This window comes from Balaenoptera musculus, chromosome 18 (assembly GCF_009873245.2).
Source record: "Balaenoptera musculus isolate JJ_BM4_2016_0621 chromosome 18, mBalMus1.pri.v3, whole genome shotgun sequence".
Lineage (NCBI taxonomy): Eukaryota > Metazoa > Chordata > Mammalia > Artiodactyla > Balaenopteridae > Balaenoptera > Balaenoptera musculus.
This window is the reverse complement of record NC_045802.1, coordinates 30,702,407-30,990,764: the sequence shown is the minus strand read 5'-3', so window position 1 is coordinate 30,990,764 and position 288,358 is coordinate 30,702,407. Positions and strand designations below refer to the sequence as shown.

The 288,358-nt window shown below is 35.0% G+C and overlaps 1 protein-coding gene and 1 pseudogene across 1 annotated transcript; one reads left to right on the top strand and one right to left on the bottom strand.

Annotated features, from left to right (window-relative positions):
- The first annotated feature begins 68,979 nt into the window (after nt 1-68,979).
- On the top strand, nt 68,980-69,629 carry LOC118884268 (annotated as a pseudogene).
- Nucleotides 69,630-113,479: 43,850 nt separating this feature from the next.
- On the bottom strand, nt 113,480-225,311 carry PCDH17 (protocadherin 17). The gene is made up of 4 exons (XM_036832073.1): nt 222,005-225,311; nt 189,953-190,011; nt 189,647-189,819; nt 113,480-118,213 (listed from the first exon to the last, which is right to left on the bottom strand). The coding sequence occupies exons 1-4, from the start codon at nt 224,573-224,575 to the stop codon at nt 117,531-117,533; spliced, it is 3,486 nt and encodes a 1,161-aa protein (XP_036687968.1). The 5' UTR covers nt 224,576-225,311; the 3' UTR covers nt 113,480-117,530.
- Nucleotides 225,312-288,358: the final 63,047 nt, after the last annotated feature.

Below are 288,358 nucleotides of genomic sequence, written 5' to 3'. Positions count from 1 at the left end.
GGATTTAGTGAAAAGGACATGGACTTCAGGGTCAGACAAGTATAGTATTATTTGTGTAACTTTGTACAATTGACTTTACCTCTTTAATCCTCAGATTTCTTACTTATAAAAGAAGAAGAAAATAATTATCCTCTTCTCACAGAGTTATTTATCATTACATGAGAAAAGTGTGTAAAAGATCTCACATGTACTCTGTAACATAATAAATCCTCAATAAATATTATTTCTCCATCCTGCTATTTTAGGCTAGATTGACTAAATGAAGTTTGAAGATTCCAGACATACACATTCAATGGATATCAAATTATATGTGCTTCATATTTTTAAGATAACCCATAGTCCCTAAACCACCATGGGCAATCTGATTGTGCATATATAAATATGTGCTTAATAAATTAGCTCATCCTCTCATTTATTCTCTAACACAGGGTAAACCCCAGTTATGAGACCTATGTGGTCCAAGGGATGGAGTGCTGAGTTTGGAGTTGGAAGCCATTGCCCATGTGTACTGCTTGGCTCATGGTTTTCTGGTTAAAATTCACTTATCTTTTCTTCACTTCATTCCCTCCATCTGTGAAGGAGGACCATAATTCCCCACAGGAAAATTTATAAAGTTATGGAAGATCCACAGATGAGACACATGCTCTTTCACTTGATGAACTTAAATCCTCTTCCTACTCCCACACCATGCTGGAAATCCTGGTAGTATATTGGGGATTGGCAACACGCCCATGGGCACATAGTCAGAGCCAGGGCTATAAGAGGAATCTGAGCTACTTTGCTGATCCCTAAAATGACCACATTACATGCCTTGCAAATGCATTTTCTTTATTTTCCACATTTCCACCCACAGCCTGGCAGAGTTCTAATGATTTTTCAAGGGGCAGTTTAAATGTCAACCATTCTTTGAAGGCTTTGCCAAAACTCACTGGCTCTGCTCCAGAGACTGAATCTCTCCATCCATCTTTTTTAATTCTACAGCATTTAATTGGTGTGATTAGGATAATATAGGATATTTATCACATTTCATTACAGTGAAGTTGTTTACACGCCTGTCTCCCATCCTAGACAGGGAGTTCTGTGATGGCAGAAACTTTTTGTTGCTTAAATCAGAGCCTGGCATATAATAAGTATTCGCTAAATTTCACTTGAGTTAAACCAAGGTCTTCTCGACTTCCTGACATTTCTATAAGCTATTTTACCTCACTGAAACAAAGACTATTATTAAATGGCTATATTACTGGATACTCAGTTTTTATTTTCTTGTTTGATGGTAATTTGGAGCTTCAGATAATTGTCCATGCTAAACTGAAGGTCATGAAACCATTGTGGTAAAAGAAAATGCTCTTTTAATTAATAAAAACTGAGATATTATCAACCTGCCAGATCTATTTGAGCAGATGTGTGAATATTCACACAAACAGTAAACACATACACACATGTGTTTCACACTCATATACATACTCACATATATGTAATTTATAGAATTAGTACAATGCAAAAGATAGACGTTTCAAATAAAATTTTACTCATGGCTCATAACTTGATGCACATAATGGTAAGCTGACTCTACCTTTGATTAAAACAATTGAGTCAAATATTATTATTGATACAAAAAATATGAACAAATCAGTGATGTTATAGTATAAAGTTTGCACAACACAAATATCAGTTCTAAAATAAATAGCCTGGGCACTTAATAGCTGTTTTTCAACACATTCATTTAAGTTGTATCTACATTCAAGTAAAATAACTGGTTAAATGAGTAAATGAATTTGTCTCAAAAGTTGTACCAAATTTTTTTCCATTCATTTCTGAAAAACAGGAAACCAGCCTTAAAACTAAGATTTCATAATGTTAATTGGAAGAAATAGACACATTTTAGAAAATCGGCTGTTTAATGATCTTGGCTGTGCTGCTCTCCAATTAGTGCTGGGTCACTAATTAATTCTTTTCCAGGTGCCCAGGCTTCCTGGAAACCAACACTGGGCTGAGTTCTCTTGCTCTTTTCACCTAATGCTCCAACTATATTAATGACTTTGACCTTGCTCAGACTTGGACAGCAGTTTTCTCAATTTGAAGAAAAAGTATCTTTTCCATTTATTTTAAGAAAGTAACAAATCAGAGTAAAGCCAAACAGAGGTTCATTGTCATTCACTGTTTGTCACGTTCTTCCAAATTCACTTGAGACACTGGTTTTCGACAGTTGTCATGTTTGTATTTGTTCCACCTGTGTTTTCTACCACAACCCCTTAGACCACCTAGACTTTGTCTTGTGACTAACTACCTTGCCTACCTTTATTTTCCCTCACTCTTTTGATCTCCTGGTTTCCTTATGTTTTTAGATTATTCAAGCATACCCTTCACTAATAAGAAAGAGCCCCTCTCTCAAATCTATGTTTCTAAACCAATCTTCTATCTTTCGTACTCATGTTTATTTTCAAGGGAATTTTACAGTTGTTGCCTAAAGTTTTTATTTCATTTCTCACTTGTTCATTAATTCAGGGTTATCTACTTCTTTCTGCCATCATATCATTGATCCTTTCTTCTTAAAATGTAGTCAATTAACACAACCATATTTAAAGACTTCATCACATTCAGTCTCAACAACATTTCACATTGTAAATTTCTCTACCTTAGCTTCGAGTCACTACCTATCTATCTATCTATCTATCTATCTATCTATCTATCCATCTATCTATCTATCTGTCTATCTCCCTATGAGATTATGGACCTGGGAGTCAGGTTGATCACGTTCTACATGTCAGCTTTGCCTCTGTCTTACAGACAAATTTCTGAAAAGTCACTTAACCTCTCCTGGCCTCAAGTTCTTCATGAATAAAATGGGGATGAAAATATATATCACTTAGAACAGCTTCTCCACAAATTCTTTGCCAATCCTTACCATCTCTTTTACTATTTAACTGAACACAATCTGTCTCCTCGATATCCCTTAGAATAGGATGACCATATAATATCCAAATCTAAATATATTTTTAAATTAAAGAGTGTGCTATTAACTATGTTGCTGGAACAATGTGGGTAAACCAGGCCTGTTTGTAAAGCATAAAGTATAATGGGCCTATTCAAAGTGCACCCTGTGTTTTTCCACTTTTCTGCATTTGTTAGTTTTTCACCTCTCCTGGAATGCCTCTTTCCTTCCTCTGTGATAAATACATCTTTCAAATGTCTGTTCAACTCTCATCCACCAACCATACCATAGTTCTTTCATCTTTAACCAGTCAGCATTTATCTTTCCATGTAAGTATAACCAAAGTGAAATTCACGTGTCATCATGCATTGCCTTTTGATATAACTTGTCATACTTCACTATTATATTTAGTGTAAATTATCTCTATCAATATATCTCTAATTGTTTTTTCTTGAGAACATATAGTTTTTAATGGAAGTAACTTATTCTGATACTTTTTTTTGTATTCTTCATGGTTTCTGGTATATAGTTAATCAATTAGTGGGTACTTATTAAATATTTGTTGATTGGATTATTGATTTATTATTATTACATTTTAGCTATGTTGGGTTAGTAGATGAGCTGAATTATTTATAAAATTATTCTACACTGTATTATTTAATGACTTGCCAAAAGGCTAACAGTTATTTTCAGAAATATGTATATTTTTAAGAACAAAAGTAAAGGAGCACAGTGACTTTTAACCATTACCAATTAATCCTCAACATATTAGACCAACAAGAACATCTCCCCCCCCACCAAAAAAATAAAAAAAAAAAACTGAAGGAGGAAAATGAATCAGCAACACGTAGTTTAGCCACAAATGTAGATAGGAAGAAGCTAATCTCTTGATAATGAAGGGGAGTAACGTGGCCTAATTTTTTGTGTTAGTTGGACAAATTTCACCTCCCCCAGAGCTCAATTATTTTCTAGCACTCTCAGAATTAATTCCACAATTAGAATGCTCATCATGGGCTAAACGGGAAGGTAAGAGTCCAAAGAACTCTCTTCCAAAATGAAAATAAAAACAAAGCAAAACTATTTTATTCTTCTTTTTTTAAGAATTTCTTTGAAAACTAAAATAAAAAGAAGAAAAATTATGGTTGCACCTATTCTCCTCTGCCTTATCCTAAAATAACAATGTTGTGACTGGGCATAATAGTCTCATTCCAATTTGGACATGACTGTTGACAGCTTTCAATGCCTATATCTCCCCTTTCACCTCTGCCCATCTGTGTAGTACAAGAAAGCCCGAGTGCTCCTTTCTTTGGTGCCTGCAGGAAATTCAATCCAAGCAAGCCCTGACCTTTGTGTGACAACCTTCACCCCTGGCCCATCCCCTGACCATAATAAGACCCCGAAGCTTGTCCCTGTTGTCCTTCTCGTCTCTCTCAAGCCATTTTCAGACCAGCTTGGAAGCCTGCTTTGCTCTCCCCAAAAAGCTCTCCGCAAACTTATGAGAGAAATAAGCCTTTTTATTTGGTTCACATGTGGCATCACCAGTCTTGATATCTAAACCAAATTTGGGTGAGAGTCCACCTTAGCTCTGCAGGATGATCAAAACACTGTGGGTTAAAACTGGGGTAAAAAGTCTCTGGATTTATATAGATATATGCTACTGATGAGGATTATTTACACATAAAACTGAAAGAAAGTATATCACTACCAACCTTACAGATTTTAAAGGAAGAATGTATGCCAGTCATTCTATTAATTTAGGGAAAAAATACACATTGTTTATTGTTACTAAGATGGACTTAAAGCCACACTTTGTTCTCAAAACTGTATATACTTATGTTGTTATTACCAAAAGTGCTGTATTGAGGTAACTGTGAGAGAGGTAGATATTGTAGAGGTAAGAATGTAAGTTATTTGCAGGTAGTATGCCCAGTTTATTAACAAATATGAAATCAGTGAATATAAAAATTCAGTGTTGGTGTTTTGATAATAATTTCATATAATTTGAATATTATTCGGTATTATCATTTGCAGCTGCATAAGAAATCAGGAAAAACCATGTTGTTAATGATTTTCATACTATTAAATATCCGAAGGTATTATTGTCAAAAAGAAAATTATTTACTGCATTGTATAAAGGCAAAACAAAGTGGGGCCAAGTATTAAAAAATAAAGAGAGAGAAATAGAAAGAGAGACAGAAAGAGACAGAGAGAGAGGAAGCTGGTACTAGAGGTTTACCAATCAAGTAATAATAATTTTGAGGGCTTCTTTTGATTGGAGTGTATGAGTAGGTTCTAGTATAAAATGCATATACAAAATATAAAAGGTCCTAATATTCAATATAACTCTGAAGATAAATTCTAGTATCACTCAAAAATTAGGCAACTTAGAGGTATAAAATAGAATTTTAGAATTTCTAGTGTATTCAGAAATAGAAAACATAAATTTAATAGTAAGCTGAGAGATAGAATAAGAAAAGAGCAATTTTAAAATACACTCTAAGTGTGCACTAGGACACAAACATGAGGGGTTTCTATTTATTTTGTTTTCATGGCATATCAAAGCCTTAGTTTTCTGGAAAAATTCAAGATAAGCATTTTCATACTTATTCCTAAAAGTACATAAATGTCAGTATTGATTACAAGGATTGTTGGACCCTCAATGCTTAATTGAAATTTTCCTCTTGTCAGTTTTTGTCACACAAGGTTTCCATTATCTGAATAATGAACGTGAAGTGATGATTTATTTTCCCACTCTATTATCAGTGGGTTTTCTCTTCTAATACATTAGGGGAAAGATCTGGTAGAAATGTGACAGTATCCAGAAAAAAAGACAGCACTGGTTTGATAGTTCAGAAACTTCATGTACTCTGGCTCTTTTAGTCACTAATTTTACTTACATAGAGAAATCACTTATCTGCATTGATCCTTAATTCATCATCTGGAGAAATGAATAAAAATTTGATTAGATGAGCTCATAAAATCCCTTCCTTCCCCATTATACTACTTTCCTTGAAATGATTTTTTTTAACTTTTAAGATTTTATGTATGACTAGTTCTCTAATGTTTCAGGACAGATTTGATTTTTCCAAACAACAAAATTAAACTAGATGTTATTAGAAGCCAAAACTTTTGCAAAAGATGTCATTCACTCATTCATTTAATAAATACGTATTAAGTATATATATCGTGTCATCTCAAATTTAATGAATATAGAGCAGAACACTTGATTTCTGCCTCCTCATCTAGTCCTGCTACATAATTTTCTTCAGCTCATCAAACCACAAAATCTTGCATCAACCTTCCCCCTTTCTCAAGTCAAAAATCTAGGGAACAACTTTGATTATTTTTTTTCCCCCACTACATCAATTTCATCAATGAATGTTTTCAGTTATATCCAAAAGCATACAGTGAATCTATCCATTCTCTTCATCATGTATTGCCTGGCATTCCAGTTGGTTTCCTACTTCAACACTTCATCCCTCCCCTCAAAAATTGTAGTAACCAGAGTCATGTTCTAAAAACGTATATCAGATATAATCACTCCCTACTTAAAGTCTGTCGCTGACTTCACTATGTACTTGAAATACATTCTGACTTCTTATCCTCTTTACAAAGTCCTATGGACTTAGACTGTATCTTTTTTCCAACCTTACCAATAGCAGTCTTTTCATCAACCATGTTTTTTATGCCACTGACTAGCTATTTATTCAATTGTGAAACTTCTTTTTTTGACATTATAATTTTTGCACTAACTGATGCCTGTTCCTAGAATATTTTTCCTCCTAACTTTCACATTGTTGGCGTTTCAAGGCATCCATGTCTTCATTTAAATGTCATTTTTCTTTTTTTTTTAATTAAAAAAAAAATTTTGCTATCTACAGTGTAATAGCTACAGGCCAACATGTTCAAGATTAATCTGTATTATTAAAATTTTCTCCATCATTTTCTCTGTTAGGCAATCCCTGGCCACCAATCCCAAGTAGTCACCCAGATGTACACTATAATATCACCTGTTTTAATTATCTGCATGGCATTTGTTTCTATGGAGATATTTTCTTCTTTAATTGTAAATGTTCCCTTTGTCTTCTATTGGAATATAAATATCATGCAGACTAGCAACATGTCACTCTTGTTTACTCCTACGTCCTCAAGCCCGGAAACAGTGTATAAAAGACTGTGCCCAAAAAGTTTCTATTCTTGTGAAGATTTTTCCCCAGCTTTATTGAAGTACAATTGACAAATGCAACTGTAGAATATTTAAAGTGTATAAATTGATGATTCAATATACATATACATTATGAACAAATTCTCCCATCAAGTTAATTAATACATCCATTAGCTCACATACTTATCTATTGTTTGTTCATTTGGTGAGAACATTTAAGTTCTACTCTCTTAGCAGAGTTTAATTATACAATACAGTGTTATCAACTATCATCACCAGGTCATTCATTAGATCCTCAGAACTTATTGTTTTATAACTGAAAGTTTGTACCCTTTTACCAACATCTCCCTATTTCCCCCACCCCCCAGTCTGTGGCAAACACTTTTCTACATGGATCACTTTCTTAATTTCCCTTTTTGATAGTTAATTGTTGGTGTATAGAAACACGACTGATTTTTGTATATTGATTTTGTATCATGAATTAGAGTAACTCTGAGAATCTGATTAGTTTAGTTACTGTGTCTCCCAAAATTATTCAGTATTATCAATATCCATGGTTTTCAACAATATTTTTTAGATTCTTTTAAGTTTATTCATTAGTTCATAGAGAATGAACATTAACCGTAATGCTGTGGCATTGCCAAGTACTGTTTGCATGACTCTGAGAACCAAAGTCAGTTAAATTTTTGGAGGTTTAGAATCCTTGTTCATGGAAATGAGCATTAAATATCCTTTCATGGGTATCACTGTGCTGATTAAATAAGATAATGTAAGCAATAGCACTTTAGGCATTTATGTACTACACAAATTTTAATAGCGTTTACACTCAGGTCTTTATAGTGGCAGATAGGGTCCTTTGTTTCTACCCATCTTGTGAGGTATTGTCTCTTAGAACTATTCAAGTAAGACCTTCCTCATATCCTCAAAATAACAGTGTCTGTCACAGCCTCACTTAAAGCTGACCCTTCATAGATTTCAACTACTATTGTTCTCTCTGGATGACAATATTAATATTTTCACATATTATTCTGATATTTTTTGTTGAATTTATAAGATGGTGAAGTTTGGGCAACATCTATGTCATATAGGATTGGCATGATGCAAACTTGGTGAGTCATATTTATACAGTAATATGAATAGAGGTTAAAAAATATATAGCTTCTTTATTTCCCTATATTTCTCAATTTAGCCTAGCACAAAAATCCCTACTTGTACTCAGCAGCTGCAATCCTAAACTTGCCATTTCAAGTAGCTCAGTTACCACCAGTTTAAAATAGTCTCTTTTGATAACTACTTACCTCAGTTCTAAATTTCCCACTCTTCTTTCTTTTATCTTTTCTCTAAGTTGTAACTGAGTTGAGTCAGGGTGCCAATCTAAGTATCATTACGGCATTCTAAATTTAGGAGGTAATTCTCATACGTGGAAGTTCTTTCCCCTTACCGAGTGTTATCTCCTGATAGGTGTCCGTGGTCCCACGATGTCTTCCATGTGTCTAGTTTACACACATTGTTTCTTCATATTTTCAAACATGAGTCCTCATCTGACCTGCCATACCACTCAGGCACTTTTACATTATTTGCTGTAGGTGTGGAGGGCACTCAGGAAACTTTGGCTGTGTTCTCCTCACCAAGGTGAATTGCAAGGGACTCTGGGTAGCTCTCCATAGAGGCATTTGTCTGTCCCCATCTCCAATCATAAAAGATTTCAGGAACCATGTTTATGGAGCCATGTTGGAGGAGATAGTTTTCTAAATATTTCTATGTTCCAGGCTATAATTTGGGAGGCTAGGCAATCATCCCTTCTGCTCTGAGAGGTTTTTATTGTTTACCACATACCGAGGAGGTTGGCCCAAGAGAGGAGATTGAAGAGCTATACGTTTTCAGGAAACATCCAGCACCTTAACACTAATCAGATATCTATCACATATCTTCTGATTTTTCTCTCTTGTATTACTGTGTGATTAAACTCTCACTTCGGGGCAGAAAAACAATAACTCATATCACTATGCATGCTTCTCTATTACATGCCTTATGGAATAAACTCTATACTTTTAGTCTATACTTTTAGTCTCTTTCAGTCTATGGCTTCCAATAGTTAAGGTCAACTTAGAATTGTAAAATATTCTCTCTAATACATTCCTGCCTCTTGAAACTGAAGGCTATGGATTTCAACACAATTGATTCTACTATAGATACCTATAACATCAATATGAATCCAAACATCAAGAATATATTATCTCCATCCCATTCTTCAATTTAGAAAAAAAGTTCCTAACACTGTCACTGCTTGAGGATAGTATTGAAGAGTATGATTAACAAACTACAGACCTTGTTTCAAATCCTTCCCATCAGCTGTTTTTACAAATAAGGTTTTTATTGCAATACAGTCATACATATATGTATGGTCTATGACTGCTCTCATGCTACCTTGGCCAAGTTAGCTATTTGTCACAGAGACCATATGGCGTGGAGAGCCTAAAATATTTACTATCAGACTCTCTTGAGGAAAAGTTTTCTGGCTGATGTTAAAAGCTTACTTTATGGCAGAAGGGGAAAGGCATCACATTGAAAGGAGGACTTCTGGTGTGTGGAGTTTGGGAGTTTGGAGCCACGTGGATGACAGGGTCTTCGTGCTCCAGCCAGGGGTAAGGCCTGTTCCTCTGAAGTGGGTGAGCCGAGTTCAGGATATTGGTCCACCAGAGACTTCCCAGCTCCACGTAATATCAAAAGGTGAAAGCTCTCCAGATATCGACATCTCAATGCTAAGACCCAGCTCCGCTCAATGACCAGCAAGCTACAGTGCTGGACACCCTATGCCAAACAACTAGCAAGACAGGAACAAAACCTCACCCATAAACAGAGAGGCTGCCTAAAATCATAATAAGGTAACGGACACCCAAGGACACACCACCAGACGCAGTCCTGTCCACCAGAAAGACAAGATCCAGCCTCATCCACTAGAACAAAGGCACCAGTCCCCTCCACCAGGAAGCCTACACAAGCCACTGAGCCAACCTTACCCACTGGGGGCAGACACAAAACACAATGGAAACTACGAACCTGGAGCCTGCAAAAAAGAGACCCAAAACACAGTAAGTTAAGCAAAATGGGAAGACAGATAAACACACAGCAGATGAAGGAGCAAGGTAAAAATCCACCAGACCAAACAAATGAAGAGGAAATAGGAAGTCTACCTGAAAAATAATTCAAAATAATGATAGTAAAGATGATCCCAAATCTTGGAAATAGAAAGGGAAAAATAAAAGAAACCTTTAACAAGGACCTAGAAGAACTAAAGAGCAAACAAACAATGATGAACAACACAATAAAATAAATTAAAAATTCTCTAGAAGGAACCAATAGCAGAATAACTGAGTCAGAAGAAAGGATAAGTGACCTGGAAGATAAAATAGTGGAAATAACTACTGCAGAGCAGAACAAAGAATAAAGACTGAAAACAATTGAGGACAGTCTCAGAGACTTCTGGGAAAACATTAAATGCACCAACATTTGAATTATAGGGGTCCCAGAAGAATAAGAGAAAAAGAAAGGGACTGAGAAAATATTTCAAGAGATTATAGTTGAAACCTTCCCTAATATGGGAAAGAAACAGTCAATCAAATCCAGGAAGTGCAGAGAGTCCATACAGATAAATCCAAGGAGAAACAAGACAAGACACATATTAAACAAACTATCAAAAATTAAATACAAAGAAAAAATATTAAAAGCAGTAAGGGAAAAACAACAAATAACATACAAGGGAATCCCCATAAGGTTAAAAGCTGATCTTCCAGCAGAAACTCTGCAAGCCAGAAGGGAGTGGCAGGACATATTTAAAGTAATGAAAGGGAAAAGCCTACAACCAAGATTACTCTACCCAGCAAGGATCTCATTCAGATTCAACAAAGAAATGAAAACATTTACAGACAAGCAAAAGTTAAGGGAATTCAGCACCACCAAACCAGCTTTACAACAAATGCTAAAGGAACTTCTCTAGGCAGGAAACACAAGAGGAGGAAAAGACCTACAATAACAAAGCCAAAACAATTAAGAAAAAGGTAATAGGAACATATATATTGAAAATTACCTTAAATGTAAATGGATTAAAAGCTCCCACCAAAAGACCTAGACTGGCTGAATGGACACAAAAATAAGACCCATATAAGTGCTGTCTGCGAGAGACCCACTTCAGACCTAGGGACACATACAGACTGAAAGTGAGGGGATGGAAAAAGACATTCCATGCAAATGGACATCAAAAGAAAGCTGGAGTAGCAATACTCATACCAGACAAAATAGACTTTAAAATAAACACTATTACAAGAGACAAAGAAGGACACTATATAATGATCAAGGGATTGATCCAAGAAGATATAAAAATTGTAAATATTTATGCACTCAACATAGGAGCACCTCAATACATAAGGCAAATAGTAACAGCCATAAAAGGGGAAATCAACAGCAGCACAATCATAGCAGCGGACTTTAACACCCCACTTTCATCAATGGACAGTTCATCCAAAATGAAAATAAATAAGGAAACACAAGATTTAAATGATACATTAAACATGATGGACTTAATGGATATTTATAGGACATTCCATCCAAAAGCAACAGAATACACTTCCTTCTCAAGTGCTCATAGAACATCCTCCAGGATAGATCATATCTTGTGTCACGAATCAAGCCTTGGTAAATTTAAGAAAATTGAAATTTTATCAAGTATCATTTCCAACCACAATGCTATGAGACTAGATATCAATTACAGGAAAAAATCTGTAAAACATACAAATACATGGAGGCTAAACAATGCACTACTAAATAACCAAGAGATCACTGAATAAATCAAACAAGAAACCAAAAAAAAACCTAGAAACAAATGACAATGGAGACAGGACGACCCAAAACCTATGGGATGTAGCAAAAGCAGTTCTAAGAGGGAAGTTTATAGCAATACAAGCCTACATCAAGAAACAGGAAACATCTCGAATAAACAACCTAATCTTGCACCTAAAGCAATTAGAGAAAGAAGAACAAAAAACCCCAAAGCTAGCAGAAGGAAAGAAATCATAAAGATCAGATCAGAAATAAATGAAAAAGAAATGAAGGAAACAATAGCAAAGACCAATAAAACTAAAAGCTTGTTCTTTGAGAAGATAAACAAAATTGATAAACCATTAGCTAGACTCATCAAGAAAAAATAGGGAGAAGCCTCAGATCAATAGAATTACAAATGAAAAAGGAGAAGTAATGACTGACACTGCAGAAATACAAAGGATCATGAGAGATTACCACAAGCAACTCTATGCCAATAAAATGGACAATGTAGAAGAACCGGACACATTCTTATAAAAGCACAACATTCAGAAACTGAACCAGGAAGAAATAGAAAATATAAACAGACCAATCACAAGCACTGAAATTGGTACTGTGATTAAATATCTTCCAACAAACAAAAGCCCAGGACCACATGGCTTCACAGGCGAATTCTATCAAACATTTCGAGAAGAGCTAACACTTATCCTTCTCAAACTCTTCCAAAATATAGCAGAGGGAGGAACACTCCTAAACTCATTCTATGAGGCCACAATCACCCTGATACCAAAACCAGATGAAGATGTCACAATGAAAGAAAACTACAGGCCAATAACACTGATGAACATAGATGCAAAAATCCTCAACAAAATACTAGCAAACAGAATCCAACAGCACATTAAAAGGATCATACATCATGATCAAGTGTGGCTTATCCCAGGATTGCAAGGATTCTTCAATATACACAAATCAATCAATGGGAAAAACCGGAGTAACAAATTAAAGGAGAAAAAACATGATCATCACAAAAGATGCAGAAGAAGCTTTTGAAAAAATTCAACACCCATTTATGATAAAAACCCTCCAGAAATTAGGCATACAGGGAAATTACCTCAACATAATAAAGGCCATATATGACAAACCCACAGCCAACATTGTTCTCAATGCTGAAAAAGTGAAACTATTTCCTCTAAGATCAGGAACAAGACAAGGCGGTCCACTCTCACCACTAATATTCAACATGCTTTGGAAGTTTTAGCCACAGCAATCAGAGAAGAAAAAGAAATAAAAGGAATCCAAATCGGAAAAGAAGAAGTAAAACTGTCACTGTTTGCAGATGACATGATACTATACATAGAGAATCCTAAAGATGCTACCAGAAAACTGCTAGAGCTAATCAATGAATTTGTTAAAGTAGCAGGATACAAAATTAATGCACAGAGTTCTCTTACATTCCTATACACTAATGATGAAAAATCTGAAAGAGAAATTGAGGAAACACTCCCATTTACCATTGCAACAAAAAGAATAAAATATCTAGGAATAAACCTACCTAGGGATACAAAAGACCTGTATGCAGAAATCTATAAGACACTGATGAAAGAAATTAAAGATGATCCAAAGAGATGGAGAGATATACCATGTTTCTGGATTGGAAGAATCAACATTGAAAATGACAATACTATGCAAAATAATCTACACATTCAATGCAATCCCTAACAAAATACCAATGGCATTTTTCACAGAACTAGAAGAAAAATTTTCACAATTTGTATGGAAACACAAAAGACCCAGAATAGCCAAAGCAATATTGAGAAAGAAAAACAGAGCTGGAAGAATCAGGCTCCTGGACTTCAGACTATACTACAAAGCTACAGTAACCAAGACAGTATGATACTGGCACAAAAACAGAAACATAGATCAATGGCACAGGATAGAAAGCCCAGAGATAAACCCATGCACATATGGTCAACTAATCTTTGACAAAGGAGGCAAGGATATACAAGGAAAAAAGACAGTATCTTCAATAAGTGGTGCTGGGAAAACTGGACAGCTACATGTAAAAGAATGAAATTTGAACACTCCCTAACACCATACACAAAAATAAACTCAAAATGGATTAAAGACCTAAATGTAAGGCCAGACACTATAGCACTCTTAGAAGAAAACATAGGCAGAAGAGTCTTTGACATAAATCACAGCAAGATCCTTTTCGACCCACCTCCTAGAGAAATGGAAATAAAAAGAAAAATAAACAAAGGGGACCTAATGAAACTTAAAAGCTTTTGCACAGCAAAGGAAACTATAAATTAGACGAAAAGACAACCCTCAGAATGGGGGAAAATATTTGCAAATGAAGCAACTGACAAAGGATTAATCTACAAAATTTACAAGCAGCTCATGCAGCTCAATATCAAAAAAACAAACAACCCAATCCAAAAATGGGCAGAAGACCTAAATAGACATTTCTCCAAAGAAGATTTACAGTTTGTCAACAAACACATGAAAGGATGTTCAACATCACTAATCATTAGAGAAATGCAAATCAAAACTACAATGAGGTATCACCGCACACCAGTCAGAATGGCCGTCATCAAAAAATCTACAAACAATAAATTCTGAAGAGGGTGTGGAGAAAAGGGAACCCTCTTGCACTGTTGGTGGGAATGTAAATTGATACAGTCATTATGGAGAACAGTATGGCAGTTCCTTTAGAAACTAAAAATAAAACTACCATACGACCCAGCAATCCCACTACTGGGCAAATACCCTGAGTAAACCATAATTCAAAACGTGTCATGTACCACAATGTTCATTGCAACAGTATTTACAATAGCAAGACATGGAAGCAACCTAAGTGTCCATCAACAGATGAATGGATAAAGAAGATGTGACACATATATACAATGGAAGGTTACTCAGCCATAAAAAGAAACGAAATTGATTATTTGTAGTGAGGTGGATGGACCTAGAGACTGTCATACAGAGTGAAATAAGTCAGAAAGAGAAAAACAAATATCTTATGTTAACACATATATATGGAATATAAAAAAAAAAAAAAAAAAGAAAGGTTCCGAAGAAACTAGGGGCAGGACAGGAATAAAGACACAGATGTAGAGAATGGACTTGAGGACACGGGGAGGGGGAAGGGTAAGCTGGGACGAAGTGAGAGAGTGGCATGGACATATATATACTACGAAATGTAAAATAGATAGCTAGTGGGAAGCAGCCACATAGCACAGGGAGATCAGCTCGGTGCTTTGTGACCACCTAGAGGGGTTGGATAGGGAGGATGGGTGGGAGACGCAAAAGGGAGGAGATATGGGGATATGTAAATACGTATAGCTGATTTACTTTGTTATAAAGCAGAAAGTAACACACCATTGTAAAGCAATTATACTCCAATAAAGATGTTAAAAAAAAGCTTAGTTTTATATCAAAATACAACACGACTGTATAAATAAATCCTACTTCTTGCTTTTTGATATTTTCATCAGCTTAATTTTAATAGTACTTGTCACATCTTTTTCCTTCCCATTCAGTAAGTGAATTCCTAAGTGAGAGCCTCAAAGTTGTAATCAGGAGACTTGGAATATACAAGGGGGATTAAGGTTCATTGAATCATACCATGTCCTAGATATTGTGATATGAGAGTTAAATATTAGCTCTATTAACCTGTGTTCTCATCTCATATTTGTCAGGTGGGCATCATCAGAAAGAATGTGTCACAAAATATACTAATTTCTATGTGTAGGGTCCCTTCCCCATTCTCAGGCTTTCACACTCATACAGGGTCAATTCATGAGCAGAGACCTCACCATAGCAATGGCAAAATCTGACATAAAAATTGTACTGCATTAGATGGAATGCAATTTGTTTTTTTGCTTTTTTTCTGTTTAAAATTTCTCCATTGTGTGAAAATATTTTGACATTAATAGTTTTTCAGAGTAAATAGAATTATGGCTTTTGGGCATTTTTTTCCTCCTAAGGGAGGGGGCAGAATTACTATGTATCCACAATGTTGTTAGTATTTTTGTCTGTCTTGTTTTTCACATTATCTATAAAACTTGAAATTCGGACAGATTTTTCATCCAAGGTCATTTCCAGCATTAAAATTCAGTGATTTTTTAAAAAGGAACTTTTTAGAGAAGCCAGATGTTATTGAGCAGTCCTGTTTACTCATTAGCAACTAAAAAACAAATATTTGGTGTTATCCATTTCACTCTTATTTTTGGGCATTCTGTTGCTATAAAGACCAACGGGGGCTTCCCTGGTGGCGCAGTGGTTGAGAATCTGCCTGCCAATGCAGGGGACACGGGTTCGAGCCCTGGTCTGGGAGGATCCCACATGCCGCAGAGCAACTGGGCCCGTGAACCACAACTGCTGAGCCTGCGCGTCTGGAGCCTGTGCTCCGCAACAAGAGAGGCCGCGATGGTGAGAGGCCCGCGCACCGCGATGAAGAGTGGTCCCCACTTGCCGCAGCTAGAGAAAGCGCTCGCACAGAAACGAAGACCCAACATAGCAATCAATCAATCAATCAATAAATCTTAAAAAAAAAAAAAAAAAAAAAGACCAACGACAGAACAGTTTTTCTAGGATGGGAGAAATGAGGACTTTTTGATGAATCCACATTTTCAGTATAGGTTTCTCCCTGATATTTTTAAAATGAGTATCTAAGTTTAGTCATCTTTATCTATGAGGTTATTTTTTTTTTCTTTTACAATGTATTTAAGTAAATGAACTTATCATCATCATTTGAAGTTTATTACCTTCAAAGTCTTCCATACTTCTTATAGGTGTTTTCTATCAGTTGAGTGATCACAGATCAGTAAGTTGATTCAAGGTGAACATATCTGTAAATGATCTAGGCACTTTGAGATTTGCACACAAGTAATTTCTCAGCACATTAGCCATAATGTTCAGGAAAAAAAAAAAAGTCTTTTTGACTTTAGACACTCTAAGAAAAATAAGAAAAATATTTTAAAAATAAAAGGAAGAGGAAGTAAGGAAGATAAGGTAAAATTGGATCACTTGTTTCTATACCTATACATACCACTATTGGGTTGTTGTTTCATTGACTATTGTAAACAATGGTTCATTGAGTGAGAAAACATACACTCCATTCTCCCATCTTTAATGTCTTCTTTACAACTTTCCTGATAAGAAATAACTAAATTGGCTCAAATATTCCACTACCTGGGAACCACTTATAGAACAACTCCTCCATTACTATACATTTCTTAAAGTGATTCTTAATATTGATCTAATAATTTGGCATCCAACAATGTACCCCAGTTTCCTGTATATATTTTTTAACGTGAAAAAGGAACATTTCTATTCCTTCCTGTGCATGACAGCCTTACAAATATTGAAAACTAGTATTATGTTTCCTCTTAGTCTTTCTTCCCCTGAGCTAAACACTCTATGCTGATACAACATGGTTTGTAAATCCCTCATGTATTCTGTTTGGTCTCCTTGGTACACATCAATTTTGTAATGTATTCCTTAATATGGACACATTGCTGTATGTAATGCTGCCCACATGTTCTGGTCTGTAAAAATTCACAGTAAAATTTTTACAATATTCTAGATTTCCTTCAGCTTTAATCTTTGTATTCAAAGGAGGCGTATCCATAAATCTATTTTTGACAATACTGTATCACATGTCTACACTTACATCCCATTAAAGACTAAGTCAAAGAAAATATTTACCTCTATAAACTCTGTATAGAATGCAAACTTAAGTTAGATTAAATATTTAAAAGTTGTTTATCTCATTAAGTAGATTTTGATTCCAAAAGGACAACTAGAACTGGGTGATTTTGTTTCTCTTTCATTTCTCAGGGGTTTATTTTGCCCATGTTCTATTTTAAGCAGACTATCTCTACTTCACAGGAAAGATGAGCACCCAAAGCTCAAATTTAAGTAGTTACAATCTCAAAAGAAGGAAAACCTTAGCTCTGAACGTTCATAGAGATCACTGAAATTAAATTTTGATTGGCTCTGCTTAGATCATGTGTCTACACCATAATCAGCCATTTATTCATAGGAAAGTTTTGATTGTGTAACACTGATCTCACACCCACATCTAGGCTGGAGTCATTGGGGCCATTTGATTGATAATCCAGTAGGGGGAAAAGGCTTGCTCTAAAAGTAAAATATGTTTTGCAGACCAAAACCTAACAGAAGACCACTGCATTCACTTCACTTCATTTGGTACTAATGAACAATACTTGCAAATCATTCCATAAATCTTCATTAACTCAAATGAATATCAATCTGCATATATGTCACACTAAGGCCTAATTATCACAATAAGGGAAAAGCAACTATGATCAGAAAATAAGAAGAAATCAATAGAGATTCATTCTGTTATTGTTATATGCACATATGTGTTACCTACTCTAACACAATTTTTAATTGTTAAAATTAAAGTCTGCTTAGTCAATGTAAGTAGTGCCTTTTATTGATAGTAATATGTTCCCAATTTTTAAATTTCAATCGTGCATGTTATTCATTTATGTATTCTTCACTTAACAAATATTTGTTGAGTTCTTACTCTTTGTTTGGCACTTTTCCAGGACTTGGAATGTAATATTGAACAATTCCTGCCTGGACCCTGACATGATGGAGTTTAGGTACAATGTGGTCCACAAATCTTAAGTAATTTTTTATTTGAATTCAGTTGTCATAAAGACTATAAAGTAAAAACATACTATAGGGTGCTAGGCTGGTAAAAAGAGTGAAGACTAACATACACTGTGAAATCAGAGAAGATTTTTGGAGAAATTAGATAGGTTTAAGAATAAAAGTAGCTATGCAAAAATGTATCTCTGTCTGCATGTGTTGGTGTTGGATGAAGAGAAAGAAAGAGAAAGAGCAGTGGTTAAATTCAGTAGCAAGGCCTGAAGAGGGTGTGGGTACATGACACTATAGAAAGTCCAGAGAGAGAAGTAACATAGGAAAAAAGAGGGAGGGAAAAAACAGACTACATAGGTTTTTAAGGGATTTTTCACTTTATCCTAAGAGCAATGTAAAGCCATTTAATTGCTTGAAGCAGAGGAGTGATGTGGAGAGCTTTGTGGTTTTAAACAATCACAATGTTTGTGCATGGGGAATGCTTTAGGATACCCAGTAGAAGGCTATTATGCTAGTCCTTTAGCGACCGACTGCTTATAATAAGGGTGGTGGCAGTGGAGTTAAAGGTCTGAGACACACAAGTAACTAGTCTGAGACCATTTTGAAAGTAGGATCATCAAGACTTAGTGATTGCCTGCTTTTATGTGCACATATAAATGTGACTCACTCAACCGAATGGTAATCATAATGAACGTGTTTTTAGATAAAAGTAGCTGATTATGGTATTTAGTATATTATCTGAGAAGCATAATAAGTTGCTGATCTGAATTCTTTCATGGACAAGAAATTTTAAAATTAATTTCTTCTCTTTGGGAATAATAATTTATTTTGTGGCTTCAATAAATACAATTTTTTTAAACATTTTTATTGTAGTATAATTGCTTTACAATGGTGTGTTAGTTTCTGCTTTATAACAAAGTGAATCAGTTATACATATACATATGTTCCCATATCTTTTCCTTCTTGTGTCTCTCTCCCTCCCACCCTCCCTATCCCACCCTTCTAGGTGGTCACAAAGCACCGAGCTGATCTCCCTGTGCTATGCGGCTGCTTCCCACTAGCTATCTATTTTACATTTGGTAGTGTATATATGTCCATGCCACTCTCTCACCCCGTCACGTCTTACCCCTCCCCCTTCACATATCCTCAAGTCCATTCTCTAGTAGGTCTGTCTTTATTCTCGTCTTGCCACTAGGTTCTTCATGATTTTTTTTTCCCTTAGATTTCATATATATGGGTTAGCATACTGTATTTGTTTTTCTCTTTCTGACTTACTTCACTCTGTATGACAGACTCTAACTCCATCCACCTCACTACAAATACCTCCATTTCATTTCTTTTTATGGCTGAGTAATATTCCATTGTATATATGTGCCACATCATATTTATCCATTCATCCGATGATGGACACTTACGTTGCTTCCATGTCCTGGCTATTGTAAATAGAGCAGCAATGAACATTTTGGTACATGACTCTTTTTGAATTATGGTTTTCTCAGGGTATATGCCCAGTAGTGGGATTGCTGGGTCGTATGGTAGTTCTATTTGTAGTTTATTAAGGAACCTCCATACTGTTCTCCATAGTGGCTGTATCAATTTAAATTCCCACCAACAGTGCAAGAGCATTCCCTTTTCTCCACACCCTCTTCAGAATTTATTGTGTCTAATTTTTTGATGAAGGCCATTCTGACCGGTGTGAGATGATATCTCATTGTAGTTTTGATTTGCATTTCTCCAATGATTAATGATGTTGAGAATTCTTTCATGTGTCTGTTGGCAATCTGTATATCTTCTTTGGAGAAATGTCTATTTAGGTCTTCTGCCCATTTTTGGATTGGGTTATTTGTTTTTTTGCTATTGAGCTGCATGAGCTGCTTGTAAATCTTGGAGATTAATCCTTTGTCAGTTACTTCATTTGCAAATATTTTCTCCCATTCTGAGGGTTGTCTTTTGGTCTTGTTTATGATTTCCTTTGCTGTGCAAAAGCTTTTAAGTTTCATTAGATCCCACTTGTTTATTTTTGTTTTTATTTCCATTTCTCTAGGAGGTGGGTCAAAAAGGATCTTGCTGTGATTTGTGTCATAGAGTGTTCTGCCTATGTTTTCCTCTAAGAGTTTTATAGTGTCCGGGCTTACATTTAGGTCTTTAATCCATTTTGAGTTTATTTTTGTGTATGGTGTTAGGGAGTGTTCTAATTTCATACTTTTACATGTAGCTGTCCAGTTTTCCCAGCACCACTTATTGAAGAGGCTGTCTTTTCTCCACTGTTTATGCTTGCCTCCTTTATCAAAGATGAGGTGACCATATGTGTGTGGGTTTATCTCTGGGCTTTCTATCTTGTTCCATTGATCTATGTTTCTGTTTTTGTGTCAGTACCAAACTGTCTTGATTATTGTAGCTTTGTAATATAGTCTGAAGTCAGGGAGCCTGATTCCTCCAGCTCCATTATTCGTTCTCAAGATTGCTTTGGCTATTCGGGGTCTTTTGTGTTTCCATACAAATTGTGAAATTTTTTGTTCTAGTTCTGTGAAAAATGCCAGTGGTAGCTTGATAGGGATTGCATTGAATCTGTAGATTGCTTTGGGTAGTAGAGTCATTTTCACAATGTTGATTCTTCCAATCCAAGAACATGGTATATCTCTCCATCTATTTGTATCATCTTTAATTTCTTTCATCAGTGTCTTATGATTTTCTGCATACAGGTCTTTTGTCTCCTTAGGTAGGTTTATTCCTAGATATTTTATTATTTTTGTTGCAATGGTGAACGGGAGTGTTTTCTTAATTTCACTTTCAGATTTTTCATCATTAGTGTATAGGAATGCAAGAGATTTCTGTTCATTAATTTTGTATCCTGCTACTTTACCAAATTCATTGATTAGCTCTAGCAGTTTCTGGTAGCATCTTTAGGATTCTCTATGTATAGTATCATGTCATGTGCAAACAGTGACAGCTTTACTTCTTCTTTTCCGATTTGGATTCCTTTTATTTCTTTTTCTTCTCTGATTGCTGTGGCTAACACTTCCAAAATTATGTTGAATAATAGTGGTGACAGTGGACAACCTTGTCTTCTTCCTGATCTTAGTGGAAATGGTTTCAGTTTTTCACCATTAAGGACAAAGTTGGCTGTGGGTTTGTCACATATGGCCTTTACTATGTTGAGGAAATTTCCCTCTATGCCTAATTTCTGGAGGGTTTTTATCATAAATGGGTGTTGAATTTTGTCGAAAGCTTTCTCTGCATCTGTTGAGATGATCATATGGTTTTTCTCCTTCAATTTGTTAATATGATGTATCACGTTGATTGATTTGCATATATTGAAGAATCCTTGCATTCCTGGCATAAACCCCGCTTGATCATGGTGTATGATCCTTTTAATGTGCTGTTGGATTCTGTTTGCTAGTATTTTGTTGAGGATTTTTGCATCTATGTTCATCAGTGATATTGGCCTGTAGTTTTCTTTCTTTGTGACATCTTTGTCTGGTTTCGGTATCAAAGTGATGGTGGCCTCGTAGAATGAGTTGGGGAGTGTTCCTCCCTCTGCAGTAGTTTGGAAGAGTTTGAGAAGGATAGGTTTTAGCTGTTCTCTAAATGTTTGATAGAATTCGCCTGTGAAGCCATCTGGTCCTGGGCTTTTGTTTGTTGGAAGGTTTTTAATCACTGTTTCAATTTCAGTGCTTGTGATTGGTCTGTTCATATTTTCTATTTCTTCCTGGTTCAGTCTCGGCAGGTTGTGCATTTTTAATAATTTGTGCATTTCTTCCAGGTTGTCCATTTTATTGGCATAGAGTCGCTTGTAGTAATCTTTCATGATCGTTTGTATTCCTGCAGTGTCAGTGTTTACTTCTCCTTTTTCATTTCTAATTCTATTGATTTGAGTCTTCTCCCTTTTTCTCTTGATGAGTCTGGCTAATGGTTTATCAATTTTGGTTATCTTCTCAAAGAACCAGCTTTTAGTTTTATTATCTTTGCTATTGTTTCCTTCATTTCTTTTTCATTTATTTATGATCTGATCTTTATGATTTCATTCCTTCTGCTAGCTTTGGGGATTTTTGTTCTTCTTTCTCTAATTGCTTTAGGTGCAAGGTTAGGTTGTTTATTTGAGATGTTTCCTGTTTCTTGATGTAGGCTTGTATTGCTATAAACTTCCCTGTTAGAACTGCTTTTGCTACATCCCATAGGTTTTGGATCGTCGTGTCTCCATTGTCATTTGTTTCTACATATTTTTTGATTTCCCCTTTGATATCTTCAGTGATCACTTCGTTATTAAGTAGTGTATTGTGTAGCCTCCATGTGTTTGTTTTTTTTTTTTTTTAAGATTGATTGATTGATTGATTGATTGCTGTGTTGGGTCTTCGTTTCTGTGCGAGGGCTTTCTCTAGTTGCGGCGAGCGGGGGCCACTCTTCATCGTTGTGTGCGGGCCTCTCACTGTCGCGGCCTCTCTTGTTGCGGAGCACAGGCTCCAGACGCGCAGGCTCAGTAGTTGTGGCTCACGGCCCTAGTTGCTCCGCGGCATGTGGGATCTTCCCAGACCAGGGCTCGAACCCGTGTCCCCTGCATTGGCAGGCAGATTCTCAACCACTGCGCCACCAGGGAAGCCCCAATGTGTTTGTATTTTTTACAGATATTTTCCTGTAACTGATATCTAGTTTCAAAGCGTTGTGGTCAGAAAAGATACCTGATACGATTTCAATTTTCTTAAATTTACCAAGACTTGATTTGTGACCCATGATATGATCTATCCTGGAGAATGTTCCATGAGCACTTGAGAAAAATGTGTATTCTGTTGTTTTTGGGTGGAATGTCCTATAAATATCAATTAAGTCCATCTTGTTTAATGTATCATTTAAAGCTTGTGTTTCCTTATTTATTTTCATTTTGGATGATCTGTCCATTGGTGAAAGTGGGGTGTTAAAGTCCCCTACTATGATTGTGTTACTGTCGATTTCCCCTTTTATGGCTGTTAGTATTTGCCTTATGTATTGAGGTGCTCCTACATTGGGTGCATAAATATTTACAATTGTTATACCTTCTTCTTGGATCGATCCCTTGATCATTATATAGTGTCCTTCTTTGTCTCTTGTAATAGTCTTTATTTTGAAATCTATTTTGTCTGATATGAGAATTGCTACTCCAGCTTTCTTTTGATTTCCATTTGCATGGAATATTTTTTCCATCCCCTCACTTTCAGTCTGTATGTGTCCCTAGGTCTGAAGTGGTTCTCTTGTAGACAGCATACATATGCGTCTTGTTTTTCTATCTATTCAGCCAGTCTGTGTCTTTTGGTGGGAGCATTTAATTCATTTACATTTAAGGTAATTATTGATATGTATGTTCCTATTCCCATTTTCTTAAAAGTTTTGGGTTTGTTATTGTAGGTGTTTTCCTTCTCTTGTGTTTCTTGCCTAGAGAAGTTCCTTTAGCATTTATTGTAAAACTGGTTTGGTGGTGCTGAACTCTCTCAGCTTTTGCTTGTCTGTAAAGGTTTTAATTTCTCCATCAAATCTGAATGAGATCCTTGCTGGGTAGAGTAATCTTGGTTGTAGGTTCTTCTCTTTCATCACTTTTAGTATATCCTGCCACTCTCTTCTGGCTTGCAGAGTTTCTGCTGAAAGATCAGCTGTTAACCTTATGGGGATTCCCTTGTGTGTTATTTGTTGTTTTTCCCTTGCTGCTTTTAATATGTTTTCTTTATATTTAATTTTGGATAGTTTGATTAATATGTGTCTGGGTGTGTTTCTCCTTGGATTTATCCTGTAAGGGACTCTCTGTGCTTCCAGGGCTTGATTAACTATTTCCTTTCCCATATTAGGGAAGTTTTCAACTATAATCTCTTCAAATATTTTCTCATTCCCTTTCTTTTTCTTTTCTTCTTCTGGGACCCCTATAATTCGAATGTTGGTGTGTTTAATGTTGTCCCAGAGGTCTCTGAGACTGTCCTCAGTTCTTTTCATTCTTTTTTCTTTATTCTGCTCTGCAGTAGTTATTTCCACCATTTTATCTTCCACGTCACTTACCCGTTTTCTGCCTCAGTTATTCTGCTATTGATCCCTTCTAGAGTATTTTTAATTTCATTTATTGTGTTTTTCATCATTGCTTGGTTCCTCTTTAGTTCTTCTATGTCCTTGTTAAATATTTCTTGCATTTTGTCTATTCTATTTCCAAGATTTTCGATCATCTTTACTACCATTATTCTGAATTCTGTTTCAGGTAGACTGCCTATTTCCTCTTCATTTGTTAGGTCTGGTGTGTTTTGACCCTGCCCCTTCATCTGCTGTGTGTTTTTCTGTCTCCTCATTTTGCTTATCTTACTGTGTTTGGGGTCTCCTTTTCACAGGCTGCAGGTTCGTAGTTCCCATTGTTTTTGGTATCTGTCCCCAGTGGCTAAGGTTGGTTCAGTGGGTTGTGTAGGCTTCCTGGTGGAGGGGACTAGTGCCTGTGTTCTGGTGGATGAGGTTGGATCTTGTCTTTCTGGTGGGCACGTCCACGTCTGGTGGTGTGTTTTGGGGTGTCTGTGACCTTATTATGATTTTAGGCAGCCTCTCTGCTAATGGATGGGACTGTGTTCCTGTCTTGCTAGTTGTTTGGCATAGGGTGTCCAGCACAGTAGCTTGCTGGTCATTGAGTGAAGCTGGGTTTTGATGTTGATATGGAGATCTCTGAGAGATTTTGCTGTTTGGTATTACATGGAGCTGGGAGGTCTCTTGCGGACCAGTGTCCTGAAGTTGGCTCTCCCACCTCAGAGGTATAGCCCTGATGCCTGGCTGGAGCACCAAGGGCCTTTCATCCACACAGCTCAGAATAAAAGGGAAAAAATATAGAAAGAAAGAGGCTAAAATAAAATAAAATAAAATAAAATAAAGCTATTATAATAAAAAAAATTATTAAGAAAAAATTCATTAAGAAATTTTTTTTTAATTTTTTAAAATAAATTTATTAATTTTTTATAATAAAAATAAGAAAAAAATTTAAGAAAAAAATTTTTTTAATTTTTTAAAATAAAAAATAAGAAAAAAATTATTAAGAAAAAAGTTTTTTAATTTTTTAAAATAAAAAATAAGGAAAAATTATTAAGAAAAATTTATTAAGAAAAAAAATTTTTTAAGTAAAAAAAAAAAAACAAAAAAAGATGGATGGACCTAACCCTAGGACAAATGGTGAAAGCAAAGCTATACAGACAAAATCTCACCCAGAAGCATACACTTATATACTCACAAAAAAAAGGAAAAGGGGAAAAATTAATATATCCTGCTCCCAAAGTCCACCTCCTGAATTTGGGATGATTCATTGTCTATTCAGGTATTCAACAGATGCAGGTACATCAAGTTGTTTGTGGAGCTTTAATCCGCTGCTTCTGAGGCTGCTGGGAGAAGTTTCTCTTTCTCTTCCTTGTTTGTACAGCTCCCGGGGTTCAGCTTTGGATTTGGACCCGCCTCTGCGTGTAGGTCGCCTGAGGGCGTCTGTTCTTCGCTCACACAGGACCGGGTTAAAGGAGCAGCTGCTTTGGGGGCTCTGGCTCACTCAGGCTGGGGGGAGGGAAGGGTACGGATGCGGGGCGAGCCTGAGGGGTCAGAGGCCGGTCTGACATTGCAGCAGCCTGAGGCGCGCCGTGCGTTCTCCCGGAAAGTTGTCCCTGGATCACGGGAGCCTGGCCGTGGCGGGCTGCACTGGCTCCCGGGAGGGGCAGTGTGGATAGTGACCTGTGCTCGCACACTGGCTTTTTGGTGGTGGCAGCAGCAGCCTTAGCGTCTCATGCCTGTCTCAGGGGTCCGCGTTGATAGCTGCGGCTGGCGCCCGTCTCTGGAGCTTGTTTAGGCGACGCCCTGAATCCCCTCTCCCTGCGCACCACAAAACAAGAGGCAAGAAAACGTCTCTTGCCTCTTCGGCAGCTGCAGCCTTTTTCCCAGACTCCCTCCCGGCTAGCTGTGGTGCGCTAACCCCTTCAGGCTGTGTTCACGCTGCCAGCCCCAGTCCTCTCCCTGGGATCCGACCGAAACCCGAGCCTCAGCTCCCAGCCCCCGCCCACCCCAGTGGGTGAGCAGACAAGCCTCTCGGGCTGGTGAGTGCTGCTCGGGCCAAGCATCTGTGTGGGAATCTCTCCGCTTTGCCTTTCGCACCCCTGTGGCTGCACTCTCCTCTGTGGCTCCGAATCTTCCCCCCTCTGCCACCCGCAGTCTCCGCCCGCGAAGGGGCTTCCTAGTGTGTGGAGACCTTTCCTCCTTCACAGCTCCTTCCCACTGGTGCAGGTCCCATCCCTATTCTTTTGTCTCTGTTATTTCTTTTTTCTTTTGCCCTACCCAAGTACGTGGGGGAGTTTCTTGCCTTTTGGGAGGTCTGACGTCTTCTGCCAGCATTCAGTGGGTGTTCTGTACGAGCATTTCCACGTGTAGATGTATTTCTAATGTATCTGTGGGAAGGAAGGTGATCTCCGCATCTTACTATTCCGCCATCTTGCCCCCTGCCTAAATACAATATTTTTAGAGCCAAGAAGCTATAAAATATTTTTAAATGTAACAACCACCATTCTGTCTCACTGGCTTACTGAAAATCCAAAGAAAACACAAAGTTGCCCAGAGTAAGGGAATGAGAAAAATTATAAGGAGAAAGACAGTTGATAAAAATAAACAGCAGAACAAGGACACCCAGAGGGAACTTGCAGTCTACACAATTTTCGGTCTTACCTAAATGTGAAATATCCAAGGAGACAACTCTATGTACAGGAAAAACAGGTATCCAAGCATTCCTGACTCTTAAGTTTGCACTGACCTCTTTTCAATGCTCCACGGTTCACACTTATTCTTCTCTCACTGAAAATGCCTGACTATTCAGCAGCAGCTCCACGAGCAATGACCTCCTTGAGGCTATTTCTCTTTTTCTTTCTGTGTGTACATAATAATAGTAGCATATAGAGAATTTATACATGAGAACGCGACATGCCTTGTTCTAAGTGCTTTACTTGTATTAATTCATTTAATCTTTGCAGCAAATCTTTGAGGTGGTTACACCGATGTCACGACTTTTACCGATTGTGGTACAATGAGGTCACCACACTTCCCCCGAGGTCACCAAATTAGTAAATGGCAAAACTGTGATCTGATCATACATAGTTTGGCTTCAGAGTCCAAGCAGTTGATCACTTGTTCTACTAACCCCAATATAGCAGATACAGTAACAATAGCTACAGTCCATGGAGTACTCTTTATACCAGGTGCTCGTGGTTTAAAAACATGTATCTTGATTCCTGCAAAAAAAAAACAATCTAGGAAACACTTTTAAGGTTGGTATTATTTCCCAATTTTCAGACAAAGACTTGGTGACTCAGGGACCTTTATCTGTTTGATGTGGGCCACATAACCAGTAAAAAGCAGAGTCAAACTCTATAGTCAGGTATGTCTGAATACAAAAACTATCCTCTTTTAACAAGAAGAAAACTCAGATACTAGTTTTAGCTCTATCACTGACAATATGCTCATAAACATCACTTAATCTCCCTAGTTTCAGGTCACTCAACTGTAAAATAAAAGTGATTCTCAAACTTGAGTAGTCTTAGGATACCCTTGGAATATTTGCTATAAATGTAGATTTTCCAGTCAATCGTAAAGAACTTGATCAAGCAGATTTAGGGTGAGGGTCCAGTTGCTTGCATTTTGAGCGATAATCCCTAGAGATTCTGATTCATGTGATATGTGGACCATGCTTTTGGCTGACCTCACCTTGAAACAGTTATTAAGCAAATGCTACTTTTGCTTTGCTCTGTTATGACTTTGAAACTCAGTAATCCTACAGTAACCCATATAGCACCTAGACCACCTGGACACTTAAAAATGTAAGAATAATTGATTTAGAATCTAATTACATGAACTATTGGAGTCAGAAGGAGAGCCCTTCTGAATTCCACAGCTCATGGAATAGGTTAGGCTCTCTCTTCATGATGTCTTCATATTTACAAAGCATTTGTGCTCTCATGATACAGTTCCTATGTTTGTATAGGTTGCTTCTGTTAATTTCCCATGTGACATGCAAGGGCCACATATAGAATTGAAACTCCTGGTGTGGGCTATGCTTTCTCTTCCCAATTTCTGCATTGTTGCCCTGCAGCTAAAATGATTCCATCCCCTGACTTCAATAACTATAATTCCTAAGCCTGCTTCATTTTCTTCATAGTATTTTTACTGTCTAAAATTATTTTATTTGTTCTTTTCAGATATTATCTTTTTCCTTCATTAGAAATTAAGTTTTACAAAAGTAGGGACTTTGATTAGTTCACCACTTATTACCAACATCTATCACAGGGCTTACTACTATCAGGTGCTTACTAAATATTTGTTTAATGAGTGAATATTAATTATATTTTTCTAGATTCTACTCACATAACATCAGAATTACTGCCACAGTGGGTCTTCCTCCCTCTGTGGGCTACAGAGGAGTATAATCATTCCACTACAATTCATTCAGGATATTTTTTCATCCTACAATCTTCCTTAAATATCATTTCATCCACACATTTGTAATGATCAAAATCTAGTCTCCCCTATACTAGGTGTAATTTTCTCTCTTACTCTCAGTTATTAGACACCTAACTACAAACGATTTCTCTTAAACCAGGATCATCTTGTCACTATTCTGGGAACACAGCCACTTCCTTCCTACGATTTGGGCTTTCCCATTTGTACCTTCATTTTGCCACATTCTTCTTGCTCTTCAAAGTCTAGCAGAAGTTTCATCTTTTTGAAGACAATTTCACTGACTGTTATACTAAACTATATATATTTTTTGTATTATTCTTCTCTCTTGACCTAGTCACAACCTTTTTGAAGACAGAGTCCTTATGTACTTTACACTGGTATTTTTTTAATCTGCTGGTCCTAGATCTCAATAAACATTTTTGATTATACAGAATAAAATAACATAATAGAGTAGAAAGCAAAGACAGCGTCAGAGTGTTTCACAAATATCAACCTGTGTTTTGTTTCTTGAAACTTTCTGTCTGTTGAAATGTGTGCATGCATGCCAGTTCACAATATAAGACATATTTCTTAACTGTGGATTTTAGTTTAAAAGTTTGAAAGCTCCTGTTCTATAGAACCAAACACAGCATTGATCACATTATAGAAAATTAGTAAGCATCTGCCACTTGATTGTTTGAAATGATTCCCAATTAATACATACAATTAATAGTAGGAAGTCAGGTCCAGCATTAGACAATTAGACATTGGAGCTAAAGCAGTGTACTAAAATATGATTTATTTAATTATTTAACAATTGCAAAGGAGGAATTTAGATTATAAATGTAATACGACTCACTTAGTATCACTTAAACTTTCCAGTATTCTAGTTTTTAAATTTAATCTCCTCTCTAATGAAAAATCAACTCCAGGTTGTATACTTAGCAAGAACAGGAAAACTAATGGGCTTCTGTTATTTTTTTAAGCACTAAGTAAGAAAGGGATTTAAAGTTGCCTTGATATGTTTTAGTTTAATGAACTTTAGACTTTGGGACTTGATTTAACTTCACTATAAACACCTGAATTTTAAATCTAATACTTCTCTCCATGGGATTTTCTATAATCTAGGAAGAAGAATAAAGGTTTTCAGCTTTTAGTGTTCGTATAAAAAGTGCCTAATTTCAGAAACCAGTCGCCATGGAGGCTGAATTAAATGGAATCAGTTTATAATGAAATCCGTATCATGCATGTTTGATTAGTTTATATTCCAGCATCAACCTTTGAATGAAGCAGAAAAAATGGGAAGAGGATAAGGGTAGGTCTTTATTAACTAATTTTCAGTAATATATGGAAAAATATGGAGTTGTATGAATCAATGGCAAACTCCTCTAAAATTCCATGAGCGAATGAATTTAATCACTGCAGAATCCTGTCACATTTTTCTGTCCAGTGTCTTTTTCAGCAATTTTTAAATGATAGTATCCACTGCTAATTCCCTTGCCTAATGTCAACATTTTTAAAAAGAAGGAAAAAAGAGAGGGTTTTGTTTGTCTTTTTTTTTGTTTGTTTTGTTTTGCTTTGCTTTAGAGAGTGAAAAGGAAAGTCAAGGCAACACAGAGCACATACAAATATTGCAAATACAGCAGAAATGAACTTTTGAGGGTAATAATAACTTGTAAAATAATCAGGGTATTAAAGTCTACCAAGTCGGGGTTGAGAGGAAGTGAGACTAAGCAGGGGTAGTGAGGGTATCCACAGCCAGCCCAAGGGTTTTAGATAATTAGGCATGACCAAACACGGGGAAGAAAACAACATACACGAATCTCAGATCATATTTCACTTGGGAATCTGAGAGTCATAAAACCTTTGCATTTTAAAGATGGAAGGGACTTAATTCAACACTCTCAATTCACAAAAGAGGAAATTGAATTGTGTTCTGCTAAGTTATACAGTATGTATTCCATGTTTGCAAAAATTGCAAGCAGCTTTTCAGAACCAGGCTTACGCACTAGATAAAATATATATTGGTCTTCCTCTCTGACCCCCTCTTCCACTGCTTACCCTGAAAACTCTCTTTATCCTTCTTCTTCAATTACTTTCTATTATTATTTCTTTTATTTTATTCAATAACACACTAAGTGTATTCAAATTTTCAAGTTAAGTACTGGGCATTGCAAGTATGGGATCCTCACCAAGTTCATAATCAGATGGGTGAATAAGATGATACAAGAAACAATAACAATACAGGAATGTAAGTTAAATAAAAGGGGATTAATGTGTGATTCTATGATTTTCCATTAAAGTGACAACTCAGCCATTCTCTAGACATATGGAGAATGTGATGTTGAAGCTGAATCTTAAAGCACTAGTAGAAGTTAATCAGATTTTTATAAAGAATATGCAATGGAATAGGTATTTTATTTCTATTTACATATGTGTGCAGAGGTCAGGGGAGGAGGGAGACTGTTATGTAGGTACTGATTTAACTACAATAATCTGAATGAAGTCTATCCTACTCAACAGACTTGTTTTTCTATCTCTATTTACTCGCATTCTGCCTCCTGATCTAAATACCACCTATTTGCTGATGACACTCCAAGTTATAACCTTAACCTGTACTTTTTCCTTGAACTTCAGACTTGTGTATATCCAACTTCTTACTCAACATCTCCATTTAGAAGTCTAACAGGCGTTTTAAATATAATACATCCAAAAATAGGATCTGTGATTCTCTTCCAAGCCATTACTTACTAAGAATACCCCACATCTAGTTGCTGAAGTAAAAACCTTAGAGTCAGCCTAACTCCTTTCTCCTTCAATCCAGATCTTCTCAAAGAATCTCACTCACCTTTTACCATCTCTGCTGCAATTATTGTGGTCCAAGCCAAGGACAACAGCTTCCTAGTAGGTTTCTCTGTGTCTATTCTTTTCCCTTCTAATCTATTCTCATTACAGCAGCCAGATAGAGCCCACGAAAAAATGAGTTTCTGTGCCATTCCTTTGCTCAAAATGCTTGAAAAGCATCTCATATCACCTAGAGTAAACACCACAGTTATTACTATAACCACATGGCCCTCTGTGATCTGGCCTTATTTTATTTCTCTGCCCTAATTGCCAACTCCTCATCCCTGTCTCACTCAGGCCTATCCATATGGTCCTCACTTTTCCTCAAACACAACAGGCACATTCATGCCCCAGGATCTTTGCACTTGTCACAGTCTCCACCGGGAATACACTGCCTTGGATATCAGCTAGTTTCACTCCCTTGCTTCCTTCAAGTCACAACTCAAATTTTACCTTCTCAGTGAGGGTTTCACTGTCCACTGAGGATTTTTCACTGTCCACCCTACCTAAATTATATTTGACATGTGTATCTTGTTTTTGCTTTGGGTTTTTTTTTTGTGGGGAGAGGGGTATTTTGTTGTTTTTGCTACCATGCACTAGAATGTAAGACCTATGGGAACAACATTCATTTCCATTAATAATTGGTTCTCCCAAGTTGGTACAAACCAGCTCCAACACACCAGTCCTCATGGACATCTGTGATGAGAGTGCAAGAAAATTGCTCCCGCCTAAAGGCACTTTCCCATCATTAGAAATTCCATATTGGAGGTGCCTTAGAATAAACATAGACTTTTCATCTCTCTCGAAATGCAGACACTCTTGGGAAGAGAAACATATCAAGTTAAATGAATTATTAATGGATTAGCATAAGATCATTAATTGCTTATTTTGATTCCATGATAACTTCCTTTTAAAAAATCACTAAAAATGGGGTTTTGAAGATGGTGAGAAGAAAGGGATAATTTTGAAAAGTGTAGAAATATCTGGGTCAAAGAGACTGGATCGCTACAAGAATAAGGAAGCCAGAGAATATATGGTCATATGGATAACTAAAGAGTATGGTTGCTATGCTGTGTATGACCATTTTACCTCTGTGATTCTAAAACAGTTGGGAGAGTAGGACAGCAAGGGACTGAACTGTTGGAGAAGGACTTGTTTAGTTCTCAGGGTGGAAACCCCAATGAAAACAGGGGAATTCACCTCATGAAGTTCACTTTGCATATCAGTAAACTTACCTTGCATGTTTTTATACTGAAAATATATTGAAAATCTGAATTATATAATAGTTTTAAACATCTATTTTCATATATAGCAAACAATAACTACTTTAAGTAGGACCAGGAATCAGGGTACTTTGAGAATTCAGCTATTCATTGGTGGTTTACAGGGATGCATTTCATTGTCCCCATTGGAGATACCAGATTATATACAGTTTATATTTTTAAATATACTGTAACATAGATACCCCATAGTGTGGCAATTTGGTATTAATTTTTGGTAAAGGAATCTTCTTCCATAAAATCATTAATCATTGTCTCGTTTACAATAGTTATTGTTTTATGCAAATGTAGAAATATGGTCTCAGTAGATGTAGGATCAGTTCTATTTTTCTATGACTCTCTGAAAATAGATGCTAGAGAAAGTCAATGTGGGATGGATACAAATAAATTATTTCTTTTCCATTTAGAAAATATGTCACTCTTAGTCCTAAATGGCATGCAAAAGACAGATGGGCAAAAAATACCATAGATTACAGATATAGTTCTAGAATTAATTTTTAAATGGGAATATAGATGTCCACTTCTTAATTTTTTTTTTTTTTTTAGCTCTAGCAATTAGCCATAGCTAGTGAGTAAAACTGAAGCTCTTACACTTCTCTGGACCTCCACTCTGATGTTTAAAAAAATCAGCAGTCATTACAAAATTTACAGTTTGTGTAAATTTCACATTTTATGGCAAAGAAAAACAACAAGAAATCTTTAATATTTGATACAAAGAAGTCAGAAATAACTAAGAGGAAGCAAAAAGTAGAAAGGCCAGAGATGGGGGAGTTTAATCCAAATGAGTGAACAGTTATTAAGGAGTCTTGCTTGAGAAGGACAGTGTCAGCATTGTAGGGGGCATTGGTTGATCTAAGGATTCAGGACTGATTAAGAACAGCTGTTAGAGGGAGGAGCTGAGAACTACAGAATCACCCTATGTGAATTCAATATAATTGACTCAGATTATGCCAGTAGCCTCAGCTACTTTCTAGCTCTACAAGGCAGCTATTTCTTTTAGAAATAGAATTAACTCTTTGTGTCATTAATTTCTTTGATGTCCTGCAGAATTATCTTGCAGTAGCGCACAGATGTGTCTTTGCCAGAAAACATCCAGACTCATTATGAAATACTAGAGGAAACAGCACAACTCAAAGCAACTTGGAAACAAAAGCAGACATTTCATCTCCCCCGTTTTCCCCAAGAAAATGCCAGAAGTTCAAAAGTATAAGTCTGAGAAATTCCATTACCATATTTCATGTTTGTAATACGCTTTGTTTCCAAGAACTGTAAATCATTTCGCAGTGTGAATATCACATTACTACTCAAACTCCAGAGGGAATAGGTAACTGTTTGGGGTGTTTTGGTACTCTACTTAAGGCATCCTGAGACCTGGAAAAATCTGAATTTAACTTGTGAGGATTATGCAGCTTAGTACTTCAGCAGAGCATACATACACATTTGCTCTCAAAATGAGAAATGAATATTGTGGATATCTAAAGAGAATTTCTAAAAGACTATGCCAGTTAGAACAATTTAACAAAAAATAATTAGAACTGAAATAACACTTGAAAGAAAATTTAAAGCAAATCTATATCCACAAATATAGCAGAAAAGGAAGCCCATACAAAAAAGTATCCTCAGCATGAAAAAATGTATTCACAATTGAATAATGACTACAATTATTTGTAAAAAAATATGTAATGCAATTTTTTTAAAGTTCTTTAGAAATAAAAGAAAATAATGAGGGACTCATTTCTTTTAGTATATTTATTTCATATTTAGACTCACCTTTTATACAAAGCATTCTGTACTAGCTTTAATCACTAGAAATATTATAGAACAAGATAATAATAAAAATGATGTATGACTTGAGAAAAAAAGCAGATATTACTAGGTTTCTCTAATGTACCAGTTACTATAGTTGAAACATGTCAGCTGCTATACTTCCCCAAGAAATTAATGCTCATATCACAGGGTTTATAACTAAATTGTGAGGCCATAACACACTTCTTCACATCTACTCCTATACCATTGGCCCGATTCAGCACCTTTTACAGTAAATTTGTACTTTGGTTCATATTATTTTCTTGGCACATATAGAAAAAGGCCTTCTTAGGTCATGATAAATAGTATTTAACTGATGACAAACTAAGAGTATTTTAGAGGAGTGCCTCTCAAACTTGACTATGAGTACAAATTGCCAGGAGAGTTTGTTTAAATGCAAATTATGACATAAGGGTCTAAGGTGAGGCCTGGGAACCTGCATTTCTGAGCTGCACCCAGGTTGATCCATCATCACACTACATATAACAAGGCTTTGGAACTCAGTTGCTGTTAACATTTTCTTATCTTTGAAACTGTTTACTTAAACACACAAAATTGAACATTGCCTCACTTTAAGACAATGCTCTGATATATATGTCAGAAACAATGGCAGTGACATATATAAAGGAAATAGCGGTGACCAAAACACTTTGCCTTTTTGTAATTTTACCTCCATACACTTTATTGCTATTCTTCCTTGAAGCTAGAGAACATCTTAACTAGAATGAACCCATAAAAGGAAGTGACATTAATGAAGTTAACAGTGAAGGCTGAAAGAGAAAAACAAACACAGCATGCTAACACATATACATGGAATCTAAAAAAGGAAAAAGAAAAAAATGGTTCTGATGAACCTAGGGGCAGGGCAGGAATAAGGATGCAGATGTATAGGATGGACCTGAGGACACGGGAAGGGGGAAGCGTAAGCTGGGATGAAGTGAGAGAGTGGCATGGACATATATACACTACCAAATGTAAAACAGATAGGTAGTGGGAAGCAGCTGCATAGCACAGGGAGATCAGCTGGGTTCTTTGTGTCCACCTAGAGGGGTGGGATAGGGAGGGTGGGAGGGAGATGCAAGAGGGAGGGGATATGGAGATATATGTACACATATACCTGATTCACTATGTTATACAGCAGAAACTAACACAACAGTGTAAAGCAATTATACTCCAATAAAGAGGTTAAAAAAAAAAAAAAAAAGAGTGAAGCCTCCAGCCTCCACAACAGACTATTAGCTTGGTTTTTGATGACAGTCTCTATCACCTTCTAAAAATATCTGTGGCAAACAATATTTTGTTCTAAACTTTGACTGTCATTGCATAATATAATGTCAATTTTACCATAAAATTTAAGATTTATATTTACAAAATATTTTTAAGATTGAATCTATTAATTTTTTGGTTAAGGTTGGCACTTGCATTCCTCAGGTCTATTACATGTATTATACCTTGGGACTCTGAAAAGTCATATTAAATTGCATTAATTTCTGCAACTGTACAAAATTCATGATACGTACAACTTGTGAACAATGGTTTAGTATACTTTGTATCCTTTCCATAGTTACATACAAGATATTGGAGACTTAACTACTGCAATAATATTTGATAATGATCAGATACTGTATCATCCCCTCTGCCAGGATCAACAAATACTGTCTCAAAATGGCTGCTGATACTAAAGAAAGCCAGGAAGTGTTATATATATACTCAGAAAAATATGGACTATGGAGTAGTGAAGAAAGCAAATTATATGAACTCACATACTGATTGTAATTGCTAGCCCTTCAACAATTCAACCATAATCTTAATATTTAGAGAGTACAAAAATAGCAAAGGCAAATCAGTCTTTTTTCTTCCCTGTCCTCAATTTATCTTTTGCATTGCATTTGAAGCCCTAAGCAAAGCATCATCCTTATTCAATGTGCTAAGATCTTTTTACCACGGAATAGAAGAGTAAAATTCTAACAAAATGCAGGAGCACACAATGCCAGCTGTGATCCAGGCCATGATCACTTTAAATTAAATGACCCCGGGAAACCAAAGGCACTGTCTACAGAACATCAAAGTAATTGCTTGTGAAGACTTCATGCACACATTCCCAGGAAAAGAGATACGCAGGATCCCTCTAACTGCTTGCTACGAATGAACAAATCTCTGACCTCAGATAATAGACCTGAGGCACTAAAGGTGAATGTTCCAGCTACAAGGACAGTGGAGGTGTGGGGAAGAATACAATAAATGTAATAGAAGGGAACCTTACAGATGCTGTTTTCATCAGGAGAAATGATGAAGGTAAGTTGCTGGTTATTGTAAACAGTATAATCAAAGAAAGTAGAATAACCTGAATCAAGGAAGTAAATTAAAAATTAAAAAAAAAAAAAAAATTAGAGAATGTTTCCTAGGTTAGCCAAAAAAAAAAAAGAAAGTTTTTTTTTCTAAAGTGACAACATAAGAAAATTATACATACAAATAATATATAGCCATTTTGTGGCTAGACATTTGTATGTGTATCATTTTAAATATATGGAATGATGCAAGACTAGTTTGCTTATGTATCACTAAAAAAGCTCAAATCCATGATAGAAGCATCAGCATTACACTACTGGAGAACTAGTCAAACCTTATACTATGCACATGAAAACAGATTCATTTCTACCACTGGCTATGATCTATTTTGGATTTTGACATTTTCTATATCCTGTTATAAAAGCTGGTCAAGATGTGCCAGAAAGGTAGACACTTTAGTGCTAGAAAAAGAACTTAATATTTCATATTGTTCCATCTAATCTAAACTTTTTTTTAGCAAGCAAGATATTAAAAGAAAACAAAACAGAAAACCTTAGATCAAGCAAGGATCAATACACACCTAGTATTTATTTAAGATAGAAGTTCATTTTAATTTTGAATTAACAATATTTTATGCTGAGTTGAGTCGAATGTGGAGAATCTCTTTGTGCTGCATTTTCCTTAATTTTAATTGCCCAATTAGCTGGAGCTGCCTCGTTCATGGTTAACATGAGCAAGCCAGACCATTTTAGTAAGCAGCTCAGTGGTTAGGTCTGGCACTTTACTCATCTGTAACAAGAAAGCAAATTACCCTGCATTCTTCAGAAGCGATATCATAGGGGAACCAATATCTAAAAATCTAAAAGTAATGAATATAAAAGATTGATGTTAAGACTGCATTACTATTTTACTCACTATTTTCCATTATTTTCTCAAAGAAGATTATGAGAGAATACACTTCATCATTATAAGCCAGTTAGATGAGAAGCTTTGTGAAAATTACTAACTGCTATGGAAAACAGTCAACATATATAAATATTTTTAAACTTTATGAATTTCTGGAGGCAGCAGAGAAACTGAGTCTTCTAGGTCTGCCAAAACTGAGGTGGCTTTTATGCACAGTACAAAGGGACTCATACATGGTCATGTAGATAGTTATTGTAGAACCTTTCTCATTGAAGAAACATCCCTTGCATAAACAGATTGCATTGAAAAAAATATTTGTTTTTTTAAAAAACCTATGATGCCACTTGTCATTTTTGACAGCGACATGTGTTAAAGAGAGTAGAGACATTTGCCCTCTGGGGTAACAGTGAAAATGTTTCTATCAGATTTTGCAATATTCCTAAATTCTATATGCATACCATAAGACTGAAAATGAAGTCAAAAAAAACAAAGAAAGCAAGAAAAGAAAATGTAAACATATTATATTAAGAACCAGGAAAGTATACACTTTATCTTAAGTTGAACTTAATTATAACAAATCGAACGTTATAAAGCACAATAGTTATTTAGTATAAATTTGTTTAATAGCTAAGTGAATAATGTTTTTACTAGTTCAGTTTGAAAGTTAAGATAGAAATAAGAAAGAGCTAATATTAATTAAGCTTTTTTTTTTTTTACATAAATGTACTGCATCAGAACATAAAGACACTGGGGCAATGCTAGCACTACCAACACCAAATGCAAAAAGGAGTATCAGGGAAAGAAAAACTTGTGCAAAATCTATGAATATATAAATGATTTCGAAGCTTGAAGTGAAAAAGAAAAATATGATAAGAAAAGGAAAGGCGGCAAATGAAGATTGCAGAAGACGTTAAGACAAATAATAAGACATTTTTCAAGCATTGAAGGAACAAAAGGTCAGTGACAGAGAGAGTGGAGTTTCTTACAGATGACCAGAGCAATTTACTGACTGAAAAGACAGGCATTGCTAAAACAAAAATCAAATGAGTTCATTTGAATCAGAAATAGACATAAATCTCAGGGGAATAAGAAAAATAATACCAAAGGAGGACTGCACTGTACTGAAACAAATACTGAAATACAAAATCAGTTACTTTTTTACAAGAACTAAAAATTGCTTATATCCTTAACAAATGTGTTATTTTATAGTTTTTAATTTTAAATCTATAAGGAGTTTTTGAAGCAAAAGTGTAGCAGAATCCCACCGTCCTATTTTCCCAAATTTGTGAGGTTTGTGACTAAAATTGGGACTATTAACATTTAAATCAGTGAACTTGAGTGAAGCAGATTACTCTTCATCATGTGGGTGAGCCTTATCCCATCAGTAGAAGGCCATAGTGGAAGAAAGACTGACCTCTCCTGAGCAAAAAATAATTCTGCCAATAGACTGCCTTCAGACTTGAACTACAAATTTTGCTGAGTCTCTAGCCTGCTGGCCTATTCCATCTGATTCTGAACTTACCAAGCCTCCACAATAACATGATCCAATTCCTTGAAATGAATCTCTCAATAGATAGATAGTACATATACACATACATAAGTAGTAGATAGAGAGATGATAGAAGATGATGGACAGATGATAGATAGATAGATAGATATCCTGTTGGTTCTGTTACTCTGGAGAACTCTCCTAATATAGATGACAAAATTAAACAAATGCTGTATATTACTATGGATTTTAAATCCCTTTGAATAAGCCTGGTCTTGTGAACAGTTATGGTCCAGATGTGAGCCATGATGATGGGACCTCTCTAAGTGAGTTGCCCCATTAACTCCTTTACTCTGAAACCCATTCCAATTACTGCTTGGCCTAGGAATGAGATTCCCTCCAAAAGTACAGGCAACTTGAACACCTCTTGAAACCCTAGTCAAGTAAGGTTGTAAAAGAAAATGTATCCTAGAGAGAAACCAGTGTCGATTTCAAAGTGTGAAGAGGATTCAAAGTGAGAAACTAAAGGAATCATGTGAAGAGAGAAAATGGAAAGTCCACATTATAAGGAAGTATTAACTCTTTCCTCTTTTGACAGTAAATTCTAACCTAAAGTGATGAATATAGCTCAATAATCTGGTTTTAAACTGATCCACATCAGGTGTGTCTTCTCCTAAAGGTTGGAAAGTAGGTGAAATAGAGTCTTGAGATTCTTCTAGAACAATGATTCTGAAATAATAACAAAGTGTATCAAGATTTACTCAAAGGGGGCTTTAAGGTGGTAGATCTTAACTGAGGTCTAAACTTGCATAATAAAAAAAAAAAGATAATTTTGCTACAGGATTTTGGTGGTAGCATTTCTTTATAATACAGAAAAAGTTAGTTGAAGAAAATGGATTACTAATTTAGGGAAATAAAAAGATTGAAATAAAAAAGAAAAAAATGCACAAGAATAGAAAACATATAAGAAACATGTAAATGTCATATTAGAACTAAAAGATGAAAGATAATAATTCTTGAGTCTTAGACATTAAAAAAAGAAAGAAAGAAAAGACAAAAAAAGGAAAGGAATAAGGCATAAGCCATTTCCTTCAGTCATGAAGTGGAGAAAAGCTAACCATTAACCATAAAATCCACAATGGACTATTATGTGAGGGAGAAAAACATTTTGATATATACCATGAAATTTGTAGATTTGTTTATTGCAAGTAGCTAGCATTACTCTAATTGATAAAAGCAGTAAATAAACACTAAAACACTGAAGAATATCAAATTAGTGATGACTGTACATGGCACAGTATTTTCTGTGTTTTTTAACTACAATAAAGAAAATAAAATTTTAGTTTTAAGATAAAGTTGACCATAAAAATAAAAATTTTAATTAAAATATTCATAAAATAATTATATTTAATATTTTGCATTTCAAAATGTATAAGTTATGGTCTAAGTTTTGTTCATTAAAAATAATTACATTAAGCATATTTCACAAAGCACTGAACTAATCTCCCTCTGCTATGCGGCTGCTTCACACGAGCTATCTATTTTACATTTGGTAGTGTATATATGTCCATGCCACTCTCTTCGTTCCAGCTTACCCTTCCCACTCCCCGTGTCCTCAAGTCCATTCTCTACATCTGTGTCTTTTATCCTGTCCTGCCCCTAGGTTCTTCAGAATCTTTTTTTTTTTTTTTTTAGATTCCATATATATGTTAGAATACAGTATATGTTTTTCTCTTAGATGTTAAAAACTAAATAAAGTAAAATAAAATACATAAAAAAGAATATAAATTTAAATTTATTTCTGATAATGTCAATTAACCTAAAATTGAAAATAAAATCTTAAATTTCCATAAAAAAGTATTTCAATGTTCAAATAAAAAATGTATGAATAAATTTATCATTTAACTCTAAAGTAAGAAAAAAACTAGTAAAGCAAGTTTAAGAATAGAAAATAAAGAATAATAATGATTAATGTAGAGATTACTAACTTATAAAATTAAAATATACCTAAAACATATCCCAGAATAAGAACTTTTATATTAAAAAATGGTCAAAATTTTAGTTAGATAAGGAAAACAGGAAAAGCACACACAAATAAAGAATAAGAAAACATATATTAAAAGTTGTATATTACTTGGCAAATTTATGCTAACACATTTAAAAGTCATACTAAAATAGATTACTTTATATTAAAAATGAATTTTGACATTTACCAAAAAATACTATGAAACCAAATACAGATTATTATCCATGAAAGATATCAAAATGCTAGAAAATTTTAAAAAAGGAATCAGAATCCATAAAGTTTTAAATGAGATCTCTGTTACATTTTCATTAATCTAATAGTTTTTATTTTATTTAAACTCATTCAAAGAAAGCAAAGGCTATAAAGTTTCCAATAAATTTTATAAGGCTTCTATAGGCAAAAACAGTAGAAAAGAATTCAGACTAATTTCATTCAGTTTACAGATATTCTAAATAAACTACAAGCAAATCCAGCCAAAAAACACAAACCATAATCACATAGAATTTATTTCAAGTGTTTAATTTTTTTCCAGAAAATTCATTACTATAACTCACCATGCTAGTGCTACAGAAATGCCAAAAATGCGTTTGATAAATTTCAAAATACGTAATTCCTATTTAAAATTACAATAACAGTGAGTAGAAAATAATTTTAAATTTTGATAGTAAATTACATGCTGTTATTTTGGAAAAAGAAAGTAACAGAAAGAGCAGAGACAGGAAGGCACTTCAGCTTAGTGCAAAGGCTCACTTGTGAAGGCTCACTACCATAGCTGGTAATGCTCTCCAGTCAATGGCCCTCCTGAGTCAATTGACTACTAGATTATGCTGGGGCTCAGATCTGTCTACAGATATTTTCTATTTTTCCTGACCCTTCTTTAAATTTCTTTTAGTTGAAGATTTTACAATTAAAAAAAAACATAAATACATAAATAATTGGCTAATATAAGGAGGAAAACAAACTGTGGGAAAATATCCATAGCATATTTGCAAAGTGTTATCTTTAATTTATAATAAATAACACTAGGTCATGTTTTTATTAAAATGCAATGTCTCAAAATAGATAATTGGCAAGACAATGGCTGATCTGCATTTGAATACCTGTTCAAGACAAACAAGTAAAAACGACGAGAAATCATTTTTACTAATTCAGATTGGTAATGATTTAAAAGTCGTTTAATCCCAAAGCTGGCTGTGAAATAAGCACTCTCATGCACTCAAGATGGGTGTATAAATGAGTACAGACTTTTAGTAAATAACTGGGCAGTAAAAAAGATGGCAATTTAAGTTTTTTAAATGTGACTCAAGAAAATAAAATATTTGCAAATTATATTCATCACAGCTATATTTATGTGAGCACAAATTTGAAATTAAATCTCAAATATGGGCAAATGGTTAAATGGTGGAAATATTGTATAATTCTTTCAGAAAGTTAATATGGAGACATTAAAAATTATGATTTGAAATATTTTTAATGGCCTGAGGAAAAACTAATGCTAAAATGTATAATAAAAAAGGCACAATACACAAATATATATAAAATATTAATATGATAGATACTTCAAATACACAGACACATATATACATGTATGTATATACACAAAGAGAGAAATATGAGAGATATGAAGATTAAATATGACTGAGGAGAAGAAATATGACTAAAATGTGACTGAAATCTATGCTAAAATTTTAACAGTGACTAATTTTGCTTTTTGTAATTTGGGGTGATTTTTGTAAGTTGGGATGATTTTTTTGTTTGTTTGTTTATACTGCAGGTTCTTATTAGTCATCAATTTTGTACACATCAGTGTATACATGTCAATCCCAATCGCTCAATTCAGCACACCACCATCCCCACCCCACCGCAGTTTTCCCCCCTTGGTTTCCATATGTCTGTTCTCTACATCTGTGTCTCAAATTCTGCCCTGCAAACGGGCCCATCTGTACCATTTTTCTAGGTTCCACATACACGCGTTAATATACGATATTTCTTTTTATCTTTCTGACTTACTTCACTCTGTATGACAGTCTCTAGATCCATCCACGTCTCAACAAATGACTCAATTTCGTTCCATTTTATGGCTGAGTAATATTCCATTGTATATATGTACCACAACTTCTTTATCCATTCATCTGTTGATGGGCATTTAGGTTGCTTCCATGACCTGGCTATTGTAAATAGTGTTGCAATGAACATTCGGGTGCATGTGTCTTTTTTTTTTTTTTTTTAACATCTTTATTGGAGTATAATTGCTTTACAATGGTGTGTTAGTTTCTGCTTTAAAACAAAGTGAATCAGTTATACATATGCATATGTTCCCGTATCTCTTCCCTCTTGCATCTCCCTCCCTCCCTCCCTCCCTCCCTATCCCACCGCTCTAGGTGGTCACAAAGCACCGAGCTGATCTCCCTGTGCTATGGGGCTGCTTCCCACTAGCTATCTATTTTACATTTGGTAGTGTATATATGTCCATGACACTCTCTCACCCTGTCACATCTCACCCCTCCCCCTCCCCATATCCTCAAGTCCATTCTTTAGTAGGTCTGTGTCTTTATTCCCATCTTGCCACTAGGTTCTTCATGTCCTTTTTTTTTTTTTTTTTCCTTAGATTCCATATATGTGTGTTAGCATACTGTATTTGTTTTTCTCTTTCTGACTTACTTCACTCTGTATGACAGACTCTAACTCCATCCACCTCATTACAAATACCTCCATTTCATTTCTTTTTATGGCTGAGTAATATTCCATTGTATATATGTGTCACATCTTCTTTATCCATTCATCCGATGATGGACTCTTACGTTGCTTCCATGTCCTGGCTATTGTAAATAGAGCTGCAATGAACATTTTGGTACATGACACTTTTTGAATTATGGTTTTCTCAGGGTATATGCCCAGGAGTGGGATTCCTGGGTGGTATGGTAGTTCTATTTTTAGTTTTTGAAGGAACCTCCATATTGTTCTCCATAGTGGCTGTATCAATTTACATTCCCACCAACAGTGAAAGAGTGTTCCCTTTTCTCCACACCCTCTCCAGCATTTATTGTTTCTAGATTTTTTTGATGATGGCCATTCTGACCGGTGTGAGATGATACCTCACTGTAGTTTTGATTTGCATTTCTCTAATGATTAAGGATGTTGAGCATTCTTTCATGTGTCTGTTGGCCATCTGTATATCTTCTTTAGAGAAATGTCTGTTTAGGTCTTCTGCCTATTTTTGGATTGGGTTGTTTGTTTTTTTTGTTATTGAGCTGCATGAGCTGCTTGTAAATCTTGGAGATTAATCCTTTGTCAGTTGCTTCATTTGCAAATATTTTCTCCCATTCTGAACGTTATCTTTTGGTCTTGTTTATGGTTTCCTTTGCTGTGCAAAAACTTTTAAGTTTCATTAGGTCCCATTTGTTTATTTGTGTTTTTATTTCCATTTATCTAGGAGCTGGGTCAAAAAGTATCTTGCTGCGATTTATGTCATAGAGTGTTCTGCCTATGTTTTCCTCTAAGAGTTTGATAGTGTCTGGCTTAATATTTAGGTCTTTAATCCATTTTGAGTTTATTTTTGTGTATGGTGTCAGGGAGTGTTCTAGTTTCATACTTTTACATGTACCTGTCCAATTTTCCCAGCACCACTTATTGAAGAGACTATCTTTTCTCCACTGTATATGCTTGCCTTCTTTATCAAAGATAAGGTGACCATAAGTGTGTGGGTTTATCTCTGGGCTTTCTATCCTGTTCCATTGATCTATATTTCTGTTTTTGTGCCAGTACCAAACTGTCTTGATTACTGTAGCTTTGTAATATAGTCTGAAGTCAGGGAGCCTGATTCCTCCAGCTCCATTTTTCGTTCTCAAGATTGCTTTGGCTATTCGGGGTCTTTTGTGTCTCCATACAAATTGTGAAATTTTTTGTTCTAGTTCTGTGAAAAATGCCAGTGGGAGTTTGATAGGGATTGCATTGAATCTGTAGATTGCTTTGGGTAGTAGAGTCATTTTCACAATGTTGATTCTTCCAATCCAAGAACATGGTATATCTCTCCATCTATTTGTATCATCTTTAATTTCTTTCATCAGTGTCCTATAATTTTCTGCATACAGGTCTTTTGTCTCCTTAGGTAGGTTTATTCCTAGATATTTTATTCTTTTTGTTGCAATGGTAAACGGGAGTGTTTTCTTAATTTCACTTTCAGATTTTTCATCATTAGTGTATAGGAATGCAAGAGATATCTGTGCATTAATTTTGTATCCTGCTACTTTACCAAATTCATTGATTAGCTCTAGTAGTTTTCTAGTGGCATCTTTAGGATTCTCTATGTATAGTATCATGTCATCTGCAAACAGTGACAGCTTTACTTCTTTTCCGATTTGGATTCCTTTTATTTCTTTTTCTTCTCTGATTGCTGTGGCTAACACTTCCAAAACTATGTTGAATAATAGTGGTGAGAGTGGGCAACCTTGTCTTGTTCCTTATCTTAGTGGAAATGGTTTCAGTTTTTCACCATTGAGGACAATGTTGGCTGTGGGTTTGTCATATATGGCCTTTATTATGTTGAGGAAAGTTCCCTCTATGCCTACTTTCTGCAGGGCTTTTATCATAAATGGGTGTTGAATTTTGTCAAGAGCTTTCTCTGCATCTATTGAGATGATCACATGGTTTTTCTCCTTCAGTTTGTTAATATGATGTATCACGTTGATTGATTTGCGTATATCGAAGAATCCTTGCATTCCTGGAATACACCCCACTTGATCATGGTGTATAATCCTTTTAATGTGCTGTTGGATTCTGTTTGCTAGTATTTTGTTGAGGATTTTTGCATCTATGTTCATCAGTGATACTGGCCTGTAGTTTTCTTTCTTTGTGACATCTTTGTCTGGTTTTGGTATCAGGGTGATGGTGGCCTCGTAGAATGAGTTGGGGAGTGTTCCTCCCTCTGCAATATTTTGGAAGAGTTTGAGAAGGATAGGTGTTAGCTCTTCTCTAAATGTTTCATAGAATTCTCCTGTGAAGCCATCTGGTCCTGGGCTTTTGTTTGTTGGAAGATTTTTAATCACAGTTTCAATTTCAGTGCTTGTGATTGGCCTGCTCATATTTTCTATTTCTTCCTGGTTCAGTCTCGGCAGGTTGTGCATTTCTAAGAATCTGTCCATTTCTTCCAAGTTGTCCATTTTATTGGCATAGAGTTGCTTGTTGTAATCTCTCTTGATCGTTTGTATTTCTGCAGTGTCAGTGGTTACTTCTCCTTTTTCATTTCTAATTCTATTGATTTGAGTCTTCTCCTTTTTTCTCTTGATGAGTCTGGCTAATGGTTTGTCAATTTTGTTTATCTTCTCGAAGAACCAGCTTTTAGTTTCATTGATTTTTGCTATTGTTTCCTTCATTTCTTTTTCATTTATTTCTGATCTGATCTTTATGATTTCTTTCCTTCTGCTAGCTTTGGGGTTTTTTTGCTCTTCTTTCTCTAATTCCTTTAGGTGCAAGGTTAGGTTGTTTATTCGAGATGTTTCCTGTTTCTTGATGTAGGCTTGTATTGCTATAAACTTCCCTCTTAGAACTGCTTTTGCTGCATCCCATAGGTTTTGGGTCATCGTGTCTCCATTGTCATTTGTTTCTAGGTATTTTTTGATTTCCCCTTTGATTTCTTCAGTGATCACTTCGTTATTAAGTAGTGTATTGTGTAGCCTCCATGTGTTTGTATTTTTTACAAATCTTTTCCTGTAATTGATATCTAGTCTCATAGCGTTGTGGTCGGAAAAGATACTTGATACGATTTCAATTTTCTTAAATTTACCAAGGCTTGATTTGTGACCCAAGATATGATCTATCCTGGAGAATGTTCCATGAGCACTTGAGAAAAATGTGTATTCTGTTGTTTTTGGGTGGAATGTCCTATAAATATCAATTAAGTCCATCTTGTTTAATGTATCATTTAAAGCTTGTGTTTCCTTATTTATTTTCATTTTGGATGATCTGTCCATTGGTGAAAGTGGGGTGTTAAAGTCCCTTACTATGATTGTGTTACTGTCGATTTCCCCTTTTATGGCTGTTAGTATTTGCCTTATGTATTGAGGTGCTCCTATGTTGGGTGCATAAATATTTACAATTGTTATATCTTCCTCTTGGATCGATCCCTTGATCATTATATAGTGTCCTCCTTTGTCTCTTGTAATAGTCTTTATTTTAAAGTCTATTTTGTCTGATATGAGAATTGCTACTCCAGCTTTCTTTTGATTTCCATTTGCATGGAATATCTTTTTCCATCCCCTCACTTTCAGTCTATATGTGTCCCCTAGGTCTGAAGTGGGTCTCTTGTAGACAGCATATATACAGGTCTTGTTTTTGTATCCATTCAGCCAGTCTGTGTCTTTTGGTGGGAGCATTTAATCCATTTACATTTAAAGGAATTATCGATATGTATGTTCCTATTCCCATTTTCTTAAATGTTTTGTGTTTGTTGTTGTAGGTGTTTTCCTTCTCTTGTGTTTCTTGCCTAGAGAAATTTCTTTAGTATTTGTTGTAAAGCTGGTTTGGTGGTGCTGACCTCTCTCAGCTTTTGCTTGTCTGGAAAGGTTTTAATTTCTCCATCAAATCTGAATGAGATCCTTGCTGGGTAGAGTAACCTTGGTTGTAGGTTTTTCTCATTCATCACTTTAAGTATATCCTGTCACTCCCTTCTGGGTTGCAGAGTTTCTGCTGAAAGTTCAGCTGTTAAACTTGTGGGGATTCCCTTGTGTGTTATTTGTTGTTTTTCCCTTGCTGCTTTTAATACGTTTTCTTTATATTTAATTTTTGATAGTTTGATTAATATGTGTCTTGGCGTGTTTCTCCTTGGATTTATCCTGTATGGGACTCTCTGTGCTTCCAGGACTTGATTAACTATTTCCTTTCCCATATTAGGGAAGTTTTCAACTATAATCTCTTCAAATATTTTCTCAGTCCCTTTCTTTTTCTCTTTTTCTTCTGGGACCCCTATAATTCGAATGTTGGTGCATTTAATGTTGTCCCAGAGGTCTCTGTGACTGTCCTCAGTTCTTTTCATTCTTTTTTCTTTATTCTGCTCTGCAGTAGTTATTTCCACTATTTTATCTTCCAGGTCACTTATCCGTTCTCCTGCCTCAGTTATTCTGCTATTGATCCCGTCTAGAGTATTTTTAATTTCATTTATTGTGTTTTTCATCATTGCTTGCTTCCTCTTTAGTTCTTCTACATCCTTGTTAAATGTTTCTTGCATTTTGTCTATTCTATTTCCAAGATTTTGGATCATCTTTACTATCATTATTCTGAATTCTTTTTCAGGTAGATTGCCTATTTCCTCTTCATTTGTTAGCTCTGGTGTGTTTTGACCCTGCTCCTTCACCTGCTGTGTGTTTTTTTGTCTTCTTATTTTGCTTATCTTACTGTGTTTGGGGTCTTCTTTTCACAGGCTGCAGGTTCGTAGTTCCCGTTGTTTTTGGTATCTGTCCCCAGTGGCTAAGGTTGGTTCAGCGGGTTGTGTAGGCTTCCTGGTGGAGGGGACTAGTGCCTGTGTTCTGTTGGATGAGGTTGGATCTTGTCTTTCTGGTGGGCACGTCCACGTCTGGTGGTGTCTTTTGGGGTGTCTGTGGCCTTATTATGATTTTAGGCAGTCTTTCTGTTAATGAATGGGTCTATGTTCCTGTGTTGCTAGTTGTTTGGCATAGGGTGTCCAGCACTGTAGCTTGCTGGTCGTTGAGTGAAGCTGGGTCTTGATGTTGAGATGGAGATCTCTGAGAGATTTTCACCGTTTGGTGTTAGGTGGAACTGGGAGATCTCTTGTGGACCAGTGTCCTGAAGTTGGCTCTCCCACCTCAGAGGCACAGCCCTGATGCCTGGCTGGAGCACCAATAGCCTTTCATCCACACTGCTCAGAGTGTAAGGGAGAAAAAAATAGAACGAAAGAAAGAGGATAAAATAAAATAAAATAAAGCTATTATAATAAAAAATAAGAAAAAGAAGTATTAAGAGTAAATGTATTCAGAAAAAATTTTTTTTAATTTTTAAAAATAGATTTATTAATTTTTTATAATAAAAAATAAGAAAAAATTATTAAGAAAAAATTTATTAAGAAAAAAATTTTTTTAATTTTTTTTACAATAAAAAATATGAAAAAACTTATTAAATTTTTTTTTAATTTATAAAAATAGAAAATAAGGAAAAAATTATTAAGAAACCATTTATTAGGAAAAACATTTTTTTAAGTAAAAAAACAAACAAACAAACAAAAACAAAAAACAAAAAAAAAAAACGGATGGACCTAACCCTAGGATTAATGGTGGAAGCAAAGCTATACAGACAAAATCTCACTCAGAAGCATACACATATCCACTCACAAAAAAAGGAAACGGGGAAAAATTAATATATCCTGCTCCCAAAGTCCACCTCTTGAATTTGGGATGATTCGTTGTCTATTCAGGTATTCAACAGATGCAGGCACATCAATATGTTTGTGGAGCTTTAATCCGCTGCTTCTGAGGCTGCTGGGAGAGATTTCCCTTTCTCTTCTTTGTTCGTACAGCTCCCTGGGTTCAGCTTTGGATTTGGACCTGCCTCTGCATGTAGGTCGCCTGAGGGCATCCGTTCCCCGCCCAGACAGAACGGGGTTAAAGGAGCAGCTGCTTCAGGGGCTCTGGCTCACTCAGGCGGGGGGGAGGGAGGGGTATGGAGGTGGCGGGGCGAGCCTGCGGCGGCAGAGGCCGGCGTGACGTTGCAGCAGCCTGAGGCACGCTGTGCGTTCTCCCGAGGAAATTGTCCCCGGTCCACGGGAGCCCGGCAGCGGCGAGCTGCACCGGCTCCCGGGAGGGGCGGTGTGGAGAGTGACCTGCACTCGCACACAGGCTTCTTGGTGGTGGCAGCAGCAGCCGTAGCGTCTCCTGCCTGTCTCTGGGGTCCGCGCTGATAGCCGTGGCTCGTGCCAGTCTCTGGAGTTCATTTAGGTGGCGCTCTGAATCCCCTCTCCTTGCGCGCCACGAAACAAAGAGGCAAGAAAAAGTCTTTTGCCTCTTCGGCAGCTGCAGACTTTTTCTCGGGCTCCCTCCTGGCTAGCTGTGGCGCACTAGCCCCCCTCAGGCTGTGCCATGCTGCCAGCCCCAGTCCTCTCCCCACGATCCGACCAAAGCCCGAGCCTCGGCTCCCAGCCCCCACCCGCCCTGGCGGGCGAGCAGGCAAGCCCCTCGGGCTGGTGAGTGCCGCTCGGCACCAAGCCTCTGTGCGGGAATCTCTCCGTTTTTCCCTCTGCGCCCCTGTTGCTGTGGGATCCGCGCTGATAGCCACAGCTCACGCCCGTCTCTGGAGATCATTAAGGCGGCGCTCTGAATCCCCTCTCCTTGCACACCGTGAAACAAAGAGGCAAGAAAAAGGCTCTTGCCTCTTCATTCAGCAGCTGCAGGCTTTTTCCTGGACTCCCTCCCAGCTAGCACCGAAGCCTGAGCCACAGCTCCCAGCCCCGCCTGCCCCGGCGGCTGAGCAGACAAGCCTCTCGGGCTGGTGAGTGCTACTCAGCACCAATCCTCCGTGCGGGAATCTCTCCGCTTTACCCTCTGCACCCCTGTGGCTGCGCTCTCCTCTGTGGCTCTGAAGCTTCCCCCCTCTGCCACCCGCAGTCTCTGCCCACAAAGGGGCTTCCTAGTGTGTGGAAACCTTTCCTCCTTCACGGCTCCCTCTCACTGGCGCAGGTCCCGTCCCTATTCTTTTGTCTCTGTTATTTCTTTTTTCTTTTGCCCTACCCTAGTACGTGGGGATTTTCTTGCCTTTTGGGAGGTCTGACGTCTTCTGCCAGTGTTCAGTAGGTGTTCTGTAGGAGCAGTTCCACGTGTAGACGTGTTTCTACTGTATCTGTGGGAAGGAAGGTGATCTCCGCGTCTTACTCTTCTGCCATCTTGCCCCTCCTCCCGTGTGTGTCGTTTTGAATTACGGTTTTCTCTGGGTATATGCCCAGTAGTGGGATTGCTGGGTCATATGGTAATTCTATTTTTAGTTTTTTAAGGAACCTCCATATTGTTCTCCATAGTGGCTGTATCAATTTACGTTCCCACCAACAGTGCAAGAGGGTTCCCTTTTCTCCACACCCTCTCCAGCATTTGTTGTTTGTAGATTTTCTGATGATGACCATTCTAACTGGTGAGAGGTGATAACTCATTGTAGTTTTGATTTGCATTTCTCTAATAATTAGTGATGTTGAGCATCTTTTCATGTGCTTCGTGGCCGTTTGTATGTCTTCTTTGGAGAAATGTCTATTTAGTTCTTCTGCCCATTTATGGATTGGGTTGTTTGTTTCTTTAATATTGAGCTGAATGAGCTGTTTATATATTTTGGAGATTAATCATTTGTCTGTTGATTCGTTTGCAAATATATTCTCCCATTCTGAGGGTTATCTTTTCGTCTTGTTTATGGTTTCTTTTGCTGTGAAAAAGCTTTGAAGTTTCATTAGGTCCCATTTGTTTATTTTTGTTTTTATTTCCATTACTCTAGGAGGTGGATCAAAAAAGATCTTGCTGTGATTTATGTCAAAGTGTGTTCTTCCTATGTTTTCCTCTAAGAGTTTTATAGTGTCCCGTCTTACATTTAGGTCTCTAATCCATTTTGAGTTTATTTTTGTGTATGGTGTTAGGGAGTATTCTAATTTCATTCTTTTACATGTAGCTGTCCAGTTTTCCCAGCACCACTTATTGAAGAGGCTGTCTTTTCTCCATTGTGTATCTTTGCCTCCTTTGTCATAGATTAGTTGAACATAGGTGCATGTGTTTATCTCTGGGCTTTCTATCTTGTTCCGTTGATCTATGTTTCTGTTTTTATGCCAGTACCATATTGTCTTGATTACTGTAGCTTTGTAGTATAGTCTGAAGTCAGGGAGTCTGATTCCTCCAGCTCCGTTTTTTTCCCTCAAGACTGCTTTAGTTATTCGGGGTCTTTTGTGTCTCCATACAAATTTTAAGATGATTTGTTCTAGCTCCGTAAAAAATGCCGTTGGTAATTTGATGGGGATTGCATTGAATCTGTAGATTGCTTTGGGTAGTAAAGTCATTTTCACAATGTTGATTCTTCCAATCCAAGAACATGGTATATCTCTCCATCTGTTGGTATCATCTTTAATTTCTTTCATCAGTGTCTTATAGTTTTCTGCATACAGGTCTTTTGTCTCCCTAGGTAGGTTTATTCCTAGGTATTTTATTCTTTTTGTTCCAATGGTAAATGGGAGTGTTTCCATAATTTCTCTTTCAGATTTTTCATCATTAGTGTATAGGAATGTAAGAGATTTCTGTGCATTAATTTTGTATCCTGCAACTTTACCATATTCATTAATTAGCTCTAGCAGTTTTCTGGTGGCAGTTTTAGGATTCTCTATGTATACTATCATGTCATCTGCAAACAGTGACAGTTTTACTTCTTCTTTTCCAGTTTGTATTCCTTTTATTTCTTTTTCTTCTCTTATTGCCGTGGCTAGGACTTCCAGAACTATGTTGAATAATAGTGGTGAGAGTGGACATCCTTGTCTCGTTCCTGATCTTAGAGGAAATGCTTTCAGTTTTTCACCATTGAGAATGATGTTTGCTGTGGGTTTATCATATATGGCGTTTATTATGTTGAGGTAGGTTCCCACTATGCCCACTTTCTGGAGAGTTTTTATCATAAATGGGTGTTGAATTTTGTCAAAAGCTTTTTCTGCATCTATTGAGATGATCATATGGTTTTTATTCTTCAGTTTGTTAATATGGTGTATCACATTGATTGATTTGCGTATATTGAAGAATCCTTGCATCCCTGGGATAAATCCCACTTGATCGTGGTGTATGATCCTTTTAATGTGTTGTTGGATTCTGTTTGCTAGTATTTTGTTGAGGATTTTTGCATCTATATTCATCCGTGATATTGGTCTGTAATTTTCTTTTTTTGTAGTGTCTTTGTCTGGTTTTGGTATCAGGGTTATGGTGGCCTCATAGAATGAGTTTGGGAGTGTTCCTTCGTCTGCAATTTTCTGGAAGAGTTTGAGAAGGATAAGTGTTAGCTCTTCTCTAAATGTTTAATAGAATTCACCTGTGAAGCCATCTTGTCCTGGACTTTTGTTTGTTGGAAGATTTTTAATCACAGTTTCAATTTCATTACTTGTGATTTGTCTGTTCATATTTTCTGCTTCTTCCTGGTTGAGTCTTGGAAGGTTATACCTTTCTAAGAATTTGTCCATTTCTTCCAGGTTGTCCATTTTATTGGCATAAAGTTGCTTGTAGTAGTCTCTTAGGATGCTTTGTATTTCTGCGGTGTCTGTTGTAACTTCTCCTTTTCCATTCCTGATTTTATTGATTTGAGTCCTCTCCCTCTTTTTCTTGATGAGTCTGGCTAATGGTTTATCAATATTGTTTATCTTCTCAAAGAACCAGCTTTTAGTTTTATTGATCTTTGCTATTGTTTTCTTTGTTTCTATTTCAATTATTTCTGCTGTGATCTTTATGATCTCTTTCCTTCTCCTAACTTTGGGTTTTGTTTGTTCTTCTTTCTCTAGTTCCTTTAGGTGTAAGGTTAGATTGTTTACTTGAGATTTTTCTTGTTTCTTTAGGTAGGCTTGTATAGCTATAAACTTCCCTCTTAGAACTGCTTTTGCTGCATCCCATAGGTTTTGGGTCGTCGTGTTTTCATTGTCATTTGTCTCTAAGTATTTTTTGATTTCCTCTTTGATTTCTTCAGTGATCTCTTGGTTATTTAGTAACGTAGTGTTTAGCCTCCATGTGTTTGTGTTTTTTCTGTTTTTTTCCCTGTAATTCATTTCTAATCTCATAGCGTTGTGGTCAGAGAAGATGCTTGATATGATTTCAGTTTTCTTAAATTTACTGAGGATTGATTTGTGACCCAAGATGTGATCTATCCTGGAGAATATTTCGTGCACACTTGAGAAGAACGTGTAATGTGCTGTTTTTGGATGGAATGTCCTATAAATATCAATTAAATCTATCTGGTCTATTGTGTCATTTAAAGCTTCTGTTTCCTTATTTATTTTCATTTTGGATGATCTGTCCATTGGTGTAAGTGAGGTGTTAAAGTCCCCCACTATTATTGTGTTACTGTCGATTTCCTCTTTTATAGCTTTTAGCAGTTGCCTTATGTATTGAGGTGCTCCTATGTTGGGTGCATATATATTTATAATTGTTATATCTTCTTCTTGGATTGATCCCTTGATCATTATGTAGTGTCCTTCCTTGTCTCTTATAACATTCTTTATTTTAAAGTCTATTTTATCTGATATGAGTATAGCTACTCCAGCTTTCTATTGATTTCCATTTGCATGGAATATCTTTTTCCATCCCCTCACTTTCAGTCTGTATGTGTCCCTAGGTCTGAAGTGGGTCTCTTGTAGACAGCATATATATGGGTTTTGTCTTTGTATCCATTCAGCAAGCCTGTGTCTTTTGGCTGGAGCATTTAATCCATTCATGTTTAAGGTAATTATCAATATGTATGTTCCTATTACCGTTTTCTTAATTGTTTTGGGTTTGTTTTTGTAGGTCCTTTTCTTCTCTTGTGTTTCCCACTTAGAGAAGTTCCTTTAGCATTTGTTGTAGAGCTGGTTTGGTGGTGCTGAATTCTCTTAGCTTTTGCTTGGCTGTAAAGCTTTTGATTTCTCCATCGAATGTGAGTGAGATATTTGCTGTGCAGAGCAATCTTGTTTTTAGGTTCTTCCCTTTCATCACTTTAAGTATATCATGCCACTCCCTTCTGGCTTGCAGAATTTCTGCTGAGAAATCAGCTGTTAACCTTATGGGAGTTCCCTTGTGTGTTATTTGTCATTTTTCCCTTGCTGCTTTCAATAATTTTTCTTTGTCTTTAATTTTTGCCAATTTGATTACTATGTGTCTCGGCGTGCTTCTCCTTGGGTTTATCCTGTATGGGACACTCTGCGCTTCCTGGACTTGGGTGGCTATTTCCTTTCCCATGTTAGGGAAGTTTTTGACTATAATCTCTTCAAATATTTTCTCTGGTCCTTTCTCTCTCTCCTCTCCTTCTGGGAACCCTATAATGTGAATGTTGTTGCGTTTAATGTTGTCCCAGAGGTCTCTTAGGCTGTCTTCATTTCTTTTCATTCTTTTTTCTTTAGTCTGTTCCGCAGCAGTGAATTCCACCATTCTGTCTTCCACGTTACTTATCCGTTCTTCTGCCTCATTTATTCTACTATTGATTCCTTCTAGTGTAGTTTTCATTTCAGTTATTGTATTGTTCATCTCTGTTTGTTTGTTCTTTAATTCTTCTAGGTCTTTGTTAATCATTTCTTGCATCTTCTCGATCTTTGCCTCCATTCTTATTCCAAGGTCCTGGATCATCTTCACTATCATTATTCTGAATTTTTTTTCTGGAAGGTTGCCTATCTCCACTTCATTTAGTTGTTTTTCTGTTTTTTTTTTTTGTTGTTGTTTTTGTTCCTTCATCTGGTATATAGCCCTCTGCCTTTTCATCTTGTCTATCTTTCTGTAAATGTGGTTTCTATTCCACAGGCTGCAGGACTGTAGTTTTTCTTGCTTCTGCTGTCTGCCCTCTGGTGGTTGAGGCTATCTAAGAGGCTTGATGGGAGGCTCTGGAGGTGGGTAGAGCTGACTTTTGCTGTGGTGGTCAGAGCTCCGTAAAACTGTAATCCACTTGACTGTTGATGGGTGGGGCTGGGTTCCCTCCCTGTTGGTTATTTTGCCTGAGGCAACCCGACACTGGAGCCTACCCGGGCTCTTTGGTGGGGCTAATGGCAGACTCTGGGAGGGCTCACGCCAAGAAGTACTTCCCAGAACCTCCGCTGCTAGTGTACTTGTCCCCACGGTGAAACAGAGCCAGCCCCCACCTCTGCAAGAGACCCCCCCAACACCAACAGGTACGTCTGGTTCAGTCTCCCCCAGGGTCACTGCTCCTTCCCCTGGGTCCCGATGCGCACACTATTTTGTGTGTGCCCTCCAAGAGTGGGGTCTCTTGTTTCCCCCAGTCCTGTCGAAGTCCTGCAATCAATTCCCACTAGCTTTCAAAGTCTGAGTCTCTATGAATTCCTCCTCCCGTTGCTGGACCCCCAGGTTGGGAAGCCTGACGTGGGGCTCAGAACGTTCACTCCAGTGGGTGGACTTCTGTGGTATAAGTGCTCGCCAGTCTGTGAGTCACCCACCCAGCAGTTATGGGATTTGATTTTACTCTGATTGCGCCCCTCCTACCGTCTCACTGTGGCTTCTCCTCTGTCCTTGGACGTGGGGTATCCTCCTTGGTGAAGTCCAGTGTCTTCCTGTCAATGATTGTCCAGCAGCCAGTTGTGATTCTGGTGCTCTTGCAAGAGGGAGTGAGAGCACTTCCTTCTACTCCACCATCTTGGTTAATCCTCCGGGATGATTTTATCTTTATATTTTATACAGTTTCTGATTGTCTAAAATAAACTTGTAATTTTCTTTTCAATTAGAAAAGTAATTCAAAGTTGATTTTAATAAAGTACATAACCTTTGAGACAGTAATTACTCCTTTGATATTTGACCCTAATGAAATATTTTCAAGGACGGTTAAATATACATCCAAAAACATGTTCATTAAAATATTGAAAAAAAGGAAAAATTGTAATTTATTTTAAGGTCTTGACCATGGAATTGCCAGCATATGATAGCATGGGCAAAGGTGATTTTTCCACAGTATGTTATGGTCAAAAGGGGTTGTAAATGGGTAGAAGACTTGATTGCTTATGTGAAACCCACTAGCAACATAAATGTAGACATTAAGGTTTCTCCATCCCAGATGTAATGGCTTAATTTGGATAACTGTATAAGGCAAAGTTTTCTCCACATAGTAGCATCTTTATGGTTCAGACCATTTTCATTTTGTCCCTAAAATTTAGAAGAAGCTTTACCAGGAGATATGGAAGAAGTGAAAAACAGAACTTATCCAAGCCTTGCATTCATAGATAAAACAGGAACTAAAATCATTTACATAGTTGAGCCTTCACCATATGTTAATCAAAGAAACTGCAACAAGTTTAAAACAAAAGAAAAATGTTCCACCCTAGAGAAATATCCAAAATTAGGAAAAAGAAGCATATAAGAATGCCACAAACTCAAGCCTGGGACTGGGAGTAGGGAGGTTGACTAGAGCCATCTTCCTCTTCAGCTGACCTCAGTGTTTTTCAAATTTCTTAATTAGACTAACCCTCTTTTAAGTCCCCACTCATATTTTATAATCATTAATTAAATAAAAATCTATCTCTGGAGAAAAATGAAGGATAGAAATATAGTCTATTTCTAAAGACATATGGTGAATTTGCAAAATCCCAGCCTCAGTTTCTTCATCTCTAGATTGGGACAACAGTAGTGCTCACAGTTTTTTTTTTTTGTTTTTTTTTTTTCTGCAAGTTAAAAGTGGTACAGAATATGACAACCCAACACTGTGTCTGACACATAGTGGTTTTCACAATTTTCTTATTACTGTTAATCTATTGCATATGCACTGTCATAATCAAGGCCAGCTTCATGGGCAGGCAATCTGTGCAGTCACACAAGAAACCACAGTCAGAAATATTCCATGCTTGAGTTAATGCTCTGTTGTCACCAACTTGAAATTCTTAATTTTTTAACAAGGGACTTCAAATTTTCATTTTGTATTTGGTCTCACCAGTTATGTAGCTGGTGCTCGTCAAAATAAGAAGGATTTGACTTTATCAATGCAATTTAACTATTTCAACTTGTCATAGTACTATTTTATGGATTCTCATTCTTATATACTCCATGGCAGTTAAGGAAATTTATGGCTGCCCTTTTAGGTAATCTCTATAGAGTAAGGAAACGTGTAATACATATAGGGTGTCTTATGGATTCAATCTAATTTCAAAAAACACAGTCTTCACTATGATCAAAATGATGTGGAATCTTCCTGAAGGTTTATGGCAATTTTAGAAAATGACAATTTATAATTTATTACATGGACTGATGTGTGTTGAAAGAACTTTGTAATCCACACAGTGTTATGCTAAAAGTACTGTAATTATTTAATTAGTTACAACATAAGAAAGGTTTATGCAATTCCATATGGCAAAACAGGACACTTGCAAATTAGTCATTATAAGAAGTCACAATTGTACAAGCTTCTGCAAAGTCATGAAATTGGATTCTAATTAGTAATAGAGTCAACTTCCATCACTTGAAAATATCTACTCCTGTGTGTGTGGTTTTATAGAAACCACTCTGTTAAAAAGCAGAATTCAGTAAAGGGCAGAACTTCTTATCTGCCTCATTGAAGTCGTAAAGGATCAAGATCAGATTTTTGAATTGGATCTGACAAGAAATTGATGGGAAGTACAGAAGAGAGGAGTACTTAGTTCTGTTAGAAATCCATAGTGAATGATGTTTTAGGGGCTTCTTTCTAGGTCAGCACTTTCAAACAGTATTTCAAAGTTCCAGTTAAAATGTGCTGCTAACATTAAGATACTAAATGGTATTAATCTGAACATTTTTCAAATATATTCCATACTCCGTAGCAGTGAATTAATGTCTATATTCCATAATCTGTTTTTTTCAATTCTTCAATGTATATAAATTATAAAAGATGTGATGATATTTGAACAAATAACCTGAATGCCAATAATTCTGGCAATTCCCAGATAATCAGCTACAGAAATTAACAGCTGTTCACTAGCACTATCATAAAAGGCACTACTCCCTTAAAAGGAGAAGATAATAGATGGATAAAAACACTACCACATATCTTGCAGCATTTTTTGTCCACTACTATGACTGTGTTACTGTTGATTTCTCCTTTTATTGCTGTTAGCACTTGCCTTATGCATTGAGGTGCTCCTGTGTTGGATGCATAAATATTTACAATTGTTATATCTGCTTCTTGGATTGATCCCTTGATCATTATGTAGTGTCCTTCTTTGTCTCTTGTAATAGTCTTTGTTTTAAAGTCTATTTTGTCTGATATGAGAATTGCTACTCCAGCTTTCTTTTGACTTCCATTTGCATGGAATATCTTTTTCCATCCCCTCACTTTCAGTCTGTATGTGTCCCTAGGTCTGAAGTGGGTCTCTTGTAGAAAGCATATATACGGGTCTTGTTTTTGTATCCATTCAGCCAGTCTATGTCTTTTGGTTGGAACATTCAATCCATTTACATTTAAGGTAGTTATCGATATGTATGTTCTTATTACCATTTTCTTCATTGTTTTGGGTTTGTTATTGTAAGTCTTTTCCTCCTCTTGTGTTTCCTGCCTAGAGAAGTTCCTTTAGCATTTGTTGTAGAGCTGGTTTGGTGGTGCTGAATTCTCTTAGCTTTTGCTTGTCTGTAAAGGTTTTAATTTCTCCGTTGAATCTGAATGAGATCCTTGTTGGGTAGAGTAATCTTGGTTGTAGGTTTTTCCCTTCCATCACTTTAAATATGTCTTGCCACTCCCTTCTGGCTTGCAGAGTTTCTGCTAAACTATCAGCTGTTAACTTTATGGGGATTCCCTTGTATGTTATTTGTTGTTTTTCCCTTGCTGCTTCTTAATATTTTTTCTTTGTATTTAATATTTGATAGTTTGATTAATATGTGTCTTGGCATGTTTCTCCTTAGATTTATCCTGTGTTGGACTCTCTGTGCTTCCTGGACTTGATTGAATATTTCCTTTCCCATATTAGGGAAGTTTTCAACTATAATCTCTTGAAATGTTTTTTCAGTCCCTTTCTTTTTCTCTTATTCTTCTGGGGCCCCTATAATTCGAATGTTGGTGCATTTAATGTTGTCCCAGATGTCTCTGAGACTGTCTTGAATTCTTTTCATTCTTTTTTCTTTATTCTGCTCTGAGGTAGTTATTTCCACTCTTTTAGCTTCCAGGTCACTTACGTGTTCTTCTGCCTCAGTTATTCTGCTATTGATTCCTTCTAGAGAAATTTTAATTTCATTTATTGTGTTGTTCATCATTGTTTGTTTATTCTTTAGTTCTTCTAGGCCCTTGTGAAACATTTCTTGTATTTTCTCTGTTCTATTTCCAAGATTTTGGATCATCTTTACTATCATTACTCTGAATTCTTTTTCAGGTAGACTGTCTATTTCCTCTTCATTTGTTTGGTCTGGTGGGTGTTTACCTTGTTCCTTCATCTGCTGTGTGTTTCTCTGTCTTCTCATTTTGCTTAACTTACTTACTGCATTTGGGGTCTCCTTTTCACAGGCTGCGGGTTCATAGTTCCCATTGTTTTGGTGTCTGCCCCCAGTGGGTAAAGTTGGTTCAGTAGTTTGTGTAGGCTTCCTGGTGGAGGGGACTAGTCCCTGTGTTCTGATGGATGAGGCTGGATCTTGTCTTTCTGGTGGGCAGGTCTGCATCAGGTGGTGTGTTTTGAGGTGTCTGTGACCTTATTAAGATTTTAGGCTGACTCTCCGCTAATGGGTGTGTTTGTGTTCCTGTCTTGCTAGTTGTTTGGCATAGGGTATCCAGCACTGTAGCTTGCTGTTTGTTTAGTGGAGCTGGGTCTTAGCGTTGAGACAGAAATCTCTGGGAGAGCTTTCTCCATTTCTTATTACGTGGAGCTGGGAGGTCTGTGGTGGACCAATGTCCTGAACACGGCTCTTCCTCCTCAGAGGCACAAGCCTGACACCCGGCTGGAGCACCAAGACCCTGTCAGCCACACGGCCAGGTACGTGGGGAGCTTCTTGTCTTTTGGGAAGTCTGAGGTATTCTTCCAGTGTTCAGTAGGTGTTCTGTAGAAGTTGTTCCACATGTAGATGTAATGCTGATGTATTTGTGGGGAGGAAGGCGATCTCCACTTCTTTTCCTCCACCATCTTGAAGGTCTCCCCACAGTAGACACTTCTGTGTGAAAATCGGCAAGTGGGTGAATTTATAGGCAAAGAAAACAAAGATATGGGATTGATTCGATTTTTAAAAGTTTACTATATGACTGCTATATTTAAACTACATTGAAATGCAGCGTGAATATTAGAGTGTTGGGAACAAAATATAAACAAGAAATATCAAAACTGGAAAGGTTTTAAAAATAAGGTAACATTAAACACAAATATAAACTCAAAATATTGCTTTAAAATTTTTAAAATTAGTGCTTTGAAAAAAAATATATCTATAGCTGGTAACTTTGCTGTACACTTGAAACTAACACAATATTGTAAATTACCTATGTATCAGTATAAAGAGATAAATATATATACTCAACAACAAAAAAAAAGGAATAGCATTCTTCATATACGTCATGTATCATTATCTAAGTTTGTTTCTATATTTTTCCCCCTCTCTATTTTGACAAGGTTATTACTGTACTTCCATTTCTTGTTATTGTTAATATAGATGAAAGGTGATTGTTTTGTATACTAATTTTATATCCAGTAATCTTAAGAAATATTTTGTATTTATTCCAACAGATTTTTAATTGAGTTATTGAATATTCTATATATGCAACCGTATCAACTCTGAGCAAAAAATTATTTTTCTTATTATTCAATATTTATACTTATTATTTGATTTGCATATATTATGCCATATTCTGTAAGATCTGACCATGAATAGTCTACTTTTAAGAGTTATAGTAGTGATACCTCTTTCTTATTCTGAAATGACAAGCAAAATTTTGTATTTCTTTTGTGCTGTTTCCTTCTTGTTTTTTAGGTTAAGATTTTGTTATATTTCCTTAGTTTCCATCTACTCATATTTTCCTTAGTTTTTTAATTAGTAATGCTGGCTAAAGTATACTTATTTTTGGTTTCTGTTGCTAAATCATGTGAATTTTTCCTTTGAGACATGTTGAATTTTTAAGGGAGGGTGATTTTAAAATAATCGTTCATTATGTAAGAAAGATAAAGTTGAATCCTTGAATTTCATTATATAAAAAAGGGCACTCTGGATGATTTCATATATTAATGTGCATGATAAAAATATATAATAAATCAAATATAGAATAATATTGTATAACTCTGGAACAAAAAATCTACCTAAAGAAAGCCTATTTTTTAAGATAAATGTTCATTTATATGAACATAGCAAAACTAAGGATATCAGTTCCATGTAGTACATAATTGACACAGTTGACAAATATGAAGATGTTTGTAATATTAAAAATCAACACGGGGTCTTTCTTACTGTCATTTTGGAAATAAGTTTGATAGTATTTAGAGAAATATCCTATACATGCATCTGACAATTTGGCAATCTCACACGTAGTTATGTCCAGGAGAATTACTGATTACATACACAAACTGGTTCATTGTAGGTCTGTCTATGCCAGTTAGTTAGGAATTGGAGACAACTTAGCTGTCCATCACTAGGAGAAGAGATAGAAAAAGTATTGTAGTTGCTCATGGTAAAATACACAGTAAAATTTAAAAGCAGTGAACTAGATGAGTATATAAAAAGGATGGGGCTCAAACTCTATTGAGTTTTAAGAGGATAGAACACTAAAAGGAATTTATAGAAAAAAGCAATTAAAACATATGCATTTAAAACAACACTGTATAATTTTTGTAACATACGTTTCCAAAATATGTGACAGATCACAACGTACACAAAGACAGTCAGGTGTGTGTGTGATAAGCAGGAGGATCTGCTTAGCTTGACCTCAGGGTTGGAGAGTGGATACCCTTCTAACTAAGTTTAGACAGAATTTTTATAAAATATTTGAGTGCTATTTATTTAGTTAGTTGTGTATTTGGGGAATTCTTTAAAAATCATATCAGTCTTATAGAACAATTTCAAGAATAGTACAAATAACTCTTGTATATACAATTTTCCATTATCCAGAGTCCACAGTATTCAGGATTTTACCATATTTGACCTCATCAATCATTCATTAGTCACTCGTCAAACCTTGGTACTTTAGTACGTATTTCCTTAGAAGAGCACTCTCCCACAATCTACAATACAACCATCAATACCAAGAAAGTAACATTAATTTAATACTACAATCTGATTTATAGATCTCATTCAAATTTTGCTGACTTTTCCCAATGGCTTTTATAGATCTAGAATCCAACACAAGATCACTAGTTGCATGTAGTTGTCACAACTCTCTGGTCTCCCTCAATCAAGAAGAGTTTCTCAGACTTTTCTTGTTTTTCATAACCTTGACTTTTTTTTAAAAGAATATAGACCACTGTCTTTAGAATGTACCTAAATTTGAGTTGCTCTGCTGTTTTCTCACGATCATATTCAATCAAGGTATGCAACCATGGCAGGAATGCTGCAGAAGCAGTGCTATGTTCTCAGTGTATCACTTCCTGAAGCACCCTCAGTCAATTTATAATCACTTGATTTCAAGGTATATGTATGCCAGCTTTCTCTACTACTAAGTGATTATTATTAGTTGGCATTCTATTGAATTGGAGAGCTTAGTATTCTACACCATTATTTTATTCATACATGTATTCATTTACTTATTTATTTATACCACTAAGTGAATTGTAGCTTCCCCCAAAATTCAATGGGCTGCATTCCTAACCTTCATGCCTTAGAATGTGACTGTAATTGGAGACAGGATGTATACAGGGGTAAGTTAAAATTAGGTCATTACAGTTGGCCCTAGTTCAATATGACTGATATTTCTCATAAGAAGAGGAAATGTGGAAATAATCATGCACAGAGGGAAAAACATGTGAAGGCATGGGGATAAGATGGCCATCTACAAACAGAAGAGATAGGCCTAGAGAAGAGCCTTCATGATTATCAAAAGGAACCAACCATGCTGACACCTTGATCCCGGACTTCAAGTGTCCAGAACTATGAAAAAATAAATGCATGTCCTTTAAACCACCAAGTCTGTAGTACTTTGCAATGGAAGCCCTAGCAAACTAATATACCAAAGACTCATGGATTTGGCTATAATATGTTATTATTATTTATTTTAATCCTTAAGTTAAATCTCATATTTCAGATTTCATCAGTAGTAGCCTCTTAAAGCTGGTTTCTGTAATTTTTAGACATCCTCATTCATTGAATACTTTCTTAATTTGTTCCACAATAAGGTTTTTCAGGCCCATCTTATACTTTTCTTGACTTGGACCTGGAAGTTCTGGTTCTTTCTAGTGGAGAGTTTGCTCCAAAACCACAATCTTTGCTTATCTATGCACTGGGTAATTGGTATATTGCTACTCCCAGGACATTTCTGTGGATAAAGCAGCTTGGGAATATATCCATAAGCGTACATCATCACTCTCTTTCTCTACACACACACACACACACACACACACATAAACATGATATATGTGTAAATATGTATATATAAATATATACACTTATTTTGATAAGTATTATTTTCTTTATGAGAAAATACTATACTATAATGTTATTTTTGATTAGCAGCCTCCAAGATGATTCCCAATGATATATCTCATCTTGGTCTTCACTCCCACTCTCTGGGATCATGGACCTTGTGGAAAGCCAACTTCAGTGTCATCAGAAAGCCCTGTGCAGATGCCTACATGAATGCCCTTGGAAGTGGATTTCCTCATTCTCTAATGTAGCATTCAGATGAGACATTAGCCTAGAACAACAGCTTAACTACAACCTCATGAGAGACTTAGAGCCCAAAAAACCCAGCTAAACCATATTCAGATTCCTGACTTCTAGGAAATGTAAAATAATAAGTGCTCATTTTTTTAAACCACAAAGTACTGTGGTGATTTTTTTATGCAGCAATAGATAACTAATACAAAAGTCCCCAACTTATAATGGTTCGACTTACATTTTTTTGATGTTATGATGGTGTCGAAGTGATACACATTTAGTGGAAACCGTACTTCACATTTTGAATTTTATTCTTTTCCCAGGCTAGTCATAGGCCTTAGGATACTCTCTTGTGATGCTGAGCAGGGCAGAAGCTGCAGCTCCCAGTCAGCCCCACAATCACAAAGGTAAACAACCAATACACTTACAACCATTCTGGACCCAGACAACCATTCTGGTTTTCACTTTCAGTACAGTCTTCAATAAATTACATGAAATATTCAATACTTTATTATAAAATAGGCTTTGTGTTAGATGATTTTGTCCAACTGTAAGCTAATGTAAGGTAGGCTAAGCTATCATGTTCAGTAGGTTAGGTGTATTAAATGCATTTTCAACTTAAGATATTTTCAACTTATGATGGGATTATCAGGATGTAACCCCAACCCCATCATAAGTCAAGGAAGATGTGTATATCACTGATGGCAAGTTCAGCAGTCACCTCTTAATTGCAAATATCTAGGGCATTTGTTCTTAATTTGCATGTTCTACAATAAAATATTTAAATGTTTAAACTTGGAATCATAAATGATAGATTGAAGCTAAGCTTTGTCATTTACTTGCAAATTACCTTCTTTTTCTGTACCACAATTTGTTAATATGTTAAATATGGATAATAATAATAGTGACCATCTCAAGGTTTATATGGCTATTAAATAAGATAATACATGTAAGACACATAATACAGTGTCTGACACATAGCAATTGCACAATAAATATTAGTTTTACTTTCTTTGTCCCTTTTAATTTATCACTCAGAATAAACTAATCCTTTAATGACTCACCCTAGATATTTCACAAACACTTCAAGATTAACAATTCCATCCCTGCAAATCTATGTGTTTTCCGAAATTCTCTATCCTAGTAAATAACTTGGTTATCTACTTGGAAAATCAAAGCATAAACGTGAGTTTTAATTTAGTATACATCAGTTAACCGAATATTTTGATTACCAATTATCTATGTAGTTCTAGAATTTTTTAAAAAAGGAAAATGGAAAATGATATGGGTTTTGTTCCCTTGAGAATTGTACTATCTGATGAGTATGCAGAGAGGTGTGACATCTGTTAGGGTGTTTTCAGGATGTAATAAAGGAAAATGGGTCGTGGGGAGCAAGAAAAGAGAATATAAAAGTTAATAGGTGCAAGTGAAAAATGTCCTTGTCTCCCTTTATAATGTATTCAATGGAAAGACATTGAAAGGTTATGAGTATGTGATTGCAAAGATTTGATACAGCCTCAGCTCTCCTTCAATCACAAATTAAAATTTTGCTGAGTCCCATTAGAAGTATTTTCCTTGTATTTTTGCAATCAGTTTCTTTTTCTCCATAACCACTGCTACTTGTTTAAATTCACCTTTGTCATTTATTGCTGGACTTACAGCAATTTTCTGTTTGGCTTTCATTTTTAACTTTACTTATTCTCCTACTTAGAAGCCTTTAGTGACTACTCAGATCCTTTAGGTTAAGATTCTAGTTCTTAACTTGCCTTCCACACTAGAGAGGCCCTTTATTATTATTCATTTACTTGCCTCTCCAGGTTCATCAACTACTTCATCCACACCAGCAACACAAGCGTTGTCAACTGCAAGGAACTTCTTCAGATTTCCGGTAAGGACCATACATTTCTATTGTTTTGTGGATACATATATTCTGTTAGCTTTGCTTGGAATTTCTCTTTCCTTACTCCATTTTCATCTGCCTTTGTTCTTCAAGATCATCTTCCATAATGTTCCCTTTCTCAGTCACCTCCAGTTTTTCTTAGGTTCTCTTTTACTACACTTAAATAACATCCTTCCTGTAATGACAGGAATTGTAATAGTGCCTACCTAGTGAAATCTGGGGTTTTTGAGGCATATTAGAATTATCTGTATTTATCTATAGTTGCATAATTAATTACCCTGAAACATAGAAAATAAAAACAACAAACATTTGTTATCTTATAGATTCTGAGGGTCAGGAATTCAGAAGCAGCTTAGCCAAGTGATTCAGGTTCAGGTTCTCTCAGGAGGTCGCCATCGGCATGTGGGTTTGGGCTGAAGTTATCTGAAGGCAACATTTGAGCAAGAAGAGTCTCTTCCAGGATAACCCATTCAATGTCTTTTTTTTTTTTTTTTTTGAATAAATTTATTTATTTACGGCTGTGTTGGGTCTTCGTTGCTGTGCGTGGGCTTTCTCTAGTTGCGGTGAGCGGGGGCTACTCTTTGTTGCGGTGCACGGGCTTCCCATTGTCGGGGCTTCTTTTGTTGCGGAGCACAGGCTCTAGGCACACAGGCTTCAGTAGTTGTGGCACGTGGGCTCAGTACTTGTGGCTTGCAGGCTCTAGAGCTCAGGCTCAGTAGTTGTGGTGCACGGGCTTAGTTGCTCTGCGGCATGTGGGATCTTCCCGGACCAGGGCTCGAACCTATGTCCCTTGCATTGGCAGGCAGATTCTTAACCACTGCACCAGCAGGGAGGCCCCCATTCAATGTCTTTTGAAAGGAGGACTCAGTTCTGTCTGTAGACAGAAGGCTTCAGTTTCTTACCATGTGTCCCTCTCCATAGTGGTAACTTGAATGCCCTCACTACATGGCTGCTGGTTTCTTTCAGAGCAAATATGCTAAGAGCGAGACAAAAACTGCAGTGTTTTCTATGACCTAGACTTGGAAGTTTAACTCCATTATTTCTTCAATATTGTATTAGTTACACATGTTACAATATTGTATTAGTCATCTGGTGTGAGATCAGACTACACAAGCGCATGAATATAGGGAGGTGAGGCTCATTGTGGGCTATCATGAGGTTATGAATTTGAAAAACTTTAATATTACAAAATATTATATTAATAATATTATCTTAGAACCTCTCCAATTATTCTACTTTAATTGTGGAAGACAGTTTCCCTGAAAATATTTGCCTTCATGGAGATCCCAATTTAAAATAAAGGGCAGTGGGCTTCCCTGGTGGCGCAGTGGTTGAGAATCTGCCTGCCAGTGCAGGGGACAAGGGTTCGAGCCCTGGTCTGGGAAGATCCCACATGCCGCGGAGCAGCTGGGCCCGTGAGCCACAATTGCTGAGCCTGCGCGTCTGGAGCCTGTGCTCCGCAGCAAGAGAGGCCGCGATAGTGAGAGGCCCGCGCACTGCGATGAAGAGTGGTCCCCACTTGCCACAACTGGAGAAAGCCCTCGCGCAGAAATGAAGACCCAACACAGTCATAAATAAATAAATAAATATTAAAAAATAAAATAAAATAAAGGGCAGTAATTTCAACATTAAGATTTTTCCATGGTATATTTTATAAATATATATATATATATATATGTTTTACATATATTTCATTTTTACAACTGTATTTTAACTTATGAGCAATTGTATATCCAAAGAAAAACTTAATCTATTATGAAGAACAAATAAAGGACAACATTTTCTTCCAAGCAGCTATGTGGCCTTGAATCATCTATGGACCTTCATTGTGTTTCAGCTTTGCCACCACTCAGATCAGTAATATAACGAATTGTCGCTTATATCTCATGAAACTATTATGAGTGTAAAGAAAGCTACTGATGATAAACAGCAAAGAAAAGTTAAAATGGCTCGCGGCTCTGGCTCTGCCTTGGGCTGGCTGCATGCAGACTCAGTCTGAGGGCGGCCGAAGTGGTTGGCTCGTTTAACATGAGGTTTCTGCTACTTCTCCTAGTGGCAGCGTCGGCGGTGGTTCGGCGCGATGTCTCCGCCAACCTGGGCGGCGTGCCTGGCGAGAGATTAAAGATGCAGTACGCCACGGGGCCTCTGCTCAAGTTCCAGATTTGTGTTTCCTGAGGTTATAGGCGGGTGTTTGAGGAGTACGTGCAGGTTAGTAGCCAGCGGTGCCCAGACATCCGCATTGAAGGAGAGAATTTCCTCCCTCAACCAATATATAGACACATAGCATCTTTCCTGTCAGTCTTCAAGCTAGTATTAATAGGCTTAATAATTGTTGGCAAGGATCCTTTTGCTTTCTTTGGCATGCAAGCTCCTAGCATCTGGCAGTGGGGTCAAGAAAAGGTCTATGCATGTATGATGGTCTTTTTCGTGAGCAACATGATTGAGAACCAATGTATGTCAACAGGTGCATCTGAGATAACTTTGAATGATGTACCTGTGTGGTCTAAGCTGGAATCTGCTCACCTTCCATCCATGCAACAGCTTGTTCAAATTCTTGACAATGAAATGAAGCTCAATGTGTATATGGATTCAATCCCACACCATCGATCATAGCCCCACCTATCAGCACTGAAAGCTCTTTTACATTAAGGGATTTTTGCAAGAGCAACGTGACTGACATTATGAAGGCCTGTACCGAAGACAGCAATCTGTTAGTACAGACCAGATGCTTTCTTGGCAGGCTCGTTGTACCTCTTGGAAAACCTCAATGTAAGACAGTTTTTCAGTACTTGCACATTTTGGAATTCTGCACATTTGTGGAGTGCAATAATACTGTACAGTTTTTCTTTCTTCCCCAAGTCCACTTGGTTAATAGTTTTTTTTTAAAAATGCAGACATTACTACTTGTACATTTTTTCTCGGTCATATTTGAAAAAGTAGAAAATTGAGTTGCAATTTGATTTTTTTTTCAAAGATGTCTGTTAAGTCTGTTGTGATTTTATCTGAATTTTCCTTTTTTATAGTTTAAAATTGATCCTTTTTGGGACTAGAGCTGAAGTTCCCAAATACTTTATAAGAGTTTATCAGACATCTCTAATTTGGTCATGTCCAATTTACATAGTTTTCAAAATATTGCAGATTGTGAACAGCACATTATATAAGATTATGCGGGGAAATCCTATATCCAGAGTACTCTACCAATTTGTGTATGTGTGTGTGTGCGTGTGTGATTATCAGAGAACTACGAAAAGACCAACCACTTTTTAAATCCTGTTAATGTAGTTCAAGTGTCCTGCCTTAACCAATTTAATGAGTTGATTAACTGGGCCTTTATACTTAATAAAAAACTAAGCAGATGTAAGTTTAAAAAAAAAAAAAAAAGAAGTTAAATGACTATGAAAAGGTAAGGTGTCTTCATTAAGTGATTTGCAAACATGTCTCATAAATGGTATTTGAATATTTGTAATTACCTAGCATGCATTATATACAAATAATAACCAATCTAGTCATTGTACAATGCTAATTTCAGGTAACTTTTCCCAAGGCACCTTTTTTGGCTACCAGATTAGCTCATCAAGGCGGTAGATTTACAATGCCACATGTAAAGACACTATTGACCATCAGGTATCATTTATCTTTATTCAAGCTCAGTGTAGAAGTGCAAATAAAATGGGAAGAAGACTGAGGAGGTATATAAAAATTCTCATCTGTGTCTACAAACCACAGTACTTTTATTTTTAATTTTTTATTTATTTATTTATTTTTACCACAGTACTTTTAAAAAGCCTTAAAATATTAGTGATATTAATCTATTTTAGAATGTAAAAGGTAAACAATGAAGGACATAAAGGGAATTCCTGGTTCTCAATAAAGCAAATTTTCCATATATTTAAAGTTCAACTTGTGGATCTTCTTCCAAGAAAAAATAAAGTTACTGATTGATAATATTTCAAGGCATCTACAATGGGCACACAACTTGGAGCACAGGCAGGTAGCTTTCAGAGGGAATTCAAAGCAATTGCATCAGCTATGTGCAGCACCTTACAGATCACTGTGGAGCTAGATTGGATTTGATTTTCCCTCTGAAGCCATGTACTCATCTAGAAGGAAGGTTTGGCTCAAACTTTCACTTCATAAAGTACTTTTTAATTTATTCCCAAAAGTATACAATGACCTATTACTAAACATCATTTATAATGATTTATCACTGGAAACTTAATTTGTTCCTCCTTCAATTTTATTTAGAGAGAAAAGTAAGAAACCACTTGACTTACACAAAGTTTTGTTAATCTTGAATCATTTTTGTTTTAAATCCTTGAAATTCTTTGAGTTTTTTTTTTTTAATATGGAATTTGTACATTCTATTTTGCAACTTCAAGGAAAAAGTTAATTGAGGCACTGTCATCTTCTCATATTTCAAGGGGTTATTCAAAATAAACTGAAAGTTTCTGAATTTTTAAAAAATTGCATAGCATAATCAGCACTGATATGGCTGATATAGAAACTGAAACCCAGACGCGGAGTACTGTCAACACAAACATTTTTATGTCATTGGCTTAGTGCCCCTGCTGTGGGTGACAAGGAAAATGATATTAAATCTTGAAGGAAAGTGATCTAGTTTATGCAATGGTGAAATTATTATTAACAAGTCTTCCATCATAATTTGGAAGGCAAATAATGTTGATTTAAGAGCAGAAGTTGGAAAACAAAATGTTAGTAATGGGTGCTAAACATCATTGGGTGGATTTTACCAGATCTTAAAAGAAAGAGATTATTTCAAAAAGAACTGAACATTTCCAGGTGGAAAAGAAAAAAAAAGTGAAAAATTTAGGACCTTGAAGATTTGGAAAATACAAGTGTATCTAATGTCAAACAGTAAAATATTAAAATTGAAACATTTATAAAAGTCAGCTTAGACACAGGGTCCAAACAGTGCTTGCCCTTTTACTCATTATTAAAAGATTGTGAATAGCTAAGGTGGCACCTAGTAAATCTTTTCATTTGGACAAAAGAGAGAAAAGCTATGCCTCTTCCATGAAAGCTTAATAAAACAAAGTAATTGCAATTATTTTGAGTGTGTGAGAGAGAGAGTTCAGGTAAGGGTGGAGAAGAGAATGTGAGAAAATAATGGCAAATTTAAGAAGTATGTTCATAAAAGAACAGCATGTAGACACATGATGCTGACTGGAATTAAGTAGATAGAAGCCAACTACATGTTTTAGAGTCATTCTTTCAAAGAAGCACTAGCCTAAACTAAAAGTTTGTGACTTTTGAGGGGGATAAAACAATTATCAGGTCCTCAGTCTTCTATAGGCAGAAGGACGTTCAGTTCTCAAGGAGGATATGGTCCACAATACTCAATTCAGTTATGGAAATGGAGGATGATAAGAAAGGAAAACGCTTCTAGAACAATGAACTGAGAACCATCCCTCTCAGGGTGCAGAATTGAGCCTGCTCATAAATCATTCCTCTTTCCCAGAGTGGGTGGCCCTTACCAATGTCTGCTAAGCGGGATGTCACAATTTTTCTTTTTACAGTAGATCCTTGTTGGTTATCTGATTTAAATACAGCAGCGTGTACATGTCAATCCCAAACTCCCAATCTATCCTCCCCTCCACCACACCTTTCCCCGCTGGTAACCATAAGTTCATTTTCTAAATCTGTGAGTCTGTTTCTGTTTTGTAAATAAGTTTATTTGTTTTTTTGTTGTTGTTTTTTTTTTTTAGATTCCACGATATCATATGATATTTGTCTTTCTCTGTCTGACTTACTTCACTTAGTAGGATAATCTCCGGGTCCATCATTTCACAGATATTTATGATGTGAATTTTCTATGACAGTTCATCCTTTTCCTTTGTATCAGGTAACTCACTGTACCAACTATGGACAATATAAGACAGCATTTCTCTTGAATTCACTGAAGAAAAAGGTGGGAAATAATATTGTAGGGTACAGTGTTGGAACAAACATCATTCTCTAGAAGTGTAATAAGACTGAATTGCAAAGTTCTTATTGGAAACTGTGAAACATGAATTTGGAAATGTCAGTGTTAGACTAGATTAAGACATTGTACACTGTGTGATATTGTCAGAAGCTTATCCTTATAACAGGAACCCTAAGAAAAAATAACCACCTTCTGGACTGCATGACTTGGTAACTGGATCTTCCCTGTGTTTCAGCCCCCAGGGACAAATAACTCTCTTTAGTCTATTTTTAGGCAGGAGTAGGTTTACCTTTAGACAAAATTTTAATACACTTAGTCAAAATGAAAATTTAAAAGTGAGATTAACTTAAAAAATTCAACTGAAATAAAAGTGAGATTCATACTTTACACAGATCAAAATGTGTCTTATTCAGAAGTGTTCAGAATATAGAAATAAGTAAAAAATGGTGATGATGGGAATCAAGAGAATGGAACAGTGAAACATAACAACATTTTATCTGTTGGATTTTTAATAAATAAAATAAACCTTTTATAAATTTTCATATTTTTGTACATTTTCCCAGATGCACATGTATTCTTTTATAATTAGGAATAATGAAGATACTAATAAATGTGTTAGTGACCCTCTCATGGACTTTTTGGAATAATAAGTGTTAAATGAAAAATGTCATTTCTTATTATATTTGACATATATTAAGAAACAAATAGTCATGTTATAAGAAAATGTATGTACTCATGGCCTCCAACCTTCTCTGAATTATGAGCTACTAACTGAAATAATTTATGTCACTGGTTGTTCAAAAGTGCAGATGTGGTAGACTATTTATCATCTTTCACTATTTTATTGTTAAATATGGATACTTCTAATAAACAATGGGTCTAGAAACTTGGAAATAAACAAACCACAGAAATGTTAATACTGAATCCACATGATTGTAAAAAACATTGAGAATCCAACAACACAGTTCTCGTCAAGTTTCTCTTTGTTAGTAAAATAAATGAAATGTCTATAATATGTGTTAAATCTAGTGAGTTTATATAGGCACTCTAGGTAAATGACCAACATTGTTTGCCAATTATTTTCTTTGAACAGACACTAATAAAAAATTATAAAGGTTTTAATATGTAGACATTTTAAGTCATTCAAATTGGTTGTTTGCTATAATGAAACCAAGCTACTTGGCTTATTATGTGATATGTAGAATTTAACTCTATCCCACACAAATCCTGCAGACGGATGTTTATGGGAACTTTATTCATAATTGCCAAAACTTGGAAACAACCAAGATGTCCTTCAATAGGTGAATGGACAAATAAATTCTGAGACATCCAGACAATTTAATATTATCTAGAACTAAAGAGCAATGAGCTATCAAGTCATAAAAAGGAAGGAAACTTGGAAGAAACTTAAATGCATAATACCAAGTGAAAGAAGGCAATCTGCAAAGACTACATACTAAAAGATTCAAACTATATGGCATTCTGGAAAAAGCAAAACTATGGAGACAGTAAAAATGTCAGTGGCTGCCAGGGTTTGGGGAGGGGAAGGATAAATAGATGCACAGATGATTTTTAGGGTGAAAATACTCCATATGACACCACAATTATAGATACATGTCATTATACATTTGTCAAAACCCATAGGATGTACAATAGCAACAGTGAACTGTAATTTAAACCACAGACTTCGGGTGATTAAGATGTGTTAATGTAACCATCAACCAACAATGTCCAACTGTAACAAATGTACCAAGCTGTTGGTGGGGGGCAGCATGTTGGTTGTGGGCAGGCTAAACATGTAGGGGAACAGGGAGTATATGGAAAATCTCTGTACATTCCCCTCAGTTTTGCTGTGAAACTAATACTCTTTTAAATTTTTTTTTAATTAAAAGAGCTCTTTAAATGTTTTGAGTTCAAGTATTTTTTCTGAAATACTTTTAATACATTTTCATGTTAATACAAGCATGCGTCAGATATATTGTGGGTTCAGTTTCAGACCACCCAAATAAAGTGAGTATCACAATAAAGCAATTCATACAGATGTTTTGTTTTCCAGTGCATATGAAAGTTATGTTTACACTACACTGTCATCTGTTGTGTGCAATAGTATTAAATCTAAAAAAGCAATGTAGCTACCTTAATTAAAAATACTTTATTGATTAAAATATGCTAACCATTATCTGAGCCTTAGACGAGTCATAACTGCTTTGCAATAGTAACATCAAAGATCACTGAGCACAGATCACTGTAACAAATATAATAATAATGAAAATGTTTGAAATTGTGAGAATTACCAAAATGTGACACAGAGACACAAAGTAAGCAAGTGTTACTGGAAAAATGGCATCAACAGACTTGCTCATCACAGGGTTGCCACAAACCTTCAATTTGTAAAAAACACAATGTCTGCATAGTGCACTAAAGAAGAGTACAATAAAATAAGGTATGCCTGTAGTAAAAACAAAATGCTCAATAACATCTTGTCTTTCAATATTTAAAAAATATTATTTCTTTCTTATTTTATTTTAAGGATGAAAAAAATTTGGGTCACTTCTTATCGAAGATGATTTAATATCCCAGACCTGAAAAAAAAAGACAAAAGAAAAAGAAAATTTGAAGTATATTTTAAACATACATGTCATACTTTAATGAGTATGAGACAATGGTAAGCTTTAAGCCATACAGCTCCTTGGAAGTATGGCATAGGTCCTAAGCATCTAAGAGAACAAAGCAAGATTCAGTAGAGTTACAGATTTCAAATTCAGCATTATGTTTAAGAATTATAGTTTTGACACTAGGCTATGGAAACTAGATAGAGAAAGTCTCCAAGGAACAGCCTTTATTCAGCATGTGACAAGCAGGGAGAAAATACTTATATATGTATCATTGGAACAGCCTTTATTCAGCATGTGACAAGCAGGGAGAAAATACTTATATATGTATCATTGTATTTGTACACTTCATGTTATACAGATCTAATTCTACCCAACAGGCCCCAGGATGAAAATACAAGCAAACAACTCCCCCGCCACTGTCCCACACAGACACGTAAAACAAAAATAAGAGGAAAAAGAGCCAAAGGATAACAGATCATGAAATCCTTCATACTACGATTGTTCTTGATATTCTTTGCTTTCACTTACACCCTGGTATCTTTTCAGTTTTCCAGATAATAAAATAAGGCTTTTAAACTCTTCTTTTGTAAACGATAAATGTTCTGTTTCTTTTGCTTCCTTTTGACTCTGTCTCAAGAGAGATGGAGAGATGAAAATATGAGTTTTTCATCTTTGACTCTTTTCTCTTTCCAAAGAAAATATACACCGAAAAAAGTAAAGTAAAAATTCTCCTTATCCTAGCATTAAATAATGATCTCTCATTAACTTATTCCAAATATACAATGTTTAATTTTATTTTATATATGTAGTAACTAATTTATACATTTATATTTTATATGTGATATGTATTTTCAAAGATTATGAGGGCTAGTGAGAACTAATCATATTAGAGACCTTCAAGATGGCAGAGGACTAAGATGGGGAGATCACCTTCCTCCCCACAAATACATCAGAAATACATCTACATGTGGAACAACTCCTACAGAACACCTACTGAACGCTGGCAGAAGACCTCAGACTTCCCAAAAGGCAAGAAACTCCCCATGTAGCTGGGTAGGGCAAAATAAAAAAGAAAAAAACAGAGACAAAAGAATAGGGATGGGACATGCACCTCTGGGAGGGAGCTGTGAAGGAGGAAAGGTTTCCACACACTAGGAAAGCCCTTCACTGGAGGAGACGGGGGGTGGGGGGGGGGAAGCTTCAGAGCCACGGAGGACAGCACAAAAACAGGGGTGCAGAGGGCAAAGCAGAGAGACTCCTGCACAGAAGATCAGTGCTGACCAGCACTCACCAGCCTGAAAGGCTTGTCTGCTCACCCTCCAGGCTGGGTGGGGGCTGGGAGCTGAGGCTCTGTCTTCGTAGGAGAGGACTGGGGTTGGCTGCATGAACACAGCCTGAAGGAGGCTAGTGCACCACAGCTAGCTGGAAGGGAGTCCGGGAAGAAATCTGGAACTGCCTAAGAGGCAAGGAACCGTTATTTCAGCATGCGTGAGGAGAGGAGATTCAGAACACTGCCTAAACGAGCCCCAGAGATGGGCGAGAGCCACAGCTATTAGAGAAGATACCAGAGATGAGCATGAAATGCTAAAGCTGCTGTTGCAGCCACCAAGAAGCCTGTATGCAAGCACAGGTCACTATACAAACCTCTCCTCCTGGCAGCCTGTGCAGCCCACCATTGCCAGGGTGCCGTAATCCAGGGACAACTTCCCCTGGAGAACACACAGAACGCCTCAGGCTCTTGCAACTTCATGCTGCCTTCTGCCGCTTCAGGATCTCCCAGCATTCCATACCCCTCCCTCCCCCCAGCCTGAGTGAGCCAGAGCTCCCAATCAGCTGCTACTTTAACCCTGTCCTGTCTGAGAGAAGAACAGACGCCCTCAGGCGACATAAACGCAGAGGCAGAGCCAAATCCTAAGCTGAACCCCAGGAGCTGTGTGAGCAAAGAAAAGAAAGGGAAACGTCTCCCAGCAGCCTGAGGAGGAGTGGATTAAATCTCGACAATCGGGCTTCCCTGGTGGCACAGTGGTTGAGAATCTGCCTGCCAATGCAGGGGACACGGGTTCGAGCCCTGGTCTGGGAAGATCCCACATGCCGCGGAGCAACTGGGCCCGTGAGCCACAGCTACTGAGCCTGCGCATCTGGAGCCTGTGCTCCGCAACAAGAGAGGCCGCGATGGTGAAAGGCCCGCGCACCGCGATGAAGAGTGGCCCCCGCTTGCCGCAACTAGAGAAAGCACAGAAACGAAGACCCAACACAGCCATAAATAAATTAAAAAAAAAAAAAAATAAATCTCGACAATCAACTTGAGGTCCCCAACATCTCTGGAATACATGAATAGACAAAGAATCATCCCAAAATTGAGCAGTGGACTTTGGGAGCAATTGTAGACTTGGGGTTTGCTTTCTACATCTAACTTGTTTCTGGTCTTATGTTTATCTTAGTTTAGTATATACAGTTTATTATCACTGGTAGATTTGTTTATTAATTTGGTTTCTCTCTTCCTTTTTATTTTTTTATATATAGATATATTTATTTTTTTTCCTTTTCTCTTTTTGTGAGTGTGTATGTGTATGCTTCTTTGTGTGATGTGTCTGTATAGCTTTGCTTTTACCATTTGTCCTAGGGTTCTGTCTGTCGGTTTTTCTTTTTTTTTTTTTAGTATAGTTTTTAGTGTTTGTTATCATTGGTGAATTTGTTTTTTGGTTTCGTTGCTCTCTTCTTTCCTTCTTTCTTTTTCTTATTACTTTAAAATGTTTTTTATTTTTAATAATTTTTTATTTTAATAACTTTATTTTATTTTACTTTTTCTTTCTTTCTTTCTTTTTTTCTCACTTTTCTTCTGAGCCATGTGGTGGACAGGGTTTTCTTGCTCCGGCTGGGTGTCAGCCCTGGGACTTGAGGGGGGAGAGCCATGTTCAGGATATTGGTCCACCAGAGTCCTCCTGACCACATGTAATATCAAAGAGTGAAAGATCTCACAGAGATCTCCATCTCAACGCTAAAACCCAGTTCCACTCAACAATCTGCAAGCTACAGTGCTGGACACCCTATACCAAACAACTAGCAAAACAGGAACACAACCCCACCCATTAGCAGAGAGTCTGCCTAACATCATAATAAAGTCACAGACACCTCAGAACACACCACCGGATGCGGTCCTGCCCCCCAGAAAGACAAGATCCAGCCTCATCAACAAGAAAACAGGCACCAGTCCCCTCCACCAGGAAGCCTACACAAGCCACTGAATCAACCTTACTCACTGGGGGCAGACACCAAAACAATGGGAACTACGAACCTGCAACCTATGAAAAGGAGACCCAAACACAGTAAGTTAAGCAAAATGAGAACAGAGAACAGAGAAACCCACAGCTGATGAAGGAGCAAGGCAAAAACCCACCAGACCAAACAAACGAAGAGGAAATTGGAGGTCTACCTGAAAAAGAATTCGGAGTAATGATAGTAAAGCTGATCCAAAATCTTGGAAATAGAATGGAGAAAATACAAGAAACATTTCACAAGGACCTAGAAGAACTAAAATGCAAACAAACAATGATCAACAACACAATAAATGAAATTATAAATTCTCTAGAAGGAAACAATAGCAGGATAACTGAGGTAGAAGAACGCATAGGTGACTTGGAAGATAAAAAAGGTGGAAAAAACTACTGCAGAGGAGATTAAAGAAAAAATAATGAAAAGAATTGAGGACAGTCTTAGAGACTTCTGGGACAACATTAAATGCACCAACATTCGAATTATAAGGGTCCCAAAAGAAGAAGGGAAAAAGAAAGGGACTGTAAAAATATTTGAAGAGATTACAGTTGAAAACTTCACTAATATGGGAAAAGAAATAGTCAATCAAGTCCAGGAAGTGCAGAGAGTCCCATACAGGATAAATCCAAGGAGAAACACAACAAGACACATATTAATCGAACTATCAAAAATTAAATACAAAGAAAAAATATTAAAAGCAGTAAGGGAAAAACAACAAATAATATACAAGGGAATCCCCATAAGTTTAACAGATGATCTTGCAGCAGAAACTCTGCAACCCAGAAGAGAGTGGCAGGACATATGTAAAGTGATGAAAGGGGAAAACTTATAACCAAGATTACTCTATCCAGCAAGGATCTCATTCAGATTTGATGGAGGAATTAAAACTTTTAATATAATTTCACTTAGCAAAAGCTAAGAGAATTCAGCAACACAAAACCAGCTTTACAAGAATGCTGAAGGAATTTCTCTAGGCAGGAAACACAAGAGAAGGAAAAGACCTACAATAACAAACACAAAACAATTAAGAAAATGGTAATAGGAACATACATATCGATAACTACCTTAAATGTAAATGGATTAAATGCTCCTACCAAAAGACATAGACTGGCTGAATGGATACAAAAACAAGACCCGTATATATGCTGTCTACAAGAGATCCACTTCACACCTAGGGACACATACAGACTGAAAGTGAAGGGATGGAAAAAGATATTCCATGCAAATGGAAATCAAAATAAAGCTGGAGTAGCAATTCTCATATCAGACAAATGGAATTTAAAAAAAGACTATTACAAGAGACAAAGAAGGACACTACATAATGATCAAGGGAGCAATCCAAGAAGAAGATATAACAATTGTAAATATTTATGCATACAACACAGGAGCACCTCAATGCATAAGGCAAGTGCTAACAGCCATAAAAGGGGAAATCGACAGTAACACAATCATAGTAGTGGAATTTAACACCTCACTTTCACCAATGGACAGATCATCCAAGATGAAAATAAATAAGGAAACACAAGCTTTAAATGATCCATTAAAGAAGATGAACTTAATTGATACTTATGGGACATTCCATCCAAAAACAACAGAATACATTTTCATCTCAAGTGCTCATGGAACATTCTCCAAGATAGATCATATCTTGGGTCACAAATCAAGCATTGGTAAATTTAAGAAAATTGAAATCATATCAAGTATCTTTTCTGCCCAAATGCTATGAGACTAGATATTAATTACAGGAAAAAATCTGTAAAAAATACAAATACATGGAGGCTAAACAATACACTACTAAATAACCAAGAGATCATTGAGGAAATCAAAATATACCTATAAACAAATGACAATGAAAACACAAGAACTCAAAACCTATGGGATGCAGCAAAAGCAGTTCTAAGAGGGAAGTTTATAGCAATACAATCCTACCTCAAGAAACAGGAAAAATCTCAAATAAACAACCTAACCTTACACCTAAAGCAATTAGATAAAGAAGAACAAAAAAAGCCAAAGTTAGCAGAAGGAAAGAAATCATAAAGATAAGATCAGAAATAAATGAGAAAGAAATGAAGGAAACAATAGCAAAGATCAATAAAACTAAAAGCTGGTTCTTTGAGAAGATAAGCAAAATTGATAAACCATTAGCAAGACTCATTAAGAAAAAAAGGGAAAAAACTCAAATCAATAGACATAGAAACGAAAAAGGAGAAGTAACAACTGACACTGCAGAAATAAAGGATCATGAGAGATTACTACAAGTAACCATATGCCAATAAAATGGACAACCTGGAAGAAATGAACCAATTTTTAGAAAGGCACAACCTTCCGAGAGTGAATCAGGAAGAAATAGAAATATAAACAGACCAATCACAAGCACTGAAATTGAGACTGTGATTAAAAATTTTCCAACAAACAAAAACTCAGGACCACATGGCTTCACAGGCGAATTCTATCAAACATTTGAGAAGAGCTAACACCTATCCTTCTCAAACTCTTCCAAAATATAGCAGAGGGAGGAACACTCCCCAACTCATTCTACGAGGCCACCATCACTCTGATAACAATACTAGACACAGATGTCCCAAAGAAAGAAAACTATAGGCCAATATCACTGATAAACATAGATGCAAAAACCCTCAACAAAATAGTAGCAAACATAATCCAACAGCACATTCAGAGGATCATACAACATGATCAAGTGGGGTTTATCCCAGGAATGCAAGGATTCTTCAATATTCACGAATCAATCAATGGGAAAAACCGTAGAAACAAATTGAAGGAGAAAAACCATATGATCATCTCAATAGATGCAGAAAAAGCTTTTGACAATATTCAGCACCCATTTATAATAAAAACTCTCCAGAAAGTAGGCACAGAGGGACCCTACCTTAACATAATAAAGGCCATATATGACAAGCCCACAGCTAACCTCGTTCTCAGTGGTGAAATCCTGAAAACATTTCCTCTAAGATCAGGAACAAGACAAGGCTGTCCACTCTCACGATTAGTATTCAACATAGTTTTGGAAGTTTTAGCCGCAGCAATCAGAGAATTAAAAAAAATGAAAGGAATCCAAACTGGAAAAGAAGAGGTAAAGCTGTCACTGTCTGCAGATGACATGATACTATACATAGAGAATCCTAAAGATGCTACCAGAAAACTACTACAGATAATCAATCAATTTGGTAAAGTAGCAGGTTACAAAAGTAATGCACAGAAGTGTCTTGCATTCCTATACACTAAGGATGAAAAATCTGAAAGAGAAATTAAGGAAACACTCCCATTTACCATTACAACAAAAAGAATAAAATACCTAGGAATAAACCTACCTAAGGAGACAAAAGACTTGCATGCAGAAAACTATAAGACACGGATGAAAGAAATTAAAGATGATACAAAAAGACGAAGAGATATACCATTTTCTTGGTTTGGAAGAATCAACATTGTGAAAATGAATATACTACCCAAAGCAATCTACAGATTCTATGCAATCCTTGTCAAACTACCAATGGCATTTTTCACAAAACTAGAACAAAAAATTTCACAATTTGTATGCAAACACAAAAAACCTCAAATAGCCAAAGCAATCTTGAGAACGAAAAACAGAGGTGGAGTAATCAGGCTCCCTGACTTCAGACTATACTACAAAGCTACAGTAATCAAGACAACATGGTACTGGGTCAAAAACAGAAATATACATCAATGGAACAGGATAGAAAGCTCAGAGATAACCACGTACATATGGTCACCTTATTTGTGAAAAAGGAGACAAGAGTATACAATGGAGAAGACAGCCTCTTCAATAAGTGGTGCTGGGAAAACTGGACAGCTACAGGTAAAAGAATGAAATTATAACACTATACACAAAAATAAACTCAAAATGAATTAAAGACCTAAATGTAAGGCCAGACACTATAAAACTCTTAGAGGAAAACATAGGCAGAACACTCTATGACATAAATCACAGGATGAACCTTTTTGACCCACCTCCTAGAGAAATGGAAATTAATACAAAAATAAAAAAATGGGACCTAATGAAACTTAAAAGATTTTGCACAGCAAAGGAATCCATAAACAAGACGAAAAGACAACACTCCTAATGGGAGAAAATATATGCAAATGAAGCAACTGACAAAGGTTTAATCTCCAAAATTTACAAGCAGCTCATGCAGCTCAATAACAAAAAAACAAACAACCCAATCCAAAAATAGGCAGAAGACCTAAATAGACATTTCTCCAAAGAAGATATACGGATTGCCAACAAACACATGAAAGGATGCTCAACATCACTAATCATTAGAGAAATGCAAATCAAAACTACAATGAGGTATCACCTCACACCATTCAGAATGGCTATCATCAAAAAATCTACAAACAGTAAATGCTGGAGAGGGTGTGGAGAAAAGGGAACCCTCTTGCACTATTGGTGAGAATGTAAATTGATACAGCCACTATGGAGAACAGTATGGAGGTTCTTAAAAAACTAAAAGTAGAACTACCATACGACCCAGCAATCCCACTACTGGGCATATACCCTGAGAAAACCATAATTCAAAAAGAGTCGTATACCACAATGTTCATTGCAGCTCTATTTACCATAGCCAGGACATGGAATCAACCTAATTGTCCATCGACAGATGAGTGGATAAAGAAGATGTGGCACATATATTCAATGGAATTTACTCAGCCATAAAAAGAAATGAAATTGAGTTATTTGTAGTGAAGTGGATGGACCTAGAGACTGTTATACAGAGTGAAGTAAGTCAGAAAGAGAAAAACAAATACCATATGTTAACGCATATATATAGAATGTAAAAAAAAAAAAAAAAAAAAAAAAAAAGGTCTGAAGAACCTAGGGGCAGGACAGGAATAAAGGCGCAGATGTAGGAAATGGACTTGAGGACACAGGGAGGGGGAAGGGTAAGCTGGGACGAAGTGAGAGAGTGGCTTGTACATATATACACTACTAAATGTAAAATAGATAGCTAGTGGGAAGCAGCTGCATAGCACAGGGAGATCAGCTTGGTGCTTTGTGACCACCTAGACGGTGGAATAAGGAAGATGGGAGTGAGACACAAGAGGGAGGAGATATGGGGATATATGTATGTGTATATCTGATTCACTTTGTTATAAAGCAGACACTAACACACCATTGTAAAGCAATTATGTTCCAATAAAGTTGTTAAAAAAATAAAAATAAAATTAAAATTAAAATATAAAAGAAAACTAATCATATGTAGAATATTGACCACTTAAGGAATTATGACACCCATATTCCTAGAATCACACACAAATACACAGGAAAGAATAATCTACTGCTTTATTGGAAGCTCCAACAATGAGTAAAATGGTTGCCGTTCCTTATGTTCTGCCTTCTTGCCTATATCAGATTGATCGAAAGGGAAGAGTTCAGATTTGCCTAATTTGTTGGCATGCCATAGCCTCCTATTAAAGGTGAAAAATTCAGTAAATTCAATATTTTGTTTCTGATTTCTTTTTTAACCTTTTGTTTCTTATTTCATTGACCAGTTTTTTGATTCAATGATTTAATCAAATAAAAATGAAAGGTGCTGCTCTTATAGCTAGTATCCTAGCAAATAAAACTGGAAATTGGCAAAAAATGCCAACAGAAATTTTTGCGTGATTTTCATTGAGTTGGTAACATATGTTGCTATGCCATTGTATCCCTTATTTCATTGGTGGTTGTTCTCCACTTATTCCTGCAAGACCCTAACCTTCTGTCAAACCTGCATATGATTTCTGGGATTTAACAGAGGTTTAAATTTTCTCATGAGAAAGTACACTCACTTCTTACCTGTTCACACATGTTCTCTCTGTTTAATGCAAGTGCAACCTCATGGTTCCAGGTTTGTTTAGTTATTGTGATGAAGAAGCTGAAACATTTTCTTTCTTTATATTGTCTTCATTTAGCGGATTGTGAAAGCTATCCTGGCTTCTTCTCCAGCATTTTAGAATTCCAGTGATAATTGCTTTCTCCGATCTTACTGATGGATCTCTGGGCTCAGAGAGAAGTTTGAGTGTTAGGTACGTCATGTTGTATTTAGAATCACTCTTTTTTCATTAGAGTATTTCTGTTATTCTGCTAACTTTTCTCCCTTACCTCTTTCTCTTAGGAAGACTTTTTTTTTCTAGGGAAGAGAAATGCAAAAGTCCTTCTGGTTGGCTTATTCCATAAATCCTCGAGACATGAGGAAGCACTTTGGCTTTGCTTTGGTGGACACAGCTGTAATTGTCTACTACATATAGCTGAGGTGTTAGATTTCTTAAATAAAGATGATGAGCATGCTTTCAAATAAATATATGGCGATTTATCCCTCTTCACATATATACTCTTTCCACTGGAAATGTAGTCTCCCTAGTGAGTGTAACCAGAACTGACTGGCTTTATCATCTCTTTTTTGTTGTTGTTGTTGTTGTTATCATCTCTTATTCTACCTGCATTTAGTTTATCTCACTTATATATATATTTAATTTATTTTCTCTGGTAGCATTGTATATAATTTGTAAGCATTATGAATATAATTCTAGCAAATAAAAAAAAAAGAATGACTAAACATGTTTCCTTGACGAATTTCAATGTCACATAATAGCTCAATTTACCTACAGATAATATGTTAATAACAAGTAGACATATAGTTAAAATATAAGAATATTATTGCTTGGGATTTAAGCTTCAGTATATAAACATCTCTCACGATATGATTAAATTTTACCAGCAGTATGTTGGTAAATGTTTAATAACTAGTTTTCAGTGGAAAAAAAGCCCTGATTTATAACATTTGCCAATTTTCATGGTGTAAATACTCTCACAGTGACTGATTTTAAGCTACAAAAATTATGTACCTGAACATGCAGTTGGGAGGAAATGTAGAAAATCAGCTCTGTCTCACTAGCTGGTACAAGCTAGTATGAGCCTTCTACAAAGCACTATTATTTGTTTTTATGTATCTTACAATAAGTACTTGAAAAGTTTCTATTTCTAAGCTAATATATTTTAAATTTTGAACTAAAATTCAATATATTTTAAGTGCTAGTGTTATATAATAGCCTTAAAATGTCAATTACTAGTAGCTTGCAGCTGCAGATAGTAAGAATCATGTATCTTGGACATCAAAGATATTTCTGTAATGAGCAAAAATAATGGGACAAAAGTCTGTAAGAACCATAATGCATATGATGATGGAAAGACATGGGTAGGGGTATTCCTTAGGAAATGTTTCCTTGACAGATTTAAGAATGGTCTAGATAAAAAATTACATTGCTTAGAAAAGAATTTAATATTGAACTCAGTTCATTTTACAGGAGAAAAAAAATTCAACTATGTTTACTAAAATCTTTAAAACTTCATTGTTCATAAAATCCTGGCTTTGACTTTTGCAAAACATATATATTTCAATTTTATGATTCAAGTTCAGTCTTTCAAATATTTCTGTCAGAAAGTATATAATACATGAGATAAAGCAATAAACTAGAAACTTTGATTTCATATCCCTCTCACACTAACTTCCTTCAGTAAGTCTATTGTATGGTAAGATATAATTGTATAGAACTTAAGATATCAAAGAAAAACATTCCCAAAATAATACTGATTCATGAGAAGGTCATAGCCTCTCAGGATTAGAAAAGGTCAACAATTTATTATATCTATTCACTTCATATTTAAATAAACTCAACAAAAACATTTCTAGTTTAGAACACCAGCGTTGACTGGCAACTCTTGTTCTACCTTTGAACAGTTCTGAATGTCATAAATGTCCCCACATATTGTCTTCTTTTTGTTCTTAGGTTTAGCCAATAGAACAACATAAAACAGTGTCCTTAGTCTAAGTCCTTCAAGTACTGACAATAGCTTAATATTATTTTGTCTTTTCTCACCTATGTAAGTACATTTTTATCAACCATTAGTAACAAAAGTTAATTTTGTATTCTTTTAATATCCTGATTACTTTTTTCTGAGTGCTTTCTAATTTTTTTATATTATTTTTAATATTTTCTAGAACTGAACATAAATTTCCAGATGTGGTAGTGCCACTGATGATTAGAAAAGGACTTATATCTTATTTATTATAGACAACTTCTAGCAATTCTGCTCAAGAAAACTATTAGTCTGCTAAGTGTATTTTAAGCACTCATCACGCAAATACACCCACACACACACACTACCCTCCACACAAAAAAGTTTATATTCACATTTTTTTCTAAGAAAGATTGCACACCACACTCTTTTTTCTTTCAATTGGGACTTTATAACAATGAAAATGGCTGTGTAATCAAACCAAAGACATAGTTGAAGCTAGGTACAGCAAAATATAAAGAACAAGAATGGAGTGTTCTTTTGCCTAAATCTCTCTGTCTTTTCAATAATACTCTCTCAAATATGAATATTTCAAGATCCTTCCCAAAGAAGGCCAAAGACATTTTAAATGATCACAGCTATACCCATGATTTCTTTTATGCAAGAAAGTAAGCAAATTGATAAGTTCACCTCTATTCTAGCTGGTAATTTTATCACTTGCTGCTTTAGATACATGAAACTATTTTTGAATGACTGAGATTTAGCAGAGATTATAAAACAGACCTACACAAAATACTGATCATCCATGTTATAGAATACAAATATCATATTTCAAAAGATCAAAACAATGTCATCATCCTCTTTTCCTCTTTTTCCCCACTTTGGATCTGCTCCTGAGGGGTCAGATACATGATGTATGATGAAAGGAGTAAGGTCTTACTTCTCTCTCTGTCCAGCATTTCTCCCTTGGGATTCTTTCCTCTACTCTACTATTACACCCTTGCTTTATGTATTTCTTTATTCTATTTTCTATTTATCCATGAATATCTAGTTTCTATATATCTAGCTTCAACACTATTTGAGCCAGACAGGATACCATAATATTTCCCTTATGTGTGGGTGTGTGTATAAGGAGAATTGGCTGACAAATGTCTCCTTAAAAAGGTTATGTGGCAGATAATTAAAGAACTTTTGAAGATAATGATCAGAAAATTCCTATGTTCTTTTTTCTACATGAGGTTTCCTGTGTAATACATGGAAAATATTAAGTGTGAGTTTTCCGCTAGCTAAATTAAATACATGTGTGAAACCCATATTGGAGGATTTGTTAATTATTGCTAAAAGATCTTGAATTTCCAATACAAATTCCAGTGGGTTGATTACATTATGAATCCAGGATTCCCTGACTAAAAAGTGACCACATGTCACTGACCATTGCTTGTACCTAAGAGAAAGAGATCATGGATCAAATCATTATCATATTCCACACTTTCTGGAAATGTTAGCTTACTCTTCCTGCCAGTTTTTAGCCACAATTCCATTTAAATATTTCTGTGCAATTTACACCATAAATTAAATCATACAAAAGGTGACAGCAGTATTATTTCATATCTTGATGCCATGTACAGATGATCTATGTGAAGATGAGAGTAAAGATCAGGATATATTTTGATAAGTGTTTCTGATACAATTAATGGTGCCAATTTTTTTTTTAGCGGTACTTTTTTTTTTTTTTTAGATTTAAAAATTTTTAATTCTAGATTTTTTTCCTTCATATTCTGTTGCTCTATTGCAGTCATCGTCAGCAACTTCTCTGCACTGACCCTGGATAGATATTCTTTGAAAACTGGGGGGGTCCAAGGAGAGGGTTAAAAACTAGAATTTCAAACAGACTTCAGAGAAATGGTGTGCTTCTAATCAGTGTTGAAGAGCACTCCTGCATGTCTCCTGGCCCTTTACAATAGTATTCATTTGACTTTTGATGTACTTTTTTTTTTCTTCTCTACTTCCCTCTTTACTGCCATCTGCCATGTTGGTTATAAGTGTATGTTTCAATCAATCTGTTTCTTTTCTACATTCCTGGTGTTGACATTTCTCACTGTGATCCATGCTGACCTTCCTACTGCCTGTATATCTTCTGCCACAGGACCCTTATTTCTCATATAAAGACAAGCCAGACATTTGTTCTGATTCAACCCAAAGGAAGATTCTTGGGAATGATTACAGAAACCAGTGGGAAAAATATGTGAGCATGGCTTATGGTTGTGTTCCACAGCCATAATAGTTGTCTTGAAAATATTTTGACTTTGCTCATGTTTTAAAATCTTTACAAAAATGTTAGGATGAATTAAAAGCAAGAGGGAGGAAGTGAGATCATTAGGATGACTCCTATATGATAGTATTCTTAATTCAACTGCAGATTATTTTGTATGTAAAAATTCAACAATGGTCATTGAAATAATACCTAGAATTTCAGTTCACTGTTTAACTGTACATTGATGTTTTGGGACTTTATCCACAGTTTAAAATACATGAGCCTAAAACAGCGTTTGGCCAGAAAAAATAATGAAGTGTGAAAATTTGCATTTGTAAACTGAAAAAAAAGTGAGGTAGTCTTCCTTCTTTACTTGCAGGGGAGCACTGGTAAAAATGTGTACTGAGATTTACCCTCTTATATTGTTTTTCCAGCATGATCTTTTAGCCATGATCTTTCAATTGTATAATGTGGTAATTTTTACTAAGGTAATTCAATTATTAGAATGTGCAGTCTGGGGGCTTATTTGTTTTTCTTTCAACAGTTTAAACAACTATGTAGGCAATGGTATTACCTTTACCATCTCCTCACTAGTTTGAAACCTAAACAAACAAACAAACAAACAAAAAAGAAAAAAGCAGAATTTTTATGCCACAATGGTAAAGTGTGGTAAAGAAACCAATGTAGAAAGCTGAATGAGTTCTCACATGTGCCAAAATATAATATTCTTTGAGCCAATGCAACTCAAGCAGACCATAATAACCTGTTGGGGTTAGAAAAGTTCATGCCAAAAACGGATGATTTCCCTAGAGCCAATCAAAATGATGGAAACATTGGTGCAGAATCACAGCTGAGCAGGTTTAGTCCTCTCTTCACTAGCTACAGATGGCATGTAATTTAGGAATGCCCATTTGGTGAAATTTACCAGTTCCTCTAGAGATCACACATATGGGTTTGCATTTAAAAAGAAATTGCACCACGAATAGCTTTTTAAACAACAGATGTATTGACAGTAAAAGGATGTCCAAAAAGCAAAGTATGTCCACATAAGAGAAAAAAAAAGAGCGTATGTTATACTTTATAGCACTGTAAGTGGCCTTTTAACTTTATAAAAAAGACAGAAAATAATTATGAAATCAATGCATACAATGTTTGCCAAGGCATGAATTAGATATGAGATTCTGTCTTCACACTGTGTTACTTTCCGGTATTTTACTCCTTGTTTTCCCACCTTCGTATATTACAGCCATACTCTTAAATCCCCAGAGAATACAGAAGTACATTAAGAGGAGTTTTGAGATCTGTGAGAATCTGTGCTTCTCACAGCGCTGTTGTTTGTAGTTGTTGTTTGTTTGTTTCTTACAAGGAATTCATAATGGATCTGTGAAAACCCCAACATCATTTAAAAATTGAATGCACGTGTGTAAGCGTACACAAAGGGAGATATTTGTTTTTGCAGATGTGTGTACTAGTTAGTAAAGGATGTTGTTACAAGTTGTGAGATTTCCAATTGCCTGTCCTTTATTGCTTCCTTTAAAGAAGGAAATTAATTGTGTGAAATTGCCTTGCTGGTAAAGTGATACCAGATTGCAATGCCAGCATTGACCTAATCTAGCAGTAAAACAGGCAATCACATCCTCAGTGAACACTCATAGAAATATTTGATTTCAGGAGTGTGCAAGACCAAAGTTTCCCTGGAGAAACATGCACATAATTTCCATTCTTGTATTCAAAGTTAGTTCTGTTGTGGATTTCTCCCGCACAGGGTAAGCCTTCTTTGTTTTTATTGAAGGATAATGCTTTGCACCTCACAGTACAGTCACATATGCAAGGAAACTACAATTAAAAGTTTAGGTATGGACATAAGGCATTTGACACTGTTTCTTGATTGAATAAAATACAATGTTACTTTTCTCTCATTCTCTGATGCAATGATGCACTGGAATACTAACAGCTATGCAAATGATGACATTAACAGGAAGATTCCATTTTTCTGGCTGTTTATGACTAGCATCAGGTGAAAAATTGTGGGAGATTGAATTGCTTTTGTTTAGAGGTGAAAAGACAGGCAGTTGGTACTATCCCAGGAAGCAAAGGAAAATGAAATTGCTTGTACAAAGGGATGAACAGATTCAGATTAGTATTCAAATATTTATGACACCATTAAATGGATGCAGTGAGGATGCAAAATATGGAATACCCATAACGTACATATTCAAATAAGAGAACCGGTGTTATCATGAATCTTCTTCTATATTCAGCTTTATTTTTGAACTGGATATTTACAAAGAAACCACGACATCGCCCAAGCTGTATTAAATTTGTGTATTAAATTAATTCAAGTGCTTTTTTATTTCACATAACTGATGATATTAGAAGTATAAATGCTTGTATATATTACATATATAACCATAAATGCTATTGATTATTGTATTCCTACAGTGTGCTAACTGCCACTGTGCAATTAGACAAAGAGCTCTGACTTTAGAAATGTACAATTTGAGAAAACAAAGAAAATAAATTAAGGTTTTCACAAAATTATCAATTGTTTTCATTAGAAATGGAATAACTTGTGTGTAATATCCTGCATACAGGAATGTGCATTAAAGCCAATTTTGAAGGAAGAGGGTGTCTACAGAGAGGAAGACAAACAAATTTCCAGGCATACAGAAACCTCCGAAGGTGAAACCCAGAAACAAATTGCATGAGTAATTGGGGAGGAGCGATGACAGTAAGAGGAGGCATAGTAAAGTTGGTTCATTGTGACCATATGCTGCAAGGGGCTTTGTGGAGGGTTTGTAGATCTGATTTTTCCTGTACTCTGATTACTCTGGGCTCTCTCCATTGCTTAGGAACAGGCATTAAAGCAGACCCTCAAGTGATTATGTTTGGACTTTAGACTTCAAAAATAGCATTTTAGGTGTAGAAAAAGACATAGGTTTCAGAAGTGGCATTCCAGGTGTAGGGAAAGGCTAGAAAATAGGCAGAACAAATATTTGCTACCAACCTCCTTTTCTCTACTCTCCTCTGCCATACACACACACATAAGACACTCCAGGCCCTGTGAAAATCATTTCAAATAGAGAGAGAATTAAAGAGAAAAGTAAAACAATGTAGGTACGTGCTGGGGAGTGTCCTGGAGAAGAGATCACATGTCCACCTACCATGGAGAAGGGTCAACCATGGCACAGAGGGTAGAGTGTAAGAGAAGGCAGGTATAGGTCAGTCTCATGGACTCCCTCTGCTCCTTGATGGGGAATAAGAAGAGCCCGTCTTTCTTATGCCTGAATGTGGCCGGAACTAGCAGACTATATTATTTTAGCTGAGAGGAGGAAATCATGAGTTGATCAGACATCTGCACCCACCCTGCCCCTCCCCTCCCAGGTCACATAAATATTCCAGAAGCTAGACGGCTTACTAGGGAGAAGTTTGGAAGGTATAAGAGCTGCCATTGATCAAATTTATCCTGAAACAACTGGGGAAACTCTCAAGCAATTGAATTTATCCTGAATTGATGACATTAAGTTTTCCATTACCAGATAAAATGACTCACTATAAAAATTTACTTCAGATAGATTTTAAAATGTTAGATTTTTGCACATCTAAGAGCATAAATGGAGAATTCATACTTGTTATGTAAATTAATCAATAAATAAGGATTTTGGAAAATAGCTGTGATTTCTAATTAAGATTTTTTTTGTGGAGATAACACTCGTGTACATAAAACAATTAGTGAACAATCCATGATTGCAAGTAAATACTAAAATATATGACACAGACTACTAGTTGTGTTGACATTTGGAAAAGAGAAGATAAGTGAAGATTGGAGATGTCACAGATGGCTTCCCAGAAGTTCTGAAAAGGTGACTATGCCCTGAGAGAAAGAACATTTGAGGATAGGAGAGGGACAGGAAAAGGACAGCATACAGACTACACTGTAATCACCATGAAGAAAAGGGCCTCGCCTTCTAAACACTGTGTTAATAATACTTAGTCTGACATATGGTGGACGCTCAATAAATATTGAATTGTTGATTCAATATGATCATTATAAATTCCAAATACTATGAGATTAGTCCAGGGTCTCCCAATGTCTGCAGTACTGACATTCTGGAGCAGATGATTACTTGCTGGGTGCAGCTGTCCTATGCATTGTAGCATATTTAGCAGCATCTCTGGTCTCTACCCACTGGATGGAAGTAGCAACCATTCATTTTGGCAAAATGACATTGCCAAAAGTCACTTGGGAGGCAAAATTGTCCCCTATCAAGAACAACTAGATTGGCCTGATTATATCCTGGCAAGGAAGTGAGGAAAGGAGCTGTGACAGGTAGAGTAACTGAATATATTTTTATCGATATAGGTTTACATGTTTTATTGGACTGAGTCACTGCTCTGTTTTCTTAATGTGGCACCATTTGTTGAGTTCATATTCTGTCCTGGCATTGTATTAGAAGCTTTAGTAATTATTTAAACTCTGAAATAGGTATTACTATCTTTATTTTGCATGCAATGAACTGCCAAAAGTCAGTTTGTACCCAAATCTGTCTGACTCATATTTAACATTAAGCTATACTATTTCTTTATAATGCTGTAAGCTTATGGTGCAGTCAGATTCTTAGATAATATGTTTACACACATATGTAGGCATATCTATAGAGAGATGGATAGATACATACACACATAAAGATACTTGCTCATTCTTATGACATAAAACACATTGATTACTTTGAAAATGAGATTATCTGGAATGAGATGTGTATTTCAATTATTACCTAAGTCATATTAATCTTGCTTTATTCAATTTGAGTACAGTGTTGACTAACACTTCAATTAGTTCCAGTTTGCTTGATTTCACACCCCATAAAATTAATGCTGGCTGTGTCTACATAGGCAAAGTGGAGATGCAGTAATTATTGCAAAATCATAAGTAGGAAACACATTCTGTTATTGAAGAAAGGTAGCCCGATAATTCTGAACTATTCAGATTGGCTTTCTATATTCGGGACATAATATTAAAAGACAGAACAATGTTAATTGACCCTTAGTGAACACTTACGTGTGCTATTCATCTCAGTGAAAGATAAAATAGAGTATTTCCCATCCTATTTACAACTAATCTTAAAGTAACACAACTCTCAATCAAACTTTCAAATGCAAAATAAGGAGGTTGTGAGAAGTAAAGAAATTTGAAAGGCTCCCCTTAACTGTGTAGTCTTGTTTTCCTCCTGCTGCCGCATGAAGCAAAATGGCTGCTGCCTCCTCCAGTTATCTAGAGGCTGCCTTCAAGGTCCTCAGGCCTGCGAGGTCAAACAAGTTTAGTCTTTTGATGCGGAATGACCACAGTACACTTTTTTGTGTACATGACACAATGGTCATTCACATTACAAGTTTAAAAGGTGGTACGGGCATTGCAGCTCTCCACCTTGAGTTCAGAGGGCTCAGTTATGCCATCCTTGAGTTCCTTTACTTAATTCTCAAGCTTTGTGCCTCTTCTCCAGTTTTGTCTCTTCAAGCAAAGAATCTAATCAGAATCTGTTCCAAATGCCGAAAAATGTCATGTTATTTATTATTTCTCCTTTCATTTACCTATTAGTCTAAATTGGTTATCATGAAGCCAATTTTATATCACCTCTCTTTTCATAGAGGTAGTGATATACAGGAATTAAGAGGATGACCGCCACAGTTTCACTGGGTAGATGTGAACTGTGTTTTTGCCCTTACTATTTTTTTTTTTTTTTTCTGTTTTTTTTTTTTTTTTTTCTGTTTTTGTTAAGAGTTACAGAAGTGTTAGCTGTTATTATTTTTTGTTTTAATTGAGGTATACTTGTTTTACAATGTTGTGTCAGCTACATGTATACATATATTCCCTATTTTTTGTGTATCCTTGTGCAAGTTATGGAAACTCTGAACTTTAGTTTTACTCATTGATACAATTAAAGTAATAATAACACATAACTACACAGGAATATTGTAAGGAATAAATAACTGAAAACAAAAAAGCACTTAAAACTGTACCTAATAATACATAGTAAACCTTTACTCAGCAATTGCTACTTTATGTTATATCATACTATTAGAGAAATAGAAGTTCCAGGGAAGAGATATATATATAGCTGAAGGGTTATAAGGGCACACATTTCATATTATAAGATTACTAAGCTCTAAGCACATACAGCATCATGTCTATTCTTTCTATTCCAACAAATATATGTGTGCAAAATCATTTTATAAACTTCAAATGCTATGAAAGCTGATACAAAAATACTAATTATTCTCAATACCATGGAAAGCTTTAACACCTAATATTTATTTTTAAATCACCACTTTAGTGGCATTAGTATACTTCCTTCATATTCTTCCAAATTCCTTCAAAAGATTTATTTTTAGGGAAAATGAATAATACAGGTATTTTGTTAAATGATAAAGTGTTTTTATTTACCAGGTTGTTTTCTTACTCAACTCACTGTTTCTTGACAATACATTTATGAAGCAGAAATTACAGCCTTTTTGTCTTTGTGTGAAAGTTCCCAAGGTTATTGGTTTCTGTAAAGAAAAAGGAAAAAAATTTTTATTCATAAAATAAACACAAGAGGTGCTTTCACAGTGCATGGGAATTTGGGTGCCTAGTTAGTAACTCCAGGTCGTGACTTGCTTACATTGTTTGGTCCCCTTATTTCTCATATCCAGCTTTCTTACTGTCTGTTCTTTTTCTTCCCATTTCAAATTTAAAAAATTTTGAAAAACAAATATATAAGCCAAGACTATGCCAAGACTTTAAATAAGTGAGGGTGTTAACCAAATTGATGTCCAGAAGAAAGAGTCCAATGTACCTGAAAACAGAGGAAGGGGAAGGTACAGTAGTGTGTAAAAGAAAGGCAGTAAAGAGCACACTCACCTTGTAAGCCCTTATGAGGTCTTTGTTTTTTTCTCTAAGTGACATGGAGAATTATTTGCAGATTATGATTTCAAAGGATCACTCTGCATTTAGGTTGAGAACAATCACTTAAAAGGGCAAAGCTAGAAGCAGAAAGACATGTGAGGAGATTATAAATTAATTTGGGTTAGAAACAATGGTGTCTTAGACTTGGGTAGTTTAGTGGAAGCCATGGAGAGTGGAAGGTTTATGCCTACTTTGAAAAAAGTGCCAACAGGTTACCTGACAATTTAAATGGATTTGAAAGAAAAAAAAAAAATTAAAGGAGTCCTCTGTAGTTAGGGCCTGAGCAACTGGAAGGATAGAGTTGGCATCAACTGAGATACAGAAGGTTGCAAATGGTTTCTTTTGTTTTGTTTGTTTCATTTTATTTTAATTGTGAAGATCAGAGTTCAGTTTTTTGAGATGTTGAGTTAGACATAGCAAGTGTATTTATCAAGGAAGGAATTGGACATATGGAATTGGAATTTAGAAAAAGAGGTCTAGACTAGAAATATAAATTTAGGAATCATTTGCACATTGATTAAAGCCATGAGACCAGCAGAGACTACAAAAGGAATGCATATAGGTAGAGAATATAAGTGATGCAAAGACTGAATTCTTGGATGCTCCAAAATTAAGAGGTTATGAAGAAAAGGGAGACTCAGGATACTGAAGAATCAATCCATGTCAGAAACAAAACCAAGAGAGTCCTGGAATCCAAGTAAAGAAATATATTAATGAGAAAGGAGTGATCAACTCCTTGAAAAGTTGGTCATGCAATTGACTATTGTCTTCAACAGCCTGGAAGTCAGCCTTGGTTTCAGCAACCTTGATAAGAGCAGTGTCACAAGAATGAGAGAAGGGAGCAAAAGCCTAATTGGATTGGACTTTGGAGAGAACAGGAGGAGAAGATTTGAAGATAAGAGTACAGAAAACTTGTTCAAGGACTTCCATTGTAAATGGGAAAACAACACCACAAAATATGCAGTAGCAGGTGGGGCAAGTGGGTCAAGAGAAATGTGTGTGCGTGTGTGTGTGTGTGTGTTTATAAATAACAACACATTTGTTTGCTAATTGCAATGCTCAACAGAGAGCCAACTATTGAGAATTCAGAAGAAGTGACAAGAATTGCCTGGAGTGCAGAACCTGAGAGGATGGAAGTTGGTGCAGAAAGGGAGAAACTGATTTGCTTGGGAGAACAGAGGTCTCATCCATGGTGACACTGATTGAAGGAGGCAGAGAATGTGAGTGCATATGTTGTTTTCTCTTTTGATTGCTTCAATTTTCTCATGAAGTTGGAAGCAACATTGTGAGATTTGAGAATGTATGTTGATATCTGTAAAGAACAGTTCAGGTTATTAAAATTTCCTATCAGGACAATTTGCTCATCAATTCATTCTATTTTTTACTCTATTATACATTATGTTTCTGATTGGCAGTTTCAAAAACCTTTCATTATCATCTTTGGTAAGAAGTACAAACTCATAGCATTCAAGGTACTCAAAATCTAGTACATTTTGGATATCACATTCTAGTTCATTCTTCCCCATTCCATATTCCAATCATATGGGTGTACCTCCCAATACCCAAATGATGTATGAAATATCAGCCATATGTGCCTTTGCTCTTGATGTTCCCTTATCCTTAAATTCTCTTCCATCTTCCTACCCATTTAATTTCATGATGGTCTAGTTTGAATGGTACAGGCACGCCTTGGATATATTGTGGTTCGGTTCCAGAACACCTCAATAAAGTGAATATCGCAATAAGCAAGCCACACAAACATTTTAGTCTCCCAGTGCATGAAAAAGCTATATTTACACTGTGCTGTAGTCTATTAAGAGTGCAATAGCATTATGTCTAAAAAAAATATTCAGACCTTAATTAAAAAATACTTTATTGTTAAAATACTAATCATCATCATCTGAGCCTTTAACGAGTCAATATTTTTGCTGGTGGAGGGTTTGAAATATTTTGAGAATTACCAAATGTGACAATGATACACACGAAGTGAGCAAATGCTGTTGGAAAAATGGCACCAATAGACTTGCTTCATGAAGGGTTAAAACAAGCCTTCAATTTGTAAAAAAAAAACAAAAAACAAAACCCACAATAGTCGCAAAGTGCAATGAAGCAAAGCACAATAAAATGAGGTATGCCTGTATATCCTTCAAAACATGAAGACATTCCCCAGCCCCTTGAGTGGAATTCACCCAGATGAAACAACATATTGGTGAGAAGGCATGTATTTCAAACCTAGATCTTGGTTAAAATCCTGCACGGAATGTGTCCAGGCTTCAGTTTTCTAATGCATTAAAAAGGAGATAGTGATAATAATATATAAAAAAGTATTTATTTTTAAAATTAAATAGATAAAATATATTAAATCAATTGGACAAAGTATATGTCTGTTTTCACCTTCCTTAGAACTTCCATATTCACTCATGTATTTAAGACCCTCTTGTATTAGTTATCTTTTTATTTACACAGGAACTAGCATTTTTATTTCAAAGCCAAATAAATGTCTTACACTTTGAAGTAATGAATAATAAAATTAGTTCTTAAAAATCAGCACTAACATTTAAAAACAAATTAATATGAGCCAGACACTGTTGTATATACATTATATCATAAACATAATCACTTTTATATTCACAATAACCTAATGAATTAGGCATAATTGTACAAATGAGTAAATGTAACTCAGATAATATATAAATTTCTCAAGTTCACCCAGATTACAAGAGTTTGAAGTTGATTTGCACATATATATTTCTGATTTCAAAGCCTGTGCTCTTAATAAGTGATCTCTAATTAAGTATATCTCAAATTCGAAGTAGAGAAACTTTTGGATGAGAATAAAGGAAAAGAAGTGAGTATTTTAGGACTTATCACATAATGAATAGCAAATATATTCATTCTCCTTATTTGCTTCTAGCCCATGTTGGGACTGATGAAATAAATGTATATAGATATGCATGCTGTGCAACATACATAAATAATGCAAACCAATCTTTTAAAACTAATTCTATACAAGAAAACAAAATTTAAAATGTGTAAGGCAAAGAGAGAACAAGGCACCATCCAAAATTCTATCTCACAAATGAAATCCAAGGGCACAAGCCAAAGGTTATAATTTTGATAGCGTACAAATATTTGGTAGAAACCCTCACTAAATGTAACAAAATGAACTAGTTTGGTATAAATATTTTTTTTTCCTGAAACGTTCCCTTAGGAACAGCCAGATCTGTTGTTCAAACACTGCCACCCACATCCATATGTATCGTCTTCCCTGCCAATGTTTTTTAGTTAGTTTTTGCTTTGTTTTGTTGTTTTGCTTTTAGCCACCATGTAGACCTTAAACAGCCATATATATATACACACACATATATCATGAGACATATGTGACACATATGACATAACTTAAGAAAAAGTACTTTCAATTAAAGTGTAATTGGGCAATGCTTGCCATACTGAAGACATTTGAATTCATTGCTAGTTACCAAGTTTCCTGGTAATATGAAGTAAGACCTTCTAGAATCTAGATAATTAGTACAAATAACACATTGGGAAAACAAACCAAATTATCACTTCCTTTTGAAGAAAATCACTTATTCCCTTGGAAAAATATCTGTCTTCGTGGAATAACTCTTTCACTCTAGTTTTAGCATATTGTTTTGGTGTTTATTAAAACTTCAAGTGGAAGTCATTCAGTCTAAATATGTCTATATAATATATATGTCTAAATATCTTATTTTGCTTTAACACTAGATTTCTGTTAAAACAGAACACTTCATTATGTTTATTCATCATCATTTGACTGTGAGGCTGCTGTAAGTCAAAAATAGTCAACACTTGTGGAATGTATAGTAATTGAGAGCAACAGTAAATTACATTTTAAGGGCTCATCAAAGTGAGAATGAGACACTTCAATGCCACTTCTTGCTTCCTTGTTGGGAACTTTGCCAAAATGGAGAAATTTAAAGACTTGTTAAGCAGTGCCTTATCTCATTGACCTTTCTTCATTTGGAAGATTATCACTCCACCTAACCATGATCTCATGTTGTGGAGGTTCCCTGGATGGCATTGATTTGCTTTTTTTCAACTCAGCTGTGGGTAAGGGCAGACACTTATTTAGAGTCATAAAATCAAATACATTTCTGAAGCCAGATCATATGTCTCATGATATTTCTATGGTGCATTCTGGTGCATCTCACAATTTAATGCTTACATTCTGGAGAAAAAAAATATGGGGAATGGGATAAGGAAAAAAATTATTTTGGACAAAAAAAAAATATCCCAGGATAACAAATGACCACAATAAAATATTCTTCTATAATAGTTTCTCTCAAATGGTGCCCATATGTTCTCTGAAATATGCAGACATATCTTTGAGTGCCACAACATTTTCTACCAGAGCTTTCAAAGTATAAGCTTTCATTTTTAAAATCATAGAAATTTTAGTTATTAAATTAAGACCTATCAACACTTAATTTATTGCAGTAGGCTAAAGAGAAAAGAATAGAGACAGAATTAATATGTAAATGAAGCATTCATTCAAAAGACATCAGGGTATGTGTGCTAATTAATGTTTTATAAAAGGTCAAAAAGAGATAAGTGGTAGGAGATTTGTGTTATTATAAGATGCACAGGAGTTTAACAATGCCAAACTTGCAACCACCTGCAGTCAGTCCCCAAACAGAGCATTGGGCCGTGTTCATACTCATGTTTCTAGCAGCAATTTAGTTTCAACAAAACACAATCATTTACCATCTTAAATTAATTTTGGTTAATTTGAATTATATAGGATTTGTATTCCTGTTTGTATGTAATTTGTAATTTCTTTTTTTTTTTCAGTTAAAAATGATCAATGTACGGAATTCATATTTAGTTTATATTTAATTTTGTACATAGTTAACTAACATAATAATACAAATAATTTGTTAATAATTGAGGACTTTTGGATATGTTTTCCTTTAAGGAAGTAGAGGTGCTCCAAGGAGATATTGAGAAATCTTTCCCTATACCATACTTGCCAAGAAATCATTCTATGGGTTGATGATAATTTTGACAGCAATCAGTCATTCTAGTATAAAATTTCCTATCAGTATATTTTCCTAAACCGGTCACAATTTTGGGGGCATTTGCTAGAACTCCATTCTTCCCACCAATTTCTCTATCCCTTTGTTCACTGTACAGACTGCTACTTAACCTCGAGAATAGCGAGGTAGTTATTATTTTCTGTGGCAACCCTTTTGATGAAGACATTTGGGAGAATCAATGTATACATGCCTTGGGCATGAAATTAATTCAGGTTACATTTCTCAACACGGTCCTTGACTGTCTTAAACCAAACCTACCGTTAAGAAAATTGGCTCCAAGCACTGACAATATTATGGTACACCACTTGCATTAGTTAGGGTTCTCTAGAGAAAGAGAACCAATAGGATATAGATAGATAGATGATAGATAGAAAGATAGATAGATAGAAATAGATATTGTATGGAATTGTCATATAAAATTAAATATTGCACTCCATATATATTTCAAAATAAACATATTATGAAAACAGAACATATTTGTGAGATCCAGTACTTATTTTATTCTCCCCATAATCAATTTGATTATTTAAAAATATCAAATATGACAATCACTTTAGAGCTTATTTTTAATTTTATACCACTGCTTTGCTGATGTTCTGAACATGGGCATAGACTACTCACTGGGAGATCCAGGTACCATCTATACCCCCAACTGATCTTCCTCATGTAGATACATTAAGTTCTCAAGTACTTAATATTAAGTTATGAACTTCATGTCAAATTTAGCTATTATTTATTGAGATCTCTGAAATGAAACAGTAATGAGAATTGAACTGGCATAGTTTCCTGAGAAAAACCTAAGCCAAGATACTGAAATGAAATAAAGGAAAAGAGCAAAAGAATGTAATGTTTAATAAGAGATAGTATATGGTTTTGAGATAGTATAAGAGATAGTATATGACTCTTAGGTTTTCAAAGTATTCAGTTGAGTTTATTGTGGATATTTAAAAGTGCGATAACATGCAGGGTCCGTTTTTGTCCGGTAAGGTGTGGAGCTCTGATTTTATTTTGACACCCCTTCTACTCCCCTCCCCCAGTGTTCAATAATACCTAAATGTTTTCTGGTTGGTGGAGATGAGAGCACTGTAAGAATTAAAGAGGAATATTTCTGGGACTATTTGTTTTCTTAGGTGGTCATTTTTTTTAAATCTTGGGGCTGGCCTTGTAGGCACGTGTACATTGAGACTTTTTTTTTTTTAAGGACAATTTGGTCTTAAATGAAATTAAAAGGACTACTTTTATTGAATAAAAGTATTACTAAAAATATGTGTATCTCTTAAACATAAATTATATTTTAAGTTTTCAGGGTTTTTTTATACTTGATATACTTTTGTAAAATGCTATTGAAATTTCATGATTATATTATATTTTATATTTGGGTTAAAGAATCTTTCATTTAACATTTCATTTTTATTTAAAATGAGTCACATATAAATTTCTCCAGTGTGGGCTATTACCAAGATTTCTTCCTGTGGAATCCTAAAAGTTCAGATATGCTAAAAATACAAGAAATTTCCCATGGGAATTTTGTTCTTTCTGGATAAGACGTAAGAATATTTTACTTTCTTATGAAAAACACAATGCAACAGGTGTTAGGTTTCAGGATTCGGCGGGAATTAGAAATTAAGTTGTTTTATCCAGATTAGATACTGATTTTTTAAAAAATAATGCTCACTTTGCCTGTGGAAATTTAACTTAATCCTATGCCATTATTTTAGATAGGCATTAAAAGTTGTTTTAATGAGCTTTGAAAGAAAACTAAACACTTACAATTTTTTTCCTTGAATTTTCTCTCCTTTAGCATCTTTTCTACTTATTTAAAAATAATTTTATTGATCTCCAAGAAAACTTACTGAGCTTTCTTTGGAGCTATTTTTTTTAAGAATTCAAAATATAGAGTGATTTCTTTTTCTTCTAATAAATTGTTCTTCCCCAATTGTTTTTATCCTCTCCCCCTTTTCAATTCTAAACATGTCTTTTCAAGTTCTTCTCACAGTTGCCACTTCAGACATTTGTGATTCCCCTTGTAATTTCCAGGTGCTTGGTTTCATGGATTACATGTGCTGCACAAAGCTAAAATCACTATAATCAAATGTTTAACACAGTGCTTTCGGTGGAACACAATTACAGATGATTCTGAGCATAATCCGAGGAAAGGTCAATTCACTATTTTAAATTGGAAATACTTGCAATAATGATACATATTTTTCTAAAATTCCATTACAACAATAGTCTTTTCTGCATGTTGACTTGACTTTGATAAAAGATCCATAGTTTTAACAACTATCTGAGTTACAAAGCAAGACTCAATTACACCAGCTGGTATTGACTGATGTATTTAATAATGTAATAAAGATGTCAACCATGACAGAATCGGTTAGTTTGATATTAAGGCAAAGTGCCATTTATTCCACAAAGTTGGCTAATAAAAATACGGCCTACTATATGATGAGACCTGTCAAGTAAATTTATGATATGCCAAATTCATAAGCTCTTAAGTATTTCTTTGGAGTTTGGCAGAATGGGCAGCCTATAGCGTGCTCTCTGTTTGTGTAAGAAACAAATACATTGAATGGAGGGTGAGCTGGCTAGTAAGTGGTCCACATTACAAGTGAGTAATTGGAAATATTTCATGTTCTATATCTTTTATCAAGAATATTTTTCTTTGGAGAGTTCTATATTTCACATTTAATTTTTATGTTCACTTGCAAGTTTCTCTGGTCCCACAATTCAAAGAGAGTCTGTTGAAGGGAAAATTAGAGGCTGTGATTCAGAATTCAGTGAGTCTAGTCCCTGCAGAAACTTGGCAGAGGATAGAATCAGTTCTTAGTATGCCAAATTGAGTGGCCCTGGGCCAGATGCTAATTTTGAATGCACGGCACACATCACTTTGTGTCTCGATTAAGCCATGTCTGTGAATCCCATGCAAGCCCAGCAACAGATTTTGTGCAACATATATATTAGCGTTCAGCCCATCATAAATTTAATTCTGGCTTTAAACATGTAAGAGAAATCACTTCTTTTAGGCTAATAAATTCTACCTCTTTGAAAAAAAACGAATAAGGAATTTTAATTGACGTTTTGTCCATGATTCCTTATTCAAAATTTAATAATCTCAATTTTGGTCATTTCTTAAGAAAGCACATTCAAGAAGAGAGATTTAATCTTACACAAATGTAAAAATGTGATAGGAATAGCATAAGATTTTTTTCCCCTTCCACTTTCTTCTTTAGTATGTATTAGACAGAAATGTATTCATGAATGTGGATTTGTTCATTAAGCTAATTCAATCATCTTAGAGAAGACTAATAAAAACTGTGGAGCACAAAAAATTAAATGTCAGTGTGTAAAACTGGATTAAAAAGTTTTATTTGATTATCAGTATTTTCACCTTATTTGAATCATACTGCTGTTTTATCATCTGGTGACCTCACCAGAATGTTCCTGTCTGTTTTCTACGTTGGAAAAATAAAGCCGTCAGTGTATATAAGCCTTCAGAAACATGACCCTTTCCATGGAAGTAGTTTTAGCATTGTTCTTGTTTGAAGTCATTTGTAAATAAATAAATAAATAAATAAATAAAATTTTAATGTAAAAAAAATAAAGTTACTGATGTAGGTTTTTTGTTTTTTTGTTTTTTTTAAATGGGAGTTGGAGCTACTGAGTGATAGAGAGATTAATGTACTGACCTTGACCTTGAACTGTGCCAAATTGCACTGTTTTCAGCCAGATTAAAAAGACCACGGTGAACCAGATACAGCTGGCTCTGTGAGTTACAATAAAATATAATATTCTTGTAAATCTATTGTCTGAGAAGTATACACAAAAGTCTATACTAATAAGTTTAAAAAAAAAAAACAATATATGAGAAACGTTGACCTTTTGTTCAGAGAAAAAAGTCCATTAGTTAAACGATTGATTTTGTGCTTAATTTTTTTCTCTGCAGCATTTTATTTCCTTTCTGTGTTCCTTTTTAGTTTGTTTTATGCCACTCTGAGTATTTAGTCACCATTGGATACTTAACAGAGAAAGGAGAGGAAAAGGCAAGGACCAAATTAGAAACTCTTTTTGAATTGCTGGCTCTTATTCCAGCCAATCTTCTTCTGGAGTTGGAAATAATGTTGTTTTCTTTTTTTTTTTTTTGAATTTAGGGGAAAAAAAGAGTTTAGTGTAAATTATATCGTTATTTTACATCATGCTTGCTTCGGCCTAAGGGAAACACAAATTGAAATAAAAGAAACTTTTGAAGCACAGTATGAAAAAATCTTGTTTTCATCCAACACTGGTTGACTTTGAATAGATCTAGTCTAAATTGTGGGTACCGTGGTCATATATAATGGAGATGAGATTGGGGAGGTCTGACATCTCTTAATTTATTTATTCCACCAGTGTAATGCTAGCCACCCCCTGTTTTTATTATACCAATTTAACGCCAGCCATTTCCTGTTTTCATTAGACCATTGTAATGCTAGACTCCTACTGTTCTCATTAGTGCAGGACTGTGTAATGGCAGCCACCTCATGTTTTCATTATAACAGAGCTGTATGGTGCCAGCTGCCACTTGTTAACTTTACTGAGAAGCATTTGACCATGGATTACATACTTTTACAAGCTAGCGGCAAACAAGGTAAAGGCATCCCAGTTTCTGGTAAAATAGTGGTAAGTGCTTAAATGACTTATCAGCTATTAATGTGCAAGGAAGAGTTGTTGGTGATGACTGGGAAACTACAATAAACTGAGTAAACCTTTGAATGGTTTTGTTATTATTGTTGCTTTGTTGTGCTTTGTTGTGCTTAGAATTGTCTGTCTGACAATGACCTTCAACAAGATTTTGCAATGATGTATTGTGGCTATGTGTAGATAGATTTGTATTGCTCAGATGAGTCCATTTGCAATAATGGATAGCATTCATTGAGAGTTTTCCATGTGTCAAAATGTTTCTAAGCTTTTTATGTCTTATCTCATTTATTCCTTACAATTACTTTAGAAGTTACTCTTGCACACATTTTGATGGATGCAAAATGCATCATTTTGCAACCTCAGATTGCTGTATTATTAACTTTACCAAATAGGGTGATTGACAGATGTGCATAAGTTGGTTGAAATGATTAAAAACCGTTGTGACTTGTAACCTGTTAGTGTTTCCTGGGAAACAAAGTCCGAGCCATCTGTTAGGGGACTCTTTAAATGACTGTAATAAGTCACCTTTAAAATGGCAGCTGTCACCCTAGGATTTGAACCTTGAAGCCCCCAAAGAAAATGCATGTATATAATGATGCCTGTGCTTCAATGAAAAAGGAAAGTATATCGCCAAGTTTCATGCTCTTGATCACAGAAGGAGGTCAGAAAGCAGTGCTTTGTTACATTAGGTTGTGATCTACAATTAGCACCCCCATCTGTCTGAGGCCAATAACAGTCAGAAAAGCAGGAGTGATGTTGAAGGTTGGTAAGACATTCTATGTCTCACTTGTCTTTTACATTTCCCAAAATGAATATACCCTCACAATGAACTTTGTAGGGCTCAGTATCACCTGTGGAAATTACCTTTATTGAACTGCAAGCACTGTAAAGACAAAGGAAGAGAGAAGATCGAAACAGAAAGTCAGTGCACTAGTCATGAGGGTCTAAAGCATCGGGGTCTTTCATGCTCTCCGGACTGCTGGGTTCGGTATTGCTAAGTGAGGATGGGTGGGTGAGAAGTTTCTTATATTCATTCTTTTCTTTAACTGTTTCTATTTCTCTCTTGTTTTGGTATTTCATCTAAAATAGGGCAGGTGGAGTCATAACATTTGCTGTGAAATAAAATGCAAATTCCACTATGCAAATAAACCATTAGAAGGTAAGTTAACTTGAACAGTAGTGGTATTTCAGTGATTATATTGCTTTTTAATATAGAAAGATTCCAGCATAAATAAAACCCAGCAAGTTTCTGTATGTGCTGGGGGGTGACTGAGTCTCACTGGAAAGAACACCTCAGAGGTTGAGGCTATGGTTTTCTCTTTCACCCCTCGAGTGCTTTTCAACATGTTCCTGGACTGTTAGTAACACTAGCCTTCACTACAGTGTATACTAACTTTAGTTTTAACACACTTAGTGCATATTTAGCCAAGTTGTACCAAATAAAATCTCAACTGTGGATTGGCTATGGTAACTACTGTTTATATTAATTATCCTGTCAATGTGCAGACTTTCAACTTTGCCACTGGAGTTCCTGTCACCCTTTTAATACATTACCATTATTATTTTTAAACCAGAGTCATTTCAAGTTCAAATTCATGAAATGTGCATTGGAACCACCCACCCTGCCTTACAGATGGTAAAACAGAATATGTGTCAAGAGAAATAAAACTTTTAAGAAACCATTTGCACTCACCTTCCCCTCACCTCATTTAGAAAGTCAATCTGAAATTTTTTGGCATTCCACATATTACTTTGAAAGATTCGGGTAGAAAGATGTTTAAGAAATCAATAGAGGCATTCATTCTACAGCATCCAGATATATTCATGGTCACCTAGCTTCTGTTTAAACATTGCTATTCCTTGATCTGACACCTCCTACCACCATCACGTTTTTTAATACCTGGCCCCACAAAGTCCTAATGTCATAGGAGTGACAGATTTCACATACACGTTAAGGACAGGTGACTTGAGGTTGAAAGATAAATTGATCATATCATTTGACCTCTTATTCCACTGAGATAGTCCCAGAGGCAGACTCTTCCCTCCCTTTACAGCTGGGGAATTTTGTTTTACCTTCCCTTCTTAGGAAATCAGCTTTCAACTGCTTCAGAAGGAGTAAACAGCCATCCCAAGCAACACCTTTCCATTCCATGGAGATTCTTCCAATATATGTGTTACTGGTACCGATTAGAGTATGAGATAATACTCCTGCAAGAGACACTGGCCTGCCAATCTCCAGAGCAGAATATACCCACAAGAAATTGGAAATAAGTCCTTATGCTAAGTAATTTAGGAGAATTCCAGAACTCCTCTCAAAACTCAGGAAGAAAACATGTCAATCCATTTAATGGTCAATGTCCATTACCCAAAACCTAATGTTGTTCACTGCTCTTTCCCTAAACACCTCCTTTCTAAGGCAGAATTTCTCAACCTGGACATTAGTGATATTTTTGACAAAATAAATCTTTGTTAGTTGGGGGGAGCACTGTATTGTGCACTGCAGGATGTTTAGTTGCTACAGATGCCAGTAGCAACCCAACTCCCCCACCTCTTAACAACCCAAATTGCCTCTATATACTGCCAAATATCCCTGGGGGGCACAACTGCCGCCAGTTGGGAACCACTAATCTAAGGCCACTATTCCTTATTTCAGTGCCTAAATAATCAATAATTTAAATCTCCTCTCTGATATGCATGGAACATTATAGAAGCATTAAGATAGTACACCTATATCAGCCTGGAGGGCCCTGGATGAGTGGACTCAGACAAAAATATTTAGAAATAGAATTATTCTGCCTAACAGAATTCACACAGATACCAGACTGGAAAATCTGGGAATGTTAAAAAGCCACTTTTCCATGGGATGAAAATCATCCATGCTCTTGGTCTTCGCCTTTCTCTTTTGTCTCTCTTTGCCTCCTAAAGCTTCAAACATGATTACAGATTTCAAAGGAAGAATTATTTCTGGGAAGTTGGAAACATACACATAAATACTCTGCTGAGGGCTTGAAGCTGAGAATTGCAAGATTCAGCAAAGTTGGCATTGCCCCTAGATGGTTGGACTCAACCCAAGAACAAGGTGCTATTAGGCAGCATCTTATAAAGAATGGATCACCAGGCAGCAGCAAGCTGTCCTAGTGTTATTTTCCGAATTCACATTCAGCTTGGCAAGCCTTTCACAGAGCTCTCCCAGCTGGTGAGCCTAATTCAGGTATCCTCAAGTTTCTTCTTCCTTGGAATAGAAATTCACATGACACGTCATAAACTCAGCATTCAGTACAATCCCCATCTTGACCTAACCCACCTTCCCAATCCTTTCTAGTTTTCTAATCAGAAAATACTTTGACTTTATTTAAATGTTTTTGCACACGCTGCCTCTCTCTCCTTCCAGAATGCATTTCCTGTACATCTCTGCTGCCAAAATCCTGTCCCACCTTAAATGCTCAATTCAAATGCTGCCTTCTCCAAGAAACTGTCACTGATTCCCTCCCCACCTCTCACTTCCTCTGCTGAAAGTACTTGTTCTCTCTCTCTTTCACTCTCATTTTTTACCCACTGCAACTTGTACTTCTTTCATAGTACCAACTACAAACTGTGTTTGTGTAAATAACTTCATTTCCCAGTATATTTTAAATTTTATAGAGACAGAGACTGCATTTTGTTAATATCTGTATGCTCCATTGTATTCAAAAACACTATACATGCTCCATAAATTAATGTTGAATTGAATTGAAATGTCACATTCTCGGGAAGGAAAATCACCAGAGAGGCCACTTCTGACCCATTCATTTATTTCCTTTTCTCCTTTGCATTATGAACACAGATTAAATTTTAGTAGTTATCCAAAATGAAAGAAATGATGAAATATGTACAATAGTTGAATTTTCGAGGTGTTTGCAGAAAAAAGGCAGATTGAGAAATCATAAGCACATCTCAGAAGTAAGGGTCTTTTCTTATCTTCAGTCAAAGCCAAACATTTCACATGATGAGCTTTTAAAATGAGAATTTCTTAACAGATAGGAATTACTAATAATAGAGTAAGATAATTCACTTTCTTTCACTTTTTCAACTTTTCAATGAAGTAGCTAGGCACTCTTGCATAAAGATTTTAACTAAGACCCTGCATCCTAACTTATTTACCACTGTTTATACTGTTACATTCTATTATGCATTTTGTCAATTTTAACGCTCCATGTAGGTTACATCTAAAAAATGGCTAATTTTCCTATAGGTTAATAAAAGCAGTTAGAACATTTTGATGAGACTATTGGGTAAAACATCACTACCTCCATAACTGATCCATAAATATGAAGACACATGGAAAATACTTATATACTGATATCTATATGAACATATCTAATGGAAAAACAAATAGATGAGAAAGACTATATAATAGTTGATGTTGAGATAAAATTATGAAATTAAGATGAGAATAAGAGACTAGTCACATGCAAGACAGTAGATAATATTATAAAAATTAATGCTATAAAGATATATGTAAAAATCTGATTTATAATGGAAAGAATAAAATAAAAATTCAAAAATCTTACATCAAAGCAAATTATTGTATTGAAGACATTGTCTTTCAACTGCAAAAGTAAGGAGGAATAATATCAAAATATGATTTAATATTGCTAAAGAGATAGTGTTGAGATATTCAGCCGATCAATAAAATGAATGAATGAATATCTCATATCATCTATTTGAAGTTAAATTTTCAAAACATAAAATAGTGCTAAAGGTACATTAAAATTTATTTCTGGACCTCTTGAAAGTCAGGTTGGTTTTCTGTATATTGGAAAGAGAGATATTTAAAAATGTATGAGTAAGCAAAATTCAGGAAGGATCAGAACACTTCACTTTTGGTTAACCAGCCTGAAAATGATAGCAATTGCTCTCTCTCTTTTTCATCAGGTCATTGAAGACGGCAGTGGTATAATATTTTATCAAATGAGGATGAGGTAAGTCATAAATAAAACAACATGTTTTTCATCCCTTAGCCACATTGTTACTACTCAAATTCTGTCTTTTATTCTGTGATACTGGCTTTTGAAATGATTTGACTCTCACACCTCTATATGTGCATATGAATCCATATATATATATGAATGTAATATTTAAATGTCCTTTCAATATTATTAGAGTTTATGTAATTATTTCTAAGAAGCCAATTAATAATCTTATTAATTTAATATATACAAAATTTCATAATATAAAGGAATTAAATAAAGTCTATGGATTTCTTCCAGGTGAGAATATACCAACTTCATGTAAAAACAAATCTTCCATAATATTGTTTCAGAATATTTTGGAGATCATACCATCAATGCTGTGAAACATTTTTATAAATGACAGTAAAAAATTGAGGACAATCTTAAGAGAGGCTCAATTCTTGTGATGTCTTTTCTTTTTCTTGGAGACTACAATCCCTATTCTCTATTTTCAAATTATTTAATGTTGTTATGAACTATTAACATAGAGGGGATCTAAATTATAGGATGTGACAGTCAATTTAAAGGGGAAGGCACATTACTGACATAATTTAATGTTTTAGGGATGATAAATTTAATATATTAGAGAGGCAAGATATTAGATAGGGCAAGATTGCAGAATTCACAAAATCTGGAACAAATAGAAGAACTGGTCATTAAGTTCAAGTGTGGGCTTAAGGCTTCCAAGATCATTGCTCTTGGATAAGTCCATTGACCTCCTTGAGCTTCAGAATCCTTAATTCTGTAATGCCTTGTAAATTTGTGAAAGTTCTCTGGGAATTGGAAAATTCTCTATAAAGAGAATTTATCAGTATTAATTTAGGCTTGTGTAATTATTCTTTTATTTGGCCTGCCTGATGTTATAAACCCTTAGGGAAATAAGAACAATTTTTATATAAGTAGTGTTGAACACCAATATTTTATACAAAATATCATGATAATCTGTGTAAGTTGAACAAAAAGAGGGATCCAAACTTGGTTCTGTTTGTTTTTTGACAATCTTTGAAAAGTATTATGAAGTAATTTGACTGAGTATTGTAACTTCAGGAAACTAGATTTTGAAATATATATCATAATCAAAATATAGTTCATTAGGATGCTATAGATCATTTATAATTTGTTCCTCTCAAAGTGAAATGTTTCATTTGTAAGACCAAAAATAGAACACTTATTCCATCTAATGGGGGAGGTCAGACTGTGTGATACAAAATTTGTAAAATCTCACTAAAATTTTCCCTCCTTTAATCAATCTTTGTACATAAGATACTCATTAACATCTAAAATAGTTTGAAAAAACGAAGTTACTTTTTGATAACTTTCTGAAATATTAAAAAGGGGGAACAATGAAAGAAGTTGCACCCTCTTTTATAAATATTGAGAATTTAATCCCTAGTGTACAGTGGATTATCCAGAATTATTAATGTCTAACATGAACAGAAAATGATATATTTCCTTGGTGAACCATGTGCAACCATCTCCAAAAGGATCTAATAAAGAGTTTGAAGATGGTCCATCAACTTAATGATCTATTTCTCTGTGCTGTATTGATGCTAGAGTGATGTTTGAGAATCTGTTCTCTTCATATCCTACAAATGACTGTTCTCTGTGATTGTCAAATAATTGTATTTTTGAGCATATCTATTTTTAAAAATACCAAATTTGAGGGGATTTAATAGCTCACTGACATGGAGTAAGCCTGTGATACATGTTCTACTCATGACTTCATCCTCATTGCAGCCTGGCCAGGTAGGGTTGTTCATTTGCATGACTCCCTAATCTCTCAGTCCTGGTCAGATGGGTCAGGTGAGTCAATTAACAGCTTGTTTGATTCTCACACTTGAAAGCAATGAATGTCATGGTAGGCATATGGTTTTTCTCTTCTTAAAAGTTAAATTATTTTTGTTATAAAAAGGTAACAGTATCCAGGCAATATAAGGTCAATTTCTATGTTAGCATATATCACCTAGGCACAAGCTATAAATTCTCTGAGAATAAAATGTAATTGGCTTAGTTCTTTGTCCCTTGGGATCCTTGAACGCCACCTGACACCTCAGTGGTGCTCAATGAAAAAGAAAGACATGTTAACAAATAAATGAGCAAAATAAAGAATAGATAAGCCATTTAGTATATCCCAATAAGTCTAAACCATAAAGATCTTCTTAAATATGGAAAAGCAATGCACTCTTCTTGATTTAATTTATGTTGTCAGAAGAAAAGTAAAATTAAAAGAAAAAAGATCAACAGGGGAAGAATATTATGTTGGTTTGTAATTTAGGAGATGCAGCTCACTGAGTGTGAGATGGCAGAGATATGGGATGTGTGGAGTAGCTGAGGGAAAATGCAAACAAGCAAGAGTAATGTGTATTAGAACTTACCTCTTTGTTTCTCCCTCCAGACTGTGACCCAGGCACCATTCCTTGTTTACTCCTGGGCATAATAGCCCAGGGAAAATACACAGTAGGAATTCAATAAACGTTTGTTGAATGGGTAGAAAGAGAGGCTTATTATTGTAAGATGCCACAATAAACATGTACTTACTTTAAAATGCCATTTACAAAATGTGGTTTCATTAGTCATGTAAGCTTATGAGAGGTCTTTTAAAAATTATTTTTCTGAAGTCGTTTAGGATCTTGTACCAAATTATCTTCAAACCAATCATAAATATGAAAAGCCACTAGTATCATTAGGCTATGACTCCATGGTAATTATCTGACTAACCAACTTATCTAAGCTATCTGAAAGCCAGGTAACCCATTCCCACTGAGGACCTAGTGACAATATTGTTAAATAAATTTTTCCAAAAGTTTATTTTACTGGCAAATAAAGAACTAGAGCACAAACAGTTGTGATGCCACAGTTGCTTTCCAAGATAATTATGATCAGGGTCCCTGAGATATGCAGTGTATTAATGAATTCAAGGGAAGGCAACGCCACTATTAGTAATAGCTTTTTATTCGGAGTCCTCATTTTCCAGATAGGTCACATTAAACACAGCCATTAAACAATAGCGTTGAGATAAATCCATACAATGTATGCTGCTTTGTTGTTGTTATTCTTGTTCACCAATCACTTGGTGCAGCTAAGAACCTTATGGAGTGATGGGGCTGATACATGGGAATAGCCAACCTGCAAAACACTGGGGCCAGGAAAGTCAGACTTTATTCAGGTCTCATTCAATTATGTTTCGAATCAACACATCTTGATAGCCAAAACTCTCATTTGAATTAGTGCACCGATAAACGCTGTGTGTTGTCAAAAGAATATAATTAGGCAGTAATGAGTGGGCATATATTATGCCAAACCTCAGTCTACTTGTTGACCTCAGCAACTTCTAGTCAATTAGGCAACAAACAGCTTTTAACCTGGTGGTAATAAAGCATACTGCTCTATTACTACATGACTTTTTTTATGGTGTCATTTTTTAAATTGAGCAGTACCTAGATCCTTTAAAGGGAAGTCATGTTTTACAAGATCTCAGCTAATTTAGAAAAAACAAAACAAGTCAATTTTCCAAACAGGAATTCAATTAATTTATGGAGTAGGGAGCCAATATTTGCATATTGCCTGCAGTAAGGATAAGTATGTCAGGTTAAGAAATAATATGAAAGCATTCTTTGAAATTGCATGATATGTCTCTTTAATGTTTACTTTGGTATAGGTATAACTAACTGATTCTCACTACTTTTAATTTTGATGAAGAGATCTTTCATCATTAACATTTAATGAAAAAATTGTTTTGTTACTGATTTTTTTTTTAGTTCATCAGTAAACAATTTTTAGAACTTTAACTTTCTTATGAAGATTTCTATAAATTCTTTTTCTGTGCTTGACTTCAGTTATTTAAGGACCTAAAAGACAAAGTATTCAATATTATGATTCATTTTGAATGTGTGGGATTTTTTTGAGGGGTTAGTAATTGGAGGATGTGAATTAAGATAATTTTTTCACATTCTGAATTGTGATAAAAGCCCCTTGAAATATCACTGTTTGATCATGCATCACTCCTTAGAGCAAGTTGCTCCCCAAAGGAGTAATTTTGGTATCTCATAGACTTCCATGGAAGCTGAGCACCAGAGGTCTGTGGTAAAGGCAGTTGCCAGCTAAATGAATAAAAGCAAGATTCCCTCAACTCAACTATAAAAGCTTAGAGTCTTGACTGCTGAATTACCACCAACTTGTAAATAAATAATCACTACTAAATACAGATAATGTGTTAAACAGCTAACACTAGTAAATCACTGGTGACAGAGACCCTAAAGGTAATCCCTCACACATTGGCACAACCAATTCTTAAAATCTGATAGTGTTTTAATGTCTTCAGACGCATATAATAAATTGAACAACTGGTTACTCAGCATTAAGAACGTTTTAAAAATAAATCCTACTCTCTTTGTTGATTTCATTTACATACTGCCTTAGATTTTACTACTTGGCTATCTGTCTAGTAAGAGAGAGGCAACACTTGGTAAGACTAAATGGAAATCAGTTTTCCATCAAATTTCAGCTATCAAGCTAAATAAACCTGTAGTCTCCTGGCAAAAAATAACATCATATAACAGAGACAACACATTTCATATACATAAATTGTCCAAAATATAGAGAGTCAATTAGGTTTCACATGTACAAGATCCCTTCTTTTCTGACTTAAACATTTACAAATAATAAAAACCAAGAGTAGAGCTTTGGAAAGGCTGTTACTGGGAACCAAATACAGTTCTCAAGAGAATAAGGCTGATGGGAGTTGTCCATTCTTCCCTTTCAAAGCAGTTTTGCAAACAAGGTACAGTCTAAAATCTTGACAGCATTTGATGGAAATATTTTCAGTTGGATTTTTTGAGGTTTAAAATTACAAAGCTGAATTCACTTCAGTGTTTGTTTTTGTTTTGTTTTTTATTTTTAATATAAGGATTTTATGACATTTATGTTGTTTCTACACTGGCTTAGTGGCCAGGAAAGAAGGCACAGAATTCTCCACCAGTTTGCAAATAATGCATTTTTCTGCTCCCGTGCACAAACAGCCTTTAACTCAGCACCACATTTTCTAAGGTATGGGCTGGAAACTGTTTGTCATGAAGCTGTAAAATGCAAAAAATTTTAAACGCTGAAAGAAAATGTCAATCAAGGCATTTTCCCATCTACTGCTACTTCTGCAAGTGCTAATTTTATTTTTCCGCAATTCCTGAAATTTGAGGTTTCCTAGCCTCATATGGAAGTAAGTTTGAAACATGCTAAATGTCACAAGGAAAGGTGCAACAAAATGAAGGAATAGAAGGTGTATTGTTCTCAAGGGACACCAATAAAAAGAGGCAGAAGAGCACTGAAAAAAAGGCAAACTTTTTGTTAAGACCCAGACTTCTTGTAAAACACTACACAATGCAAGTAACCAGTGCTGGTACCACACATGCATTAAAGCATTTTGCATGGTTTTGAAATATAATGGGAACACACATCTTGAACCACTTAAGATACTTTTGAGAACCAATCAACAATATGATATCTACATAGGCAGCAGCTGTATGCTATTGAAAAAACATGAAGAAGTTTCAGGTATTGGTACAAATGTAATTCTTGTGATTTAGCATGACTTTAATAAAAGCTTCCACGAAGGACTTGCACATAACCATGACTGACGGATGTATTTTTTGACCTTTCAGTTAGCTCCATCAGCTCACTCAAACACATTTTGAACAGATTATGTACTGTAGTACTTGGTAGACTCTACATTAAACAAGAGACTTTGCTCTGAGGCACTGCTTCCAACACTCCATGGGGAAATGGAAGCAGGAAAAAACAAAACTCATAGAGTTCGACAGCTACCAAGGCAACACTTGCCATTTACAATATAAGCCCAAATATTTTTGCAACACAACTATATATTAATTTAACAAAATACACAATATAGCTCTTATACACTCAACAATTTGGCTCATATGCACTGAATCTGCAATAAATCAATAAAAATATGTCTTTTGATGTAAACACATTGAATCTTCTTACATTTGCACATTTAAATGGTCATGTGATTTGTGTATGTCTAAGACATTTTCGCTTTCCTGAGCTATTTTAGTGTCCACAAATGAATAAAACATATCATTCATGTTAACTGTCTCTGAATATCATCACTCAATGGTAACTATTTTTCAGAACTTTTCTAGGTCAAATTTAAAACATATCCATCATTATTTATATGTTTGTTGGACACTAAAATGCTAAAGAGGCATTTTAAACCTTTAAATTTTCTTCTCCTTTCATGAAGTGAATTAGTCTATGTGTGTGCAGGACAAAATGGACTATACCTTTTTACATTTAACTTTTATACGACATGAGGTGTTTTACAGATGACTCAGTTTTTAATATTTTTTTGACTAATGATATGGAATGTTATCTGTGTTTGTACGTGTGGCAGGTAACTTTATACAGAAATGTTTACCACAAATATGTGTTAATGTTTGGTGTAGCTTGTACTACTGCAAGGTCTTTTCAGGACTTTCAGTAGAAGCCTGTGGTGACTGCTAGAAATTCTACCACAGATCACAAATTATGACCCTGCTTTGTATGGGGTTTATAGGTAAACAGTTACGTCAGAATAAATCACGGAGGACAGTCTTAGGGAAATGAGAAAAAAGCTTCCATTCTCACACTGCATACCTTCCTAACAGATTGTCACAAGGTAACTCGCCTCCTCATCCTCCTTTTTCTTCTCTCCTTTTTCTTCTCTGTTTTTCTTTCCTGTTTGAACATCGTTAATTCTGTCCTAATATAAGTTTGGTCAAAACAAAGCCATTGTTATTTCTGAAAAAGAAACAGCAGTGTAAAGAACATACTTGTGGGCACTTCAGATGTTCACTAAAAGCCTTAAAGCAGCATCGGTCTTTCTTTATCCCTGTAAAATGGGGTTTTCACCAGGAGGAGTCATTTTTAAATCAACAGAAGAGACAAGAAAATGCCAATGCTTTTTTTTTTTTTTTTTTTTTTTTTTTTTTTTTCACTTTCTCACAGCCACAGGGTCATTTCCCCGGCAGTCCTGCAGAAGCTTGTCGATTTCTCTCACGACTTCCTCTGCATCCACCGGCTCTCTGGCCAGATCCCTGTTGGAGTGGTCAAGCTGCTCCAGGACAGCGCCCATCTCACTGGAATCCCGGCTGGCTCTCGAATGCACATCTGCGAAGACCCTTGCCATCTGCTCAGAAGCCAGGAAGGGAGGGTCTCTCGGTTGCTTGCTGGGGGACAGATACTGACTGTCAGTGGGCAAGTACTGGTTGCTCGCCTCGGCCAGAGCTCCTGGCTTTGCTTCGCAACCATCCAGGGAGCCTTTCGTTGAGGTGCAAGGCTCGATGCATGCCTTGGTTGGGCTGCTTGATGCTGAGGGGACCTCTTGGAGGAGAGGGCTCAGGGCACGTTTGGCTTTTAAATAAGGTTTCACATTGGCGATGAGAATCGTGTGCTCTCGCTTGTCTTTTCCAAATGTACAAAAAGTCTTTTTCCCAGTGGGATTCACAGTTTCGTAAGTCTCAGTCTCAACATTAGCTTCAACTGTGGGTACAAAGAGATTTGTGCGGTAATCTGCATTTTCAGCCTGATTGGTTGCAGGGAACTGTGGCATCCAACACCTGTCAGAATGACCAAGCACTCGGCATTCATCTGTGCAATTAACACACTCTTCCGGTTCTGCAAAACAAAAGAAAGGACAGCAAATCCAATCATTAGGGTTGCCTTTACAATTTTACAAAGGCTGAGATCAGCTCCCCCTGGGTTTGCTTGACCTCTGGTCTCTAAATTTAAAAGGAAAAGAAAACAATAATTAAAACATTTCAGGATGGTTGCATAAACCTGCTGGTTGAGACAATGGTTTTATTTAAGTCTATTCGCTAGGTATTAACGAATTCCCATAGCCTGGGAAGAAGTAAAAAGTGGCCACTGGAGAATCATTCTCAGTAGAGTAGAGTATCACTGTAAACTAATTTCCTGGGGATATCAGTTACTCTTTGTTCTGTATAACCCATCCTGGAAACAGGGAACTTCAAAAAGGATTAACAGGTTTAATTTTTCAAATCAAATAACAGCGTAAAAACTGAATCACAAACTTCCATAACAAGTCTTAAGCTGCTATTTTTTTTTTTTATGTTTTATCCTTATTTTGCTTGTAATTGTTATTTTGGTGACAGTCATGAAATAAAGTTTTCCTTTAAAGCCTGCTTTTCCTACTGAAGAGTAGCAAATGGAATTTTCTATCCGAGCATGTTATGAATAAGCTTGACAAAAACTGCACATTCCTATTGTAGTAGATTTGCGTATGGATCATGTAATCAGTTTTCTTCACTTCAGCTTTTTGTTTTTGGTGTAAGTAGGTGAAAATGTATTTTGTCAACAGATATAGTTCAGAATGAATGAGAAATCATGATTTCAATTCTAAATGATAATGATTTCTGTGAGAATTTTTGCTTCTCTCTTTTGTGATAAGCATGTAGATAATCTAAATAAAGTACTGTTTAACGATCACTATTTCAAAGATGCTGAACAAGAAAATATGAAAGAAAATTCCTTCATTATGACAACAGCTGCATATGTCCATGAACTCAATATTTTAAAAGATAACTTTGAACTACATCTTCCCAGTTGTCCCTTTCATCTACAAATCGTTGTCTTCCTTATGTTTAATGATCCTTTTTAAATCAGGGACCTTTTTTTCAGGAGAGGATATTTACAGTTTAACTCTATGTGATGGGAATAGAATTCCCTACTCATTTGAGAACCCTTGGGATTGCCATTTAATTGATGTGAGAGGATCTCCATAATGTATAGTGTCCTGTGTGCAAGGGAAAAAGCAGCAAATTTAATAGCACTGATAAATTTATACAATTACTTTTCAAAGTCATATACAAAATCTGAGTTTGTACTTCAAACACACAAAAAATTCCTTATCCAAAAAGAAAAAAAAAAATAAACCACACCTTAATTTATCTCAAAAGGTTTTAGGATAGAATAATTTCCTATGAAACTAAACTCTTTTAGAAAAGAATCAAAATGGTGTTTTGACAGAACAAAAATTCTGCGGTATTTCATAGCATGTATCATTATTCACACTTGAAATGTTAAAAAGAAGTATCTAGGTGGCTTGTCTCTATTTTAATTTTGTCTTTCTTTTAAACATATATTTACCTAGGAGTGAATAAAATATGTTAAGTTTATTATGTAATGCAGGCAAGAATGCTGAAATGTAGTCTCAAACTGAACTATCTACTCACAGACTCAAATACTGTCTATGATTTGAAAGGTTGTCAGACAGATGGACACAAAGAGAAGCAGAAGAATCTAGGCATTTAAAATTTTCTAGAGGCCTCCCTGTGAAGATTTAAAGTAGAGCAGAATTTAAACAACAGGATATCAGAAAAATTTAATATCAGGTATCTGTTTTCATTACCTATTCTGAAAGTGAATCTTCAATATTATGCCTGTGTCAGAAAAAAATAATACATATCATTTCATTCAACTAATTTTATCCTTCAAAAATACAGTAGAAAACTTTACTATCTGTTTCACTTGGTAATATTTGTGTATCTTTTAGGTTTGTGATTTTTAAAAACTTCATTTACAACTCATACACTCTCTTTGAAAGACACTAACATAATTTTATTTTCAATATTGACTGGCCTCAATTTCAGCAATTTCGATAGCCCAGCTTTGAATGAATTCCATATGAATTTAAGAATAGAGTGAACAGGACAGAATAATGCAGATTTATGAAAGTATAACTCGACCTTGAATTTGAAACCATCAACATAAAATGATTGTTTGCACTTCACTACTGAAACTCTACAGCTTTTTTTACTTCACTTCATGTCACATCCTAGGGAGCAAATTTTGAGTATTGATTACAACACATTATATGCTGTTCACCTTGTGATTTGACTGTAATTTTGACAGCAGCAGTTCACAGACAGTGAAGAAAATCAAATGGACCCTTTTGTACAAGCTGCAGAAACTAAGAACATAAAATGAACTACAACTGCCAAGGGTCAAATAAGAATTTTTGAGAGAGTAGAATTATTTCTGAAGTTACATAAATAAATAGATGACTAGGTAGACACATAAAAGAGACATAGGTAGTACATAATGAATGACTAGCTAGACCAAAAAAATAGATAACTTGGAAAAAATGAAAGAAAAAGAGAGGGAAGAAAGAAACCAAAGTGAGGGGAGAGAGCGAAGGAGTGAGGGAGGAGTGAGGGAGGAGGGTCTTAAGGGAAGGGGAGTCGTATTGGGAGGATTTCTGCTATGCACACCTTCTATTATATTTTTAAAAATCCACTCAATAAACTAAGTGTGTATAATATAGAATAATAGTGTGGAGGATTTTCTCAAGCCCTAGGACTATAAAGGTAGATAATAGCTTCTTTCTGTACCTTAGGGAAAACGAATCCCGGAACAGATATGTTGAATTATGAACTATGAAAATGAAAAAGAAGCAAATTACACAGACAGCCACTATTTTCATAGATTAGATATTTGTATCAAAAAACAAATTTAGGGATCCTGGACAGAAAACAAATTTAGAGATGCTTGATCCAAGATTCATTTTTTCTTCTGGACCAATCTGGGATTACAAAGAAATTATTTACCCTCATTTTTGTCCTTTCCTTAGTATAACATGATAACCATTTCACAGAATGCACCCCTTGCCAAGAAAGATGGGATAATCCAAATGGTATATAGATGAGAGAAACTGAGAGATAGGCATATTTATATTGCAAAGTGAAAACAACTCTGAAGTCCGACAGCTAGAAATCTGGGCAGTTCTGTCTATAGAGAAGGTTTACAGTGTCTAATCTTTTAAGTGTATAACTCTCTGAAGGATCATGTGACAATCAGAAATTTAAATACTTGTTTAACATTAAGAATCATTTTCTATACTACTATAGTCACATCTGACTATTATACAAGCTCCCAAGGGGAGGGATCTAAACACAGTCATCTTAATTAGTTCAATTTTGCATCTTAATTTATATGATCTTTTTCAAAAGATATAGTCACTCAAATTACTGTAAGTACTTGCAGTTCAGCTGCCACCATAAACTATACATGCACACACACACACACACACACACACACGTATAGATCTTTATTTGCATGTGTGTAATAAAATTGAGGTTTCTCCAGGAAATAGTCCAAACAAAATTTAAAAACTCAAATGCATGTCCAATGCATTCCTGAAAATTAAAAATCAGTAACTACCATAAGAGAAATACAGATGAATGAATAAAACACACAGGAAAGTTATATATTTGTAATATAAAGATAGCAGATATACATACAACATATATATATATATTTATAAATACGAAACCTTGTATATAATTTGCATGTATGTATAAATCTTTTTATTTAAAATCACCAATAAACAACCTTTTAATCTTTCCCTGTGCTCTTCAACTATGAGTGTGAAACCTCTGACTGGATAAACAACTTGACTACTGATTTTAGAATTTTATATAATTCAAGTTGATTTAGACATAAAGATGTATGAAATCTGCAAATTCATATTAGCCTACAAATCTGAAAGCTCTCTCTCTTTTTCTAACCTAGATTAAACTGTTTAATAACTTAAAGATATTAGGCAAGCAAACATTTTTTGCCAAAATATACCTTCAAAGGAACAGGCATTGTGAAAGTTATATATATATGTGGAAAAAAATATTTAGGTAAAACATCAAATTATCTGTTCCCAAATTATTGGATTTTAGCGATCTTCCACAAAGGTTACCAGAACTTAATGTCCACAATGTGATTTTAACCTTGTAATGTCACTGCATCATGAAGAGTACACAGCCATTTCAAGATGGGTAAGAGGTGCCAATAATTAAATGTAGAAGATTAAAATTTGAAGTCAAAACACTATTTAAACCATCAAAGATTAACAAAGATTAAGGGGCCTCTATTGAACATAGTTATTTTGGTAAAAGTCAGGGGAAAACCCTTGTGTGTTGTGACTCGGAACTGTTCACTGCAGAGGAAACACAGTTCGAGGAGCTGGTTTGAGGAGCCAGGTCACGAAATTTCTTTAGAGTAAATCTATCTCTTTACTACAATCTGTCTCACTCTCAGGAAGGAATTTATCACAAATCAAAAGATAAGCTTATTTTCCCTGTCTTCAAAGTACTATACCACATAACCCAAAGAGAGATACTTAGAAACTAATTTGTTAACACTTAGGGAAATATTAGAAAACATAAAAGGATTTCCTCCCCTTAGTTTCATTGCCTGTTTCCTCCAGAGCCCACATATCTGTACATCTGAAAACATGCATATTATTTCTAGAATAAGAGTTTCAGATATGCATCTGATTTAATTTTTATAATGAAGAAATAAATGTCTGTGTCATAGAAATCTGAAAACCAAAATCCATTAATCAGAACATTAGTGAGGAAATTCTAAATTGCTGTGGCTGTGGGGAAGGCTATTTGAGAGAGTTTTCTGTGCTTTATGACTGTCAACAAAATGGTTTTATTTCAGCTCTGTAAATAGCTTTAAATAGGAATAGTCCTCTTCTGTTAGTGTGGTGGTTGCTCCTGTTTCTAACAGCACCTTAAAATTGGAGTTGTTTCCAAGTAGATAGCTCTATAAATGAAGTTCATTTTTTATTTGTTCTCACTTTTCTTTTGTATTTCTACTTTACCTTCTTTCACCAATGTAAGCTTTCATAACACCTAATTAGCTGTCTGGGAAAGCAGAGAGCTGGCACCCATCTATATTTATGGCTGGCCCAAATGTTCTGGAGATTAACTATACAGAACTTAAAGTTGACGCCCATCACAGATTATCTACCAGTAAACAATGACAAGCCAAGACCTTAGACTGACAGTTCGTGTATACCAGTTTTCTACTGAAAGGTTTTAATGATGTAACCACAGCTTGCTTCACTGCCTTTTTCTTTCTTCAGTGCACACACAAACACACAATTTTACACATGTACACACACTTCCCTATGAGCACAGCAAATTACAATTAATCCAAATATATTCTAACATATCAGAGATAAAAACACCAATACTAAAATAGAAATCTCATCAGAATACAGTCCAACAAACCTCTAATAAAATGTTTCTTTCATTAAATTGACATAATTCATAACATCCTGCCAACTGACAGTTTTCTGCCATAAACAGTTCTCTCCTTTTTTGGCAATGTTGATGATTATTCACTTACTTCCCTTTACCATCCTATAAACCCCCTACACTTGTTATGATGATAGGGTGAGTCATTCCATATAAATGACACTTTAACAATCTATATTCATTCAAATTATTCCCATTTTTGATTTCTATTTCTCATTTACTAGCAAATTAGTTAAAAATAAACCTTCTGATTTCACTCTATCTGACTATGAGGGGGTAAAAACTTCACTTTCAATATTACTTCTAGAGACAGCATAGGAAAGTTGTCTCAAAACGTCTTTCTCTGTGTCGGGGAAAAAAAAAGAAACAAGTATCCTAATATTATAATTTTATCACACGCTTTTTCTTCTGCTAGTATTCATATGACAGCTAGGCTAAATTTTAGCACAATTTTTAATAATCTTGGTGTATCCCTTATTCAGGGAAGAAAAGAGAAGGGTAAGGGAAAATGTGGCATCAGAGTACAATCACTTTATTTAGCCAAGTGATCTTTCATCTATTGCCTTGTATTTCCCATGCTTCTCACTTGTGCACAGTGATCTAGGCTGTTCTACTAATCAAATAACTGATATACAAATACACAGATGTGGGATATGTTTTTGCTTCTTATATTTTTTAATGTAAGATCACGTAACTTGTTACAATATGCTCATTTGTTCATTTCATGAGGATGCTTATTCACGTGTTGGCAGTGATATAATGATAAAACATTGGCTACTGGACTCCAGGAACTTAAAATATTTCCTAATAACTGGTCATAAGAAATCAGAATTTAGAAACATAGTTCATGTAATAAAAATACTATGAGAGAAATGTATATATTTTTAGGTGTATGTACTGCTGATCTGGCTTCCAGAATTTACCTCAGCTGTGAAATGCCATTCTATCTGCTTTTAATAGGCAGAGAGCACATTTTGAAGAGGAGGTTATTATAATGCTATCAGATAGTCAAACCATGGCATCTTTGAAATACCAATCCTCTGGCGCGCAACTACATCACACAACGCTTCTGAATGTATCGCCAGAACTTCATTCAGACACCAGAAACCACTGGCCTATATCACATTCAACTGAATCCAATTGCAGCTGGGTATTTGGAGTGCTGGGAGCATTTGCACTTACTATTCAGTGCACCTGCACACCTTCGGGGATGGTTTCAAGTGTTTGTGACCCTTTGGACATAATAATAGGTCTACCAGAATGAATTTTCTGGCATAAGTACTGACAACCACAGATAATACTCTGAGATGAAGAAAAATGAAATTAAATGGAAACATATGTTAAGGAATGAAAGCAAAAGGATATAAGGAAATCTGATACGGAAGCACCAGAAAAAAAAAAGAAAAAGTGAGAATCTAAACCATGCATTGGGAACCTATGGCACAAATATAATTGTGTCCTGTGGCACAGTGTTCTGAAATTAACATTCAAAATTTAGCTGCCACCCTTCCCCAATCTCATACTGTAGGTGCAGCCATCACCTGGGGCAGTAGCAGATGCTTAGAAGTGAAGGCACAGATAAATAGGGCCATCTCTTTCTTAACAGGTACCCTCAGAAGAACTGGCTCTGAAACTCAATTCTATACTAAATGGAACAAGTTTTTGTTTCTGTTTTTATTTTTGTTTTTTTGAGAAAAGGACTCTGACATAACCTCTCAAGGAAAAACAATATAACTCAAATGTCCCACCAGAGTAAAGACAGCTCAAATTCATTGGGAGTAGTAGATGTGTGTAATTCAGCAGTTAAAGGAATTATACTCAGTCATTCATAAGGTAAGAATGAACTAAACATCAACTTTGTGAATTGGAAGTTTTCAAGCAAAGTCATCTTCGAAAGAATGTTGTGGAACAGGTGTTGTGTCAAGTAAAGGTTTGTGGTAAATGAACCCATGTTTACCCACCTCTAAAATTCTCCAGTCTGGAAGGCTGTATTTCTTTACCAAGGAATTTACAGTTTCATTAGAAACTAGAAACTTGATTTGAAACCACCATAGGAGAAATAATTCATTATTAGTTACATTTTGAACTATGTTATATGAATGTCAAACAACAGAAGTACAGAGAAAAGTGTAGAAAGTAATATTGTGAAAGGCTTTTTAGAAGAAGTGGTGCTTGATTTGCAATTCAAGAGATGATCAGGGTTTCAACAGACAGTGGAGAGCAGGGATAGGGTGATCTAGGTAAAGAGATTAGAAAGTGAAATGATTACCACACAGAAATGTGTTTCACAGGGTAATAAGAGAGCAGATTTGTAGGTCAAAAGACGTATATTGCAATGCCTAAAAATAAAGTAACATGGGAAAAACTGGCTAGAATGTAAAAGAAAATGGAAAGGCTCTGAATAAAAGACCGAATTTAGTTTAACGGGTAATGGAACACTAATATGGGTATTTGAGCAATTTATTGTACATCTCAGAAGATTCTTGAAATACTTAGGAGCTTGACTGAGCAGTATTGAACAACATTTATGAGCCTAAAAAACTGCTTGGCCACAGAGCAAGTAGTATTCAAATCAGCATTACTTCTGTTACAGGTATCTAGCGTTTTGGCTCCGACCAGGATTATCTCCAACAGAGCACAAAGGACATGTTATGGCTCTGGCACCATCATTCCAATTCCAGTCCTACTCCATTCTGCTTGCATCTCACTCCACTTCTCCTAAACTAAAGAAAGACTTAATGTATGTTGATTCAACTGATATTGTATATTAACAATATAAATCCTGAATTTTATAGTTCTGCATTAGAAAACTATTTTTTTCTTCCTATATCTATGTTATCTCCCTTCCTGCTTTCTCAAATTTGCTATTATTATTAACCAACCATAAGATTGCATATGATCACGTATCAGAAAGATTAAAGGATTCTAGAAGGCCAGAAGAGGGAAGATCTGGAAGAAAAAAGATCATTATATGTATCTAGAAGAGAAGTAATAAACACTCCTACAAGGCAAGGAACATGGTCACAAATAAGGTAGATAGATGTTGAATCTCAGAAACCTTTCAAAATTTATTCTGGATCTCAAGAAGAATAAATAATTAATGAAAATTCCTGAAAATGTTCTCCAAAATACTCATTTCTATTTTGGACAAAGATTATGCCAAAATTTTCCAATTGCATTATATACTCTAGCGTTGCTCCCTGACTCTTATTTTTTAATCTGTTTGCCTCATCAAGTTCCTTATGCCCCTGGAGGATCAAGACTCTGAGGTCCTGGTATATTCTTACATGCTCTATTCCTTGAGAATACACTCAATAGTCACACTTCTGAATTTGAACAGAATGCTACCATTGATATAAAGGAAGATGAAATTTAAATGATATCAAATACTATTGGTAATCTATAATAAGAATGACCACCCCTTACGAATTACTCAATTCATTTATGAGAGTGTAGCGTCAGTTTTCAGAATGATCCCAGGGCCTAAACAAAATTATACATAATAGTTCTCTTTTGCTATGAGATACACAGTATTTAAAGTAACATCAGATCTGTCTGTTAAATACCATATTTATATAAAATTCTGAAGTTCTCTATTTATTATTGAGGGTACCATTTTCAATAAAATAAATAAATCCTACTTGACATATATCCACTGAAACATGGAGGTCAGAATATTTTCCCCTTAAGGGAATTTTGTAAACCAGGGACACTGTTATTGAAATTAAAATCTATGTTTAAATAATCATCTCTTTATAATTTTAAATTATGAAAACAGTGAGTATTCTGAAAAACCTACACCTCAGCAACTATTAAGTTTCTTTCATCTCTCCTAGGTTTCTCCTTTTGGCCTTTTTTTTTTTTTTTTTTTTTTTTTTTTGATTCTACTGCATTGTTGGGTCAAATGTGTCAGTTTCTCTCTTTTGTTTTAAGGTAGTTGCCTCTGTATTTTATGGTTTATCTGACAGCTACCATCAACATATGAATTAATTAATAAGTCCTTGTAATTTTAGATTCTTGAAAGGGTTAATGCAGCTTCCAAAAAAGCCTGATTTGTATGCAGTGAGAAACCTATGCTCTGGCATGCAGTAGTTAGTAAAAACTGTTTGGTTTACAAGGACAAATTTAAAATTCTAGCGACTTAAATAATACTGTGAGTTTCAGACCCAAAACTATTTAAACATACTACTATGGAGGAGATGTTTTCCTTGTGCTTTTATCGCCTGTGTAAGCTAACCCCATCTCTAATAATGACACCATTTTTGATGACATGGGTGAATACATCTAAAATTCAAGTCATTCTCCTAGCAAAGTGGTACTTCTTAAGAAAGGTCAATGAAAACATGCCTATTAAGCTGAAATCTTTGTAAGAAGGAAGCAAGATCGTCTTACTAGTTTTTCTCTCCTGCCTGCTATCTGATCTCTGTTGGGATGTATTTCTATTTACTAGTTTAAATCCTACTGTTCACCCTGTTTCTAGCACTTGTTTGTTTTCAATTGCTAGAGACAAGTAAACAGAATCAGTATCATTTTTAGCATTCTCAGAAAACAGAGTTAATTCAGATGCAACTAATCCTCTCTTACTTATTATTTACTAATCAATGCTTGCCAATAGGATTTGGGAGTCCCAGAAGATGGATTTTTAAAAAAGATTTTAATATTATTATATTTTAATGATGTTCTGGTCTCCAAAATCTATTAATTAACTTCATAGAACTCTACTCTAGAGATAGATCTAAAGTTTCAGTTAAGTTACCTTAAATTTGATGGACATGGTTCCAAAAGAACAGATGGGTGCCTTGCTCAGATGAGTATTTTTAAAAATGTAATTTTTTTAAAGAAATAAGTAATACAAAAGATGTTTTCTTTCAAGATTTAAAGCTGTGGGAAAAATATATGAAGCTATACTTTTCCATAAATAATTCTTACAAAAATTACTTATATTACAATAATTAAAAAATAAACTGAGGAGAGACCTTCAAAATGGTGGAGGAGTAAGACGTGGGGATCACCTTCCTCCCCACAAATACATCAGAAATACATCTACATGTGCAACAACTCCTGGAGAATATACTGTTATGAGAGAAAAAATAAGATAGTTTTATTTAGAACAATAATAGACAAATTACCACCTATTTTGTTAAATGAAGTTTTATTAGAACACGGGGCCACAGTCAGTCATTTTTTTACATATTGTCTATGGCTATGTTCATGATACAAGGGCAGAAGTGAATCTCTGCAAAAGAGATTGTATGGCCTACAAAGCCTAAAATATTTACCATCTGGACCTTTAAGAAAAAGTTTGTAGACCTCTGACTTGGGATAGATATTTTGAGTCTCAAGCTGGATCTTAATACTTTTATTTTCCCTCTTTTAGCAAGATAATATCTGTGAAAGCCAGGTGTTGAGGATTTTTAAGAATGATTTTTAAAAATTTCCTTAAACCTCATATACAAACCAAGATCTAAATCTGCTGGTCTATTATATGGTAGTTTGTTCTAATTAGAGCTAAACTATGAACCTTCTTGCTCTATGGTAGTAGGATGATGTGATTTTCTAAACCATGGTAGAGACTCATCAATAGATCTTGAAATCAATTTTCTGGTTGTAACTAAATTTTTTTTAAGTGAAATAGACAAAGGTAGAAAAATAGAGAGTAAAGGCAAGATTGCTTATAAAACTTTGTTTCAATTTGATAACACACACACACACGCAGACACACACACACACACACACACACACAAGTTCTGGTTTACCATATATTGACATCAATTAGAAAATGTCTGAAAGTCATTGCTTAATGAAATATGAAGCTTGTAGCCCAAGTGTTGTGGAGCATTAAGGGTGATGGAGTTAAGTGTGACTATACTGTTCCCATCTCATCCTTAGGGACCAAAGATTGGGAGAAGGAGAAGAGTAGAGGATATTTAATGGAGGACATTGGCACCCCTTCTGATCTAGTATTCTAGAAGGAGATCTCTTTGAAGACTTCTCTGGGCAAAAAACCAAGGGCATGCCAAGGAGAGTTAGAAAGGCTGTGGGTATATTCTGCATTTATTCACTTCTAAAATGACCTGGATTATTGTACTAGAGTATAGATGAGGGTGGGAGCTGAGTCTGAAGAAATATTCTTGTTTTCCCAAGGTCTGCTTTGTGTTTTACAAATTTATCCACATGATTCATGGAGGGGAGGTAGAAATATAGAGGGGCCAATATACTGTTAAGCAAATAGCCCACGATGTTCAGTTACTTTGAGACTGAAAGTAAATGGCAGAGATGTAGTTCTGACACTCCCTTTCCCCTCTCCCAAAGCCAGATGACAATAGTGATTCCCAAAATGACCAGTGTAGAGGGGAGACCTTCAAGATGGTGGAGGAGTAAGACGTGGAGATCACCTTCCTCTTCACAGATACATCAGAAATACATCTACATGTGGAACAATTCCTATAGAACAACTACTGAACGCTGGCAGAAGACCTAAGACTTCCCAAAAGGCAACTCCCCATGTACCTGGGTAGGGCAAAAGAAAAAAGGAAAAACAGAGACAAAAGAATAGGGATGGGACCTGCACCTTGGGGAGGGAGCTGTGAAGGAGGAAAAGTTTCCACACACTAGGGAGCCCCTTCATTGACAGAGACAGGGGTGGGGGGTGGGGGCAGTGGGGGATGGGGGGCGGGAATCTTCCGAGACACGGAGGAGAGCACAGCAACAGGGGTGCAGAGGGCAAAGCAGAGAAATTCCCGCACAGAGGATCAGTGCCGACCAGCACTCACCAGCCTGAGAGCCTTGTCTACCCACCCTCCAGGCCGGGTGGGGGCTGGGAGCTGAGGCTCAGGCTTCAGAGGTCAGATCCCAGGAGAGGATTGGGGTTGGTTGCATGAACACAGCCTGAAGTGGACTAGTGCGCCACAGCTAGCTGGGACGGAGTCCGAGAAAAAGTCTGGAACTGCCTAAGAGACAAGAGACCATTGTTCCGGGGTGTCCAAGGAGAGGGGATTCAGAGCACCACCTAAATGAGCTCCAGAGACTGGCACAAGCCACGGCTATCAGTGTGGACACAAGAGACAGACATGAAATGCTAAGGCTGCTGCTGCAGCCACCAGGAAGCCTGTGTGAAAGCATAGGACACTATCCACAACTCCCCTCCTTGGAGCATGTGCATCCCACCACTGCCAGAGTGCCATGATCCAGGGACAACTTCACCAGGAGAACACACGGAGTGCCTCAGGTGGTTGCAACATTATGCCTGCCTCTGCCTCCGCAGGCTCGCCCCTCATTATGTACCCCTCCCTCCCTCCAGCCTGAGTGAGCCAGAGTCCCCTAATCAGCTGCTCCTTTAACCCCATCGTGTCTGAGTGAAGAACAGATGCCCTCAAGTGACATACATGCAGAGGAGGGACCAAATACAAAGCTGAACCCCAGGAGCTGTGTGACCAAAGAAGAGAAAGGGAAATTTCTCCCAGCAGCCTCAGGAGCAGTGGATATAATCTTCACAATCAACTTGATGTACCCAGCATCTCTGGAATACCTGAATAGACAACAAATCATCCCAAAACTGAGGCTGTGGACTGTGGGAGCAACTGTAGACTTGGGGTTTTCTTTCTATATCTAATTTGTTTCTGGTCTTATGTTTATCTTAGTTTAGTATTTAGAGTTTATTATGATTGGTAGATTTGTTTATTGATTTGGTTGCTCTCTTCCTTTTTTTTTTTAATGTATATATATATATATATATTGTTCGTTTTTCTCTTTTTCTGAGTGTGTATGTGTTTGCTTCTTTGTGTGATTTTGTCTGTATAGCTTTGCTTTCACCATTTGTCTTAGGGTTCTGTCTGTCCGTTTTATTTTATTTTATTTTATTTTTCTTACTATAGTTTTTAGCGCATGTTATCATTGGTGGATTTGTTTTTTTGGTTTGGCTGCTCACCTCTTTCTTTTTTCCTTTATTTATTACTTTTTAATTTTTTAATATTTAATAATATTTTTAAAATTTCTTGTTTTAAAAACTTTATTTTATATTATATTATGATTTCTTTCTTTCTTTTTTTCTCCACTTTCTTCTGAGCTGTGTGACTGACAGGGTCTTGGTGTCAGGCCTGTGCCTCTGAGGGGGGAGAGCTGAGTTCAGGACATTGATGCACCAGAGACCTCCTGGCTCCATGTAATATCAAGTGGCAAAAGCTCTCTCAGAGATCTCAATCTAAACGCTAAGACCCAGCTCAACTGAATGATCAGCAAGCTACAGTGCTGGACACCCTATGCCAAACAGCAAGACAGGAACACAACCCCATCCATTAGCAGAGAGGCCACCTAATATCATAATAAGGTCACGGATGACCCAAAACACATCACCAGTTGGGGTCCTGCACACTAGAAAGACAAGATCCAGCCTCATTCACGAGAACTCAGGCACAGTCCCCTCCACCAGGAAGCCTACACAAGCCACTGAACCAACCTTAGCCACTGGGGGCAGACACCAAAAACAATGGGAAATACGAACGTGCAGTCTGTGAAAAGGAGACCCCAAACACAGTAAGTTAAGCAAAATGAGAAGACAGAGAAACACATAGCAGATGAAGGAGAAAGGGAAAAATCCACCAGACCAAACAAATGAAGAGGAAATAGGCAGTCTACCTGAAAAAGAATTCAGAGTAATGATAGTAAAGATGATTCAAAATCATGGAATTAGAATGCAGAAAATACAAGAAACGTTTTACAAGGACCTAGAAGAACTAAAGAGCAAACAAACAATAATGCACAACACAATAAATGAAATTAAAAATTCTGTAGAAGGAATTAATAGCAGAATAACTGAGGCAGAAGAACGGATAAGTACCTGGAAGATAAAATAGTGGAAATAACTACCACAGAGAAGAATAAAGAAAAAAGAATGAAAAAAATTGAGGACAACCTTAGAGACCTCTGAGACTATATTAAACACACCAACAGAAGATAAATAGAATGGATAAACCATTAGCCAGACTCATCAAGAAAAAAAGGCAGAATACTCAAATCAATAGAATTAGAAATGAAAAAGAAGTAACAACTGACACTGCAAAAATAAAAAGGATCGTGAGAGATTACTACAAGCAACTATATGTCAAAAAAATGGACAACCTGGAAGAAATGGACAAATTCTTAGAAATGCACAACCTGCCAAGACTGAACCAGGAAGAAATAGAAAATATAAGCAGACCAATTACAAGCACTTTAATTAAGACTGTGATTAAAAATCTTCCAATGAACAAAAGCACAGGACCAGATGGTTTCACAGGCGAATTCTATCAAAGATTTAGAGAAGAGCTAACACCTATCCTTTTCAAACTCCTCCAAAATATAGCAGAGAGAGGAACACTCCCAAACTCATTCTATGAGGCCAACACCGCCCTGATACGAAAACCAGACAAAGATGTTAAAAAGAAACAAAATTACAGACCAATATCACTGATGAACATAGATGCAAAAATCCTCAACAAAATACTAGCAAACAGAATCCAACAGCACATTAAAAGGATCATACATCATGATCAAGTGAGATTTATCCCAGGAATGCAAGAATTCTTCAATATACGCAAATCAATCAAGGTGATAAACCATATTAACAAATTGAAGGAGAAAAACCATATGATCATCTCAATAGATGAAGAAAAAGGATTCAACAAAATTCAGCACCCATTTATGATAAAAACGCTTCAGAAAGAAGGCATAGAGGGAACTTACCTCAACATAATAAAGGCCACATATGACAAAACCACAGCCAACATCATTCTCAATCGTGCAAAACTGAAACCATTTCTCTAAGATCAGGAACAAGACAAGGTTGTCCACTCTCACCACTGTTATTCAACATAGTTTTGGAAGTGTTAGCCACAGCAATCAGACAAGAACAAGAAATAAAAGGAATCCAAATTGGAAAAGAAGAAGTAAAGCTGTCACTGTTTGCAGATGACATGATACTATCCATAGAGAATTCTAAAGATGCTAACAGAAAACTACTAGAGCTAATCAATGAATTTAGTAAAGTAGCAGAATACAAAATTAATGCACAAAAATCTCTTGCATTCCTATACACTAATGATGAAAAATCTGAAAGAGAAATTAAAGAAACATTCCCATTTACTATTGCAACAAAAAGAATAAAATACCTAGGAATAAACCTACCTAAGGAGACAAAAGACCTATATGCAGAAAACTATAAGACACTGATGAAATTAAAGATGACACAAACAGATGGAGAGATATACCATGTTCTTGGATTGGAAGAAACAACTTTATGAAAATGACTGTACTACCCAAACCAATCTACAGATTCAGTGCAATCCCTATCAAACTACCAATGGCAGTTTTCAAAAAACTAGAACAAAAAATTTCACAATTTGTATGGAAACACAAAAGACCCCCAAAAGCCAAAACAATCTTGAGAAAGAAAAATGGAGCTGTAGGAATCAGGCTCCTGGATTTCAGACTATACGACAAAGCTACAGTAATCAAGACAGTATGGTACTGGCCCAAAAACAGAAATATAGGTCAGTGGAACAGGATGGAAAAACCCATGCACATATGGTCACCTTATTTTTGATAAAAGAGGCAAGAATACACAAGGGCGAAAAGACAGCCTCTTCAATAAGTGGTGCTGGGGAAACTGGACAGCTACAGGTAAAAGAATGAAATTAGAACACTCCCTAACACCATACACAAAAATAAACTCAAAATGGATTAAATATCTAAATGTAAGGTCAGACAGTACAAAACTCTTAGAGGAAAAGATAGGCAGAACACACTATAACATACATCACAGCAAGATCCTTTTTGACCCACCTCCTAGAGAAATGGAAAGAAAAACAAAAGTAAACAAATGAGAGCTAATGAAACTTAAAAGCTTTTGCACAGCAAAGGAAAACCTAAACAAGATGAAAAGACAACCCTCAGAATGCGAGAAGATATTTGCAAATGAAGCAACTGACAAAAGATTAATCTCCAAAATTTACAAGCAGCTCATGCAGCTCAATATTTAAAAAAAGCAAACAACCCAATCCAAAAATGGGCAGAAGACCTAAATAGACATTTCTCCAAAGAAGATATACAGATTTCCAGTAGTAAACACGTGAAAGAATGCTCAACATCACTAATCATTAGAGAAGTGCAAATTGAAACTACAGTGAGGTAACATCTCACACCATTCAGAATGGCCATCATCAAAAAATCTACAAACAATAAATGCTGGAGAGGATGTGGAGAAAAGGGAACCCTCTTGCACTGTTGGTGGGAATGTAAATTGATACAGCCACTGTGGAGAACAGTATGGAGGTTCCTTAAAAAACTAAAAATAGAACTACCATACCACCCAGCAATCCCACTACTGGACATATTCCCTGAGAAAACCATAATTCAAAAAGAGTCATGTACCACAATGTTTATTTCAGCTCTATTTACAATAGCCAGGACACGGAAGCAACCTTAGTGCCAATCGACAGATGAATGGTTAAAGAAGATGTGGTACATATATTCACTGGAATATTACTCAGCCATAAAAAGAAATGAAATTGAGTTATTTGTAATGAGGTGGATGGACCTAGAGCTTGTCATACGGAGTGAAGTAAGTCAGAAAGAGAAAAACAAATACCATATGCTAACACATATATATGGAATCTAAAAAAAAAAAAATTGGTTCTGAAGAACCTAGGGGCAAGACAGGAATAAAGACTCAGATGTAAAGAATGGACTTGAGGGGCTTCCCTTGTGGCGCAGTGGTTGAAAATCTGCCTGCCAATGCAGGGGACACGGGTTCGAGCCCTGGTCTGGGAAGATCCCACATGCCGCAGAGCAGCTGGGCCCGTGAGCCACAATTACTGAGCCTGCGCATCTGGAGCCTGTGCTCCACAACGGGAGAGGCCGTGATAGTGAGAGGTCCGCGCATCGTGATGAAGAGTGGCCCCCACTTGCCACAACTGGAGAAAGCCCTGTCACAGAAACGAAGACCCAGCACAGCCATATATAAATAAATAAATAAAAATAAATAATTAAAAAAAAAAAGTGAATGGGAAAATTCCTCTTATAAAAAAAAAAAATGGACTTGAGGACACGGGGAAGGGGAAGGGTAAGCTGGGACAAAATGAAAGAGTGGCATGGACATATATATACTACCAAACGTAAAATAGATAGCTAGTGGGAAGCAGCCGCATAGCACAGGGACATCAGCTTTGTGCTTTGCGACCACCTAGAGGGGTGGGATAGGGAGGACGGGAGGTAGACGCAAGAGGGAGGAGCTAGGAGGGTATATGTATATGTATAGCTGATTCACTTTGCTATAAAGCAGAAACTAACACACCATTGTAAAGCACTTATACTCCAATAAAGATGTTAAAAAAATTAAAAAATAAACTGAATCTAAATATCCTCAGTGTGCATCTACGCACATACACAAATGATAATAAATATGTGTTTTCACCAAAAATGCCTCCTGTGAAATGAAACTTTTCTGAGAGAACTATTAAAATTGATAGTGTCCCAAAGGTTACTTTAGAATAAAATATAGGCTGTTTGAACGAAAACAATTTGGCCTTTATCCTACTAAACAAATCTTACCATAGCATATTGTTGCTACTATTATTACAGTTCAAAAATATATGAATAGTAGGAAATGAGAGAGTGACATTTTAATTGACATTTTAAATAAACCTGTTTTCGAAATTACTTCTCAAAAACCATTCGGTCCTTATTACATTTACTGTGCTGTAATTTTATCAGAAGCTGGTGTTTTTTACCCTGTAAGAGTGGGTCATCTCAAGAATGAAAATTTAAGCAAAATCAATAAACTCAATATCCATGTTCTAGAGTAAATACACAGAAATGTACGTTGTAATGGGTTTTACTGGCAATGACAAGCTATTTTTCTACTAACAGGTTTAATATTTTGTAATCATTAAACACACTGAAGTATAGAAGAAATTGGGGAAAAAAAGGCCGTGAAACTCACATATAGAAGGAGAGGATGTGAGGCCTTCTGGATCACCCTGCTATGTAATGTAACCGAGGGTCAAAGCACTACTGGAGAAGGCTATCCTTGAATCAGAGCAAAGATAAAAAGGTGTTTTAAAAGAATATGAAGTCTATCCATACATAATGCAGTATAAACATCAAAATGTGTCTACAGTGGTGTTTTAAATACTTTCTTATCTTGGAGAGCACTTTCTGAGCTCTGATAACCATACCCAAAGCAAAGAACAGATAATAAAAGTAAAGTGCATCTCCCATGAGTAATAACAACAGGGAAATAAACATAAGTGTTTGAGAATTTATTTAATTTTCAGACTTGTAATCTAAACTAATCTAAAAGAAAATCCATATTGACATAACAGGGAGAATTCATCGAGACGGTCTTTTCTAATTCAGGCATGTTCTGTTTGAGTTTTTCCCTTTAAAAATATGTATGCTCAGTCTCAGAAAGAAGTGATCCTTTGTGCTGTAAAAGTCATTTTTGAGTAGCTGCTTAACAGTTCCATGATCATAATGAAAATAGTCATAATCTGGACTACTTTGGGCCTTTTTAATCTGACCCAAAGATATTTGCTAGACAATACTATCATAAAAAAAAAAGCAAGTCAAATTTGTACACATTCTTTCACAGCAAATTTCTTTGTAATCTTTAGGAACATGGCAGCAATCTTGTAATTGAACTCTAAAATTCGTTTAGAGCACTGTAGGATTTAAGTCAGTTGGAGAATGCAGAACCTGTTACTGGACACATAGTTGGGATTATAACTTGTCTGCCTGAAGGAGAGAAAACTTGAATTTGAGAAAGTATAACTCTAACCTTAAATTTTTAGGTGACTTAATTTTTGAGGTTCAGATGAGTGTGTTCCTTGATCTAAGATTATCTAGTATTAAAATCCAAGTTCCACTATGGAGAACAGTATGGAGGTTCCTTAAAAAACTAAAAATAGAACTACCATACAACCCAGCAATCCCACTACTGGCCATATACCCTGAGAAAACCATAATTCAAAAAGAGTCATGTACCAAAATGTTCATTGCAGCTCTATTTACAATAGCAAGGACATGGAAGCAACCTAAGTGTCCATCATTGGATGAATGGATAAAGAAGATGTGGCACATATATACAATGGAATATTACTCAGCCATAAAAAGAAACGAAATGGAGTTATTTGTAGTGAGGTGGATGGAGTTAGAGTCTGTCATACAGAGTGAAGTAAGACAGAAAGAGAAAAACAAATACAGTATGCTAACACATATATATGGAATCTAAGGGAAAATAAAAAAGGTCATGAAGAACTTAGTGGTAAGACGGGAATAAAGACACAGACCTACTAGAGAATGGACTTGAGGATATGGGGAGGGGGAAGGGTAAGATGTGACAAAGTGAGAGAGTGGCATGGACATATATACACACTACCAAACGTAAAATAGATAGCTACTGGGAAGCAGCCGCATAGCACAGGGAGATCAGCTCTGTGCTTTGTGACCACCTAGAGGGGTGGGATAGAGAGGGTGAGAGGGAGGGAGATGCAAGAGGGAAGAGATATGGGAACATATGTATATGTATAACTGATTCACTTTGTTATAAAGCAGAAACTAACACACCATTGTAAAGCAATTATACTCCAATAAAGATGTTAAAAAAATAAAATAAAATACAAGTTCCATGCTAAATTAAAATTAAATTTAACTATTTGACTTGGCAAATTTCTAATAAAATATTTATTTTAATGTTTATTCATTGAATTGATAAAAATATACATGATCACAGAAGAAGATTACCTAGCTAATTACTGTAAGTATGGTCATTGTGGTAAGTACTACTGCATACTGGAAAAACTACTAAGTTAGAAGTACTTGGAAAATAGAACCTTCCTATCTGTTGGGTGGTTCTTTTATTATTAAAAACATATATATCTGTACATAATTTTACATAAAATTCCAAATACAAATGATGTGTTGTGAGATTAAGCACTTATTTTAAAAGTACACAGTCTAACATTAACTCACTGAACCATAAACGTAACAACTGTAGCTATAGAAACCACATATTTTGGAGATAGTGATTTAAACAGAAAGATATAGTTATTCTGATTATTTTATAACATACATATACAATGATTATATTATATATAATAATTCTATTATAATAATAATCAAGGAAATATATATATGTATATAAATAGAAAAAGATCACATCCAGTAATGTCCAATAACTGAGTTCTAAATTGAAGAATTCTATGACAGCATATATGCTAATGGAAAATATTCACTAGCTTCACTAGCTTGATACTTTAAAAAACTATACAAGTTTGAAATAGTAAGGTAACTCCAATATGCCAGATAAATATCAACAAAGAAATACAACTAAAAAGCAAGCATGCATACACTTATGCATGCACACTTTGTACACATGATGAAAAAACACGTCATTCTTGTACCAGATGGAAATGAATAGAAGGAGCCTAGCCTAAGGGCAAAAATCTATTTAGTGGATATTAAACAAAAAAGGCTTAATCCACCTCACAATACCTACTGGTTTTCCTGGTGCTCAGTCACAGCGCCCAGATGGCTCTGTGTTTCAAGTTGCAAGCTGGCCATAATAAAGCTCAGGTGTGTACATATATATACACACACACAGGGAGCACATGAATACACACACACGTGCCCATGAACAGAAAATGGATCTCAGATTAAGAGAGAGAAATTTTTAAGAATACACAAAATAATGGATAGAAATTTACATTATAAAAGCTAAAATGCTCTATGGGGATAAATGTTGATTTGATTTTTATAGAATTGAAAAATAAAACTTTTTCCCAACTGATTATAATTTAATGAACGTGGAATCACAACTATGTAAGAGTAATAAAGATTGTATACAGGTGTGTGTGTGTGTGTATGTACATGTGTGTGTGTGCATGCCCTCATTGTCAAACTTCCCAGCTTACCCTCCAAAATCAGGAACAAATATAACGTTTTTGATTCTATGTATCTAAGGTCTTTGCTTTTATTTTCTCTCCAATCTCCATTCATTTCCATACAAAAATAATGCTACCTCTTCTTTTTCTGGCATGAGTAAAGCTACATAAATAAATATAACAGTGATTGCTAGATTGCTATAACATACCTGTATATTTTTCAAGCACAGCAATATATATGTGTATAAATCTATATACATATATATGTGAATCTATATTAGGGTGATGTGCAAAGATTTTACAAAGTAATGTGTAAAGCAGCCTTTAAAATATTTCTGCAAAATAACACTTATCTAATACAAAGTATAATTGCCTGTCCAAAAGGAAAAAAGAATTTGGGGACCCAGTTTCTCAGGTGAAACACAGTTCTTTAGGCTGTTGAACAGTGAAGCAGTTTGCTCTATACCCACAACATCCAAGAAAAAAAATCAATTCCGCTTTCCTGTCCCAGCCCACTTTTCGTTCCATCTATTTCTTCCTTAGCATTTCCTACACAATCCCCTAAGTGAAATTAATGCAAGTGGCAGATTTTTTATATTAAATAATTAAGAATTGAGCCACTTAAACTCAATAATAAATATGAAAAAAACAATATAAATAAACATTTAGATTCTCTTTTGAACCCTTAATACTTCACAGATTTTTCTGTTATACTAACAGTACCAATGCAGATATAATAGGATAAATTATCAATACTTATTTACTATGCTATTTTCCCTTAAAAATAAAGTTTACAAGTTCTGCATAGATATATATGTGTACATATATATATGTTTATATACGTATATGTATATATGTATATATATATAAAACGTATGTGTGTATAGTCCTCTGAGTGTCATCATCTAACAAATAAACTTCAGATCAAAGAGAAGAAAGCTAGCAGTTGAAGAAATTGCTCACTTGGAGGAAGCAGATCAACAGACTGAAGTCTACTTATGATGGTGTGTAGGGTGAGGATAGCAAAGGAAAGCAAGGTCAGGAATGCTTGAAAAATAAAATATTTTAAATTAACAAATAGAAAAACCAAGTGGGAAAATAGGGCCAACTGAATGATGAATCCTTCTCTATTGATTTCAAATTTTATATTAAAATTCTTTAGATTGATCAATCCCTAAACATATGGTTTTTGGCATTTCTCCAGATGAAAAGACTTAGTCTTATTGGAAGAAGATTACTTTTTTTTGGAGTATTTCAGTTTAGATGAGATAGAAACAATGCAAATTAACTATATGAATGCCTAGGTCAATGAGGAAAATAATCTCATGATGATGATGGATTCATTTTTCCTAAATAAAATACTTTTCTTCAATAGTGAGCAGAAGATGTAAACAAGCAGGACCAAAATTAAACTCGCAAGAGAGCAAGGCTTTAATAATTTTTTTACTGCATTTTTTTTCTTCATGTTAGTTACACAATGTATATTGTCTGGAACTTGAAAACAACATACTATTTGTAATTTATTTAATGCTTTACTCAGTTGCCTATAATCATTCAATTTTTAAAAGTGCACTGACAGTATTAATGATAATTATATATATTTCTATAACAATTTCTGCTCTTTTTCCACACAGCATAAAAGAAGTTATTTAGTATGACATTAAGGAAATGCAGCATTTTTTTGGTTTTGTTTTGCTTTTGCTGAACCTTAAACTAACTTAGGTATATTATGGAAGTGTATAATTGATCAATTTCTTACACTAAAAAAAGAACATTTTGCTGGTATTAATGTTATTGAAATATGCAGTGAATATTTGAAACCGATTGCTTTCTAAAAGTTCTGCCAAAAAAATGCCTGTTGGTGAGCAAACGTTGCTTTATTTTCTAAGTAGTCTCATTTTCTTATTTTTAGCCTTTATTCAACATCTGTCATTTGCCCCTCCCCTGGAATGTAATTATGTAGAATTCCAATGTAAAACAGGTTGAGTTGTTAATAACATGCAGCTCAAACATTTTTTTCACACTGTTGCCCTGCCAATGTTTCATTTTTTTTCTTTTTTTCCCCTGGCTTCGTGTTTAATTTGTGTATGTTTCTCTCCTATTTTTAAAGTATATTCCCACAACAGATGGAAACACCTGAAAATAAGTCTGCCTCTTGCACATGTTTAAATAATGCCTATTGTGATATTTAACACAGTAAAGAGAACACAGAACACACAGAATATTTATTTAGGGGAAAGAAAATAATTAATCTGTAAGTCATCTTGTTACTATATTCAATTTAAAATTCTGAAGAGACAGTCTGGTTCTTGCTGAAGACATATGAGAAAAAGTTAGTCTACAGCCTTCATTTATTCTTATTTTGTTACCAGATTCATTTGTCTTTTATGCATTTGACATGATTCTCTTACATTTTCAGTCCTACAAGAAACTGAACTTTTTTCTATCTTCTGACCAATTTACTATGTAAAAGGCTTTTTACATTCACTTGATAATAATCTAAACTCAGAAATCAATATCTAACATTTTTCCGGTATATTCAAAATATATCCTATATTATTGAAATAGTATAACCAAAGTCATATAACCTACATATAAGGTGTAGGTTTTTTTTATTCATAAAAATACAGTTCATCCAAATTGGAGAAAAAACAGCTATAGGTTGTGCACTAGGTTGGAAATTGTCCCTCAAATATGCATGTTCACCCAGAACATATGACCTTGGAAATATGGTCCTTGCAGATGTAATTACTTAAGATGAGGCCATACTGGATTAGAGTGGGCTCTACTCCAAAATCTGGTGTCCTTATAAGAGAAAAAAGAGATACAGAGATAGTCACACAGGGGTAACACCATGTGAAAGTGGAAGTTAAGGTTGAAGTACTGTGTCTATGATAGCTGGCGACCACAAAAACTAGCTAGAGACAAGAAAAAGTCCTCCCCTAGAGCCATCAGAGGGCATGGCCCTGCTGACACCTTGATTTTAGATTTCTGGCCTCCAGAAATGGGAGAGAATAAATTTCTATTATTTTAAGCCACTTTGTTTATTAGTTTTGTTATGGCAGCTTTAGGAAACCACTTCTGATTCTGGTACCAGAAGTAAGGTGTTACTGTAACAAATACCTAAAGATGTGAAAGTGACTTTGGAATTGGGTGATGGATAGAAGATGGGAGAGTTTTGAGACGTGTGTATTTTAAAAAGCCTAGATTACCTTAAGGAAACTATTGGAAGAAATATGGGCATTAAAGGTGATTTTGCTGAGAGCTCAGAAAGAAGCCAGGAGAGCTCTAGAGAAAGCATCTATCATCTTAGAGGATACGTATATGGTTATCACGAACAGAATGTAGATAGGAATATAAACAGTACAGTTGCTTCTTGTGAGAGCTCAGACGAAAATGTTATTGGACTCTGAAAGGCAATCCTTGTTATAAGTGGCAGAAAACCTGGCCAAATTATTATGTACAAAGTAGAATCAATGAACCTGGATATTTAGCTGAAGAGATTTCCAAGCAAAGTATAGTAGGTGTGGCCTGGTTTCTCCTTGCTGGTTACAGTAAAATGTGAAAGGAAAAAGATTAACTGAGGAATTAAATTTTAAGCAAAAAGGAATCACCACGTGATTTAGAAAATTCGCTGCCTATCCAATAGCATGCTCTGGAAATAAGGACAAGGGTGGACAGTCATTTGCTACAGAGATTTGGTATATGGTTTATGGATCAAATCAACCATCTCAAGAGAAGTCAGGATTAGAGATGGGATGGGATTATCAAGGAAGAATCTGTGGATGCTTATCAAATGGCATGGATCCCCTCAACATCCACAGGAGATGAACAAAATTTTTGAGAATTTCATTCTAATAGAAACATTGCCAAATTGAACTGAAAGGGACAGACATGGGATGAAATGAAGGGACAATGACTCCAAGAACACAGTCACAGATGCAGGGACCAGGAAGGGTGGGCTACTGTGAGGAGGGTCAGAAAGGCTTAAAGGACAGAGCATCAAGACACAATTAAGGCCTTGAAACCTAATGGAAATTGCTCTGCTGTGCCCCCAACTTCCTTTAGACTAGTAACCCCTTATTCCTTCTATTTTCTCCTTCAGAAGGAGAATGTCTAGGTTGTGCCTCTTCCACCATTGTATTTTAGAAGCAGATAACTTGTTTTCTAGTTTGATAGGTCTGTGAAAAGAGAGGAATACTGCTCCAGGATGGACCATGCCATGCCTGATTTAGATGCTGAGATTTGGGACTACTTGAGTTGACATCTAGAAGAGATTTGAGACTTAGAGTTCATGCTGGAAAGGGTTAAGACATTGGGATGATGTTGAAAGGGGGTGAATGGATTTTGTAAATGGGATGGACATGAACTGGGGGCCAGAGGGTAGACTGGGTTAAATTATCATCCCCACAAAATTCATGTCCACCTAGAAACTCAGAATGTAATTTTATTTAAAAATAGAATCTTTGCAGATATAATTACTTAAGATGACCCTGATCCAGTGATAGTGTCCTTATAGGAAGAAAAAAAGAGACACAGAGACAGTCATACAAGGAGAACACCATATGACCATGGAGGCAGACATGGGAGTGATGTGTCTTGGACTGCCGGCAACCACAAGAAGCTAGGAAGAGTCAAGAAAGGTCCCTGCTCTAGAGCTTTAAGACTGCACGGCCCTGCTGACAGCTTGATGTTGGACTCTGCTCTCGAGCTGTAAGACCGCACGGCCCTGCTGACAGCTTGATGTTGGACTCTGCTCTCCAGAACTGTAAAAGAATTAATTTCTGCTGTTGTAAGCCACCCAGTTAGTATATTTTGTTACAAGAACCCTAGGGAACTAATACATACCATCAAAAAAACAAACAAAAATATAAAGTACCCAGATAGCTGTCAAGAATGACAATGGGACAAATTAAAATGTAGATCCCAGAAAAGTAGAACAAGATTGATATTAATAAATTAAAATGTCTTCAATATTATGGCTCATAAATAAACTAAATTTAGCATAAGAGATAAGTGCATAAGTCAATAAAATTGATGCCAGGAGTATAAGACTAAATTGAAATCACCCAGGAAAAATGTGCGTGTGTGTGTGTGTGTGTGTGTGTATGTAAGATTGTTCCAAATCTTACCAAAAACTTTGAAACAGAATATTTTTTTTTAAAATTCTTTCAAAATAGTAGCTCTTTGTGCTTATTTCCTAAGATTGCTAGAATTTCTCATCTCAATTTGCATTACTTTTAATTTATATGTATAATAATCACATTTTAATACCATCTGCATGGCAACTTTGCTTAAAATTTCTATGTATACTAGAGGACTATTAAACAAAATGTGTGACTGTACATATGTGCACATATGTGCATGAATAGTTGGATTAACAATGAAAAAATAGTCTCTTACAAGAAAATATATCTCCATATTTGTAAATGTAGCTTCAAAACCATGCATATTTTTAGTGAGAAACTTACTATGGATAGTATGAATAGGTGATTCAAATCCACAGATACTCAACATTCTCTCAAGCCATATATTAATGTATTTTTCTACTTCTTTGGGAAATGAATATATAAACATTAAAATATTCAATTTTTATACACTTATCAAAAGGCATTTGACTGCATTTTTCATCTAGATAGAAAAAAGAAGGCAGAAATATATTTCCTTTAAGAAATATGATATTGAATTTCACTAAAATACACTGTACATTAGCAATAGGTATATGCATTATTAGCAAAGGCATTTCTTTTTAATTCAGTACACACATGCATACTGTGTTTCTTTAGGGCTTTATGTTCCAATATATTAATATTAAATCATTTTTTAGGGAATTCCCAGGCAGTCCAGTGGTTAGGACTTGGCGCTTTCACTGCCATGGGGCCAGGTGCCATCCCTGGTCAGGAAACTAAGGTCCCGCAAGGTGCATGGAGCAGCCAAAAGAAATTTTTAAAAAGAAGGAGAATTTTAAAATATAAATAAATAAATCATTTTTATAAGGCATTTGTCTTAGTCTGTTTGGGCTGCTACAACAAACTGCTACAAACTGGGAGCTTATAAACAACAGAAATTTATTTATCACAGTTCTGGAAGCTTAGAAAAAGTCCAAGATCAAGGTACCTGCAGATTCAGAGTCTGGAGAGGACCCACCTTCTGGTTCATGGAAAGCTGTTTTTCCCCTGTGTCCTCACATGGAGGAAGTGGGCCTCCATTATAAGAGCACTAATCCCATTCACGAGGGCTCTATCCTCAAGACCTAACACCTCCTAAAGGTCCCACCTCCAAATACCATCACATTGGGGATTAGATTTCAACACAGGAATTTTGGGGGGGGATACAAACATTCAGTCCATAGCAGCATTCTACTTCATGAAATAAAATAAATGTTTTAGAAGGGGTGAAGACTAAAAGTCATAGTTCTAGAAAGAAACTGAGTAAATTTTTCAACTGGTCTGTTGTGGAACTAACAAAGAATTTTTAAAAAATGACACATTTTATATATATACATATAAATATGTATATACATATACACGAGCATATATATGTTAGTTATTGGGTATTTATCTGCGCTTTGCAAGTGCAAAGCCTAAGTATCAATCCATCCAAGTTATATAATATCTCTCAAAGTCACTGAATCTAAGGATGTGTAAAAAGTGACATCAGTATCTTACACACAATGCAAGAAAATATCACATCAGTTTGTGATATTGTTCACTGTAGAATCTTTCTGCCATGTTATTTCAGTTTCTTTCAATGAAAAATCAATACATGCTTTTTTTTGTAGCATAGCAAATTACTCCCTGTCACTTTGTTTCAAATAATGTCTTCCAAGTACCATGACTACATTTTAGGTTTCAGTGGGCTCTTAGTAGGAATTTGAGTTACCGAACCAGGCTTTACAATAGTAAACAGCTATTAAATTATTATTTTTTCCTGATATTTGGCTCTCAATCTTTATACTGACATGGAAATATAATGCAAAATTAGTTTTTAAAAACAGACTTATATTATCAGAACTATAATCAAAGGGGAAAAATGCTCAATACACTTTGGGTTTCCTACAAAATTTCTGCTGACTACTGGACTGCTTTAGTGAGTAGATTTTGTAATCTGTAATGCCTACCAAAAAGTCAGGAAGGCATAATGGCCAGATAATCATCATTATCCTTGACGATGGCTAAAGGGAAAAGGGAAATCATTTAATTCATATTACTTTGATGATAAAACAAAATGGCACACTGACAAGTACAGGCTGGGTTGTGATTAAATCTCAGAGACCACAAACCTACATGGCTGAATTCTCATCCATTTAGTCTTGAAATCAGAGGACAGGTATCTAAGAGTATTAAAATATCCAACTAAAGCAGAATAAATCTTATCTGAAAATTTCTCTGTGAATTTCCCTAACTCAAAAACAATAACAATGACATTAAAAAGAAAAAGATAAGTCAGCATTCTTATGACAGAAAGCAAACGTCACTACTGAATATCCATGCAGTAGAAAATACTGAGCTTATATATATATATATTCCACAATTGCAAATGAGTTATGTTCTGAAAGCTTATTCATTATTCTCACTTTGGGAATTCAAAATGTATTTTACTATGTTAAAAAGTCATAATAAAATAGGTTTTTAGTTTAGTTTACAAAAACCTACTAAAGTCACGGGGTGGCTGAACTATAGTACTATGAATGCTAACTCTGGCTTTAATTTGAAGTTCTAGCAATAGGGAACAATAAAATATAATAGGAAGTGGAGGAAGAACAGCTATTTCCCTCCTTCCTATACACAGAAGTGATTCCATGAAGATATATGAAACGAGTTGGTTTTATTCCAATCTCCTTTACTCTCCCTCCTTATCTTTCCTCCACTGAACACTCTTTCTCTCGTCCCTAAATTTATTAAACTTCCTTTATTTTCCCAATTGGGAAATATCACCTTGGCCAATTTACTCTCCCCGTAAGTTCACTATGCCCGCAAATTACCTATAGAATTTTCCTTCCTCAAGAGAATTCCTTTCATGCCAAGCAGTTCATACCTCATGTATGTTATACCTAAAAGCAATACAATTAAATTATATCCAAATTCATGTGACTTAATAAACTTCTAATTCTCTCAAAATTTATGAAAAAATAAGACACTTTTGCTTAACTGTTTAACAGCTTCCTTGCCAAAGAGGTTACATCTTTACAAAAATGAGAACACTTATAAAACTAGTTTAAATGTCTCAATTGTGAATTTTTAATAAAAGTAAACTGGTGATATAAAAACAAATCAATTCAGAACACACAAATACACACGTGCACCTGCACACACTTGCGTACATAGTTCTGCAGAGACACAGAAAAGCAATGTCACATGAGAGTCTGCCAGCAGCCCTAGTTGTGCCTGTTTCCTTTCCCCACTTTCTGAATGCAGTCAGAAGCAGGGGTTCAGGGTGTGGCAAAGACAATGAGGAAGGGAGAGTGTTCTTCCGTGTATGTGGGTCATTTTTTTTTTAAACATCTTTATTGGAGTATAATTGTTTTACAATGGTGTGTTAGTTTCTGCTTTATAACAAAGTGAATCAGATATACATATACATATGTCCCCATATCTCTTCCCTCTTGCGTCTCCCTCCCTCCCTCCCTCCATACCCCACCCCTCTAGGTGGTCACAAAGCACCGAGCTGATCTCCCTGTGCTATGCGGCTGCTTCCCACTAGCCATCTATTTTACGTTTGGTAGTGTATATATGTCCATGCCACTCTCTCACTTTGTCCCAGGTCATTTATAAGTCAGAGACAACCTGTCTTGCTACACGCAGCTGCATATATACCGCTGAGCGCATTCAGTACTCAGAGAGCATAATGGAGGCTAAGAGAGAACAGTTAAACCATCCCTAGGGGACTTGAAGATTTCAATCTCTAGAGCTGGATTCTTACAAGTATAAATCGTGTTTGGCAGCTGGACCATTAAGGAAGGGCAGAACTTGAATTTGGCAAAGCCTATAGCTGGATCTGAGGACTTACTACATGTGTTCCAGGTCAAATCTCTTAACTTCTATATTCTTTCACTCCCTCATCTGTAAAATGGAAATATCTTCATAGGGTTATTGTGGGGATTAAATGAGCAGATGCATGCAAAACACTTAGTTCACGAAAACCACTCAATGAATGCTACGATTAGGTTATAACGCTACGGCAGGATTGGCAAGTCAAAGAAAGTACAATACAATTTGTACACCTCAGTTTGAATGCAGAGCCTCTTTCAAATAAAAGCTACTCATTTGGGGACTCTGTTTTAGCATCACAAAGCAAAACATATAGTTATTGTTGCTTTTGTCTTTAATACACTCAATATAACACCCTAAATTTAAGCATATAATAAGTAAAACACATAATTTTGTGACGGTGATATTAATTTACAATTGAGGTGAAATGGTCATAAATGCACACTATTCTTTCTCTCTAGATGATTTTTGTAATGATGTAATCAGAATTCCAGAGCTGTTGATCATGTATCTCTATGCTTCTCTAACAGAAAAGTGTGTTCAAGATACGCAAAACCAAAAATAGGCAAGATTCATGTTCCTGAAGGAAAATATTAATAGATGCAAAGTAATTTAAATCATTACTTCTCTGTAAAGCAAATATTATCGTAAAACAGAGAGCAAAAATACAGGTATTTTAAAATTAGAACATGAGAATCAAACACCCCTAACAGTCATTCGATGACTCATAATTATACATTCACTGTCCTCTGCCTTTACTGTCCTCTGCCTTTAGAGATCCTTTAATGGAAACATCTGAGAAATACCAGAAAGGTGAAGGATTTGACATGGGCCACATGCAAATTAGAAGCAGACCTTCTGGAGGTTAGAATGAATGTCCCATGTCTACAATACAAGGTTTTTTTTCCCCCACCCTCCACTTTTACAATTTACCTGACAAAAATCAGGGAGTCAAAAGAGATAAAGCAATCCTGTGACAAGGTAATTTAATAAACTACAGAAAAAGTGATGCTAGCTTTTGCTTTCTTTGATATTTTTAATAAACTAAATTCCATTTTAACAATTCTTTTCCACTAGATTTTTAATACTGGAATTAAATAATGAGGGAGGTGTACTTTTAGTTTGATCTTCTATTCATTGTTTACTTATGGTTTATTGACATTCAAAGAAATGGTGACACAAGAAAATTACATCTCATTAACACTTAATTGAACATTGTGGAAAGAACTCTGTTTATAGAATTGCTTGGCCTGAACTTTTCCTTGGATCTAGTTCAGGTTTCCATGTGTATGACTGACTGCTCACATACAGAATGATAGTTACATTAATAAATTTATTTTATATTTTCCAAAGGTACTTGGGCAATATCAACATAACTCTAAGCAAAAGAAAGCAAATATTCACTCCTACAATCAGGCCATCTCTTAAATCAAGCATATTCATCTTAGCTTCTTTCGTTGCAACTATTGTTTATATGTATACACAATCTTTGCACAGTTTAAATCTCAAAGGAGATGTAATTATGTGTGACAATTTATATTTTAGGAATGAGAGGAATGCTAGAGATCATTCAAAAAAATGTCTTCATTTTCCAGGCAAGAAAACTGAGGTCCAGAATAGGTAGTGGCAAAATAAAAATTATTCTCCTGACCCCAAGTACAGTTCTTTTCCCACATTAGGGTATCTCTGAAAGTGATAGAGTCCACTATTAATAATTATGCCTGGACAACAGGTAAAGACAGAGATTCTTTTGAGTAAACCGTGACATATGATAACCTACCCAGAAAGTAAAGAAAGGACAAGTTTAGAATCCTTTGATTTGTTCCAAGAAGGTTATTTAAAAATATGACAAAAATTTTATTTGGGATCTGTAATCAACATTTTGTCTAGATAATAATATGAATCTTTATCCTTTAAAATTGGAAAATAATTGTACATTTATTGACTGCATTAAAATATGTTTCATCCATATACACAGAAAAACGCAGTAGAAAAATCTTTATTGCTTTTGTGAGAAACAATAGGCACCACCATGAACAAAAACAGGGGAATGTTTGAAAAAATCCGTATAAAATATTAAACTAATCAAAAAGCTTTAAATCAAATTAAAATTTATAAAAAAGTAGTAATAAAATCATGTCTTGTAAAATATCTAATAGAGAAGGCAGCTAGTAAAGAACAACATATAAAAATAAAAGAAGGATAAAAAGGCATTAGATCCAGAATAAAAATGCAAGTATGCAAAGAGACGGTGTCAATTAATCATACAAAACAAAGGGAGAAATATAATGTGCAAATTTGATGAAGGAATTCTGATGGTGCTCACTTGAGTAATCAAAGAATGACAGATCAATAATTAAAATTAGATAGATAGCTAAGAGAATAGTTTCTTAAAAATTCAGAAAATTAATAGGAAGAAACTTTCACCCTTTTTTATTAATTTGGGGAAGAAACAAACCAGAGATATGAATTATTCCACACACACACACACACAGACACAAACCTTAAAAATACAAATCAATGAAACATAACTAAATATAGACCTCTAATATCTCTTTTGACACAGCATCAATGCCTGCAAGGGAATGCACACATTACAATTATACAAGCTGAAACCATTCAGATGTACCATGGACAGTAATTATCTAGGACACTAAAAGATCCCAGCAAAAGTTAATCTAATAAATCTGCCATTATCTCTAATACTTCAAATCTGTGCCTTGAGCTAAACAATTGTCAAAATGGAACTCTGTTTACATAGAAATTAATCAGAGTGGGGGAAAAAAATGTCAAGGCTTTTCTAATTATTCTTCTTGCCTTTCGATTGTTGGCATAAAATGGTTAGCTGGCATATTTCATACTGATTTTCTACAAGGTGCCAAAGATCACTGTTTTTCCTCAGAAATATATGCTCTACAACATGAAGGTGGCCGCTCATTTGAGTTCTTGAGCTCTGAAAGCCGGCTTTGGTAGTGTTCAAGGCATTTCTGCAAGGCAACATCTCTGATAATTTTCCCTCTATGACCTAAAAGAATCAGCTTCAGAATGAAAGAGAATATGTAATATTTTTCAAGAGGGTCACGTTATTCAATGATTTCTGTAAAACAGATAAATTCAATTCACTACATACTGCTCAAAATTACTAATTAAAATTGTGGAAAACATAATATGCTGTTGGTTATTTTCAACAACATGGACAGGAATAATTACCAGAACCCTGTAATCAGCATCAATTTATCAGGAAGATTAAAGCAGTATGATATTTATAATCCACTAAAGACCGATATTTGAACCTTGATTTTACTTCAAAACTGTGACTCTATACATCTATATGCTCTGTAGCCTCAATTTCTCTATCGGGTCAAAAAGAAAAGTTTGTTCCCACAAGTATCTATTTCCCAGTAATGGTACTGAAAATAAGCATATGAACAAAGGGTCTTCTGTTATTAAAAGGTAAATAAAATAAACAAAAAACCCTCTCCTCTTTTTATATGTATCCCTCTATATAGTCTCTCCAATTTTTATATAAGAAATGCAATAATTCAATCAATTCAGAACATTTTATTGGTCTATGATGTCACAAAATACATCAGGTCAAGGTAAAAATCCACCTGATGAAATCTTTCTATACACTGTCACCCCAAAATATACATTTTACTGCTTTACCAAGATTACGGGTTTTTAATGTCATTGAATTTAGATGCTCCATTGCTATGACTCATTTATCCATGGAAGAAACTGAAGAATATATGGAATACTAAACTATATTTTAATATATTTAAAAGAATGATGAAAATCCAAAGTAGAATTATTATCTATTTGATTACACATAACAAAAGATATTCTAAATTCATTTAATCTGAAGTACCCCAGACTTGGAGTCTTGATTCTATGTTGATTCTGACCCCTTTTCCAACTCTCTTTGTAGACTTAAAAAAAATCACTTTTGTTTTGAGGTATAGGATGAGGATGCTAAACATATAGACTCTGTGTTTCATTTCATTATTAGTATTACATGATTTTTTAAAAAAAACAACATTCTAGAATATTTGACTTTTGATACTCTGTAAGAGGATATAAAGGCAATCATTCTTTTTTTTTTTTTTGGCAATCATTCTTATCACCTTGTAATTTGGTGACAACTTTTTCTTAGTTCACTTTTGGTAGAAACATGTTATAATAAACCTAAATATATAGCATAGAAGATAACAGAGCTATTCATGTTAGATATATGAGACAACTAACTTTTTAACATGATTTTCCCTATTTTGCTTGTTTGGCAAGATCTTTGCATTTTTTCTATATAAGTTGTATATATTAGATGTTAAACATGTTAACTAACATAAATCTAAAAAGATAGGTTAGGGCTTCCCTGGTGGCGCAGTGGTTGAGAATCTGCCTGCTAATGCAGGGAACACGGGTTCGAGTCCTGGTCTGGGAAGATCCCACATGCCGCGGAGCAACTAGGCCCGTGACCCACAACTACTGAGCCTGCGCGTCTGGAGCCTGTGCTCCGCAACAAGAGAGGCCACGATAGTGAGAGGCCCGTGCACCGCGATGAAGAGTGGCCTCCACTTGCCGCAACTAGAGAAAGCCCTAGCACGGAAACGAAGACCCAACATAGTAATCAATCAATCAATCAATCAATCAATCTTAAAAAAAAAAATAAAGATAGGTTGAAAAACTAGCATCTTCAGGAATAAAAAAAGTATCTTCGATTTCTAACACAAAACACTCATGCAAAATTTTGCTAAATTGCAGTTCTGCAATATGGCTAATATGCATAAAAATCATTTATTTCATGAATAAATAAGAACTACTTTGTATAGCCATTACCTTCTAGAAAGAGTGGAAAACCAGCCTGTATTCATGGGGTTTTCACTTAATAAAAATAAGTACATACAGCTCAATGGGGAGAGAACCATCCGAAAATGTAAGCAGGTGCCTAAAAAAATGGAAGACTGTCTCCTTAAGAGATGGATTCTCCCACCTTAAAAAAAAAAAAAAAAAATCAAATTATTGCTCTAAAAAAGTAGAATTTTAATAATAAATAGATAAATAAATGATAAAATATCATACACAAATGATTACACTTGATGCAAGTATTTCCTAATGATTTCTTCAAGTCTACTTTAAAATCCAAAAAAATTAAGAATTATTTAAACAAATAAAGTGGGCAATTATCAGTTTGTTGAGAGTGTCAATCAACTGTGAATGTGGGAGGAATTTAAATAGGTAAAAACACTGCCAACCTTCATATTTGATTCCTTTCTCATACTAACAACATAGAAAAACTTTAGCAGTTTCACTGCCATTTAGAAGGAATTTTTTTTTTCCTTATCACGAATTTCAATTTACAATTCCTATCTAATCTTTATTGTTAATACTCAAAATGTGTAACATCTTATACTTTGCTTGGAATAGAGAACTGCTAACTTCCATTACCCAGTGTAAATGAGAAAAATAAATTTAAATGTCACTATTAATGCTTTGAAATATGTAGTGTATTTTGGTGGATACAGTTTAAGATAGAGTGCAAATAATTAATTCTTAGGCAATTAAAAACAGTTCAATTATTTTCATGTTTTTGTTTGCAAAAGGTATATATGTGTATTTTCTTTTGTTAAAATAATCAATTTATAGTAACATTGACATTTTCTGTTGATATTCTATTTTCATATGTTTCTCTATTCAGTTTTTATGGTTTCTTTCTTAAAATTTTAGGACTAAATACAATTAGTTTATATAAAATTGCAAACTTACTGTTTTGACGATGTATAAAGTAGGGAGAATCTGGCCCTCTAAAACTGAAGATTTAAATAATTTTATACAATCTGTGGTCTTCTTTTTGTATTCTAGAATCAAGATAGTATTTTCATAAAATGCTAACAGGTCTGGAAAACCAAAATAATAATTACAAATAAAATATAAAGATCAACCATCTATTCCTATTTCTTGCTAAGAACAGTTGTTATAATAACATCATATATGTATAGAGTTTAAACTGTGTTTACATACATCAATACATTAAACTTCATCTTTAAAGAAGTTGGGGCAGTTGTTATTAGTTCTGAATTTCAGAAGACAGTCCTGAAATCTAGAGTTAAAGGGACAAGTGGCAAAAATAAGCCAGAACCCAGGCTTTCTGCTTCATGTCTATTTCTTCATGAAACAAAACAGATATCTTGAGCAGACTTAAGTACAAGAATAATTGCTGAGCCATAATCTCTTCTTTGGTAACCTGAGATTTACATTTAAATTACAGAGGTTTTTATCTGGGAGGACAGTGTTGATATATGTAAAGGGTTGGATACAAAGTAGAGAAGGTGGTAAATGGCAGATATGTATCCCAATGCATTGGTCCATAATTCTTAAATTTAACCTCATTTTTCTATCCAAAATTAACCATACTGCAGAGAAGATTACTTTGATGGGAAAAATAATAATCAGCAGACTATAACTTAAAAATAGGTTATTTTCATCAAAATAATTGTAGTAAATACAATTTCCCCTGAAGACATAATTTACTTTTAGAAACCAATATTTTCCCTTCCTTTCCCTCCCTCCCTCCTTTCTTTCTTCCTTTCTTTTCTTTCTTTCTTTCTTTCTTTCTTTTCTTTCTTTCTTTCTTTCTTTCTTTCTTTCTTTCTTTCTTCCTTCCTTCCTTCCTTCCTTCCTTCCTTCCTTCCTTCCTTCCTTCCTTCCTTTCTTTCTTTCTTTCTTTCTTTCTTTCTTTCTTTCTTTTTTTCTTTTTTTCTTTTTTTTTTTTTTTTTTTTCTTTCTTTCTTTCTCTTTCTTCCTTTTCTTCTATTTGTAATCTCAACCTTATCTTGTATGTTTTTACATAAAAGCCCTGCTTCTGGCAGCGTGTCAGATTCTAGGAATTAGGCTAGAATTGCTAAATAAGAGGCAATGATTTACAAACAAACTAAACCCGATTGTGTCCCTCTTTGTTATGAGTTAGTTAATTTTTTAAGATGTAAATTATCAACATACTTGGAGCCATTGTTTTATACCAGATATTCTATAATAGATAAAAGGCAACTCAACTTTCCCTTCTTTTTCATACACTTGATTTTAATGTATTTGGAAAGGAAAAACATAGTTTATTTCACTTCTTTGCAGCCAGTGGGAAACTTTTCTAAAAATTATATTCAACCGTACAATAAGACTTTCACTTACTGGAAAAAAAAGTGTGTCCTACTTAGCAGGTACACTTAGCAGTAATCCAGTGGTTAATAAAATAGAAAACACTAAAGTCTATATAGCACAAAAGGCCAATATCTTTCTATTCCACATCAGGGAATTACAGAAACATGCTGACCCAGCTCTTTCAACACACAGGGGTTGCCATCCTGATTCAGATCCTTGATTAATATACTCTAGAATGATACATCTGGCAACGGCCTACATAGGAGCTCTCTGAGGACTGGGGAAAAAATAGACTCTATTAAAATGGAGCAATTATACTACTATATATTGTTACTGTTTTTCAGTTTGCAGAAAAATTTTTTTAAAAAGGTTAATTTTTTTTAAATAATCAAACGCTGACCTCAAGAGGAGAGATTTCATTTCAGGACATGTAAAAACATAAATTTATCATTATAGATTTTATTTTAGGGGCTGAAACTAGTATTAAGTGTGTTTATTCAACAATAAATGAATTCGCACAGATTTCATTTTGGAAGGTTAAAAATTTGCTTCTAAATTCTGAGTTAGCTAATGCTTCATAACACTTTTCCTAATACTGTACATACACTTTTCATAGGAGAAATCCTGGCATGTAAGAGCAAGATTGAACAGGAAGAAAGTCCTTCATTCTCATCAAAACATTTTCATATTCATTATTTATTGTATTCTAACAATTGCTCTCTATGGTAAGGATGCAAGGCATTGCTGACATAATTCTACAGATAAGAAGGTAGCTATTATAATGTAGCAATTAGATTGTGCCCTAAAATCTATTGCAGAGATAACCCTTCTCCCTCAGGCATTTTTAACAACAAACATCTTTTGCTGAGAAAACATAGCATACGACTTATATACTTGGACTGGCTTACCTACTTCTAGCATTCCCATCTTAATAATTGAGTCAACTTTTGCCACATCAAGGTAGGATTGATTTCATTTTGCATCTACCTTGATCTGGAAAAAAAACCTTAAAACTTGGCTATAAAATATCCAAGACCTGTTGCCATCAATTATCTGGACCTCCCTGATATGCCATTCTTTATGTAGATTGCCTAAAAAGAAATCACTGAATGCTGCAATATGATCTCTAAAATTTATGTATCTACAGTTTATAAATTGGAAGTATTCTTACAGACTATTTTGACTTTAATTGGTCTCTGAAGACATGGCTTGAATTGTTATAAAAGAATATTGGATATAAAACTGCAAAAACTTAATAGATTTTTAGGTTTTCTTCTATAAATCAGGGATATATGAAACTGCGTTAGTTTTTCTCTGACATGTACACTTTCCAAAGACAATAAGAGATCACAAAATGTGAGAAAGGCAGCATAAAATACCTTATATAATTGAGAAAAGTACCATTTGACTGGAGTAAAGTTCCGTATAATAGTTTAACCCTTCTTAAAAGATTTTTCTGTGTAGCTGAAAATTTTAAAATAAAGCAATTACCAATGTTGAATTATTGTGTTCCTCACCATAATATTTAAAGTAATAAATCCAAGTGCTTTTGAGCAATTTGATTTCATTCACTATTGTTGAATAAAATACACAGAATCCACTCTGATCTACCTGCAATTCCTCTAGTAATATGCTGAAACTTTAAAAAATAAAATATGAAAAAGCAATGCAAAATTTTTAGTAGGTCTGAATCTTGAAATTTGAATATTATTTGAGAAAATATGAAAGTGAATGTATGTTTCCTTTTTGAAAAAAATTACTTTAAATATTATTTCAGTTAGCAATAAGTTATCATATTGAAATAGAAAAAAATGTCGATCTGTATTCCAGTGTTCACCTCTACTACTTTAAGAGCACTAGCTTTCTTGGTACCTGAAAATTGTGGAAATATCTTAAAGTGGAAGTGCTGACAACAGGCACATCCCTTGAGATGAAGCGTCAGGAACTGTAGCCTCAATTCAAGCTGCATCATGGATTTCTTTTTGGTTATGGGAAAGCTAATAAATTTGAATGACACTATTTCTTCAGCTGAAGAAATCCTTAAAGTTCTTAAAAGTATATCTGTTTATTTATGAGAGAAATGAACATAAAATAATTTGACTGTAAAATAAGTTCATATAAATTCAGACTGCATCATACAGATCACCTTACTGCCAAATATATGTTTATATATATACATATATATATGTATATATATTTTAAAAATTGAAATAGTCATTTTTAAAGTGAGATTTACTTTTATAATCTCAGTTGGAAAAAATTAAAGGTTTTTTTTCCTCCTCTTTGAAAAGGCGTCTAAAAAGAAAACAAAATAGAGAAGTAATAATCTAGAATAAGTGAATGTTAAAATACAAGTTAACCTGTGTTCTTCCTCTCCATTCTAGATTATTTCATCTAATACTGCTATTTTTAGAGATGTTCCAAACAGATATGAAATACATACATCATTTTAGAATTCCCAGAAGTAATTCTTTTATATTAAATAAAATATTATATTTAAGTTACTCTAGAAGTAGCTGAACCAGTTCATGGTTTATTTTAACTCATTTTAATAAAACGCTTTGAACGTCTTATTTCAATGTAAATAAGATTATCAAATATCAGCCTAGTTAACCTCAAAAGATATTACAATACTAAAATAGTAAAAAGTAAAAGTAAACTAATACAAATAAATTTAATTGTTGATAAACCAAGAGAGCAGCTAGTTAAAGCAACATTCAATTGATGTATGGAAATGAAAGTGCCAGCATGCTTCCTGGGCATGACAGAGAAAGGGAGGATCTCTCATTTATTTATCCATAAAATTGCAGACAATTCAGCAATAAGCATAAAACTGTTATTCAAAGCATGAAAATGCTAAATATCAATGTCTGGATACAATAAAATAGAGGATGAATCAAAATGATAAGAGAAAATTTTATCAGTCTTCATCATGAAATATTATCAAGTTGAAGTTATCTTCCTGAATTTTACAAGCCTTTTAACTTCCTGTTCTCACTGGCATTTATTAAACGATAAGTCACCTTAAATTGGTTTATTTGTATTAAAATTTAATAAGCTGTAGTATATATTCAAAGAAAGTCTCATATGCATTCAAATAAAGGTTTGCCTTTAATTCAAAAATAAATTACCCTTATTAGTTGGCATAGTATTAATATGTGTATTGATTTAGGCAAAGGCAAAATATGTAAGGACAATATACTTTCACTTTGGTAGCAGCTAAAATTATTCTAGACATGCCATTTTATCTATGAATTAAATTCTAAATAATTTTTCTCTCACGGATTCCCTTTCAAACCACCCATTTTCACTTCTAAATACATAGGGAAATGTGTAAAGCTTTTCATAAAGCTATTAAACTTTTTATTGATGTGTACACATTCTACATCTATGAGTAACAAAAAAGCTAGTATTCTTATTAAAAATTAAAATGAAAATGTTGAAAACTTCAAAATTTAAAAAATAATCATAGAGGAGCCAAATAGAACAATACTCTAATTTTTACTTCTCAATTTTTTATCTCTCTATTCTACTTATATTTTGATTTTCCTACACAATCACTTTTTATCCCATTATTTTAAAAAATTCCTGTATATTAGGCTGACCATAAATTCGTATTTGTCCTGAAAAATCTTCTCAGTATAGTATTAAAAGTGCATTTAAATATCCCTTTCATCCTAAAAAAATGAGGCATATTGGATAGTAAATAGTATGATCATCCCATGAAATTCTGTCACTAAGTGCTATTAAAATGGTTATGAATCAATGAGTGAATGAAGTTCATTTCAAATGAACAAAATGTTTGTTTCATTTTCTTTCTATTTTATTAATTGAATAGAATTTTGCTGAAATATTTAAATATTTGCCCATAATTTCTCAGTATTTAATTTGAGAAACATTTTTGATTAATTATTTGGCAAATAGTCACCAAAGAATAATTAATTTATTATAACTCCAATAAGAAAGAGAAGATGAAAATTAAAAGTGTATTGCAGACATTTTTTCAGAAGATGTAGTTTTTAACTCAAATGCATTGAATTTAACTGCCTACAAAATGATTCTGCCAAAATACTGATACTGCATTTAAATATCACAAGGGACACCATTTTCAAAGATTATATAGTTATACTATACATGTAATGAAGGACATACAATATAGCTAGTAAGAGTATTGCAATTAGTGAACATGCTCTTGTTAGATTATTTTGAAGACTGTAGCTGGTAAGAGGTAAAGACTTCACAATTTACACATCATCACGCATAAATGATACTATTTGGATATGTATTATAAGGATTTGTATTATGGCTCATTCATTGAATCATTTTTTAGTCTACCAATGAGTATTTTCAGTTTTACTCAGAAGTCAAATTCTCTGATCGTAGATACATACTAAATATATTTCTCACCTACTAAAAATTAATGATTTTAGTCATCTTCACTTTTTTCATTCAGTTTCAGTTGCATAACTTGATAAAACAAGGTATATTCCTTCATGAATATTATGGTAACAATTTTAGGTTTTCTAAACTGCCGTATCTAAAAATTAAAGTCTCTTATTTCATTCAATGATCTCTTTACATTCTAATTGGATAAAGAACCTTTGAACACAATCCCCTAAACTCTATTACACTAAGCTGATATTATAATAATTCTTAAAACTAATTTGTGAAAACATTTTTGCCCAAATAATACCAACAATATAATAAAAACCCAGCAGGAATATGGTTAAGATGCTGGTCTAAAAATTAAAATAATTATTTTTTCATACATGATTCCTGAAACCTAGTTAAATATGAGATATGAAAAACTAGTTATATTTCCTTCAGAATATTTCCTTTATGGATATCATGGAAAATGGACAGGTTTTGCATGTGAAAAATTTGAGGGGATTAACCAAGATGGCGGAGGGGATTAACCAAGATGGCGGAGTAGAAGGACGTGCTCTCACTCCCTCTTGCGAGAGCACCAGAATCACCACTGGCTGCTGGACAATCATTGACAGGAAGACCCTGGACTTCACCAAGGAGGATACCCCACGTCCAAGGACAGAGGAGAAGCCACAGTGAGACGGTAGGAGGGGCGCAATCAGAGTAAAATCAAATCCCATAACTGCTGGGTGGGTGACTCACAGACTGGCGAACACTTATACCACAGAATTCCACCCACTGGAGTGAAGGTTCTGAGCCCCACGTCAGGCTTCCCAACCTGGGGGTCCGGCAACGGGAGGAGGAATTCCTAGAGAATCAGACTTTGAAGCCTAGTGGGAATTGATTGCAGGACTTTGACAGGACTGGGGGAAACAGAGACCCCACTCTTGGAGGGCACACACAAAGTAATGTGTGCATCGGGACCCAGGGGAAGGAGCAGTGACCCTGGGGGAGACTGAACCGGACCTACCTGCTGGTGTTGGGGGGTCTCCTGCAGAGGCGAGTAGTGGCTCTGTTTCACCGTGGGGATAAGGACACTGGCAGCAGAGGTTCTGGGAAGTTCTCCTTGGCGTGAGCCCTCCCAGAGTCTGCCATTAACCCCACCAAAGAGCACCGGTAGGCTCCAGTGTTGGGTTGCCTCAGGCAAAACAACCAACAGGGAGGGAACCCAGCTCCACCCATCAACAGTCAAGTGGATTAAGGTTTTACTGAGCTCTGACCGCCACAGCAACAGGGAGGGAACCCAGCCCCACCCATCAACAGTCAAGTGGATTAAGGTTTTACTGAGCTCTGACCGCCACAGCAACAGTCAGCTCTACCCACCACCAGAGCCTCCCATCAAGCCTCTTAGATAGCCTCAACCACCAGAGGGCAGACAACAGAAGCAAGAAAAACTACGATCCTGCAGCCTGTGGACCAAAAACCACAGTTACAGAAAGATAGACAAGATGAAAAGGCAGAGGGCTGTGTACCAGATGAAGGAACAAGAAAAAACCCCAGAAAAACAACTAAATGAAGTGGAGATAGGCAACCTTCCAGAAAAAGAATTCAGAATAATGATAGTGAAGATGATCCAGGACCTCGGAATAAGAATGGAGGCAAAGATTGAGAAGATGCAAGAAATGATTAACAAAGACCTAGAAGAATTAAAGAACAAACAAACAGAGATCACCAATACAATAACTGAAATGAAAACTACACTAGAAGGAATCAATAGCAGAATAACTGAGGCAGAAGAACGGATAAGTGACCTGGAAGACAGAATGGCGGAATTCACTGCTGCAGAACAGACTAAAGAAAAAAGAATGAAAAGAAATGAAGACAGCCTAAGAGACCTCTGGGACAACATTAAACGCAACAACATTCGCATTATAGGGGTCCCAGAAGGAGAAGAGAGAGAGAAAGGACCAGAGAAAATATTTGAAGAGATTATAGTCGAAAACTTCCCTAACATGGGAAAGGAAATAGCCACCCAAGTCCAGGAAGCGCAGAGAGTCCCATACAGAATAAACCCAAGGAGAAACACGCCGAGACACATAGTAATCAAAGTGGCAAAAATTAAAGACAAAGAAAAATTATTGAAAGCAGCAAGGGAAAAACGACAAATAACATACAAGGGAACTCCCATAAGGTTAACAGCTGATTTCTCAGCAGAAACTCTGCAAGCCAGAAGGGAGTGGCATGATATACTTAAAGTGATGAAAGGGAAGAACCTACAACCAAGATTACTCTACCCGGCAAGGATCTCATTTAGATTTGATGGAGAAATCAAAAGCTTTGCAGACAAGCAAAAGCTAAGAGAATTCAGCACCACCAAACCAGCTCTACAACAAATGCTAAAGGAACTTCTCTAAGTGGGAAACACAAGAGAAGAAAAGGACCTACAAAAACAAACCCAAAACAATTAAGAAAATGGTCATAGGAACATACATATCGATAATTACCTTAAACGTGAATGGATTAAATGCCCCAACCAAAAGACATAGACTGGCTGAATGGATACAAAAACAAGACCCATATATATGCTGTCTACAAGAGACCCACTTTAGACCTAGGGACACATACAGACTGAAAGTGAGGGGATGGAAAAAGATATTCCATGCAAATGGAAATCAAAAGAAAGCTGGAGTAGCTATACTCATATCAGATAAAATAGACTTTAAAATAAAGAATGTTACAAGAGACAAGGAAGGACACTACATAATGATCAGGGGATCAATCCAAGAAGAAGATATAACAATTATAAATATATATGCACCCAACATAGGAGCACCTCAATACATAAGGCAACTGCTAACAGCTATAAAAGAGGAAATCGACAGTAACACAATAATAGTGGGGGACTTTAACACCTCACTTACACCAATGGACAGATCATCCAAAATGAAAATAAATAAGGAAACAGAAGCTTTAAATGACACAATAGACCAGATAGATTTAATTGATATATATAGGACATTCCATCCAAAAACAGCAGATTACACGTTCTTCTCAAGTGCGCACGGAACATTCTCCAGGATAGATCACATCTTGGGTCACAAATCAAGCCTCAGTAAATTTAAGAAAATTGAAATCATATCAAGCATCTTTTCTGACCACAACGCTATGAGATTAGAAATGAATTACAGGGAAAAAAACGTAAAAAGGACAAACACATGGAGGCTAAACAATACGTTACTAAATAACCAAGAGATCACTGAAGAAATCAAAGAGGAAATCAAAAAATACCTAGAGACCAAATGACAATGAAAACACGACGACCCAAAACCTATGGGATGCAGCAAAAGCGGTTCTAAGAGGGAAGTTTATAGCTATACAAGCCTACCTAAAGAAACAAGAAAAATCTCAAGTAAACAATCTAACCTTACACCTAAAGAAACTAGAGAAAGAAGAACAAACAAAACCCAAAGTTAGCAGAAGGAAAGAAATCATAAAGATCAGAGCAGAAATAAATGAAATAGAAACAAAGAAAACAATAGCAAAGATCAATAAAACTAAAAGTTGGTTCTTTGAGAAGATAAACAAAATTGATAAGCCATTAGCCAGACTCATCAAGAAAAAGAGGGAGAGGACTCAAATCAATAAAATCAGAAATGAAAAAGGAGAAGTTACAACAGACACCGCAGAAATACAAAGCATCCTAAGAGACTACTACAAGCAACTTTATGCCAATAAAATGGACAACCTGGAAGAAATGGACAAATTCTTAGAAAGGTATAACCTTCCCAGACTGAATCAGGAAGAAACAGAAAATATGAACAGACCAATCACAAGTAATGAAATTGAAACTGTGATTAAAAATCTTCCAACAAACAAAAGTCCAGGACCAGATGGCTTCACAGGTGAATTCTATCAAACATTTAGAGAAGAGCTAACACCCATCCTTCTCAAACTCTTCCAAAAAATTGCAGAGGAAGGAACACTCCCAAACTCATTCTATGAGGCCACCATCACCCTGATACCAAAACCAGACAAAGACACTACAAAAAAAGAAAATTACAGACCAATATCACTGATGAATATAGATGCAAAAATCCTCAACAAAATACTAGCAAACAGAATCCAGCAACACATTAAAAGGATCATACACCACGATCAAGTGGGATTTATCCCAGGGATGCAAGGATTCTTCAATATACGCAAATCAATCAACGTGATACACCATATTAACAAATTGAAGAATAAAAACCATATGATCATCTCAATAGATGCAGAAAAAGCTTTTGACAAAATTCAACACCCATTTCTGATAAAAACTCTCCAGAAAGTGGGCATAGAGGGAACCTACCTCAACATAATAAAGGCCATATATGACAAACCCACAGCAAACATCATTCTCAATGGTGAAAAACTGAAAGCATTTCCTCTAAGATCAGGAACGAGACAAGGATGTCCACTCTCACCACTATTATTCAACATAGTTCTGGAAGTCCTAGCCACGGCAATCAGAGAAGAAAAAGAAATAAAAGGAATACAAATTGGAAAAGAAGAAGTAAAACTGTCACTGTTTGCGGATGACATGATACTATACATAGAGAATCCTAAAACTGCCACCAGAAAACTGCTAGAGCTAATTAATGAATATGGTAAAGTTGCAGGATACAAAATTAATGCACAGAAATCTCTTGCATTTCTATACACTAATGATGAAAAATCTGAAAGAGAAATTATGGAAACACTCCCATTTACCATTGCAACAAAAAGAATAAAATACCTAGGAATAAACCTACCTAGGGAGACGAAAGACCTGTATGCAGAAAACTATAAGACACTGATGAAAGAAATTAAAGATGATACCAACAGATGGAGAGATATACCATGTTCTTGGATTGGAAGAATCAACATTGTGAAAATGAGTATACTACCCAAAGCAATCTACAGATTCAATGCAATCCCTATCAAATTACCAATGGCATTTTTTACGGAGCTAGAACAAATCATCTTAAAATTTGTATGGAGACACAAAAGACCCCGAATAGCCAAAGCAGTCTTGAGGGAAAAAAATGGAGCTGGAGGAATCAGACTCCCTGACTTCAGACTATACTACAAAGCTACAGTAATCAAGACAGTATGGTACTGGCACAAAAACAGAAACATAGATCAATGGAACAAGATAGAAAGCCCAGAGATTAACCCACGCACCTATGGTCAACTAATCTATGACAAAGGAGGCAAAGATATACAATGGAGAAAAGACAGTCTCTTCAATAAGTGGTGCTGGGAAAACTGGACAGCTACATGTAAAAGAATGAAATTAGAATACTCCCTAACACCATACACAAAAATAAACTCAAAATGGATTAGAGACCTAAATACAAGACTGGACACTATAAAACTCTTAGAGGAAAACATAGGAAGAACACTCTTTGACATAAATCACAGCAAGATCTTTTTTGATCCACCTCCTAGAGTAATGGAAATAAAAACAAAAATAAACAAGTGGGACCTAATGAAACTTAAAAGCTTTTGCACAGCAAAGGAAACCATAAACAAGACGAAAAGACAACCCTCAGAATGGGAGAAAATATTTGCAAATGAATCAACGGACAAAGGATTAATCTCCAAAATATATAAACAGCTCATTCAGCTCAATATCAAAGAAACAAACACCCCAATCCAAAAATGGGCAGAAGACCTAAATAGACATTTCTCCAAAGAAGACATACAGATGGCCACGAAGCACATGAAAAGATGCTCAACATCACTAATTATTAGAGAAATGCAAATCAAAACTACAATGAGGTATCACCTCACTCCTGTTAGAATGGGCATCATCAGAAAATCTACAAACAACAAATGCTGGAGAGGGTGTGGAGAAAAGGGAACCCTCTTGCACTGTTGGTGGGAATGTAAATTGATACAGCCACTATGGAGAACAATATGGAGTTTCCTTAAAAAACTAAAAGTAGAATTACCATATGACCCAGCAATCCCACTACTGGGCATATACCCAGAGAAAACCGTAATTCAAAAAGACACATGCACCCGAATGTTCATTGCAGCACTATTTACAATAGCCAGGTCATGGAAGCAACCTAAATGCCCATCAACAGACGAATGGATAAAGAAGATGTGGTACATATATACAATGGAATATTACTCAGCCATAAAAAGGAACGAAATTGAGTCATTTGTTGAGACATGGATGGATCTAGAGACTGTCATACAGAGTGAAGTAAGTCAGAAAGAGAAAAACAAATATCGTATATTAATGCATGTATGCGGAACCTAGAAAAATGGTACAGATGAGCCAGTTTGCAGGGCAGAAGTTGAGACACAAATGTAGAGAATGGTCATATGGACACCAAGGGGGGAAAACTGCGGTGAGGTGGGGATGGTGTTGTGCTGAATTGGGCAATTGGGATTGACATGTATACACTGATGTGTATAAAACTGATGCCTAATAAGAACCTGCAGTATAAAAAAACAAACAAAACAACTAATACTAAACTTTCATTGGGTTATTTGTATGGAAATATGTTAATATAAATGTTTCAGACATTACATGAAATTTCTAAAAATCTTATATTTGTATTTGTATGGAAATATGTATGGAAATATGTTAATATAAATGTTTCAGACATTACATGAAATTTCTAAAAATCTTATATTTGTATTTGTATGGAAATATGTATGGAAATATGTTAATATAAATGTTTCAGACATTACATGAAATTTCTAAAAATCTTATATTTGTATTTGTATGGAAATATGTATGGAAATATGTTAATATAAATGTTTCAGACATTACATGAAATTTCTAAAAATCTTATATTTGTATTTGTATGGAAATATGTATGGAAATATGTTAATATAAATGTTTCAGACATTACATGAAATTTCTAAAAATCTTATATATTCTGGTATAATGTTATAAGTAATAATCCTAGTTATTACTTTAAAATGTATATCTCAGAAATAACTAATTTTCTTGTCAACTGCATTATTATGAACTTTCATCAAATCTTTAACCGTGGTCATTCTTAAGTCTTTTGTCATTTACAGACAGTTCTGAGTGTACTCTGATGATTTTGCAAATATGTTCCTATAAAAGGGTTTCATCTTCAAGAAATTCATGGAAAGGACTCTGACAAGTACAGGTTTCTGGTAACTGACTGTACTGCTGAACTGAATGAATAAGCATTTTCAGAACTCTAATGAAAAACTGATGAACTCATAAAAGTGCTAACAAAAGATCAAGATGAAAAAAAAAATTAATTACATGGGACTGAGTGAACTGATGAGGATGAGTATAATTTTTGTGACTTTCTGTCTGAATTTAAAAAAAAAAAAAAAATCCCACAAGGACTCAGAGGCAAAAAATATACAAATCAATTTTCACTGCAAAGTAAAGGAGCTGTTACAGTGGAGGATTACTGGACTGAATGTCAATATTATGACATAGTATGAGTGTGTTTCATGTTTGGTAATTGCAATCAGTGTTGCTTTTGTTGTGGTCATCCATGTACAATGCTTGGTGTCAGTCTATTTATGTCTTGTAAAAATAAAATACAGTGTGTGTGTGTGAATAAAAAAAAAAAAAAAAAAAAAAAAAAAAAAAAAAAAAAAAAAAAAAATTTGAGAAATCTATAGCTTATTAATTTTATTTTAAATCCTATAAAGTTTTATTTTTTTATCAAGAACTTTAAAAAACATTTATATTCTCTGAAACAATAATTTGCTCCTAGGATCACTTCTTAGGAAAATAATAAATGATATTATTGTAAAAGATATCTTCAACAGTATGTTGCCCGTGAGATCATTGGAATAGTGCATTATTTATCAAAATATTTATAAAACATGTGTGTATGTGTATTATATACAATTTTCCCAAAATAGAATTATGCTTCAATAAAGAATTGTTCAACCAGAGTTTTGAATTTTGAGTTTAAATGCTGAGGTGAATCAGACTACTTCTTTTGAAGAAATTAAGTGATCAGGGGTTTGTTCAATATATATTGCTAGGTGTTAAGGGATATAGGTATAGATACAGATATAGACAGAAATAGAGATAGATACATTCAAAGACACCTAACGAGAAACTATGCAAATATGTTTACAAAGGTTATCTCCAGGCAAGTTTGATTATAATCTATAATTCCCACAAAAGTTTTGTATTTTACTATAAGAGAACCCTATTTTGATGATTCTTTCAATAAACAGATCATAAGCATCATCAGTAAGATAAATAAGCAGGAATTGTGTCCTCTCCATTATGGTTCTAATACTGTCCATCTACCACCTTCTCTCTTCCTTATCTGACACCTCCTTTGCCTCAATCTCACCTCCTCTGCCCCAGCCATGTTGGATTTGTGCTTTTTATTCAATACGCCAGACTAGCAGGAACTGCACTGGTCATTCTCTCTGCTTGGAACTCTTCTCCAGAGAGCTACCTGGCTGTACTTCCTCATTTCCTTCATGGCTCTACTGCCCCATTTTTTTCACATGGTGGCTAGAAAGCCATATTCTCCATGAGGACTCCTGTCTACTCTTTCTACAATGTGCCTGGCTTATTATAGATACTCAATAAAAACGTGTTACGTAAATGAACCTTATTGCTCAGAAATAATTATTAATATGTCATCATCCTTATCATTTAGCAACAATAGGGTTGATGAAAATTTGGGACGGTACAAATAAATTCCCTCACTAATGAATTCTTATTGCTATTACCTATGTAAAATTAATTGTATTTCTATACTGAGAAAATAATCATCAGAATTCAAGTAGAGGCTGCAAAATCAGTCTTACAGTGGCAAAAATTTTCAGTTTCCTTATGTCTGTGTATAATAGAACATTATAGGGTGGTAAGGTATATTAGAGATAATCTGGTTTGGTCTTTCCATTTATAGATAAGGCATTTAAGAACCAGCAAGTTAAGGTCAGAGCCAAAGACACAGATATGCAACTGGTATTACTACTGAACCAATACTAGAACTGAGTGCACTGATTCCTGATCTAACATCCATTATGAAGTTGTAGAAAGTTTCAAGTCTTCTGTGTATTTGATGATATATTAAAGCAACTTTATATAATATACAGCATTTCTGTAAATATTTAGGCAACTGTAACCGATAATTAAATGTCAGTAGTATTTGCAAAAAAACAAAAGCAAATTTTGAATTAAAGAGAAAGATCAGCCTCAGATATAATAGTCACTAAACTTGCTCTTCCCTGACCAAAAAATAGATAAATAAAAATTGTGTTATTATGTGTTGATTAGTACAAAAATGAAAACTTTATTATACTTGTTGTATAAAAACACTTTTCCCAAAGAACTTTTAAATGCACTAACTACTTAATATGTATAAAATAGATAACTAATAAGAACCTGCTGTATGAAAAAATAAAATAAAATTCAGAAAAAAAGAATAGTTAACTAATATAAAATTCTGAACTAAGTAAGTGAAAAAGCAGTATCAGCCATATTCAGTATGAACCATATTGAAGCCTGAGGCAAAAGGAAAGGAAAACTTGTGTACCCCAACATACACGATTTTGTGTATTTTTTAAATGGTGAATTTTCCCAGAACATTAAAGTAGTTGAAAAAATAATGAAAAATTGAAAAGTTGGTGTATTAAAATTCACAATATTATTTTTAATTTAAGTGTTTTATTTATACCCAAACCTAATTTATTATAATTTTACATCAGCTTAAGCTAATTCAAAATTATTCAAAATTATCCCTTGGACAGGAGAAATGATCAAATATGGTAATTCTCTCAATAAAAATTGAAATAAGTAAAAGGTATATTTTGAAAATACTACTGATGAGTTTGTGTCTATTAAAAGGAGCACATTTTTTCCTTTAGCCTCAGGCTCTAGGATGCCTCAGCATAGCATTGACCTCTAAAATTTTGATATTTTGTTCATCATGGTTTGTGCATTGAATTTTGATTTTTGAAGAGTATTCCATTCGAATATAGTTTACCTGGATTCCTGATAATTTTGATGCCCCCTTGAATTCTATGCCTCAGGCAACTGACTCACTGACCTCACCCTGGTCCCTGCCCTGTGAAAATGTAGAAGAGAACTCTAATCCCCATATGATCCTGCAATCCCACTCCTGGGCATATATCCAGACAAAACTATAATTCAAAAAGATACATGCACCCCTATGTTCATAGCAGTACTATTTACAATAGCCAAGACATGGAAGCAATCTAAATATCCATTGACAGATAAATGGATAAAGATGATGTGGTACATATATACAATGGAATACTACTCAGTCATAAAAAAGAATGAAATAATGTCATTTGCAGCAACATGGATGGAGCTAGAGATTATCATACTAAGTGAAATAAGTCAGACAGAGAAAGGCAAACACCATATGATATTACTTATATGTGGAATCTAAAATATGACAAAAATGAACTTATTTATGAAACAGAAGCAGACTCACAAACATAGAGAAAAGCCTTGGTTGCTAAGAAGGAGGGGGAATGGGGGAGGGATGGATTGTAAGTTTGGGAATAGCAGATTCAAACTAATATATATAGAATCGATAAGCAACAGGTCCTACTGTATAGCACAGGGAACTATATTCAATATCCTATAAAAAACCATAATAGAAAAGAATATGAAATACATATATATGTATAACTGTATATGTATATGTATCACTTTGCTGTACAGCAGAAATTAAACACAACATTGTAAATCAACTATACTTCAATAAAAAATAAATTTTAAAAAAAGAGAAAAAAAAATGCACTAATTACCTAACTGTGCAAAAAGAGAAGCCCACGACCTCTAAAGATTTTGGAGAAAATGGAAAGGGGGTCGAGGAGTGAATGGACTAAGCTTTTTCAGCAGAGGAAAAATTTCCAAAGCTGTCTGTACCCCACTGCACTCTAAGTGATCTAAATGAACAATCTCTCTCTACACAGTGTATCCTGACCAAATACTCTCACGGGATTCTAACCATCCTGATTATATTTAACCTGATTAGGGAAAATAATGTATCATGCTCCAGGATTACCTCCCCTGAGGGAGTTCCCTCCACAGATTCAGCCTTAGACATACTAATGGTGGTATATAAGGGAACAGTGCCTCACAAGAGAGTCTGTAACCCATCCTCTTGTGTGGACAAAAATCCCATTATTCTTTTCAGGTATTCATGGTCAAATTAGCAGTCAAATGTATACATCTTTTATCCATTTTAATCATAAAATTATGTCACACTTTATTGAATCCAAATGAAAAGCACAATACACATCAACAATGAATGTGAGCCCCCTCCCCCACCCAGAGAGTTACTGCATACCTATTCTTTCGATGAAACAATTTTAGAATTTTTGTTAATGAAGACTTGGTTTCTTTCAATAAGAATGACCCTAAAGAGTCAGTCAAGTCTATAAAATGCAAATTTAAATCCAATTGAGATTGTGTTTAATCAAACAGTTATTTCTAATCTGAACACTTCAAAAGGCCTACAAAAACATTCTAGGAACCTCCACTGACATCAAGGGGACCGTTCCACACAAAGGGAATATGTTTCAGTGCTCCCTCTCAAGTCATTAGTGGTGTTTTGTGGGTCACTTTCAAATTTGATAATTCCAACCATTTACCCTTCTGTAAAAGTTTCAGAAGTAATTTATTTTCCACTTATGAAATACAGAACATAAAATTACCTTTAATGTTCAAGGGTAGAAATGTAAATGAGAATAAAATAAAAGTTAACCACCTAAAATTTCATTTTGTCAAATGAATTTGGAATTGGAGCAATGTGCCATGCTTAGACTTCTATTATAACCATTAATTAATATTCTGAGTACATAATAGAGATTACTGATTAAGAGATATCTGGCAGCTGGAAATTTTCCTATTTTACTCCTAATTCTTAGTTTATCCATTAAGAGGTTACGGTTCACTATGTGCTTTTGAGAAAATGTTAACATTTAAAATAAAAGCACAATAATTATCATGACAAAAAAAGGTTGTGAAACAGACCACAGTGACATTCTGCGCTCAAAACCTCCAAACATTCCTTGTTCGTTGCTCAAGAGATTTCAGATTATTTAACCATAAGACATTCCTGGAGGAAATGATTAAACTTTCCTTTAACCTTGGGAACTCAAATATATCTTCTTTTACCCTATCTAATACAACACCAGCAACTGTAGTTTCTAAGTCTAAACTACATATTACTTTCTTATTCTATATTCAGTTTAATATAGATTATTATAGATTATTATTATTATATATCGCTCCTCTAAATCACCCAGACTTTGTTTCTCTGATAGGTTTCATATCCAATAAACTGCCAAATACTGTTAATTACTTATTTGTAGTGTGTCAAATCTTTATCTTTCCATTCACACTGACCACCACATGAATTCTGCCTTTATCACTCTATAGGGAAATTACTGAATCAGATTGGTCTCCTGGAAGCCACCGCTCCCTTCCTACAATTTGTGCAGTCATAGAAAAAGGTGTCCCTAAATGGCTACATTAATTACGTTAGGCTCCTGCCCACATATTTGGCTTCCTACTGATCATTAAAAGTGCTCAAATACTTGAGTTAACATCTAAAGTTCTGCACAATTTGGTATCCTCAATTTTTTTCTTCCAAAGTTATTAATTTTTAAAATAAACTTCAAAATTTTGATCAGTTTTAGATTTACAGAAAAATTGAGAAGACACTACAGAGAGTTCCCTATATCTCACACCCAGCTGGCCTATTTTTAACATCTTACATTCATATAGTACATTTGTCACAATTAATGAACCAATATTGATACAATAAAGCCCATACTTTATTCACATTTCCTTAGTTTTTAGCTCATGTCATTTTTCTGTTCAAGGATTCCATGCAGGATATCATTCCTCAATATTTTTATCTGTTTGAAGGGAATAAAAATTCCATCCTACAACTTCCACAGCTGTAGATAAGGTACATTTTTATCTCACCTAATTTTTAAAATTTACTTTCACTTATTTTCATATGGTAGATCTAAGGTGTGTTTTCAGACTAACAAAACACTTTTGTTTGTATGCTTCATTAACAAAAAGTGAAATTAGATGCTCCAAGAGCTTTGAATAACACAAACATCTACTGAGGTAAACAACAAAAGATCAGGACTTAGGTCTGTTTTGTGAATAATTTCTTTCCCTAGCCATAGGTTTGTTTTGTGAATAATTTCTTTCCCTAGTGCCATGTACATGTCTGGCACAAATAAATATTGAATCCTTTCATGTAAACTATATTTAAGAGGATAGAAAATATATATGCCACTTTGAATCACCAGTAATGCTTTATATATCAGTATAATTATTACTAGGTAGATTTTTCAGCCTTGTCAAATTTTTTTAATAGCTATTGCACATTAAGAGCATAAACACAATTATAAAGGGGTGCTTAACAGTTCTAAGGGAACAAACTACTTTTACTCTCCCTTAAATAAATTAGAAGCAAATTATAGATAACATACTAATTACTATCTATCATATCTACTTATCCTTGAAGATGTTAATAAGGATTTATATGGCAACATATTATTGACTCATTTGAATTTCAGTATGTCTTTGAATCAAAATAGAAATCTGAATTCTTTTTAAAGTAATTTGTGAGGCACATAGGTTCTCCCCCAGACAGAGTTAATGACTGTGCTGTATTACTAAAGAAAAATTGAGTAGTTTAACATTATTGAATTGATATCAGAGAAAAAGTGGTTACATCTGAAGAAAATGATAGCAAATCACTCAAACATTGATGATATTAACAAATGTATCGAGTGTTCAAATGAACTGATGATACGTAAGTAATAAATATACTGAAATGAATGTACGTATTTATATTCATACACAATTCCAAAAGCAAATTAGGCGAAATAGGTGACCTCTATTCATAAGAACATATTACTCATAACCTAAAAACAAACAACTTGGATTATGGCTTTTTAAAAAGCTGCTTCTTTTATTCTTTTCAACATTCAAAAGTTTTTAAATGATGGTTAATAAAATATTGTCATGTGAACACAGAAATAATTAGGTTGTTAATGGGTTTTGAATAATCTTGTGCTAATAAATCTATGTGAAAATGCATTATTATATATTGTTGATACATTTTGTAATTTCAAGGACAAGTCTCTAGTAACCTGGTGCAATTTCCAGGCACAATTACAATACATTGGAGAAGTTAATGATATTCTAGTGGATATAGGTTAAGTGTAATTTTAAAAAAAAATTAAGCTTTTGTCATTCAAATTTTGAAAATATATATACAAATATATAAACTCATGTATGTTTTCATATAAATATGTGCGGGTATAAAACAGAAAATAAATTTAATAATCAAAATATAGAAAGTCAGAGTTATGTCTCATAAAAACAAATCTAGTAGGAGATGTATTTTCTAACCTCTGGAGTTTTATGTAGCCTAGTTTTTTTTTAAATCTCAATATGTTATAGAAGAAAAGAGGGAGCAGAAACATAGCACTGGTGTTCTCAGTAAAATTCAAGGAAGAAATCTGGAAAGTTTTGGCTTCTGGAGTGTTGGTTCTTTAATCTTTATTATTTTAAATATATGTTCTTCTTAAAGTATAAACTCAAGGGGATCTCACGTCATGCCCTGAAGTAGTACACTTATCCTTCTTTTTAGTAACTATTCAATGTATGAGTACTTTCAGTTATTCCTTTACTCGGTATTGTCTATTATCACTTTTGGCAAAGCTTTCATTTTCATTATTATTTTTATCACACCTCTATTACTTTAGATGGACTTATATAAATTGACAATTTTAAAAATCAGTACATGTGTGTGGCCAACAGTATCAGTATTTCACAAATAAATGAACACTATTTGCTGGGATTCAAATCTAATTATTTTATTGCAAATGTAACTCTGGGCCCAATAATATGAAGGACACTTCTGAGCCCTGTGGAATCTTTACCTGCCTCATCTAAGGTTCTGTTGTTGAATTTACTCACAAGATAAGCTTTCATTTTACTGATTTATCTCCTGTGTTTCAAAGTAGCAATTTGCTTTACTATCTTCCTTAACATGTCAGTTTATCTACTTGCTCTAATTTTTGTATATATAGTACGATATTAATAATGGACACTCAAAAACTAACCCAAATTTACCCATCTTTCCCTCAATATTACAGTATATTTTGAGTGCCTGCAGTCACATGTTTCAAATACAGCAATCATATGTTTCAAATAGATTGTACTCACTTTTTTCAATTCTCTTTTCACCCATTCCTATTGCACCATGTACTTTGCACGCTGCTTTAGCCAGCCAATACTATTAAATAGCCCAACCATATTGTTAAGACATGATGGAAGTTTTTAACATTGAAAAATTGGATGACTGTCTCTTACTCCTTACCCAGATGTTAAGATGTTTATTCTCCAAATATTTTCATCCCAATGACTCCCTCTTATTTTCACTATCACTTAGACTGGTTACAACTTTGTTACTTCTCATGTGGCCATTGCTACTGTGAAAAAATGAAAAGACCAATGAAATTAGAGTCAGATCCCTAGGCTAAAATTTTGGCTCGGCCACATAAAAGTTCGATGCCCTTAGATTGGTCATTTCTTCTGTTCAAAATGGAAATGGCAATGCCTATCTTATAAAATTATTTAAAATTGTGCATGGTAAATGAGATGATTCAATTTAAATGTGCATAATTCAATTACTGGAAGTCATTAACTGTTGGATTTGTTTCTAACTATAGTAGAACTGGCTTCTCTAAAGATTAATTCAATATCATGTTATTTATCAGATCAAGATCCTTTAACATTTATCCAATGACTTCAAGTTCCCTAAAATCTTCTTCTTAATCTGTAGTTTTAATCCTTGATAACCCTTTTTTTTTAAACCAAACATTGGGAATACATTGGAGAATAAAAGTATCTCCATCGCACATGGAGCATGCAGATTCCTGAGGGAGACAAGTTAATGCAAAGAAAGCTTTCCACACTAGAAACCTCTTTCTTGAGTAAGAAAAGAAGAAACTGCAAGAAGACTTCCATGGCTGGTGTATAGTGTGCTAGTAGGAGACTGACAAAAGGGGAGGGTTTACTGGCCAAGGTTAAAAGTCTAATTTATTTTTTTTTCAAGTACTCTGTGGAAGCCATTAAAGAGTTTTAATTGAAGTGAAATGTTTGAACTTACATCTCAAACAAGACAGCAAGGGAAGCAGGTGACCACCTCTCCTGGGAAGGTATGGTGGTGTGAAAAAGAGGTAACCTCTGATGGGGGAATACATTAGAGGTGAACCAAAGAAGTAGACTTGGCTCATGGTAACAATAGGACTTAATGGCACATGCTGGGATGAGGAAGAGAAGGGAAATAAGAGGAGTTCCTTTGTTTCTGACTGCAGTGACTAGGTAGATGGTGGTACCAATAACTGGAATTAGAAGGGCTGGTTGGGAGGGCTTGAGAAAGTAGAAAAAAAAAATGTGTTGGCAGTTTTGGGGTGGAAAAAAATGAAGTAAATGGAATTTTTTCAAGTTTTTTTTTGCTCCATTTTAATTGAACAAAAACTTTGATCAAATACTTGGAGAACTGTGACATTTCTTAAGAATACATATGGACTACAGTGTATTACAAAATGTAGATTATGAATAAAGTGGGATTAAATTTGTGTATATAACATAACTCTAAGTAGTCTGTCATAGGTTTAAAAGTAAACTAATGTTAGAGCTTAATACAGACAGCATTTAAAAAACAAAATGTATTTTATTTATTACTCAAAAATAGCAAAAGTACCTTTTTATCAAACTTAATGGAAATGAATGGGGAGATAGAACATATATCTAGAACTATCTTGTTCTATTCTGTGTTTAACAGTGATTACACTTTAATAAAATGACCCTCACATATGAAGGTGACTTTTAGAAGTATATAGAAATTAAAGTATTTTCCAATTGGTATCAACATGTTAGCATGGCAAGTTTTGTGCCTTCTGTCCAGTGCCTAGGTTAACTGCACAATATGTAGTAATGAAATAAAGGTTATTTGGGGTAAAGGCAAATCATCTATATAAGGATCAAAAAACAATAGTCTCAGTATTAGATACTGCTGCAGAGGAAGTCACAAAGATAATAATAATAAAATAATGGCAATGAGATGACTATATATGGTACTGAAGAACTGTTCATAACCCTATTCACTTAGGCATAAATAATCACATTCAACTCTAATTTCAACCCTACTTTCAATTTAGAAATATTAGTATAACTTCCCTGTGAACTCTCCTTTGCACAGTGATATTGAAGACTGTAAATAAGGAAATGGAACTAGAATGAAAAGAGCACAGTCATGGCATCAGGCAGACAACTGCTACACCGCTGAGGGCCTAAACTACGGGCAAGTTACATCAGTTTTTTATGCTCAGGTTTTTCATCTATTAAAGATAACAGCCATCTCCTCAGTTTGCCATGAGGGCAAACTTGCTTAAAGGTGCTTGGTGCGGTACTTGACATAAAGTAGCTGTTCAATTTTTTTTTTTTTTTCTTTTTAATTGCCTGTAACTATTAGCTGTTCTTTTGTTATCCGATTGAATGATTCCACACAGTTTGTTATATATTTATAATCTTTTAAGGGTTTCATTAGGATTCATATTTAAGGTAGTGTTTTCAGCTCTGCTGTAAATAAAAATGAAAGAGAAAAATCAACATTGATCATACTTGACAAATACAAATAGATGGTACTTTGAACTGAGTAATCTTTCTTTTGAGTTACATTTATTGCTCAGAATGATTTCAATAAAAACTCTTGGGCTCAGCAATTAAATTACATTATAATATACAAAAATTAGAAAATATTAAACATGCCACTGCCCTTTTGAAATTTGATGAATGATCAGTCTTGGCCGTTGGGCTCCTTTGATTTCCAGCGCTCCTCTGGTATATTATTAATTGAATCTTCTAAAACAAAATTCTGATCAGTTAACTCTACTCAAAATAAAGTTTTTAATGGTCTATATAATCAGATTCAAACTTCTTAGTATGGCATTTAAGGTATTTCATAATCTGACCCTAGTCCATTTATTTGGTCCAATTTCTCTCCATTATAACTCTGCACGTCATACTCCAATAAAAATATCCATACTTATTTGTCACTCCTGGATCATGCTATGACTTGTCATATCTCTAGCATTATCTTGGATCATGCTATTATCCCAGCTTCAAATACTCAATTCATCTGTGTCCTGTAAGTCCTACTCTACCTTCAAGACCCTATTAAAGGCACATCTAATTCATGAAGTAATTCTTTATTCATTTCTCTAGCAGAATTTTATTTTTATTTATTACATATATTACAGTATTTAACAAATGGAACTATAGCTAGATGGATAGAGGAATGACAGTTTCAAAAACCAAACACCTTGAAGGCAGAGTCATATACATAGGTACTGAAATAATATGCACTGAATTAATTTATTCATATTTTAATGGTAATGAGAGTCACTCCTGAGCAAGAGTCACAATACACTCCATGAGTAAAAAAAAAAAAAAAAAAAATTATCACATATATTTACTTAAGATTCAAAATACTTTCTATTGTTTTCTAACAGTGTGGAGTAATACCTATGTACATCAGGAAGTCATTCTTCATGTATTAAAATTTTCTGAAGTTTTCTTGCCATCCTTCTTTTAAATATCTTTAAAAATGTTAGCCTGGAGGGGAAAAAGGTCAGATATCTATATAAAGGGCATTATGTAATAAACATAGTAATTAAAATTAGGAAGGAAATGGCCCGGGACAAAAATGAAACAAAATTTCATCCCTCAGTATGAATATTCAAAACCTCAAAGAAAATAAAATCCAGGGCAGACGAATCAATCTCCATGAAATATATATTTTGTTTCAAAAATATACCGTGTATCAGAGGTGGGAGTGCATTTGTTACCTGTCTGCAAATCCTAAAAGTACTACTCAAAATGTTCTTATGACATGATTAAACATTTAAATGTTCCAGGATGAAACATTTGAGTGATCTTCCCGAAGTAAATATTTATCACATTAAAATGATTACAGGGGTGATAGAATATTTTTGTCTATATTTGATTTAAGACATCCCCCACTGCAGATTTCTATTATGACTTAATAGGAAACTAGATTAAATCATTTCTCTTGTTGGTAGATAATTTTTTTTTCATCATGTTACTACTGGGATCATCATCAGTATAACTAACTGTCAAGAATTTAAGGAAGGAAAAGCTCCAATATGCAAATTAAGTAAAAATTTTAAATTTCTTGTCCATTTTGAAATCCAAAAAAGTTTCAGGTCTGGAAGTTATTTTGCTACTCATTCGGTGGTAAAATTGACTTGAACTGACATGGGCTATCTATATTATTCATTTATTCCATTTAATGTGAATATTTAGACTTTTCACTACAAAACTGATCATGTGTTTCATTGTGAGTACTGGTACACCTCCCAGTGGAGATGTTACATAATACATGGTATATGCAATACATCACCTTTCTAAAATCTGAAAAATTTTTAATTCTAGAAAACATCTATACTATAGGCCTACACATCAAAACATCAGTTTTAAAGACTCCTTGGGAGCTATAAAATTGAAAAGTAAAAGAGGAGTTAATTTAAATATGTTAATGTATTTGGTTTGATACATTATATGTTCCTATTTCTTATTTTTTTAACAAATATAAATATGAAATAATAGCCGTATCTGTTTTTTACAGGTGTTCATCTTGCAATAGATTATCTTGGCAATTGTATGAGCTCCTCTGGCTTTTCGCGAATCTGAGTGCCATTTATATAATATGTGTTTTTTGTGAAATAATGAGATTGATGAAATTTGCTTTCCATTTTATAGAGAAGATCAGAATCACCTACAATTATTTTCCCTTTGCCTCCACATCACTGTTTATCTTTTCAAATTTATTTCTCCTTTCTTTCCTTTATAGAAAAAGTTTATCTTTACTTTAAAGCTAGCATCCCCATTATACTGGAATAACATCTATCTCATCCAATCCTTCAATAATTCCTCTAGGTGGATCATTTACCTTAGTATATTGATACTCAGCTACCTTGAATAATTAAAGCATTTTCCATCTGTAATACCACCTTCTTTAGCTACTTTTTCCCCCTTTCTTTCTCTTATTCATAAACAGAGTTTTAACATAAGAGGAAATAATTTGCACTGCAATTCACCAATGAAAATCACATTGCTGAACTTTCCTGGTGGTGCAGTGGTTAAGAATCCACCTGCCAATGCAGGGGACACGGGTTCGAGCCCTGGTCCGGGAAGATCCCACATGCCGCGGAGTAACTAAACCCATGTGACACAACTACTGAGCCTGTGCTCTAGAGCCCGCGAGCCACAACTACTGAAGCCCACACACCTAGAGCCCATGCTCCACAACAAGAGAAGTCAATGCAATGAGAAGCCCGCTCACCGCAACAAAGAGTAGCCCCTTCTCACCGCAACTAGAGAAAGCCCGCGTACAGCAACGAAGACCCAATGCAACCAAAAATAAATAAATAGATTTATTTAAAACAAAAAATATGATTCCAAGTAAATGTTCCTTTTTTTGAAGTAGTGAGATCTGGAAGTCATACATTTAATGCCAGTGATGCCAGATTACATATTTGGGACTGTCCTCAGAACTAGTTTGTGAACCATAAAACAGAACCAAGCTCAGTATCATTTTGTTTTAAATAAAAACAGAGTTGTCCAGATTGATTTAATGAATTGATTTAATTTGGCTCTCAATTATGTTGTCTGGAAATGAAATCTAAAAACTCTCGGCTTCAGTCAAATACTTCATCTAGATGGTCTCCAGATTTTGGATTGTCACACAACATACTGATTATGTCTCATGCAGTTTGAACAATTGTTGAACTTTTCTCCTTTCCAACTTCTTACTGTTGTGTTCGGAAGGATTCTGTCCTGTACTCTATTCTCTTTTCTCCCAATAATCCCTGTCATCAGTTTACTTTAAGTATGATCCCATATCAATGGCTTCTATGTTTATACCCCCCACCTCTCCTCCCATTACAAAACTAACTTTCAGTTGGCTCTTCTGTTACTCATCTAAGCTCCTTTTACTTCCCAAATGCTTTCCCCATGATGACCTCACCCTGTTTTTACCATTTAGTAAACTGAACTCAGTTATCCAAATCACAATCCTAATGTTTACCACAGCAAATTTTATACTACCTTACTGCTTTCTGAAAGTTTTCTCAAAGATCTGGTTAACTGAAGTTTTGTGCTTGTTTGTTTGTTTTTTCCCCAGCATCCTTGAATGGTAAATTTCTTTATTAAATCGATTCCTATATAGAAATAAGCATTGGTCATTTAGAGAAAATGCTAAAAGTTTCAAATATTTATGTGTTAATTTAATATATGTGGTATATATTACATAAAAACTTACTTAAATGCATTAAAATGCATTAAATAATTCAAGTGCTATTCCATTTACTTGGGCATCAAATGATTTTTTTCTAAGCAATTCACTAGAATCATAAAAGTAGTGGTGTGTACTAAAAGAAGTTTTTAATCTTTCACTTTGTTCCATTCCTACTACCTCTTCACCACTCTAGGCCTCATTTTGCCTTGCCATGTATTACTTGCTCAGCTTCCTAATTGTATTCCCATCTCCCAAGACCTTGTCATAAAAATCATCCCTTTAAAATGAAAGTTTGAACTGCCACCTCCTGAACCTCCAAGGGCTGCCTCTCAGTGGTCCCATCATTGGGCTTCTACTTACCTCCCCAGTCTCTACCTGCCATTCCCACTCTCACACATCACTACACACGTGCCTCTAACAACAGCTTGCCATGCACTGCTTCCTTTCACCTATGTTTCTGAGAGTGCCCATCATCTTCCCTCTCCCAACTTCACTCTGCCAAGTAAGCCAAACATTTTTTGAAGAGTCAGCTCAGATGTGTTCTTCTCCAGGAATGTTCTTTGAGCCTCCAGATCTGAGCCAGGTTTCCATTCTCCTGACTCCATTAATACTCAGGACATATCTCTCTCTCACTGCACAAAACTCATGGTTTGTATGTCAAACTCACTTAATACAGTGTGAGCTTCTTGAGGACCCAGCCTGTGCTTTAGTGCATCTTTGTATCCCGGGCACAGTCATTTATTAGAAGAAAAATTAAGTGATTGAATAAATGAATGAATGACTGAAAAATCTCTCTTGGCACCACCATTCCTCAGCACTCTAAGAAAGTATCAAGGACCCACAGGTAGCAGAGGTATAGGTGCTGTGTCCAGATTGAAGAAATATTTACATCCCAGTGCTTAGTGACAAATAATCCAGTAGTGTCAGTGTCTAACTTCTGGAATGATACATTTAATTGACCTTTTGGAGCTTTTATTCAATATATATTAAATAAATGAATATGTGAAATATTTATTCAATATATATGAAAGAATCAAGAATGAAGCTCTGAAGCTTGGCAGTTGACATCTTCAAATTAATAAGGAAAAGAAGTGTGACGACAAATCTGAAGTACCTGTTCAGAGACTTCGAGGTCTCTATTAATGTGTCACAGAAATTACACAGAAGGATGAAAAGGGCTCTAGATAGAAAATTATAAACCTGGAGCTAGTGCTACCTCTGTCACTAACTTGAAGACCCTATGGAAATCACTTAATCTGTTTTCTTATCTACACAATATGGGAATTATACTTCAAGGATTCTTACCCTAATGTTTTGTAATATGGCTTTCAAAAGAATAGAGAACCTGCAATATTAGACATGCTATTAAAGTGAAATAACAGGAAATTGCTGGGAGAAGTTTTAGACCTAATAACATTATTTTCTTACAGTTCTTAATTAACAGATGAGATGATAACTATTTTATATTTTTAGAATTTATGGACACACTCCTGCTTTCATAAAAATGTATGTAATATTAGTATAGAATTTTATTTATAAAAATGAAAAAAATTGTCATTATTTATATTATAAAAAATACAAAAAGTAAAATCCTCTGGTTGGTTGGTAATATTTGAGAGAGTGTGTAATTCTAAGGCTGGGGAGGGTTCCCCTGCCCCAAGTATAAGGCAAAATGAGTGTCAAAAGTTTGGGAAATACTGTTCCAACATTTCCCAATCGGAATGTTTCAGGAAAAGTCATTGCTGTGCTTACTAAAAGCAAGAGAATCTCAAAATCACAGTGAGTCTATAGTAAATCATGCAACACTTGTTAGAGAGGCTTTACGATGAGCAACAAATGTGAGGGTGATAAAATCTATTTTCATGATACCAGATGCTGGATTCTGGAAGCAGATGTTTGCACACGAGAAAAAGAGATGTCATTGAAACTTTTAAAGTTAGGTGAACTATGGGACGGTTGCAAAGCCTGGTAAGCAAAAACAAAGTGAAACTGCTCACAGTTTGAGAAATATTTTGTCTAGTAAAATGTAAGGCCCGATGAATTGGGAAGGCCCTAAAAGATAGCACAGGGAGGTGATAAAATTGGATAGATGCAGCCTAATAAGAACTTACAGAACTTGAAAATAATATGAATTATTGGCAAATAATACAATTTCTTAAATACCACGTATGCAAATCATAAAGCAGCAGTGCCTCTAAAAATTTGTAAATGATTCCTCTCTTGCATTAAATATTCAAAGTTCCTTCCCACCCCCAATATATGGCGGTAATTTTCCATTTCCTTCCTAAGACAAATTTCCTATTAATAAGTTTATAGCAACATTTCTTTAAAAAATTATTTTCAGAGATCGCCAGATGGCTGCTGAGAGGATGGACACAGTCACCACCTTCATGTTCTTGCTTCCGCAGAAGTGGATTTGCTGTTGCCTGTTACGGGTAGGCCTGGGAAAAGACACTGCTTGATTGGAAGGTTCAGACTGCAGTAACCATAATGCAGAAGAGAAAACAGAACAGAAGCTTGAGAATATAAAAGTACTATGCTAGTACTTTTCTATTCAGGGTCAGTTCTAGGGGAAATTGCAAGGTAGGTCAAGTTTGTGTTCAGCATCCCAACCCTCTGTCTCAATAACCTCCTCCCAAATCCTGAACGTATGGCTCCACCCTCACTTCCGTGGACAAGGACCTCAACTTCCATTCTCCCATTTCCCTACTACTGCTTTCATAAATATCTCCTTCATGGTAAAGTATAGGTTGTACAAACATTAAACTGTTTCCTTTCCAGACATAATTAGAAATATGGTGAAATTGCAGTCATTATGCAGTGAATTAGGGAGGAAAATTAGAAGAAGTGGGGCTCAGAGCCTTGACAAACTCTGAAATCCTATAACAAATACTAAAGTTGTTCCAACTAGCGTAATCCTATTTTGAATATGGAGCCCACAAGCAAAATTCAAACACTGACTTAAAGAAAAAAAGGAACGACAGCAAAAAACAATTCTTTAGCTTTAGTTTTTGTAGTTTTCTAGAATGTCCTCTGGGAAGAGGGAAGGTAACCCTTAAGAACGCAATTTAGTTTTAAAACTGAATTCACTGGAGCAAACCTAGCTTATTTGCTATTTCCATTATTCTCAACTTTCTATTGATTATATTTCATTAGATTTTAATCAGGGATTCCATTGTGAAATGTTTTTAACCCAGAATGGAATTTAAGAAGTCAGATTTTTCTAGCAGTAGAGAGAACGGGGGAGGCACAGAATTGAATAGAATAAAATAAATTATAAGGCAATTAAATAAGATGAAAAATGAAAAAGAATTTGATTGGAGCAACTCCTGAGGCTCAGAAATGTCCTGGAATCCAGTCACCAGGGAAGGGACCAACATCTGGCCCCCACGGGGCATTACATCCTGTGTTGATGATGCTTCCACTGCAATCTCTAGCACAGGCCGTCAGTACTCACGATGTACAATGCTACTCCACTAGCTTCAGAGTTCAATTCAAAGACTTGGTTTCAGTTAATTATAAAGATATCAGAAGACTGGTTATCCTTGGAAAATTGAGAACAGTCACTCAGCTATCAATAACAAGCTCAGAAAATTGCCAGTCAGCATTTATAAAGACTGCACATTTATTATTTGGGAATCAACAGAGACTACTGAATTTTGGGGAAAGCTTATTATGTCTTTTAAAAGAAAAACAAAACACTTATTGCTAACAACCAAAATACTCTACAGGGCTTCTGATGGATAGAAATAAAGAAGTCAAAGTATAAATAGTATTCTGAGGTATAAAGAGTAAGTTACCCGCAAAAACTTTTGAAAGAGTTTTGTTCTGCATAAAACTGTATGTGACTATTCTTTACAGAAGTAACATTATTTATTTTTATTAGTACTTGATAAAAATTAGTTTTTGTCATTCCAAAATATAAAATCAGCAGAATAAGATAAAATGTATTTTGGTCAATTTTCTGTGTCATTTTCTAATAAATAATGACGTATTAAATAGAAATATATATATTATATAATATAATATATTATATATATATATACCTTTCTAAGGAATTTGCTACTATGGCACCATACACACTCCAAAATATATGGATTGTTTTACCTATTATCTCCCTCTCTCCCTCCCTCTCTCTCTCTCTATCTACCCACTAACCTACCTACCTACCTTTAATATTTGATGGGGAATGTATAGGGAAAAATCTAATTGACAAACAGAGAGGCAGAGCACAAAACTGAACTCAAATAGAAAAAAAACTAAGTACATTCTTTGAGATTTTTTTTAATGACACTAAGAGAAGCTAAAATAACCTCTTTCTATTATAGGTTTTATTAACATAAAATCCTTAGAGTTATCTTCAGCTGTAGTGCACTACATCACACCTTCACTTAACTAATGAATCCTTTCAAATATTTTTTTCTAAAACAATGGGCAACACATACTAGTGCTGTATATTTGGGATGCTTAAACTGATGGTAGCAAAAATACACAAATATCAGGAATAGAATAAATGGAAAAAATCTAACAGCACAAAAGAGAAGAAAAACAGTAAAAATTAAGCTAATAAAATAAAATCTCAAATGGACTAAGTTATTTGCAAAGGAAAATTATTATTAGCATAGAAAGTTCCATTGAAAATATGAAGACTATTTTTTAAATTGATTTTAATTTCTAAGTTAAAGAAGTATTTTAATTTAGAAATAGAACATTATTTTTCTTAATAGAGATAATTTAAACAGGGAAAGAAGCCAACTAAACTAATATAAAAATATAAAATATAATTATGCTACTGAGTTTTTAATTGAAAACTATTAAGGTACTACTATAAGTTTTTAGGACAAGCAAAAGACTGATAAACAGGTTTCTTTTTGTTTAGCCTTTGTTTTAAAGGAAATTTATTTTTGTTTTTTAGGAGATTTTTAAAGGCATTAAAAATTAGGGTTTAACATATGAAACTTGGACATGAAATAATTGTTTGAATATGGCTGTCATCTTCTTTCATCTGTAAAGAAAATTATTCTTTGTAGGTGTGCATTAAACTAATTTGGCATTGGCTCTCATGATGCTTTTCAAATAAATTAAGAGGACATTGACCAAGACAATGGCTGATTGCTTCTTCAAACACTTATTTTTTTTTTTTCTTTTCTGAGTAAACCATTCATTATGTGAATAGTATAAAGTGTTGGTTAAGAGGGCAGACCCTGAAGGCATGCTATTTTATTTCGAATGCTGACTTCACTACTTACAGCACAGAACACTGAGAAAATTTCTTAACAACTATTAAATGTGAGAGTAACAGTAGTCACCTATCTATAAGTGCAGTGAAAACTAAATAAGATATTATGTTTTAACCACTGAATAATTCAATGCATATAACCTATTTTGATGTTTTCCCTCAAGGTTCGCATACACAAACTCAAGTTTTAACTTACCCTTCAATGTTTATTTGATATCTAGTCATAGCAATGAATCAGAAAGTATATTTGAGCAAATTCTCCCATTTGGAGATAAAGTTGTACAGAAGAGACACAAATTTTGGTCATATCTAGACCTAAGATAAAATTCCAACCTGCTTGGCAGGTTAGTAAATTTCCCATAAGCTCAGTTTTCTTACATGTAAGATAAAAATGATAACTATTTTAGAGTTTGCAGGTTAAATATGCTAATGTTGAAATGAAGTTGGCACAGTTTATGGTAAGTAGTAAAAACTCAATAAATACTAGTCTCCTCCTCTGAATCTAGATAGGTAGATAGATAGATGTATGCATAATATGCATAGAAGAAAGAGAAAGAAAGAGAGAGAGAGAGAGAGAGGGATGGAGGGAGACAAAAAGATTATCTAGATGATGGAGAGAGAAAGACAGATTGGAGGTAGATAGGGAGATAGATGGCAGATAAAGGTAGATGAGAGAGGAGATATGAGAGAGAGAGCCAAACAGAGAAAGGTCTCCCACCTCAACTAGTTACATACAGTTTCTTGAAGGCAGGCTTCATGTCAAATTTATTTTTGATGTTCTTGAAGAATCTAACTTTCCTTACATATTGAAAGCATTTAATAGATATTTATTAAATAAATGAATTAATGAATCAAATCTGTCGATCAATCAATGAAATACTCCTTCAAAATCATGTTTTAAAGTAGAAGTCAGTCTCTCTCCTATAAATTCAGAGATTACCTTCTAAGTATGGCTTTCAGATTCATAACTTTCTCATGTTTGTTAATAAGGATATGTGGAAACTACTTGTTTTACAGGAGATATATCTATTGGCATTCTCACTCATAGACTAGCCATTATTTTACGTGTCATATTAATTAAAATATGTGTTGACCACATTTTCTTTTAAGAACAATAGCCACCTTTCTATGATATTACTTTTTGATATCAAAATAGGAAAAAACAGCTTTTCAGTATAAACTACATTTTCAGACATATATTTCACTTTTCTATAGGGGTCTTTTTTCATTCCTATGAAATACATTGCTCAGTCAGTGGATGGAAAGGAATTAAAAAGTTAATAGTGAGAAGCAGGCTTTTTTAATTAACAAAGTTTCTCATGAAATAGGACAATAAATGCAAACTCTTTACTTACTCTATGCAGCTTTACAAATAGTGGCCAGTGAATTACCTGTAAATCACTTTATCACATACATAGATTAGTCTGTTAGGCTATGCATTCACATATCAAGATCCAACAACCCATTACTTAAAATGTGCCTAAAATATTCATATATTATAATATTGCATAGTCAAATCCATCAAGACCACTTAAGTCACTTCAAGTAAACATGCAGATGTGCAGGAACTGTGAATATTAGATAAGTATTCAAATAGCTTTTGTTTAAAATAATTTTTAAAACAATATTGCATTGTTACGCAAAAAATTGCTAAGACATATCTAACACTTATTACTTAGAAAAGAAGGCTTTTGTGAGGTTATCCTTAAAATAAAGCCAGCATAATTATATTTAGTGCAGAAACTTATATATATATATATATATATATATATATATATATATATATATATATATATGAATTTATTTCTGTATTGAATGTATGTGTGTGCATGTTTGAACTCAAATTTCAACATGAATAGAGAAATTAAAAAGCATTCTATCTGCTGATGTATATGTGATAGGACTGACTGCACTAGAGGCAAAAATTTATTTTCTATGAATCACCATCATTAAATGACTTAGAAGAATAAATGAATATGTCCATATAGCTTAAATGTAGTCTCTCATAAAAACTTAAATAAATATTAAACATATTTAAATACTATTAATATTTTGAAAACTAATATTAACTAATATAATATGCATTTGTAATTCTGAAATTCAATTTATACAACAGTTCTTTTCATTTCTTATAATTGGACATAAAAAAAGCTTATTCACAAAATCTAAGTCTCACACGTAAGAGTAGCTTAATTCTCTTTGGGTAAATCATTAGTAAATATTCTATTGTGTTTGAAACAATAAAAATATCAAAATTAATTTAAAAAGACATATCAAACTAATAAATTTAATATAGATTTTTAGAAAAAAACATATGTATTTATGAAGAAGTATTTCTTTTTTAACTCTATCAGGGTAAACAAGTTCATGTTTATTTGATATCCAGAAAGACTTAGACATAAATCAAAAGGAGCCAGAACTCTGACTTAGCTATTATTTGACTCTTGAAAAACTATCTTGAAGCTAAAATCCACACTAAAAATACACCAACACTGATAAGAGCTATACAGTTCCAACTGAGTTTTCATTTCACCTAAAAGCGTTGAATTTATTCATCTTAATCTGTATATTAGTATATTAAAATGTGCATATCTAGCTAACATATGCTATATATTCCTTTAATAAAATGCAAAATAGCAAAGGCTGGAAAATGTTCATAAAGATAAGTACAATCTAGTGACTTTGGCCAAGTTCTCATCTTAAGAAGATTACAGACCAAAATCCATGGCCTTCCTTTTTCTGTGGTTACTGAGGTATTGAATAATTGCTTTTTGTCTGGGGCAACCTCAGAATTTGCTGCTTCTTTTGCTATATCGTCAATGGTCCATTCCAAGGTGATAAACTACAACTCTAGTACTATGAGGTTTCTAATGATGGCTTAAGCTTTACACTTTGTAAGCATTGGAAGACTTCACTCACCTTGTTCAAGTGGCTGGCTTTTAGTTGAAGTAGTTTTCATCTTGAGTGCCTCCCTAACAGACATGTCACAGCAGGAGCCTTTGTTAGTGTCTTGGTCACTGTCAGCCTGATCACTGTCCCCGTGCCCACTGTCTCTCAGGCTGGCTCTTTCTGGGTCCTTAAACGTGGAGCTACTGAAATACATATAAAGAAAAAGAAGAGAAAGTGTTGTCTCTACGAGTTTGAATCTGAAGTGTAATCTCTAGCAAAGCAATTTTGACATGAATGCAAATAGGGAAGCTGAGAAAGTTATTTAATAGGCCTTACCTTTGAACAAACTGCTGCCTGCTGCCCATGTAATTGGGCTCTGCGGGAAAATTGTCTGTCTGCGAAAGAGAAGGAAAAAAAATACGTATAGTTGTACACTGGACAAATCTCCTGCAGAGCAACAAGATTTCCTAGTGGAAAAATGATTAATAATTCAAAAATTCCCTTAATCTTCAAATTTGTACATTTTAATTAAATTGGAAATTGCTGACATGTAATTATGTACTCAGAACAATTAAATGATTCCGGTCCACAAATTACCTGTTAAAGTAAACAATGAGCCTGTCATAACTGGCATTCTCCGTTAGTACCAGGATGGATAACACTGTCTGTGCTGTTTCATTACTTAGATATCAAGATTGAATATTTGTGGGAGGAGTGGAAAAATGACCTAATTTCTCTACATTAAAAGCGTTAATTATTTAATAATACTCATTTTTAAGCATAATTACATCATCTGCTGGGATTCTTTGCCCTTCTTGATATAACATCATTTAAAGTCATCAACTCCTCAATTAAGGGATATAAGACCTTTCCTTCAAATTTTACCAGTAACAAATACAGACATGGCACCTATGGTCAGACTCATCTCTGTAGTACATCCTTATCTTCATCCCTACTATGGAAATTGTACTCAATAAAAGGGAAAGGGGTGTTACTTCCTGGTTATTAAAAACAAAGTGAAAGAAAAATAAGAATTAAAATGTTACTTAAAACATTGGGAGTAAAGACACTGAGAAACGAGGCTTGTTTTTGTGTTTGTTTTTGCTGCTTCCAAACTGATGTGGAGGTCTGCCAAATAGAACTGAATTCTCCTTGTACCGTAGAACAGAGTCTTTTGCGAGAAAGAGAGTAGATCTTTCATAGGTTTCCCTATACTGTACATTCATACACGTTACTTCTTCTTGCAGCTGACTCAGCGACAAAGGTTCTCCTGTTTTCTGCCTCACTTCATATCACACCATTGTGCTCTGAAGCAACTATGGGTTCCTACAAGATCATCCAGCATGCAACTATCAGTGACACAGGAGCATGCAATTCATGAAGCAGAGGGACCAAGGTAAGGTTTAATGTAGAGCAGTATGTATTTTCCTTATAAATAAGGCTAATTTAAACTAACAGGACTCTTTTTTTATCCCATGTAATAATTTAAATTATTTTGCTTTTTAAACTATTATTGGATAAAACATGTTAAAAGGAATAGCTTAAACTACTATCTAAGTTTCACTGTCTTTTATAAGTTGGAGGAAAGGAAAAACCCTCACAAATTTCTTAATCTATAATCTTTACTTGCTGTTGTTCAAATGACCTTTGTCAAAATAAATGCAAAGATGAAGGTAAACAAGGTAGATTAATTTCTCACTTCTAACCCACTTTAACTAGGAGTTGGTAGCAGACGTTTTTTATTAACATGTTTTTACTAATTTCCAGATTCTGTGAAGCACCTTAATTGTTTCCATAACAAACTATCTATCTTTAAGGATAACTTTATCTTCTAGTAAAAGTAATAATGGAAACCAACACCAAAAGCAAAAATGTTTGCAAAAGAGTTTTGCCAATTTTAAAAACTAAAATTACTTAGAAACTCCACATTTAAACTTAAAATCATCTAGTTCATTTTTTGAATTGGTCAAAAACATGCATCAACTCATTATTGCTGTCAGTTAAAAGCTAAGCCTGAGTATCTTAGAACACTTCAGAAAAACAGAATCCGGGGTATTAAGGAGAGAGCAAAATGTAAAGTGAAAGTGTAAACTCTAGTTAGAAAATATAAGGGCTATTATAAGTAATCTTGTGATTTTAATGGCTTTGATTAGGTGAGACCTCATAGGATGTGGATCCCTATTCAGTTAGACACAGGGAGACCGACTGGGAAAACTTTTCTTCCCTTGTCCTAATAGGGACAGTATCTAAAAATGTTTGCATAATATCAAATTTCTAGGCAGTTCTTATAAAATAAGATACTTTAAGTTCCTATTGAGTGAAGAGCTGCTTTAAATTATATGTGAGTGTGTGTGCATACGTGTCTATGTATGCTTCTATCTATGTATCAGTGTGTTTGATGAGCACTGGGCGATGGTAATGCTACCAAATATTGTTCTGATGAAAGCAGAAAAACAATAGGAAGTTAGAAAAGAAGAATTTTGGAAAGGAAAGAAAGGCAGGGAGAAAGGCAAGGGAAAAATAGAAAGAGAGGAGGAAGAGAAAAACGAAAGGATATACAAAGGAGGAGAAATGAGGGTGGAGGGTGGTAAAAAAGGCTAAAGAAAGTTGGTTTATTATTATACAATTTCACAAAGTATAATTTGAGAAGTCTGCAACTTAATCAGTAGCAGAGTATCAAGAGTTTATTAGTAATGTCTGCCAGCATTCATCCATTAAAATAGGTAGGAATGTGAGAGGCTGTGTCTGTTTATAATTACCATAATGAAATAACCATTTGGCCTTTAATAAACATATTACTAATTCACTATAAAAACCACACTGGTTTTAATATAGAAAATAACAGTTTCATTATCCAGGCTCCAAGGATGTCTGAAAACTTATTTCAAATAATCTGAAATGAAATAACAGTATTTACATAGAAAAACAAACAAAAAATAGACAAAAAAGCTGAATGTATTACAGCATCATTTAATTTAGAAATATAAGGGCTTTCAGCTATTTTCCAATACTGTATTCTAAAAATCAAATTCTATCTTGTACATTTATAATTCTTAACCATTAAGTCTAGAAAGAAAGTAAAATTTGAGGTCAGACACTTGTAGATTTTCAGGTCTCAGCAGGGTAATTAAAATATTTATATGAGTAATTAAAATATTCATATGAGTAATTAAAATATAACTCTTGAAAATTTTATCCTTTTCCATACAAGGATAAAATTAGAATGTTTTCCCTTCAAACACAACTTGAACATAGGAACTATTAACTTTTATTTTTAAAACATATCATTTGTTTATTATTTAAAAAAATGGATCCCTGGAATTGACGGCTAGTCACAAAAAATTTCTAAAGCAGACACTTTGAAATAAACTGTAGGATATGATAATCTTTTTAATCTATTTCACTCAGAAATAAAAAGACAAATGTTTTGCTGTTTTTTAAATGATCATTTGCTCATAATGATCACTTAAATCTGAACTAACTTATAAAATGGAATGGCCCTCCTAGCTTGATTTTTTTTTGTTATTTTTTGGATGAAGATAAAAATTTAGATATTCTTTCCTTTGTTCAGAGAACATAAACAAATAAACAAGTAATCAAGTAAACAAACACACAAAGTGGATAAAGTCTGTATGATATGAATGGTTTCTTTGATTATTTATCTTTATGCCTTCTCTTCTAGTACTCAGCAAATTGTAGTAAATGTATAAATGATACTTGAAATTATAATTTTTATCAGCAGTAGTCAATAATAAGCTATTCCTAAGATGTGCCATCTTCTACTACTTGCTCATCTATTAGGACTCTAAAAACATCATGATTTTAAAAATGAGTGTCTCTGAAAAAGACCAGAAGAAAGCACCTACTGAAGCTGAACCATGTTGCCTGAAATTGGGAAAGCTCTATTTGTGGAAGTAGATTAATTTGACATGACCACTTACATGTATCTAGAGAAGCTGATCTGAAAATGGATAGCAAAAAGAGTCAAAATAGATTTTTTTACTCTTAGAATAGTAAAAGTAGAAAATTTTAAAATATATCCAGCATTTGACAAAACTCAACATCTATTAATGATAAAAATTCTCAGCAAATAGGAATAGAAGGAAACTTCTTCAACTGCATAAAGAGCATCTATCAAAAAAGAGTATAACCAGCATCACTCTTGGAAGACTGAAAGCTTCACCACTTCTATTCACCACTGCACTGAAAGTCCTAATATGTTCAATAAGGCAAGAAAAGTAAGTGAAGGACATACAAATTGGAAAAGGAGGAAAAAATTTTTTCACAATGTTGTATTCTCAGATAATAGTATTGTTCAGACAGAAAATAAGAAGGAATCAAGACAAACAAAAAAAAACAAGTAAAACTCAGAATGAGTAAATAAGTTAAGCAATGTTGCCATGTTCAAGGTCACCACACACAAATCAATCATATTTCTATACACTAGCAATGAACTAGTTGGAAACTTAAATATCCAAAGCAATACATCTATAATATGTCCCTAAAAGTCAAATACTTAAGCAAATAGATAATTTAAAAAAATAAGTACAGAATCTGTATACTGAACATTACAGAAACTGATGGAATAAATCAAAGAAGGCCTAAATAAATGGAGAGGTATATCATGTTTATGGATTGAAAAATTCAACATGGTAAAGACATCAATGTTCCTCAAATAATCTATACATGTAACATAATTCCATTCATATTCACTGCATGATTTTCTATAGCTATAGACAAGAGGACTCTAGAACTTAAAACAGAAAGAACTGTAATAGCCAAAATAATTCTGAAAAAGATTAAATTTGAAGGAATCACACTACCCTATTTAAAGAATTACTATGAAGCTACATAAATCAAGACAGTGTAGTATTGTCAGTGGAAAAGACACATAGATCAGTGGGACAGGAGAGACTGTTCAGAAGCCCACAGAAATATGGCCAACTAATTTTTGACAAAGTTGCAGAAGGCAATTCAACAGAAATGAACACTTTATAAAAACAAAACAAAACAAAAACTTAAAAATTCAAAATTGACCATAGATCTAAATGAAAAACATAAAACTATAAAACTTTATAAGAAAACCCTGCAGAAAATCTATGTGACCTAATGTTAGGGAGAGTTCTTAGACATGATACCAAAAGTATCATTCATAAGAAAAAAAAAAAAAAAAAGACCAAAATTAACCCAGTAATTTGGTATTTACCTTAAATAAATGAAGACTATAATCACACAGAGATTTGTACATGAATATATCAAGAGATCTCTTTGCCAAAACTGGAATCATCCCAGATATCTTTCAATAGGTGAACAGATAGACTGTGGTACATACATACAGTGAAAAACTATTTAACAATAAAATAATGAACTATTGGTGCAACAACTTGGATGAATCTCAGAAGCATTATGTTGAGTGAAAGAAGCCAGTCTCAAAAAAATTGCACAGTGTATGATTCCATTTATAAGATTTCTCAAAAAAGCAAAAATTATTATAACAAAGAATACATCAGTGGATGCCAGGGGTTAAGGTTGACTATAGAGATATAGCATGAGGAAGCTTTTTACGGTGATAGAACTGTCCTGATTGTGGTATTAGTTTCATGAAGCTATATATGAAAAAAATAACAAAAAACAAAAACCACAGAACTCTACATTCCAAAAAAGGTTCATTTTACTGGATGCTAATAAAAAGTAATTACAAACATATATATAAGGTGATCATCTACATCTCATATACACTGAGGATTTTTCTGTCTCACGGAGAATTATAAAACTACAAATTATTTCATTAGTCTCAATAAAGAGTATTTCTGAACTTTGTCTTTTAAAATTATACACAGCCAACTTTCAAAACACTATGTAGAAATCCCATATTCATTTGGACAGATTACAAATGGATTTGAGATATAAAGCTCTATTTAGCCACACTAACAAACCCAAGCAACACTCTATAAGACAGTCATGTTAAATATGAATTATTTAGCTCAATTTTCATATTTTTTCAAAGATGTTTTTCTTGTGTGCAGTTCTCATTTACCCAGCCATAAAATAGATACTTTAAATAAAGATTTCAGACTGCATTTATTGAAAAGAAGTAGCTTTTCCTTTCAATGCATGAAAAAATATGGCTATATCATGAAGAACTGGGAACCATCCTTAGAAATGGTGAGTTTTTTAATTTGGAGAATACCTCATGAAATCGATGCTACATTTGTAAGTAAGTGAATAGAATATCCTTGTAAAGACTAAAGACATTGAATATGAAATTATTAGCATCTAAGATGCACCAAAGTGTATACAGAATAGTCAAAATAATTTTACAACTTTGATGGTAAAATTAGGATAATATTATCTAAGTTGTGTGGTTTTATATTTTATATGAGATAATATATGAAAATTTCTTAGTTATAAAATACCATTCCTGTTATAACTTTAAAATTTTTTACTTTTTAATATTTTTTTTATTTTTTGGCTGCACCACGTAGCTTGTGGGATCTTAGTTCCCCAACCAGGGATCAAACCCCAGGTCCCCTGCAGTAGAAGCACAGAGTCCTAACCACTGGACCACCAGGGAATTCCCACTTTAAAATTTTTTTTTAATCTTATAAGCAGCACTGTAATGATCATGAAATAACAATAACTGGATGAAAGCCTGGTAAATTGTAAAACAATACTTGAATTTCTAAAAAAAAGATAACTGTGGGATGACAAAAACAAGGACCACATCTTTCTGAGTCTCATTTCTAAAGAATTTCTAAGAAAAATATCAGAGTACTATTCTCCAAATGTATCCCTGCAAAAGGAACAGAGAAAAATATTGTGAGCATTAGGAAACTGGATTCTATAGTTATTTTTCACCATCATAGATACTGTTTAAGTAAATGTTTCTAGAATTCAATCTGTGGTTAGTGCAGTAACTGTGAAAAATATATGCACAATACCTCGGTTTTATTTAACAAGATTACCTTATATTTCCCATTACAGAGTCATGAGACAGTCAGGAAATTTCCTATGGAGAGAACAATTTTGACAAACCAAACAGCTCTGGCATTTCCAGAATCATTGTTATGTAAACACAGAAGACAGTAGTTTATAAACTGCTGGCATTCTTGATATTATTTTGCTTTTCTACATCTGTTTCTTTATCAAAGATGAGACCTTTGGGACAGAGACTCAGCAGATAAATTCATTCCACAAACACACATTTAATTCAAACCATGCACAATATAAAAAATCTAGTATTCACCAATGTAAAATTCACAGTATCTGATATTCAATCAAGAATTACAAGGCATGCAGTAAACCAGGAAAACATAACCCATGCCCAGGGTATAGTCCATCAATCAATAAAACCCATCAATCAATAAAAACAGACCCAGAGGGCTTCCCTGGTGGTGCAGTGGTTGAGAATCCGCCTGCCAATGCAGGGGACACGGGTTCGAGCCCTGGTCTGGGAAGATCCCACATGCTGTGGAGCAACTGAGTCCGTGAGCCACAACTGCTGAGCCTGTGAGTCTGGAGCCTGTGCTCCGCAACAAGAGAGGCCACCATAGTGAGAGGCCCGCGCACCGCGATGAAGAGCGGCCCCCGCTTGCTGCAACTGGAGAAAGCCCTCGCACAGAAACGAAGACCCAACACAGCCAAAAATAATAAATAAATAAATAAATTTATTAAAACAAAACAAAACAGACCCAGACATGGAAAAGATGACAGAATTAACCAATAAGGACCTTAAAATCTATTAGAATTTTGGAAATATGACCAGGAATGTAAAAGCATGACCCTGAGAGTAAGTGCCTCAAATTTTGAGCCCCAAGAACCTCCCTTGCAGTATCCTAATCTTGGGCCTAAAGGTGAGAAATAGATGGCCCAAAAGACACAAAATGAAACTTCTAAAAGTGAAAACTATAATATTTGAAATTAAAATTACGATGAATAAGACTGACAACAGATTAGACAATGAGGGACAAAAGATGTAGCATTTTGCACCAAGTTCTAGAAGCATCTGTCTCAACAATTATATATTTAATATTAAATTTCTACTTTATGTTTATCTGTATAAGCTTTATATATTTGAGTCAACATCCTGTTTATAACTTTGTAATATATAAGAGAGCAGACAGATATGTCAAACACAAAAAGGCTCTCCCAGAGGTTGCAATACAAATACGAAGAAAGCTTTCATTCTAGAGGTATTGATCTAGAATTGGAATTATTGAAGAAAAATGAAAGTGTATATTTGACTCTTTGAAGTCATCATTAAGATAAAACTTCTCACAGACTAATTTTGGGTCGGATGTGTAGTTATGGTGTTGAATCACATCATTATAGCTTCAGTTATACTTAGATGATCAGTGTTTTCCTGATCCAGATGAACAGGGGAGTGAAATTTTGAAAATTCCTTTGAATTAGGGAGAGAAGATTGATTGCATATATTGATGCCACTGGGTTGCAAACAAAACGAAACAAGTTGAACTTTTCCCTTAATTCAAAGGCACTGCTTTTCCCATTGATAACAGTATTCTCTTTGCAGCACTCTGAACACAAGGGAGTGTTAAGAGGTGAATAATTCACTTTAAGCTTTTTTCATAGTGACATTGCTTCTGATAGCTCTGCCTTCAACGGAATATATGGTGCGGTTCTTTCCACATTGCTGAAGTAACCAACAACATTTTAAGCCACCACTTATACAATTATCTGACAGCACCTATAGCTCTGAAATTTCTAAAGTGCATGAGGTATGGCAATAACTGTATTTGTCAGTGATTTTCAAAATAATACATTTTATACAAATATAGTGTGGTCCACACTTGTTACTAAAGGTATACGAAAAAAAGTGAGAAATTCTTACCACATTTAGCAAAAACTGACATTAAGTTAAAAATGGGTGGACAAGGGCTTCCCTGGTGGCGCAGTGGTTGAGAATCCGCCTGCCAATGCAGAGGACACGGGTTCGAGCCCTGGTCCGGGAAGATCCCACATGCCGCGGAGCAACTGGGCCCGTGAGCCACGATTACTGAGCCTGTGCGTCGGAAGCCTGTGCTCCGCAACAGGAGAGGCCGCGATAGTGAAAGGCCCGCGCATCGCGATGAAGAGTGGCCCCCGCTTGCCGCAACTAGAGAAAGCCCTCGCACAGAAACGAAGACCCAACACAGCCAAAAATAAATAAATAAATAATTAATTAAAAAAAAAAAAAAATGGGAGGACAAGAACAGCCATATCTTGTTAAGTGAGAATTTCAAGTCTGTTGCTCAATTCGGATGACTTAGATGCACTTTTAAAGTGATGTGGCTGTATCTGAAAACCTCTTGCAAATGTTAAAATTAACCCTTTTATAAATGGCACTGATAAGTTCAGTAATAACTGGTGTGCCAGAATTTAATTATGTAATCTGTGAATCTTAAAGAAAATCATCTTTGACAAGAAAGAAGAAAATCGAAATACTCAAAAGGTAAGATGAGAGCTATTTGTTATCTATAAAAGCACACAAAATAACGAATGCTGCACATTCTTTTTATATACTTGCTGAAGGTTGGAGCCCAGAGGCCACCGAGGCACCACTGAATGCTAGCTGTACTTTCCCACTAGCAACAGCAGCACATTATGCCATGAGAAGATATCTTAGGAAAATAATCCACACTTACTAGAAGACTGCTAATTTCAACATCCTTAATTAATCCATTCTCTTCAGTATGGTAAGCCTCTCCATCTCAACCCTATACAATACCCAGTCCTCCCTTTTTCTTCCAAGTGGCGGGGGAAGTTTGGAGTTCTTTTCTGTTTTCTTGCTAACTCTTAGCCAGACATTTAGTCTTAGGAAACTCTCCTCTGCTTTCCTCCTATCATGTTCTTTTCCCATCTCTATTAAGAATGCAGAAGGATTTTCCCCCTGGAGGGAATATCTGAAACTACATTCTCTGCAGTTGGGCCTCTAAGACTAACAACTCAAAGATTATACATTGCCAATAAAAATTCATTACAAGCCTGAACTTCTGGAATGCTCCACATATGAAGAGAAAGAGTGAAAAGAGAGGGAGACAAATTAGTGACACGTTCTTTTGAATGCTCCCTTCTGCAAAATATATTTCCTTAAAATCTTATTTTATTAATTTTAAGAAACTTGCTAATAAGCATATGGAAATTTTTAAAAACTGAATTATTTAGATTCAAGCCAGTCTTTAGCCCAATTCACTTAGCTAATTTGGACATGCTTTGAAACTATACCTCACTGAATCTAAATACATGTAAATGGTATAACTGTGTCTATTCTGTACTTGGAGATTTGAAGTATGCTGTCCTACATTAGGATCTACAAAGCGGTATTATTGATATTTATTATTCATTCTTCTCAGTTGCCCTAGGAGACACAATACTATTACTGTCCACATTTCTTTTAAACAGAGAAACTACAGCTGACTTTCATAGGGTTGCTTGTCATATACCCAATTCACTGTAGAACAATAACACTTGCCAGAGACTGCCAGGACCAGTCAGTTAATATACTGCCTCTCTGAGAAATAGAGAAAAAATAATGATCCATACCAATATTTTCAGAAATAAGTTAATGAGAAATTAATGTGAATTGCCTTGAAATGATCTTAAAAATTATTGTTACATACTAAGCAAAATAGTACTACTATTACCCCTAATAACAAGATGGCTCTTTATGCACTTTACCTTTCTTTTTATACTTTCACGTTAAATTATTTTAATATGCTTAATATTATATTTAACTCTAATGACTAGATTTTTCCTTTGGTCAATAACATAAAAAGGTAATAATGGTCATTTATTATCAAATATACTAATGTATACAGTAGGCTTAATTGTATAATTACCATCATTATAGTCATATATTATCAACTGCCAAAATAGGCACTTCTGAACACTCACTTTTAAAGTGCAAATTTAAGGTATTACATTCAGTCGATCATCATGTGAAATTCCTAAAAGACAAATAACTAATTTAAAAAGTAAATCAAACTGTATGCTTGTTATCCATTTCATCAGTTTATTTTTTTACAATACACTAAAATTAAAAACTTTATGAATGCACTGATTTTGGTAAACACAATTCACCAGTCTTGCTCCTCAAAACATTAAATTGTTGATCAGAAGATAGTCAATTATTATTTAAATAATGATTACATTTTGCAAATGCAACAAAAAGTGATCAACAAGATCTGTTTCTTATCTGATTTTGCATCAGTCTTCCAAGTCATCAACTATATAGGTGCATTCCAATTCTTAATAGGAGAAAAAATAGGAGGAATTCAAGGTGAAATTGAATAAATCAGCAGCTTTCTAATGTTTTCCTTCCTCTAAATCTTGATAGGCGTAGAGAATTTTTAACTCTTTATAAGTAACGATTCAGCCAACCAGATAAACAGCCATCATATTTTACAATAACTAGTATATACTTTGGGGGAATTTTGAGTCCCCAACCTTTTGCATGAGTTTCAAAGATAATTTACTAACCCTTTCCAAAAAATAAAAATTATATAAAATTATAAATTAAAAAAATAACCCTTTAGATTTGAATTTCTGGCTTAAAAAAAAGAGTAATTTGAAAGCACAGTTATGAAAATTTAGGAGATAACATACAAGGAATTTGGAAGACTTCTCCTCAGAAATGAATATGAAAAAGAAATTCCTAAATTAGAGGAAAAATTAATTATTAATCAAATTTGTGAGCATTAGATTACTAGAATATTTTTCATTTTCCCTCTGAAATATAAGTATCACATTTAAAATGCATGATTCATTGGAAATAGCTATTTCAGGTTGGCGTTCATACCTGAAATTAAAATAAAATTAAGTGTCTTTACTAATGTTAGCATATTTTTAAACATTAGCATAAAATGAAATGAAATATCTCTACTCTTTATCAGACTGTCACTTAATATCTAATTCAAGCATCCCCAGTTCTTTCTTTGCTTGAAGACTTTAATTCTAAGAATTTTTCACCTCTAGTGAAAGAAGCAATGCTATCTAGAGAATCACTTCATGAGACAATAAGCCAGCATTCCTCCAATAACTGGTTTTGAAATAACAGATAATCATTTTGATTTTGTTAGAAATATTTAAAGTCTACATAGTGCAGTTTTTTAGCAAACACTCAAATGGAAAAAATTAAGAAATATTATTAACAGTTAGTAATGACTTACAAAATTGTTTGGTAAACCCTGGCTGGCTATGGGGCTCATTCTCTGTTTTTGAAAACAAAGTTTTATTGGAACTCAGCCATGCCCTTTCATTTATATGTTGTCTATGGCTGCTTTCATGCTTCAATAGCAAAGTTGAGTAGTTGTGACAGAGACCGTACAACCCCCGAACTTTAAAATATATACTCTCTGGCCCTTCATAAAAAAAAAAAAAAAAAAAAAAAAAGTTGCAGGCTCCTGACTTAGAAAGATGAAGTCTCAGTTCTTAGCCATATAATTAATATTTTTTTACTCTACTCACTCCTGTAGATAAAATAGTAATGAGTCATTTTTACATATGCACTAGGCTTAATTAGGTCATGGTTTAGGAAAAAAACACGTCATTTTCATCCTCTGAAGGACATAGACTTCCTCACAGAGTATGCACTTGGAAGGTACCTGATTGAAAAATGATTTATAGTTTTAAGTGATTTAGGTTTTAGGTGATTTATAGCATGTTTATATTCAATTCCAAACAACTTAAAACTGCAGAAACAGTACCATCATGGGAACACCTAAAACAAAATGCACTCAGATGCATGAAGTTTCCTGAATTGTATTACAAGTTCCTCTAGAGTGCACTTAGAATAAGAGTAACCAATTCATTCCCAGAGAAAAGAACTCTTCAGTTCTGAGAACTCTGTCTCCTGTGCTTCCTTACATATCTTAGAGGTTGATGTCGTCACAGTATTTCAACTCTTCCAAATCTATTATTTCCTTTCAGCCTCACTGGATGGGGCCATTATAATTATTTCTACTTTATGGATGGAGAAGCTGAGGCCTGTGGAATTCATGAAAGGCTAGCCGGAGGTTCCAATATGAGTAAGTAATATGAACGAGATACTTTGACTCAACATTTTGCACTCTTTCAAATAAAAAACCTGCAAGTGCTATATGATTCATCTTGCTTTTGTGTGTATTGCCCTTTGCTTTCTATTTTATTCTATTTATCATTGTCTGTCATGTTTTACAGATTATTTTCATTCTAATCATGCTTGTTAATCAACACTCCCTACAGAGTTCTAATACCAGGTCACAGCCCCTTGAATGGCTTTATTCCTATAACTGGGCAGGTCTGAATTAAACACAAATAAAAGCAATGACGTCTACTGGACAATTTTGATTAGAATAAAAGAATCAAAGCCAGTTCTGTGATCAAATCTGAGAATCCAGGGCTGCTTCTGGAGTCTCCAAAATTTGGAAGTATTTTCACTACAAATGAAAATACTATAGGAAAAGCTACAGAATTTCTTGACACTACTGATGGTTTCCCATTTGAAAGACCCTGTGACAACATGTTGTACGTAGGCTCCAGCAGAGTGGAAAACCTATGTGGAAACCTTAAAGAATTTTCTTCTAAATTGACCTGCAGTTTAGGGACTAAGTTGTATTACTTTATTGCAGCAATTTTCATGCTACAAGATGTTCCCATAATCTATAGATACCTCAATAGAAATGAATGTCAAATATGATATCCCAACTGGTGTGGGAGTAAAAACCCTAAACTCTGAGTCAGATGACATTAGTTCTCTATTCCTGGCAAGCTGCGGTAACATTTCTGTGCTTCAATTTTCTCACATGAAAAGAAGTGTAAATGAAATCAGGCGCTGTCAAATGTCTCTAACTTTCTAGTATTCATTGCCCTAAAACAGTTCTTTTGTGGAAAATTCTCTTCAGTTTCTACCTAGTGTGAGTTTTTCTTCCTACAGGGTCTCCCTGCATAAAAAGCACAGTTCTTAAGGAAGACTTAATAACATCTATCCACTTCAGAGTTTACTTTGGTAGTTTAGGAATGTTTAGACATCTAGAAACCAATTTTCACAAAATAGTCTATCAAAAATCAGTCACATTTTAAAATGTCTATTTAACATTAAAGCAAAAGTGATCACTTCTGGTTCCGAGAAATCAAAATAGAAACGTACAGTAAAATACATTTGCATTCCAGGAAAATTACTTTTTTATAAGCATAAGTAATCTGGGATAAAACTATACTCTTGTACAAATGCTAACGTTGAGGCCAACTGAAATTTTGTTTTTACAGGGAATATGTCTACATATCAGCACCCTAAAGTTTAACTGCTCCAGAATGTTTTATGTCTTTTGCTGTTAACAAAAATAATAATACCATATTAATATTTCTTCAGAATTTAGCATCATCAATATTATTTATAAGCACAATCATATTTCATTCTTGACACTTATGACAGCCCTATGAGTAACAAATATTATTACACCTAATAAGAAAACAGAAAAAAGAAGTTAAGCAACTTGCTCTGGACTGAAAAGCAAGTTTGTTTTTTATTTTTAAACCAAGTCATTGGGAATAGAATCTCAGTGTAAAGAATCCGTCAGTCAGAGAGTAACTGATGAAATGAACTATAATATATCCATTAATTGGCCAAGAATTCCACTATTTATATGAAACTACATCATTGACATAGAAAGATATCTATGCTACATTTATATAATTTTGAGGAAAAAGCAGCTTTAATATATTATGTTTTGTATGTACCACTTTTTAAAATTGAAATATAGTTGGCTACAGTATTATGTAGTATAACCACTTATTGTAAAAATCTAGTTATGTGTGTGTGTGCGTGCGTGTGTGTATGTCACGTATTACTCATCCCAGCGGGGACTGGTATAACACCTCAAAATTAAACATATTAATATTTCTGTGGTAAAAAATATTGATATTAACACTAAGTGGAATAAATAAAAATTTAAAATAGCCTTAAATCTGTACAGGCCGGAGTCCTTTAGATTTCATAATTAGAGAAGGGATTGTGGATGTGAACCAAAAAAGTTAGCAATAGCTACCTCTGAGTTCTAAACTATAAGCAATTATAACTTTTGAAATTCAACTTTACCTTCAGTCCACAAGTATATAATGAGTTCTAACTATATACTGGACACTGTTTTAGGTATGGCTTTTATAGTGGAATTTTTGCAATAAGTAAGAATTCTTCTTAAAATTAGGGAAAAAATATAGTCAGTATAAAAAAAATGAAAAGAGAAACTCAAAGTCACATATACTGGAAAATAACTTGAAATTATTTTAATGAATAAAACAATTTTTGCATATCAGACTTTTGTAATAGCTGTTTTTCTCAAGAGTAAAGTATCTTCTTCTAAGAAAACTGTTGACTTGCTTAAAATCAAGCAGGAAGGGAGTAACTGGCCCTGTGGTCAAATGTAGCCAATCCACCCCTGGAGGCTGACTACAAATTCCCAGTTTGATGGTACAGTAGTTGAAATCCAAAAGACACTAGACCAGCCATGACCACACAGGTCTAGAGGCACAGTCTCAGTGGAGCAGCTTCATCTTTGGAATATGTCACACACAAAAAATAAGGGTCCAAAAATCTTATTATTCAATACATATTTACATATCAATTGTCCTTGAAGAGCTCTTCTTTAGAGGTTACCTAATTCTATGTGGGTTTTTGGTAGGGATTTGCATGCGTATTTTATTAAAATGTACAATTATTCTTACAACTTTATTTAATGTCATTATCTGAATAATTTCTGGGTATGCCAGGTTTTCTGGACAAATATTCTCCGGTTTACCTTGACAAATACCAGTTCCTTAGCTTTTCAGAGTATCTGTTTTCAGACTTGTGCAAATAAATATGGAAATTAATTTTCAGTATCTTTGGCCATGAAGAATGGTTAAGTGCCTCTCCTGGTAGAAACAGTGACTTTCTTTTATTTCCAAGTCCTTTTGATTACTTTTAGAGCTGTAAGGTTTGTTTTTTTTTAAATACAATTTTTAAAGGTCACTTTCCATTTACAGTTACTACAAAATATTGGCCATATTCCCCATGTTGTACAATACATTCTTGAGCCTATTTACACCCAATAGATTGTACCCCCACCTTTATCCTGCCCCCACCCACCCACTGGTAACTACTAGTTTGTTCTCTATCTCTGAGTCTGCTTCTTTTTTGTTATATTCACTAGTTTGTTATATTTTTTAGATTCCACATATATGTGAATCATACAGTATTTATCTTTCTCTGACTTATTTCACTTAACATAATGCCTTCCAAGTCCATCCATGTTGCTGAAAATGGCAAAATTTCATTTTTTTATGGCTGAGTGGTATTCCATTGTATGTGTGTGTATATATATATAAAACACATCTTTATCCACTCATCTGTTGATGAACACTTAGGTTGCTTCCATATCTCGGCAATTTTAAATAATGCTGCTATTAACACTGGGGTGCATATATATTTTCAAATTAGTGTTTTTGGTTTTTTTTTCAGATATATACCCAGGAGTGGAATTGCTGGGTCATAGGGTAATTATAGTCTTAGTTTTTTGAGAAACCTCCATATTGCTTTTCACAGTGGCTGCAACAATTTACACTCCCATTAACAGTGTACAAGGGTACCCTTTTCCCCACATTCTTGCCAACATGTGTTATTTGTGTTCTTTTTGATTGTAGCCATTCTGATGGGTGTGAGGTAATATCTCACTGTGGTTTTGATTTGCCTTTCCCAGATGATTAGAGATGTTAAGAATATTATGTCTCCGTATTTTGGGTCCATTAGACACACTTCTGTGTAAATATAAAACACAAAGTAGATAATTCTCCCAAAAAAGATAAAAAAGCGGAAGAATTGTTCTCTTCACTGACAGTCTGTTTTCTTCTTCCTTCTTTACAAAACAGAGAATCAGGTTGTAATATATAGTTTGAAAAATAGGTTTTTCCTTTCTCTGAAGGAGCATGAGTTTATTCAAGCAGAGTCAGGTAGTTTATAAAACTATGAACTTAATATAAAAAAGACAAAGTATGAAACTCTTCCCAGTCTAATTTGATTTAAGGATCCTGATACCCTTTTTCTTGAGAGGACAGAACATCAAAAATATGAAATGGTGCACCTAGTAGCATGGTGCATAAATAGCTCAAACTGAAAGCATAACAATATGCTCTCCATTTATTACTGCAGAACCTATAAATAAGCATAATGAAAATCATGACACATTATTACATTATTCTGTATTGCCTCTATTCATTAAAAAAAAAGGATGAGTGCATTTAAAATAAGTTCACATGTCAAATGACATGCAAGGCCTTGCAACTGAGATAATGCTGAAAGGAATATTTGTAAAGGGCAGATGCATGGTCTTATATGGCTTATCAAGATTACGATAGAAGTATGAGAAATCCGAGTAGTAATTGCTTCACACCAAAGTGGTGGTAGCATAGTATCTAAAACTTTTACATCATTCACCTGCACCATGTATGTTCTAATATTATGGTCAATAAAAAAACAAACAAACAAACAAACAAAAAAAAAAACATTAAAAAGCTTTAGAGAAAAGTTTCCCTGTCAATGAGCCCTTAAATGGATTCTTTTTTCAGTTTCCATGTTAATTTAACATACTAGATTATTTTAACAGTGCTGGCTTGTAAATAAGGAAGATCCGAATCCTATTAATGGAACTATGCTGCCAAAATAATCAGCTTCATACTTAACAAGTTTCCAAGTATTTGGAAAAGCTGTGAAATGGGATTATAAGGTTAAGCTGTGTACATCTGGCTCATCACTATATAAACATTTCAGAAATCTGATCTCATATGCTGAAGAAACACCCATCTAATCATGATTCTTTTCCAAGTTACATGGACTTCAGTGAGCAGAGCAGTACAAAACGCTGACAAGAAATCATGATCAATTTGCATAATGTATTTCTCCTGTTAGGCATATAATTTTGTCATATATCACCCTTCTGAGTGAAGACATAAGAAATATTTTAGGAGGGTCCTGTGGTATCATACTTATGTTGGTGAAAGGGGTTGGGGAGTGCCCAAATTTTTGAAATTAAGAATAATCACCTGTAATACTAAATACTGTTTTTTTTCTTATGTCATGGTAAGTAATTTTCGTGTAATTGGATGTTGTAACTATAAACGTAGTGTAATATAGATCCAGAGAATAATTAATGAGAAGCAGGAGTTCGGGAATAAAACAGCAGTAAAAAGTTCGCCAGTCCTTCTAGTTAATAGAAACCTTAAGTTGAACGTTAGTTGCTTTAACCAGATTCAGGATTAAATAACTATGCTGATGCTTTGTCAAATACACACCAGCCCATTAAGCCTGATTTTATTTTTTGAAATTTTGTTCAAAAAGATAATTGGGTTAAAAATGTACTGAATATGGTTCTATCAAATTAACTTCAAATGTCCAACTTGAAAACATTAGGCTTTGGAACTGTGATCCAAAATGGCAGCTAAAGGTCAATGAATCAAATTTCCAATTACATTTCCTGGGAGCAGATAGGTGTAATAAAACCTAATGATTGAATTTTAAATGCTTTCATGCACCTTTTATCTGTTTCCCAACATGTTGATTCTACCTTAATGCTCTAACAAGATAGGTTTATTACAATTAACCAACTGAAATAATATCTCCTTTTTCCAATTATTTATATCATATTACCTGGGGATATTGAATTAGAGCTCCTTTCCTTCTCCAACCCCTAGTGCCTTTCCATCACCATCCCACGCTTTCACCAAACAAAACCCAAACTATAATATCATTAAATAACAGATGTGTCCTTGGAGATTTAATTTCTCTAGTTAAACGATGAGTATTTAAATAAAGCTGAAGTTCACTGAGGCTTAATGGAAAATTTCAAATGAAAATAATTTTAATTAATTTGTTGATGAAGTTTAACTATAGATTTCCCTTCCTTATGTTATGAACTGATATGTTAGTCTATTTCTCTGACCTGCATAGGCATAAATATATGAAGAAGATTTATCCAGAAGTAAAAAACTAAGCATTCTATTTTCGGGAGTGGCAGATGGAGGATACTTTCTCTACTCTATCTCAATAGAGAACACTCTTGCCTGAAGAACAAAAAGAGGGAGTCATGTACAGAGGTTTATTTTATTGTTTTTACACAAAAAAGAACATCAATAATTTACTTCTTAAAATATATACTCAAGTCTAGATTAAGGGAAATCCAAGAAGCTTTTTAGTTTTAACTAAATAAATATGTTTCTTGTCTATTAAATGCATTTTAATAATGTTAAACATAATACTATCAATCCAACCCATCTGAAATCGAACCCACCCCATATAGCTCCACTATGTAAAATAACTATATAATCTCAAGTCCAAATGTGCATGTAGTCAAGCTCTCCGTATCCTCAGGTTACACATCCTCAGATTCAACCAATCTCAGACAGAAAGTATTAGGGGAAAAAAAAATTCCAGAAAGTTCCAAAGAGCAAAACTTTAATTTGCTGCAAGCTGGCAACTATTTACCTAGCATTTACATTGTATTTAGAACTATTTACATAGCATTTACATTGCATTTGGTATTGTGAGTAATCTAGAGATAATTTAAAGTGTATGTGAGGATGTGTGTAGGTTATATGCAAATACTATGCCATTTTACATAAGGGACTTGAGCATCTTTGGATTTTGGAATCCACGGAGGTCCTAGAACATATCCCCCACAGATACTGAGGGAAAACTCTATAGTTAAATATTAACCTGGTGATAAATACCACCATGGTCTCATCAACCTATATATCTACATTCTTTTAAAATATTTAAGCTATATACTAATGTGCAAGGTTCTTAAGGTATCCCTGTAAAAATAAATTTTCTGAATAGATATCACAGAAAACAGACCAGAGGGCAAAGATAGGAAGAAAAGAATTAGAACAGGTCAGTATAAGACATAAATAATAATTCCTTTCCATCTGCTTCACTCATATTATGTGTTTTGATGATACTTTTCAGCTATATAAACAACTTTTGAAAACTTTAAGCAGATGATACATGTGTTTAGATTATACGGTTTTATGTGAAGACTAAACCCATGAAAACTAGTATATCTGCAAAACATTCACATTCTACGAACATTATCTGGAAGCCACCTTTCCAGAAGATTTCTCAGCTGTATTCTTTTTCTAAAAAAAAAAAAACAAAAACAAACAACAAAAACACATGTATGATAGTTCATGAACAAGCACATTCTGAGAAAGAATTAAAATTCAGACAGATTATGAAGTATTACAGGTCCAGCTTCTGATCCACTATGTCTAAAAGAATATCTTCCCCAGATACACAGGCCTCTTGTAGTGCCATGAAACCAAGACCCACCCTGGTTTTCCTTCTGGAGAGAGCAGCTCTGACTGCTGATGGGCTTTCTTTCCCCAAAATGCCAAATATTCCAGGTTGAATTTACAGATGAACTTGAACTATAATGTTTAGATAATTGTGGATATATATGTCTCCATTGAGAACTTGTTATTTGTAGGCTAATCTTACATAATATTTGACACTATTAGTTTAATCTTTCCAAAAGTTCTTCTCTTCTTTATAAATGATAATTGACAATGAATCCTAAACTTCTTAAATTTATATTTCTATGCTCCTTTCTATTGTTTTTTTTTCCCCCATCATTTTGAATCTCAGCTATTCTGGCAAATGAGGATAATTAAATTTTGAATATGGTTTGAAAGCTCATTCTGCTTGAAGCCTTTATTCTACCAAGCCTCCTTATTATTTGACTTGAGTTTTGCTATCAAAATTTAAAATTCAGATAAATAGTAATTAAGTCCTATAATAGCTTAAAAGTAGTAAAGTATTTCAATTAAGAGTTCTTTAAATTATTTCATTACTTATTCTTGAATTAATGATTATGGATTGAACAACTTTTCAGGTTGTGAATGTATTTTAAATAACAATACTGAAATGGGAAAATACTGTTTACATGAACATGTAGTTTATGTTTCCCCAAAATGTGCACTGAAATTTCACATTACCTACGCAAGATAGATTCTGAAATTTCAAGAAAAGTTTTGTAAGTTGAGTTTGTATTATTACATACATTTGATAACTGCCCATGGTGATTTTCTTTTCCCATCATCAAATGGCAAATTTCTGGTACAAAAGTGATTAAATCATAAAAAATACAAATAAATTTATTTGTCAACAAATACAAATAAATGTAATCAAAATTACTATTTATGGTTTATCTATAATTTCATTAAAAATTCATATAAAAAATAAGTGTATATTTTATGAAGTCTCTATAAATATAATTATCTTAAAATTAGTTAAAACAGAAAAAAGGATCACATTAGTTTCTTAATTTACTAGAGCTGTGTGATTTTCAAAGCCTTAATGTAACACCTGAATTGCATAGTTTCGATATTTTATTAACCATACCAAGGAACAGAACAAAGATGAAAGATACTCTCTTACCAACACTATTTCTCTTGATACAATGTAAATATATTTATGGATATATATATGGATTTACATATATACACATAAATATAAACACACTCTGCAAAGATTGATGTTCATAATTGTGAACCTTGATCACTTGTTTTTTTCCATGAATTGGTAATATTATCAATAGAAATGTATAGGACTTTTCATTGTAGTTATTAAAAAGGTAACAACTATAAATAAAAATTATCAAATAGGCCACCTTCAAATAAATTATTTAGCAAGAGATCCTTATTTCAGCATGTTTCTGTATGTAATATCTTAGGTTTGACCTTAGTAATTTCTAATTCTGAATCCAAGCTCCGGCTCATATCTGATCAGTGATCACAAGACATTACAAATAGTTCATATTTTAAGTGCCCACTATGCAATAGAAACCATGCTAGGTTCTCTCAACTATAACGACAAGCAAGGTGGATGTGGTCACTGTCCTCAAGCATTCTCCTATCTAGACCGCTTTGTGACAAATTAACTTTACTAATAAAGAGTTACAACACTGACCCAGAGGTTTAAAACTGTTCAGACTTAATAACATTATTTTGTGTGTAGATCAATTAGATCTTTATTAAGAATAGGGACGCAGATGTAAAGAACGGACGTGTGGACACAGCAGGGGGAAGGGAGGGTGGAATGAATTGGGAGATTGGGATTGACATATATACACTACCATGTGTAAAACAGATAGCTAGTGGGAACCTGCTGTATAGCGCAGGGAGCTCAGGTTGGTGCTCTGTGGTGACCTAGATGGGTGGGATGGTGGGGGGAGGGAGGTTCAAGAGGGAGGAGATATATATATACATATAGCTGGTTCACTTTGTTGTACAGCAGAAACTAACAGCATTATAAAGCAACTATACCCCAATTAAAAAAAAAAAAAAAAAAAAGGATAGAGTTAACATATCACAATCAAAAGAAGGAATGAATGGAAATTGATAGAATGTTAAATCTCGTTAGCCATCCAGCCTCAATATATTTTTATTGTGGCTCCTTAAAATTCTTATGCATTAAGTAGCTTTAGGATCAAGCACAGAATTAAAATACTTCCATCCACTTCTGTTGACTAGATATTATTTTATAGTTCAAAAGAGTGCACTTTTCTTTTTGCCTGCTAGTCTAAGTCCTGCTTTCTCAACACTGTCAAATGGTCCTACTACCATTTACTTCAAACTTAACCAGACAACAGAGGAGTGCGATGGAAAATATTATCTACTCCTTTGCTGAGTCGTTACATGTCAACTTTTCACCTAAGGCAAAATTTAATGGCTGACTTGTGGATCTTCATTTCTAGAGATTTACTATGGAAACACTGACATAACCTTTAACCAGAGCAAACAGAGCCACTCTAATAAGCAGGCAACACCAAACCTAAAACTGCACGAGAAACAGAAAGATCCTGGCAGGAATTAATCTGCCATTTTCACACATCTGCCCAAGCATTGTAATTGCAAAAATTTACTCTAAGACTGCTGAGACTCATAATAATTATGTTTCTTTTTTTTAAATAGAAATAGCCACAGGTGGTAACAAATAGCGTTTTGAGATAGGGAACTGGGCATGCATTCTAACCCAAATAACTATGTAATTGCCTTAATTATATAAAAAAAAAAAATCATGGAAAGTCTATTGCTCAAAATCAGAAAAAAAATCTTTCAAATGTATTTCCTGTCATTTAGTTTCTCCCAACTTAGCCATTTTGCTTCATTTGTTGGTATTGGCACATCTGATATCAGGGCCACACTGCAGAGTAAGCTTTTGTCAATAACCCTTATCTTGCCTGTGAGTGGGATTTGTTTAGTAGGATAGTTCTCTTATTTCCTGCCTTATTATTATCCAGGAATAAATAGTAGCTTTCCTAGAAGTTCAGGATCTGGAAATGTAGCTAATAATTACTATCCGTGCATCTGCCAACACTAAATGTGCAAGGTTATAAACTATTTTTTCAATATATGTGTTGTATTAAAATATTTCCTATTTTTCATACAATATCTACTCTCAGTCATCCTGTGTCTTTATCTACATTTAGGTTCATGCATTAGCACCAACATATTTTCATAGTTCCTAAAATTACAAATGCATTCCATGCATATACCATGCCAAGTAAGAGTCAACTGTATCTCCAAAATTTCTCATTAATCAGAAATTTCTGATTTAATCAATGAAGATTAAAATAAGAGAGTAAAGGTTGGCTTAAAATAAAAAGAAAAAACAATTCATTAATGTTACACAAGGTCATGCAAAGCTAAAATAATAATAAAAATAAAGAAATCAAGTGTCTTGCCTTCAAACTATGTGAAGGCAAGTTTGCATGTAATCTTTAATTCTGTCTTAATGGGAATGTTAGTAATGATAGATGGTTGATTTCTCTTTCATTTTGCATGACTTATAACTCCTCTTATTCACATTCTTAATGCAATAAGTTAATTTGGATAAACTATTTTAAAATAGAGGCAAAACTGCCAAAGCAAAATAGAGAGAATTTTGTGCCTCAAGAAGACACGGTAATAGAATTCACCAATATTTAGATAATCCTCTGGGCTTTTGCTGATAGAACTATTGAAATCAAAGCAAATTAGTTTTCAAATTTCAAAATTTCAGAAAACTTTTGTGCCTCATATTTATATAAAGATGTATCACTAAGCAATTATCAAGTTTGAAATGGAAAATATCCCCTTTTAAAGTTGTCTTGTTTTTCCAAATACTAAAGGATAACATTTTTTCCTATTAAGTTTTGCTAAGATTTTAAACATATTATTTCTCAAGCATTCTAACTTCTTACTGTTACCTCATCTACTGAAATGGGGACATCAGTAAAAGCGCATTTTGGTCACTTTACACTGTGGTTAGATAATCCTTCTCATGGTAATTATAGGTGAATTGCCTTTATAAATATCAGCTCTGCATATGCAATTGCTCTGGTGTTGTGGAAAAATAGCAAAAGTCTACCAAATATTCAGTCCTAAAATAATCTCAGTATATTCTGGTAAAATATTCTGTGGTAAATGAAATGAAGAGCTTTCAGCAAAGGTATTTATATTGGGGTCTGTGAAGAGAAAATGAATTAATATATCTTGAGAGTGAAAACTATAACTTTAGTTTTCAAAACTGATACAAGTGTTCGTACTGCAAATAAATAAAAATTTAAGAATTTTTCTAAGACATTGATTGTCTAAAATTGGATTATAAAAATAAAAAAAAAAGAAATTTTGACCCTGTGAACATATCTGCCTACAATAAAATATTTGTTGTGTTTCTGCATCATAAAAGAAAGATATCAAAATTTAGGATATATGTATATATTTCAATTTGAGTTTTATTGAATTGGAGGACATAAAAATTCTGGGTATAAGTACAACCCAATCATTGCTTAGCAATGATTATTAAGGATTCAGGTAGAAATATTGTAAAGAAGTATACCAATTGATGACTTATGCTTAAATTACATTTTTAAAAAGTTACCACTAAATGAAGCTGAAGAAAACATACCTAAGCACCACAGTTGTTGGAAAGAAATTAGTTGAGTCACCTAAGTTAAATCTGTTATTTAAACATATATATGCCATCAAAATAGCATTAGAAAATTTGAGAACATAAAGTCATTATCTACATTAAGTATTAATATAATTTACAAACATGTATCTAGTGTTTCTTAAAAACAGTATATATCTACAAAACAATTATGAATATATAGCTTTGAAAACTTGAAATAGACTTTTAATGCTCACACTTTCATATTTTACAAAGGCTGCTTTTAGCTGATAAAGGAAGTAAACAAGAAACTGTCCTTTAAATGATCCCTTTAATGTGTGCCACTAATTAAAAATCAATCAAAAACATCACAAGTCTAAAAAACAATAAATATTGTTTGGACAGGGTGTATTCTACCAAACAGAGGCTTACAAAGATGATAGTCATCTTTACTTTGTCCATTTTTCATTCAATACAAATATGTTTTATGACCATTTCATTGAATAGAAACATAAAGAAAATAACTCAAGTCTTTAAATATTTCAGAATGTCTGAAATAAAATGCATTTCTAATACCATTAAATTATTTTAATATATTCCATTCCCCTAATCATACCAAAGTCTATTTATGTAGATTAGTTACATCTAAAGTCTAATTTATCCAACCTGTATTTATCCTTTGATCACAAAGCTTGTTAACTTAAATGGTCTTTTATTGTTATGATTCGTTTTCCCATAATTATGCTGTTTAACTGCCTTATTTTTTGAATAAATATATGCAAACGTGCCAATCATATTTAGTACATTTATGCTAGATGCTCAATGAACTGTAAGAGTCATTTCACTACAATAAAGCTCCCTGGAATATATCCGGGGCAGAGCCTACAAATACCAGTAATCAGAATGCCACTAGGACCAGAACAAATAGAAGTGTGTCACATGTATATCAATAGATTTTCTCAAACACTGTCTGAAACCAATTTTACAGTCTCTCACTGGAAGACCATGGGGCACACAAGTGAAAAATGCCACCTACACTGCCGCAACTTTGCATTTGTATTTTGTTACATTTTTTTTTTTGCTTTACCTTAAAAAATATTGAATTTATACTTCTGTAGTAGCAAGGAGGTGAGAGCAGGCTTCTGCTTAGTCACTGTAGGGAATGTTGATGTCATTAAGGACTCCTTTATTATAGATACTTTATTTCAGGAGACCGAAGGATAGCAATATATCACCATCAAAGCTACTGGTGAAAGCTATGACTAACTGTAAAATACTGTGTGCCACTGAAGGGAATTCTTGTCAGCGTCTCCTCTGCTAAAATAGGTTGACAATAGATAAGTGTAGGTCTGATGAAGATTTAAAAGTGTTTTGTAGGTGGGTGGCAGAAGTCACACTATCTTCAAATTGATAGGCAAAATGACCTTGACACTATTCTCAAATATACAAATATACAGTCATTGATTGAAGGAATTCAATAGAAAAAAAAAACCCAAAAACTTTCCCTAATGGCTTTACTAAAATATGGCTTTAAGATAATGCCCTGTGGGATTTCTTAAACAGAAGCATCACTGAAGGGAATACATTCTGGAGCAATGACTAATATCATAATTAGTAGGTGCATTTGTAAGAATTGAGTGTATTGCAAGACTTCTCAGCATAGGGGTGTTAAGCTTCACTTCCAGACTGGCATGAGCTCAGTTCTAGTGGCTTCACCTTCGTCCTGTTGTTTCATCATCAGACTCCTGGCATATATTCTCACAGTGCCTCCAGCCATCTCACCATCCTCACCAAAGAATCAGAAACTTGCATGAAATTTTTTTTCTCTTAATCTACATAAACTCCAACCTATTGTCCACTGAAGATCAGGTGTTCCTTAATTGCTCTGGAATAACTAGCTCTATTTTAAGGAACTTCAAAATGTTTGAAGCTTTAAAACAGTGAGTCATCAAGTTTTAAAATATTTTCAAAGAAAAATAAAGGTTTGAGTTCATCCTTAATAAGAGAAGAACTACCTTTTAGCTAAAAATGTATAAAAATGGGCTAATATTTGTGCTTGAGTATTTATGTGCATTATACTGAAAATATAAAGACATATACATACGTATACACATATGTTAATTTTGCCAGGAAGTTTGATTCCTCACATTTTCATAAATATGGGCAGAGATGACCTTCACTGCAGTAAATGCATGTAAACCTTTATTAATCTTAAAAATTTTTTAATACTTTCTTAACTTACATCTTTTATAGATATATTTTACTGCATTATATTGCACAAGGAGCAATAACAGTGTAAAATTTGAAACCTGACAATAGTAGTGAAACATGATAAAGTACAAACACTGTATTTTTCAACAATATTAAATATTTATTTGGAGATTTTTAAGGTGTTTCTCTTTTAAAATATGTATATTTCTTAGTTCTTTAAGGGATGATATTTGGGATTATTTTAAGAATAATTCATTTATTTTAACCTCATATGTAAATGTGTATCTGTGTACCATGAAACAGTGAATAATATGCATTATAATATCAACTTTATAAAGAAAAGTTTCTAGAAAATATGTTTTTATTTTATTTTATTTTTTGGGTGTGGCTTGATCGATATAGTTACAGGCAATAGATAATGTTTTAGAACATGTACATTTTTTTTCTTGACTAAAAAATATGTTCAAGAAGTTGAGATAGGAATTTTAGGGCATACCTTTCTATGATCTGATATTTTTCATGATCGCACACAGCCTTAAATAACGTGATGAGGCCAAGAATAAAATTTCAAAGTCATCCGTGCAGATTTCTATATGAAAATATTTATTGATATTATAAAATTCAGTCATAGAATTCAAGTAAAATTATAGAACTCACTAAAAGACCTTAAGTAAAATTAAAAATCATCTTACTCTTACATTTTTAAAAGACTGATAAAGATGTAAGGATAAGACTGTAAGGATGATAAAGTACTACCTAGCTAATATTTTGAGAATTGTATTGAAAACTAAAAACTAATCGGTAAAGAAGTTAATACCTCATGAGTAGTTAGATCAACTAATATTAAAAATGAGATTCTCAGGTTTCTAACTCATAGAGTAAAAAAGTTATGCATTTTGTGTTTTCATATTATTATAAAATAGAGAAATGCACAGAGATTTACATTGCAGCTGAGATTTTCATGGGTGCACACAAAACTAAGAATAAAAATAATATATTAAGAATGATTATAATAATTTGGATTTTAAACTCTTCTCCAAAGAAACTCAAACCACTTTAATTGTTATCTTTTTAGTTAAACTTACCTCCACTTTATTTGTATTACTTTTACTATATGGTAAAACAGAAATATATGTTTTATGATTGTGTACTCATGTTAATTTGAAGTAGAAATTAATCCTATCTTTTTAAAATTTTTTAAAAAAAAGAAGAGTGGACAAGATAGTGCTGGAGGCATGCAGTAAGAAAAGGATATCCCCTTCCTTCTCAGCCCACCAAACCCCTAGAAATAGAGATGTATATCAAGTTTATGTAAATAAATGCATGTAATTAATCAAACTGTGCCATATTGGAATAACACGGTAAAAACGCTTTAAAATCGTAAATGAAAAAATTGTTCACACACTTTGTGTTTGTTACTGAAATCACTAACATACTAGAGTATGAATTTTTGAAGATCATGGTCTTGAAAACTCATCTGAGTCCCAAGCCAAGAATCTCTTGTATTAGAGAAGTAGGAACAAGGCAGACAATGGTTAATGTTGCTAGGAAAGACTTTCTTTCACATTTTCATTCTAAAATACTGAGTTTATTGTTTACACTATGATACTTTAGCCCTCTATTCCTCAATCTCATTTTTATATATTTGTATTGATTATAAGTATTATCATGTGTTTAATTTGCTTTTATTGAAAAGGCCATCTAGGTATATCAAAAGGATTTCCTCTTCCAGCATAAAAAATCTAAAGTCAACCAAAATGTGAATCTTTTAAAACTGAACTGTAAAACACTGTGTAAGAATGTATTCCTTTTAAAAATTTATTTCAATAGATCTTATTCTGCTGGCTCAATATATTTTCTTCTATGACAGCATATTAAAATGACTACATTTTACGTGCTACAAGAAAAAAAATCTGAAAATACAGATGTTCCAACAAAACTGGAAATTCTCCCACCAGTGAGAAGTCCCCAGCCTCCTCCCTCTTCTCAGCATGACCTTCATTGAAAACACCTGTTGAAAAGTTACCCCGGGACAAATAATTCTTGATAAACCACGATTAGAAGTTACTCGTGACAATTAGTAATGACCTCTACTTGATTTCAGATTCTCATATTAACCTATGAAATAATTCACATGGAAATTGCTCCTATGAAGAGTGCTTTTATAAATTTGGTAGTATTTGCCTTACCTATCACAAAATCTGTGTTCCTATTTTTCACAAATCACTTTTGTAGCTTTAAAATAAATAAAATATCTCATTATAACAATGCTATATTATGATTCACACTACTGAGGATATTTTCATCACTAGTCAATTGTTTAAACACTTCACAGACTGACTTTACTTGGGCTGAGAAACTTGAAGAAAATCTGCCATAAAATACTTTCTCCTGAACCACTGTTTCTACACCAGTTTACATGACTGTTCTGTATCCATTTTCATTAAAAATACTCTTATGCCCCCAAACCTATATATCTTAATCTTAAAATTTTACACCCTGCGATTCACACAAAATCTTTTGAGAAATTTGAATTTGAGCTGTAACATGAGTCTTTTAAGTCCTAAAGTTCCTGTTTCATATCACCACTCTTTACCATTCTATCTCAAAACAATTATGATATTATTTTCATTCCATCAATAGAAATACACTGAGAATATTCTAAACAGCACCCAAGATGCTGGAAAATAAAGATAAACCAGACCTAGTAGCTGCCAGCCCAGTTGCACTGTGAATTAAAATTCTTCCTTCAGAAATATACATGAGAGTAATAGTGTGTTTCCTCAGCAGGCTGTGTTAAATAAACACACACTAATAAATGCACTTGAAACAAGAATATGGGATCCCTGAACACTTTAATTTGGGCATCTCACGTCAGCACAAAGTGCAGCACACTAGTTTTAAAAAAAAGAAAGACAGCAAGGTCACTGTAGTCAGTTTACTCTGTTCTTCATAATAGGCACTGAGAAAAACCTGACACATTTAAAAGGAAATTAACATACTAGGAATTTAAAAGGCATCCCTTATAGGACAACAAAAACTCAATAGAAAAAAAAAAAAAGAGCTTGTTTTAACATTTTATATTGAGGATATTTCCAGGGCAGAAGCAATATGGGCAACTGAGCCACTATGGAAACAATTTCAAGAACTTAAACATTTTCTGTGTCTTTATGGAATGAATTAAGATTCCAGAACAAAGGGAATAGCAAGGAAGTTTGTCTCCTTTGTTTGCTGTTTAAACTCTCTCTCTCCCTTTGTGTGTGTGTGTGTGTGTGTGAGAGAGATTTGCTTTGGCTCAAGTTTTACTGCTAATGAGAGGAATCATCATCATCCATCCCTTGGGCAATGACCAGCTTCAAGAACAATATGGTGTAAACACTGTATAGGGACCCCTGTCCCTCAAAACCTCCTGGATACTTCTATTCAACATTGTTCCTCACTAATCTGACCAGGAATCAGGCTTGCTGAGAATTCTACTGCACAAACTTCATTTTTACTGCACCCTGAATAAGAATTCAACTCATAGTACTTGAAGTGGAAGATTAAGCATTAACCCTCTGTGATATCTTTTTAACTTTCAATGGTAAAAATATAAGAAAGGTATATAACAAATGTGTATTTATAAAATGACTGCAAAAGATCTATATATATATTTTAACATATATCCCTCTAAAGAAATTATCACAAATACCAGTTTGACACACTCATAGACTTTCATAGAAACTACAGTTTTTATGGGAGGAATATCTTGTTCAGTTTTATATAGACCTCCAAAAAATCATGATTACTGGTGTGTAGTAAACACTGTAAAAAGTGGGATTTAATACTACAGTGGATACTCTAGTATTCGGTAACATCAAGTATGAGTCTGTTTTACAAGGACATTACCCTATTATAAGAAAATGTTCTGCTGAGTTTTAGTATTTGTTACACTTATGTTAAAAAGTATAAGATTATGAAATTGTACTACTCTGTTTTAATAATAAAAACAGTATTTGCTTTTTCAAAGCACAAAACTGTGAACAAATTATTTTCATTTGTCCCAGACTAATCTTCCTCCCAAAATGTCACTTTTAGTTAAACTCAATTTTGAATTTCAAGTATTGCTCATCCAGAGTAACTTGTAGCAACATGCATTCATAACAAGCAAAAATTACATCTTTTTCATAACACAACTCAACATGTGAAAAAAAGAAACTAGGTAGTAGCTAGACACAGCATAGTCACCTGCTGTTGTTAGAGTCTAGTGTCCATGCTGGGTCAGTTTTTTTCATATACCAATAACTTTAAATTATACTATCTAATATATATTAAATATCACTTAGATATACTGAAAATACTCAGTATGCAAACTAAATGCATCCTTGAATTCTTTTTGGCACAAGTGCCTTTAGTGCAACTTTGCATCCTGTTTTCAATAGCAGAGAGTGAGTACACCCCTCTAGTGTACTCTGTTCATCCCTCAATGACTCCAAGGAAGAAGACCAGGAAAAAATCACAGGACAAAATAAATATAAACTTTTCATAGATAGATACTAGTCATTATCCAGAGCCTATATTTTTTCAAACTTTTGAAAGATCTTCAGAGCATAATTCACATTTCCAAACCTTAAGCTACACTAATGCATTGTGCTACAGTTTCAGCTGAAGAATAAATGAGATTCATGAGCACTTTTAAATATAAAACACTTTTTAAATATAAAAACTGATATTTTTCCGGGGGTGGGGAGTGAAACCTTAGCTCAAATTGATTCAGGCGCTGGAATTCTGACCGGTTGCTATGTTGTGCTTCAAGTAATTTACTTCTTAATATTGGGGTATACATTTCTTTCTTTTGCCATCAGATTTTTTTAATGAAATAAAATAATGTTAAAGTCAATTAACTGAAACAATTTTTTTCTCTCTCTAGTAATCTGTTTTGGAGAGAAATGCAGACCAACAAATAAAGTAAAATAAACCATGACATACTGAACCCTGGTAACATTTTAAAACCTATAAAAATAAACTTTAAAAATGCAAAAGTAAGACATTTACATCTTGTGGATTTTTGACTATTTAAATGGGAGGAGTTATGTATAGAATATGTTGTACACGCAGAGGCAAAAGTGTAAATTCTTTTCATTTAAAGAAGTTCCCTTCTCACTGCTGCTAGCAGTGTGGCTAAGTCCTGTTCCAAAGGTTTCAGGACAGCTCCAAAACCAGCAAAACGTGAAGTCCCAGTTATGCTAAAAGTCTCCTACCTGAATTATGGACATCCGAGTGGCCGGGGTCTCGCTCGCATTAGTCCCTTGTCCGGTGAAGCTGGTGTGGCAGCCCGCGTGCCCCTGAGGGACAGTCAGGTTGTTGGAGGACGGTTTGAGATACATCACCTCCGACCGGGGCGAGCTGAGGGGCAGGCGGGTCTGGTAGTCGAAGTACATGGGGGAGGTAGCCAGGGAGGGGCTGCTCACCACGTTCATGACGTTCATGGCGTTCCTCTCTTCCACCTCGCTCTGTACCAGCATGATATCATTTTTGTTGATCTTCTTTTTCTTGCCCTTGCCCCCGCCCAGCTGCGGGTGGCTGTACTCTGCGATGCGGCAGTTGTAAGTGCGGATCTCCTTGTTCTCGCGCTTGCACTTGACGGCGATGGTAATCATGGCCGCTAGGAGGATGATGGAGATAGTGCTCAGAGTCACTATGAGCGGCAGCGACATGTCCCAGTGGCGCTGTTCGCCGTTCACCCGGGGAACCCCCTCGGGCAAAGAGCCGCTCACCGAGCGGATGATGAGCTTGGCCACCGCCGACAGAGTGGGCTTGCCGTGGTCAGTCACCTTCACTACCAGCTCCACCACCGGCGTCACGTCCTCCCAGAAAGGGTGCAGCGTGCGGATCTCGCCGCTGGATGGATCGATTTCAAACAGGTGGTCGTCATTACCGTCTACGATCTCGTAGGTGAGGCGCCCGCTCTCGCCGAAGTCGCTGTCAAGGGCGCGTACGGTGCTCACCAGGTAGCCTAGCCCGGCGTTGCGCGGCACCTGCAGTTCAGCCGTGTCGTTCTGCAGCGTTGGCAGCACGATCACCGGAGCGTTGTCATTCACGTCTAGCACTGTCACCCTCACAGTGGCGTTGCTCTCCAAGTGCGCGGGCGCCCCGGAGTCCTTAGCAAGCACCTTGAACTCAAAAGCCTTGGTCTGCTCGTAGTTAAAGGAGCGCAGGGCGTAGATGGCCCCGTTGGTGGGGTTCACAGACACATAGGTGTAGATGGACACGTCGCCGATGTGCGAGGGCAGGATGGAGTAGGACACTGTGCCGTTTTGGCCCAGGTCAGGGTCCTGGGCAAGCACCGAGCCCAGGTACTCTCCTGGGATGTTGTTCTCGTGCACCTGCAGCACATAGAGTCCCTTGGTGAAGCGAGGCGGGTTGTCATTCTCGTCCAGAATCTTGACTGCGAAAGACTTGGTGGAGTTGAGTGGAGGCGAGCCCCCGTCCCGTGCCACGATTGTCACGTTGTACTCGTCCTGTGTCTCGCGGTCCAACGGGCGGTCAGTCACCACCGTGTAGAAGTTGTCGTAGTTCTCCTCAAGTTTGAAGGGCACGGAACCTCCCGGCCCGCCCAGGCCGCCGCCGGCGCCCGCCCCTCCTCCGCCCAGGACCCTGCACTGCAGCTGCCCGTTCTTGCCCGAGTCTCGGTCAGTGACCCGCACCAGAGCGATGACGGTGCCGGGCGGAGCGGCCTCGCTCAGCGCCCCCTGGCGCACGGAGACAAAACCAATGGACGGAGCGTTGTCGTTGCGGTCGATGAGCTTGACAGTGACCTTGCAGTGGGCCGGGATGGGGTTGGGACCCAGGTCTCGAGCCTGCACGTCGATCTCCAGCATCCCATTCTCCTCATAGTCTAGGTTGCCCTTGACACGAACCAGGCCGGTCTTGGGGTCGATGGAGAAGAGCTCCCGCACGCGGTCGGGCACATAGCTGCTGAAAGAGTAGAGCACTTCGCCGTTGGGACCCTCGTCGGCGTCGGTGGCATTCAGATCAATGACCACGGTGCCCAGCGGGGCGTTCTCGGGCAACTCCACCAGGTAGGAGGGCGCCTCAAAGACGGGGCTGTTGTCGTTAGAGTCAATCACCTTCACGTTGATTTGCACGGTGGCCGAGCGCGGCGGCTCGCCGCCATCCAGAGCGGTCAGCACGAGCGTGTGGTGGTTCTGCTGCTCGCGATCCAGTGCCTTCTGGATAACCAGCTCTGGAAACTTGGTGCCGTCGCCGCGGGACTTGACGTCCAGCGCGAAGAGGCCGTGGTCGTCGCGCGTAAGCAGATAGGTGCGGAGCCCGTTCTCGCCCGCGTCGGGGTCATGCGCACTGGTGAGGGGGAAGCGGGTGCCGGGGGCCGCGTTCTCTGAGATGTCCATCTCAATCTGGTCCGACGGGAAGGAGGGAGCATTGTCGTTGATGTCCTGGATCTCTACCTTGATCATGCAGATCTCCTTGTCGTTGGCAAACACCTCGAGGGACAGCTGGCACTTGGCGTTGTGGCGGCACAGGGACTCGCGGTCGATGCGCTGCTTCGTGTAGAGGAGTCCGCTGTCGGCTTCCACGTCCAGCAGGTGCGGCGCCGAGTTCTCCAACACCCGGTAGCTACCCGACTTGCTTCGCCCGCCGCCACCGCCGCCTCGCTCTGCGGGCGGAAGCCCTGGCTGCAGTCGAGCATCCTTGCCGATGTTGCCGATCACCGTGCCGGCCCCTTGCTCCTCCGGCACGGAGTAGTTCAGGTTTTTGAGCGTCAGGGCAGGGGCCCATAGCAGGAAACAGCAACAGATGGAAAGGTACATCCCAGACCGGTGGGGTGTTGGCAGGAGCAGCCGGACTGGAGGGGCGAGTGGATGGGCGCGCGCCAGCTTGGGGCCCAGGCGCAGCGTGCGCCCCCGACGCAAGCCACAAGTCTATGGATCCTTCCTTCCTTCCGCTCCCGGGCTGCGGCACCCGGCGGTCTCTCCTTATTCCCCTCAAGTTCCCTGAACCTGTTGATCTACAGCATCCGCACTGGGCGAGAAGCAGCGGTGCAGCAGAGCTGCAGGGGCACTGAGCAAGGCGGCGGCTCCCTGCAGCTGGGGGCGAGCCCGGAGCTTTGTCTCTCCCGCCCGGACTTCGGGCGACTGAAACTTGAGCGATGAGACCAGGGATAAAAAGGAAATCGAGTTTGGGAAGGATGATAATGAGCTAAAGAATCCGTAGGTTTTCTTCGCTCCCGCTAGGGCGCTGCAAATCCACTCCAGCTTTTTGCCTCCGGAATACTCTTCACACCGGGTGGGGGAGGAAGCGGGGAGGTGTGTCTCTAGGCAGATCAGAAAGTGAAATCCTTACTTGTTTCTCCTCTCCTGTGATGAAATTGTTGGGAATGAGGAACAACGAAGAGAGAGTCAGATATATTTTGAAGCTTCAAAATAGCCGGAGCCCTGTGAATTGTCTGCTTGCTTCGCGAGTTGGTCTGTTTTCAGGCGGTGTTTCGCTGCATTTAGAGATCTAATCTTGCATTGCTGGCTGAGACAGCGGTGGCGGCAGGCTGCATCTCCCAGCCAAGGATATATATATTTTTTCCTCTCTCTCTCTCTCCTTTCCGAGCAGCCAAAGGGAGGGGAGGAAATGCAGCGCAAAGAACTAGTGTCCCGATTTGTAGTTTCCTCCCCCCACGAGGCTCCTCCCTCTCTTCCTCGGAAAAGGCTCTCCCCCAAGTCAAGAAAGCCACAGCCTGATCAGCATTTGCGGTTTGAGTCTACTGGGAGGGGAAAAAATGTATAGATGTATCTCCGCCTCTGTTGGTAGAACACACTCTGTGATTTCTCTACGCTGAGCCAGTAGCCGCCGCTACCATCCCATTCTCTCCCCACGAGCAAGGATTTCTCTCGATGCAGTTTAATTCCAGTTTGCTTTTCTTCCCAGGCAAAAGGAAATCAACAGGCAACTCATGGTTGGATGTGCAGATCTGAAGGGGAAGGGAGAGGCGGAATAAAAAAGAAGGGGGAGCCACCCTCCCAGTCCTCGCACACACACTCTCCCTGTCTCTCGCTAGAAGGGAAACAGTCTCTGCATTCACAGGGCTGGGCTGTCAAGTGCCTCTCTTTTCTTTCTATTCAGCATCTCCTTCCAATGGCCCTGCCTCCCAGTCCTCTTCATCTAGAAAGGAAAACCTTGGCGAGGAATAAAAGTGGTGAATATTTGAAGCGAATAAAGTGCGGGCTTTTTTTTTCTTTCTTAAATTTTTTCTATAGTAGGAGGAGTGAGCTAGATGAAAGGAACGCATCAAGGTTTGGCGTGATGCATTCTGCAGTCTCGCTCTCGCAGTCTCTCTGGGCGACTCGCGAGGGCAGCGGGCGAGGAGCTGCGGCCGCGGCGGTCCAGCCAGGGGAGCCCTCCCCGGGTAGCTACCGCCCAGGGGATGCTAGGCACGGGTCTGTCTACACACTATTTCGGGTTGTTGAGGCGCCTCGACAAACGGGAATGACACATCCAGAAATGCAGGTGTTCCGATCTGCCGGATGAGTCAGAAGTAGCGGAACGAATCGTATTCACTCTCGCCTCATGTTCCTCCCTTCACAGACATTAGTTGTGGCTTCTTCCTAACGCTTTCTCTGACTCACTCTACAGAAAGAAAAGCCAGATTCATGTTTTGGAGAAAAAGAAAAAGCGAGAGAAAGGGAGGGAGGAAAGGAGGGAGGTGAAGCTGAATCCAGCAGCACTTTTACTCTACCTCTTTCTGCCGGAGTCCGAGGCTCTGGATAGCAAGGCGTCTGTCTTGCAAGGTGTATTTATTTAAAAACCAAAACCAAAACCAAAACCAAAACAAAACAACGACAAAAAAAACCTTCCCTTTTTTGTTAGGCGTAAGGAACCCCCAAATCTTTCAGAGTCTTGGGGGAAAAAAGAAAAAAAAAAATCTGGATTACAGTGACTGTTCACAGCTTAGCCCCGCATCATATTTCACGATTTTCCTCTCAATGTTCTCTATTAACAAAGTCCAGCACCGGTGTGCGTAGTTAATTGTGCAGTCCGTTGTGGAGGTTTTTGTTTTTTTTTGTTTTTTGGGGGGGTTTCCTCCTTTTTTGTCACGGGTGGTCTCTTTCAATCTGGTGCCTGTCACGATCAGCTCACAGCCTGCGAAAGACGTACGGATTTCAAAGCAAATATATCCATCTCCGCAAGCAAAGCATCGGTGGAAATGAAAGGTGAAAATTCAACAGTTGGAGTAACGTCTCCCCAGCCGCCCTCCGCGCTGCCGCATCTGCGGGGCTCGCAGTCCCTGCTTTCTCCCCAGCGCCTCTTGCTGACTGACTCTATTCACCTCACGCCGCCGCTTAAACATTGATACTGATTTCCTGCCAGCCAATCCGCGCGAGGAGCAAGGCTCTGCCTCCTCGGCCCGCGCCCAATGGAAGGCGGAGGAGAGACTGGCGGGGGCGGAGCCCGGAGCCACAGAGCTTCAGAGCCATTGATTAGATCAGTTTGGTGGGAGAGCAGCCGGGCTAGCCGAGCCCCTTGCGTGCTGCGGCGGCTGCGCCCAGGGCCTCGCCGCAGGGTCTCCAGAGTCTTTAAGTACCGGGAGAAACGCCTCCACCGTCTTCCTCTGGAAAAGAGAGAATTAAAAAAAAAAAAAAAAAGTCTGGCAGCGATTTATTTACTGTTTTATCCGATGTACAGGGAAACCGGAATCGCAGCGAGCTTGCAGAATAGGGTAGCTGCGGTCTTCCTGATGGGTTTCTGTACACACACACACACACGCGCGCGCGCGCGCGCGCGCCCGCGCACCATACACTCACTCACACCAAGGGAGGCGCAGATCTTCTGCCTGCGCATGGACCCATCTAAATGAGGTGCAGAGGGATGTGTGTGTATGTATGTGGGGTGTGTGTGTGTTTCTGAGGCGCGGTGTGTGTGTTGTGTATTTCAGTGAGTGTGTGTAAATGCGAGGGTGCTAGCGCGCCCGCTTCTGCCCCGCGCTGTTGCCAACACACCGCGAGCAACAGCAATCAATATATAACTTTCTTTATCCTCGGAGAAAAATCAGCTGTCCCCAGGCACCGCGGCAAGGAAAGTCACTTGATTATACAGTGTTTCAGAAGAAAGCAAAAGCCCAGTGAAAGAGAGGCCGTGTCTCCCCAGAGGAAAAGCGCCTCTCCTTTAAGGAGAAAGGCTTACCATCAATTAAAGCTTTGTAGCTTGTTAAAACTCAAATCTGGCTAAATAATACCAGAGCTTTACCGTTTTCAGTCGCCAGCATTCTCAGCCCAGATTCAAAGTAAAGCGGACATCCATACACGCACTCATAATAGTTTTCGAGGGGTTTTGTTTACCTCGATCTTATTATCAAAGGTCCATATGGAAATTTGAATGTTATATCCTTAAGATCAAATAAGTGTTGATGACCACATCTGCCAAAGCTTCTTTGCGTAGAAACTGAACCATAACCATGAAGACCGATCAGTGGGAGATCTGTTAAGATTCATGCTTTCTAACTTGGTAGATACCGATAACGCACCTTAATAAAGAAAGAAAAAAAAAAAAGATTCATGCTTTCTAAGTAATACCACCACCACTACCACCACACACATACACACACACACACACAAAGAGAGAGAGAGAGAGAGAGAGAGAGACTCCTGATTCATCTACTTCTTCTGCAGTTCTTAATCTCAGAGATTCTTTCTCCCCAAACTGTTATCACAAACATCCACAAGAGATGACTGCTTTGTTCGTGATCCAGCCATTCTGGGAAAGAACGCGAAAGAAAATTGAAGTATTGAAATAGAAAAGGTGAGTGTTTTGATTGCTAGAGTATTGATCGCTATTCATAAATACTGAAGTAAAGTTGCCATTTATAACTTGTGAATGACTAACGTATAAGTCTGTAACATAAATCATTCAAAATTCAAGGAAAATCGAATCCAGACCAATTACAAGAAAGTTCTGATGATTGCTGTTGGGATAATTGCTTAAAGATTCAGGTAAAGGAGCTATTTATTTCCCAGAGGATTCAATGAGATAACCTACAGTCTGAATTTGCAGTGTGATCTGGATCCAAAATTCACCACTCCCTTAAGAGACTATCTTTAACAGTTTAAAAATTCAAAGTGGTGCTCTTTACAGCCAGACCTTCAAATCCTAAAATGTCTTTATATTTTTTGAATAGTTTGTCATGCACATACTTTTGCTAAACAGGGGAGCTAGAGCTTTGTTGACATCTGGGTTGTTTTGCTGAGTGGGTGCCTAACCGCAGTGTCGCATGAAACCTCACCATTACATTTCTCAGGCAGGGGTTAGTATCTCTGTCCTAATGCATGTACCTTGAAATCTGAAGTGTAGAGGCTTTAAAAGCAGCTGTTAACTTAAATCAAGAGTAGAGAACACACACTCATTTTTAATCATTACTTTTAAATTTTTTACATTTATTTTTGGCTGTGTTGCGTCTTTGTTGCTGCGCGTGGGCTTTCTCTAGTTGCGGGAGCTGGGGCTTCTCATTGGGGTAGCTTCTCTTGCAGAGCACGGGCTCTAGGCCCTCGGGCTTCAGTAACTGTGGCACACAGGCTCAGTAGTTGTGGCGCACAGACTTAGTTGCTCCGCGGCATATGGTATCTCCCTGGACGAAGGCTGGAACCCGTGTCCCCTGCATTGGCAGGCAGATTCTTAACCACTGCGCCACCAGGGAAGCCCCTCATTATTTTTTAACTATGAAAAATCTATGATTTTTATTTTTGCAATACATACTATTTCAAGGAAAGTCATAAAATATCCTTACTTGAGGTTTACAATAGAGCAAAAACAAAAGGATGAAAACTTCCAAGGAAAAGGTAATATGGCTTATTGATTATTCTTAATTAGAAGTGCTGTTATGCAAACGAGGGGAAAACCAGTGTCTAAGAAGAGACCAGTGAGAGATATGAAACACATACTCATAGACATCAATTTGCCCACCACCCCTCCAGAGTAATTGTAACACCTCCCCCTAGTGTATATAGAGAGAACTACCATGATTATGGTGAATACCCCAGGGTTTCAGCCAAGGGGAGCAAAACAGAACTACTACTACCTATTAGATACCTTACTCATATATTAATTTGAAGTACTGAGTTCTGTTGTTAAAGATCGACATGTACCCACAATAATTAATTTTAATCTTTATGTCTCATCCCTATTTCACTTTTAAAGGAAATGAAATCAGCTTCCAATTGTTTGACTTCCCTTTAGCCAGACACAATTTTTAAAACTGTAATCACTCCTAATTTGTAACCCTTTCTTAAATTCTATTTTTCCCCAATTTTTCTGTTTAAGATACCATTTTTGAGTAATTTCTTTTTAACTATTCTTAAAATATTGAGCTCAATTTTTTAAAAAAGAGTTGATATAAATATTGTTAAACAGTTCAAAGATCCTACTGGTTTTTATACCATAGTAGGCTATGGACATAAGAGTTCTAGCTGAGGAATCCAGAGGACCACAGAGTTGAGTGTAGCTCACGATACCTAGAATCTCATATTTCTAAGAAAAGACTGGTTGATAATCATGAGTTGTAATTATAAATGATAGTCTCAACCTTAAACCAAAATTATATTATTCCTTTATTATTATACATATATTGAACATCCAAAAATCTTGTGTGATTCCATCAAAATATAAATATATGCACACTCATTGAGAAAAAGTACTGAGAAATACTCATACAAACATAACATTATTTCATTAATAAGATATTATGCTACTCTAGGTGAGTTTTAAAATAAATTGATTATGTTGGAACAGCTTCAAACAGCGAAGTATTAAGGTCTATTTTTATAGACTGATAAAGGCTGATTAATGCTGTTACATTAAATCAATAATTGAATATCATTAATAATCTTAAAATGCTATTTTATGACTTTTTTGTTATATAAGGTATTTAATTTGGCCTCTGAGAGACTCTTTAAAATTCATATTGACTAGCTGTAGTTGTAGTTCCAAGAGTTTATGCATGTAGCCCCAAGAGTTTATGTATGTAGCCAAAATGGTAGCAGTTATAACATTCTTCCAAAACTTGTCCTGTTTGTTGTATTCTTGAATTCAATAAGATATAGTTCCTAAGAGAAATTTCTGTTGCTGATATTTTCAACACAGACACTGTTTATATGACTGAAAAATTCTCTCTCCACTATTTCCTTTTCCATCATCTTTACCATTATTTCACTACTTGATTTCATATATTTTTATTTAACAGATAATTTTTCAAAAATAACTTTAACAGCTAAATGTTTTAGATGTAATATGTATCAAAGGTTGCCATATCATATTTAAATCCACAGGTGAAGGATAGTGTTTCATTCACATCTAGTTCTAGTTCCCATTGTCTTTCAGAGATATTTGAGGCTCACTTCTAACACACAGCTATTAGCCACCTGCTGACTTTTAATCAAAGATTTCCCTTTTAACAAATGACAAATTCACACTTCTAACAGGACAATCCCTAAAACATATCTTTCCCCTTTATGATAAATATGAATTTTAATAAAGTAATGTAAATTAACTATAAGTTTTAAGTTTCAGGGGAAATTGTTTATAATTAAAAATATTTTTGAGAACTAAATCTCTCCTATATAACAACTAAGAAAAAGTGTAAACTGTATCCATAAATAAACAGTATATTAAATTAAATTTTAATTTTTTCTCATTTTTATTAAAATTATTAAATCTTGTTATTAAAAGATATTTATCAGGAAATGATATATTTCAAGTCCCTTCTATATGATATGTATGTTATGTTACAATATAACATGTTCATATACATGTTCCCTCCTCCCACACATAGGAAGTGAGTTCCCAATGAACAGTCAAAATTAAATACAGGATTAGCCCTACAAAAACATGGAAGTTCTATTAATTTGAAATTCACACAGTAAATAAACTAAATTTCCAACTGGTGCTATGTATTATAAATATATGTAAATTGGAAGGAAACACTCATAAATTAGTCACCAATGATCAACTTTTGAACTGGGACACATATCAGGATGTTTATTTTAAAATATTGAAAGTTATGCTAGAAATAGTTCTGCTTGCAACATATTATTTTTTCCCCCACCGGATAATATGTTCCAGACTTTTCTTATCACTAATTCTCATCTCATTTTTGTGTGTGTGTTTGTGTATGTGTCTCCAAAGATGGAAAATCAGTGAGGCAATCACTTAAAGATTTCAACAATTTAATTGATTGCATACACTATTTGTTTGGTTTTTGTTGTCTTTTAGCAGAAAACAAATAAACTAATAAAAATACCAAGTACTAGAGTAAAAAAAATTAAAAATTAAAAAAAATAAAATAAAATATTGAGACAAATTTAAGAGGTAATTTAAAATTTTTATAGTTAAGTTTTACAGTTGAAAATTATTTGGTGTGGTTTAAACAAACTGTGTGCTTGTAATTGTGTGTATAGTACCTGAGAGGCCATGCAGAAACAAGAATTATGAGACTAAAAAATGTTACATTGTATCTAATGTATTAGCATATATTAACAGGAGGAGTTGGATTGCATTGTGAAAAATGTAATTCTGAGAAAAATTATCTTGAGTTTCATAAATTTCAAATGGCATATTTATATCTTCTCCTGCTTTAGCCAGGAATAAAAGGGTTCAATTAATTATGAAACCTTAACTCTCCTGCCCCATAAGAAGTTGCATGCTAGCTCCCCCTTGTGGCCACTTCGACAATAAAAAAAGACAGGTATTTATTTTGGAAATTCCCTTCATTAAAGAACAAAGTTAGATTTGTTCAATCTTTGTATACTAGTTTTCAAAACAAATGGAAAGTTTTTGAATGAAATGGTTAATTTATAGATGTGATGGGTGGATTGTTAAAATAAATTGACTGAAGCTGGAAACAAAAATAATAAGTATTTCATGCATGGTGCAGCAATCCCATTACTGCTTATAGTTAAGCATGTTAGGACAATTCTAAAACTGAGAGACCAGCCCTTGGAGGGAACCCGGGCAATTTGATTCAGTAGGTGGCACTCTTTCCTCAGAGTCAGTTTTGCTGTGATGACCTGAAGTGATGTTTCAAAAAGCTATGTCATTGGAGGTCCTGCCTTTCAGGTGAGGCAAAACCCAAAAGATTATAATCATTTATGGTTATAACAGGTCAGACATTTCCTTCCATTATTCTGAGGTATTTAAATATCCTGTTGTATAGCTATCGCACAGAGATCAATGAGAAGAATAGAATATATGAGAAGTACACTGAGCTCTTCAGAAAGCAAATAAGTGCTCTACAAATCCTCTGTATTTTAATTATCATCATAATCATTAACCCTCCCACGTCTCAGCAACAAGGTCTTACTTGGATAATTATGATCTACTTATGTAAATGCCTCTTTTCAGTGAGCTAGGCATATTATTTCCTCTTATCTTTTAAATATTCGGAGCAGTTCAATTGAAAATCAAGCACTGTTAAACAGCTATTGTCTGTCACCCTGGAAATAGCAGACTTTTGTTTTAGGTAGAGCACCTTTGTTTAGTTTTTCCCTCCTAAATATACATAAACAAGTACACATCCAATAAAATTATTTCTGCTCTTACTCAGGTGGTGTTTCTGAAATCATGTTAAACATTAAGTAAGAGGAATCACTGGGATGAATCATCTTTAAAATTACCATGGCTGGGTTGATTTTTGGAGCTGCTGAAACCTAATTTCTAACATCAGATTCCCAGAGAGTGTCCACAACTTTCTGAGTCAGTGTTTACTGTTTCTAGAAAAGATGAGAGAAAAAAAGGCCATGGTCACTTACAAACTGCCAATACTAAAATAGAAATATAATGATGTGCAATATTTTAATTAAACATTGAACAACTTAAATCCAACTTTGGCAGTAAATGAGTAATATATCTTTATTTCTCACTAAAATTGGTTATCACGGTGTAAGTTTGTTATGTGACAACCATAAATATAGTATTAAACAAAAGGAATTTAAATGCTTGAGTACTCATTTAAATATTGGCCAACTCATCTTAGAAAATGTACAGATTAAATTCTTGAATGTATTGGCTATAATAATTAGATGAGTTGAGATTATATATTTTGTTTTCTTTCTAAATGATTTGATTGAGGCATAGGAACCAGAGAAAAGCATAAAAAATAAAGAATTTAAAATTATTGCACTGTTCAGCCATTTATACAAATATAAATTAACAATATTCTGAAGGTGTATCAATAAGGTACAGTGTTACTTAAACTCTTTTGTGACAAGGATACTTTTGAGAATCTGCTGAATGCTATAGAACCCCTTTCCAATAAGTTTGATGGTGATCTATAAATTTGGTTTGTACAAATATTTTCACAAACACTTGTAGGAATTTTATATATGTGATTAGCAAACTCACTGTGTACAAATACTGAACTAATTCTGTTTTGGAAAAAGATCCAAAAGCAGCTTTGCTCTGCTAAAATTAAAATTTTAAGAGAGGTGAGATGAATTTATGTGATGCACTGCACTATATGAGATATATTTTAATAATTGAAAAATCCATTTTTTAAAAGCAAAAGCTTCCTGTACTTTGATCAGAAGCCTCATTTGCAGTGGAAAGCTTAATTGATTATAACTATTGTGATACAAGTGACTCTCACAAGCAGCAGGGAAGTAACAGGTTGCCTAGGGAGCAGCCTCTTCATTTTACTACTCAGGTTTAGCAACCAAAAGGCCATTGAGATATAGAGATCTTTCTCACTCTGACTGGTGAAAGATGGACATATAATTCTGTCTAGTTAGAGGTAAAAGGCACTGTTTCTGTGAACAGGCAAAAGCAGTCAGAGAAGGGCATGTACATAGTGAGGATTTAAAAGTTTATTTTATGACAGCCATTTCAACAAGTATAAATTAACAATATTCCAAAAGTGGTCACTAGACTGTTGAGTCATGGGCCCTTCCAAGAATTTGCTGAATGCTTTAGAACTGATTTCCAGTACATTTGTATATAAAAACATGCACTGAAAATAGAACACAATTTTTAAGGGAGCATTTACGAATAAGCAATGCATGGAATTCCTTGTGCTCCATGGACTCCAGATTAGAAGACTCTTGAGCACTGCAGACAGCATAGTGTGTCACTCCAAGTAGTTTCGGTTAAGAATGAAAACACTCAAGAAAAGGCAATCAAAGTGCGTTGTTTGAAATGCACACATACATTAAAAGAAATAAATATTTCTGATTAATCCAAGTCTAAAATCTTGTTTAATTGGAAATATTAGTTTCAAAGTGAATTGGTGACATGTGCAGATGTCACTTATCCCTCCCTTGCTTCAAACCTTGCTAAAATGTCATTGAAAATTCATTAGAAAAATAAAGAAAAGATAAAGAAAATTGTGCATCATGTGGAAAGGGCAATGATGACATATTTGAATAATGAGGAGTGTTTTATGGATAAAGTTGAGATGGAACTAGATGGAAAGAAACTTCTCAAATTTTAGCTCCCCAGAGCCACTTCCCTGGGAATAAGAGATTTAGGAAAAATATAAATATCTTATACACTGGAGAGAAGAAGCCAAAAGAGTAGGCTGTGAAGAGAGGGTGGTTGCATATTTTGTTTTATCAGTAGTTCTGGGACGTGCAATAGATGACTGAGCCTTTACTTTTGTCTGGATCTGATCAAAATCTGGGGATCTGATCATTTGCTTGGGGAAACTGTCTTTACCCTCAATCATCTCTGTCTTTGAAGGTGAACAGGGTAAGTGTATCAGCCTGAAAGATAGGTACTGAGGAGGGCAGTTTCAGGACCACATTCAAGAAGCATATATTCTCTTGTGAAGTGGAATTAATGCAGAAAGTCTCTCCAAAATTTTAGTTCATATTCTCAAAAATATTTTGGGGGATAGTGAATCCAAGAAACTTGAAGAGGTAGCCATGAAAGGGAAATAGTATAAAATTTGACAAGTCACAACCACAAAATATAAAACTACAGTAGGTGCAGTCAACAGCAGAAATAATATTGCAGAAAAAAATGTAGAGAAATACATGAAAAAAATCAGATATTTTTCTGTAACTCAGAGGAAAGGGGCCCATGGAGAGAAATGAAATCAGAGAAAACTAAATACAATGACAGGTGCAGGGTATCCATTAACAGAACACAATAAAAAATAACAGAACTTGTAAAAGAGAGAACAGAATAGAATGGGAAAACAAGGAAGATCTATAACCATAAAAATATGAGGGAAAAAGTTTGGGGGTAAACAAAGACCCAGTTTTGTTAATTAAAATAGCTTATTGACTACCAAGCAAAATGTAGAAGCCAACACAGAAATAGTCCTTTAATTTTTGAATTTCAAGGATGATGAAAAAATATTGTTAAGTGTTATCTCCAAGTGATGTTCCCCCATGCTGCTCTGGGTGGGCTCCACCCTGTGGGCTAAGAGAGCAAAAGAGTAGCAGCTGCTACATTTGTTCAAGTTCCAAACCCACTGGTCAACATAAGGGTGGGCTTCTGCTATTTCTAGGATAAGTGACATTTTCGGAGAGCAAGTTGATGGGAAGAGGAGCAAGACAGCATGGAAAACAGAATTCCTTGACTTGTAGGCAAATATTGTAGCTAAACGGTAGTAGAAAACACAGCTCTACAGCATCCCAGAAGCTATTCAGCATTTGGACGCAATTTAAGTTTTTACAAATGATATACATTTCTCTCCTCATGACTTCCTTTTATTACACAGACTCATTCTACACTCCTCTCTGTAACCAGGAGTGACTCTTCAGTCTTGAATAAAACCTTGACTCCATATACTCATACTCACTGTCCTGCATTCTTGCTTCTTCCCTCCTGTACCAGAGTAAATGGGCAATTTCCACAGTCTGCATGTTTCTTCTCCTTATTTTGTTTCTCTTTCTGTAAGTTTAGCTAAACAATACAGTGCTTTCCTGATTTTACTAAATGAATTCTTTTTATTTCTAGTAACTCACTTTGTTGCATTTTTTTTTCCTCCTACAAAATAGATTCTTCTTCTAAATTTCTCATTCTAACAATACTACATATTTAATACAGAACTTCTGGCTCCTTCAAATCAAAAAAAAAAAAAAATCATCTCAAAGAGACCAAAAAAAATTGTAGAAGTGATATTAAAGAACAATTTACAAATGCAGAAATATAATTCATTCATTGATTTAGCAAACGAGATGTACATTTTAGGTTCTGGAATCGTAATAGTGAAAAAGGCAGACAAGTAAAGTCCTTTGTCCATGATTTAGGGTTGTTGGTCAAATTCACTTCTGTGTGACTGTGAGAATGAGGTCTCCATTTCCTTGCTAGTGTCAGCCAAGAGTTTTTCTCAGTTCCCTAAGACTGTCTGCATTCCTTGTCAAATTGCCCTCTCCATCTTTAAAGTAGCAAAGCCAGCTTCTTCTCAAGCTTTGAATCTCTCTGACTTCCTCTTTTGCAGCATCTGTTTTGCCTCCAGCTGGAGAAAATCCTCTGCTTTTAAGGACTCATGTTAGATTGAGTCCACTCAAATAATTCAGACAACCTCCCCAAATTAAAGTCTGTAACTTTATTTACACCTGTGAAGTCCCCTTTTTCACATACTGTAACATATTTTCAGATTCCAGGGATTAGGATGTGAACATCTTTGGGAAGAGCATTTTGCCAAAGGGATTTATACAATGGGGTTAGATAAATAATTTACAGAACAGCTGTATGTTAGCATTCTACTCAAAAGTTAGTATAAGAAAAAGTAATAAAATAGAACAACACAAAAACTTACATTAAACAGCATTTAATAAGGCAGTATATATAATATTACAACTTTCTTAAAACTTGTATATACACATTTGTACATAAAATTAAGTGGGGAGATAGGCATTTTTGTCTGGGTGGTTGGGTGGTGGGTGACTTCTTACTATCATCAATTTTATAAATTTTCTATTATGAAGACATAATAATTTATGTTAAAGAAAATGCATTAATAACCTGGTAGTACTATTTCCCCTCACCAGTGTCTTAATTTCAATCACTTCATTCTCTCTCATATACACAATATTAATTTCCATGTTTGCTTTTGTTCTTCTTCCAACCTGGCAAGTCTTTTACTTACAGAGATCACTCAGTTTTCCAAAACACTGGAGTTTCACAAGAAGCAATTGATTGCTTGTAATTACTTTCTTTTGTTTTCTATTGTTACATTCTTCATAATTTATCCTTCAAGTAGAAAAGCATGATCTTTGGGGTAGGTTCATGACTAATATTGCATTTTATTTTAGTGTGTTGTTGGGAAACCAGTCAACATTAAAGAGAAGAATTAATTTATAGGTACATGAAATAAGAAGCCATTGACTTGTTATGCTGTAACATAATATTTCAAAGGGGAAAGATTTATTAGTACCTTCCACTTTTATTTTTGTGACTTTAGTCTTCAGATAAGGCATCCTAATTGTTATGTCTCAATATTGTTGTATGTGTAAGGTCCAATATTTGATAGATTTCTTTAATGAATCAATTAGATGAGTGCCACATTAATAAAATACTATTTTTCTTATAAATGTGCGGATTAAATTATTGAAACTCAAAGTTGTCTTCATTTCTGCCCTATTAAATACACCTATCATTCATCTTGATGGGTTTAAGATATCTATGACAAAAGAACTAAACAAAGCTAGTTGCTTGATGTACTCTTAGTGAGCATTTTCAACAAAAGCATTAATAAATAAATTTATTCAACAAAACATTCATTCATAAATATAACCAAAGTGAATAATAAAATACATAGGATCATTGGCAGTCTTAAATGTGCCTAAAAGTTTCTGAGAGCCTTGGTGTGGTGTAGGGGTGGGCTGTTCAGCATAGGCTGCATCATTAATGATCTTGAAAGTGTTACTGGGAGATTTTGCTTTCATCTGGTCCAGTAGGCAAATCAGTTAACTTCCCAGAGACTAAATTTTATCGTCTCAGAAATACTAGTAAAACATCTGATGTTCCTCCTTCCCAAATTTTTGAGGACCAGATGATATTTGGGAAGGATTTTACTAACTCTAAAAAACTGTTGTCACAACTATTACAGTATTAGTCCATTTTGTAGCTAAATTATAACAAAAACGAGTAGTGAGCATTTAAGAATTATATTTGTTTTAAAATACTGTATGCTAACACATATATATGGAATCTAAAAAAAAAAAAAAAAAAAAAAAAAAAAAAAATGCTCATGAAGAACCTAAGGGCCAGACAGGAATAAAGACACAGACCTGCTAGAGAATGGACTTAAGGATATGGGGAGGGGCAAGGGTAAGCTGAGACAAAGTGAGAGAGTGGCATGGACATATATACACTACCAAATGTAAAATAGATAGCTAGTGGGAAGCAGCCGCATAGCACAGGCAGATCAGCTCAGTGCTTTGTGACCACCTAGTGGGGTGGGATAGGGAGGGTGGGAGGCAGTCAGAAGAGGGAGGAGATATGGGGATATATGTATATGTATAGCTGATTCACTTTGTTATAAAGCAGAAATTAACACACCATTGTAAAGCAATTATACTCCAATAAAGATGTTAAAAAAAATTATATTTGTTTTAAAAATACAGAATTTTGTTTATTTACGATTACTAATCTCTTGACCATCCTACATGCCATTTGTTCTCAAATGTTCCAAATGTTTAGAAATGTGCTTTCTAGGTCGATATTTTATTTGATTAATATACTAAATGTTTTACATATTTGAAATTAACTGGCTTTTGATTTATATGTTTATCGGTAAATAGCTAACTAGGTCATATTTTTACTTTTGTTTATTTTTTCATTTATTTGCTCCTGAATGTGTAGAAGTATAAACACAACTGTAAAGAGCACAGATAAGCTCTCAAAATGTTACAGGCATTTTACCCAAACATCTGTCAGGTAAAAGGTTAGAATTTTCACTTTTAGAAGAAAAACATATACCAATTAGCAGCAATATTCTGTTGCTTATTGCATGATTTTGGTGTGTGTGGGGGGGAAATTGACATGCTTCTTGATTATGTGAGGGCATTTCTACATGGGGCTTTCTCTGCGGAATGTCTACAAGTTGATTCAAAAGATAACTTCTACACTTTATTTGGATATTTAACACATAGACATTTATCTTCAGCATGTAATTTGGACTATATACTGGGCATGTTGCCAAAATTTTTCAGTTAAATTAGTTAATAATAACCTTACATATTCCAAAACACTAGTGGATACAGTTTTTCTGAATTTGTAAAGAGAATTGCTATTAGAAATCCCATGATGCATAAAATATTTGAGGTTATGATAGTATTTTTAGATGTCACTAAAATTCTTATAGATATCTAATGTCAGAAAACTGCTGAATAGTAAAATTTCTAAATTTTTTTTAGTAAGAAAGGTTTTAATTATTTAGAGTAGAATTAAAATATAATTTGAAAAATATTCTACATTTGTGTGTTTGATATGAAACAGTATTTAGTACAAAATAATAGTAATATAAAATTTTTCAAAATGTGGTTCAGTCATAGTATTTATAAAAGCAGCAACACCCTACCACGTAGGTAAGATATACCACATAGGTAGGGTGTGTATGTAATTACAGTACTAATCACTCTTTTATATAATTTATTTTTCTCCCAGTAATGATAAATCAAGCACATCTTTCCATACTAAAACCTTAAGCTTTTGAATAAATATGTAGGGTTTCATTGTGTAGACACACAATCATGTGTATAACTAATTCTCTCTTAATAGATATATAGATTTCTTTTTATGTTTTATTTTAAAATATTGAAATTTACACAATTATTAATATATTTTCTATACATGTGGAAATATTTTTACATAAAATTAATTTATGAGAAGTTAATTAGCTATGTCCAAAGAAATACATATTTTAATAATGAATAGATATAATGTACTAGAAAGTTAAGGGAACTATAGTCTTCACAAATGTCAATGTCATAAAAGACAAAGAAAGGCTTTGGAAATAATTCAGATTAAAGCAGACTAAAGAAACATGACAATTAATTGTAATACCTGATTCTAGACAGAATCCTGTTCTTTTTAAAAATGTTATAAAGGGCATTACTGGATAAAGTGACAAAATTGGAATACACATAGTCGATCAAATAAAAGAAGTATCAATGTTACATGTTTTCATGCCAATAACTGTACTTGGGGTTATGTAAGGCAATATTCTTATTTTGAGAAAATATACATTAAAATATTTAGAAGTAAATGGCTATGGTATATAAAACTTACTTTCAAATGATTCAGAAAGAAAAAGTATGTGTGTATACACAGAGTCATATGTATATACAGATATGCTTATATAGATGCATATGATTATATACATGTGCCATATAGAGAAGATGAGAGAGACAGAAAGAGAAAGCAAATGGGGCAAAACATTTACAAAAGGTAAATCTAGTAAAGGATTTATAGGTGCTCTTTGTACTACTCTTATTGTTGCAACATTTCTGTAAGTTTGAAATTATTTCCAAGTAAAAATTTATAAAAATCAATAGACATTTACAGATGGCTCTCACAAAAGCAGGGCTAACTGTTCCCGTTCCTCTTTTGTCTGCCTTCCCTCTTTAAACAGCATTTACCATTTTTCCTCACTCTGTCTTCCACTCTGTTTCCTTATTTCCTTCCTTCCTTCCATTGGCAAAAATCCATAAGGCAAACTCAAACTCAAAAATAGTTATTATTAATACTGGTTGATCTATTATCATCAAATGATTAATGTCAACATCACTAATAAAGGGACAAATAGATATTGTGTGCTATGCATTGGTATGCAATAAAATGAAACAGCATCTCTGCTATCCTTGCTGAAAATACTTGAGGAAACATTGGAAAAAACCAAAATAGGAGGCTGTGGTAATCAGAATAATGGCTTCCACAAAGATGTCCATACCCCCAGAATATCAGTATGTTTGGGTACATGGCAAAGGAGAATTAAGTTTGCAAATGGAATAAAGGTTGCTAATCAGATGACCTTGAGATGGAGGGATTATCCTGGATTATTTCAATGGTACCAATGTAATTATAAGGGTCCTTAGAAGTGAAAAAAGGAGCCAACAGAGAGAGAATCATAGAGGCAGCAGTATGTGGGAAGACTTAGCCCAATGTTTCTGACTTCAAAGATGAGGGAATGGGACCACAAGCCAAGAAATGAGAGTGGCTTCTAACTCAAAAAAAAAAAAAAAAAAAGAAAAAGAAAAGGAAAAGCACTCTTTCCTAGAGCTTCTAGGAGGAAACACAGTCAGGTTGGCACCTTGATTTTAGCCTAGTGAGACCTATTTGGTTCTGACCTCTAGCACTGTAAAATACTATTATAAATTTGTGTTTCTTTAAGCCATTAAGCTTGTGGCAATTTGTTACAGTGGCAATAAGAAAGTCATACAAATAAATCTAAGAAGTGACTGACTTGTAATATTCAAACATGCCAAATTTGGGAAGGTGAAGGAGAAATTGAAAGACTGTTCCCAGTTCAAAGACAGTGACACATAACTGGGTTCTATAATGATTCCAGATTGGATCTTTTACTACAGAGGACTTTACTGGTAAACCTGGGCTTGCTGGATGAAGGATACATGAAAGTCCTTTGCATTATTTTTGCAGTTATTCTTTACATTTGAAACTGTCAACATCTATAGACATAAAGCAGGACCAAATTAGAATCTCACCACAGTATACGCACTATTTCTGTGTATCTTCCCATTAGTGGATATTGTCAAATATTTTTCTCAGTTGACAAACTGACAAATTAAAAATAATTTGATAATTAATATAATTTATATTTTTATTTATAAAGGCATGCACTTCTAAAGATTAATTGTATGCTTGATTTTTAGGAAGCTTTTCTTTTATTAGTAAAAACTTTTGTCTATGTAAGACTGAGTACCTTGATAAAGCAGCAAACCACAGCTTAAGTCAAATGCTCTGCTTATACAACAATAAATATATTACATTAAATAAATAAATCTATTGAGCTTAAAAACATGAAATAAATGTAGGAAAAGTTTAAAGGGTTCAAAAATAAGTTTTTTAACTTAAATATATGTTGAAGTGCACTTATTAACTTTTTAAGGCTAAAATGAAACATTTCTTCCTCAATTGAAAATTGAGGGTTAAATTGTAACTTTCTGGGTCTACCAGACTCATTTTTATTTTTATTTATATATTTACATTTGGAGGAGAAGATAATGACAAATATGATATTAACTAGAACTTGTATTCTATCTTTCAGTTCATAAAACACTTTTATGCTTATTTTAATTATGCAATTCTCTTCTAAAATAGGTATGTCAGAAATTATCATTCTCATTTTTCAAAGAGGAAACTGAGGATCAGAGACATCAAATAACTTTCCCAGGGTCACAGAGCTATCAGATATATAACGAAAGGATTCATGACATTTTGAATCTATTTTATTTTACTCACTGTGTATTAATAACATAAAACTGGGAATATTAGATGAGGCAGCTGAGCTTTGCATTTGAGGGTGAAGGTTACAAAGCAAGGTTTCCTCAGTTTGAATCCTGTTTCCACCATTTACTTGTGTTACTACAGGCCATTTTCTTATTCTGTCTGTGCCTGTGTGTTAAGTAGTTAATGAGCTATTAGATGTAAAAGTTTGATACAAGTCTTGACAAGTAATAAGTGACAAATAAATGTTTTTATTATTACTATTATTGTAATATAAAATAAAAGTAAGTGGTATTGATCTAATGAAATAAATCAAATCAACACTATTGGGAATAAAAACAGCTCATGATGATATTTCAATGTTAAATCAGCTACTGAATGCAAATTACCTAGCCCAGGAGTTGTAATAATAAATTCAGTTTTTATCATCATCATCATCATTATCATAATCATAATCATCCTATAAGGAAAAGGTACATGGCATGGCCTAATATGTCAAATCAATATAAAGGAAAAATTTACATGCACAGAGTGCTATTTAGATTTTTCTACTTTCTGTTTTCCAAGGCCAAAAACCAAAAAGCCCCAATTCTATTTTTTTATTGAAGTATAGCTGATTTACAATATTATATTACTTTCGGGTGTACAACATAGTGATTCAATATTTTTTAGATTATACTCCATTTAAAGTTATTACAAAATAATGGCTATATTTCCCTGTGCTGTATAATATATACTCGTTTCTTATTTATTTTGTACATGGTAGTTTGTGTCTCTTTAATCCCAAACTCCTATCTCACCTCTCCCCACTTCCCTCTCCCCACTAGTAACCCCAAATTTGTTCTCTATATCTGTGAGTCCATTACTGTTTTGTTGTATACATTCATTTTTGTTTTTAGATTCCATATATAAATGATAACATAAAGTGTCTTTCTCTTTCTGCCTTATTTCACTATACATAATACTCTCTAGGTCCAGCCATGTTGTTGCAAATAGTAGAATTTCATTATTTTTATGGCTGAGTAATAGTCCATTTTGTATATATGACATCTTCTTTATTCACTCATCTGTTGATAGATACTAAAGTTACTTCCATATCTTAGTTATTGTAAATAATGCTGGTATGAACTTTGGGGTGCATGTATCTTTTTAAGTTAGTTTTTTTTTTCATTTTCTTCAGATATATACCCAGCAGTGGAAATGCTGGATCATATAATAGTTCTATTTTCAGATTCTTGAGGAACATCCATACTGTTTTTCATAGTGGCTGCCCCAATTTACAATCCCACCAACAGTGTAATAGTATTCCCCTTTCTCCAAATTCTCCCAACATTTGTTATTTGTAGGTTTTTTGATGATAGCCATTTTGACAGGTATGAGAAGATATCTCATTGTGGTTTTGATTTGCATCTCTCTGATGATTAGCAATGTTGTCATTCATGTGCCTGTTGGCCAACTGCATATCTTCTTTAGGAGAATGTCTATTCAGATCTTCTAACCATGTTTTAATTGGGTTCTTTTTTCTATGATATTGAGTTGTATGAGCTGTTCATATATTTTGGTTATTAACTTCTTGTCAGTCATATCATTTCAAAATATTGTCTCCAAGTTAGTAGGTTGTCTTTTCATTTTGTCAATGGTTTATTCTGCGTGCAAAACCTTTTACGTTTAACAAGGTCCCAATTCTTTTCACAGGTGATGTTAATTTCATCATTTGAAAGATGCTTTTAAAATTAAATCCAGAAATGTATTTGTTTTCTTGTACATTCATCCCTTGGTATCCAGTGGGGATAGTGTTCCAGGACCTCCACAGACACCAGAATCAGTGGATTCTCAAGTCCCTTATATAAAATGGAGTAATATTTGCATATAACCTATGCACATCCTTCAGTATTCCTTTAATAATTTCTAGATTACTTATAATACCTAATACAATGTAAATTCTATGCATGTAGTTGTAAACACAATATAAATGTCATGTAAATAGTTCCTGGCATGCAGTAAATTCAAGTTTTGCAGTTTGGAATTTTCTAGTATTTTTTGTAATATTTTCCATTCTTGGTTGGTTGAATCCATGGATGTGAAACCCAGCACTAAAGCTAAAGCTTGGACTCTGTCAACATTTGCCCCAATTCTATGCTGAATTCTCCTCTGCTCAGTCCCCTTCATTAATATGCATGTGCCCTTAGCTTAAAACTTCCCTAATTTTGCTGTTCAGGGAGGCACTGCTTCGGAAAAGATTCCCTGTGTTATCCTTTCTTGTTGCAAGCATTCTACTCTTTGCCTTGGTTGTGTCTCTTGACTCAACACCCGCCAAGAGGTGAACCAGTTTATCAGATAACACTGCCTGTGTTTGTATCTCAGCTCAAGCAAGTGCTAGATGTTTGATCTTGGGCAAGTTACTTTAATGTTTCTGTACTTCCATTTCCTCAACTATAAAATGGAGATAATAGAAATATCTACTTTAGGGTGCTGTAATGACATTAAATGAGTCTATGACAGATGATATAACACATGATCCAGTTCAGTGCTGGTGTCATAGGAATCGCATTTGGAAGAAGCCTAATATTTTTTAAAATCCTGGTATTTAAGATATAATAATTAACAAGGACTCATTGGAGTCCAAAGTGAGCAATAGAAGAAATTGACAAACTATTATTAGTGTCATCTCCACCTCTTCACAAAATGCTCATTTTAAGTAAAATGTGAAAAAAATCATCTGACCAAGAAGACCTTAACATTCCCCTCAGCTTGAGTAAACTGAAGACAGACTTGTTCCTGACTCCAGGTCTCTGACTTTTCATAGGGTATTTGAGTTTAGTATTTCTCCCTTATTGCAAGGTCTTTAATAAAGTCTCATTGCCTGTTTAACTGATCTAGTAGAATTTTTCTTATCACAGGAACTGTCTCCAGAATTAGAGAATTTATTACATTATTATGTATAAAAGAATTATAATAGTCTGTTAAGTTTTCAAAGAAGAAAGCATCAAAATTCAATAAGAATTTATATTTATATTTTCATTTTCCTTAGATAGTTATCAATTTTGACACCGTATGTTAAATACTTGACAGCATTAATTTTTGAATCATTTTATGATGTCTTTCAGCTTGCTTTATTGTTTCAATTATCCTTATGAAGTTAATTTCATTTTTTACTGAAGTGTCAGCTCCACAAATTTTAGCAAACTGCTTCACTCATATGTATCATGCATATAAATGACTTGATGCTATAGTTTAAGATGTGTTATGATAATAATCAAGAGCTTAATTCTACTTTAAGATGAAGACTCAAGACAGCATTTCTATTTCTTTAGTCATTAGCTTGATCTTAGAATAAAAAATAATTTATGAGATAACAAATGATCATAAGTACAACAGCTTGCTGTTAAAGTCTCAGTTACAATTTATATGGTTTTAATCAACATAATAAAAAGTGTTTACATATTCTATTTTTATATTCATGTGGTAACTGTACAAAATAAGTTTTTTTATTTAAAGTGTAGATGTTGTCACTAATTATTAGAGAAATGCAAATCAAAACTACAATGATGTATTACCTCACACCTGTCAGAAAGGCCATCATTAAACAATCTACAAATAAATTCTGTAGAGGGTGTGGAGAAAAAGGAACCCTCCTGCACTGTTAGTGAGAATGTAAATTGGTGCAGCCACTATGGAGAAGAATATGGAGGTTCCTTAAAAAACTAAAAATAGAGTTGCCATATGATACAGCAATCCTACCTCTGGGCATATATCCAGAGAAAACTATAATTTGAAAGATACATGCATCCCTATGTTCATAGCAGCACTATTTACAATAACCAAGACATGGAAACAACCTAAGTGTCCATCGACAGATGAGCAGGTAAAGATGTGGTGTTTATGTGTGTATATATATATATATATATATATATATATATATATATATATATATATACACACACACACATATAATGAAATATTACTCAGCCATAAAAAAGAATGAAATAATACCATTTGCAGCAACATGGATGGACTTAGAGATTATCATACTAAGTTAAGTAAGTTAGACAGAGGAAGACAAATATCATATGATATCACTTATATGTGGAATCTAAAATATGACACAAATGAACATATCTACAAAACAGAAACAGACTCACAGATACAGAGAACAGATTGGTGGTTGTTAAGTGTGGGGGGTGGGGGGGGATAAACTGGGAGTTTGGGATTAGCAGATGAAAACTATTGTATATAGGATGGATAAACAACAAGGTCCTACTGTATAGTGCAGGTGACTATATTCACTATCTTGTGATTAAATCATAATGTTCTAATTCTGTGAAATATGCCATTGGTGATTTGATAGGGATTGCATTGAATCTGTAGATTGCTTTGGGTAGTATAGTAATTTTCACAATATTGATGCTTCCAATCCAAGAACATGGTATATCTCTCCATCTGTTTGTGTCATCTTTGGTTTCTTTCATCAGTATCTTACAGTTTTCTGAGTACAGGTCTTTTGCCTCCTTAGGTAGGTTTATTCCTAGGTATTTTATTCTTTTGATGCAATGGTAATGGGATTCTTTCCTTAATTTCTCTTTCTGATCTTTTGTCGTTAGTGTATAGGAATACAAGAGATTTCTGTGTATTAATTTTGTATCCTGCAACTTTACCAAATTCACTTATTTATTTATTTATTTATCGGCCACACCACATGGCTTGTGGGTCCTTAGTTCCTTGACCAGGGATCGAACCTGGGGATCAAATTCAGGCCCAGAAGTGAAAGCACCAAGTTCTAACCTCTGGACTGCCAGGGAATTCACCTATACCTATTTTTTAATGATCTAATTAAAATAATACATTTTCTATGTCCAAACTTAGGAGAACTGTAATTAAATCTAACACTATGATCACAAAATAAATAAATGTAATGGAAAGCATATATAAAACTGAATTAACAATCAGTGGTTTCAATATGCAATAAAAGACACTATATCTTACAATATGAGAAGTATTAAAAAAAGTTGGAATTTTAAAAAATCACTTAGATTTTTAAATATTTCTAAATATAAGCACAAAATATGTCATAGTAATTTGACCCAAAATTGCATTTTTCTCACAACTTTTCTAATGAATTTATAAGAAAAAAGTTACTCTCTTTAATTTCAACTTCAAAAAATAGTTGGTCCAAAATATCCTTGTTAACAGATTTTTAATAAATCATAGGTAAATTTACTTGACTTTCTATTTTTTAGCTGGTATGTTATTCAATGAAAAAGAAGGCTTCCAATTATAGTGGCAAAAGGAGAAAAACAATCAATATAAAAATATAGCTTAAGAATAATTTTCAAATTTTAAGCAAACCATAGTCATTTTATATAATTTGCAGGTGTCATTTTAGAGAGACAATAGACTGTGTACGCAATTACATTCCGTTTTCAGACAACAGTTTGCAATCAGGAGAATCTGTGATGAGGTTTAATCAAAAATTAGAACTTTTTAATTAAATAGGGCCTTTTGTGACTAGTCATTTGACGTTAATTACTGTTTTACTTGGATTCTTTTTGATTTGTAAAGGGCCCTGAGTACTGAAAAAGTTATATCGCATCACAGAAATTGTTGATAATTAAAATAAAAGCTTGTCTTCCTCAGCCCATCACACATCTTAAAAAGGAACATCATTTTAAATGTTAAATGGCTGCCTTAGATAAACAGACTAGAGGGCGTTAAAGGAAAAATAACAGATGGCATGTCAAGCCAGTTGCTTTGGATGGGCAGTTCGAAAGTTGTTAATTGTAATGATTTATAAGCTCTTTTAAAATATTCAGCCACACTTTTAGGGACTAACTAATGGTAGGAGATATATGCACAGTTCTAAAAGCTCAAGACTCTTATGGGAAACATAAACCAAACTCAAAAAACACCACTGCAATGAATAAAGGTCATCAATCAAACTTAATGCTAAAACAGAATGTTCAAATAATATTTTTTATTTGTAGACTCATGGAGAATAAAATGAAAGTTGAGACTATTTTTGTAAGATGATGACTCTAAGTGCAACATTCATCTCTCTGTGATTCAGGGTATAGTATATGCAAGGGGTAATCAAAATAAAAGGATTTAATATCAATGAACTAATTTGTTTTAAAACAACTTGAGAAAAAAAGAACTTATACATATAAAGGTAATTTTAAAAACAATGATGTTCTGTGTTTATGTAAGATACAGTGATTTAACTTGTTCAGACATAGAAACCAAATTATTTTTCCAGTTGGGATAAGAGAATCACATATTTCCCTATGGTGATTGCCTTGTAATGGAGGGCATTCAATTTTAGTACAACTTGCCTTAGGTTAGGATTAGGGTCTGTGGGCAGAGTAAAACTAATTGGCCTGAACATGGATGTCACCCATGCCCTCAGCTTCATTAGCAGTATGCGCTAACCAACTAAGTTAAATAGACATGGTAATCATAAAACAGAACTTTAAAAATACATGGTTATATGAACAAAAGATATGCACTACTAAGCATGGAACATGTTGCGACTAATTTTGCCTTTATTAGACCATGTGTAAAAGCTAGTCAGCTAAAATATGTTTGATATAATTGTACTTAAGTAACTTAAAGATAATAATCTCTCACAATAGTAGAAACTATTTAAATAATATCAATAATTCAGGCCACTTCAATTTCCATTAAAATAAAAATTATAAATATAAATTCATAGGAGGAGATAATCTATGTTGCCTGTAGATGTATATTTATTTAGACTTTTTATAAGCTAACACTTCCAGTTCATATGTTATGCTATTTTCATGTGCAATGGAGACTTAATATGAAAACATTCAAGAGTGGTAATTAATTGCTCATAATGGTAAATAGCTTGAGGGTGGTGTGGAGATTTTATTGACCTCACTCCTCTCTTCTCCAGTACTGGAATAAAATAATCTGGCACCACGGCTAAGGACAGCAGTTACAGTTCCAAATTTTCCAAGATAAATAGGAAAATTGACTATGACATGATTATATACCCCAAATGTCACTAAAACTGAAATTATAGCCTGGGTTTCCTAGCAAGCTGGAGAATTAAAGAATTGCAAAATTAAGAGAATAGAACTAGAACTTTACTTTACAGTTGTTGATAATAATTATTTATTTATTGCTGACTTTTACTAGACAGTTTATTATGTATCATGTCATTTAGTCCTCCCAACAAAATAGATGATTATCCCCATTTTACAAATGAGAAATGCAGAGAGGCTAAAAAACTTCCCAAGATGACACAGTTCGTAATGGGCTAGTTAATGTTTAAATCATAGTCATATCTGGAAAACAAATCTGAGGTTTAAAAATAAGATTAGAAAAAGTTTAGGTTTGAATGGTCTATTTGGTATTTTAATAAGTAGATTCCATTTCTCTTAAACTTTGAGATATCACAGAAGATATGGAAGGTTAGATAGAAAAATATTGGGCAAGAAGAAGAAATGTGGGGATAAAACAGGCACGGGAAATGTTTTAACATTGAAGTCCCACAAGTGAGACCAAGGATTCCTCCCCTGAGTATCCACCGGTGTATTTAAGCATAATCTGTCCTGCCCAACCTTTGCTTCAGTACTTCGTGGTTAACCTTAGCCCTTGGGATTCACTTTGGCTTTTGTCCAAGTATCAGAATCAAGGATGTTCTCTCAAATCTCTCTTTCTCTCACTCACATAAACAAAAATACTTCTGGAAAAGCCAAGCCTCTTGGTCTTCTTTCACCCTTAAATAACCCCACAACTCAATTTGGTTAAATATAGACCCCGAAACATAAGAAATTCTATATCCTTGTATCTTCATGTCAATCCTGCTGTCTCGATTCCTCCTCTAGGTCTCACAACTCCCAAAGCAAGTTCCCCTTGTTTAAACAAAATCAAAGATTTTTACATTGGGCTTCCCTGGTGGCGCAGTGGTTGAGAATCTGCCTGCCAATGCAGGGGACACCGGTTCGAGCCCTGGTCTGGGAAGATCCCACATGCCGCGGAGCAACTAGGCCTGTGAGCCACAATTACTGAGCCTGCGCGTCTGGAGCCTGTGCTCCGCAGCAAGAGAGGCCGCGATAGTGAGAGGCCCGCGTACCGCGATGAAGAGTGGCCCCCACTTGCCGCAACTAGAGAAAGTCCTTGCACAGAAACGAAGACCCAACACAGCCATAAATAAATAAATAATTACCATTAAAAAAAAAAAAAGATTTTACATTAATACCCCATAAGATCACATCCCTCTCCATAACTATTTTCAGAATATTTGTGTTCTTCTGCTGTGCTAGAAACACAGTTCATGGGCCTCTCCAAGGTCCTCTTGAACGCTACCCTGAGAAACTAAGAGACAAGATGAGCAAAGTCTCAACAAAAATGCCTATTCAGTATATCAATTATCGGACTCCTCTTGTCTGTACCTAATCCATAGTGCAATATTTAGTCTTGGAGTGAGGACTTCTTTATTTCTGTTCTAAGTAGAGGGAATAAAGCCAGAGCTTTCTATGACAGGAACAATCTTTGGCATGGCATTAGTCAGACCAAGGTTGGAACCTAAGAAAAATTCTTTATGTTGGTGTCATACTTTACTATTTCTCTTTTTTATTAATCAAACCAGGAGAATGATGATGACCTTAAACTTTCTCTTACTTTACTCCCCAACAAACAAAGAAAATCTAAAAGATAAGAATAATTGAAGTTTAAAAGAAAATCTGATTTCATACTCCCGAGAAGACATTGATATTTTAAGCTTAAGATTTAATTCTATTCCTTGTACCCATGAAAGACAGGCTCAAACCTAACTGAAGCATAAGATTTAGCACATCAAACATGAAAGAGTTAAAATTGCAATTCATGGGTTGTACTGCATTTAAAAGAAAGCTGCTAAATTTTTTCATTTAATGTTTTTTAAACTCAAATATATCTCATTAAGGACAATTAAATATAAAATCAATAATTATTATAAGAAGCTAGTTTACAACTGAAATAATTATTTTCCCATTAGAAGACATATTTGAGAAGACTATAAAACTAAAACTATATTTGGTATTCTCTGCATTGTTTATTTTCCCATAGAAAACCTATCAGTTAAAGTGAATTTTAACCTTCTCCATTTCTCCCAGAGAACATTTAATTCATATTCTTTAGGCTTTTTGAGACTGGCTCCCCATACTGATGAAGAAATTATTGTTTTTATAATATTTACTAAGGCCTAGTTACTGAACCTTTCTCAAGGACATTTCATTTGCTTTTAATGTGTAAATCTCTGAGAATCATTTTGGGAAAAAAGGCAGCCAAAAATATTAATATATACAGTTAATTATATAGTTTAATGAATTCAAATTAAGTCATAATATATTATATTAAATACAATGCATGTGACGAATAGGAAATAAAAAGGTCATGACATCTAAGAATTGTAGGACCAAGAACTTGAATACTAATGGATCAAGAATATCCTGTATGAAATATTATTTTATATTTTACTCTCAGTCCCAGATTTTTTCTTTTCAAATTGACTTCTCAAAACTACTCAAAAAAGTCAGCAATATGATTTTATAATGTTCTGTGATGTCAAGAAGGTATGAGATTATGTTATACATTAAAATGTGCTATTTTCAGAAATAATTAGCTAAATCATAATGTTCTGAACATTAATTATCTGAAAATGTGCCCAGTAAGCTATAATTTAAGAACAGCTTCTTGACTATCTTTCAATATCTTGACAGCCATTGTAACACGTTGCTCAGACTATGTTGACTCATCTAATGGAAAGAACCACTACTTAGATGGTTGCCTCAGAATAGTTATCTAAAAAAGGTGTATGTAGAACTGGGGTAGCTGAAGCTACCACATGGTCCACATGACTTTTTTTGGTCTCTTCCAACCTATGGAGGTTGTCACCACTGAGTAATAAAGAAAGAAACATTATCTTCTAAATCTTTGCTCCATGATCCTTCTGTTGTATGACTGGATAATTTCTAATGTGTGTTTTTAGTGATACAGAACCTTGCTACATATATTAATTTTTTCTTCAAAATTGCTTTCCACAAACTTACTATGTTAATAACAGACTAATTGGTGTTTATTGCTCTATTCATAAATACAGTTTGGTAATATATATTTTAAACATTCCAAATTACTGTCCCTGTGATGATACTCTTTTCCAGTTTTCTTTGCTGATTTCTCCTCTTGGCATAGTGGTATGAGTGTGGACTCCAGAGATAGTGCCTTGGTCAAAGTCTGGGTCTACTCTTCCTAGCTATATTGATCTTGGAGAAGTTATTGACACTCTCTGTGGCTTGAATTCTTCATTTGTAAAATGTGAATATTAATATTAGCAATATTATAAATGACAATTCTTGTTACCCAATTTATAAAGAAGGAAGCCAGATCTCACAGAGTTGATGTCATTTAGCTGAAATCAAAAATAACTGGTGTAAAGTGATATATTTAGAGTCAATAACTAGTAAGTAGCAAAGTCAGGATTTGAATACAAAAGGAACAATTTTTTCCTTCTTTGGTATTAGTGAAATATATTTATGAATTTACAAAGGATTATAAATTCTTTAATGGAGATCTTCCTCCAACATAATATTAACATCAGCTTAGCAAGGGATAGTTTATATTTAAGTAACATTTAATTTTGTTTCAAACATATTTGTCTCAGATATTTCAGAGCCGGCCATTCAAATCAAGACCAATTTGAAAAGCTAGTAATCTCCAGGAAGTGGATGGGGCCAAAAGCAAATTGTTAGTTATAGCAGGTAAAACTTTCTTCCTTCACCCACCATGTTTTGTCATGTCTTTCTTGCATATGACTGCATGCAAGGGGCAAGGACAGAGACCACATGAAACCTCTTTGATGTGACCAAATTATTGTATCCTACAGAAGTAACAGAACCTCAAGATTTGAACATGTTAACAATCTCTGAATAACCCTAAGCTTAACTTTGTCACTACTTTATCAGGAATAAGAATAATAGTAATGGTCTAAGTCTCCTCCCTTGCTTAACCAGACAAGGTCCTCTTCCAGGTGTAGTGATGATGGAATAGCACAGGAAAGGATACTGCCCTTCAATTATGTCCCTCACACTATCCAGCAGACACTCATGGAATTTTCTACAAAGTACTTGGCAAGTAGTTGCTACTCCTCTGCTTATATATACTTTATTGTTTATTTTTTGGAGAATTTGTGAGAAGAGTTGATAAATAGCTATATCACACTACTACTGACCTTGGAAGCCTTACCAGAATATTGCACATTAATTTAGTTACTTCAGGAATATGGAGCTTGCATTTAGGTTTGGCATCATAAAAGAGGCTTTTTCCTACAGACACTCATACACACACACACACACACACACACACACACACACACACACACACAGATAGAGAGAGAGAGAGAGAAAACCTAGAGAGAAAACCTAGAGGACTGTAGTCATAGAACTGAGGAAGACCCATCTTCCCCAGGTTTTGCTTCTCAGGTGGAATTTTACTTCTTTAGAGGTAATAGTGATAAAAAATCAGAGATGAAATAAAGTAGTGATCAGATAATACATACTGTGTTTACATGTATTTCTAACCCTGAACTAGTTGCCATCCCTTAAGCATGCCTTAAGTTTTCCTAAATATTTTCCTTTTAACTAGAATGCCTTAGTACATCATCTCTACCTGTGTAAATTATATCAATCCTTTACATTGATATCCTATAAGGTCATCCCTTAATATCCTTTAAGGACCACTCAGAAAGCCCACATCTTTGTAAATCCTCTCTTGATTCCTTACAATTGAATATGATTGCTCCTTTCTTAAACTGTTATGGTAATTTATGTATAATTTCTATGACACACATTTTATTTTGTTCTGCATTATTCTCTGCTTAATTGTTGTATCACTCTTCTCCATCTGAAATTATAAAGATGTAGAAAATAATGGTTTTCTCGTTCCTATGTACCCCACAGTGTCTAGCACAGTGTTTTACAAATAGCATACCCTGAATGAAAGTTGAAATAAATCAGTCTGCCCTTTTCTAATAGTGCCTGTAACAGTGTTATTTTCCCTCTGATAGAAAATTAGTTGAACATCTGGAAATTTAGGAATATGGCTCTTCAGTTAACTTAGTACATAAGAAGTACAAGAGCTATGCAATTTCTGACCCTCAACTGGCTTCCACTAGTCCAGATACTGGGTCTGAACAATACTTAGTACAGTTGAGTTAACAATGAGCCTATAAATTAAGAAAGAAAAAAGTATGCAAGCCTTATCATTTATGAATCATCATAAACAAATGGTACCAAATAAATATGAATATATTCAGGATCCATAAATAAATTTATTTATATAAATATTTGATATATAGTATATGTATTGTATATATATATATATGTATATATATATATATATATGTATATATATATATATATATATATATATAATCTCCAGGATACATAAACAAATGAAATATATAGTTAACATTAAAGGCCGTTTTCTAAATCATGGTTTACATAACCCCTATTTTGCACATGGGGTGTCTTAGTGTATTACTTTATTGTCCTAAAATTATTGTTTAATTTTAAAGGATTCCATTTAAGCTTCTTAAAATATGACATGGTAATCATTAGCATAATTTGTATGAATAACAAATAACAATGATGATACTGCAGTTCTTTTAATGAAATAATTCGTTATTTAAGCTGTCTAAGCAGTATGCATGACAGCTACCCTATCAACAGAGGAGTTAATTCAATGCACATGGAAGAACAGTTTAAATATTAAGCAATCAATCAATCATTCTCTCATCCTAGTTAATAAATAAGAGTATTACTTCAGTTGTTTCTTCTCTACTGAAAGGATGAACATAATCAAACTTGAATTTTATAGGAAATGGGAAGAATTAACATTTATACTCCATATCCATATATGCTTCTCATGGGTTAGAATTACTTGGGAATAATATTAAGTATATTAATGAAGATTCAAACTTATAAAAATTATTTTAGCTCTAGTTAGTTTTTGCTAATAATCACTGAAACTGTTAACATGATCAAAACATTTGGTTTAAATCATTTGCACATATTTTATTAACAGGACAAGTTTCTTTCATGAATAACAGAGGTGATTTACCAAGTTTTACATATACTGTAAGTATCAGAGAAATTTTACTGTGTTTTGCCCCATGAAATAACAGTCTTTGTTATCAGTTGACTATGGGTTTGTACCATGAAAAGACCCTGGATTATATACAGAGCAAATTCATCTGTGTAAAAGTAGGTTATGAAAATAGAGTAGCTAAACTAAGATCTTTACTGCACTCTTAAGAATATGTAAGCAGAGAATATCGGTAGATAGGAACAAATGTATTTCAATCAAGGAAAAACTAAAAAGATTTTGACAAAAAGAGAGTGCAGTTTTGTCCCAGACCTCCTGAAAATGCCCAAGAAGCTAGCATACAGAAAGTAACAGACTAGTAAGAGTTTGGACCTTTTGATAATTGTTTGTGGGCAAAAATTGGAAAGTTTCATAATGGGTAGGAGGTTTTTACATAGAAAGCAGCAATCATTCAGGCCTTATCCTATTAAAAAAGCTCATGGTAAGGAAGTGTCCAGGATTCTTTCCAATAAAACAGCATCTTAGTGTTTCTCCTCCTGCCAGTGAGGTTGGCTTAAATTAAGTGAGCATAAAGAATATGTGTATATATAAGTAATAGATAGAAATGATACAGAATGAATGTTGATGATTGATTACTGTATTAAATTTAGGAACCACTGTCTTAAGAATTTACCTCTAAATTCTTATTTGAATACTTACCATTTGTTTAACTGGAAATAATATTATAAAAAGGATGGTAAAAAAAAATAATCAATAGGATTTAAATATAATTAGCTACTTAGCTAGAAAATATTTGAGATATTGATTTTTATGGAATCCAGAAAACAGAGTTTGTTATATAGAAAAGAGTAAAAGTTCACCAAAATATTCAAAACTAAAAATAAAATGAACAACAAAAAATTTAAAAGCCTTTTCATTCATTCTATTGAATTGATAGAGTATGTACATAGGTGTTTTCCTTCTCAGAGTCTTTATTGGTGGAGCACCCATGAGGCTGCATATAGAGCTAAAATTGTCATTGCCAAAGGACCACTTATAATATGACCACAGATATTTCTTCCCATTTAACATCAGCTGTTCTTTGGTCTATCACATCAAAATTGCTTCAGCTATTTTCTCCTTCACAATCCTATATTTCAAACATCCTCCAATACAATAAAAATGCATATATTTTTAACAATCAAAGTTGAAATTCTGAAGAAAGATGCAGGATTTCATGAAAGTGATGGAAGTGATGTCAGAGAACTGCAACTGCTAGAATCAAATGTAAAATAATACAAAACAGGTCAATACAAAAATAATAACCACTCATGATGAAAAATTTACACAGCATCTTGACAAGATTTATTTTTTTATTTTTAAGCTAATCTCCCTAACCTTATTTTGTTCTCTCTACACATAAAATTTTAATCTTTGCTTTAAGTGGATTTACTTTGAGTGCCATTTTTTTTTCTGGAACTGATTATTCTTAGATAATGTGTTCTTATATCAAAATAATAAAATGATGCAACCATAACATTCTAAAAAATGTATACTGCAGTTGATCAGAAAATTCCTTGAATTTAGAAAAAAATAAACTGGGTTGGATTTAGGAAGATAAACGAGGAAAGCAACTGGTACCTGCAAACAGCAGAGATAAAATTTCTTCCCCAAGCAACCTCAGACAAGCTCCAAGTTCAGAATCAATAAATCCAAAGAACAGAAGATGAGAAGAAATCATCTAGGTAATTTATTACCAAACTTTAATTAAAACATCTGAGCTGGCCTGAGCTTCCTTTCTTCTACCCCCTTGCCCTACATACAAAGCACAGGCGGCAACTGTTGTGGCCAGATTTATAATTGAGACCCACTCTTTAAATTGAGTGACAGAGAGGCCATGGGTGGCTCTAAATGTGGGTGTTGGGGACCAAGAGAAAGAAATCATTGCTTCTGAGGGAAAAAGTTTAGAAAACATGCAAGACCATCTTTGCCTCATTTGTGGTCAAAGAGTAAAGTTTCTGAACTTTGGCAGTCGTGCTATGTTCAGGCACTCTGCAGTGTAGCATCCTGCCCATGGCCATCCTCTTACATGGAGAAGCTCATCAGCCTTCCTTACTAGGAAGCGATCTCTTAGAACTGAAGAGAAAACCTGTATCAACATCCTATATTAAATGACTTGGCCTTTCTCATAAAAAAAAAAAAAAAATGAAGTGAGAAATAAAGACTACTGTACATAGATAGAATAACAAGGACATGAAAAAAAGACAAGGTTGATACCAAGTAATTCAGGAAGAAAACATTAAAAGTAACAATCATACCACTACTTTCTAATACATGTCTATAGAAAGATTAGGTTAGTCTAAAATACACATTGAAAAACAGACCTCGCTGTAACTAAGTAAAGAGCAAAGAGAGCAAGTAAAATTTGCTTGATTTTTGAAATAGAAATTATCGAATAAACTGAATAATACATTAGCATGGCTAAAAACCAACTTCTTGATAAAATAAGTAGACAATTTTTATTTATTTAGTGGTTATGATAGGCTAGGTACTGTTCTGTAAACTTGATATATTCTTAACTAATTTCATTCTCACAACAAATCATTTGATACTCTTATCATCTCCAGCTCACAAATGAGGAAACTGAGGCAGAGAGACGCTGACTAGCTTAAGACTATACAGCTAATAATGACACAATGCTAGTTAGCCACATTCTGAATCTAGGTGGTTCTGTGGCAAAACCATATACCTACCAATTGGGCTTCATTAATCTTGAAGACAAAGTTAAGAGAATATGCAAATGTTTAGAGCCAAAATTGCAGAGTTTTAAAAATACAAAGGAAAGAAAAATGTGGAATTAAGAATATTTAAAAAAATATGGAGAAGTACCAACTAGGTCAATTATTAATTTAAAGGGAACAACAATACAAAAAAGTTTTCTGAGTGGAAAAAATATATGTGGGTCTTTATACTGAAAGTCTCCACTGAATAAAAGCAGAAGAAAAATTTTCAAGACTCACTCTTAAATATACCCAGGTCAAATTTCAGAACACTAAGGAGGTTGAAAAATTCTAAAAGTATCCAGAGACAAAAGCAAGGTTACCTACGATACAACAAAAGTCAAAATGACATCAGATTTTGCATCAGCAGCAGTTGCATCTGAGGGCAAAATTAAATCTCTTAGGATGTGAAAAAATTTATAACATGTATTGATATGTTTATCAACAAATACATATAATATTTTCTGTTCGTGTTATAAAAGGATCTGTAAGAAATAGCAAAAATTACAGTAAGGTTTGGTAATCCTTAGAGAAATTAGTCTAAAAGCAGCTGCATTCTAACCTGTCCTGCCAAACGGGCAGAGAGAAATCTCTTAAAATAATCCTTCAGTAAGAAGAGGAAACGTTTAATTTAGTAATATATTAAAAACAACAATAGCAACAACACATAATGGAGTCTAACGATAGCTACAATATTAACATTTTTATTAAGGAATAGAAATTCTAACAAATGGAAATAAGGAGCATTGGATTTAGAATGGAAGGACAGAAGATTTAAGAAACAGTGGAGTGCTCGCTTCGGCAGCACATATACTAAAAAAAAAGAAACAGTGGAAATTCTGTGTGGTCTAGAAGAGGTAAAACAAATTACATAAAAATTAAAAGAGAATAATTTGAGACATTTTCTGAGCATGAGCACAGTTTAGTCACTTGGGCTTAATCCCATTTCATTTCTTTGGGACCAAGCATACCACCTGGATCTGCAATAACTCATATAAACACAATGCTGAAAATTCTATATATGTACACTGTATCTTATAACTGAAAATTGACCTGTGAACATTAATAACTTGGCTGCAGCTGCAGAGTTGATGCAGTATTTATAGACAATAAAAACATAGCAAAATTACTTCATATTCATCTGTACAAATACAATATTCTAATATTACTTTAATTAAAGTGGTGTTAATTAGAAGAGTGGTATGTCTTCTAAATGTTCCTATTAGACTCCATGAATTTTACTTATGTTTTTTCATATATTCAAACACAATATCACATAATAAATATTTATTCTCTTTTATAAATATTCTATGCATGACTATACCATTTCTATATTTTTCAACATATTGGTATTGAAGGATTTTGATGAGCAGGAACTGGAAAGAGCTAAATTGGTAGGCGATTTAACTCTGGTACATTTTCATTCCATTATAATTGTTTTCTCTGTAAATGAGAAACATATCTCTTTCTGATTTCCCTTTTACTTCCATTCCTTTTCTTCAACCCCATTCCCACACTCTAAATTAGGTTAAAATTAGATCATGAGATCCGTGTATTTGAAAAAGTTGGTAGAGAATGCTATTGGTCCATTTATATGCTCATTTATTTATTATATTTATAATTTCTTAGGTAAATTATCTTAATTACCTTTAACTCTCCAAATTCAAGGCAGATATGCAAGGTCAGTTATTCTATTTCAGTTGTCAGTTGATAATCAGTGATTTTTGAAAAAGATATATCTCTAGTTGAGTGACTGTATGTAGTAATGAAAATACTTAATATTATTAAAATGGAATGAACTGTTTCAAGAAATCCAAAAGGTGATGGATAATAGAAGGAAAAATTAATCCAATCATTTTCATGGTCACCTAACATTAGACCAAGTTCAAGGCTGGTTTACCACAAAATAATTTAAGAACTTGTGACATCTTTTGGCTGTCTTTTGTTTTCAGTTCTATTTGTAAATATGCAGTCTGCCTAACTGCCAAAAAACAGGCGCTCTTTGCGTTTCATGACTTTAAAACCCTAGGACATAAGTAGGATTCTGTCAGGTAAGATAAATGTGAGAATAAACAACAGAATCCATACTTTTTTAGCAGCTACATGTTGCCACATTAAGCATTCCAGAGCATCCTCTCCACACTCAATGAAAATTGCAGTTGAGTTTAACATACCAAAACCCTTTGATTGCCAGAGGCATTGGAATTGCTCTGCTGAAAATACTTTCAGAATCCTCAGGGAGTCTGATATGGGGTAAGCTCTCCCCGGTGGTTGATTAATACTTTGTCTCCTAAAATACTGCAAGGCTTCCATGGTGTTTATACTAGCCATTCCATATATATAACAATGTAAAATCAGCAAAGAAGTTTTGCTTTGAATTGCTGCGTCCACTTTACAATAGTAGTTTTGACACAGCATCTTAATATTTCGTAACAAACAGTCTACAATGGGGCACTACTCTATTCACAAGTAAATGATATTACTTTGTTTTCCAGTCCACAGTCAGTTTTTGTTGTAGTTTTTGGTGTTGTTTCCTTTGGGGGAGGTAGGAGATACACTGGGAGAAGCTTTTGTGAGAACCACTAAACTAGAGGATAACATCTGTACTACCAGCTATATAACCACTGATATTGAGAATTAGAGTTCCCTTGTTGTGGTTTGAACACAAACTGTAACTTCAATATTACTTTAACAGAGGTCTCAACTATAGGTTGTTTCAAAAATGAAATTTAATAAATATCACTCTAAAGTGGTGTGTGTGTGTTTGTGTGTGTGTGTGTGTGTGTGTTTGGTATTTTATGTTTCAATATAATATAAAGAGAATCTTAGGTAGACACCTCATTGTTCTTGCATCTAAGAAAATCATGTTAAAAACTGAGTGTACTGTCTTATCAAAAAGAAAAATTAAACTTGTTTTAGACAAAGTGCTTCACATACACTATAATAATATGATAAATTCCTCATTAGTTGTACCAATTCTACATAGAAAGTAAAAGTTTGTTTGGTTTACTTTTTCATTTAATTTTCATGCATTTGTTCTGAGGAAGGAAAAGCTTGTGTGTAGTTTGGAAAAGCTTTGAAGCATTTGCTAAAGATATGAAATTTCTGTAATGTCATTACTCTGGCTGTAACATCACTCTCCTTGCTAACCCATGTGATTCTGTTAACTTCCTAGATGCAAAATGGGCCTCATTGTTTTCATAAGAGTAAATTCATATATTTTTACATTAGCTGATCAGTTGAATAGATAATAAAAAACTATATGTGGATTCTTTCATAAATCAATTTAGTGTTTTAAAGGGAGTAATTATTATTTTTTAATGTAGGATGAAACTGCTCCCTAAATTTAATTCATGGGAGATACAGACTTTAGTGTATAAAGAGGCCTTAAAAGTTAATAGTTAATGTTTACAAAAACAGTAACAATAAGTGCCTTTTTTTAACACCGTCTAGTCTCAAAACATGGCTTACCTGTTCCTTCATACCTAATTCATTCAAATAGAGGTAAAAAACAAAACCAAACCCACTGTCTTAGCTATGGTCTAATGTGGACATAGCCATGCTAACAATTGATTTTGACTACTGAAGTGGCTGCAAGTAAAAAAAAGTACAGTGGGAGCTGAACCATAATTTAAACTCAGATTTTCTCATACTAAGTCCAGCATTAAAAACTATATCATGCTGATATTCCATAATACAAATTAAAATAAAGAATAATATTGTAGCTACATTGTATATCATTCAATTTTGGTTTCAAGTATTCCTAAATTAAAGTCTTCCTATTCCTTATCAAGTGCTATTTTAAGAGATCTACCTCTGCAGATGGTAAATACATCTCTTCCAATTTTAGAAGATACACTTGATGAAAAATATTTTTTAATTCTAAGAAGCTTTGTACTAATTTAAGTTTAGCTAAATAATACAGCTGATTTTGTACTAATTTTACTGAAGCTTGTCAGATCCTTGATACAACTTTTGTTCTTATAGAACCTTAAAAAACAAACATGATTTTTTCTAAGTGTTTGATAATAAACATTCCACTGAACTCTTCCTTTTATGAGCAAATGAGATCAATTCAAGAAAAATTCCATAGAATTTTTTTTCCTACTTTTGGATTCTTAAAATGAAATTTTTCTTTTTTAGGTTACTGAGGTGATAATTAATAATGCAGAATAGAATAATTATAACTGGATGGTTTCTAAATATCACCTACAATACCAATGCCATGCTGCCACATATGTACTTGCCCATAGTCAGACTTTTTCCTATTTCCTATAGCAACTATTACAAAGTTTTATTCTCCATATTCTCCTATTCAACCTGGTCCAGTGCAAACGAACAGAGCAAGACGGTGCTTAAAGTGTTCGATTCCCTCAGTGCCCTGAGATTAAACTTATCTGTATCTGAATCCTTCTTTCATCCCTTTTACCTCAGCCTCCCTCCTTATCTATTATTTTTTCTTTCGATTTCTCTTCATATCTAGACTCTTTGAAAATAACACAAAACAAGAATAAAATTTTCCATTGTCTCAAATCAGTTCACATCTCAACCACAACTTTTAACTTCCATTCCAAAATTCTATTGTTACTGAAGTCACCCATGCAAAAACCGGTCTTAAATTTTCATTTAGTCTGAACTATTATTAGCTTTTGACATTGCTACTCACCCAATTATATTTGTGAAACTCTCCTCTTCCTTGCATCTCATGAGCTTACTTTTCCATGGTCTTCTCCTATCATCAATATAACTACTCCTCTTAGGATTCTTAACAGATCTCTCTCCTTATACACACAGTAAATTTTAGTGCTCTCTGTTAGACACTGGCTCACCTCTTTCCCCATATGCTGTTTCTGAGTGAAATCATCTTCAGAATCAACTGTTCTTCTGACAGATGGATCATTGCCATATCTATACTCTTCCTCTGTTCTGAGATCCACTACCTTCTACTATCTTCTGTGTATCTAACAGACAATTACAAATTGACATGAATCAATCTATATTCATTAGCCTCTACTTCTAAGTCTTACTCCTCCTGTGCCATCTTGCTTAATGATATCATCATTTACTTAATTTTACAAATAAGAAACACTAGAGTCATCCTCAGCTGCTTTCTTTTCCTCAATATCCACTACCTGTTTCACAGTTAAATCCATCAATGTGTCTTACTATTTTATCAGTTAAATAGATTTTAGGATATAGCTTTGTGGGGGGAGGAAAAATACTTTCCTCTACCCTTCTTCTGGTTGGTCTAATAATTAAATTGACATGACACAGATTAACAGGAGAGAATCAAATTTAATTATGTACCTCTAGGAGTTCCACAAGAATATGAAGCCCAACCACAAGTTAAGCAACTGAAGCTTATGTGCCATCAGAAAGAAGGAAGAGGGGGGAAGGGTTTGAGACTTCTAAAGGTAGGAATGCAATTTCCTGGAAGATGAAAAAGAGCAAATGTTTGGTAAACAAGTGTTTGCTGGGCCATGCAGAGACAATGGGACACAGAGAGGACTTTGATCAAACAGGCCTTGCTAAGTTTCCCCAAGTCTACCTCACCTAGCTCATATTATATGTTAGTTATTTATGATGATAGTTCTTCTAGAACAGGCCCTTTATCTTATTTTAGGCAGTTAAGGAGAGGAGGTAAATGCTCTTCCTGAGACATTTACTTCTTAAAAACAATCAGCCCAAAATAATTCTCAAGCCAAAGAGACACATTTTGGGGTGGCAAGTATTTCCCCCCTACAGCTTAAATTTTTTATCTAGACATTGTCGAGACTTTGACTTCAGTTTACATTTTGGAACATGTAGTCAAGGAAAAAATGAAATGAGAAAAATAAACTTGGAGAGAATTGCATGATACATTTGTATCTGTCCTTTAAAAAATGAATATGAGGTTAGATAAAAATATTTCACTAATCATGCAGTCACTTTTTTTATGATATGATATTAAATCATAAAGCCATAAAATTTTAAAAAGAATAAAAATGTTAGAATCCAATTTCAATCCATCTCTTTTTCATCATTTTTATTGCAATTTTTTTTTTTCGTTTATATTCTCATCATAATGTACTAAATCTCCTAGTTGTTCTCCTTGCCTCAGAAATTTTCCCCTTTCTGTCTTTCCCCCCTTGCTTTTTGCTTTTACTTCCTTCAGGGTTAGCTTTCTAAAAGTCAGAATTGTATAATCAATACACTATACTGAAACCACTCACATGTGCAAAGAAAACTGAGCTTTTGCATTTCTTCTGTAACTGATTCAATCTTACAAATAAGCCCTTCTACCTAATATGTAATGAAAAACACTAGTCTTTAATTCAACTTTGAAAATTTAGTTTTATAATAATTTAAGTAGTCTATTTTACATGTTCATTCTTTTTAGGCAAAAAGGATTTGTCTGTTACCTTTTAGATATGCAAGCTCTCCCACCTTCTCTTCACCCTGTCGCAAAGAAGTGTTTCAGAATATGGAGGCAGGTAAGGTTTTGTTGATCTAATGGTTTCTGCTGTAGTGGTTATAGTAACTCTTGTCTGGTCCCTAGTCCAGGTACTGGTGGTGAGACAGGAAGGGGACGGGGCACAACCTTTAAAAGAATGACATAGCCCGAAGACATGACATAAACTGATTAGAACCAACTAAGTCCAAGATGGACCAAGACAGTTCCAAGGCTGACCATGTTAAGGTAAAAAGTGGTCAATGCAACCACATGCATCAGTGGTGCTTCCTGACTGACACAGGTGTCCCTTAGCTTACACACATAGTAGCTTCTCAGGGTGTCTCCCATGTCCTCCTGAATCCTGGACTCCTCTGCTTATCATGCAGTCTCAACTTCTGGATAAACTTTCACTTTGAAAGAGCAGACCTTATTCAGACTGCTAACCTTGATATCAACTACTTTCTCAGTCTCCTCTATGGAGCACCAGAAGGTTCTGAAGACTAATGTCTGCCTGTGGGTATTGAGGCAATTGGTAAAGTCAAAACTGGATTTCAAGTAACCATGATGTATGCAGCTGTGGACAAAATATGTCTCCTGCCATTACAGTAAACTCAGATGTTGAGCCATGAAGCCATCAGGCACTGCAGCCATCCCCAGCAGTGCACCTTGAGGGGAATTCAGGATGGAGGAAAACAGGACACTGGCCCTAGATAGTTAAGGTGCATATCAAAGGAATAATTTCAATAATTCCAGATTCTTGCATATTCCTATACATAGAAAAACACTAAAGTCATAAACTTGAGATGTCTGTTTTTTGTGATTAGCATTAATCTTTTGATGTTCAACTACATTTTTTTCCCCAGCAAAAACACTTGTATATCCTGGCTTCTCCCTTCCTCTCTGGAACAGTCCCTCAGAGCTATCTGAGAGGCTATGTTCCAGGCTATAGTTCTCAGTAAGCCTGCCGAATAAAACACAATTATCAAGTTTTAGGTTGTGCATTTTTTTTTTTTTTTTTTTCAATACAGCACTGTACTCTGATGGGGCCATCCTCTGGGTTTGTGTGAAGGAATAACCTAGAAGGTGATCTCCTCCTAGAGTCTCGTACATGAGTGGTAGACAGTAAACTTTGTCTTTAGCACACAATTCCTATGGAATTCTGGAGTCTGAAGGAATGTACGGTTATTGTTTTTTTTCTGAAGTTGTGATGGACACATTATGAGCTGTTTGCACTTCTGTTTCTCTCTCCTCTTTTTTTTTTTTTTTTTTTTTTTAAGTACAGAAACAGACTCTCTCCTCTATTTTTAACACAATCCTCAAGAACTGGAAGGGACCAGTTTTTCTATTTTCTACTTCCTGCCTGATTAGGTCTTCCCTTATCTAAAAGTTTATTATCAAGTTTGCCAGTTCAAATCATTAGTTGACAATAAATAAATAAATAAATAAATAAATAAATAAATAAATAAAAGAATGATAATGAAATTTAGCTTACTCACTTTTTTGTTACACAACATAATGTCCTCCCCTTCCTTGAGATAATAAATTTCTTGGCTTGGTGGAGGTGGAAACCTGCAAAAGAATGTTATAAAATGTTATAGTATAAGCCTTGACAGTTGGTTTTTCTTCTTTGTAATGCAAGTGCCTGACTTAAGCTTTGATTGCCTAAGTATTCACTTCAAAGAGGCATCCACTTCAAAGGAAGCTATCTCTAATAAACACATTGCCACACACATGACCAGATAAAGAGCCAGCCCCCCAGCCTCCATTGTTTTAGAGCTCTTAGTTGATTTCAATAAATGACCATTTAGGAGCCCTGTTTTCCCCTTCCTACGTTTTAATTCCCGCTGTTATGTTTCAAATTCACCAGTAGAGTCAACTCCAGAAACTCTAGGCTTCCACATTAGACCCCAATAAAAACAGACCTCCAGTCTCTCACATTTTCTCTCTCTCTCTACCTGTGACCTTACTGTGTGAACCCAGGTGTGCCCTGTACCCTCCAGTAGTTGTAATAAAGCCTTGTTCTTTTTTTTTTTTTTTTCTGAAGTTCACTGGTTGTTACTGCTAACGGTATCCTGCAATCATAGTAAGAATCACAAGGGCTGGTCCAGCCACAACATTAGTTATGGATAGGCTAAAATGGGCACAAAACAAAGATAAAGTAAAAGATCAAGTTAATGTTTTCAAATTATTTTCTCCGTAATACTTTCTTGGTAAAATTTGATGATACTTTTTTTTTTTTTTTTCCCAAATGTTAAAGCAGGGCTTGGGAAACTATAGTCTATTTCCTGTTTTTGTAAATAATGTTTTATTGGAACAGAAACACATCCATTCATCCACATGTATATTTACCCAGTATGGGAGATTTAAAGATAAAATGATAGCCCAGAAAGATGCACTAAATCGAGCAGTAAACATTGATAGAGTAATAGACACCCAGATCACCAGAGTCTTCTTACAAACATGTGGACTTGCTAATGTGCTTTTAATGAGCTAGTGAGTTTTTGCACTACAAAGCACTAGGAGTTTCAAATCTTCCTTATGGCTGCATCATATATATCTACCACTGATCTTCTCCTAAACCCCACTTAAAGTTAGTTACTAGAATGAGGTCACCAACAAACAAAATATTCAATTTCATTTTGATGACAACTCACTGCAAAGTAATTATGCTAATATTAATGCTGCCCTTCAGAATATTGCTTACTAACTAACTGACATACTCAGATAATAATAGTGATTGACATTTATTCAGTACTTGCTATGTGGCTTACGTACTGTAACTCAGATAATTCTTGAACAACTCTTTGAGGTATACAAATAATTTAGCTTGGTTTTACAGACATTAATTTGTCTGAAGACACATAGCCATTAAATAACAGGAACTTGACCCATGTCTTTACTACGGATTATTTCCACAAATAGCACTAGGTTCTGGATAATATAGGACCTATAGCCTATAGCATATATTTCATGAAACTGTCTAGATCACTTAGCAGTTTTCAGTGGTATACCATGCACCAATGGCACAAAGGTGAGTGAGATGTGATACCTACCCACAAAAGACTTACATTCTAATTGGAGAGATAAAATATGCAAGTAAATTTCATATAAGTAATGCAGTGGTGGCCCTAAAGGTATACTGGGCAAACCTACCTGAGTGATGATAGCAAGAGTGTTAAGTAAATAATAAGAAAGGAAAATTTGTGAACTTAGACTTAAAATATTTCCAAATGACACTTACAGCAAAGTATATATATGTGTATGTGTATGTATGTAGGTGTGTGTATATATATATATGAAGTCTAGACATAGATAAGCAAACCTGAATATGAGCCATTTGGTTTTCAAAGACTAAAACGTTAAAACAGTAATGTAAACTTAATCAAAGTTTTTAATATTAGCAATGATTGGACACAGAAAATTACTGACTAGACAAATAGAAAGATGGGAATACAAAACATACAGATATTGAAAAATAGACCATGTAAGTGTTAAAAGTCAGCCAAAAAACTGAAACTTGGAAAGTTGCCTTAAAAAAGGATCCACAATACTAACATTTTCCAAAAAGAGCCTTGTTAACTGTGGCAGTGCTTGCTCATTTGGGGGTACAATAGTTCTAGACAAGTAGTAGATGTTTGAGAGAAAAAGTCTAACATTTGTGCCGCTTTTTCATGTTTTAAATTATATTTTAATACATTTAAAATTATATACTTTATATATTATTTTTTCTGGTATGCAAGAACATATATTTATGAAAATTTGTGTGATTACCTTATAGCTAATGAGTATATAAGAGAGCAATTCCAAGTATTTGGACTTAAGACATTTTGGGGAAAAAAGGATACTTAGCACAAGTCATAAATTTACATGCAGCAGTACCTGATACAAACAGTTGTATAAATTCAAATCAAGAACTTTGTTATATATATATTATATATATACTATATATTATATAGTGTATATATAATATATATACTATATAAATTATATATATACTATATATATTATATATAGTATATATATAATATATAGTATATATATTATATATAGTGAGGTATGAGATAAGAATTTCTGTTACCTTCCCATTTCATCTTCAGGGATCACTGCATCATTTTTCAATAAAGCAAACATATTACATATGTATGTGCCCAAAATTATGTTGAACTCTATTAACTGATTTAAAGGGTCCATAGAAGAGAATTTTGTCATGAAATAGCTTTTATTTTTCTTGGAATGACAATAATCACTGAAATAGAAAAGTATATTTATACCTCCTGGCTATGTAAGCTTAAAACCAGAAAGGAGAATTTTAATCACAACCAAGTGACAGAAGAATAACCCTACCTTTGATGGACTGAATGTGTGTGTGCTCCTTAAATTCATATGATGAAACCCTAACCCCCAATTTGAAGGCATCTGGAGGTAGGGCCTTAAGGAAATAGTTAAGTTAAGATGGGGTCATGAGGGTGGAAACACTGTGATTGGATTTATGTCCTTATAATAAGAGGAAGAGATCAGAGCTCTCTGCCTTGTGAAGACATAGCAGTGGCTTGCATAAGGTGGACATCTGCAAGCCAGGAAGAGAGTTCCACCAGAATTTGATCATGCTGGCACCCTGACTTTGGACTTCTAGCTTCCAGAATTGTGAGAAATAGACTTCTGTTTTTAAGCCATTTTGTTATGGCAAACTAAGCTGACTAAGACACATTTTGGTAACCAGAGTGAGGTATTGCTGTAACAAATACCTAAAAACTGTGGAAATAGCTTTGGAACTGGGTAACAGGTAGAGGCTGAAAGAGTTTTGAGGTGCAAGCTAGGAAAAGCCTACTTTGTTATGAAGAGACTGTTAAGGGTGTTTCTGGTGGATGCTCAAGAAGGAAAGAGGAGAGCTGTAGAAAGAGCTTCCATTTTCTTAGAGAATATGTAAAATAATTATGAACAGAATGTTGGTAGAAATATGTATGTTAAGGGTGATTCTGGTGAGGTCTCAGTTGGAAATGAGGAAGATGTTATCAGAAACTGGAGGAAAGGTAATTCTTGTTAAAAAGTTACAAACTCTTGACTGAACAGTGTTCTAGTGTTTTTGTGGAAAGTAGAACTTGCAAGCAATGAATTTGTATATTTAGCTGAGGAGATTTCTAAACAAAGTTTTGAAAGAGAGTCTCGGTTCCTCCTGACAGGAGAGAGATAAACTGAAGATGGAATTGTTAAGCAAAAAGGAACCATAACTTGGAGATTTTGAAAATTCTCAGCCTATCAGTATTTCAAAAAATGAGAAAGCCTGTTCAGAAGAGAACACTAAGGGTGTGGACAAAAAGTCATATGAGAAGGAGACAAGTAACGATGTGAATCCTGGACTAAATCAGCCATTCAACAAAAAAACAAAACAAAACACAAAAACTGCCAGTATGAACTAAAGGGGAAAGAGAAGGGGTGAAATGAAGGAAGGCTGTCAGATTTCTTAGACTGTACAGGACAATATCATAAATCTTTTCAGCCACAAATGTGTCTTATTCTTCAAGACAGGGAAGAATGACTGTGAACGTGATTCAACGATCATCAGGGCTGCCTCTATGGTTTTAAAGGTGAGGTGGGGGTCTATCTCCCCAGTTTCAGCAGACCAGATTGTGGCTATCTGGAACCATAAGGGCAGGGCCACTTGAGCTGTGGGGACAGGGTCTCCCAGAGTATTGGGTGCACAAATCCTGCCTAGAACAAGTGCAAGGTAGTACCACAGCCCCATAGGGTCTGGAAGATGGAACTGCCATCCCTGTAGGTCCAGAAAACAAAGCATCAAATCAAAAAGGATAATTCCTGAGCCTTAACAGCCAACGGTATTTTCCTTGCTAGGTTTTGAACTTGCTTAGGACCCATCATTCCCTTTATCATTGTGTTGTCTCCCTTTTAGAATAGGAATGCCTAACTTTTTTTATTTTTTTTTTAACATCTTTATTGGAGTATAATTGCTTTACAATGGTGTGTTAGTTTCTGCTTTATAACAAAGTGAATCAGTTATACATATAAATATGTTCCCATATCTCTTCCCTCTTGCATCTCCCTCCCTCCCACCCTCCCTATCCCACCCCTCTAGGTGGTCACAAAGCACCGAGCTGATCTCCCTGTGCTATGCGGCTGCTTCCCACTACCTATCTATTTTCAATTTGGTAGTGTCTATATGTCCATGACACTCTCTCACCCTGTCACATCATATCCCTGCCACTCCCCATATTCTCAAGTCCATTCTCTAGTAGGTCTGTGTCTTTATTCCCGTCTTGCCACTATGTTCTTCATGACCTTTTTTTTTTTTTCCCCTTAGATTCCATATATATGTGTTAGCATGCTGTATTTGTTTTTCTCTTTCTGACTTACTTCACTCTGTATGACAGACTCTAACTCCATCCACCCCACTACAAACACCTCCATTTCGTTTCTTTTTATGGCTGAGTAATATTCCATTGTATATATGTGCCACATCTTCTTTATCCATTCATCCGATGATGGACACTTAGGTTGCTTCCATGTCCTGGCTATTGTAAATAGAGCTGCAATGAAAATTTTGGTACATGACTCTTTTTGAATTATGGTTTTCTCAGGGTATATGCCCAGTAGTGGGATTGCTAGGTCGTATGGTAGTTCTATTTTTAGTTTTTGAAGGAACCTCCATACTGTTCTCCATAGCGGCTGTACCAATTTACATTCCCACCAACAGTGCAAGAGTGTTCCCTTTTCTCCACACCCTCTCCAGCATTTATTGTTTCTAGATTTTTTGATGATGGCCATTCTGACCGGTGTGAGATGATATCTCATTGTAGTTTTGATTTGCATTTCTCTAATGATTAATGATGTTGAGCATTCTTTCATGTGTTTGTTGGCAATCTGTATATCTTCTTTGGAGAAATGTCTATTTAGGTCTTCTGCCCATTTTTGGATTGGGTTGTTTGTTTTTTTGTTATTGAGCTGCATGGGCTGCTTGTAAATCTTGGAGATTAATCCTTTGTCAGTTGCTTCATTTGCAAATATTTTCTCCCATTCTGAGGGTTGTCTTTCGGTCTTCTTTATGGTTTCCTTTGCTATGCAAAAGCTTTTAAGTTTCATTAGGTCCCATTTGTTTATTTGTGTTTTTATTTCCATTTCTCTAGAAGGTGGGTCAAAAAGGATCTTGCTGTGATTTATATCATAGAGTGTTCAGCCTATGTTTTCCTCTAAGAGTTTGATAGTGTCTGGCCTTACATTTAGGTCTTTAATCCATTTTGAATTTATTTTTGTGTATGGTGTTAAGGAGTGTTCTAATTTCATACTTTTACATGTACCTGTCCAGTTTTCCCTGAACCACTTATTGAAGAGGCTGTTTCTGTTTTTGTGTCAGTACCAAACTGTCTTGATTACTGTAGCTTTGTAATATAGTCTGAAGTCAGGGAGCCTGATTCCTCCAGCTCCATTTTTCGCTCTCAAGATTGCCTTGACTATTCGGGGTCTTTTGTGTTTCCATACAAATTGTGAAATTTTTTGTTCTAGTTCTGTGAAAAATGCCAGTGGGAGTTTGATAGGGATTGCATTGAATCTGTAGATTGTTTTGGGTAGTAGAGTCATTTTCACAATGTTGATTCTTCCAATCCAAGAACATGGTATATCTCTCCAACTATTTGTATCATCTTTAATTTCTTTCATCAGTGTCTTATAATTTTCTGCATACAGGTCTTTTGTCTCCTTAGGTAGGTTTATTCCTGGATATTTTATTCTTTTTGTTGCAATGCTAAACGGGAGTGTTTTTTTAATTTCACTTTCAGTTTTTCTTCATTAGTGTATAGGAATGCAATAGATTTCTGTGCATTAATTTTGTATCCTGCTACTTTACCAAATTCATTGATTAGCTCTAGGAGTTTTCTGGTAGCATCTTTAGGATTCTCTATGTATAGTATCATGTCATCTGCAAACAGTGACAGCTTTACTTCTTTTCCGATTTGGATTCCTTTTATTTCTTTTTCTTCTCTGATTGCTGTGGCTAACACTTCCAAAACTATGTTGAATAATAGTGATGAGAGTGGGCAACCTTGTCTTGTTCCTGAACTTAGTGGAAACACTTTCAGTTTTTCACCATTGAGAACAATGTTGGCTGTGGGTTTGCCATATATAGCCTTTATTGTGTTGAGGAAAGTTCCCTCTATGCCTACTTTCTGCAGGGCTTTTCTCATAAATGGGTGTTGAATTTTGTCAAAAGCTTTCTCTGCATCTATTGAGATGATCATATGGTTTTTCTCCTTCAATTTGTTAATATGTTGTATCATGTTGATTGATTTGCATATATTGAAGAATCCTTGCATTTCTGGAATAAACCCCACTTGATCATGGTGTATGATCCTTTAATGTGTTGTTGGATTCTGTTTGCTAGTATTTTGTTGAGGATTTTTGCATCTATGTTCATCAGTGATATTGGCCTATAGTTTTCTTTCTTCGTGACATCTTTGTCTGGTTTTGGTATCAGGGTGATGGTGGCCTCGTAGAATGAGTTGGTGAGTGTTCCTCCCTCTGCAATATTTTGGAGAGATTGAGAAGGATAGGTGTTAGCTCTTCTCTAAATGTTTGATAGAATTCGCCTGTGAAACCATCTGTTCCTGGACATTTGTTTGTTGGAAGATTTTTAATCACAGTTTCAATTTCAGTGCTTGTGATTGGTCTGTTCATATTTTCTATTTCTTCCTGGTTCAGTCTCAGCAGGTTGTGATTTCTAAGAATTTGTCCATTTCTTCCAGGTTGTTCATTTTATTGGCATAGAGTTGCTTGTAGCAATCTCTCATGATCATTTGTATTTCTGCAGTGTCAGTCATTACTTCTCCCTTTTCAGTTCTAATTCTATTGATTTGAGTCTTCTCCCTTTTACTCTTGATGAATCTGACTAATGGTTTATCAATTTTGTTTATCTTCTCAAACAACCAGCTTTTAGCTATATTGATCTTTGCTATTGTCTCCTTCGTTTCTTTTTCATTTATTTCTGATCTGATCTTTATGATTTCTTTCCTTCTGCTCGCTTTGGGGTTTTTTTGTTCTTCTTTCTCTAATTGCTTTAGGTGCAAGGTTAGGTTGTTTATTCGAGATGTTTTCTGTTTCTTGATGTAGGCTTGTATTGCTATAAACTTCCCTCTTAGAACTGCTTTTGCTGCATCTCATAGGTTTTGGGTCATCATGTCTCCATTGTCATTTGTTTCTAGGTATTTTTTGATTTGCCCTTTGATTTCTTCAGTGATCACTTCGTTATTAAGTAGTGTATTGTGTAGCCTCCATGTGTTTGTATTTTTTACAGATCTTTTCCTGTAATTGATATCTAGTCTCATAGTGTTGTGGTCGGAAAAGATACTTGATACGATTTCAATTTTCTTAAATTTACCAAGGCTTGATTTGTGACCCAAGATATGCTCTATCCTGGAGAATGTTCCATGAGCACTTGAGAAAAATGTGTATTCTGTTGTTTTTGGGTGGAATGTCCTATAAATATCAATTAAGTCCATCTTGTTTAATGTATCATTTAAAGGTTGTGTTTCCTTATTTATTTTCATTTTGGATGATCTGTCCATTGGTGAAAGTGGGGTGTTAAAGTCCCCTACTATAATGGTGTTACTGTCGATTTCTGCTTTTATGGCTGTTAGTATTTGCCTTATGTATTGAGGTGCTCCTACGTTGGGTGCATAAGTATTTCCAATTGTTATAGTTTCTTCTTCAATCGATCCCTTCATCATTATATAGTGCCCTTCTTTGTCTCTTGTAATGGTCTTTATTTTAAAGTCTATTTTGTCTGGTATGAGAATTGCTACTCCAGCTTTCTTTTGATTTCCATTTGCATGGAATATCTTTTTCCATCCCCTCACTTTCAGTCTATATGTGTCCCTAGGTCTGAAGTGGGTCTCTTGTAGACAGCATATATATATGGGTCTTGTTTTTGTATCCATTCAGCCAGTCTGTGTCTTTTGGTGGGAGCATTTAATCCATTTACATTTAAGGTAATTATCGATATGTATGTTCCTATTCCCATTTTCTTAAATGTTTTGGGTTTGTTATTGTAGGTGTTTTCCTTCTCTTGTGTTTCTTGCCTAGAGAAGTTACTTTAGCATTTGTTGTAAAGCTGGTTTGGTGGTGCTGAACTCTCTCAGCTTTTGCTTGTCTGTAAAGGTTTTAATTTCTCCATCAAATCTGAATGAGATCCTTGCTGGGTAGAGTAATCTTGGTTGTAGATTTTTCTACTTCATCACTTTAAGTATATCCTGCCCCTTCTTTCTGGCTTGCAGAGTTTCTGCTGAAAGATCAGCTGCTAACCTTATGGGGATTCCCTTATGTGTTATTTGTTGTTTTTCCCTTGCTGCTTTTAATATGTTTTCTTTATTTTTAATTTTTGATAGTATGAATAATATGTGTCTTGGCGTGTTTTTCCTTGGATTTTTCCTGTATGGGACTCTCTGTGCTTCCAGGACTTGATTAACTATTTCCTTTCCCATATTAGGGAAGTTTTCAACTATAATCTCTTCAAATATTTTCTCAGTCCCTTTCTTTTTCTCTTCTTCTTCTGGGACCCCCTATAATTCGAATGTTGGTGCGTTTAATGTTGTCCCAGAGGTCTCTGAGACTGTCCTCAGTTCTTTTCATTCTTTTTTCTTTATTCTGCTCTGCAGTAGTTATTTCCACTATTTTATCCTCCAGGTCACTTATCCGTTCTTCTGCCTCAGTTATTCTGCTATTGGTCCCTTCTAGAGTATTTTTAATGTCATTTATTGTGTTGTTCATTGTTGCTTATTTCCTCTTTAGTTCTTCTATGTCCTTGTTAAATGGTTCTTGCCTTTTGTCTATTCTATTTCCAAGATTTTGGATCATCTTTACTATCAATATTCTGAATTCTTTTTCAGGTAGACTGCCTATTTCCTCTTTATTTGTTATGCCTGGTGTGTTTTGACCCTGCTCCTTCATCTGCTGTGTGTTTTTCTGTCTTCTCATTTTGCTTATCTTACTGTGTTTGGGGTCTCCTTTTCACATGCTGCAGGTTCGTAGTTCCCGTTGTTTTTGGTATCTGTCCCCAGTGGCTAAGGTTGTGTAGGCTTCCTGGTGGAGGGGACTAGTGCCTGTGTTCTGGTGGATGAGACTGGACCTTGTCTTTCTGGTGGGCATGTCCACGTCTGGTGGTGTGTTTTGGCATGTCTGTGGCCTTATTATGATTTTAGGCAGTCTCTCTGCTAATGGATGGGGCTGTGTTCCTGTCTTGCTAGTTGTTTGGCATAGGGTGTCCAGCACTGTAGCTTGCTGGTCACTGAGTGAAGCTGGGTCTTGATGTTGAGATGGAGATCTTTGAGAGATTTTCGCCATTTGGTATTACATGGAGCTGGGAGGTCTCTTGTGGACCAGTGTCCTGAAGTTGGCTCTCCCATCTCAGAGGCACAGCCCTGATGCCTGGCTGGAGCACCAAGAGCCTTTATCCACATGGCTCAAAATAAAAGGGAGAAAAAATAGAAAGAAAGAAAGAAAGAGGATACAATAAAATAGAATAAAATAAAATAAAATAAAGCTATTATAATTAAAAATAAGAAAAATATTATTAAGAAATTTTTTTTTAATTTTTAAAAATAAATTTATTAATTTTTATAATAAAAAATAAGAAAAAAATTAAGAAAAAAATTTATTAAAAAAAATTTTAATTTAAAAAAATAAGGAAAAAGTTATTAAGAAAAAATTTATTAAGGCAAAAAAATGTGTAAGTAAAAAAAAAGAAAACAAAACAAAAAAAACGGACGGACCGAACCCTAGGACAAATGGTGAAAGCAAAGCTATACAGACAAAATCTCATGTAGAAGCATACGCATATACACTCACAAAAAAAGGAAAAGGGGAAAAATTAATATATCATTCTCCCAAAGTCCACCTCCTGAATTTGGGATGATTCGTTGTCTTTTCAGGTATTCCACAGATGCAGGTACATCAAGTTGTCTGTGGAGCTTTAATCTGCTGCTTCTGAGCCTGACTGGAGAAATTTCCCTTTCTCTTCTTTGTTCTTACAGCTCCCGGGGTTCAGCTTTGGATTTGGACCCACCTCTGCGTATAGGTCACCTGAGCGCATCTGTTCTTCGCTCACGCAGGACGCGGTTAAAGGAGCAGCTGATTTGGGGGCTATGGCACACTCAGGCGGGGGTGAGGGTAGGGAAGGGTACGGATGCGGGGCGAGCCTGCAGCGGCAGAGGCCGGCATGACGTTGCAGCAGTCTGAGGCACGCCATGCGTTCTCCCCGGGAAGTTGTCCCTGGATCACGGGATCCTGGCAACGGCAGGCTGCACAGGCTCCCGGGAGGGGCGGTGTGGATAGTGACCTGTGCTTGCACACAGGCTTCTTGGTGGCGGCAGCAGCAGCCTTAGCATCTCATGCCCATCTCTGGTGTCCGCGCTGATAGCCACGGCTCGCGCCCGTCTCTGGAGCTCGTTTAGGCGGCAATCTCAATCCCTTCTCCTTGCGCACCACAAAACAAAGAGGCAAGAAAAAGTCTCCTGCCTCTTCGGCAGCTGCAGACTTTTTCCCGGACTCCCTCCTGGCTAGCTGTGGTGCGCTAACCCCTCAGGCTGTGTTCACGCTGCCAACCTCAGTCCTCTCCCTGCGATCTGATCCAACCGAAGCCCGAGCCTCAGCTCCCAGCCCCCGCTCGCCCCGGCGGGTGAGCAGACAAGCCTCTCGGGCTCGTGAGTGCTGCTTGGCGCTGAGCCTCTGTGCGGGAATCGGGAATCTCTCCGCTTTGCCCTCTGCACCCCTGTGGCTGCGTTCTCCTCCGTGGTTCTGAAGCTTTCCCCCTCCGCCACCTGCAGTCTCCACCCACAAAGGGGCTTCCTAGTGTGTGGAAACCTTTCCTCCTTCACAGCTCCCTCCCACTGGTGCAGGTCCCGTCCCTATTCTTTTGTCTCTGTTATTTCTTTTTTCTTTTGCCCTACCCAAGTACGTGGGGAGTTTCTTGCCTTTTGGGAGGTCTGATGTCTTCTGCCAGCGTTCAGTGGGTGTTCTGTGGGAGCAGTTCCACGTGTAGATGTATTTCTAATGTATCTGTGGGAAGGAAGGTGATCTCTGTGTCTTACTCTTCTGCCATCTTGCCCAGACCTATCAGGAATGCCTGTCTTATGTCTATCTCATCATTATATTTTGGAAACATAAAAATTGTCTGGTTTCACACATTCATAGCTAGAGAGGAATTTTGCCTCAGGACAAATCATATCTCAAATTCCAACTATATCTGATTTAGATGGTATTTTAGATAAGACTTTGAACTTTATTTAAAATCATTTTTCTAGATTTATTGATATATTATTGACATATAACAAATGTAAATGTAAGGTGTACAATGTGATGATTTGATATACATATATATTGCAAAACAGTAACACTTCCGTTCATATATACATGTTTGTAAATATATGTATGTATACATAAATATATATACAGTTTTGCATGTGGTGGTAACATTTAATTAACATTTATTTTAGTGACTTTTAATTATATCATATAGTTTCATATAATTACTGTTAATTAATTAAGTTATAGTCTCCATGCTGTACATCTAGCCCCAGAACTTACACATCTTATGGCTGGGAGTCTATATCCATTGACCAACATCTTCCCATTTCTTCCACTTCCCTAGCCCCTGGCTACTATCATTCTACTCTCTATTTCTATGAGTTCAGATTTTTAGATTCTGCATATAAGTGAAGATATACTGTATTTGTCTTTCTCTGTCTGACTCATTTCACTTAGCATAATGTCCTCAGGATCAATCAGTGTTGTTGCAAAAAGCAGGATTTTCCTTTTTTATGGCTGAGTAATGTTCCATTTTACACACACACACACACACACACACACACACACACACACACACATATATACATATATATATATACACAATATATCACATTTCTTTATCCATTCATCTATTGATGGACACTTACTCTGTTTCCATGTCTTGGCTATTGTCATGAATGCTGCAATGAACATGGGGGTACAGTTATGTCTTGCAAATAATGTTTTCACTTCCTGTGAAATCCAGAAGTAGAATTGCTTGATCTTATGTAGTTCTATATTAAATTTTTTGAGGAACCTCCCTACTGTTTTCCATACTGGTTATACAAATGTGCATTCCTATTTCTCCACATCCTCAACAACAAGTTGTTTCTTGTCTTTTTGAAAATAGCTAATTTTCTAATGAGGTGATATCTCATTGTGGTTTTGATTTCCATGATAGGAGCACACATTGTAATTTTATTAATTTCCTTGGGTGGTGTCATGTTCCTTTGATTATTCATGATCTCTGTGGCCTTGCCTTGGTATCTGCACATTTGAGGTGGTAGGCAACTATACCAGTCTTTACAGACTGGTTTTGGCAAGTAAATCCCTTCACCAGTCAGCTGCTCCTTAGATTCTGTGCGGGCAGTCTGGTGGTCTCCATGGAGAACTTGCTGCTGGAGTCCATTGATGGCCTGGTGCTTGGATAGGTGGATGGTCTGGTGATTGGATATTGGATAGGTGGAAATCCTGGGATGACACTAATCAGTCTGGCACTGACCTCCATCAGAACACTGGGTTCACAGATGTCCCCATGGATCCTGGACTTGTAGGTGTTGATTGGAACCTGAGGCCACAGGAGCCACCTTACACTGAGATGTGCCAAGAATCTGGGTTGGATGGAGCCTGCAGGTAGCCTGGCACCACTAGATCATTCCCAGGCCATGTGAGCTGGCCAGTGTTGGGGTGAGTCAGGATCTTGTGTTCATGGGAGCCCACAGAGAGCCTGCTGTCATGGGAGTTCACTGGATAGGCTGGGAGTCTGGGGCAACCTGAGCTGCCTGGGGCCACAGGAGGCAGCAGCACTGGAATGGTTCGGGGGCCTGGGATAAGGAGAATATTCTAAGGGCCTGGAGCTAAGGAAGCTGTCTAAGCTTCGGGAATGACCTGTGGCCACTGAGCCTACTGGGGCTGCTGGAGCTGGCCGGTGTCCCATTGGTCCAGGAGCCTGTTTTTGCAGGAGTCCTCTGAGAGCCTGTAGCCAAGGAAGCTACCTGAAGCCATGGGAGCTGCTGGAGTCAGAAGGAACCAGGTGAGAAGGGCAGCTTGGGTTCTCAGGAGCCCTCCCAGGATTACCTAGGGGTACCTAGGGCTTCTGGATCTGGCAGGCGCCTGGGTGAAAAGGTGGTTTGTGTTCATATGAGCCTGCTGGAAGCCTGGTGCTGTAGATGCCACCTGGGGCCACTGGAGCTGGTGGGTGACATAATGAGCTGGGAACTTGTTGAGAGCCTGGCCTTACAAGACCTACATGTGCCCATGGAGTTGGCAGGTGCTGGGAAGATGGAGTCCTGGGTTACCAGGAGCCCATGGGGAGGCTGGTGCAACAGCATCTACCTGGAACCGCTGGAGTCTTCAAGTGCCAAGGTGAGAGGGAACATGGGTTGGTGGGAGCCTGCTGGGGAGCCACCTAAGGCCTTGGGTTTCTGCCTGGTGCCCAGGTTGGCCAGCTCTGGAGTCTGACATGAAGTCAGGTTCACTTCACTCTCCCATGGGGAAAGTGTCTCTCTCCAGCTAGGCTTCCCAGGCTTGAGTGAGGGGTAGTGGAAGTGGTGTGAATCTATCGTTCCTACTCTCCTCAATATGTCCTTTCTTATGTCTGTGTTTCACCTTAGTGCTGTAATCCTTCACTTGTAATCGCTGGCTCTTGTGAATGTATTTCTTCATGCAGATAGTTGTTCAAATTTATATTTCTGGGGGTGGAGCAAGAGAGGCAAAATTCATATGCCACCATTTTGCTGGCATCACTCTCACATCACGACTTTGGACTATAGACTTTAGGGTTGATGCTGGAATGAATTAAGACTTTTGGGGTTGTTGGAAATATAATGAATATATTTTGCCTGTGAGAAGAACATGAATTTTGGGGATCCAGGTGGAATGTTATGGATTGAATGTTTATATAACCCCAAAATACATATGGTGAATTCTTAACACCAAGCATGATGATATTTGGAGGTGGGGTCTTTGGGAGGTAATTAGGTTTATATGAGGTCATAGAGATGGAATCCTCATGATGGGATTAGTGTACTTATAAGAGGAAGAAGAGGTTGAGATGGGAGTTTGCTCTCTCTGCTTTGTGAGGACACAGGAGAAGGTAACCATCTGCAAGCCATGATAAGAACCTTCACTAGAACCCAACAATGCTGGCACCCTGATCTAAATTTCTAGCCTCCAGAATTTTGAGAAGTATATATATATATATATATGTAGTATTTTGTCTATGGCATTTTGTCATGGAAGCCCAAGCAGACTAAAACACTAAAATGTTACCCTGCTACCTGTCTTCAAAGCTTGACTATTCTTCACTTCAATCAGGGATGAGTGGACACATAACTATTCTTTCCACTAATAATATGGAACTAAATGACATAAAATAAGACATTATGGTAGCATCCAAAGATCAGGAGATGCTCTTGGGGGGGGGGGCGGAATACAAAGAAGAGAAAAATATATGTTTGAAATTTGCTTTTTGTTACCAGTAAGATTGAAGAACATGTGTTCTGTGGGGGGGGGGGGGGGGAAGGAAGAAAAAGATGTAACAGAAAGAATTAGTAAAACAATAAATTGAATTGTTAATTGTTCCCTTGAGAAGAAAAATAAAAGACAACAGATGAATAATGATAGAAACAAAATAGTGTATCAGAGTTAAAGTCATTCTGAACAGTGCAGATAAATGAACCAGTGTTATAAAAATAAGAAAATGTAAGAGATTATTATGCTGGAGGAAAGAAGGGAATAGAAAGAAAACTGAGCACAAACATTGAAAGGTATTACCAAAAAAAAAAATAAGAATATTCTGCATTAAGATGTTTTTATAAATCGACTTACTTTGTGTTGAAGAAAATTAGTTGAAAATAAATTATCAGGTAAAATTTATTGAACTAAAAATATTTTCCCGTACATTAAATGATAAATAAAAATAGGCCAATCTAAAGAGCTTAAAAAGGAAATGTGTAACTGAACAAAAAATTACTAGGCAATTTGCTCTTCTCGTAGGAACTGTGGTGGTAGCACAGTAGTAAAGAGATTTTAAAATGTGAATGGATTCAAAAGGGGTGCCACAACATACTTACCTATATAACAAAGTACTCAAAGACCCAAATAATGAAAACAACAGCCAAAATCAAGCATCCACAGAGGATAAATGTAGTATAAAACAGACCACATCAAATAAAAATAAGAAACAGGAAATAATAGAGATGAAATAAAAAATTAGTAAATTAAATAGCAGAATTTACAATAAAAGTTTTTTTTTAATATTATTAAAACTTAAATTCCTAGTTAATTTGAGGAGAACAAAAAAATCTACAAAATTAAAGTCAAAATGTTATAGAATTATAATTGAACTAATTAGTAAATATATTTTCAGAAAATACTTTTAAAAATCAGAATAAAATAGAAGATTTTTAGAAAATATAAAGTTCAGTAGGTCTTATAGAAGTGGAGAATAAAACTAGACCAATATCTTAGGAGTAATAAAATAATTTGTCTAATAGTTATCTTGAATAAAAAGCACAAGGATCAGATGACTTTTAGGATAAATTTTTAAAAATTTGCCAAGAATGGATTTTTAAAGATATATTTTAAAGGCATTCTAGCGTGTAGACTAGGATATCAAATTTCTAAATTATTTTATGAGGCTAGGAAAGCTCTGCTACCAAAACAAGACAAAAGTAGTACAAAAAAGAACACTAAAGACACATTTCATGTTTGAACAATAAAGGGAACATCTTAGTTAAAAGAAAAAAAAAAAATATATATATATATATATATATATAGCAAAACTAGCAAAACAAATCCAGCAATGCATAATCAAGCAGGATTATTTTCTGGGAGTGCTCAGAAAGGATAAAGTAATCAGTCTTTTAATGTTTCAATGTATTAACATAATTCATTTGATCATAGGTCAAAAGGGAAAATATAATTATGTGGTAGATGATAAATTTGGATAAAATTAAAAATATAACATTGATAAAATATTTTGATAAAATATGAACAGAAGTATTTTTTGGTATGTCATAAGTATATCTATTAGCATTTCCATTTAATTTTAAGAAATTTGCTATTGCATCAATCTTGAATTTTCATCCAATGTAATAAGATAAGATATAAAATAATGTTATAAAGATATAAATGATATAATGATATAAAGATATAAAAAAATAAAATGAAGATATAAAATAATAAAAAAAAAACACCTAATGCTTTTTATTTTAAAAATAAGACGTTCTATCTAGAAAGGGCAGAAACATTTATTCAAATGCCTTCAGGAATAATAAAAGATTAGTTAATAAGATTAGTTAATAAGATAGTTTTAAAACAAGAATTTAAAAAGCAATGATTTTTTTTCCCATATTTGATAATAACTTGTTAAGTAGAGTAAGAGAACAGGATCCCCTTTTCATAATTAATCAAAAATATAAATTAAAAAAATGTTTAACCAGAAATCTAAATCCCAGTAGGATTCAGGCATTGGAAATTTTTCTAATTGAGTTTTTTCCAAATATGGTTCATTGCTGAAGTCTTATGATTGTAACAATGGAAGAATAATTTAATGAAGTGCTCAGTGAATGACATGGATATGATCTGCTCTGTACAGATGAGCAGGTGGTAAGGCCTTGCAGCACAATTCACATAACGACGTGGGCTGTGTGGGTTGTAATTAATGGATTATAAATGGCTCTGTCAGAAGCTACTTCAAGTTGCTAAAAAAGTCATACATTTCCAGGGACATAGACCTTGAATTTTTGACTAGAGAAATTCCAGATATATAGACTGAAGCAGGAATGCTATAAACAAAGTTGTAGTTAAGTTGATAAGATCATAAATACATATTTTCAAAAGTGCTGTTTATTTCTCTCTGTGATTTTCTGCAGATGCTGTGAAAATAAATTCAGCTGTAAAGTTATTTTGTAGCAGACTTAATGTAGCATTTCCTGGTAAACAAGCTGCATTATTGATTTTTTTAATTTTTAATGAAAATCAGTAAATTTTGCAAAGTCTGAATCTTTGCATAAGAACTGGTAGAGCAAATGCATTATTTCTGCTCAAATCTATAAATTTTAGTTTTTCATGTAACATGCTATTTCTTCCATTTTCAGATCAACCAAATATTTTAAATGGATACAAAAAGACAGCATATTGGTAATCTATTTTTCATTGAATAATAATGTTGTAGAATGGAGGAGGGGTCTCACTGACACTGCTGTTGCCATTTGGGGTGGGTAATTTACATGCAGAGAAGGAACAGAAAACATGTTGTCCTCTGAATTCTCAATTTTTCACAGTATGGAGAGGCATGGAGCTGTTTGGTACATGTTGTAGCCAAGGTTTCAGCAGAGTGGAGCCAGCTTCAACTCGAAGGCTGGGCAGGCACCAGAGCACATCATGTGTAAGAGCAGGAAAAACTCAGGACACCACATTATATATTTATAAGTTAGTAGCCCAATATGAGCTGGGGAACACCTAGTTTCTCTATTGCTCAGGATTTCTGGTCCAGGAGCAGCCTTGGGGGTTGCAGAGTGAGAACCAAAAAAATGCATTCCTATGCCCTGGGAATAGTCCTACCAACCAGGAATAGTTCAGCTGGTAGATATCAGTGCTTTAACAATTCAACACCTGTTGTGGCACCACAAGTCTGTATTGGGTGCTTTCAGCCTTGTATTGTGTACTATGTTACGTACCATATCTTACGTGGGAAAATTCCCTTTTTTATTTTTTTGATCTGGAGTTATAACAGAATCAAGAGTTTGGAAGGCTTGGAGACAGTAATTGTATTTGATATGTTGGAATAGTGCAAATGATTTGTGGGAAAAGGGTCAACTATGATAGATTAAAAATAGCCACACATTCTTTGCCACTTTTCTTTCATGCGGGGGAATCTAGTTATCTTCCCCTTGAATCTTGGCTGCCTATGACTGCTTTGACGAGTAGAGCATAGCAAAATTGACTCTTTCCCAAACCAGGCCATTAAGAAGCTGGAAGTTTAAGCCTTGGTCTCTTGGACCCTGAGATGACATGCATCTGGTTCGAAAACCCTGCCAAAGAAATCATATGGAGAAACCCTGAGACTAAATGGAGAGGGAGATTTCTAGCTATCCATGTTGGAATTATGGGCATGTGAATTATTACATATGTGAATAATTAAGTATTAAGTATGTGAATGAAACTGTGTTTGAACCTTCAGACCAGCTCAGTCAGGCTCGAATATCACCAAGTGACACTAGTTGAACCTGTGTGGAGCAGAATTGCCTAGTCAAGCTTCGTACAAATTTTTGACCCCTCCCAAATCATAGGATATGATAAAATGTATGTCATTTTAAGCTACTAAACTTGGGGGTAGTTTGTTATACATTAATTGATAACTAGAATAAAATTCTCTTTGGATGAATATCACCTTTTCATGAAATTTCAGTAAAATCCCATGTTCTTTTTTTATTGATAGAAATGTCTTACATGGAAAAAAAAAATATTGTAAAACAAAGTTAATGAAGAGCTATAAGGCCAGATAAAAAGATGCATTCTAAATTTAAATAATTTAAGAGAGTATGATACTGGTGCTTAAAAGACAACCAGGGCAATAGAATTAAAGCAAAAATACGAAAAGAAATCTCAGTTTACATAATTGATTTTATGACAAATTTGTCATTCGTGAATAATTCTTTCATAACGTATCCTGTATAGCACTTAGCATGTGATAAGCATTTCTAAATTAGACAAAACTGAAATCCCAAAAGAACTGGAATAAAATGTGGCTGATTATTAGATTGGAATTTTTATAATTATTTAAAAAGTATATTTATTCATGCATTTTCACTTGCTAAGCTGAATATTTTTTGTAGGCAGTAATCATATATTTGTCTTTTTAATCTCTCACAGTAATTATCACAGTTTAATATTTTTATGAGAAATTTCATACTTTCTTCTATGTATGAATGTTTCTTCCAAAATGTATAAATGTGATGATTTAGTAACAATCTTGGATTATATTATTAAAACTTAGACAACTTTCTCTAAATAGTGTGAGAAAAATTTGCATGCAGTCAATTTTTGTTCTCCTAAAGAATCTTGCTTCCAAGACATCAGAGTACTGAAAGCTGTTCTTGCAGTTAATACACTGTCACATAGTAAAAATATATAGTTTCCCATGTGTAAGGGTTCATGATATTGTCAATTGACATTTAGCACCATTTACCTCTTGGCTGCCAATTCTTCATTTTGCATAATACATTTTTTACATAGAAGCTGAAACACAGGGAAATTTTCAGTTGGCATACCCCTGTGGGATGACAGCATGATCGACATATGAGTAATAAATGCAGACTTAGAATGTACAGAGACAGCCACACTTTCACACTCTGACATTTTCACACATCTCAGACTTACATGCTGAAATGCTGAACAATTACAGAAGAAAAAACAATGCATCATGGAAAAAAGTAGTATAAAAATAGATAATACTAAGTAGAGTTTCCATATAGTATACCATTCGCTATATGACAGTTCTATTCTTTCTGGGTAGTTACTTAAAATACCAGTTAGTGAACAAGGCAATATATTCATTTTGGAAGATATTTGTATTTCTAGGCAGTATTCTGAAGCATGCTTTAAATCAAAGAGATTGGCTATATAGCATTTCAAATTGAAAATTTTCTTATTTTCCCTGACACATTAGAAATAAAATTATATTTTTTTCCAAATTGCCACTGAATATTCTTAAATGCCCTTAATGTGAATGCTAGTTGTTTGAGTTTATACTTTATTAAATTCATGCTATTATCACTACTACTCTTTGCCTCATTACACATATAACAGGAAGAGGGGATAGAGCTGACTACTGCACACCTCGCAGACCTTGAAAGATCATTGAGAACACAAGTACTATTGAGCTAAGTTGATAAGCAGTCTGTTAAATACAGTGGTAGTATACACAGCAATACTGATTAATAGGTAGTAGAGTATTATGGTATATTAGAAACAAGGGGGTGGTTAAAAAATATATATTCTGTTGCTTATCTAGTTTCTTAAGTAACACTAACTGAAACCAACTCATTAACTTACACAATTAAAAAGATTTATTGATTATTTGCTACCCAAAATTAGTCAATAAATGATAGGGATTAAAAAATCAATATAGGCTTTGATGAGTTCACAATTTAGTTTAGTGAGAACACATAAAATTTATATATTCTTATACTATTATTTTACTAAGGCTGTAAATCAGATATACAGAAAGGGGTATAGAAAAACAAGAATAAAGGGATTTAACCTAATTAATCCTCTCTGCGGAGTTTCCCTTAAGCGACAGTAATTAACTGAGCCTTGGGAAAAACTTTTATAGGAATATATATATATATATATATATATATATATATATATATATATATATATATCCCTAGTGAAAGGTATTCTGGAAAGCTAAAGCCAGCAGAAAGACAATATATAGTATAACTATGCTAGAAAGCAAGGAGAATTGGGATCAATGCCTTGAGGAGATAAGACTGTAATAGTAACTGAAGTCAGATGATGGAAATCTAGGAAATTTAAGCTTTATTCTTCACTGAATTAAGTTGTTTTAGTAGAGGTATGATACTTTCAGATTCAGGTTTTTAGAAAGAAAATGTTGACAAAACTACCAAGAAATGTTGTGAATTGTGGAATCCAGTTGGGAATAATTGTACAATTTCAGAACAGAGATAACCAACATAAAATTTAAGGAACTGGGAACTGAGGTTATAAGAAGGGAAGGATTTATTGATGATGTAAAATATTCAAATTTAAGCAATTGAGAATAAAGTAAAATCATTAAGAAATAGAACTTAGCTCTGCAGGGAAAATAC

Bases quoted from the DNA above. Each gene is read 5' to 3' on its own strand.
- PCDH17 (XM_036832073.1), bottom strand. From the start codon at position 224,575: ATGTACCTTTCCATCTGTTGCTGTTTCCTGCTATGGGCCCCTGCCCTG. The intron at 189,820-189,952 runs GTAAGGCCTATT...TATGTATTTCAG, and splicing joins AGGCAGCAGTTTGTTCAAAG to TAGCTCCACGTTTAAGGACC. The intron at 118,214-189,646 runs GTGAGTGAAGTC...TTTGTTTTGCAG, and splicing joins AAGCCAGCCACTTGAACAAG to AACCGGAAGAGTGTGTTAAT.